Raw genomic sequence first — 285,172 nt, 5'->3', positions numbered from 1 at the left:
AGGGGTAAAATTTAGCAGTGTCTCTGGCCCTCTGATAGACACAGTTAATTGATGATTAAGCTCAGAATCAATGGGCTGTATTTTCAGTGATGGACATGGCTATCATACTGGGTTCTATTTCAAGAGTCTCTGCAATGATGAACCTGTTAGAAAGGCACAGAGCCAAAAATATTTTAAGTGTCTTGTTAGCACTGGCTAACAGAATGAATTATATACAGAATATATGAAATCATAACAACCTTTTAAAACAAAGGACTAAAACCTCAAAGAAGTAATTTACTAGCCACATAACATTTTGTAGAGATTACTTTTAAAAATGTAAGAGTTTTTATAGTGAGTTTATTTCTGTGTGGAAGAAAGGTTCCAGGAATGGGCAGCAAACTGATATATCTTTAAAATTCTATTCACCTCTTTGGCACAAGAGACATATAAGCATTCTCTAGGCAAATTCATGCATGCCTAAAAGTGGGAATATGTTCAAAGATGTGGAAAGTTACAGTATCATGCAGTGCATTCCTTAGATGATACATCAAATTTACCTATTGGTCTGACGAGCACACACGTTCTGAAACACAACACTTTTAATCAGGTAGCCTTATCACTCAACAAATAAATTATTTTGACCAAAAAGGCAAAATACCTATTGTTCTGATGAGCACACGCGTTCTGAAACAGAACACTTTTAATCAGGTAGCCTCATCACTCAACAAATACATTATTTTGACCAAAAAGTCCTGCTCCTTCTCAATCAATCAATCAATCAATCACATGTTTGCGTGTCCTGATAATACAATTCCAACTTTGCTTCATAGTCTTCCAGCCGGACACAAGGACTATTTAGACTTGATGTTTTTCATAAAAAATAGTAGCGGGAAAATGTCATGTTTGATTTCTTTGTCATTGAGAAAAATGATTTAAGGTCATAACACTTGCTATGTCTTTAGCAGGTTCATTTGTGTTTTCAGTTCAATTGAGTCTTACCTCTCTTTTCTACATAAGAAAGTCAGACGTGCCAGGACTGCAAGACCAACTATTCCAAATATACAGCCAAGAAGAATTACTTGTTTGATATCTGAAAAACAGAGACCAACCACAAGAAAACAGGAAGACATTGATACATTTCTTCATATCTGTGTGAATGTAGTCACGTGACAATTTTTAAAATTGTACATATAGTATTAATTTTAGTGTTCTTTGTATTTATGGAACAAACTGGTAAAGAGTAGCAACTCACATAATTCCTACACTTGACAGTTAGGGCAGGTGGCTGCAAAACCTGTTCTAACACAAAGGATGGCTAGTGGTTAATATGTAGTCAACATCATGCATGTACAATATTTATGTAGAACTGCCAATCCCAACAACTGACAATTTTTCAATCGTTTTTCCATATGGTTTGATTGCTTTAAAAATTGCCCCTATTTTGGCATTAAAATTTTGAAACTGCCTCTTCTGCTTAATGCGGTATGTAAGCAAGAACAAAAGTGATTGTTCTGATGTGGGTACGGTGAACTGCATCAGACAGTATGAGCACACTAAAAGTGTCAATTTAATTCTGCGACTGCATAATAAAGACACATGGAAGATAGAAAGCAACCAGATATGAAACAAATTTTGAATTACAAATCTCCTCTTGTTTGCTTATTCTACTGAAGAGTTGCAGGTTACCAGTTCTGTCACTTTCCTGCTCATGTAGGACAGTGCTAGCAGGATGCTGTATGGCTGTGGTGAGCAATGGAAGCTAAAGATATCATGCAGGTAGATTTTTCATGACACATAAGAGGATTGGTACAAGTTTAGGAGATGCAGCATCTGGAGTGAACTGTCTGGGAGAAACAATGCTTCCTGAATTTTGTACCCTTTAAGGAAAATACCTGCTGGAGTACCACCGCTGAAAAACGGCAAGTCCCAGTGTGAGCAATCTTTGTCCCAGGTTCAGTGTCAGAGAGTCAAAGAGAAGCGGAGTTCCTTGGCTCTGGGACACTGTGGTGTCCTAAGGTCAAAGTAAGATTCAGCGCTCTGCCCTGTTTCTGCACCTACTGATAGCACTACATGCATGTACCAGGGAGCACACAGCCTATTTAGAGACAGGTGAGTGGCGATGCATCTGAGCTTTAATGCATCTGGGCTGCATTTTTGCCAGCCCTTCCTTCCATCGCTTTGTCATGCCTGCAGGAAGAACTGCCCAAACTACAGCCTAGCACACAGTGATGGCAGAGCGATGTAACAGGCACTTCCGTGATCCTAGAATAGATAATTTGGTTTCTAATTGGTTTTAAGGAAAGAAGTGGGATACATAAACTGTTCCACAGGCACTGGTCCTTCATCCAGTAACTTCTGTACAAGGCTCAAAAACTTCTGTTTGGCTTACGCACACCTTACAGGTAGGTACCCTGTCTCTGCCAAGTGATGAGAACCCACCATTGGCCTCGGTAGTTTGGTCCAGTGGTGATTTGCCTATATTGTGAAATCTTTGTATCTAATTTATAATCTCAGGTTATATTTCTTGATTTTAATATGTTTTGCAGCCAGTCTCCTGGAAACGATAGACAGACAACAATTCCATAATAAGAAGTCCTAATGTTTTTTGGCATCTTCCTCTGAAAAAAAGTGCAGAAGACTAATGAGATTTCTGACAGCTTTCCAAAGAGAACTGTATTTACACAGAGCCCGAGCCTGGAAGATGAAACCTAAAAGTGAGAAGGGGGGGGGGGGGAAGAAAAAAACAAAAGACAGACAAAACGAGATTGCACTTAACAACACCAAATTATTGTCTGTCACAAACAGACCATATGTATATATATTGCTAAGATTTTATAATTTTTAGCTGCATTTTACTTCTGATTTTACTAGATTCTCCTTTTCGCTTTTGCTGGATGGTTTCTTTTTCTTCCTCTATGTGATATTCTGTGAAGGGAGGTTGCTGTGGTACTGGCAAGACTTGCAGTGGGATTGTAATTAGAAGCATAGCAAAATAATTATTAGCAGAGGATTTCCATGGAAACTTTAATTCAAGGAAGCAAAACTCAAAAGCAACAATATGCAGGCCCAACAGCATAATTTGCGTTTGAAATTTCAAATACAGAAATGGATTTTGCAAAATAAGTGGCGTTCAATTTTGTTGTTTCCGTCTCTCTTCCTATCCAGTTTTCATAGTCCTCATGCCTTTATTTTAATTGTTCTAGCTTTTGAAAAACAGAAGCACATAGCAACTAAAAAACCTTGGTGATTTGCCGTACAGAGCTTGAATTTGATGTACCACAAAACTGCAGCAAGTGTAATGGGCACAGCACTGTAAAGAAGTACCCCTGGAAGCTGAAAATAATAGAGGGCTGGGCCCTGTGTTCTTGACCGGCATGAAAGAAATAATTTGAAAAAGTGTGTTTTAATAGTTCATGCTGGAAGTAAAAATGTGACCACTAATCACAGTGGCTGGGTCAGTGGTCACCCATTCGGGCGCCCTGAAATTTGGAAGTGCTGTCCATTAATTTTGTCAGCATTTTCCTGGCATCAGGAAGGCCCTCAGTCACAGGGCTAGATAAAATCGATGTTGGTGAAACAGCAGCAGCTGTGTAAAGAGAAGACAGTGAAGAAAACTGATGTCAGTAACAACAGATTTTGACAACATGAAGACCTTTTCTGTACTTATGCTGAATTCAGAATCAACACAAGGAAAACTGGCACTGGATTTCAACTGTGTCTTAGACCGGAGGCGGAAAGCAAGTACTAGCTGTCCATGCCATAAAAATACTAGAGGTTTAGACATAAGTGAGAGGAACTTTGGACCATTTTGCCTATCTTCTCTGGAGAGACTTGGACTTGTCAATAAAATAACCTTCTCAGACAGAGACTGATGTCCAGCAGCATGTCTTATGATGCAAAAGGAGGAACAAGGCTAGATGTGAATGCCATTATTAGGGCAGAGCAGTAAAAAAAATGAATGAAGAACTGTGTATGCAATTTGTATTTTATATTGTCTCGATCAGTTGTCAGTATTGTCAGTATCCTGCTGCTATGGGCAGCATTGCCATACTCCAACTTCCTGAGGCTGATAAAAATAATCATTTTTGGCTCACATTACAAATGAACTACAACCCCAAATATCAAAGAGGTCTTTGTTACAATCAGATCAATAAAATTCTTTCACACCTTGCTGGTCTTTGTCATCTTTCAGGAAACCATGTGCTGGAAAACTTTGCGGTTTTTGTTTGCTTATCCATAAAGCTGCAGCACGTCTCCATCATTCTGAATGCAGTTAATCTCTGCGTATCTTCCAACTCCTTCCCTCTGATCCTTCAGGGCTGGCTTTTTGCCCCCCTTTCTCTAGTGTAAATGTCAGCATCCAGTTTGCTTATTGAGACTGACTGGCTCCTATCCAGTATGTATGCGGTTGATGGCAGCAATGGAAAAATGTTCTTAGCTTTCAGCTTGGCAAAATGTTTTGCCACTGACTTTTCAAGATCTGGCCTTACTTTGTAAAGATTTCATTCTTCTCAGACTTTTGACAGACGATCTATTATTACTGTGAACTATGAAGCATGCTAAATTATCTGCTAAACTTCTGAATATCTCATATTTTCAACAGTTAACTAAAGTACTCCATATGCTCTGGCCTATCATATTAAACAGAAATGTTTTGAAATACCTCTAGTTTCACTCTTTCCAAAATAACATCACTATTGAGATTGGCCCCTGTGAACACAATCAGTTGCATATTGATTATTAACAATGGCTGGTCCAAGAAAACATTCCATAAACGTTCACTCGTCTATTTAAAATTAAGCAACATGCCCTGTTTTGTATGTGCAAATGTTCAATAATTATTTTTTATGCTAAGGTCCACAGTCTGCTGCCCAAATTCACTGTGGTTCATCTCACAAATATCACTAAACGTGCAGAATTGCATTGGAAATGATCAAGCAATTGTTGCGGGCCTGCAGAGGCTGATGAAATGTGTCAGCTGGCCAAGAATGCATTGCTGATGTGTTGTGCAGTTTCCACATTTCTTTGGAAGGTGCTCAGAATGGAGAATCTGTTGATATTAATTATTTGATGAGTACTTTGGGGAACAATTAACTCGGCATTAAAAGTGCTTCAACATGCCATGTGGCCTTGCATCACCCTGGTGCTTTGAAACATTGCCATCTTGAGGACATTTGGAGTGTAAATGGCGTATGAATAAAACAAAGTTGAAGCTGTGAGAAAATACTGGGCACTTTCCTGTAAACTGTAGAGACAGCCTAAGTGCTACTAAATCCAATGATCCCAGGCTAATTGATAATCTAATAGTAGTGACACAAGAGGGGTAACAAATTTAAGTTCTTTATACTCAATACTATTACATCATTCACAATAATTTTACTGCTATAGAATAATACACTATGTTTTGAGATAACATAATCCTTTAGAACAAAAGAGTGGAAGCCTTCAACAAGCGTGGGCTGTGTCTGCTCTCGAATCACAGAATCGCAGAATGGTTGAGGTGGGAAGGGACCTCTGGAGGTCATCTTGTCCAACTCCTCTGTTCAAGCAGGGCCACCCAGAGTCAGTTGCCCAGGACCATGTCCGGACGGCTTTTGAATATCTCCAGGGAGGGAGATTCCACCACCTCCCTGGGCAAACTGTGCCAGTGCTCAATCACACTCACAGTAAAAAAGTGATTCCTGATGTTCAGAGGGAACCTCCTGTGTTTCAGTTTGCGCCCATTGCCTCTGGTCCTGTCCCTGGGCACCACTGAAAAGAGACTGGCTCTGTCTTCTTTGCACCTTCCCTTCAGGTATTTGTACACATTGATAAGATTCCACCCCCTGCCCAGCCTTCTCTTCTGCAGGCTGAACAGTTCCCAGCTCTCTCAGCCTTTCCTCATAGGAGAGATGTACCAGTCCCCTAATCATCTTCATGGCCCTTCGTTGGACTCTCTCCAGGATGTCCACGTCTCTCTTGTGCTGAAGAACGCAGCAATGGACACAGTACTGCAGGTGTGGCCTCACCAGTGCTGAGCAGAGGGGAAGGATCACCTCCCTTGACCTGCTGGCAATACTTTGCCTGAAGCAGCCTGGGACACCATGAACCTTCCTTGCCGCAAGGGCACACTGCTGGTTCATGTCCAATGTCATCTCAAGTAAGAGAAGCTGCTTTTGTCAAGGGCCGTCATTGTATACTGAGATTGCCTTGTTCATAATAATGATTTTTTAATGTCAATTTGTAACATTTAAAAGGAAACAGACCTGTTCTCAGGACGCAACTGGGTGTGTCTCCAGACCAGGTCCCTGTCGCTTGGCAAATTCTTTCCTTTGACCCAGTGAGTTCATAGCCCTGATTGCAGATGAAACTGATGGTTGAGCCCAGCAGGTAGTTAGTTCCATTCTTTCTTCCGTTGGTTGGATGATCCAGCCAGCCACAAGAGATCACTAGTAAAAGACACATATCTGGTTAAAGTATTTTGGATTTGGACTAGCAAATCTCCCATCACAATGATTCAAATGGCATTTTAGTGGCAACTCATGGAAAGACAAAGATTTTTAGGCTAACTGAAAGACAATACTTTCTAATTTTTTTTTTTTATTTTTTAGTTTTAAGTCTGAGGAGGACAGGGGAAGGCATAGAAAAGGAAGATATGGGTTCTACACAGTGGTGTAGTAGTGGAAGAAATGGAGAGAAATTTATTTTGTGTTTGTCTGAGTATCCTACCAGTGCAGAGTTTTCCTGGTACAAGGACAATTCCTCCTGATAAGAGTGTTTACAGGTGCGTGAACCTACAGTTGAGCAAAGCCTCCTCGAACAGTGTTAACTATTTAGCTGCCCTGCAGAAAGAGCTGTAGTGATAGATGCTTTGTGGAATGTTGTATCACCTGGCTCTAGATTTTCTACCAGCAGCTTGTGATTCTGATGAGATAGTCTTGTGGAATTTCCCACTTGAAGGCTTCTTGTTGTCAGGACATCAAATCTGCAGAATGGGTCAGAGTCACAGAGCAAGACCATCTCTTTCACCAGGGGATCAGCAGGGTCTTCATAAGGAAAGAACACGGGCAGAAAGGAAGCATTGTGCTTTTCCCCATAAAAGAAATTGTTCACTAAGAACTCTGTGTCATAAGTGAAGAGAGAAGTTCCATTTTCAACAGCCCCTTGGGAGACAGAGAAAGAAAGAGAGAGAGATTCATATGTAACTTTGCCTACAGACCTATACCACCCTCTGCTACTAATCCAAGTGCTTATTTACATACATGTAGCTAGAGCTGGAAGAGATCTACAAAGCCCTACAGCTTCCTTCCACTCAAGATTATTTTCCTTTTCATATGCAGCACCTTAACTTAGCACTAAAGTTAGTGTTTGGTTAACCTGGTGTTTGATCAATTACTTATAATTAGATCCAAATAATTGTATAGCTATGATTTTACATAAAGATGGTTTTAGATGCCTGCTGGCAAAATGGTGATAAAGAAGTACCTCAGTCAGAGCTAGCTAAACCAAACATTACAAGCAACACACATCCTGATCCTGTGTGTCCCTAAATTTATAATGTCTGCCATGGCCCTGCTTTTTGCTTTCACTCTGCTAAATCAGAAACTTCCTGCAGTAGGAGCAGTGAGACTTTTCAGTATGATCTGAATCCTGGAGTATGGCTACACTGTGCTTGATACAAAGATCAACTGGTAGCCAGAGGGTATTTTGCATCATGTTTCTGACCTATCTCCTAACCTGATGTCAGGAGGAATGCTGACCAGTCTAATGCTGCAGGCTAGATATAACAGTCTAATCACTTTCATTAAATGAAAGCAGCCGTTCTTTTACACACACATTCCCCCTCCCCCGCCTTTTTTAAAAGGACAATTATTAAATTGTGATTTAATAAATTATTTTTTAAATTGTTAGCATGGTACTTGATGGAAACATTGCTAATATTCTGGAAAAAGATAGCTGACCCTGGCTATTGCTATGCTTCTGTAACACTTTAGTCTGGTGATGCTGTGTTCAGACCATAGTAGATGGAATTCTGGAAGTGTAAGCTGTGAAATATAAGCTCTGACTCTTGACAGAAGAAAGTGCAGGACACTCCATCATGGTTCTGTCTTCAATCATTTGGCTAGGTACTTTAGCCACTTGGGTAGAGGAGGGCATACTTCTCTTACTCCCTTCTCTTTCCCCAGTATAGGTTGCTTAGCACAGACTTCATTTGCTAGTCTGTAAATCACAAGTTGTTTTGAATTTGTGAAGAAAATGTAATAATAGACCAGAGAAATGACTTACAGTTAGCTCCAAACTCAAACAACTGCTGGGGACTTGCATGAACTGACATGGTGGTTTTATTCTTGAAAGTATACTCATCCTCTGTATTGCCATTCATTACCCCAAAGAGACCCTGTGTGTGATTCATAAACTTCTCTGGGAGCAGAACTGTCAGGGTCAGAAATCCTCCGCTTCCCCTTATTTCCACTCCAGCCCCAGAAGAGAACATCAGTGTGATCTTCTGATCAGCTGTAGAGTGGAGAAAGAGGCCTATAACGAGAGGAGAGGACAAAACAGTTAATCATCCATAGTCAACAGATTGTTGTGTCATCAGTTTTAACCATTTTTTATAAAGCTTTTCCTCCCTTCCACTCTGGGCTACACTCTGAGAAGCATTTAAGGGGAGGCCACACCTTCATACCTACAAGTGCAGTAAGATGGCTAGTAGTAGCAAAAAAAGGCCCACAGTTGATATAAGCTGCACTGCCTTCTGCCCGTGTCCCAGAGCAGAAGCTTTTAGGTATGAGATGATTACATCAGAGAGTGGCTGTGAGCTGGAAGCGCTGCTCTCAGTGGTCACAGGTTTCCTCTGCTTCTTGATTGTCTTGTCAAGACCTCCCTAACATGGCTTCTTCTCCAAGCCCCATCACTGTCCTTTCTGGTTTTTTTTCCTTCCTGCATCTCTCTGCTTCTGTAGCTCGTCAATGTAGCCTTGCCTCTTCCTGGACACAGCATAGGAGCATCCAGCTACAGCTAGGCTAACTGCCAGTAATGCTGATGAGAAGCAGGAAGGTTGCAGGTTCTGATGTGCTCACCTGAACCATGACTCCCTGCTACACCTCTTCATGGGAACACAGATAGCCGCAGTGTGCTTCTCTGCAGCACGCTTGATCCATGGCTATTTGGAAGGAGATGTGTGTAGCTCATAATTCTGGTGGCTATATTCCTGCCCATATTGTAGCTGTCATCAGTCTCAAAGGCCAGAGGAATCCATGCACTGGGCTAGTACAAAGACAGGGCCAGGTAGGCAAATTGGATGGAAAGGGCATTCTCCCCTGTGGTCCCAATTTTATTTCTTTCACCAAGGCTCAGCCAACTGTGCACCACCACTGATTCCACCTCAATCTGGCAGCAACCGAACTGAACAAAGTCATGTGATAATAAAATAAATTCTAATGAGCTGGGACATTGCCTGTCCTTTGTTTCACTCCTTACATAATTTTTGGAGTGACCTGCAGCCTGTTTTGCAAAAGGACACTGAAAAGAGAGTTGAAACGCATGCATCTAGAGATATTTTTAACTATACATGGGCTCCATTGGAATACAATAGCTTACAAGGCTGATATTTGTAACTAACCTTTCAGGTCCATCCAACTTTGCTCAGAGAAGCTGACGACCTTTTGGTTCAACAGGACCTCCAGATTCAAACCCTGCGAGTAGCGTACTTCGATCACATCAGAGTTGTTCTCCTGCATGGCCACTGCAGACAAGCCTGTCACCTGAGCCCCAGTTCCTTCCAAATAAAAAAACAACCCCCCAAAATACCCAACATGATATAAAGTAAATATGGAAGGTTATAATGATACAGGCAAAAAAACCCCCCAGATATTTCCTAAAAATAAATAAATATGATTAGTTATATTTGAGGGAATTGCTAAGCATATGAGTCACAAAAAAACCCACAGTATAAGTCTCCTACCAGTATAGGATATTGAAAGCAGAATGTTTAATGCTAAAAAAGTCTGGAAATTCTAAATTCTTCATCTCAATGGCAGTGGCTGAGCTATGTAAAAAGACCAGTTGATCTCCTTCTTGCACATTCAATCCTGTGAGTAAGGCCTGGGAAAATCGAAGATAATTTCAGGAAGGACATGACAGAAAAAGGAAACAGAGTGAACAAAAATTTAAGAAGCTGATCTTCAGAATGAACAAAATATTTCCTTGATAATCTCCATCCTATCCAATGTGGTATTCAGTATAAGCATTCATGTGTATATGGATGCTGAAACACACAGGCAATTTTTAGTCCATCCTTATAGTTCTACCAGAAGGACCAAATCCTTGAAGTGCATCCCTGAGGCCAGCTGGAATATTCTTTCCTGAGGCAAGCCTGCTATTTTACACATGGTAAAATAGCACTAGATACAGGAAAAGCATAAACAAAAGTATCTGACATAAGGCTTTTCAGGTTGTCATGAGAAGCACAATCCCATTCTGCTGTTTCATACTCTATTTTTCCCTCATTTTAAAATGCAGGTATATGACAATCTCCTTCTTACAGGCTGGTTTGCAGTCTGCCCATTCAAATAATTAAGGCCTCAGGTACCTCCAGAAAGCTTCTTCTGCCCTAGGTTTTGTTTTACAAACAAGCCAAAAGACCAGGACAATCAGGCCCTTTGAATAAAAAAATGACCCACTTAACCAACTTCTCACCAGACATTCTGTACTCTTCTGCTAGCTTGAGATGCTCAGAAAGAATTTTTTCCCCATCCAAAGTATGTTTTCTCAGCTCCTTCTGGGACATTTTTGCTCTGTCAACACATGCATGCATATACACCTAACACAGAAAGAAAATAAAGCAGGGCATACACTTACCTGCTTTCTATTAATTTTCAGCTACAATACTATCAAAATGCATCCACTGGGAGCTACGGCTGTTGACCCATTCCTAGAACTGACCTTATGTTTCCTTATAGATGGGAAGGGGCATGGAGAGAAATGAGAATTGTTTTCTTGAGCTCTTAAACACAACAGAAAACCTTACACTTCCATTACTCATACCCAATAAAACTAGCAAATAATCTTTGATTAGGAAGTTATTTTTTTCCTGAACGTTTTGTCTGCCTTCTGATTAGCTTCAAAATGTTGAACTTTCACAAATGGCCAAAAAAGGAGAAGACTAGAGAAGATAGGAGGAATGCTGTAAAGTGCAAATCAAGCAACCTCAGAAGCTATTATTCATCATCACTGCTTCCTCTCTTACCAACTTACCATTGGGAAATTGTGCCTGCTGTGTCCTTCCTTGCACTCTTAGGGATGTCAGATCAGACTCTACCAGCGTGTATTCTCCTTGACCTTTGAAGGTGAAGTTCAGACCATCAAATGTGAGGAAGTGAGGATCCCCAAAAGCAGATGCTGTTTTTAAAAGCAAAAAGAGAAATAAGAACAAGCAAAAATCACAACCCATTACTCTTCTTCTTAGGTTCACAAGAAAAAAAATCTCATTGTGGTGATCCAAAGAATGGCATTTAAACAAAGGAAAAAATGCAAGGCTGATCCACGGTAAATGTGACATGAGGAAGAGTCATGACAACCTTGAACAGCACTGTGGGAACAGTGAGAAACGTCATTCCAGTTACTCTCATCTTCATCAGCCAACATTTAGGGCTGCACTTTAAAAGGCTGTTATGGGCAGCAATGCTTACCTGATAGACCCCCTACCAGAATCCTCGCTGTCAGGCTAGAAGCCTGATTCACATGCAATGTATGGGGAGATTTGGACATGAACACAGGGCTATTCCAGAAGCAGCTCACCAAGGAGCTTCCAAATGTAGCTGGAAGTGACAGCCAGAGAAATGGGATGGGGCTTTGAAGTCTCATCTGGCCTGAACAGAGAGAGATGGCAGTGATCCTCAGCCCCAAAGCCTCTCTGGAGTTCAGCAGATAACCTTGTTTTTGCCTTTTAGATCACTAAGAGGTCAGAAGGCCCCTCTTCCCTCCAGCAAAAAAAGTTGAAGTTGTGTCATCTTATCTGAGGTATGACTCTCACCGACTAAGGGCATCCATGTGACAGGTAGGTCCTTAACTGCTTGATTGTTAAGTATTTGGGATCATTGTCTCTCTCAATCTTTCCCTAGAGAAAGAGACTCCTCCATAAATCAGGTTCATTAGACCAAGAGAAAGAAGGCCATTTTTTTTTCTCCTCAGCAGTTAGTGCATTCACTTGGGATTTTCACACCAAAATGCACATAGCAAACAAACACTCACAACAGAAAATCACAGTAAAGAAGGCCTGTCCCTGCGTGATAGGTTCAAGTAATTTCTCCACATCGGGCAGATGAGGTGTTTAAGCCCCGCATCCCATTTTCCAGGAGAGTTCTGTAAGTACCAAGGTAGGTGACTTTTTTGGTTTGAGCTGATTTTGCACTGCATCCATCTTTGGCATGCTCTGAGAAGCTTTTAGCATTAAGATCTTTGCAGAGGGTTCTGTGGCGTTTGAGGGTTAGTTTTCTCAGATGCTTAGGATTGCACAAGGTTAATGAACACTCTCCTGGCTGTGCGGTAGCACAGGCGGTTTGGCATATACTTCCTAGGAGAAAGACAAGCATCTGCAGTGCTTAGTGAGAGCTGCACGATGGATTTTTGTCATGTTTGAGAAATTGATGTAATGCCATAAGTACGTTTGGGAATCTTTTTGCAGGACCACACACTTCACATCCCTCATCAACATGTCTTTTCTTAAGAGAGGCATGTTGCAGCCTTTCTTTCCCGTAGTGGAACTGTCAGGACCCTGAGCACACTCATAGGCCTTAACTGCACTGACCAGTCCCACTGGGCCCTCTACCTATACCCTCTGTCTATGGGCTCTACCTAAGCTCAGGCCTGGGCCTTCAGTCCCTGCCTGAGCTATGTCATAGGTGTACCTGTCTCCATCTCCCACACAGCCATGCCCACGCCTGGCCATGGGCCCTGCTGATGTGCACAGAGACCTGTGACTGACTTTCTGTCTTGTCCTTGGACATGCCTTGTCACTATGGACTTGCCCGACAATCGCTGGACTGTGTCTCACCCTGGTTACCATCACTGGACCACATCTTTGACCCTGTCTGGCAGACTGACTTCTCAGCTTTCATTCGGACCTGCCTTGTCACCACAAACTCATCTGGAGATCTGGACTCTCGGCTGACTGCTGCTGCCATCACAGTGTCCGCCCTGCTTGCCTCACTCAGAACTGGGCCATGGGCTGGCAACCCATGCCCTTCCAACCTTATTATCACACTTGGCTCCCAGCTCCCTATTCCTTTGTTGCTTACAGACAGGAAAATTTGATGTGGGAAATCAGGAAAGAATTTCACTCTCCGCTATTGCTAGTCCTGGGAGAGTCTCGTGTTGTGTCACATCATGTCCTAGCTACCGCCTTCAGTGCCCTCTGCAGTTTTCTTCTTTTTGCCTGAAGGAAACTACTGTCTCTTTGCACTTTCCTTCTTTACGGGAGGCCACAATCCTGCTAGACACCTCAGCACCCCAGCAGCACAGAAGAAGGCAAGACGTGGCAGCAATAGAGATATGGCAAGACTTGAGGACAACTTAAAAGCAAGGGGCAGGAACAGTAGACCCACTTGTAAATGGTAAAACTTCCATATTTGATATGAGTAGCATTTTTCAGCATGACAGCTTTTCTAGCTACTGCCAAGCTGTCATTAACCATCCCTAACCATCTTCTTTCTGAGAAAGTGCCCACTGATGATAGGAAGTCATGGACATGGACTACTAAACTTCAGCTATTTAGGTTCCAGGGGTTAATGAGATACTCAACAGCAGAAAATCTTGCAGGACAATTATAAACCACATACAGATTTTGCCACTGATAGATCAATAGAAACCTTCCATGGAAATTTTCCACGTGATATTGTACCCTCACCATTGTCAACTGACATACATATACCTATAGAAATATTCTAAAAGCCAACACTGTATCAAAAAGCTATACTCCATAATGGAATTCTGAAGCCCTTACCAGCTCGAGGCGGGCGATACATCCTGCAGTCGCTGGAGGGCCGCTTGTTCATATAGAGGTGACAGTTATTAGACCACAGGCAGCAGTAATAGAAGCTGATGACATCATAAAGCCAATGGGAAAAGCCAGGTATGCGGGGAGGCTTCAGGAAAGGTGGTGAACCCCAGTCATGGCCTCGATCAGGTGTGCTGCCTCCTGTGGAGTCATGCGTGAGGATTTGGGTCCCTGTGGAGTCATAGCAACACTGCTGCCCTGCCGCGTACTGGGGACTGGTTGAGAAAAGCAGTGAGAAGTAAGTCATCGTTCAGCTCGGTGAAGCCCATTCGTATTTAGAGGTTACCTATTGCCTTTTTCTAGATGTAGTGAAATGTTTTGGTTGCCAAGCTTTATATGATGTCCAGAGATGATACCTCCCAGTTAGACTTCCCCCCTGGCCCTGCTCTGTTCTTATAAATTAGACCAGATTAGGGATAGGGAGGGAGGGGTTTTTAACAAAGGCAGTAAGGAACTTCTGTAGACCTTACATGAACATAGCACTCTTTAAAATGGTTCTGATAGAAAGAGTGCAAAGAATAACTTGTTGAACTTAAGTAGACCAATACAGGAAAGGCTTAATTAGGCCTAATCAAATCTCTTTCAGACATTAGCGCTTGTTTAGGTATCCTAAGGTTTAGCACAGTGCAATTAATTGTTTATTAAATCTAAGGCCTTAACTTAATCTCAGCAATGAGGGCCAATACGTGAACAAGAGGGAAACAATGGTTGCTATGAACCTGAGAGCGGAGAACCCAGAGACCTTTGTGACTTCTGTGACACTGCTATCTCTGAGGTGGAACAAGTCCTAAAAAAAGTGCAGTTTTAAAAAATTTTCTTTACCTGGCTTGAATGGCTCTTACACAATGCACAGCGCCAGGGTGATAAGTACACACGCTCCCCTTTTCAATGTCACAGCCATAATCTGTCTGAAAAAGATCAATGCTCACACTTAATGGAGTTCTTTCCCCATTGTCCTTTCTATTTTTATGTCGTCTCCCCACCCTTTGTCTCTGACATATGAGCAAAGTCTAAATGAACTGGTTGTGGCTGTGTGTTGAGTAGCACGGAATGATAGGAAAAACAGTGAATTTAATATTGAAGTGACTGGAGCAACATGTTAGTCTAACCTGACCATTTTGCAGTCTATTGCAACAGACCTTGAAGAACAGATGCAGCTAGATGGGGAATTCAACTATAAGTGCATAACAAACACAGCTCACACCAGACTAAACTTAACTTTTGTCCTGTGTTCTTAGAGGCAGTGCAGTAAATCTGATGTTTTTTCTTCACGTGCTTTTAACTGTATCATTTAAAATACACATCATGTTTGGAGCTCCATAACCAGGAAAAGATAGTAACAAAACTACCTAACTTTTTTTTTAATATGCACCAACACACTGCCACCATTTGGTATCATAAATAGGAGGGAAAGTTGCCCTATCTGGTCCTCAGATCAGTGCTGTAAGTGAAAGCGTGGACTAAATGGCAATTGATTTCTTAGCTTTTGTCAGTTCCTTGTTAACAGTGAGGCTGAGAAGGAAGGAGGAAGGAAGCAGGAGACAGGAAATAATGGATTACAGCTGTGGACTTGAGCTCTGAAGTACAAGGTGGAAGGGTTTGCAGCAAATTATGATATACTAGGCAGAAACGTGGCCTGCTTCTTCCAGCATGGGATATTGCCTACAAACACAGACTGCCATCTTGTAGGATCTCAAAGAAGTCATCACTCTCCCAGCGCCACAGAGCTCACTGCCCTCCCTCAATGTTTTCTGTCTACCACTGGAACTACTGTCTTAATTCCCTGTTTGAAGGTGATTTCCATCTGCTGTCCTATAGGCACTTTTTTTATTCATACTACTTGCATAAGCTGTATCTGCCTCTGCCATTTGACATGCTACTTGTGCAAATTTAAATATAATTTCATTTCCTTGTAATGACTTTTAGAGGGGGAACAGGGTTGGGGGGCGGGGGGGTATGGCATTCCCTAAGCTTCTACTTGGAACCGTAAGAAGCCAGAGGGATAGATTAATAACTTACATGGAACCTGCCAGTGTCAGCTCTTGCCTGTGCCAAGGTGCAAGGGCAATCTATAATTTCTTCCATGAAGTTTGGAAGCTTCTCCTCCTTTCTGTCCCATTCTATGCATTTTGCAGTTGCCCATGCATTTGTATCATTTCTGAAGTCATTCCCAAGGTGCCAAGCCAACGCATGCTCTGAGCTCCAGACTGATGGAATGTTGCTGGAAAAAAAAAGAGCCAAAAAATAGATCTGATAGCTGAACAAGCACTGTTTTGACAGTAACACTGTGTCTTAATAGCTAACTATAATTACGAAGAATCTTTCAACTTGCGAGTTGTTATTTCATTACAAAGGCCACTGCTTTCTTTTTCCTGCAAAAAGTTACAGCAAATCAAAATTTTCCTAATTTAGAAGGTGACATGACAGCATGCAGCAAGTATGCAATAATCAGAATACATTTTAGCATTTGTGATTCTGGCTTACATGGATCTTTTTAGAGACAGGTTTTCTATTCGTGCCTTTTCACATTGTAGTTCCATTTAGGCCAGAATGAAGAACGTCTGGATTCTCAAACAAAACCTAACACTGTGCCCCAGTAGTATCAGGCCCGATGGCAATAGATGGGGAGAAACCATTCAGAATCCTTGAAGCGTTCCAAGACAACTCTGCTCTCCACCCATGAAAAAATATCATACGCGAAGTGCAATAAAAAAACCCTCTAGAAAGAGAAAAGGTTACCCTTCTGTGGGTAGCAACTCCCAAATGCTAAAAAAGGTTCTGATGTATTAGTAACATGTCCTAACACCGAAGAGGTGGCATTTATCTATTCACAGGGGCTACACCATCTACATCAAAAACTGCAGACATGTGGAAGAATTATGAAGGAACATCTATTCAAGCTCAGAATATGTATGGAGCACTTACAGAGGTAAATCACCAAAAATCATGGGGAAATACACAAAGAAATGAAAGAAAGCAGGCATAAAATTTGCAGGAATGCAAAGGCCTGCATACAAAATAGGAAAAATTTAAATGCAGAGGAAGGCCTGCGGCTGCAGTGACAAAAGTTCCACAATTAGGGCCTCCTCCACAGTTGTGACAAAAGAAATCAGCAGGTCCTAGTTTGCCGAGGGTACTGGGTTTGGCTGGGGTGGAGTAATTTTCTTCATAGCAGCCCGTATGGTGCTACGTTGTAGATTTGTGACCAAAACAGTGCTGATAACACCCCAGCGTTTTCGCTTATTGCCAAACAGTGCTTGCACAGTGTCAAGGCCTTCTCTGTTTCTCACGCTGGCCCCCAGGGAGGAGGTGAGGGGTTGGCAAGAGGCTAGGAGGCAACACAGGCATGACAGCAGACCCACATTGACCAAAGGTATATTCCATGCCATAGACCATCATGCTCAGCAATAAAATTGCGGGCGAGTTTTTCCAAAGCAGCCTATACTTGGTGACTGACTGGGCATCGGTCTGCTTGTGGGAGGTGGTGAATGATTGCTTTTGCATTACTTCCTCTGCGCCCATGCCCCCCTTTACTTAGTAAACTGTCTTTATCTTGACCTGTGAGTTTTTCTCACTTTTGCCCTTTCAATTCTCTCCCCATTTTTTCATGTGAAATGGAGCCTGAGTCCCAGTTTTAAACATCAAAGGAGACAGCAGCTTTAATGCAGGAAGCAATAATAAGGCACCTATGATAAATGAATGTTGTGATGTACTTGCCTCTGCCCGTCAGAATAGCTGCTGGGTGCAATTCTCAAAATTCCAAAGTCCCACGTACTGTAATTTCCTTTAGCAGGTACAGGAATAAAAGAAAATTTCCCAGTATTGGGGATTTCTCTTGCCAAAGTATAAAGATATTTCCATTCGGCCAACCAGTTTTCTGAGTAACTGTCACCTGTCACATAGAGGAAGAAAATCGTTTCAGATGCTGGAAAAGAACAGTTGCCACAAGACTGAAATTAGGTATCTCCACCCATATGTAAATGAAGAGGGAAAGCTGACATTATTGTCATGAGTTATTTGTACTTGCAGATCTCTTCTTCAGGCCTCAGTGAAAGTGATCACATGCTGTCCAAAGCTCTGCACATAAGTTACACGTGTGATGACTGCTTGTGCGCAGGTAGGAAAAGCGTCACTTTACCTGTTTCCTGGTATCCCCAGACTTCTATGTTGATGTGGGTTGCTGCAAGTGCCTGGTGTGTCCAGGTAAGAGTTAAGTTTCCATCAGTGTTGGGGGTGCCATAGTATTGCCATTTTGTCTCATTTACCAACGTGCATTTTTCTCCATCTGAAACTTTGCTATGATGTACTGCATTACAGAACAGAAGAAAAGGATTATGGCATTTCTGCTTTGCATAGCTCTGAAAAGGTGCACTAAATTATTTAAGATTTAGCAGTATTTCCCCTGTGTATGCTTTCTAACAGGACGCATGATATAAAAAGAGTAAGCTGAAGCTGAGAGAATGCAACCCTTACTAATGCCTGTAGTCCTTAGATTACAACACCATGATGCAGTTATTTTCTGACAAAGTAGCTACAAAAAGGGAACTGTTTTGGTCAACCTCATTTTTAAGCAGGACTTTTTACGAGTTAATGCTGCTGCTGCTGTATACCAGCAGAACTCAATTGCTGTGAAAGTTCATCTCTCAAAATATGAATTAACACAAGGGCAGCAAGAATGACTTTTCTGAGGTCAAACAGCCTGTTAAGGAAGAAGAAAAGTGATCAAAAGGGAAAGGCTTATATAATCTTGCAGCCATGGAGCAAGAATATAGAAAGAAGAGGGATACGTAGATTTAAGTAAGTAACCTGATAACCAAGTTCCAGAGTACGGAAACGTCATCCCATCATCTGTAGAAACTTCAAAAGGGATGAAACCAGTCTCATACAGCAATGGGGAGATGCAGTGGGCTTTTCCATCCTTAGCAACATAGCCACTGGTTTTGATTGTCTGCTTGAACCTGTTGATGTTGAAAACACTTTTCAGTGTCACCACTGAGAGAAGGAAAATTCTGAACGTCTCAGTTGTTTCATTAAGCAACGTTGTGTCATGTGTAGATCATTCCAAGTCCTGTGGCTGTTTTGCTTGTAGCAGTGAATATGAACTGGAAAAATTCGTGTGTACTTTGTGCTTATTACACCAGTGTGGATTCTGCTGTGCACTGCACAAATACACAGCAATCTGCAAGCCTTAGATTTACTATTTAATTACTGGGGGAGGGGAACATGATAAATTAGCAGCAAATAACAAACGGAGGGCAGGAAGACAAAGGTGATGTTGTAGGATTAATAGGATTACAGAGTGGCTAACATTGACCATGATATGCAGGCATTGCAAATTTCTGGTTTTGTGGGGTTTTTTTGCTAGTAAGTCCTGTGATTACAACAAAAGTAATTTCATGCTGTTCTAGAATTTCTGTTGCAAAGATTAACTCAGAATTCATCGTTCATTATTTAACCATCTGCTTCCAGTTAAGGCTCTTGCCCAGTGCGCTAAAGTATAATCCCACCCGTGACTCTTCAGGATTGATGTATAGTGACTACACAGCTACTCTAAGTACCGTAGGGAGTTGGGGCCTGCCAGGAAGTAGCAAGCAAGTACCTTTGCTTGTCTGCGCTGAAGTTTGTATTGGCTATGATAATGCAACTGTGCAGGTAATTCAAAGTACACAGTTGTGTTCTACAGAATGAATGCCTGAGCCAAAGGTTTTCCCGATGAAGAACTAAAAACATTTTCAGGTGCTGCTATCCAGATGGGAAGGACTCCAAAATCTCACTCAGAACCTTTTGTGGAAAGAATGTCAGGACATCAGGGTCAGTAAAATTCAGTGTACCATATGTATTGCATGTGTGACACACGTACCTAAGTGTGATACAGGCTGACACACTTAGGATCCACAGCTTTGTCTTACAGGAAAAAGATAAGGTGTCCTACCTGCATTTCTTTCTCGTTGCTTTCTCATTCAGATTAAGAAATGAATACTTCTTTTTCACAAAATGGAAATGCTAAAAAAATATTGACAACAAAGAGCTCTGAAAGAAAGCTCTTTTAGAAAAGTCACTGTTTTGATATGTTAAGGGAAGAACTAGCAGAGTAATGATTATATTGCACAATAACTCAACCTAAATGAAATGATCCTGTGTAGAAATACAGACAACATGTATCCTTGAGGGTGAGGGTTAGCAGAACCTTTGCATGTTTCAGGATTCTGACAACTTTACAAAGTAAGTTTTCACTCCTGTATAGACAAGTCTTGTTTTGTGGTAATTACCTATTGTTGGAAAGTGAGATTAGAAAGGTTCATCTCCCTTTGGCAGAGGAATATAAAATCATGGCCCACCTGCATGTTAGCACAGAAGAGGCATTAAGAGCTGTATTTTCAATCAAAAAGTCTTTGCCTCCCATCAGAGATCCTGAGTATGGAGAAATTTGAAGACAAAATTCTTTATAATCAGGACAGCAAATCCTCAAGGACTGGCACGTCACCTGGCAAGAACAGGTACCAAGCAGCTCCCCACATCGGTGTGCGCAGGAGTCTTGAGCTCCTTGTTAAAGGAAGAAAAAAACATAGTCAGGAATGTTACTGAACTCTTCTAGGAGTTCTCTGAAACAGAAGTACATCATCTAAAGGACTACCATAAATAAATGAAGTAGGCTGGTTATGTTAGTTTAGGAATGTATTCAGGTGAAGGCTGTGAACACCTGTGTATTAAGGTTGCTCCACTTGGATAGAAAAATACACTTATTTACCCCCCCAGGCAGTACATAAGTTCACCAACTCCATGGGTATTTTTACATCTTATACAAAGATAAATCTCCAGAGCAGCCCCTCGGTGAGTGTCACTAATTATATTTATTTCTGAGAGTAGGTCTTAAGCAAACCAGAATGGGGTCTCCTCACTGTCAACCCTACACAGGAATCAATGAGAAGAGAAGGCTGGTGCTGTTGGATGAATGGAAAGCTAACATTAGCGACAAGGTGTGCTCCAATATGAGATCATGAAAAGCTACTGAAATTTATTTCTTTTGTGCATTTTATATGAGTCTAACCTTAACAGGGTAGCTGTTAAGATGACTAGGTACACAGACAGATGACTAGGCCCTTGGCTTAGGTCTGGCTGAGGTCTGGCTGAACAGACCATGAGTAATTACTGGACATGACATGAAAAATTGCTCAACACAAAACAGTGAGAAGTTGACAGACGTTACAGTAATACTGTGAGGAACAGCTGGATTTCACAAACAGTTGTGAGTGTGAGATGGACAAGCTGCACAGACAACTGGGAGCACTGAGGACCTTTTGGGGAATGGAATCTTGCAAGGGCAACACTGCTTGGGTAACTGTATCAATAATACCATGCCATGCTGAGATGACCTAGGTAAGTATCAGAAATTCTAAATTTGGACATGGATGTAGCAAAATTGGGACCAATGATAAAAAAGTAATTAGGGGAGGGTTGCTTATTTGGGAGGACACAAGCAAAAAGAAAGGCAGAGGTCAAGGTGGATGGTGAAGAACAAGCATGGGAAAACGGAGAGAAGGGAACATAAAAGGAGCTAGTTGCACATAAACAAGCTGCTGGTCAGTATGTTTCTCTGAGCCCTGCACCTGATCACCATAGCCATTTTCTTAAATCCTGTTGCTATTTTCTGTATCACCTCACTCTGTTGTATGTGCGTGCGTGCACACATGTTGTAATCATAAGTGAACTTCAGGATGAACTAGCCAGCCTGCAGAAGGAGACCTGCATTTGGAAAGACCCAAGGTCTGAGCTGCTGACCATGTAAGGACCTGGGATCCGGGCTTAGCTAATAGGCAACTTTAAAGCCTATGCTAGCATGCAAGGTATCTGTGAAGGTGGTGGGTCTGGGAATTTGGAGAGAAAGGGTGTGTTTGTGTTTTTGCTAGTGACCTTCCATTGTGATCAGCTGGAGAGGAGGAACAGAACCGGATGGTTTATGAGAGTGCTGTCTGTGTTTATTTGGATGCCAGTAAAAGCACTGCTCCGTGTTAGCCTGTGTGGCTGGCTGTGTTAATGTGGTGGGTGTAGTATGTGTATCTGCCTCTTTGCAACAGAGGCTCAGCCTCTGCACTGGCTGGACCTACAAATGGGAACAGCAGTATCTACATCTGTGGGACTGAGACAGGAGGAATTTCCTGAATCTGAGAGTGCAGCAGATCTGACCCTACTGGATTGGGAAGGAGAAATCTACTGCGTCCCAAAAGCTGCTGGATTCACCTACTCCTCAAAGGTCGTTAACAAAGAAAGAATTTACGGTCATCCCTCATGGGGCTGAAGAGCAATTGCTTGCAGTTCCAGGTATGTCAGCTTCTGTTGAAACGAGGAGAAAATGTCGCTGAGTGTTGTTTTGTGTGTGTGGGGGGGGACAGAGAGGGCTGTTTGGTTTTTTTGGTAGGATGAGATCAAGAAAAGGAAAAGGTAGTAAAATCTCTCTGGTTTTCTCTCTCTGCTGGCCTTCCTCCTTTACCCTGGGATAATATGTGGGTGTGTGGCAGGAAAGAACAGGAACGGTAGCGAGTCAGAAATAAAAGTCAGCCTTCAATCTATACCAGAAAACCTGCCTGTGATGGAGGTAGAAATGCTTGTTCAATATAGGGAGCTAGAAAGTTGTTCTGTATCTTTAAAAATATTTACTGCATTGTCCAGATTATCTGTTTACTTACAGAAAAGATCCACTGTCCTACTGGAAATCACAGAGCAAGGGGTTGAAAATGACACCGTGCCAGTAAAAGCCAGCTTGTGTGCCTTTGCTTTAGCTTGTACAAATGGTATCAGTTTGACTTCTGAAGTTCAGAAGTAAAAAAAGTTTGTAGTTAAAAGCAGCAAAATTTTTGAAAGTCACTCACCTGCATTCCAAAGAGCAGCGAAGGTGAAGAGAATGAAGAAAGAAACATCTATGCCAACGAGTTTCATATTTTTTCCAGATGATTCAGGATGGCTGATTTGCAATAGCCTTTGTGCCTGTCCGGGAAAAGCCTTTTGTAGAAACACGTGTCCAGAAATAAACAAGATTCTCTCTGTTCAAAGGTTTGTTGTAAATTACTGAAGCAAAACAAATAGAAAGAGATGCTCCTTTTCAGAGGTCATCTCCGATTCAGGAAAAGATGGAGCGGGTGGGGGAGGTAGTCAGTGGAACACATTATTTTAATAGTTATGTTTTTCTGAAATGGAAAGAGAGGTGTGGGGTTTTTTACAAGCATTTCTGCTCCAAAGTTCAAGATCACAGGGTCATTGACACAAGGTATATGTTTTAATTTTATTGGAGGAACTAAAACCAGTTATCAGTAAGAAGAACAATAAAGAATAGATGCTGACAGTACAGTTTTGTTCAGGACATAATGAGACATTGAGAAAGCATGTTTACTGTACAGTATGTGCCGCCATGAGCGTTGTAAACGAGAGAGGTAAAAAGAGATTCTGAGGAAGGTATAACTGAAAACAGTGGCATGATGTGAGGGCAATGAAATGGACTACAGAAGCCTTCCAACAGAAGCACAAGGATATTCTGGCAAGGAAGCAGGGCAGAGCTGATGCGGTAGCAGCTACAGCGTAACTATCTGTTCCAATAGCAGAACGGGAACTTTATAATGGAGGGGTTTTAGGGGATACTGAAAGAATGTAAGGCACACTCCACTGACCTGGTATGTAAAATACCAGTGCATAAGATAAGAGCCTCCTTGCACTTGATTATAGCTGGGTAGAAGAATCAAGGACAGAGTACAGTCCGGAATAATGACGGGAGTTTTGGGAAGCAAGGCTATTCAGACCTAGATAGCCGTATCAGTAGTATCATCTAAGGCTGCAATTGCCTATAATTTTGGTATAGATGTGGTGAAACTGGGACCAGCGGTCAAAAAATAACTAGAGGCATATTGTCTATTTGAAAGGCATTCAGGTAAAGAAAAGGACGTGCAATGGCAGCAGCGGGCCCTACTTCAGAAAAAATGGAGTATAAGGTATAGGATCACAGGATAATTCAGGTCAGAAGGGACTTCAGGAGGTTGTTCTTCTCCAACCTCCTGCTCAAAGCAGGTGTAGCTATGAGGTCAGACCAGGTATCTCAGGGTTTTATCCAGTCTTGCCTTGAAAACCTCCAAGGATGAAGATGAAGACTGCACGACTTCTCTGGTTCCTCTGTTCCAACGCTCAGCTCTCCTTATCATGAAAAAAGTTTCTCCTTATATCAAATCTGAACCTCTCTTGTTCCACTTTACACCCATTGCTCCTTGTCCTCCCACTGTGCACCACTGTGCCTGATTCTGTCTTCTCAATAATCACCATGCAGCTACCGAAGGCTGCTATTATCTTCCTCCCCCCCATCCGCCACCTTTTCTCCAGGCTGGGAGGGCCCTGTTCCCCTTCTCTCAGCCTCTCCTCACACCGTGAATGTTCCAGCCCTCTCAGCATCTTGGTGGCTCTCTGTTGAACTCGCTGTAGTTGGTCAAGGTCTTGTATTTGCAGAGGCCCAGAACTGGACGTAGTAGTCTAGATGAGGCCTAATGAGTCCTGCGTAAAGATGATAATCACTTCCCTCAGCATCTGGCTGTGCTCCTCGTAATACAGCCGAGGATGCTGTTGGCCCTTTTTGCTGCCAGGGCACAGTGATGGCTCATGGTTGGCCTGCTGTCTGCCAGGACCTTCAGGTCCTTTTCCGCAGAGCCGCTCCCCAGTCAGTCAGTTCCCAGTCTATACGGTCATGAGGGTTTTTTCCTTCCTGGGCGCATTTGTCCGTGTCGACTTTCTTAAGGTTCCTGCTGGCCTATTCCTGCAGCCTGTCTAGCTCTAGTAAAAGAACAACAGAGAACACCTCTATGATGGTAGGACGGCAAGATGCCTACAGATGATAATAAAGCTGATTGGTGAATCCCAAGTCCACCTGGGACAACCCACAGGCAATATATATGATTTGTTAGATTTAAGGTCAATAACTAACCGCTTTATAGTTGCATGGAATAGTTTGCATAATCATATAATTATGAATTAATGTAAGTGTTATTTACCTAGCTAATTATTATTTTATTTTTTGCTTTCCCAAATTCCTCATAATGTGTTCAGTAATCCATAAATATCATAATCGGTTTATATCAGTTACTTCCTAAGTCTCCTATCTAAAAGTGTGAGCATCAAACCTCAGAAATAACAGCGCCCCGAGGCCCTTCTTTCGTTCCCTCTCTTTTCGTTCCTTTTTCCCCAAGGCGCGTAAATTGCTTTCTGGTGTCCCGAGCCCTCCATTTGCTCTCTGGTCCCCTCACGAGGACTCTCCTCCTTGGGCAGCCCACGCTCTCCAGTTAGCTTTCAGCAAGCTGCTCTCAAGGACGTGGGTGCACCCCTGCTGCCCCCGCAGGCCCCGGTTCCCTCTCGCCGTCTGACGGCCGTGCCCAGCCCGCCCCACTCCTGCCCGCAGGGGCTGCAGCTGTGGGTGAGGAGGCCGACGATGGCGGGCTGCAGCCGACAAGCGCAGCTGCTCCACGAGTACGAACGGCGCCTTTTGCCCTAAGGGGCCGCGGCTACAGGGCGTTACGCCCCTCCAGGGCTGGGTAACAGCCGTGCGTGGGGCACCGGGCCACCTGCAGCCACTGGGAGCTGAGGTCAGGCGGGGAGAACGGAGCTCCTGCCCAGCGCTCCCTCTCGGGGCTACGGGGTTGCGTGGAGGAGGGGGGCTGGAAGGGGAGGGGGTGGAGGAGTTTGGGGGCGGGTGGAGGAGCCGGGTCTGCGCTCGGAGCTGCGTGCCCCGCATGAGAGAAGGCTCTGTGTGCCCGGGACCGTCCTGGGCAACCTGAGAGAGACAGCGGGGCTGCCGGGGGCGGGCCATGGGAAAGGGAGCCGAGGGGGCAGCTGGGGCGGCTGCGGGTAGCAGCTGAATGGGGATCAGGTTACGGCTGTACTGGGGAGCCCCGCACAGCCGCAAGGATCCGGCACCTCCGCTCTGTGGCGGCGTACGAAGGGCCATAACCGCAAAATGCCTCCCTCTCCCGAGGCATGGAGGGAGCTGCGGGCTCCGGGCTGCTGGCCGGCCATGGCTGCGCGGCATGCCGGCAGCGGTAGTCTTCCGGCACCGGGCTTCCGGCCGCCATGTTGGCCTGCGGGGCACGATGGGCGTAGTAGTCTTTCGGCACTGGGTTAGGGTTAGCATTAGGTATGGGTTAGGGTTTAGGGGTATGAAACAGAGCCAGAGAAGGGGAGAAAAGCAGTGTAGAGACAGTCTTCGTTATAGAAAAAAATACCGTCTTTGAGCTAGGGGATAGTTCTGGAAGGGTTCAGTTGCCTGGCTGCTCGGTCACTGTTCCAGTCTTTTGCAGGTGCTGAGGTGTAGCCCGGCAGCTGAAGGAGCGTCACAGTTGGGAACTCTGCAGAGAGCTCAGGCCAGCCACAGAGAACGAGCTCTGACGTGCACCTTGGCCATAGCTAAGTCCTGGGGCTGCGTTGCGTGCCGGGGAGGCTGGGCGGGTGGAAGGTGGTTGTGCCTAAGCTGGGGATGGGGAAGGCTGTGTGGCACTCTGTGGCAGAGCTGGTTTGTTTCTGTGAGACCAAAGATGACTGTGGGCACTGGGCAGGACATGTGTTTGCTGGGCGGTGGGAAGTTGAGTGATGTGCCAAGTGGTTAAGTAGCTTGAGCTACAAATGTTATGTGAGTAACAGGCTAAAATAATGTCTGTCTTACATCACAAGAAACATTTCCCCAGCTGCAGTATTTTACCTCTGTTCTGTGAGGCATTTTCTGGTTAGTCTTCAGGGTGGGATTTACTGGCCAGAGGAAAAAGTTTTTGAGGCGCTGTTAGTGACTGCAGGAGGAATATTACTAGTTATCACAAATGCTTCTGTCTGTCTCAGGAGGTTCCGCCATCCCTAAGGAAAGGCTGGTTGGTGATAATAAGTGTCACTGGCTCAGGATGTTTGCTTGTAGAGCTGAGAAAACAAACAAAAAAAAGGTAATTGGCCCTGATGCAGATGAATTGGTGCTTATGGTGCTGAAGGTAGGTTCAGCGGAAGTGCATTCTGGTGTGTGTCTTCCTGTTCTGCTGCACTTCCAAATGAAGGGGCAACTTTTAAAGCTGTGGGCAAAAATTCTTCTGGTTCTTTACTGTTTTCCTGTTCATGTGTGCTTTGGTATTTCTTACTTAAAACTGAGGGTGCAGAGTCTTCCACTTATGATTTATTGTTGAGAATTTGTTGCTGATGGCTATAGTTTATTACTTTATTTTGTGGGGGTCATTATTTGTCAGGATTTAAAATGTAACATCATCCATAAACTTTAAATCCCCAACAACCATTTTGGTTCCAAGATTTCCAGTTTGTAACTTAGATTCAGGACTGACAACTTACAGAAATGGTAATGTCTAAAGCCTAAGATAATCAACTGTAAGTCCTGAACCCTAAATGCTAGGCTGTGAACCCTTTTGTGGGATATGTAACCTTCTCCTGTGCCAACTAGGGATCAGCTCTGTGCTCTGATCTAAGGTCTGGGTTTGATATGCTGCAGCTATCTCATATTACATCAGACTGCTATGGTGATGAGTCAGCTGAGAGCTGTGAAAACTGGGGGGGCTCTATTCCAGAGGTACGGCAAAAGTACAGACAGGTGACATCTGGGGTTTTTCTCTCAAATACCAGAGCTGAATCCTATCCCTGAAAGAAAAAGCAGGGGAGAAGCTGGCAGCTCCTTAAATTTCTTGCCATGTGAAGGGCAGAAGGTCACCCTTCCCTACTGCCCCGACAAATGGTGATCCAGTAATGGCCTCTCAGGTGTCACAGGAAGGGAGAGCATACTGGCACTGAACCATGTGATACACTCGCTTCCAGGTGTCATTTATGTGCATTAATTAATAAACAATTGCTTTATTCTTTCAACTCATGTTCATGTCCCTTTATGCTCAGTAAAAAGTGCCTCAACACAGTGCTCCAGGAGGGAGGAGGCTACATGTTTTATCTGAGGGGGTGGGGACCAGTCCCACGGGCTCTTGGACCCCTTTAAGATTCCTCAGTGTTCCAGGACAACCTCATTGCTGTTCACAGGGCTGCAGGGGATTGCTCTTGTAGTGCCATGGACATTTGGCCATTTGGAATGGTTTGCATTGTCCTGGGGCAGCCAGGGTCCCTCCAATGCTGTGCGAGGTCCCAAGGCTGCCCCTGGATTTACTGTCAGCACCCCGAGATGTTCCTGGTGTGTCTGGTGCCATGGGCTGGGGCATTTGCTGGCAAGGGTGGGAGACGGAGTTTCCATGATGACAGGTGACTTTCCATCAGCCACACTGAGCTCTGCTGTATGCATTAGGGGCCCTTTGTTGTGTATGAAGGCCCTCCATTTGTCACGCAATGTGGGACAAAGCTCCCTGTTTAGATTTCTCCTATCCCAGACTTTTCGAGGTGCTTTTTGGTGTGCTCCAGGGTCTTCCACTTTCCTTTTGGTGTGCCCCCAGGCCCTTCCTTTGCCTTTCTGTGCTCCTAGAGTCATCCATTTGCCCCAACACCCCATGGTGTCTTGCTCTTCCCCCTCCCCCCCCCCTTGTTGCACTGCAAGGCTCTCCGTTTGTTCTCGTCTCCTTAAGACTATTTCTCCTTCCTATTTGAACACACCAGGGTGTTCTCTCTAGCTTTCAGCAAGCTGTTCTCAAGAGCTGAGCCACACTTCCGCTACCCTGGCAAGCCCAGCTTCCCCTGATGGGGATGATATTGATGGCTCCTGTGTTCCCGATGGGCTGCAGCTGTGGGCTGTCAGGGAATTTTTATGGTACCCCTCGATGAGAATTAAACACACATTTGTGCTTAAATATAAAAGAAAAATTTAATGAACAATGCATTGGGCAGAGTCCTACTGCAATAAGTGGTTCATACATGGAGTCTGCAAAGATGCATCACAAGCAAATTCCTTGTATACACTTGCACCAACACCAGTCCTGACAGTGGTTGCATGGGACACCTCAGCCTGGCCTTGGGTCCATCCCCCAGCTCAGCTCTGCTGCCCAAAGGTGGCTCCTGAGTGCTCCCATTTCAGGACAGCCTACAAGACAATGCTGTTGCTGTTTCTTATCACCAAGGGAAACTTCACTCCCTTACATGGAGTCCTGCTGTCTGTAGCATCCCTGCTTCCAGCCAGTTTAACCTCTTCTGCAGTTGGACCTTCTTGCCCTCCATGCCAGATCATTCCTCAGTCACAAATTACCACTGCTGAGCAGTTACAATTAAAATTTTCCCTTCAGGGCCAAGGAGCTGTTGGGCCAGGCTGCAACTCAGGGCAGATGGGTGGGTGCTATGTTAATCCCTGGGGATGGCTGCACACCAGGGAGTCACTGAACGTCACCAGTTGGGAGCAGAACTGCAGCCGCAAAGGCCAAGTAGTTGAACGTGGACCGGGGTTTTGTGCTCCTGGGGCAGGCTGTGGGTCCCACCCATTCCAGGGGAGCAGACAGGAATATCTTGGGCAACATGAACAAAACCATGGGGCCATGGTATGAAGCTGCCAGAGCACTGGGACTGTGCCAGAGGGAGGTGGCAGGGGAAGCTTACTGAGGAGTCAGAGTAGTCACGGGTGAGTTATACATGGACCTGGACCAGGTTGGGGCCGTGTCAAAGCAGAGGGTCGCAGTCAGATGGGGAGGGATTGGGGCCGTTCTGGAAGCATGGCACAGTGTCAGAGAGCAGTGGGTATGTATGTGGCCACAGGGAGGCTCAGGCACTGCTGGAGCTGAACCACGGGCCAGTAACGGTGCTGCTGAGGAGCCCCAGGCTCATGTTGGGGATCACAGAGCAGCGCTCTGCGCTCCAAAGTGGCTCCCAGTCTGGGTGGCAGAAACGGCCTCTTCCTAGAGTTACACCTCACAAAGCAGTAGGCACTGCGTCATGACAGGAGATGAAGTCCTACGGCACTGGGATTTTGGGCAGCTGTGTTCATGCGCACAGCGTACTGGGAGATGTAGTCTTCCAGCACCAGGCTTCCAACCAGCCACTTTGTTCTGTGCAGCATGCTGGGAGATGCAATGTTCAGACACTGGGCTTCTGGTCTGCCATGTTCTTCTGTTCAGTATGCCAGGAGATGCAGTCTTCTGGAACAAGGATTCTGGCTGTTCACTTTGTTCTGCACTGGGCTTCCAGCTGGCTTGCTTTTTTTTTTTGCCCCTTTTTTTTTTTAAATCAGCACAGCATGCTGAGATATGTAGTTTTCTGGCACCAGGCTTGTGGTCAGCCATGTTGTTCTGCTCAGCATGCCAGTAGACATAGTCTTTCAACACTGGGCTTCTGATTGATTGGCTGTATTGTCCTACGCTGCAGGCTGGGAGATAGGACCTTCCAGCACAGGCCATCTGGTCAACCATTTTGTTATGCTCAGCATGTCAGGAGATGAAGTCTTCTGGCACTGAACTTGCAGACAGGCATTTTGTTCTTTGTGGCATGCTGAGAAATATAGTCTTCCATGACTGAGCTGCCAGTCTGCAATTTTGTTTTATGCAGCATGCCAGGAGATGTAGTTTTCAGTCACTGGGCTTCCAGGATGCCACAGAACATTGCACATCACGATGGGAGGTGTAGCCTTTGGCACAGCCCCCCCTGAACTCCTCTTATTCTTTGTTTCCCTCCCAAGGTGCTCACTTTTGCTCTGAGCCTTCTTTGGTGCCTCTGCCCCACTCAGGACCTCCCTACTCCCATCCTGGTGCCTGTTGAGGACTTTCTTGTGCCCCACAGCTGCCATAAAGGTGGCTTGAGTATAGCAGGAAAAATAAAGACAGAAGAAAACATTTGCTAAAATACTGACAGAAGATGCCTGCCAGCCTGGGAACTCGGCCTGTGAACCAGAAGCATTCTGGAGAAGTGCTGCTGGCATCCTTGAAGTGCAGCTGAGTTACCCGAGTTATCCCGAGATACCCTCGATAAGCACAAAACCAAGAAACTGTGACAACAAACTTATCTGGAAAAGTGAAAAATAGTCAAAAAAAGTGGAAAACATCCTGAGAAAGTAGGAATTGGCAACAGCTATTGGCTGTTCTATCTGGAAGAACAGAAAAAGAATCTGGGAAAGTAAAAATTGGTCTGAGAAAACAGAAAACCTCATCATCTATTGGCTGTTTTAGGTGAAAAACAGAAGTTAGCAACACCTATTGGCTGCTCCAGGTGGTGGTGCCCTATGCCCCCTTATATCTCTACAATACAAAAATGACTCACTTTCTACCCAAAATGGAGCTTCTCTCAGAGAACTCCCCCTCTGCGAACTTCTCTACGCGATTTCCTGAACAGACTGGACCCTCGTGGAGGAGGCCTGGCTGACTCAGCCTCCATTACGCAGATGATATTTGAAGCGAGACTTTGTCCATCGTAGATTGGCCGTGCTCCTGGGAACGGTTTGATGACCACTATACCTGTAACACTTTGAATAATATATATAGACACACATATAAGTAATTAATTGTAAGTATGCTTGCTGCTTTACTAGTGGTATTTTTGTAGTAACTTATATCCTTGCTTTAATAATTAGTAATAAAGGAATTTTAAGAAACAAAACCTCTGTGTCCTTGTGTATTATGGAATCCTATGAGCCCACCATAGTGATCCTTACTCAGCTGCAGGCCGGGTAACTTTTATATGTTGTGACATTGTTAGGAAAATCTCATTCCCTACCTATTGTATCAATTAGTCTTTACAGTATTAAATTGTATGAACTTTCTTAATAGTGTGAAATTGTATTAGCTTTTTAAAGAGACATATAGTTTACATTGTATACTGCACAGTCACAGTTAAGTCAGCATAACTAAAGGGCCCCGGCTCACTGCAAGGAGGAGAAGGACAGCCCCCACTTTGAAGATAGGGACCTTTGTTTCTCGGAATCTTAAAGCCATCCATGAAGAGTAAAGGATACCCCAGGACTACTGAGGCAACGCCAGCATCCTAGCCGCTCCGACACCTCTGTGAAACCCTTCCATTATCTGGCATCAGAGATAAGTAACTGTAGCAAGACTGACTTCCAGGGACATCTAGATCCAGAAAGCAGCAGATGGATGATGACACCATAGAATTACAATTGCTTTTCAAATTTTTTTAATTATTTCTTGTCTTTTCTTAGTGCTGTCACTTTTTAAACTTTCATTCTACTTCTCAGTTTTATTTTGCTGTCCCTATTTTTTAATTTTTCCCTTTATTTCCCTAATACCTATCGCTTTTTAAATGTTCTTCCTATGCTTACTTTTTTCCCTTTGTTGTCTTTTTTAATTACTTCTTGTCTTTCCTTAGTGCCATCACTTTTTAGATTTTCTATGTCTGCATTTTAGTTCTCTGTCACTGGTTTTTTTTTTCCCTCTCTTAATTGCTTGGCTTTTAAAATTTTCTAATTTTATCTCGTTTGCTGTAATTATTTCAATTTTTTTTCTTGTTTTTCCTTTGTGCCTTTTTTTTCCTAGGTATCCATTTTAGCTCACTGTCACTATTTTTTTTTTCCTGTATTTCCTTAATCCCCATTGTTTTAAAATTTTCTGTCTACTTTTATCCTATTTGCTGTTATTATTTTGCTGTATTTTCTTTTAATTATTTATTGTCTTTCGTTAGTGCCGTCTCTTTTTAAATTTTCTTTCTACATCAGTTTTAGTTCACTGTCCCTATTTTAATTTTTTTCCCTTTATTTCTTTAATTCCTGTCACTTTTAAAATCTTCCTTGTCTATCTTTATCCCATTTGCTGTTTTTTTTGTCTTTCCTTAGCGCCCTCACTTTTAAAATTTTTATTTTTTCTATGTCTCCATTTTAGTTTGCTGTTTCTATTTTGAAATTTTTTACCTTTATTTCCTTAATTCCTGTTGCTTTTTAAACCTTCTTTCTAACTTTATCTTGTTCACTGTCTTAATTTCTTAATTATTTCTTGTCTTTCCTCAGTGCCCTCGCTTTTTACATTTTCTTTCTATGTCTGCGTTTTCATTTGCTGTCAATATTGTTTAATTATTTCCTCTCTTAATCCCTTGCCTTTTAAAATGTTGTTTCTATGTCTACTTTTATCTAGTTTTAGATAGCTGTCCCTATCTTTAGTTCTTTCTTTTCTGCCCTGTACCTCATCGCATTTAAAATTTTCCTTCTATGCCCACTTTTGTCAAGCTCCCTATCCCTGTTTGTTAATTCCTTCCTGTCTGTCATGTACCTCATTGCTTTAAAAATTTACTTTCTATGTCTCCGTTTATTTTGTTCACTGTCCATATTTTTATTTTTTTTCTTTACTTCTCCTAGTCCTTGTTGCTTTTAAAATGTTCTATGTCTACTTTTATCCCATTCGCTGTCTTTAATTTCAAATTATTTCTTGTCCTTCCTTAGTGCTGCCTTTTTAAAAATTTTCTTTCTACATCTCTGTTCTAGTTCATTGTCCCTATTTTTTAATCTTTTAATCTCTTTATCCCTTGGCTTTTAAAATTTTGCTTCAATGTCTACTTTATCTACCCTGCTGTCCCGATTTTAATTTTTTTCCTGTCTGCCCTGTACCTCATTGCTTTTTAAATTTTCTTTCCATGGCTGCTTTTATCAACAGGCTCATCCTTATTTTTTAATTCTTTCCTGTCTGTTGTTTAACACATTGCTTTTAAATTTTCTTTCAGTGTCTGCTTTTATAGAGTTCATTGTCTTTATTTTTTATTATTTCTTGCATTTTCTTAGTGCCCTTGCTTTTTAAATTTTCTGTCTATGTCTTCATTTATTTAGTTCACTGTCCCTGTTTTTTAATTCTTTCCTCCCTTAATCCCTTGGATTTTCCAATTTTGTTTCTATGTCTGCTTTTATCAAGCTCCCTATCCCTATATGTTATTTCTTTCCTGTCTGTCATGTACTGTGTCACTTTTAAAATCTACTTGCTTTGTCTCTGTTTATTTAGCTTGCTGTCCCTATTTTTTAATTTTTTCCTCTCTTAATCCCTTGGCTTTTAAGTGGTTTTTTTTTTATGTCTACTTTAATTTAGTTTCCTGTCTCTATTTTTAATCTTTTCCTCTCTTAATCCCCATCATTTTTAAAATTTACTTTCCATGTTTCCATTTATTTAGTTGGCTGTCCTTATTTTTTTATTTTTCCTTTATTTCCCTAATTCTTGTCGCTTTTAATGTTTTCTATGTCTCCTTTTATCCAGTTCACTCTCTGTATTTTTTAATTTTTTCTTGTCTTTTACACCTTTGCTTTAAATTTTCTATGTCTGCGTTTTAGTTCAGTCGTTATTTTTCAATTTTTTTCCTTTATTTTCTTAATCTTTTTTAAAAATGCCCTATGTCTACTTTTATCCCATTCACTGTCTTTATTTTTTGTTTCTTGTCTTTCCTTAGTGCCGTTGCTTTTTAAATTTTCTTTCTATGTCTACTTTTATCAAGCTCCTATACCTATTTTTTGTCTGTCGTGTACCCTGTTCATTTTTAAATTTACTTTGTATGTCTCCATTTTAGTTTGCTGTCTCTATTTTTTAATTTTTCCTTTATTTCCTTAATCCTGTTGCTTTTAAAGTGTTCTATGTCTGTTTTTATCCAGTTCCTGTTTCTATTTCTTAAATTCTTTGCTGTCTGTCATGAACCGCATTGCTTTTTAAATGTTCTTTCTATGTCTACTTTTATCTAGTTAACTGTCCCTATTTTTCAATTTTTTACTCTCAGAATTCTTTTCATTTTGAAATTTTGTTTCTAGGTGTACTTTTATCTCATTTTCTGTCCCTATTTTTTAATTTTTTCCCGTTTCCTGTACCTTTTAAAATTTTTGTTCTATGTCTACTTTGATCAAGATGTTTCTCCCTGTTTTTTAATCGTTTCCTGTCTGTCCTGTACCCTATTGCTTTAAGATTTTCTTTCCTTGTTTATTTTTATCCAGTTTGCTGTCTCTATTTTTTAATTCATTCTAGTCTGTCCTGTACCCTGTCACTTTGAATATTTTCCATGCCTCCGACTATTTAGTTTTTTTGCTATTTTTAAATTTTTTCCTCTCTGAATGTCTTCAGTTTTCAATTTTTGTTTCTATGTTTACTTTTATGTATTTTTCTGTCCCTCTTATTTACTTTTTTCCTGTCTATCATCCTCTACATCGCCACTTCTAAAATTTTCTTTCTATGTCTACTTTTATCAAGCTGTCTAACCCTATTTTTTTATTATTTCCTGTCTGTCCTGTGTCACTGTCATGGATTTACGCATGCTGGCCACCATAACAGGGTTCAACCCTAGGATCCCGCTGAGAATGCAAAGTCTGAGTGAAGGTTTCCAATCAGTCTTGTATTAGTTCTCAGGTGACAGCTCGAGCTGGGTGCCTCCAGAGAGGGACCCCTACCCCAGTTCATGCCTCTCAATTATACCTGTACCGCCCATCACCTGATCCCTAGGTTCAATCACTTAATTCTGGTCAGTGGTCTCTTGATTTCTTATTGGTTTTCACTGTCTGGCCTTCATCTGAAGTTACTTAATTATCTTGGAATTGTCTCCTTGGTCCTTTTCTTCTTCATTCTGCTCGTATCTGCTGAATTCAGTGAGTTCTCTGTTAGCAGCATTAGTTTTAACAAAAAGTATATGCTTGCTCAGCTCTTGTGGCCTAAGGCTTATCATAGAATCATTACGGTTGGAAAAGACCTCTAGGAGCATCTAGTCCAACCGTCAACCCAACACCTCCATGCCTACTAAACCATGTCCTGAAGTGCCACATCTACACGTTTTTTGAACTCCTCCAGGGATGGTGACTCCACCACCTCTCTGGGCAGCCTGTTCCAACACTTGGCCACCCTTTCAATAAAGAAATTGTTCCTAATATCCAATCTAAACCTCGCCTGATGCAACTTGAGACCATTTCCTCTCATCCTATCGCTAGTTACTTGGGAGAAGAGACTGACACCCACCTTGCTACAGCCAGTTCAGGCAGTTGTAGAGAGCAAGAAGATCTCCCCTCAGCCTCCTTTTCTCCAGGCTGAACAACCCCAGGTCCCTCAGCCGCTCCCCATCAGACTTGTGCTCCAGACCCTTCACCAGCTCCGTTGCCCTTCTCTGGACTTCAAGTACTTTAGCTGCTAATGCTAAACCAGTAATGCTAAATGAGACTACTCAGAGAGAGGAATATAGTTAATTAAATTTCTTCTATAACAGTCACACTGCTTTTAAATTTTTTTCTATATCTACTTTTATCCAGTTCACTGTATTTTTTATTTCATTCTAGTCTCTGCTGTACCCTGTCACTTTTAAAATTTTGTTTCTATGTCTTTATTTAGTTTGCTGTTCCTGGTTTTTAATTTTTTTCCTTTATTTCCTTAATCTTACTGCTTTTTAATTTTTTTTCTACATCTGCTTTTATCTAGTTCCTGTCCCTATTCTTTAATTCTTTCTTGTCTGCTGGGTACTCTCTCAGCTTTAAAATTTTCTTTATGTCTCTGTTTATTTAATTTGTTGTCTCCCTATTTTTTAATTTTTTGCTCCTTTAATGCCTTCCTTTTAAAATTTTTTTCTATGTCTACTTTTATCTAGTTTTCTGTCCCTATTTTTTAATTTTTTCTCCACTGCCTTGTATCCTTTTGCTTTTTAAATTTTCTTTCTATGCCTACTTTTATCAAGCTATCTATCCCTATTTTTTAATTCTTTCTTGTTCATCATGTACCCTATTCCTTTTCAAATTTTCTTTGTATCTTCTTTTTTGTCCCCCCCTCTCAGTTCATCCAGAGGCTTTAGAGAGTCTCCTCAGCACACTTTTATCTCTGGAGTGTAATTTGTACCCCTCTCAGTTTGTCAGAACATCTCGGGTCATTCCTCTTCCTCAGAGCAGTCTTTTTGTCCTCTCCTCCATCTCGCTTGCCTCCAATGCGTCAGTGTCTCCCTCGTGACATCCGTACTCTGTTCAAATCCCCTCCCAAGCACCTTGTTGTGCCCTCGAGCCTTCTCTCTGGCCACCTCAGCACCCCTCTATTTCTGTCACAATGCTTCCTGTGAGCATGCTAGTGTTCCATGGCCATCCTTTAGCTCTGCAGCATGCTTTGTATCCTTCTTATTCAGAGACAGCCCTTCCTCAGGCTTTCATTTTGCCCCAGAGGACTCTTACCTTCCCCTCTGCCATGTTGGATGCCTCCATTTGGTCGCTGGTACCCTGAGGACATCGGTACTCTGTCCAGATCCTCGCTGTGTCAGCAATCGTTTGTTTGCCTCTATGTCCATATTACCTCCACCCTCCGGAGCCCTCTCGTTCCTGCCACGACACCTCCCCAGACTGTCCTCATGCCCCACGACACCCTTCGAGCTCTGCAGCCCTCTTTGTATCTCTCACTTTCAGACAGAACCCTTCCTCAGGCTTCCTCTGTGCCCCAGAGCTCTCTTATGTTATTCACTGCCATCTAGGATGTCTCCATTCAGTCGCTCATCCCCTGAGCACATCTGTGCATTGCTGGGACACCCTCTTGAGTTTTGCATTATGCCTTAGAGCCTTCTGTCTCTCCTTCACTCTCAGCATCCTTCTTCTGCCACTATCATGCCTCCTCCTGAGGCCATCCTCGTGCCCCACAGCCCTCTTTTTTTGGCTGTGTAGTGCACTTGGCACCCTTCTTGCTCCCCAAGAACCTTTCCTGATGCCATTTTTCATCTCCAGAACACTCAGGTTGTCCTCTATGCTAGCTAGGATACCGCTGTTCAGTCCCTGATGCCCTGAGGGCATCTGTAGTCTGTTCAAATCCCCTCTGGACTTCATCACGTCCTCGAGCCTTCTTTTGTCTGTCCCTCTCAGAACCCCTCTGCTACTGTCACGATGCCTCCTGAGCTCTTAGATATTCCCTTGTAGCACACTTGTAGCTCTGTAAGCCCCCTTTGGACTCGCACCTCTCCTAAGATCTCTGTTCCCAAAAAAGAGCATTCTTTTTCTTCTCTATGCCATCTGGGATGCCTCCTGAGACCTTCCTTGTGCTGCACAGCATTTTGGTAGCACTTTGCCTCCCTTTCAATCTCTCTTATCCCTCCGAGCCTTTCGTGACCCCTCTGCTCCCAGTCACCGTGCCTCCTCAGACCTCCTTTGTGTACCACAGCCCTGTTCTAGCTTTGTAGCAGACTTTGATCCTCTCTCATTGCCTCAGAAACCTGTCCTCGGGTTTGTGCCTCATGGCACTCTTATCGTCCTCTCTTCCATCTAGTGTGTCTCCATTTGGTCCCTGGCCTCCCGAGGACACCTGTACTCTGTTCAAGTCCCCTCCAGACTTCTCCCTTGTGTCCCTGAGCCTTCTTTGGTGTGTTTGACGCATTTCGGACCCCTTTAATGGTGTCACAATGCCTACTGATGCTTTCAAGGTTGCCCTTAGCACACTTTTAGCTTTGTAGCAGACCTCGCACCCCTCTCGTTCCCTCAGAAGATTTCCTGAGTCCATATCTGTGACCCAGCCCAGTCATCCTGTCCTCTCTTCCCTCTAGTCATGCCTCTGTTCCCTGGCCCTCTGATGACATGTTTACTCAGTTTAGATCCCCTCTGGATTTAATCATCGTGTCCCCGATCCTTTTTCTGTCTCTCTGGCTCCCTCAGGACATCTCTTCTCCCAGTCATGATACCTCCTGAGACCTTCCTTGTGCTCCACATCCATCTTGCAGCACTTTACTTGGGGCCATCTTTGAGCTGTAGAGCACTCATTTATTCCTCTACTAGGATTCCTGTGTTCAGTCCCCGGCCACCCAAGACCATCTGTATTTTGCTCAGATGATCACCTGAGTTCCTCCTTCTTGTCCCCAAGCCTTCTTTTGTCTGTCAGCCCCCCTCAACATCCCTCTCCTCACAGTTACAATGCCTCCTGAGACCTTCCTCAATCTCCACAGCACCCTGTAGCACTTTATCTCCCTTTCTCTCTCTCTTGTTCTGTCAGAGCCTCCCATCTTTGCCACGCAGCGCTCCTTTATCTTTCTTTCTGCCATCGAGGGTGTGTCTGTTCGATTCCTCTCTTACTTAGTCATCTGTAGTTTGCCTAGATGCCCTCCTGAGATTCCAAGGACCCCACTGTGTCTACAAGCCTTCTTTTCTTACCCTGCCCCCTCCTAATTCCTCTACTCTCTGTAACATTGTCTTCTGAGTCCTTTCTTGTACAGCACTCTTGTAGCACTTTAGCTCCCTTCTGATTTTATTTTTATGTGCTCTTCAAAGCATTCCTGTCTTACTCTTTGCTGTTTAGGATGCCTCCATTCAGCCCCTGGCCCCCTGATGACATCTGTACTTTGTTGAAATCCCCTTCAGAGTTCCTCATTGTTATCTCCGAGGCTTCTTTGGTCTCTCAGGCCCCCTCAGGATTCCTCGCTCCCTTTGCCAAGCTCTTGCGAGACATCCTCTATGCTTCCGAGCCCTGTTTTAGCTCAGGAAGGCACTTTGCACCCCTCTTTCCCCCTCAGAACCCTTCCTGAGTCCGTATCTGTTAACATGGTCAGTCTTTCTGTCCTCTCATCCATTTGGTGTGCCTCCATTCAGTCCCCAGCCCCCTGAGGACATCCGTACTTCCTTCAATTCCCTTTTGAGGTCATTGCATCCCCAAGGCTTCTAAGGTCTCTCTGGCCTCTTTAGGATCTCTCTGATCCCTGTGATGATGCCTCTTGTTCTCCCAGAACCTTTTCTGAACCCATTTTTGTGCTCCAGAGCAGTCTTTTTGTTTTCTGTCTCATAGTATGTTTCTATTTGGTATCTGGTACTCCAAAGATGTCTATTGTTGGCTCAGATCTCCTCTTGAGTTTTTCAGAGAAGGCAATAGCCTTCATCTGTTTTTGTCGACACATCTCCCGTGGTGTTTTCTGTTGTGTTTTGCAATTTATTTTTGTTCTAGCTACGTAGGCGTTAATTAGGCTGCTTCATTCATACAGTTTCTGATACATTTCTTGTATTTCCATGGTTTTTTGGTGTCTTCTGTCCTTTGGGACTCGTCTAGTTCTGTTAAGGGAGCCAGTCGGAGAGACCATCAGGATGACTCTGAATTGTCAGTGATTTACAGTAAATAATTTACTTTGCAGCCAGAGATATTTTTGAGAAGGGATTCTTACAGGATCTAATTCTGCTTTGTCATTCAGTCCTATCCAGAACATAGTTCTGGTAGATGTTAGGTAGTATCTGTGATCTTGCCAGAAATGAAGTGTAACCCCATAGCATTTTTGTTTTTTTGTAGGAAACTAAAGCAGATAATTTTTTATAATAATATTGTTATTGCATTTAATTAACTATTTTCCTACATAGTTTAGTATGACATCTATCTTTTTCTATCTATGCTCCAGAAAAATTAAGTTTTATTCCCTACCCGCTCACGCTGCTGATGCAATAGATGTAGCTGTAGTAAAAGAGCAGGAATCGTCATTTCCAGTAAGGGCTGCCTTCTCCGTTCAGGACTTCACATGCTGTAAACAGGGCAGACGATAACTCACCATTGCTCCTCTAGCCACCTTGACGCCTGCTGGTCATTTACCCCGCCCCTTTCCCAGGGGATTGTGGGAATGGTGGTGGGCGGGGCCAGGGGTGGTGGGCGGGGCCAGGGGTATATGAGCCACAGGCACTGAGGAGGGAGCTCGTTTTGCTCCTGGGCTTCCCTGGTGTCAGTGCTCTGCTGTTCCTTCCATCAGCTGCGGCCTTTGAGCTGGCTCGGCTGTTTGGGCAGATGTGTTTTGACATTTGGAGAAGGGAGGTGTCTGTCTGAGGTAGGAGCTTCAGGACCAGTCAAGGTTCAGCAGCATATATAGTAGAAAGTACACTTGTATACAGCTTTGCTTTTCTTTTGGTCAGTATTTTTTTCAGGTCAGTGTATTGAGTGTTCAGGGGTGGCAAGATGGTTTAATACTATGTGGGTTTTTTTATTCTAGGTGCATTGCATTTTCCTGGAATGTCTGACTTTATTGAAGATGGAACCTTGTTTTTATAATGAGTATTGCTGTATACTCTGGAAGTTGCTGATAGTCTCTCTTAATAGGACTGATGGTGAAATTATTTAGCAGGGGTTAGGGTGAGCATCTTGTATGCATTTGTATATGGAGTTTTAGTATTCTTCAAGAAGGTGTCCAGGACATAAGGCATAGTGTCTTTCAGGGGATGGGACAGCTCATTGCCTTCTCCAGTTGTCCACAGAGTACCATGTTGTCCCTAGAACCTTTGCATCTTGTGGCAGGCCCCTTGTAGAGTATAAGCATCAGGACCTCACTTATTTTGAGGGTCCATAGTAGAGCCCAGAGTCTGTGGGAAGACAGAAGATAGGAGGTGCCCACAGAATGCAGGGCACTGCTCAGAAGAGCAGCTCCCAAGGAGTGACTGATGCAGGGGAGTCAGGGGTGCAAATACAGGGCAGGAGCTGTCGGGAAGGAGTGAGGTTCCTTCCCTGACAGTTCAGGAGAAGAGAAGGGGTTTCTAAAGTTTTGGGACCAGGGGATGTTTGGGAAAGGGAAGAGGGTTCATCAGCCTTTCTCCAAGTGGTTTTGCAGTTAGATTTGGGTATTGATGAGGTACGTCCTGTTTTAGTCTCCCTGCAGCTGATGGGAGGTACAACAAAGTCATGAGAGATGATGTGTAAACCACCTGGCCCCCTGCATCACAACATGCAGGGCTGAATGTCAGACAGGTCTCATCTTGGAAAGCATTAGGTACGTTAAAATATACCCTCCAGAACTCTGAGGTCTCTGCTCCTCCGTGCCTTTTACTTACTTCATTCCCTGACTCGATTTTTGTATCCATCCCTTCACCGTCCATCTGGATGTCACAGCCATTGTTACTCAGAGGCGTTGACTAAGCACTTATTTCCAGCACAGGTCTGTGTCACTGTCTTCCCTGGAATTTCTTGGAGAAGAGGCTGTGTATTATTTGTGTTCCTAACAATCTCCAGCCAGGGGTCTTCCTTTTATCACAGTCCTGGGCATGCAAGCTTTTTCTGTTATTCCAGTTTTGCCTCTTTTCTTAAGTGTCCAATGAGGTTCTCTCTAGTATCAGTCATGGCAGCTATGTTCTCTTGTTCTTGTTTATCTATTGTGTTTTTAGCACTGGTTTCTGTAGTCGTAAGGTGTCTGTTTTAGATCTTTGAGTCACCATGTCACACCATTGTGGTTTTTGCATTGGCCCACTGCTGCTGTAATTCTCTAAGGGGCTTCATAGGTAAGTGGGCTTGAGAGTCTTGTGCCGCTTTTGTGGTGGACCTCTCATCCTCATGGTTTCATCTATCAGGCAGTCTTGGTTGCTGCATGGTATGGTGTCCTGTCTTTTTGAGCTTTATGGGTTTTTCATATTTTCTGGTTTTGGGTTAGAATTTTTTTGGCAGGGTTTCTTTTGTTTATTCAGGTCTTCTTTTGACATCCAGGTCCTCGTGGCTCTCTTTCCTCTTTTTTTTGCCAGATATTCTCACCAGCATTTTTGTGTGATAGGAGCAGAGCACTTGGAGTGCCAGGGCATCCAGGGAGGTAGTGTTGGGCTTCCTCTTGTCTTTGCAGGGCTGACCCTGAGGAAGTCGGTACATGGGTCGATTGTGTAAGTATATATTATGTGGGTGCACTAATCCCTTTCAGAGTGTCAGAGGGTAAGGTTTTTGTTCTGGTGTAATGTTGTTCTGTTTTGTGTATTTGTTGAAGATGTGAGTTTTGTGTGGGAGGAAGCCAGCTATCTGACTGTTTTTGGGATAAGGTGGGGTACACATGTTTTTAGGTCATATCTTATTTGCCAGATGTTCTGAACTAAGTGTACTTGATTTTCCTAGGGACTCATGAAGGGGTTTGGGGCACCCCAATGGTAGGTGCTGTTGCTGAAAGGCAAAGCAAGGTTATAGCAGAGTTATCCATTTATGGGGAGGGGTTCAGTCATCTCCTGCACAAACTTGTTCTGTTATGTAGCAATTGAGATGGTAGCTTTCTTTAGATTTCTTGAAGAACAAGAGGATGATGGAGCAGGTTATTGGAGCGTAATCATTTTCTCTTCCTTTGGCAGTACGGGCACCCAAGGGCCAGCCCACATCTAAGGAACGGCATGAGGATATCCATGTCAACCATCAGCAGAGGAAGGAAGCTTCTTTTGGAGGCCAAGGTGATGAAGCAGAGTCCTTGTTTGTTCAGTTTGATTTTCACCACGGGGGGGCCCAGTCAGGGCTGGAGGCGGGGGCTTGGACATGCAAAACATGGTCCCGGATGGGGGAGCTGTCTATTACATTCAAGGCTGTGAAGGATATCATGGACACCACTGCCAGGCATTAGAACCTGGTGCTTGGGTCAGACCAACCTGGCAGAACCATCCTGCCATCTGAAGTAATGCATACTTCTGTAGTGAGATTTTTAATAGCTCAGTCTGCATCACCTTTGGCTTTTCCTCCTTGAGCTAGTGTTTTGGCAAGAAGCTACTCTCATCAAGCATTTGGGTCTGAGTGGTCTCCATTAGATTTTAGGACCATCAGGCCATATTCAGCATCTATTTGCACTCGGGTCTCCTGTAACTACTATGTAGTTTTGGCTTAAGATGTAGTTTTAAGTTTGGCTTAAGATGTAGTTTTGGCTTAGCGTAGCATTAGGTAATAGTAGCATTCTGTACATGAGCGGCTTCCAGCAGCCCAGTCTCATGTCCCGTTTATGTCGGTGCTCTCATTTGAACATGCTGTCTACAGAGGGGTTCTCTGTGCTGCAGTTCATGGAGTCATTTAATAGTTATTTATCCATAAAGGGAGAGTCTCTTACACCAGCCGTGGTTGTTTGCTACCTGTACCTCTTCTGGCATTTGTGAGGCTGAGTGTTTGAGTTCTATCAGTCTCTACCTATATTTGAGTCATCTGGCAGTAACTGTAATTTTTGTGTCGGTGCGTGGTTTGACTTATTCTTGCAGTTCAAGTAATAGGTCTAGGCTAAGCAGGACAGTTGAGCAAGGCATAACAGCAAAGGTGAGCGGACAGTGGGGCAGGTGGTGACATGTGGTGAGGTCGATTGCTTGGGTTTTGTGCTTTTGGGGTCTCTGTTGCCTGAGTATGTAAGTCAGTCAAAAGGATTTGTTAGGATTTGTTAGGTTTTGCATGATGGGCTCTCTCTTTCAGAAAGCAGTATATAACATCTCTGTGCCTCTCTGCATTTTCCTGAGGCAGGCCCGGCATCAAAGGCTACAGTTCCCGAGACATTGGAGACCGACCGACCCAACCAGGCACCTGATGCAGCCACGGACCCCAGAGGTGCAGCACGGAAGGAGAGCAGAGCTATGTTAGCCTGCTGGGGGAAAGGGTGAGTTGGGGATGTGGCTATTGGGGTGGGGAAAAGAAGAGGGATGGGTGTATACTTCTTATGGGTATTACTGTTTTTCTTGTTCTTGAACTTGCTGATGTAACTGACTCAGCATGGCAGACTGGAGCGCAAAGCACAGATTGACAAGGTTAGTGGAGCAAAGAAGTCAGAATGGGGATGGTTTACTGTTGGTTAGGGTATTTGTCAGCATCTGGTTGCCTTTGTTTTTACTTTGCTGCAGATGCAAAGCAGGGAGCTGGACACCAAAGGGAGATGGCGAGCAGAGCACTGTAAGAAAGTCGGTTGGCACACACAATGGAGGGAACAGTTCCATTGTTGGCGCTTATATGACACGTTAACACTCTGTGTTTTAGAGGTGTAAAACAACTCACAAAATAATGTGCATAGCCAGGCGCCCATCCCCAAGCATGTTGGGCAAGGTGCGACACCAAACCATAGCAGCAGTTATTTTTGAGCTGTTGAGTTGTTTGCAAGTGGGTGACCACTTCCAGGCACAATGGTCACTTTGTCTCTTTGGTTTTCTAGGTGCCACGGGTGATGCTGGCCACAACATCCAGTGTTAGACTGAGAACAAGGGAGGGGAATGCCATGGCGCTTTCGAGGAAGCTGTCATTGCAGAAGAGGTCAGTGACTGGCATGAAGCTGACCAATGGTGCTCTGTTTGCAGATGATGAAAAGGAACTCGGTGATCACAGCAACACCCTAGTTAGCCTAGGCAAGGATAGATTCTGACCCCCAGCCCTCTGAAAGCTAAGGTGAGGGGACAATGCTATCTTTGCGTGGGTTGGCAGGGAGAGGGTTTAAATTCAGCATAGCAGAGAGGGCAGTTCAGGATAGAACATGTTTGGGCAGAGAGAGGGTCCAGGGTCCTTTATGCAAAATGCAAGTGTGTGCTGGCCAGGGAATCTAGATGGTATTCCTAAATGGAAACAAGACCTCTGGATTTGATAAGCTATTGCCCCACATCTGGGTGACTTGTTCAGAATTGCTTTTGCAGATGCAGAGGGACAAGCCGTGTGCCAAAAGGCAATGGAGCAGAGGTAAGTGGAGTGCTGTAAGAAGGTCGGTTGGTGCGTGGTGTCAGAGAGAAGATGTGACTGGTGGCTATGTGACTAACTTGTAGATTTTGGGGTTTTTTATTTTGAAGGTGCGAAGCAACAAGTGAAGCAGGATATCGGCATCAGAGGTGACTCGGGCAAGGTGAGCAATGACTAGTTGGCTGAAGTAGCAGTTATTTTTCAGGTGTTGTATTGTTGGTGAAGCTATAAGCATCCCTTGTTGTTTGTGTTTTACAGGTGATGCCCAAGTCTCAGTGTGGCAACTTGTACATGGCAGAGGCCAGATGGGCAAGTGGCCAAGGTAAAGGAGTGATGGGAGATGGCAATTGGTGCAGGAAGGCTGTGGTTTTGGGCAGTATCTCAGCATGTGTCTTTTGCTTTGGTTTTTGCAGGTGCTGCAAGCAGGCTCAGAGGGGCAAAGCCGCATGCCGATGGGCGGCCTGAGAAGGTGGGGCAGTTGTTGGCCAGGTCGGTGTCTAAGAGCAGAGAGTCATGTGGCAGCTCAGTTAAGTGTTCCTCTTTGGTTTTCCAGGCACCATGTGGGCCACCTTTGGAATTGGATGAGCACTTGAGGTAAGCCGCATAGTAGCGAGGAGGAGCATGGGGCCAGTGATTTCTTGCAAGCGCAATGATAGTTTTCTGTCTTTTGTTATCTTAAGTGCCACAAGCAATGATGGCCACAGTGTCTGACACTGGAATCGGTGCGGAGCAGGTGGGCGGAAGGCCATGTTGCTTTTGAGGAGCGGGGTGTTGTGGAAGAGGTCTGTAACCAGTGTGATGCTTACTGGCTGCTTATTGACCTTGGCTGCTGGCACTGCTTTTCTTGCAAATGATGAAGAGGAACCTGGCAACTGCAGAAATATCCTGGTTAGCTGATGTGGTTTCTGTTGAGAATGGTTCGGACCCTCAGCCCTCTGAAAACTAAGTTGAGGGACCAGGGACCACTGCCCTACAGTGTGTAACTCTTACTTCAGTTGGAATGAGACTTTCCAAAATGGAAGTCTTTCTCATTCAAAGAAGTTGCATTTTTATGAACTTCCCATCAGAGTGGATCTTCAGAGATTATGTATTTGGCAGTAGAAGTCATCAGCAACAAGACTTTTCACTCTCTTTAAAAAGAAAAAGAAAAACAGTCAATTTCCTTCCAAAGATCCAAGCCCAGCACACCTTCCAAAAGTTGATGGCATCACTGGTCTTTGGTTTTCAGTTGTAACAGCTGAGATCATAAAAAGGTGTTCCTCTGCATGCTTCAGTACAGCCCAAAGCATTAGCAAATCTGCTAGTCCTTTTTGGTAGCCTTATGTATTGCAGCACTGGGGATGTGATTTTTATTTTTTTTCCCCCAAAAGTAAAACCATATGGGGGATCTCTTGTCTCGCTGATTTTTTTCTACCATAAATGAAACTTTTAAAATTGTATAATTTACAAATTGACTTGCATTGTTTAAACTGTAACTGCCAAATGGCTGCAGCATACAATTTATTAGGTGTATTTAAGCAGTTAGGTATTTGTTCTTATATATGGTATATAATGGTATATAATGTTCTTATATAGGTATATAATGTTTAAAAAGAGAGGCAACTGGATGTTACAGGTTTTTTCCCTGATATTTTGATGGAGTGCTCTGAAGTACTTTATTTCTGTCTTGCTTTCAATGGTGCGTTTCTGTGGCACTTCAGTAGCATCTCTCTTGGGCAGTGCAGCTGGCCAGATGTCCCTCCTAGTTATGTGACACACAAAAACCCCCTAGTCAAACTGTAAATGTATGTTAGAGATAGATAATCTAATGGTATCAATTCACAGCTGTGCAAGTTACTGTAAAAGGAAAATCAAATACTTTTATAGTAGAAGTATTTTTATTGGATGTATGTAAACATACGTACACCTTTTTAGCATAAAGTGAATTACTGAGATTTAGTCTTTATTTTTTATTTTACTCTTCAAAGTTTTACACTTCACTTTCAGCTTTATTGACCGAGGAAAACAAGATGTGCAGCAGCAGTGCAAGGGCTGTAGCTGTTGTGGTGGATCTGTAAGCGTAGATGCTGATTATGGTACAACCTTGTCCTGCAGCCTCACAGGGTTATCTCCCTGCAGCAGTGCTGTAAGGAAGGGATGAGACGTCTTCCAACACCAGCAAGAGTGTTTACTTTTATGCTGAGAGTGTGTTCAAAATCATATCACTTAGTCTTAATACTGATTTTAAGTGTTCAAATCATTCTAGCTTTTAAAGGATGTGCTGTATTTCGAGCTGATCTGTTTATCTAGAATCCTCCTTTAGCTCAGCTGCTATCCTATCTCATATTTTGACTGAATTCCTCTACTATATTCTGTGCTGTTCTAATATGGTGAAATACAATTTGGGATTTTTGTTTTTGAGATGTCTTGTTGTAAGTGTCTGGTGATGTCTCCCTAGATGCCCCCCAGCCCAGGTTTCCCGTCTGGTCGTTAAGCATCCTGAGGGTAAGGGGCCAGCCCTGTGCCTGGAGGCTCCTGGCTCTGTCTCCAGTGGGTGCCCCGCAGGTGTGGCAGCGAGGGCTGTCTGGTGGGGAGAGCCCGGGGCCAACAGGGACTGGGGACGTTTGTTGCCCTGGGGAGCCCATCCCAGCACAGAATGGAGGGGGAACATGGTGGGGCAGAGCCTGAGCAAGAGACGTGCCACCATCCTCCAGCACACTCCCCTTCTGTGGGGCAGCCGCCAGCCTGCAGGACAGGGACTGGTGTTTGGGGGTCCACCCCCCTTTATTTTTCTAGCAGAGCTCCCCTTTTGGGGGGGGGGCATGTACATATTTAAATGGCATTATTAAAGTAACAAGCTGCTGGTGGGGGCCACTTCCCTTGCTTTGTGCCTTTTTTGGGTGTGAATAAAAAGTGGGGGGTCTGGGGGGGTGATGATGTCATTTGGGGCACCCCAGTGTCACTGGGGGGGTGATAATGGAGCAGGTGAGTGGGGGATGGGGGTAATAGGGGGGTTCTCCCCCAAAAAGGGGGGTCACAGCCCAAAAAGTCTGAAAATTTGGAGGGGTTAAAAAAATATTAAAAACTGTAAATATGGGTGTAAGGTGTTGAAGTAGAGAAAAATCTCTCAATTTTATATATATTGAAAAATAACATTCATTTATATATAAGGATTTCAAAATAAAAACCTCTACTATATTATATAAAGGATTTTAAAATATAAAAAAATTCTGAATAGATATATGGTTTTAAAATGCAAAAATAACTCAGGTATATATATAAATTTAAAAATAAAGGAGTTTAAAATGCAAAAAAAAAAGATATATGAAGGAATTTAAAGTAGAAAAAAGTCTGAATAGAGCTTTCCACACTTACTGTGTGTTACATAGTAAGTCCAAGTAGATATGTAATCTAAATAGAGATTATATATGTGTCAATAGATAACTAAGTAAATAGATATAATTGTAAGTATATATCTAAGTCTAAATAGAGAAGTCTAAAGATATTTAAAGTGTCAAAATACATAAGTCTAAACAGATAGCTAGTCTAAACAGATGTTTAAAATCTAAACAGATTTTAAAACTTGACACCTCCCCCCTCTAATCTCTATTGAAGATATAAAAGCACTTTAAAAGCTGCCCCTTCCCCCTTCTTCTTTTCCTCCTTTTCCATCCTGATTTGGGGCCAATTCCCCTGAACAGGGAATTTCCCCTGCGGGGGCTGCACATGCAGAGCAGAAGCTGTTTATCCAGAAACAAATTTTAACAAAACCCCTCATTCTGGGTCTGCAAAGGGGGGGGAGGAGGGAGAACACAAATTTTTTTGGGGAAAAAAACAATTTGGGGCTCTGGGGAAAGCCAAATCCACCTGGATTTGTGCAGCTGGAAAGCAAAAAAAGAAATCTATTTTTATGCACAAAAGTAAAAATCACACATTTTTATGTTGTGGAAAAGTGCTGAAAAAAAAAACAGAACTGAACACTTTGGAAAAGCAAAAAACCCCAATTTTTATATTATGGAAAAGAAAAAAAAAAAAAAACAAACCACCAAACACAAAAAACCAAACCCCAATTTGGGGAGAAATGCTGGCAGTTTGAGGGGCATCGTGGTGGGTTACCCTGGGTGGAGCCCCTGGTGTAGGTCATCCCCACACATGTCCCCCCATGCACCTTGTCCATACTCCATGTCTGTCCCCCCAGTTTGTGTCCATCTCCTTCCCCCTGTCCTTCTCTGTCAAATGCTGTCCACCAAAATGTCCCCCTGCGTGCGGTTTTCCCCCATGTGAGCTTTTTTCCCTGTGGCATGCCCCCTGCATCCCCTGCTCTCCTATCTCGTGCCCCTTCTCCCCCTCCAGCCCTGCTCCACCCCCCCATATTTGGCACTGCCCCCCCATAACCCCTCTGGTTCTGGACCCCCAGGGTGCTGCCTGCAACCTCCAGCTGCCCATTGCCCCCACCCAAACTCTGACACCCCCCTTCCCTGCACCCCACTCCCACCCCACTCTCCCTCCTCCTAGGTTTTGGATTTGTGCTGGAAACAGTGTTGGTAACACAGGGTGTGTTGGCTATTGCTGAGCAGTGCTTGCACACAGTCAAGGCCTTTTCTGCTCCTCACACCACCCCACCAGCGAGTGGGCTGGGGGGGACACAGCTGGGACAGCTGACCCCGACTGACCAAAGGGATATTCTGGAACTTATGATATCATGTTCAGTAATAAAAGTAGGGGGAGGTTGGCAGGGGGGCCACTGCTGGGGGACAGGCTGGGTATTGGTTGGTTGGTGGTGAACAACTGTTTTCATTTGTATCACTTGTCTTTCTTGGGTTTTATTTTTCTCTCTTTGTTTTTTTGTTTTCCTCTTTTCCTTACTGCTGATTGTGGTTGTTGAACTGTTTATCTCAACCCGTGAGTATTCTCACTTTTAGTCGTCCGATCTCTCCCCCATCCCACTGGGGGGGACGGGAGGCAGTGATTGAGCAGTTGTGTGGTGCTTAGTTGCCGGCTGGGGTTAAACCACAACACAAGGTTGGCTGCAAGCCCTGCCTGCCTAATGCTTTAGGCTCTCCATGTTACTCCTACTATCTTGATAGGCCATCCTTGTTCTTCACTGCTGCTTTGTAGTGCCTTTTGCTCTGTAAGCAGCGGTACTCATGCTGTGCAAACATACCTGTCTCCCAACCTCTGGGAAGTAACTCTGCCAAAAACAGAGCAAAACATCCACGGCACAATCAACAGCAATTCTGCCTCTCAAGGCACCCAGCAGGCCCCTTTCTCTTGCCTCTTACTCTGTCCAGCTAGGCTGGAAAGTACAGTTGTTGCAGAAACTGCTACACCCTGTGACTCCTCCTCAGGCTGTTAGCTTGGCCCTGTGTGTAGGCTACCAAGGTCATCAACTCTGCATGGGACACAGGCAGCCTGCAGAGCTTTACACCAAGACATTCCTTTCTCCTTTGGGCAGCAGCGGTTCTGCCGCTGCTACAGGCAGCCACTTTCTCAAGGGCAAGGAGCTGGGATGACAACAGGATGCTGCACGCTCCAGTCAGACTAAGATGCTGTTCCTGGGGTCCTGGTGCAGGGGCAGCTGAGGTACGTTCTGCACTGCCCGTGGCTCTTGACTAGGGAACTGTGCTCTGGTTTTAGCAGAAGAAGGTGTCAGTCCCAGGCAGCCATGTATCACTGTGCACAGCTATCTGGCAGGTGTCTGGCTTGTTCAAGTAGAGGCATATTTCTTGCCTTGCAGTCTTGATGCCAAAACTATTAGGGGTTCAAGTTACAAAAGCCTTTTAACATCAAAGCAAGATGACAGCTCGATTTCTACCAGCACTGTGTTTCAGCTGTGTTGCTAGCTGAAAATGGCTTGCAGGCTAGGAGCTATTTAGAGGGGTCTGAATTAAAGAAACTGAGTGTTGAAGTTATTGTTTTAAGGAGGCAAATGAGGCAGCCAAAGAAACTGAGCTGCTCACCTGACACGTGGGCAGAACAGCCCATCCAGCCTACCAAGTACTGGGTGTTGCAGGCAGCGAAGTGTGACTGCAACGCTTGCTGGCAGGAGCTATGCCGCTGTACAGAGCAAAGATGGAACCTCCAGGGCTCTGTGGTCATCTGCTGAGGACATCTAATATACCAACATGCCTCTTTGCTTTCCCTGCTTAATTACTTTGCACGCTGGAGCGCAGGGGGGTAAGTAACATTGTGCAGTGCCTCTTAGCTAAGTGACAAGCCCTGCACAGGAAGCCTTGTGTGCATGCAGGATTAGGAGAGCAGAACACTGATAGCACAGAGGTGAGGAAAGGTGCAACAACACAACAAAGCCCACAGATCACCAGCGTATCCCTCAGTTGCAGATCAGCCACTTGCATCTGGTCTACTCGGATGTGCTGTTTCCTGATAAACACAGCTGCCCCCTCCACAAAGCAGCTTTCAGTCTCTTCTCACCTGCCTTCACGATGCCATCTGTGTTGCCTTATTGTTTTGGGGTTTTTTTTAAACCTCTCTCCAGCAGATTTGTCAGTCCCAAATTGTCTGGCTGCTGTCAGTCCCACAACCCTGGTGCCACATGCAGACCGATGCAGCAATCCCTGGGGAAAAAAAAAAAAAACAACAAAACTGTTCCACAGGTTCCCTGTGCTTCTCCTCCCTAGGGAATGGGGTGAGAGGCACGGACAGAAATAGCCACTGGGCTTTTAAAGCAGTCAAACGCAAAGGACTGAACTGCTCGAGCCACTTGGGTGCTTTTTGGTAGAGAGGCGATGAATATCACTGCCAGGGCTGTGCGTGGGACCAGGGTGGAGAAATGCAGGCCCTGCACCACAGTAAGTAGGTACTGTCTTGGGATGGTATGAACTGGGCTGAGGTATCGGTCATTTCTCGGAAAATAATAATTAGGTGATGCTGCTGCCCGGCGACCAGAGGCCGGTACTGCAGCTCGGGAGCCGCGCATGCGCGGTGGCGTGCTTTGCCGCGCTCGCTGCTGCCGCCGCCCGGTGACCAAAAGCCGGTACTGCCGCTCGGGAGTCGCGCATGCGCGGTGGCACGCGTCATATCGCTCTCGCTGCTGCCGCCCGGCGACCAAAAGTCGGTAGTGCCGCTCAGGAGCCGCGCATGCGCGGTGCCGTCCTCCGGTACCAGCAATGCGGTACTGCGGTGCCCGCGGGGCGGTGCCGCCGTGCTCGTTGCTGCCTTCTGGTAAGGAAACGCCGCTGCCGCCGCACGTGCGCGCTGTCGTCGGGCGCTCGGCGCGCAAAGCGCCGTCCGCCCGCCAGGTGCTCGCTGCTGCTGCCGCTGCTGCCGCCTGGTGGCCGAAGCGCGGTACCGCAGGGCCGGCACCGCACAGGTGCGCAGCGGCGCTGCCGCCGCCTCCGTTGCTGCCGCGGTATGGCGGTGTGCCGGGCGCCGTTCCAGTTGTGCTGGGTGAGGGCTAGGACCACCGGTGAGGCGGGCGAGCCCCTTTGGCGGGTGCGGAGCTGGCCGCCCGGGGGTGGTGGGATGGGAAGCTTCAAACTGCCCGCTGCAACAGGCTCCTGGTCCGCTGGAGGCGAGCTGGGTCAGGGCAGCCCCAGGGAGTTACCCAAGAGCTGATAGAAGGGAAGAGGGGAAGAAGGAGGACACCCCCCAGGCGCAGACTCCAGGCGCCTCCCCAGCTTGCCAGAGCTCCCCCTGAGCCTCCCCCGGCCCCGCTCACCCCGTTCGGCTGCCCGTTCGGCTGCCCGCAGCTCCAGCACCTCCCCTGAAGCCTGTCCCGTAGCTGCCCCCAGGCTGCCCCCAAACCCTGTCGTGGAGGCCACAAACTGGCCTTCAAATGCGCTGGATTCTCCCTTAACGCAGGTGCCATTAGCAGTGTGGGGAAAGAGCAGCATCTCCAGAAGCCCGTACAGACGAGTGGCTTCAGCCAGGGGCGATCGATGGTAATAACGGTGGCTTCTTCTTCTTCTTCCCCTCTCCCAGAGGCCGCGCTGAGGACATGGTTGTCTGTTCCTCCCCTGGGGATGCCGTTGACTGCACCTGCCTCAGCTTGCATGAGTTGTCTCTGCCTGGCCTTGCTCTCCTTGCAGCGCGGGGGCAAAAAGGGATGGGTGGAGCACTTGCTGTGGGCAGAAGCTGCTGCGGCTGAAGCTGGAGAGACCAGAGAAAGGTAAAGAAGAAGAAATCGAAGGCCATCTGGCTGACAGCTGCCTCCTGCTGGAGGCAAGAGAGAGCCTGACTCTCTGGGTGAGGAAGGATCCCTTTTCATAGTCCACAGCAGGCCAGACCGCCAACATGCACCGCAGGGTCTGTATGTGTAACCCAAAGCATGGTATGGCTGCATAGTGCACGAGCAAGCGAGGCTATGTGTCTAGGAAGCCTCATCTCACAAGAGCTGTGAGACGCCCACGTATTCTTTTAGGTGGAGGACAAAGTGACTTGGATTGAAGTTTTCCACGTCAGCAGCCCTCCTTGGTTTGACTGAAATTTAATTTTTTGCTAAAAAAATCAGCCATTTGATTCTAAGCTCCAACTTGTTCATGATAAAGTATGGAGAAAAATTTCATATGCAGCTGTTCTCAAGGAACAGTGTCTTTCAGTGGCAATACAGCTAAAGGATGTTAAAGGAGAAGCCGCTGCCCAGCATTCACACACCATTCAGGGAATTGCACACACACCACCCGAGACTTTAACTGCTAGGACCAGAATCCCTTCACAGCAGGCAGCTCCACTGAGCTGATGGGTGCCCCTTTTCGACTCTTTGCTCACACACACACTCACTCTCGGGCGCTTCCTCTCCCCTCTGGCTCAACCTGAGGTTTCCCGCAGCAGAGCCTCCAATATGACGTATGCCAGATGAATTTATTGGTACAGCAGTGAAAACAGCTCGAGCTGGGTGCCTCCGGAGAGGGACCCAGAACAAATAAATCCCTGCTTAATTATACCCTTACAATCTAAATTCCCCTCCCCTCAGGAGACAGTTTGGACCAATAGTAGTATTTGGGTCTGGGGTCTTCCCATTCTTCATTGGGCTCTTTCCTTGTCTCTAGGTGGGCCAATTCTTCTCTTATCTCTAAGATTGCAGCTTCTGCTAAGGTTGAAACCTCCTTATCTTTCTGGTTTGCACCAGTTTCAGGGGCCTTCCTTCATGTAGCCAAGTAAAAGTTCAGTGCACGGTCAGTGGATCTAGGTGAAAGTTCTTGTGGCCTAAGACTTCAGCAAGCCTTGATACTAAAGCTAAACTGACTACTACAACAAGGACTCATGGGTGGAATCCAGTCACCATAAAATACAAGGACCTAGAGTACTTTTAGATAGTCTGTGCTATCTTGCCCATCACCGTCATCATCTCAAGTCTGTAGCTACTCTTCCAGGATCAGAGTTCCCTCAGACATCTCATGGGCTATGAATCCCATAGCAATTTAGCTGCTACTTTCCTTTGTGTGACTTTTGGCTACGTGGACCCAGTTTACCCCAGAAGAACCACCCCAGACTGGAACTCCTGGCTGTAACAGAATACCTGTTGCTTTACAGTTTTTCCTAAAAACATCTGTACAGTACCTTGCTGTATGCGGAGCATACTGTCAGCAAAAGCTCAGTCATGTCCTCCAGCTCTTGGATACGTGAAGAGCTCCTGCATAGAGTGTATTTCTCTATCATGACTAAGATGTGATCACATATCCTCATAGTTCAGGGATGTGCAATCAGTACAGACTCTTCAGTTACTGTTCACTGCAAGTGTAGATACTGATACTGATTCACAGCTGTAGAGATGACTGTAAATACTTTATGCCTTGAATATTTTGTCAGACTCATTTAGACTAAAAGTGGGAAATGTAATTCTAACGTAAGGAACTTCTAAGGCATTCATTTAAGCATTTCCAACAACAATTTATGGTTTAATTTACAGTCTGTCATAGGAGTTTTGCCAATTTTTACAAGCATGTACTGTGCACAAAGATAAGGAAACAAAGTGAGAGAATATGTTAAAACATATCATATGCAAGTTTTCTAACTTCCAGATTTAGTGTGATATACCATTCCCAATGATCTCTGTTGTAGGAATGGATGCAGTATAATTTTCTACACTGCTCTATAATCAACATCTGTGCTTGAGTTCACATACTGCAGGCTTTCAAACAATGATCTCCAAGGCAATCTGATATGGAGTTCCCAATTCTTCTTCCTGCTATACATAGTTAAAGGTAAAAAGAGTTTGTGAGCCTTATAGGATAGCGTGATCTTGGAAAGTACCACAGGGATTAATTTCACCAGAAACTTTTTTTGAAATATGCAAACTCATGGGACTTGACTTTTCTTTAGAAAGTGTCTAATTTTCTGCACATTTCCCTCTATTAATGAGAGGCTCACACAGTCCTAGTAGCAAAGCAATACTATTAACAAGAACATGAAAAAAGCTAAGGCTCGCAGTGGAGCACACTATACAAATTAAAATCTAAAGTCTAGACTTGCACAGTAAAATAAGTGGTTTTTATCTCTGATATTGCTTTGACTGGCACGTTTACTTCAACTCAAATAAGGCTATTCAAAATATGAATTCAATTGTTCATCTTAAGTGCTGCTTATTTTTATTTGGAAATGTGAAACATAATAAAAATGTCAGATTGCCTTGTAATAAAACTTCTGGCCTCCACAAATGTTTCTTTCCCAACATCAGGATCTTCCTTACAGACAGCTGACTAGAAAAAATGTTATCGGTGCGCATACCCTTCCATGACTAGCATTTTTCATTATTCCTGTCTTTAGCATTGAGGGACACTTAAGACTTCTCACTAAAAGGTAATCTATGAAACATGAAGTGTCCTTGAAGTCAGAAAAGCTCAATAATTTTGTAGTGTTCCATATATATATATAGCAATGTGATTTAAAACGACCAGTCATTTGGAGACAACTACCAATATAGAAAAGAAATCTCAACTTTTTGCAAAACAGAATTCTCTTTTCCTAACCAGTCATTCTGAGAACATTCTTCATTCCATTACAACAATACCCAAAGTCTTTGGAAACGTAAGCAGAGTGGCATCATGTAGCATTGCTGGAGTGACTCTCTAGTGAGCCACTTCTCTGATTTCAGTTATTCATTAGATGTTATTAGGAAAGCCTTTCCCATGAGATCCTCACCAGGAAGCGAGCGGATGCCCTATGGAACCTTAATGTGACAACGAAGCGGAACAGCTATTTGGAGCACAGGTCAACCTTCGCCTGTGCTCAGTGGAGCAAGAGCTGTATTCTGGTAACAGTCTGGTCAAGGGACAAAACAGCAAAAAGGTATGGTTCAAATACACATGGGAAGTGACAAAGAGGACAGTCATTCAGAAGTTTCAGGAACACTACATATACATTTTCTTCCAGAGACATGAGCTGATAGGTAAGATATGTCTCAAATACTGACTACAACTGAGGCAGAAACAAACACTTAAAAACTGGATCAGTGAACTGCTGTCAGCTATACACAAAAAACATAGATCTGGTCTAGTTGACCTGTATTAAGGAAGGCTTAGCACAGCTTGGCATATGTGTGTCACACGTGACTGTAAAATTGCAAGATAAATGACTAAATGACCTGATGCTGTGAGATTTACTGTCCTGATCACAATTATGACTAAAGGATATCTGTAAGATATCTGCTAACTAGTTGTTAGCATTAATTATGAAACTGCACATCTAATAAAGGGAGCTGCAGCACAGTGTAAGTAGTAAGAGCACAGAAGCAGTGCCGTAACTAATCAACATAAATGGAAAAGACATTATGCATTAAGGACATTAGAGGAGGAAGACTCTTAACCTACCAAAAGTAGGAATCCTAAATTGAGGTACAAGACCAAGGAGTAAAAGTTACAATATGTATAAAGTATACTAAGTAGAAGTGGGTGAAGCAGAACATGAGAAAACATGTGCAACAGGCTGCATTTGAGAAGGAATGCCCCACGCTGGTAGCTACATATTATTGCCTGCTTGTGTCTTCCCCCAATATCATCTAAGCAAGGCAAATACTAGCAGCTAGCATGGTATTTCTTTCCTTTGTCAGATGCATATTATGTTATTTCAACTTTGTACAACTTTACAGAAAAGGAAATTAATTCTTAGCATCAAAGGGACAGTCTCGCCTGTGCCCTAACAACAGCTTGTCTGCTGGAGAACCTAATCTGGAAAAAAAAACCATCATGAACTCTCAGCACACATGAACAACAAAGTACATTTCATCATGAGGACCACATAAGGATGGGAGAAATGGCCGGGTGGCGCCACATGCTACATTTCAGACATTAGCTAGAGATTCTGTGAATATTCTTTGCATGTGATATATTTTCTAGTAAATATGACTACTTGCATCCAATAAGCCCGTTATGATTTCTTCATCCTCACCTTCTTTAACTGAAGCATACATGGCAAATTTAAGCCATTTACCAACTTAATACATACAAAACCCTCTTAACTATGAAATAAATGAAGTTAAAGCCTGAGAATTTTCTGTCTGAAGGAAGAGACAGCACTCCAGCTATGGAGGTTACAGGACAGTTTCAAAGCAATCTTTTTTTCTCACAGACACAAAAATAAATATACTAACGGCAAATGCCAGACAAAACTGTGCATGACATTGAATCTTCCTCTCCCAGCAAAGGGAAACCAGCTACTATTAAATATTCAGCTGGTCAAATCTGGTGTGCCACTGCAGAATAGTTAAGTTTATACCCCATTCCAAAATTACGGAACATTTCAATTCCTTTAAGTAATGATTAAGTTACGATGTGCTCCAGTTGCCATCACATGAAGAGAGAATAGCTCTTTCCTATTATATGTCAAAGTCCTATAGTTCACTGTCCAAGCCCCATCTAAGATTCCCAGCAGATAACTTTGTCTTTATGTTTCTCAGCTTATACTGAAAACTAAGCGAGTTATGATTATTGGAATAATGTTTAAAATCGATGTCTCAGCTCCCTATCCCCCTAGCACAAGACAGAGTTAATGAAGTATACAGGTTCCCCGCAAGGGAGACCATCTTGTTTACTTGGGCTAGACACAACCATTAGTTGAAATATTTAATCCAACAATTCTAAACTTTGTACAACAGCTGAAATATGTGTAATTAACTCAAAAACCTTTGAAGTAAAATTTAACTTCAATAACATGGAACTAGTTCAGTGACACTGCTATTGCATAATGCGAGCATTTTGTTCTTTTGGCAGGTATTAGCCAGTAAGCAACAGGAACCGGCTCTTTGATAGGAGATGGCTACCTTCTTCTCTGACCTGGTGAGTACCTGGTCACTTTTTCTCAGGGCTCTGACTTATAAATGACAAAGCTAACATAATACTAAAGATCCAGAGTCCTTAAAGATTGTAAGCTCTTTTGGGACAGAGACCATCTTTCTCTTCTACATTTAAACGTCACCAAGGGCAATGGGGCTTGGGGCCATGAAAATCATGTTGCATAGTCTTTTCCATGCAATAAAATAAAATAAAATAAAATAAAAATAAAATAAAATAAAATCTAACAAAAGTCTTGGCAGTTCCACCACTGACAATGCTATTGTATTTTTGTCTTCTGAATTACTGAAAACAATACTAATTATTAAGCACTCTAATTACTTCCCAAAGTAATGAATCGATTAACTGTACTGCAAAAGGCTAAGAAATTCATGACATAAGCTTTAAAATAAATTACTTTCCTCATTTCATCCAAAGATAATTAGTATTATCCCTCAAGAGCTTCCATAGTCTTAAACAGGGAAGAAGTGATAAGTATTTCTTGCTCCATTTCTCAACTGCCAGCAAGAAGCTATTTTGCTTTCCTTTTTAAGTATTAAAATTGTTAATTTGTAAGTCTATTGCAAAAAAAAAGGAAGAGTGAGAAGGTGAGTTCTTAATTTGTTTGAATGCTTTTGCCAATTAGCAAATCCATTGAATTTGAGACAGGATTTTTAAGGAAATTTAGAGTCTTCTGGTCCACAGCTTCTTGGTTCTTGTCATGTGATAACTTAGGAAATCCAGCTGTGGACTAATTAAGTAACAAGCTCTTGAAGGATGGACCTAAGAACAATAAAAAAGAGTGTTCTAAGTATCTCCCAGTCCAGCATTATTCACACTTGCATTACTTTGTTCCTGCCTGATTGCATTTTCTACCAGCTTCTCTTCATCCAGGCACTGATCTCCAAAAAGCTGTGAGCTCATGAAGTTCATGTCTGACATGAAAAGAACACAGAGATGGTGTGTTCTTTTCACACACAGATGTGTCTGGCCTGGCCTGTGATGTACTGGATAAAAAGGGAGAAGCAGTTAAACCCCAAGGGACCCTGAACAGATCCTGATGGGGCTAAAATCACAATTATCCTAGGTTTGGTCTGCTAGGTACAGTCTAAGCTGTTTGAGGATAGCTCATCTAGCCTTGCAGGCACTTGGAAACAGTACGGGTGACCAGTGGTATCACATACCTCAAAAAGGTCTGAGTAGTTATATGTTCTGTTTTTCCTTATTTACAGTTAAAATTATTTCATTCATCAAAGCAGCCAGTGTATCTCAATCCCTAATCCTTGACCAAGGAAATTACAGACAGACAGTATCTCCCTAGCCTGGAAGATGCCAAGCCCTTCAATATGCAAGCACATACTTTCATGGTTAAATAAGTAGAAAAAATAAAATGTTGAGAATGGATAAATTATATCCCAAATCAAATTCAGGAAGATTTTTGTTTTAATGCAATTACAGTGGCTTTTCCAAATTATTATCTTCTCTTTGTAGTCCATGACTTTCTGAAAAAGTTGAATGTTAAAAGGATCTTTTCTTTATTATGCTTGAAGATACGACACAATCAGAATTGAAAGCAGAGAGTACAATAAAATGTTGTTGATTTTTAATGCTGTACTTTTGTGGCATAATTTTATGGTTTGATGTACATAGGCTACTGCAGATTGCAGACAAGGAAACTGCTTCCGTCTTCCCCACATCCAGGATTTGACACCTTTATCCAGCCAACCTGTCAGATATTGCAGGCATACAGTGAGAACTGTACTATCGGGAACATCTTTTAAAACTCCTCCTTCTCGCAAGCAAAAAGTAGTGGATTATCACACTTATACTAGCACTTAGTCTTGCTATGGCACTGTGGCTGATGATTGTACTTTGGCAGTAGGTTAGAGGGATTTTGGAAAAATGTTTAAATCCAAGAGGATTTGAAGTGGACAATGCAGGTTTCCATAGGGGAAGGACAAGTGTGGCTACAAAGGCTCTGGTCCTGCACAAAACTAGATTAATGAGAAGCTGATGGAGCATTTTATTTTTGCTTTACAGGTTCAGTTCCAGGGACTATTTCAAATGATCTTAGTGCTGGGAATTGGTGGTAGTTTCCCATATGGATTCCATATTTCTGTCATCAACTATCCTTCTGTGGTAAGTAGCCATCTCCCTGAGGTTGGAAACACAAAAAGTAGAGCCTGAGCTTGCCATTCCTGCATAGATTTCAAATATACTGAGCATTCAGCTGATACATCTATGCCTTTTCTTGGGCTAACAGTTACATCAGCTCTGTAGAGTACTTCTCCTTTAAAGAACAGGATGGTACTTTCTGTTTTAAATAAATTGTTACCACATAGTGTACAAGCCTCCAAAGGAAGGCAGAAAATGTGCTTCCAGCATGCTGCCTCAGGAGGCTTACCGACCAGTACAAACGTGAAGGTTTTGCAATGTGATCTCAGCTGACTTGTTTTACTAAGAAAGTTAGTCTCAAAAGAAGTCTAATATTAAAACCACAGGCTAGATCTGAAGTACAACAGCCAAATAATACGAAGGGATCTTATACCCATTGTCCAGTCAAATCTCATTTTATTTTTCAGCACATCAGGAAGTTTATTAATGAAACCTGGATAGAGCGACACGGCTCTCCCCTCCATCCTGAGACAATCATGCTGTTGTGGTCCTTCATTGTGTCTGTTTATGGGATAGGAGGATTCCTGGGGAGCCTCTGCTGTGGCTACCTGACTACAAAATACAGGAAGTAAGTGTTTCTTGTAACAGCTCAATAGTCAGAGAGTACAGGGAAATACCAAGGTGAATAAATAAACCTCTTCTTGGTTGAAGGGGTCTGATTGAAGACTAAACTGATTTGGTTTGCTAGCACATCCACCTCTTTCAAGTAGCAAACAGTCTTTTATCTTGTTTATCTGCTCTCCCCAGTGAACTGTATTTCTGTAAAGGATGCATTCATCATCACATCACTGGATCAATGCCTCTGGCAGTAGCAGGATAGTGTACCTGCCTCGTGTTCTCTTCAAGATCGCCTATGACTCTCATAAAGATCTCCCAAGCTCTACAACCTCAAAAAAGGAGCTGCGTGTCTTGTTGTAACACATTATATGCAGTTACCACCTGGAAGGCACTGTGTGGAAGATATCCTTAAGTGTCAAAGAAGAGCCAGATTTCCATTTAAATACACTCATTCTGGGGTGATGACGTTATATTAGATATTCAGATCTAATCTAATGAAAATGTGAACAGAATAGAAAAGAATAAATCACCTGTAACTATGCTGTAAAGATACAATCAGTGCCAAACAAATTATCCAAGAGACATCTCTGTTCTTAGCAATCCTTTTTACTGAAAGTCAGTTCCAAACTGTCTTTCCCACTGGATGGAGAAGGGATTCCTCACCCGTCTGGTCTGTTCTCAGTGCCTTGTGTGTAACACCACTAATTTCATTTGCAGAGAAATTGGCAAACATATCTACTTGGTGTGACGCACTTAAAGATCTGCTCCACAACCCACTGATCCAGAGGCCCCTCATATGGGTCTCAACAAACCATCTTAGCCTGCCTGCAATTGTGTTCTTTCCTATCAGGTAAGTGCCCCCAAGAAATTTCTTGTGGGACACTGCCTCATCCCACATTCAGAGGGTCTCCCAAGACTGGAAACAAGATCACACACTTCTCCCATGGGTTATTTAACACGTGATAACCTAGTTGCTGAATCACAGCCTTCTAAATAGAGGATCTCTGTTAATCCTTAATGTGTGCAAGAGGACTCTTGTCTAGCAAGCATCACAGCAAAACAACTGAGTGCAAAAGACTTTGATTTGAGCCTGAGACATCAGGGTTGTGAACATACCAGCCCACGATTCACACAGAGTGTCTTTGAAATACGCCTCTCAGAACTCTTTCTGCCATCTCAGATCATATCCATTTAGCCAAGAGTGTCTTAAATACGAGCCATTCTAGAGTGGGAGCCATGGACTCAGATTATTTCTGGGGAACAACCTGACATTTTATGAGGAGTTCTAGCCATTTAAAAATCTTGGTGACAACCTGGGCAAGTTCTTTGAGCTCTTTCCCCACTCGTACTGTGGAAATGCTGATGAAGTGTTCCAACTGTTTAAATTCTAAGCTAAGAAATATTAATGAATTCAAATCTAAAGGATCCTGAAATTTTAAAGAATCACTTTGACTATCCAAAGTCAAAATTATTTCAGCCATGCCTCAAAACAGCAGGAATTACTGTACCATGCTTCCTGTCACAGCAAGATTAGTCAAAAGAGTACAAGACATTCTAATTTCACACTAAATTCTCATGGGCTTTTTTTTTTCAGAAAAAAGTGCCAAATGGGCACCAACCTGATCATGCTGATAGCTGCACTTTTCATGGCCTTCAGTAAAACAGCCAAATCGTTCGAGATGATTCTGGTCGGACGCTTCCTCTATGGCATTGGTACAGGTATGTGCTCATGCCACTGTGGAGAGCAAGCATCCTTGCTGTCCCAGGATTGTCTCTACAGGTATTGCCATTCTTGAAGAATGATTTTTAAAGCATATATACCAGACACTTAATAAAAGTGAACGACATCACCCCTTTCGCCAGAAATTTTAATCCAAATCCCAGAGCGAATGGAAAGAATGTAAGAGAGGATGGAGTCAGAAAGTTAAGCTTTTCTCAGTATTTTAACAGTCATTTATCCTCTTCTATGTTAAAGGATTTTCTCTCAATATACATCCTCAGTATGTAGGAGAGATTTCACCCAAGAAGCTGCGTGGATTTACCAACTCCACAGTTTCTGTTTTTCTGACACTGGGAAAACTCACAGGACAAGTTATTGGACTACGGTAAATATTCCAATCTTTCTATCAGGTTACACTAAAAGTAGTAGAAATCTTTCTATAACCTTACCCTCTCACCTAGTCAGTGACTGAGAAACCCTTTCATCTTCCCCAAAACAGACCTTAGCCTATGCCAGAAGAAAAGTTTTTATCATTTTTGAGGCAAACATATAGTTTTAAATACAGGAGAAATCAAAATTAATTACTCATAATCTGATTTCTTCTTATTTCCACACCCTTTCTACCAGGCAACTTCCCCTTCAAAATTTACTACACTTACATGAACAGTCTTAGCAAGATGTTTTGGTCCTGTGGTCAAACAGTGGTCAAATCAGCCTCATCAGCTCTCTAAGACAGTATATTGGATCCTAATGATATTTAGAAAGTTTTTCAAAATGCCAAATAATTTCTTTAAAGTTGTCAGAAATGAAAATAGCCAAATTTGTGAAATTTGCTGAATTATCAATTCAAGTGTTTGCTCCACTGCATACTTGAATGGAATTTGAGCAATCCTCATCACTCAGAAAAACTTTCTGAACATTCATTCCATTATTTCAACATAATTTTGTTTCACATACACTTTCCAGGGAGATTTTAGGAAGCGAAGCTTTGTGGCCATGGTTGTTAGCATCTAGTGGACTTTCAGCATTGGTTCAACTGGTTACCCTCCCATTTTTCCCTGAATCACCATCCTACCTCCTGATACAGAAGGGTAATGAGGAAGCCTGCAGGAAAGGTAGAGTGCCTACTTTCCTCACATACTTCATTTGATATGTTAGAGTGACAGCCTTTGTAGGAGACAAGAAAGCAGGGCAGAGCTGTGCAGCACAGTGCAGTGCCACGGAGTAATAGCAGAGGCAGTTCTAAATAAAACAGTTGAGGTACCTACGGCAATACATCTGTAATAACCTGGGGCCTCACTCAGTCTCATTTAATCAGTTAAGACAAGAAAGATAGATATATATATTAGCATGTGTAACATTTCCCACTTTGTTGGGAACTACTTTATTTCTTTAAAGGAAATGGTTTAGGCAGTTCTTTTTTTATTAAATAAAATGTACTTAAATGTTTACTGTTTACAGTTAAGTCAACTCAACATTAGAAAGATATGCTATGCTGACAACCAGAGAAACAAAATTCTTCCATTTGCCTGCTGCCCCAGACCCAACCAGATGGCAGAAGCAGACAGCACCAACACTAACACCTATGCCAATGGACAGGCAGACTAAAGGGTTTAACGTAACCACTCATGATGGAGCTATACCGGTAGAATAATCCACTCCCCTCTTTCTCTCCAACAGCCATCAGGAAGCTCTGGGGGGAAGGAGACCATCAAGCAGAAATTGATGACATTATGAAGGAGAAGGTTGCAATGACAAGCACGAAAACCTTGCGTGTCCTCGAAGTAATAAAAGAGCGGTCTTTGCGCTGGCAACTTTACATCTTGATGACTGTCATGACCACCTTGCAGCTCTGTGGAATCAATGCAGTTGAGTGTTCTCTTTATCCCCAAAACAAGAGACAACTCTAGGCAGTGTTACAAACCCCTCTAAGTTACTGGCTGTTAAACCAGCTTAGAATTGCATCACAATTGCAACACTTTTTTCACAGGTGCATTTCCTCTCTGCATTTTTCAGATATACTTCTATTCTTTTGAAGTATTCCACACAGCCAGGTTTGAAGAATACCTTATCCCATACGTGTCCCTGGGAGTTGGGTTGTGTGAATGCTTATCCTCTATACTGTGTGTAAGTCTTTTCAGGCTTGAGTTTGAAGGAAAAATTTAATGTAGTCAACAATTGTACTTTTCCTTACTTGTAACCGGGCTCGGGGAAGATTTGCATAACCTAAGACACATCTTCCTGCTTCTGCAGAACCACGTGCAGGATAAAAGGCAGCTCTTTTCCCAAATTATTTGCACGACTGTATGCCTTTAGACTCATTTTTATTCTGTAAAATAATTTTCTGATATTCTGGATTAGATGTGTGTATGTATGTGTGCACAATTCGATATATACCAGCCAGCAAGAAAGGGAACTGTCTAACAACAGCCTAGGTTGACTAATAAACACAGTTTAATTAATAATGAATTAGCTTTGAAGAAGCTAATCAAATTCATTAGGAATTAAGAGACTCTCAAATGACATTGATTTCTGGCTATTATTTAGATAAGTCTTCTGTGAAGAACACACGGAGAGGGGAGGAATTATTTCATTTGAGAACTGGGATTTATGACCCATGTTTTTTGCTTTTCAGAGCACCCTTATAGACCGATTTGGGAGGAAGGTGCTGCTATGGGGAGGATACACGCTGATGTGTTCTGTGCTAGCGCTCCTTACCATGACCCTGTCACTGCAGGTAAAGAGGTGGCAGCCTTCTGGCTACTTACACAGCATCAGCCCACCTTTCCAGTCTTGCCTCACAGGATATGAACAAAAACTTGAGTCAGTGGCCAAAAATACAGAGCTCTGCTATTCTGTCATTTATCTAATGGTCTGATATCACTGGTTTCTCACTTTTAGCATCAGTTTTTCTGGATGCATTACTTCAGTGTTATCTTGATCTTCCTGTTCGTTATCTTCTATGGAATTGGACCATGTGAGTACATCAATGGCAATGTTGGGAGGAACTTTTGTATCATATTGGTTGGTGGCACAACTGGCAGAGGAAGAACAGACTAGTCCCATGGTAAAAAGTTCTGGAAATTAAAGAGGGAAGGGCAGATATGTACAAGTGGGAGACAGGAAAAGGATACAGACACCTTGAATTTTATTGCTGATGACAGGACCTAAATAATTTAAAATACAGTATCATCTTCTCCAGAGGGTTTGAGACAGAAATTTCAGAACCATTTTTAAAATACTCAGCTAAAACAGGATTCTGGGCATTGCCAGGTATATTATAGTAATCATCTTCATTAACTTAACAAGTTAAGCTTTATGTCTACCAACATGCTTCAGGTGGAACTGACCACAGGAACCAAAACAGGAGTTGGTTTTATAAATTACTGCGCTAACAATGGCTACCAGTGCAATACGGAACTGCATAGATCCACTGGCACCAGAAAAAGGATTCCAGTATGTACAAGAGAAACCTAAATTAACAGCTGAAGTCCTAATTTAACAGCTGGTAGTCCCTTTCTGGAATCAAGGTCTTTCACCTTCATAGCAGAGGCCACCTGCCAGCAGGCCACCTATTCAGCCTGTCTGCCATTTTCTACCACTGCCATTGTGAGGATCTTTGACAGGAGCAAGGAAACAAGTACACCTGGTTTGTGTTTTGCTTTTCTTTTTCAGCTGGAGCCACTATATCTATCATGGTTGAAATCTTCAGCCAGTCATTCAGACCATCAGCCTTTCTGATTGTTGGCTGCATCAACTGGATGGGACTGTTTGTACTTGGGATGATTTTTCCATTGATTGTTGTAAGTGACTCTAACTGGATGCCTCCCTCCAGGCTAATACACCTCTGAATGCTGACAGGGAGCAAAATAATAGCAATAAATTGCAATGACATGCAAAGCTTAGAGCTCTGTCTAAACACCGAACCTGCTCAGGAATCCCCCAGGCCTGTCAGAGGAGCAGCAATTGGACTCAGGTCAAATGTGGCCAGTGGAAACTCCTGGTTTGATACCCGTCCTGGTTTGTGTATAGAGCACACCTTTGCATTTTAATTACTAAGACACAGACTTGCACCCAAGGGTAGGGAAATAGAAATTAGATTCTCATTTTCCTTACAGTGTCTCCCATTTCTGCTTGCAGGATAACCTTGGACCCTTCTGCTTCCTTATCTTTTTGGGAATCCTTGCTTTATCAGCAATTTTCATCTACCTGTATCTCCCTGAGACCAAGGGAAAGTCAATCATGGAAATAAAAGCAGAGTTCAACAAGCTGAATTTTGGAAAAAAAGAAACCTCAGTCATTGAAAATAACCTTCCTAAGGAACAGTTGTTCTGCACCAAACTCTGAATGTTCAGAGGAGAAATTTGCATCTCTTAGAAAAGACAGGAAACAATGTTGCAATAGAACTAAACAGGAAACATTAAAAACAGACTGCAAGCTCTTCTGTGTCTTATTCCTTTTTTCTTTTTTGAATACAGATACAAAAGTCATTATGCTAGAGTTTTATTTCTTGCTGTTATCTAAATATTTTCACAGGAAATTTCATCACTTAGTTTTAAGATCTACTGGATATAACGAGATTTTTTCTAAAACAAAACCCCTTTTATGCTAGCCTACCTTATGAAGTTTTAAAACATTTCATTAACAGTTCATAGGGCCCAAATCCTGCCACAAGAACATACATACAGGCTCTGCTCACAGCCCTGGACCCACAACCCTGGGCCTCATTTGTTCTCTCTTGTTCCCAGGAGTCCTGTCCAATGCCAGAGATACCTGAACAGTTTGTTATTGAGCTTTCCTAAACAAGACCTCACTAGCTCTAAGCACCTCAGAATCAGGAAACTGCTGACAAATAGTTCGGAGAAGAGTATCAGAAATATGAAGGAACAAGTGAAATAATTTAAGAAGACAAACCAAGGAAGGAAGGATTAAGAAGGCTAAATGATCATCAGTCATGAGGCTGGGGAAACACAGAAGTCTAAAATATTTGCCTAGCAGGCTGATAGAGGAAAACCTAGATACGTGGTTTAGGGTGACCCAAGCAGATAGGGGTTCAAAACTTAGCACAGTAAATTAGGAAAAAAGGTTCCAGCCATGGTAACAGGAAAAAAATATTGAAAGTGAAATTGTACTGTACAACAATCCTTCTGGAGATGTAATGGAAATCTCAGCGGAGAACATCCTAGTAACTCTAGGCAGGGAGGACCTGCCAAACAGAGTTATTATTGTATGCAAAAGTAGTAAAATGGCTCCTATAAAAAAAAGCACACTCCCAAGAGCATCTGTGGTGTCTAAGGATCTGATTTCCAACCTGGTACATAAGCTTCTGGGAATTACATCAGATGTTTTCAGAGAAGAAAGAGTTTGTTTTGGAAATGTTTTTCTTGTTATGTAAGCAAGCTGCGAATAACTAGTGATTATTGTACCCAGCAGAAAAAATAGGTTGTGAAGTTCATTGGAAAATACAGTCTAAGTTTTTCCAAGTCACCACTAACAACTATAGTTTGATTTGTGACTAAATGCTTTGGATCATGCCACCTGCTTTCAACTAATCACTGAAGAAAAGATTCATCAATATTACAAACAGCAGTTCCTCTCCTTACGATGGAGCTGTCACTTGAGTTTGTTTTTAATGCTTTGACATAGGAAACACACCCTGAAAATTCTGTTTGTACAAACAGACTTTATTTCTGGATTTTTTCTCAGGATTTTCATTATTTTCAGAATGCTTTGGATACAGGAGACACAATCCACTAACAGGGGCTGTAGATGAAGACTGGCACATAGTAATTAATCTCCTGACTTTTTATTTGCTGGCTTTTTACAGCAAGGGTGCTACAGGGAAGGAACTGACTTAAAATCAACATATGCCACACAATCAACTTAAGCATGTTCATAGGGAGGTTAATTTCACCATTTAAAAGTATTTGTTTAAACTACACCATTGCGGTACAAGCATTTAGCGCAAGCTATAGAAAGCTCTCCCTCTTTTCCGCAAGCTGGGGAATGGAGTGGGTAGAAAAGTCCTTATCTCACAGAAACTACTGGGCATAAAGACACCCATCACCTTTAATACGGAGAGATTAACAAACCATTTATTTTATCCCCATCAGCATTTTCAACCTGCTTTCCCCACACACATCTCACTGTGAACAGCCCCTACCAAATGCCATGACCCCTCTAAATCACTCCTCTCATGTAAGGGTCTAGTAGGTAGCAAAGAGAACTGACCCCAGCTCTGCCACATACTCCACTCTGGATAAAACCCGCTCATTTTAGAAAGCCTGTGGATTTCCTGTCTGTCAGGAGATCCTGTTGACTGTTATGGAACTATTTGCACAACAAAGGAGAAAGTTGAAAACAAGCCTCCTCTGAGTATGTAGAATCCAGTTCTCATCACAGTGGAAAATCAAGACCCCGATTTTAAGGCATCTTTGTCATGACTTAGTTACAGTTCAGAGAAAGTCTCCACAACATGTGCTACTGGGTTTTTCTGTTATGGTCTATTCCACAGAAAGAGTTCCAGGCCTCACAATTGAGGCATCCATCTACTTTTTTAAACAATTATAAGACTTGCATAAAGAGGCACATTATAACTCTTCCACTTTCAAACAGTCTCTGAAACACTTGCTTTTTCACTGGTTTTCACAATCAGGCTGTATCCAAATATGAAGTGTCACTTTGGTTGCTTTGATTTCCAGAGTGCAAAAAGCCCGCTTTCCCTCCTAGGAAAGCTGTACATTGCATAGCAAAAGCTCTCTGCATTAGCAGCCTGCAGATGGCACATGCAGCCACATCTCTCCCAAGGCACTCCCACCCCTCCAGGTACACCTGAGGAAGGTATCACTGACTATTTAAAGGCTCCTGAGGTGCTTACTAGCACAGTGGGGTAAGCCATCTTGCAGGTAAGTTAGAAACAAAGCTGAATAAGGTGAGCTGAAAGAAAATCCTCTGACAATCCAAAGATGCCCAAGTTCATTGTTAACACAAATATAAGCAAGGATGAAGTTCCAGAGTCTTTCACAGGGGAGCTCACCCAGCAGTTATCAAAAGCAATAGGCAAACCAGCACAGGTAAGTCCAGATGCTCAAATGTTTATTTAGTCAGCTGTGCCTATGCAATGAGCTATTTCTCACTGATAGCCTCTATAAACTAATATATGTAATGATTCACCAGTATTTAGAGTCTTCTCTCTGGACAAATATCAGATATTTGTTTGCTGTAACTTAGCTCTGTTGAGGCCTTAAAACACTTAAAGTATTTAAACTAGTTTTGTATATGATGATATTCCATGTAGGTCTCTATGTAGGTGAAGACACTGGATGTGTGTGGGTATGTATATGCAGGTATCTCTGTGAATACCTCTCAATTTAGCTGACTGAAAGCAAGCCTCACCCTCTAACTTCCTTGCCGAGTCCCACTGAATATGTGTTTGTTATCTGCCACCAAATTGCCTGTAGCCTAGTGGTTACAGCTGAAGAAAAAAATAAGGTATTTGGCTTGCTCGGACATCTAGCAAAAATACCCATGTGACATCCTGCTACTTGTAGTCAAAACACCAGAGTAAAATCTGTCTGCTGCTTTCATTACCAAACTGCGGGATTTTTACCTGCCAAAACCCACAGCAATATGCTACTGAGGGGAAGTACTGAAATACTGTAATTAAGGGTCTTATAACGTCTTATAAGGCTTTTATTTTCTTTATCAATCCTGAAAGGTCACTAGTCATGGTATCAGTTGTTTACTGAAGACTGTTAATGAATCTGAAAAACAAAGTGAAAGCTCCTCTGTAGAGCTGTTAGCTTTATAACATTAGCTACTCCTCACTTGCTGCAGCAGCAGTAACTTAAGTGAATCAGCTATAGATCTTTAGCAGCTTGGTGAAATACCCTTTCTACATATTCACTAGCAAATGAGTGTTTTCAGAAAATGTTTCTTATTTTAATTTGGGAGTGATGCTTTGAAACCCTAGAAAGAATGAAGTTCTGGTGCCTACAGAAAGGATTGAGGGCTCCACAGCAAACCCTTCTCTGCCCACTGGGACGCCTGAAGTTCTTGAGCAGATCTGCTCCTCATGGTAACAAAGTGCTCTGAAATGGCAGTCACCCCAGACTGCTTAAGATGGCAACAGAGATCTCTGAACTCCTTTGCAATCATTTGGTAACTGCCACAGGTGGAGGTGTCCTGAGAAGGGAACAAGGGGGGAAAAATGGATGCAAAATTAAAAAGCAGGTGGGATAACTGAAAATATTAGAACAAACTTTGGAATGTCTTAAAAATGGTAAGAAGAAAATTGTGAGCAGCTGGCATGGTTTTGTCAAAATCAGGAACATTTTAAACAGTCCCACAGTAGTGTCTTAGTGCTCAGATCTAGTCAACACTTCCAGTAATGACTCAGTAGACTGAGATGTGCAGATGACAATAGCTTGTAAGCACAGGAGCCAGTAAGAATTCAAGAAGATAGTAAGAGATATCTCTTCAAGTCAAGAAGCTTTCTTTCAATAGCTGATTAGTAAGTCAAACTGCACAAAAGAGAAAGAAAAATTAATTAAAGAGGAAAGGATTTGGGGAGCTATTATGGGTTACAACATGAATAAGAGTTAAGACAATGATTGGGAGCAGGGGAATTTCACTTCTGTTGTGCACAGGATAGAAGTAAGCCTCAGCAGGACTACACCATCCAGTCTCAGGCCCTTTACTTTGAGAAAGAGGTAGGCAGATTAGAGATGCACCAAAGGGAAAACACCAAAGAAATAAGATAATGCGAAGATCAACAGACATTCTGGCTCTTCTAGGAGAGAAGGCTGAAGAGGGAGGCTGTCATGGAAGAGATGGGAACACTTTTTTTTTTTTAGTTTCCTCAGTGGCATAAGGCAGCAAGCAGCCAGCTTAATTTGCAGCAAAATTTCAGCTAGTCCTTAGAGGAAAATTATGAAAGTTTCTGTGACTTCCAGTCAGGTTCTGCACTGGACTTGTGCCATGGATCCCACCAGTGGTGGGATGGTTAATAGTACTGACATTTTGACCAATTAGACATTCTTAGTTCAGCACTGATAATTAGAATATTTGTATTTGTTGTTGTATGGCTGTAGACTTTAAAAGACAGTTGTATGGTCTCATCAAATTGACTTGATGTCCAGTTAAAAAGCCAATCGACCTGGAGAAGCCTGGTTCTACTGTGTCTCTTCCAGGCAGATTGTCTGATGTCTGATAAAGGGGCCCCTCTTTTTCTAGGGACAGTAATGGAGCTCTATGCAATCAACCAGTCTCATTAAACATGTAGGAAATCTATTTCTGCCAAATTTGACCAAAGTTGTTATCTTAAGGAATAGTCAGAAGTGTGTTTTAGGCTTGTATAAGCCTTGTCTTCACAGAAAGCAGGCTTAAATGTAAATAGGAGTAAGATTTTTTTTTTTCCCCAACACATGCAGTAATATAATGAAATTTTTATGTAAAACTGATGTGTTCTATCCTTCTCCAAAAAAACATTTTTTATCAGTCTAGCAAACAAATACTTGCTGTTGGGGGGGTGGGGGTGTCAGCTGGTGGTTCTTGCATAACAGCTCCTGAATATAAAGCTAGAGGCCAGGGCTGGGATGCAGCTGGAACAGGTTTGTGCAGCAGTGTGGAAGGGATATGTAATGGGACTTAGAAATATACAGGGAACAACAAAGAGATTTTTTTGAAGAGGACATCAAGATCTTCGTGACAAAGGAGGCAATAGGAAAGGGAAAGTCTCTTAGTTATAACACAGAAAAAAGGAAAGGATTAGGGTGGGCTGGAATGCAGAGCTTTCCTCTTGCAGGAAATGGTACCATTTGAAAAAAATACTCATTTTTAATTTTAATCAAATAGGGTCTTTTTTCTACTGGAAAAACTGTTTCAAACATTTTCAAACTGCTCTAAGAAGAAAATAATGCTGATTACCACTTCAGCTTCTTTTTTTTTTAATAATAATCTGCTTCCAGGGTAGATGTTAAAGGCATATATGTATCTACATTTGGCATAAAGTTGGGAGCACAGGGTGTCCAGCCAGGGGAGAACAGGGCCAAGCAAGCGGTCGGTACCTCAGCAGGATCTCCTTGGCTTATCCTGTACTGCTGTGGTCTGATGCACCTTGCACCCAAACAAGCTGAAAATGATGGCCAAGGCTAATTACTGACAACTCCTGGTACTCAGGCTAGCATGTTTTACCAGGACAGTTATTTGCTGCTGAGTTCCAATGAGGCGCTGCTAATAAACGTGGGTAAGAACAGAACAGAAGCCAGATGGATGCCAAAGGAACTGATCCCTGGATTCCCCCATGTGTGGATCTGACACTGTGCATTAGCAGCAGGGAAAATTGCAAGCTGGTCATTAATATTAACATAGATACTTTCTTCTATTTTTCCTGCTATCAAGAACAAAAGTAGGATTAGGCTGTATTTTGTTTAATAAGGGGGATGTTGATTTAGACCTCTGCTGTGTCAGTTCACATTTACCTCAGCAGGGAAGACTGCAGCAGGAGCCAGTGAGGTGCAAAATCTCTCTGGAACGTAGGGTGGCAGCAATGCAATTGCACACCCCTCACTCACACCCGGCCTTCCTGCACAGGCAGGGAGAGCCCGGTGGCTCAGAGGAGGTTCTGGAGGTATTGCAGGTCACTGAGCTCTTGGAGCACCTGAACTTTCTACCCAAAATTCAAAGTCGGTAAAGACAATACTGCAGGGTCCTCATTCCAACAGTGTACCTGGGCTGAGCATCCAGAACCCATCTTTCAGTAGGTAATTGGGCACACTGGGGTTGAAGGTTGCAAGACAACAGGCAGGGAAGGATCTTTGCCACAGGGTAAACAAAGAACAAGAGTGAAATTATTTGCATTTTAGTAAGTGGTGAAAAGCATCTCTGAGTGCCTGGGACTGCTGCTTTTTTCTTTTTTCTTTTTTTTTTTTTTAATTTTATGTGCTGCTAGTACCTTTAGTTAAGAATACAGCCATTCTGCAAGAGATGAAAGAGTTGTGATGGCAGTGCCTGTTCCCAAATGGTACACGGGAATTCCCAAATGGTATAGCATATTCCCAAATGGTATACCTTCTCATCTTTGGGACTTGCAGGAAAATATTTAGGATGTCTGGAAGTGCAAGGAAGTACATGCAGGAGAATTTCAAAAGCATAACTGATAGGCAGGCACCTATTTTCACTGTAGTTTAGGTACACAAATACCTTCCTGGATTTTCAAAACTTTTCCTAACATGGCAAAGGAAAATAATATTCCTTTCTTCTTCCAACAGTATCTAGCAATACAGATCTCTCCTGACCAGCTGATGTCCTTTGGTGGCTCCACAGACCCCTGTGCTATGTGCTTTCTCTACAGCATTGGCAAGATAGGGGAGCAGGAGAACAAGGTCTACTCCAAATTGCTTTGTGACCTGCTGAACAAACAGTTGAAAATACCATCTGACAGGTGAGCTCATACGGCAACTTGTCTGACATGACTTTCCACAGATTGTTAAAACTATTAATCCCAGACTTCTCCTTTGCTGTTCTTCTGTTAACATTCTGCTTGAAGAGGCTAAATGTCAAGTCGATAGAGCAACTCTCCAATTAAAAATAGGAAAGGAGCAATTGCATGTGCCGCAATGCCAATACCCAGAAGCTGTAAAATATCTCTTAGGTAAAATGATGGAGGCTCAGGTACTACATGTACCCACAGATCTCATATGTGCGAAAGCCCAGGTACAGACACAATAACCTGATATTATTAAATTGATAACTTGAGTAGCATGTACCAACGCTTCCCTACTGCCTGTGGGGTACAAGTGGAGGTCTATTACAAAAGCTTCCACTTACATAAAAGCATTTCCAGTCCTTTTCCTGAAGGTACACCAATCTGCTCCAGAAATGACTGTAAATAAAACACAGCGTCCTGAGGTCTCCTTAAAACAAGAAGTAGAAAAACACCAGGAACTTCAGAATGCAAGTAGACAAGGCATTAAAAGGGGGTGGGGGGTGGGTGGAATATGCAACACTCGAACATGGCTGCCAGAACTTGCAAAAGGAAATGTGTAACTTGCTGAGTGAGATGCAGTGCAGGCCTGAAGTGTAAAGCCCTGGGGGACAGTCTACAGCGTGGCCATGTGTGTCCTGCTGCAGGAACACCCTGGCCAGCCTGCAGCACTGTGCCCTCAGCAGCTAACAGTGTCTGTCTTCCCTTTCAGAATCTATGTCAGCTTCTTCAAGATCAGTGCTGGCAATGTAGGCTGGAACAACACTACCTTTGCTTGAGGTGGCCTCAGATGGCAACAGCTTATTCCTGAACCCTCACCATGGTTTTTGAACACTGCAGTTCTAGTCATGTTACCTGTATTTGGCACAAATGTAAAAGTCAGTGGTGCCTTAGTTGTTGCTACCCAGTGCTGTTTTAACATCCTGTCTGCTGCTGAATAAAAGTCAAAGTCCAGCAGGAGCCTTATGACTGTCTTGTTCTGGAAAGGCCTGTGGTTGAGATGGAAGGTGCTTTCTCAAAATATTCTTAACAGAAGCTTTTCTTTTTTTAAAACAGTTTAGTCTTTTGTGTGAAGATGAACACTCCATTTGGATATGCCTTTGCCCTGTTCATGCTCAACAGCCTGGCCAAATTTAAATAGAACTATCTTGACTTGATTTCAAAATACATTTAAGTCAATAGATGTGGCTATCAATGTGGCATATGGCCCTCCCTTCAAAAGGAGGAAAGACATGATTGCTTCTTATTTAAAAGGGAGGGACTGCAGACAAGGTCCTCCTTAGATCTTAGCACTACATGGACCTCTAGCTGCTTAGCAGAAAAACTTGTGCTGCAAGTCTCCCAGGGCTCAGGATAGGCAGAGGGAATAAGTGGAAAAACCCACTGTTCACTGTTCTGCCCTCCCCTTTTCATCCATTGAACAATTTGCAGTGACAGTGAAGATTAGAGCACAGCTCAAAATGAGGCAGAGGCACAGTGAGCCATTCCCAGAGGCTGAAATAATGAATTAATTCCAAAAGGAAGACTTCCATATAAGTGTTTATTATTCAAGCCCTGGGTCAAATAAGAGCATTTTGCTTCCAAAGTAAAATAGAAAGATTGAGTACAGATCTGTTTCCTGAATCTCTGAAATTAGGTGTAACTTTTTTCCTGGGAGAGCAAACCCATCTCACCCCTGTTCTGAGCTCTGTTGTGAACATCCCATTTTGTCCCTATCACAGCTGTGCTTTGCAGCCACAGTCTTTAAATACAAGCTTGTACCTCAACCTGCAAAAATGCTTTGTTGAGATAACACATGAAAGCTGCTTTGATGAATCAAAGCAGCACAGCCAATGAAGCAACATGCTACTTAGCATCTAAGTATAGTATATCTTAATAAATATTTTTTATGCCACTTAATGCCTTGCAGAGCTGCCCAAGGAAGGAAGACATGGCACGAGGTAGGTAGACTTTTGGCAGAATTGCTTGTGGAAAATGTCTATGAAGCCCCTAAACACAGCAGGACCTTCCATGGGGAGGCGGTTTCCTTCTCCAGAAATCAGTCTGCCTTCTTCATAGAGCCACCTGCTCCAAGAATGCTGCCTCTGCAGCCACAGCACCAGCATTCTCTGATGTTCTCCTGGCTCATCCTCCCTGGTCCAGTTGCTCTGTGCTCAGGTTTTGACTGTGATGCAGGTGGGTATGTACAACTGCACCTGTCAGCCCCGTGTATCTTCTGAAGCCTTTCTGTGCTAGATGCTTTTGGACTTACTCCCAGAGCATCCAAGCTCTGAAACGTGTGTTCCTAAGGTACCTCATGGCACAAGTACAATTAAGACCACCTCTACTTGCTAACAATCCTTATACTCTAATACAGAATGTAAAAGCTTTCTTTGCCTGTCTCTCTGGCACATCATTAGAACTCTCTTTGGTATATATTTCTGTAAAACATTTTACCTTGCAGTTTTTTGCCCTTAGACACATTTCTTCATTGTTCTTATTTTAATCACAAGCAATTGTGTTTTAAAACAGATGTTCTGCATCCAGAAAATGTATGAATGCATGAGTGTAGAGCAATCATGTGAGGGAGAGGTGCATACATACACACTGGTATTTGGTTAAGTTCTAAAAATGCATCTTTAGAAGCTATGAAAATGTACGCACTGCTTCTTTCTTAGTCAAGAGGGCAAAAGAGAATGAAATTGTGGATGTCTTCCCATTGTGTGGCAGCATGGCCAGGGTCTGTCACTTTGGGCCTGGCATGCCACAGAGCAAGCACACCGGTGCTGACATTGCTCTCAAGTTTTTCTCCCGGCACTGCCAGAATTCCCACCCTACCTCCATGCAACAACTCTAGGAGGCAGGAAGGTAGGAGGAATAAGTGGCATCATGCAATGGCAGGGAGCTGACGATATTAGTTCTTAATAGCACTGTTAATCACTAAAAAAATAAGTGCTCCTGTCCTGCCAGTTGTCAGCGTTACAGCCTGTGCCACTCCAAAGCGTTCCCATACAATACCGTCCCTTATTCTTCCTTCAGGGCTATGTGTATTCACATGTGTAACATGTATGTATGGTCAAGCTTTCTAGCAGCAGCAGTGCTGGGACTTTGTTAAAAAAGAACACGTGCTTGATTCCTGTGTGTAAAATGTCTGCGTGGAGAGGGCTCTGGGCCTGATTCTCTTTAGCCTTCCCATGAGTCATTTCAAGCAGCGCAGCAGCACAGCAGAGCTATGCTGCAGTCACGGCAGTGTAAGAGGCAGGGTGGGGAGACGCGGCCTCTGCAGCCTACGTGCATCACATCACACAGCCCAGCAGAAGGCTCATCTCTCAGGCCACCTCTCACCTCCGAATAGACACGCACCATTTCATTTCTAAGCAAAAAAAGATCACTTCTGCCTTTTTCCAGTAGAAAAATATGATGTGAAAATGAGGATGCTGAGGAGTAATAGATCACTTTCAATTTGACTGAAAAACATTAGAGAATAATTAACATGCCAGCAAGTCAGACGTTTCTGCATACATCATGTTAAAGCTATGCACACAGTTAAAACAAAAAAAGTACAAATGTGCCTTTATTTTGCAAAAGAAAAAAATCCCCTTCGGAGCCAGGGCTAGTATCCCTTTTTGCAACTGCCAAGCTAGGGCCTCTAGGCCTTTTTGGCCCTGATCCTGCAAAAGCTAGTGGGAGTGCTTACAGCCGTAGTACCACATGCGCTGATACCAGGTTATGTATGAACTGCCCAGCGCGGCAGGACTCGGTTCCAGGGAGGAGCCTACAACATACCCTCAAAAAATGCCCAATGGTAGTAACAAAGCAAACGAATAACGGCGGAAAGGGGGAGAGTTCTGGCCGACACGCTGCCGCGGGAGGGAAGCCGTTAGCCGCAGCAAGGGCAGCAGACTGGGAAGGCAGTCTCCCTCCTCCGCTCCTTCCCCCGCCCCGCCGGGCGCGGCCCCTTTAAGGCCGGCGCGGCCCCGCGCGTACTAAAAGCGCTGCCGCCGCCGCTTCGCTCCACTGTGCCGCCCCCGGTCCCGCCGCACCGCTCTGCTCTTGCTATCGGCCCCGCCGCCCCACGCCGCCGCCACCATGCCCATGTTCGCCATCCAGACCAACGTCTGCAAGGACGCCGTGCCCGACAGCCTGCTGGGCGACCTCACCCAGCAGCTGGCCAAGGCCACCGGCAAGCCCGCGCAGGTGAGGGCGGGCGGCGGGGCCGGTGCTGCCGGAGGCAGAGGGCTGCGGCCCGGCGGGAGCGGGGGCCGCCCCGGGATGGGGGCGGCGGGGCTGGGCCGGGAGCGGGGCGAGCACGTGCCCGGCGCTGAGGGGAGGCCCCGGCGGAGCGGCCGCGGGACTGCGCCCGCTCCCTTGCCCACCCGGGGCGGAGGGGCCGCGGCCGCAGAGGGGAGCGTCTGCGGACACAATGTGACTGCGGGCCTCTCTGCTCGGAGCCGCGGCGCGGCGGCAGGCCTGCCGCTGCCTCCGTCTGTGCTGCAGCTCCTCCGTAGGCCGTGCGGCTCCCAGAGGCCATCGGCCTGGCCGCCCGGAGCAGTAACCTGGCCTGCAGGAAACTGGGTGCTCAAGTAGCTGCAACGCCGGAGACTTGTCTGAGCTTGTGCGCGGGAGTGGGGATTTCAGCCGCGGAGCTGTGCCAGCGGCACGTTTCGGGGAAGGGGCTGGTATCCGCCAGGCCAGCGGGTCTCTGGCAAAGCAAAGGAACAGATCCTGAGCTGGGCTGCTCTCCGTTATCCCGGGATCGGATACAGCCCCTCTTGGGCCAGACCGCTGCAGCCTGAGAAGTCAAAGCCCGATAGGGCTGAATTGCAGACGGGTTCTTAGACAGGCCCGGTGGCTCAGTCAGTGATTTGAGGGTGTGAATTCTGGCACACAGTTTTAAGGCCTTTATCTCCAGCCCTGTGCTCTTTGCCCTGTGCAGCGGTGGTGCTGCGGCAGGCAGGAGTACCCGTCTCTCCTGTGGCTTTGCACAAACACAACCTTCGTTCCTAAAGCTGAGAGCCAGGCTGGGGGGATCCCCACAGCATGCACTGCCATGCCACCCATGTAGGCTGCAGTGCCTGAGCCTTGGAAGGGCGCAGAGGGGGCAGTACTGGTGAGCTGCCTGGGCCACAATACAGCACGCAACTGCGCTGTTTAAAGTTGGTACCTAAAGCAAGTTTGTACCAGGAGAGGGAAGGTGAGATATCCTGTGACTGGTTGTTCTCTTATCACAGTACATCGCTGTGCACATCATACCTGATCAGATGATGTCCTTCGGGGGCTCCACTGATCCCTGTGCGCTCTGCAGCCTTTACAGCATCGGCAAAATAGGAGGGCAGCAGAACAAGACTTACACCAAGCTCCTGTGTGATCTGATCTCTAAGCACTTGCACGTATCTGCAGACAGGTAAGGCTGGGACATGCTGTTACTAACCTCCTTTATCTGGCTCTCTGAAACTGTTTTGAAAAGTTAATTTAAAAATACAAAAAGCCAGGAATAAGTCCATGTATTTGAGAAAATACAGAGTGATCATTTGCAGCTTTTTCATGTCCAGTTAAGAGTTTGCCTACATCTTTCCCTTGAGAGTCCTCTGTTAAAAGGCTTCCTGTTCTCAGAGTAGGGAAAAATCTCAGAGGACTGACAAGTTGTGCAGTGTGTTTTTTGCCGCTGAGGTGTGATGTCCTCTGGTGATGGGAGGCTGAAAGCACAAGGGAGGAGCAGTAACAGGCTGGAGCTGACAGGCAAAGTAGAAACCAGCAGGCTGTGAACAGCTCCCGCGCAGGCTGCGGAGCCTTGTGAGAGTGTCTGCGTGCAGCAGTGAAGGACGGGAAGAACCTGCTGCCACCGACGTGCTGGGGTTGGAAGGGAGAAGTGCAGAGCTGGCCCTGAGGGCTTGCTTGGCATTTGTAAGGCTGCCTGTCCGTTTGACACGTGTGAAGGACTGCAGTGCTCGGAAACAAAAGGGTTTGATCTCCGGAAATTCTTGACAGGCTGCTAACCAAAAGCTGTCTGGTGTCTGGACAGTCCCTGACTAAAGTAGAGTTTGTATTTTAAAAAAACAAAAAAAAGTACAATTCCAGGGACTCTGAGGAATATTGACTGTTTAGAGGCTCTACCAGAAAAGTTAGCTAGATTTCAGTAAAAATAAAGCTTGAAATCTCTTCTGAGGAATGGGAAGCACTGTGCCCTGTCTTGTTATCCTGTCTCACTCATTATTTAGATAAATGAGTTAATAAGGTCATTGTTTGTGTCTTCCTGTGCCTCTTCTGCAGGGTGTACATCAACTACTTTGACATGAACGCTGCCAACGTGGGCTGGAATGGCTCCACCTTTGCGTAGAGCTCTCCCATCTGTCTGAAGAGCCTGCTCCTGGACCTACCTTCATCCTGCCCCTTAGCAGAGACCACTGCACAAATGGCGCTGTGTTGCATTTTGTGCACTCTCACAGATTGATGGCTCCCTGCTAGTGTGTTTAAATACTGCTGCTTCAACATTCCTCTTGTTTTCTCTGTGTAGAAAGCAAATAAAGATTTAGAAGTAAGCTGTCTGGTGTGGGCTTTGGCACGTTGGGGATGGAGTTGGGCAACTGGCAACATAGCTGTCTTACTCTGATTGCTAAAGCAAACAAAAGGCACACTTTGGGTTTGCTTCTATTTCTCAGACATGGTATTTCACAGTACAGTTAGCCTGAGTGGCAGCTGTCTGACAAGGCGATTTTTACCTTCCTGGGCTCCAGAGGCTGTAGGTGCCTTCAGGGCTTCTTGTTGCTCTGAGTTTGTGGTTGGTTTTTCTGTAGGTTTTTTTTTTTTTTTTTAGCTGTGTCCTCCATTGCCACAGGGGAAGCAGTCCTTGGGCCAGCCCTGTGCCTGCTGCTTCAGGCAGGCTTTCCTCTAACAAGGTGCCAGCTGTGTGGGGCCAAGCAAGCAAAGAAGGAATGCTTTTGCTCACTGAGTCGAAACACTGCTATCCACGTTGCTCGCACTGGCTCCCTTCAGGCAGGCAGGGGTTACCTTCAGTGCTGTGGGAGCTCTGGTAAGCCTCTGTACTGGCTGCTGGCCTGTCCCCGCAGCGATGCTGTGCTCTCCTGGGCCTCAGTGTCTCGGGGCCGGGCTCCCGCCATGCGGGGCTGGGGAGGGCCGCGACTGAGGTACTTTTCTCCCCTCAGCGTTTTCCCATCACCGCCTTCCCCCTCAGCCGCCCTTTCCGCCTCAGCTCTCCTCCCCCCCGGGCGCGCGCGGCGCCGCCCCTCCCCAGCCGGCAGGCGGCGCGCGCCCGCCCCCGCGCCTTCTGGAGCCTTCCGCCGCTGCCTCGCGCCACGCGGGCTCCGCTGACGTCATCTCCGTGCGCCCGGGCGGCGCGGCGCGGCCATGGCGCTCTTCTGCATCAACAGGTACCTTCTGCCCCAGGCGCTGCCCGGCCCTCCGCCTGGCCCTCAGCCCCGGCCCGGGCTGGCCGCGGGAGCTGGGTCCCGGCGTCCCCCCGCGGCAGGGGCTCGAGCGGAGGGTGTGTGGCCGGGCGCGCCTGGTGGGGGCGCGCGGCGTGTGCCTGAGGAGGTTTTGTCTGGGCCGTTTCAGGTACGGCGGGGAGGAGGAGCAGGAGCAGGAGGGGGCCGAGGCGGAGGAGCGGGCTCGGGTCCTGCTGGAGCGGCTGCGCCAGCAGGCGAAGGCCCGGCAGCTGAAGAAGCAGCAGGAGGCGCAGCCCGAGGGAGGGGAAGGCGAAGGCGAGCTGTCCGGAGGAGCCGGCCTAGGGGGCGCGGGGCTGAGCCCCGGGGGTGAGCCCGGGGAAGGGAAGAGGAAAAGGAAGGGGGAGAGTGAAGAGCAGTCCTGTGCGCAAAGGCAGAAGAAACTAAAGCAGAAACAGCCTCGCAGCTCTTCTGAAGAAAGGGCGGATACTGAGGAGGCAGCAGATGGCAGCACTCCATCGAAGAAGAAAGAAAATAGAAGAAAATCGAAAGTGCCTCAAGAGAGGACTGAAGCAGGTAACGATAAACTGGGGTCATTTTGGTCGACAGTTCTCAACAGAGAAGTAGACACACGTTGCCCTTTGAGTAACTTGCCGAATTTACCTGATGGTAAATTTTGTTTTCCTCTGCTACATGTGTTCCTAAGGTAATTCCTTTTTTAGGGGAAAGCCCCATATTGCAAACTTTGAGGGTCAGTTTAGCGGAAGGGAAGGAGGGAAACATGTCACCTCAGTCTTCAGTTGCTTCCATCCCAACGAAGGAATGTTTGGCTTTTTTACTTGGGTTTAGGAATAAAGAGGAGCTTGCAAGTTGTTGCTTAAGTCCTATGTTGTAAAATGTTCCCTACCTCCCTTTTCTGTAGCGCGTTCTGATCTGTAGCTTTGTATTCCTGTTACCCAAATTCCAGATTCTGAAGAAGACATCAAACAACAGGAAAACAGAAGCAACCTTAAAAATAAAAGGAAGAAGGGGGATGAGGAAACAGAGGGAGCTGAACCAAAGAAGAAAGATAATGGTGAAAGAGCTGAAAGAAATCAAAGCACAAAGGAGGAGCTGTCCTTAGCAGCCTCGGAGGAAGAGGCAAATCCTCCACCCTCAACTTTGGTGGTTCTTGGAGACTACGACAGAAAGCCAGTGCAGAAGGTAACTAGCTTGACTGAATTTTAATGATGGTCAGAAAGTAACAGGCATCCTTACCAGCTTATTTTATGTATGGCATCGCCTGTTTGGTGGCAGAAACGCTTTGTTATTCTCCTTTCCCTCACCTCAGGTTCAGCCCTTCTTACCACAGTGGCTTGCTCAACCCAAACTACTGCAAAAACGTATCAGAGATAATCTAGTTCCAATCACAGATGTCCCAGGAATTCATCCCCGGCTGTTGAAAAAGCTGCAAATGAATGGCATAGAGTCATTTTTTCCAGGTACCTTGATAGTGCTTTTGTGTCTTTCTGAATTGACTTAATGTAGTTCCTACAGTCTGTTGCTGTATATTTTATGTAGTCAGTGAAGTAAAATATAGAACAAAATCAAGCTTAATGCATCAAAGTGATCGTACCAGTTTTAACCCTTCACTTTCAAATCTTTATCTAAGCTGAGTAATTGAAATCTGTTATCTAGTCATAAATGCAGCTCCACAAAATATGGTGGCTTGAAGTAATAGCTCACAGCTGCCAAAAGAGGGAGGTCTTACTTGTGTGCTCCCATTTTCCCCCCTTATGCCAGGCTTATGCTTTAGTTCAATACCTTCCACGATCTCTGCTGCTGATCAGACCTCTCTGGGAACCTGTTCAACTCATTAAAGTACCAGAAAACTGTTGAAGCAAAAAAAGCTGTTGGTTTTCCATTATTTTACTGGTTTTGCAGATAAGTACAATAAATGCCAGCTCCTAAATCAGTAGAAAGGCCAGCTGAAAGCAGGGATAAGGAGAGGGAGAGAAGGGAAGAAGGTGGGATCTCTGACCTTCAGGCAATTACTTGGTCCAGCTGAGCCTGGAGGCTTAGACTGTATCAGAGACTCATCAAGGTTACGTTGGAAAGCCAGCATGTCTTCTCTTTTTAAGTATGCTGTTACATAATAAATCAAGTCCAGCTTATAGCACTTGGTAGTAGATAAATCAAGCAGTGTCATGCTCTGTCTGATGATGATGGCGTCCACTGAAGTCATATATCGTGTGCGTCACTGAGTATGGTCTTGTCATGGAGCTAGATCCCCTGGCTGCTAAACCTCGTATAAACTAAAGTTGGCCAGTTTGTCAGGGCTTGTCATGGGACAGGGAAAGGAGAGAGCTCGTGCATGACAGCCAAAGCTGTTTGTGCAGGACTCTTTGCTTCAGTCCTTGTGTACTCTCCTGCAGCGAACTTCAATGACTCCAAAGCCTGTAGGAGTTGTGCATTTTGCTCCTTGGCAGATAAGGCTGCGTTCCCATGCTGTATATTCTGTGTTTATATAAGCGTAGTTTGTACTTCAAAGAAAGGATGCTTACAGACAAATATTCATAGATTTTTAAATCTGCGCAGTGCCATCCTAACATGAGACCGAGAAGACAGCTATGAGTTGAAAACAATATTTAACACAGCAGCGTCCTAGCTGAGCACTAGAAATAGCTGAATTCTTGGAGAGGGAAATCTCTGTATTCAGTGCTAAGCTCCCATGAGTGAACAAGAACCAAGTAAGACCAGATAGTATCTCTGTTACCAGCTGGTTTTGATTTCTTCCTCTCTTGTGTCTATATCAACAACAGCACAGATGTGGAAACAGATTCATTGTATATAACCACTTTTCTGGATACACTAGTTTTAGTCCAGTTAACTCTGTAGTTAACGTTTGTTTCCATTTTTGTTCAGTTCAAGCAGAGGTGATTCCTGCTATTCTACAGAGTGCATCCAATGGGTATTTGATGGGGCAGGGAGGATACCGCCCCAAAGACATCTGCGTCTCAGCACCTACTGGCAGTGGTAAAACCCTGTCTTTTGTCATACCCATAGTACAGGTAAGTTTACCCCCAGTGAAATATCTGTAGGGAAAATGCTGGGGTTGCTTTTGTTCAAGTGAAACCTGAACTTAGAAGTAGGTCAAAAAGCCAAGGAATTTGTGGCTGCAAAGCAGCAGATTTTTAACTCGGAGCTGTCTCGGGGAGCTGTATGAGTCCCCTTCATCTCAGCATCCCACTCCTTTTCTTGGACAACAGGCACAGCATGAGGAGCTGGGAGGATGGAGGGGAGTAAAATGGAAACATAAAACTCCATGAGATGTGTCAAGCCCATCTCTTATCACTAGGTTAGATACAAGAACCCCCTTCTGTCCCCACTGCTTTCAGGGATTCATTTGGCCTTTGTTTTGGCAGGTTCTGCTAGATCGAGTAGTTTGCCAAGTACGAGCTCTGGTTGTTCTGCCCACCAAAGAACTGGCACAACAGGTATGTGGCTCTTCACCTTCTCTCTGAGCAGAACTGGGCCAGGGGGAAAGCTGGTGCAGTCAGTACTTTGCTTGGCTGTTCTGTGAAGCAGGTTGATGACCCTGTCAGTGAGTTTGATGTTGTTAGGTTAATGGAAAGTATAACTTTAAATTATTTCATTGTAGCTAACAAAGCCCATCTCTTTGCAGGTGAGTAAAGTGTTCAACATTTACACTGACGGGACAGGTCTGAAGGTCGTTTTGATTACTGGCCAGAAATCTTTTGCAAAGGAGCAGGAGATGCTTGTCCAGAAAAAGTAGGTTAAAAGGTCTCTTGATAAGGTTTATGGAGATTGTAAACTGTTTAATCTCAGAAAGCAGAGGTCAAAATATAGGCTATTGCATGACACCATTGTGCAGTAATGATTTTGGGTAGTGGGTTTATATGCTAGACACTCGTTGTTCTGTCTTTGTCAAAGTGCCTGCTGCTACCCCTTTTTTGTGATTGTTAATGTTTGGTAGATTTTGGGGGTTCTTCACCAGCTGAGTAGAATGCAAATGTTTACCTTATACCCACAGGTACAAATGATTGTTACAGGATTTTACTGCAACTAAGCTTTTTTTTAAGAGCAATTAAGAATTACTTTTTTTGTTTAAAATAAGGGTTTAGTGTCCAGTACTGCCTTTGCATGCTTTCCAAAGTAAAGTGCATATTTGAATTTTATTATTTCTCAGTTAAGTGAATAGTAGGAAAATCCTAAGCTCTGCTGACCAAGGATCTCTGTTACTTGCTTTATGGTGTAGGGAGAAACTTACTGATGGGCTGCTTGTTCTTTCAGAGTGACAGGCTACTGCAGCCTGGCTGATATTGTTGTGGCTACACCAGGGCGGCTCACAGATCACATTAGCCAGACCCCAGGGTTCAGCCTGATGCAGCTTCGCTTCCTGGTGAGTCAACTCCACAGGTCTCCCATGTTAGTGCAAGGTCCATTACAGCTGTAATTCCTGCTTTCTTCTTGCATGGTACATAGACACATCTCAGTTGGAACTGTTGTGTCGGCCTGGTCTACGCTCCAGATTGCTCAGGCAGCGGTCTCAAGATGAGATGTTTTATTCCAACTTATGATACCCGAGCCTCCACTCACTTCCCCTTCTCTCTTAGCCTCTTGCAGACACAAACTCAGAGTAAAGCCTTATCTGTCAAGGTCAGGATAAATTATCAGACTGTAGTAGCTTCCACCGTAGGGGAGTCTGTGCAGAGACAAAGTTGCAATATATTTAGGATATGGAGATTTTTATCTCTTATTTGGATACATGGATTTATGTGCAGATGAACATGTGTGTAGTTTGAATGTCAGGCTGGCTACCGAGTCACTGAAATAAAAGCAAAATTCAGTTTTGGGGTAGAAACTTCTGCCTTCATTTGATAATGTTAATATTACAAAAGGAAAATAAAAGCTGCCTAATGCTAGACAGTATTTAACAAGTAGTGTTTTTCATCATTGTGAATTCAGATTGTAGATGAAGCTGACCGTATGATTGATGACATGCACCAGAACTGTCTGAACCAAATTGTCAAAGCTGCATTCCAAGTAGAAAATGACTCTGGCTCCAACATGCTTTTTCAGAGAACCAAACCAGGGCCTATAACAGCAGCCAGGTAAGTTGCCAAATGCATTTATTTGAACCGGTAGCACGGACACCAGCACCTAGATGCTACTGCCCTGCTTCACAGTACTCCCTCACAGGCACTCCCAAAGCTTGCTTACTCTGAGAAATGTCTGCCAAAGTAAGGCAGCTGCTTTTTCAAAGCTTGAAAAAGCAGGCAGTGAACAGCTGATACTAGAGGATGTCTTTTAGACTGAAGCCTAAGTATTGTATTCTCCAAGCTTTCCTTCACTAGACTAAAGGAGAGTCAAAAGAATGCACAAATATTGCAAGTCTGTGATTCATTTGCACAGTAACTATAGTAACGCCCTCTGGCAAGCTGAGTAATGGATTTCAAGGAAGACTCTTGGAATTATCTACCTGCAGCTGCTGTTTTCATACAGCATGGTAGAGATGTGTCAGAAACTGAGATCAGCGACCAAGGAAGGAAGCAACTAGAATGAGGACACGGGTAACTAGGATGCAAGGATGTGTGCAGGGGTAATGGATGCGGGTTGTGCGGTTGGTTGAGAGTGCTGATCAGTGTCGTCCGTGAACTCCACCATAAAACAAGGATGGAAAAGAACCTACAGGAAGGGCCCAGAGCAGAAAAAGAGCATCAAAAAGAGTTAATTGCTTCCCTCATAACATCATCTGAAGCCACTTGTGGAGGAACTCCTTTGCCCCATCCTCAAAGCTCAGTTTCCATGTGCTATTTATTTCAGCTCCTGCTATCCTCAGATACCCTTACAGAAACTGCTGTTTTCAGCCACGCTGACCCAGGACCCAGAGAAACTGCAGCAGCTGGACTTATTTCAGCCTCGCCTCTTCACATCTGTCTATTCTGAGAAAAAAACACTCGGAGATGGAACAGAGACTGAACAAGAAACTAATAAGAAATACACACTCCCCGAGGGGCTATCGGTATGACATTGAATACGTTATACTTGAAGATTTGTGTAACTCTGGAGTATCTAGTTATGTTTTTACCCTGTAAACAAATATGTCTTCCCTATGATTCCTTGCATTACAGAGGTGCTGGGAGAAAGTGGCTTTGGGAGTATTTATGATCCAGAGAGCTCTACCTTTGTCCATTTGTTTTCTCATTACTTACTGTTCATTTGGTTAAGACTGGATTTATTTATTTTTTTAAATTAAACTCTCTTCATGCAGAATTAAGTTTACAAGCAATAGGGAGTGGAGATAAGTGGTAATACATTATTATTACTTTATATGTATAATATGCACTCCAAGGCATGCAGATGCAGGTCACCCTGTAGACAAGAAGGTGGTGCATGTTGTTACTTGCTGTGGAGAAGTGAGAACATTAGAACAACACAGGTCTCCAGTCTCCACCTTGTGTTGTATCCTCCCAGCCTGTGACTGTGACTTGTTCTAAAGGAAGCAGTGTTGTGGGGTCTGGTTTTGCTGCTATTAATCAGCTGCAAAACATCCAAGCCTATGTAGGTCAGGGACAGGTAGTGGGTTTCGGAGAAGATAGCCTTGGCAAGAAGTAATTTTTCTCTCTGAACTTCTTCCCTGTCGACTGCAGCAATGTTATGTGCCTTGTGACCTGAATTCCAAGCCTTTGCTCCTCTTGCATTTCATGCTGGCAATGAAATTTACCCGTGTGTTGTGCTTTACCAACTCCAGGGAAGCTTCTCACAGGTGAATATATTAATGAGATCACTATAGTAGGTATCTGTCAAGTAATGTTTGAGAGATGATGAAGTGACTGTTTCTATCCTGTTTACCCACAGATTGTTCCTGCTGGTTCAAGCCTTTGGTGGAGTCACTGTGGCTGAATTTTCTTCTCGGCTACCTCCAAATGAGAGACAGAGAACCATGAAAGAATTTGAACAGGGAAAAATACAACTGTGAGCATGTCAAATGAGTTTCCTGCATGTCTTCCAACATATGCTATTTCCAGTGTGAAAAGCTAGGTAGAATCAAGGACACAGTTAAATGGGATCCTCTGTAAAACAGCGTGCAGGAACCAACTTACAGAATGGGTGTGAGACCTGGGCTTGTGACTTTTGAATTGTTGCCCCTGCATGTAACTTGGCCTTGTTCTAACCTAGCTGTAATCTGAATTTCTGTGTGTTATTTCATAACAAGCAGTAAATGTAACTGCTTGTTCATATAGTTGCCCAAAACACATACAGTTCTGAAAATCTTAAGTTTATTGTCTGTGCTTGGGATCTGGCACTTTTTGGAAGAAAATGGATGTTGGTGCTAGAACTATATATAGTATTAGTGCTTCCTACCAAAGAAACCCCTGATCAGACTGGCATACAGACTTCTATCCATGTGTTTGATTTGCTTTGTGATTTTGGTAGCTATTGCATCTGTGGAATGTCTCTGAGAGGAAGGTAAATATTTATTTTCTGGATTTTCTTTTTACCCAAACCCTGTGTTTAAATTCATCCTTGACTACTGGAATTTTGCACCTCTCTGTCTGTGTTCAGTGCCTTTATGGAATCTTCAGATAGCTTATAGGTTTGTAAACTCCAATGTGGTGGGAGCCGTCTGGCTTAGTGTCACTTGCTTGGAGAACCTGGAAACACCCAGTAACTTTTCATGCACAGCAGTAGGTGACAAGCCTGTAGTGATATTTGGAGGTCCGCAGGCAACTAATAATGCCAGTGACAATATGGAGTGACTTACAATGCTGCTGTCGTGCTCAGAGGTCAGAGGCTGGCTGCCCGCTTTGAACGGAGATAAGCAAGAGTTGTGCTGTGTTCACTTGTGTTTCACTTGTGTGTGTAGTGCAAGAGATGTTACCTGAAAATGACTATATATACATTTAAAACCAGGTTAATCAGCACAGATGCCACTGCACGAGGGATTGACATTAAAGGAGTGAATTATGTAATAAACTATGATGCACCTCAGTTCATCAGGACATATATTCACCGGTAAGACAACCAGGAACAAAAGGAAGATGTTTGAGCTTGGTTTACTTTGAAATATTTAGCAAAGGTGACATGCACTTAAAAGGGTTTTTAGCTTTGGTTTTGTGTTTTTTACTTTAATGTGTAAATAGCTTTCTAATCAAAATTAAGCCCATAGCATCACCAGGGTAATGCAGTATTGAAACAGAGAACTAGCATCCTGTTATAGAAAATGTATTTTACAGGAGCTAGAAATACTGTCCTGGACAGCATCAAGTGTTGGGGTTATAGATGTTCAGAAAACTGCAGCAGCTCAGCAGCTGTGAACGAGCCCTGGAAACGTTCATCCTTAGTAACATGTGGCTAGTCCTGCTGTGCTAACCTCAAAAACAGTGGAATCAGACTTTCTTAAATGTGGAGAATTTCAGAATCAGACTTGTGGGGCTGATAATGGCAGTGACTATGTGGCTAAACTGACTTGACGCTACTTTTTCCGTTTTCAGAGTTGGAAGAACGGCTCGTGCAGGAAAAATGGGTGTCGCATTCAGCTTGGTCCTTAGAATTCAGGTATGTCGTTGGTGTGGAATTCATTTGATAAGGATGCATGCAGGGGCATAAGGAAGATAAGGTTCATACTACTTCCCACCTTTTCCAGTCAGCTGAGCTTTGTACTTGGAAACTTCAATTATTTCCTGACTAGGCAGCACATTCCAAAATGAACTCGTTTTCTAGCTGATAGGCAGTGGGGTGTCTCATTTCCTGTGTCTGTTTTGTTATGCAGGAACGTAGGTTTCTGCGGATGTTGAAGGATGCCGGCATCCAAGACATAAAGAAGCACCCGGTGAAGGGCAACTCATTAAAGCCATTGGTGCAGCAATATGAGGAAGCTCTGTGTAAGCTTGAGAAGACAGTCAAGGTAATTGAAACGGGGAAGAAAATAAAAAAATCAAACTACAACTTGCACAGTTTATTGCAACTCATGGCTAGCACAAGTATTAGTGTCCAGAATCCTTTCCTTTTACTGAGACATTTCCATTTCAGTGTGAAGACAGCATTTGTGGGTGCATCATTATGAAATACTCAGAAAGGGTGGGGAGGGGAGAAAGAGGTTTTCTGTTAAAAGAAAGGCAGCGTCCCTGGAGGTATTTAAAAGACATGTAGACATGGCGCTTAGGGACGTGGTTTAGTGGTGGATTTAGCAGTGTTAGGTTTACAGTTGGACTCGATCTTAAGGGTCTTTTCCAACCTAAATGAGTCTATGATTCTATTCTATGATTTGTGGTGTTTCCTTTACTGTTCTGCCTTTCTCTTTACCTTGAGCTGAGATTTTGGCAACTATGCGGAAGAAGGCAAACAAAATGCAGAGATTAAACCTTTTGTCATTACAGAGTTTTAAGACTGTGATTTACAGCTATGCTGACTAGAAGTTGGGTATTCCAAGGCAGGAAAGCATTTTCTGCAGGCCCTCCTTTATACACCAGTGGGAAGGTTGAGAGCTTTCAGACAAAAGCAGGGTAGCATTTAACTTGCCAGATGGGTAGACTGGGGATCCATAATGGACTTTGTGCTGTATGATTTGGGCAAGAGTTCTGCTCTCTAATGTGAGGACTCCTGATAAACATCTGTCATTGAAAAATGATGATTTTGAGTTGTAGACTAGGAACGTTTGAGAACTGGGGCAGAAAGGATTATTAAATTGTCCCATTGCTCCCTGAAGTCCTTTCTGTGTGACTCTGAGACAGCGGCATCTTCAGTCACCTTCTCAACTTTAATTTTGAACAGAACGAGCGAGCACAGAAACGAGCCTGAATGCGTGGAAGCTGAGAAGGTCATGTTTCATGGCACTGAAGCTGCTGAGCGGGATAGGTCATGGACTACTACCCAGCATGGTAACAGTGAGACATGGTCCCCGCATGAAGCTGAATGGTCGGCTCCTCAACCTTATCATATCCGAAGTCAGCTATTACAGGCCTCATTCCCCTTTCAAGGGCACTGTGAACAGAGCTCAGTTACTGGTTTAAAAAAATAAATTTGAAATACAGTTGTCTTGAAGAGGACTTTGCATCATACCCTCTGGTGTATGTAAAACTACCACCTGTGAACAGAAGAGCTATTACACACCTCGTGAGCGTGGGCCTGGTGGAACTGCTGGTCTCCAAAGGTGAGGGCTGTGCCCTTCTTGCCTCTGAACGGGGACAATTAATGGTTCTGTCTTATGGCACAAGGAGCTGTATCTGCAGATGTATAAACACCTATACAGTGCCTACAGCAGAAGCATGTTTGAAGAGCTGCTGAAGTGACAGCAACTTCTAAATAAATACTATATATATTTTTAAAACAGTGTCTAATAAAGGTTCCTGGGCACAGGCATGGAGATAGTGTTGAAGGGATTTTTCACTTCTGTAGCCTTGTGCCTTTCCTGTCATTTTCTTGCCTGTGTTGTTTCCTTCCAACATTCAGTACCAGTGGTTACAGCAGGTATTATTAACCATTAAGTTGGTGTTGATGCAGACTAAAACGTCTTATGTCTAATGTGAATACACTGGAGTCAGCTACTATCACTGCAAGCCATAAATCTGTATTTGACACATGCCACTGATATTTTTAGCTGCCCCTGGCAGAAGGTTTAGCTATGTTGCATGTAGCTGCAGCCTGAAACTACCTTCCAAGACCTTCAGCAGGAAACGCCCCAGCTCTGGGTTATTTTGTAAAACAAAATAAATTACACCAGCATTAGTAATACATTATTGGAGCAAAATGAAGGGCTTGGAGGGATGGGTGTCAGGAAGGGTGGCTGCATCTTGTAACGGTAGGAGCGATGTGGGCTTGTCTTAAAGCAGTGAAGTAGCGCGTGTCTTCCTGCTGTGTGACTACTTTCTCTCGGGCACTTTTTGCATAGCACGGGCGGCTGGGCTGGGGTCAGAGCAGCAGAAAGGAAAAGTCGTCTTATGCAAGAGCTGTGAGCTCCCATGAGCAAAGCAAGGATCCACTTCTTGTGCACCTACGTCCCATCAGCCTGACTTCGGGTTTCCCTATCATTAAGCATTAATTGCCCAAGTTCACATAGGAGGTGGCAGAGCCTGGTTGGAATTTTCCCTGAAAAGCGGCCATCGCCCGTGTCCTTGAAGCTACCGGGCGCAGCTCTGACCGCCCCTTGACTCCGGGGCCCGAGCAGCCCTGCTCTGAGCCACGGTGCCTCTCGGCTGAAGACCCGCAGCCGAGCCGGAGCCGAAGCCGCGACCGCGGAGGGTGGGAGCCCCGGGGGCCTCCGCGGGCGGGGCGGGGGCTCCGGCGGGAGTTGCTGCGCTCCGCCCCGCGGGAGGGCCCGGGGCTGCCCCGCCCCGCCGGGGAGCGCGGGGCTGTCGGGCCGGGCCGGGCCGGGCCGGGACGGGCGGCGGCAGCAGCAGCAGGATGGGGCTGGAGCTGTACCTGGACCTGCTCTCGCAGCCCTGCCGGGCGCTCTACATCTTCGCCCGGAGCAACAACATCCCCTTCGAGTTCAAGCACGTGGAGCTGATGAAGGGTGAGCGGGGCCGGGGGGTGGCAGGGGCTTGTGGCGGGGCTGGGGGGGCTCAGCCCCCCGCGGCGGCCCCCTGCCCCTGGCTCAGCAGCGCGCCCAGCTGCTCCCCCCGCTGCAGCGCGCAGCCCCGCCGGCGTCCCGGGCTCCCCTCGCCGCTCCCGGCACAGCCCCGCCGGTGCCCCGGGCTCCCCTCGCCGCTCCCGGCCCAACTGCCCGCTGCCAGCCCGCCCCCTCGCAGAGCCGCGCCGCGGGTGGGGCCGCCTTACTTAATCGTCGCCGTCAGTGCGAGGGTGGGGTGGCCCTGCAGCTGCAGAGGGATGTCAAGACGAAAACAGGACCTAATTTTCTAACGCAACCCTGATTTTTAAGTAGCGGTCTCGGTGCCTGCGCTCCTCTGCAACAAATACGACTCTGCGAAGGTGTGCGGTATCTTTTATATCGGCCCCACCCCAGCAGAAAATGGGTCTCTGAAAAAAGGAACGCTTTTCTGAGAAGAAACGCTCAGGATGTGCTAAGTGTGAGGCTATTCCTCATTTAGATGAGAAACAAAAAGCAGCAGAGATGGGACGTTCACATATGGGCGAGGACAGCTGAGGTATGCAGTTCTTGCTCTCTAGTTCAACTTCCTTAGAAAACTTTGCGCTCTGGTAAGCAGCAGCGGTTGCTGCAGAGCAGCTTTTCTCCTCTTAGCAGGGGTTAACGGCCCCTTGGGAAGGATCCTCACGCCCACAGCCCACTGATGTCCCCCCAGCTACAGGTAGGGCAGGACAGCCAGCCACCCCCTTGGGTGTTCCATTGGGTCAAGCTGTTTGTGGTCAAGCTATTTTGAGAGGGTTGAGGACAGGCTTGCAAAGACAGCGAAGGCAGTGGAGCGAGGCAGCGCAGCTGCCAGGGATCGGAACGCTGTGAAATGAAGAAGGGAAGGTGGTTTAGTTGTATTAAAACTGACTGATAATTGGTAGGAACCTGCCCAAGAGCTATCGTGTTTTCACCAAAGGATGCCCAAAGATCTGTATCTTCTTTCTTTGTAACTGAAGCTGGTAAAAGCTATCCTTCACCCTTTCCAGAGCTCTGCTGGATTTGAAATTAAGGTAATATATTGGGCATAAGAACGCCTCGGTAAGTAATGCTTAAAAACAATGAAGGATGAGAAGGCTCCTGGGGCTGAAATTGCTAAAGGAACAAAAGAGGCTCCAGCCTATGGCTTAAAGAAACCTCAGACTACTGAGGTTGTTGGTTTAAACCATGACTACAACCATGTTGTGGTTTAGTCTCTGGGTGTTCCCCTGCACACCTGAGCTGTGCATTGATTGTATCTTGCTGCGGCTGTCTTCCGACATGGCTTGGTAGGAAAAAAATTGTTGCTATGGTTTGTAGTTGGGGGCAAGCCCATCTAGTGTCCTTCCTCTTCTTTCCCAATAAATAAACTGTGGTGGTAAGACACTGGTGCAAAGGAGAGGAGGCTGGCAGGCAAGCAATGAGAGCATCAAGGAGAATGGAACGACTGAAATACAGGTATCAGGGAACTGAGAGGAAGGAAAGTGAATTAAATCACAGTTTCCCAGTGATCTGTGCCCCATGGCATCAGCGTTTGCTTTTGGTCCGTGGATTTAAGATGGGTGATTTGGCTTATGGGAATGCTAGAGGTGCGTCCCATTCCTGCAGAATGTGCTCACCTCCCACGCCGTGGGGAAGCGCTCCGGGTATCTGCAGCTGGGTTAGCTCAGCATCCAGCTGCTTGGCAGACAGGAATGGGCACACCGGCCCCTGAATGAGCACTCACTCGGGGATACGGTGCGGATGGCCTTGCTGCACTAGTACCCATCACTGCGTGGTATGTAAGGACCAGGTGAGGGAACACGTACTCGGATCTGAGCTGGCAGGTTAAACGTGCCTCCCCAGAAAAGCTCTTGGGCCCCCAATAGGGCAGGTCTCAAGGAAATGGGTAGAAAGAGTGAGAATGGACAGAAATCACACGACACTCCAGGGACACCTGAGGACCTGAAATCTGCACACCGCGTGTAGGAAATCCTGGTGTCTTTTTGAAGGAGGTAGGGGAGACGGGCTGTGAGCCAAGTGACAGGGGAATAGTCACAAATCAGTTTTGCCAAGTACTGGGAAAACTAAAACCATTTCCAGAGCATCTCCTCTGGCACAGAGATTCTCAGGTGACTCATATAGCAGGACATGGCACGGGGTTAGAGGTTAGAGAAGCTTGAATACAGAGGTACACGTGTATGAATGAAGCCAGGGGCTGGAAAAGGCTGGCATGAATGAGTCACATAAAACAAAGCTTTTGGGACTGGGTTCAAACGTAACGAAGCACACTGAGACCTCAGATGAACAAAGCACCTTTTCCTGTCAGGTTGCCTCTGCCCGCCTTTTGGGGTGGAGGGGCTAAACGATAGCTTAAAAGCAAACTGAAATCCCTATTTTCTCTGATAAAGGATATGCAAAACCCACAGAAAGAGCTGATTGATAATTTGTAACAAAGTACCGATGGCTTTATATGGAATCACAGAAATTTATTTTCATCTGAGGACTACAAAGAGAGTTGAATATAAATTACATTATCTTCCAGAAAAAAAAGTATCCCTTGCTTTCTCACTGTCCTTGTGGTTCATGTTTCCAATACCGAGATCACTTTCCTCCAAGGAGCTCGGTGTTCACTCTGGGTTTGTACAGGACAGGTACCTCCAGGCACAAACTTAAGAGCTGATAGAGCCCTGAGTTGACAAGCGCTGTTGGTATGAAAGGACTCTTAACCATTCTGACCTTGGTCGAGAGGTGGTTCTGGTATGCAGGCAATAAGCAAGTAAGCTGACATCATAGGCCAAACCCCGAATTCACCCTGAGGCACTTTTTGATTGCTTAATTGAACAAGACTGTATTTGCACAATCAAAACCAGGAACTTGAGGCCAGCTGGACCCTACAGGCTCCTCAGGTGTTTGCAGACAGGTCCTGAGCATCACTGCCAAGTAGAATTTCTCATTTCCCTCCTCAGGGCAGCACAGGACAGAGGAGTTCCGGAAGGTGAACATCCTGATGAAGGTTCCCACGCTAAGGGACGGTTCTTTCACCTTAGCAGAAAGGTGAGGCTCAAATAAGCTCAACCCCCTACTGCAGTATTGTTTATCCTAATGCTTGGATTCTGCCAGTGCACTGTTTGGTCTCTGCTGAGACTCCAGCCGAGGTATTTGTTCACCTCCTTCTTATCTGTTCCACTTGTACATAAAATAAACCCATGTTTCAAGAGAAGCTTTCTCATGTAAGCAACTCAAACAGCATTGATCATGGAAAAATCTGTGAGCTGCTGCTTGGAGCTAGCTTGCATGTAGGCCATGTTTCTAAGCCAAAATACTTGTCCGTGTGTCCTCCTGCTCCTCTTGCCTTCGGCTGGAGGCTGTAGGTCAATGTAGTAAATCTGACGCAAGGCACCCGCTGCTGGATGGCCAGGCAATACAAAGCTCTGATTTGGTATAAACTCATTCTGTGGCTCATATTTGCTCAAAAATGTTGATGGGGTAACTGTACCAGCAGGCCACATCTGTCTCGCTGGGCTGACGTACCAGATAATTGCAGCCGGTCAAGCCAGCGCAAACTCTCTCATGTGCTGTGCCTAGCTGGCAGCTGTGTGTCCTGCACTTCTGCCTGACTCAGATCAGGTTGGTGTTGCTGCTGGTCCAGCAGTGCAAAATTTGGGGGAAGAAAAAAGGATGAGGTGCTTTAATCTCAGATGATCAGCTCACCGGTCTGCCTTGCTCCCTGGGCAGCATTGCAATCCTCCTGTACCTGGCCCGGAAATTCAAGACTCCTGATCACTGGTACCCATCTGACCTGCAGAAGAGGGCCAGGGTTGATGAGTACCTGTCATGGCAGCACGTCAACATTCGTGGGAAGGGGAGCAAGCTGTTCTTAACTAAGGTAAGACCATTATATACCCAAAAACTAAGTGCTAAGAGCTGTGAGTGCAATGGCCCAGGAAGTACCCCTGTGTGCAGGGCCTTTCTAAGCAAATGCACAAGCCAGGTGACAGATAGGAACAAAACTAGATCTGGAATTGACTTGGCTGCTCAGCCGAGCTTAACTGAAGTGGCCTGAATACTTCATGCTGCAGCCACAGCTCTGTGCACGCACTGAGATCCAGAGCAAATTCGTCCTGGGTGAGCAGCGAACACCAGACGCAGCTCACTGCCTTCTGCCCAGCTTCATGGAAAAAACGAACCTCCCACTGGAAAATAAAATGCCGTTGCTTGCAGATGATGCAGCCTTCCCTTGAGAGGAGACTCTCGTGGTTGAAATTTCAGACTTTCTAGGGAGGAGACAAGGACAGGCAGGAATTGATGACTGACGTTAATGTTAATCTGCCAAAGGAGATTAGCAGTACCAGTTGTTCTCGTGCATGGCTGGTGAAGGATCCTTAGAAGGTGACAGTGGGAGGGTGTGGACTAAGTTTGGAGGGAAATATGTAAAAAGCAACTTGTTTCTTCTCCCTGCCAGGTGCTACTGCCTCTCCTTACAGGCCAGCCACTTCCTCCAGAGAAACTGGAAGGTGTTACTGAAGAGCTGAACGTTGTCCTGAAGCAGTTTGAGGAGAAGTTCTTGCAGGACAAACCCTTCATCGCAGGCAGTGAGATCTCCCTGGCAGACCTTGTAGCACTGGTGGAGCTCATGCAGGTGAGCATCAACCCCAGCGCTGTTGGATACGCGAGCTGGGTTGCGGGCAGGCCAGGCCAAGGTGTGGCCGCAGCACCACCACCTCTTTAATGGCAGATCTTTCTCCCTGCAGTTTACTCCTTAGTGGAGTTAAATCTTGTTCCTTTTTGACTTTGACCATAATTGAGTTTGCCAGGGAACACCTACTTTGAGACAGTTCTGCCTACAGAAGTATGGACAAAATTCTTCAGAAAAAAGATAAATTACAAAGTAGGCAGAGAAAGTACAGATATTTGGAAGATACGCGTCTGTGTGCGTGGAGCTGTGTTTTGCATTAGGCAGTTCTTGGGTGAGCCGTGGCAGTGCTCTTTCGCTGCACGTCCCAGGGGACAGCAGCTGCTGAGGATGACACCACTTGCTTCCTACTAGCTAAGAACCAGAGATGAACTCCACCTAATGTAACGACTGCCTGCTGCCTTGAGCCAAAAGCGCATCTGTGCTTCATTCTGGTCCCATCCCTGGTAAATGCATTGTTTGACTCACTCCCGGGTTCTCTTGCTCTCTCTCTGCAGCCTGTAGGTGCTGGCTACGACCTCTTTGAGGAGAGGCCAAAGTTAGCAGAGTGGCGCAGGCGGGTGGAAGAAGCGGTGGGGAAGCAGCTCTTCCAGGAAGCCCATGAAGGGATCTTGAACGCCAAGAACTTGACTGCTGATAAGATTGCACCCGAACTGCTGGAGCATTTAAAGCACCAGCTCCTAAAGCAGGCCAGCCAGAATTAGGGGGTGATACTCTAAGTAAAATGGATTATTTTGTGCAGGCTTTTTGTAGTATTTCAGCATTTCTTCTAAAAATGATACAGAAACACCATTCCACAAAATGCACTTCAATCACAGCCTTTCTGCAACTTAGAAGGGAAGAAAACTACATCTTAGACTGCAGTGAGCTGCTTTCCCCTCTTGTCCATTACAGGTATGTGAGCTGTAGCCCTATAGGCGTTTCTTTCTTGCTCCAACACCACTGGATCTGCTTGAGGACAGGCGATTCGGTCCATGTGGGAACTGGGGCCAGTCAGAACTGCCTTTTCCATCCCTGTTTTGAGTTTTCCAGGTCACAGCACCACAGAAGGGGCAAAGGTTTCCTGAGGGTATGGCAGAGCAGATCTGTCTGAAACGAGGAAAAATCATTGAAAATGGCTTTCACTTTGCAATACGCTCAGTTGGAAGATTTTTGCTGTTTAGTAAAGAGACAGGTCAGGACCCAGCCCTTGGTGGGGACCCTGCCAGGACTCTCGGAGCACCTGGCTGCTGGAGGCTGCTGCGTCACCTGTGGGAGCAAAGGGACACACTGCCTAGGAGCAGGGGGGCTGTGCAGGTACCCAAGCGAGGCCTCCAGCTTCTGGGAAGGATGGGGTTAGTCCTGTGAATAAAGATCCTCAACCATAGACTCACGCCATACTCTGCATAGCACAGCCTGCGCAGCTGAGAAAAGCTGCTTTTCTAGGTGAAGCTGCTGCCAACCACACGGTCTCCCTCTGCAAACCATATCGATGTTCTTGTCCTTTCCCCAGAATGGCTTTGTCAGCTCGATGGAAGACATTCAAGCCAGGCTCTCTCCACTGATGAGTGCTGCTGTGGCTGGGCCAGCATTGGTGGCAGAGAGCCGACCAGCCCCGGGGTGAGCGGAGCGCACAGTGTATGAGCTGAGTAATGCCTCCAGTACAGTTAATGTTCCACTACACTTCTGTCATGTCAGGTTCTCCAGTAAAGTTAATGGTTACACTTGCCACGTGTTGTAGCTCTGTTTGGATTTGTAAACAGGATTTGGAAGGAAGCAGCCACTGATTCATGCTCCACACCTGTGCAGCACCCTTCATAACCTCTCGCCTGTGTCCCTTTGTACCCCTCCTGCCTTCCTGTCCTCCTGTCCCTGTGACCTTCCATTTCCAGGTACGAGCCGTGAGGAGGGTTCCAGTTTGCAGAACTGTTTTTTCCTTCTTGTTAAGCTCTGGTTGTATCTGGAAGTCCGTTTGTCTCTGCTGGATGGTTACACCATCCACAGAGATGGCTGCACAGTACGCTGGGTGTGAGATGTCAGTCATCTTAATGCAAGTCAAGTTATTACAGTGCTCCGAAAAGGTGAAAGTAGCTGCTCAAACCAGTCTCACGCATCCTTTCAGCTGGACCTACTGGTTTTGGGGAATGAGCCAGCTGCCTCTTCTGTGTTTGTTTCCTGAGTAAACCTGCCCTTTAGTCCAAAAGGGCACCATGAACCACAGCTTGCAATGCACGTCCCTGTGGGCTGAGCTAAAGCAGCCAAGCAGGACGGTCCCTTTTACTTTCCGTTCTTCCAACCTGCAGGAAATCCTAAATGTCAGCGGTGAAAAAGTAAATTCTGGGAATTTTCTGGAAAAAACTCCTTCAGTTTCAGTGTTGACACAGGCAGGGATATTTGTCTTCTTACCTGATTTTTTTTTTTTTATTAGTAAGTTTGTTGAGGAGAGCCTATTGCACTCCAGCCAGCAAAGTCAGTGACAGCAGCTTTCTTCTTGCCCTGAGAGTGCTTGCACAGTTGGTGCCTGAGCAGCAACCCCGGTAGGCGCTGCACTGCTGCTCTGCTGTAGCAGCTTGCCTGCAGTGCTAAGCCTAAAGAAAATGGCCTGTTTACACTGTGCCGCCAACCACTTCCTTTCTTCTATAACCTGCAGCTTGCCACAGCCACCCTGGGCTTCTGCGCACCGCTGGAATAAAACAGGTCCTTCTTTGCTGCCTCACCGTAGCTGCCCAACCTCGCTGCACTCCCTCCTGTTGGCACTTTTGTACTTTGCCTAACTTCCAGATTCCTGACCTCCAACTTCTCCCCTTTTTGTAGAGAGCAAACCTCCTCCTACCAGCACAATAAATTCCTCACGCAGCTTCTGTTCAAGTAGCAGCAGAGCAGGGAAACCATCAAAACCAAAAGCCTAATCTATAGAGTGCTAATCTTGACAGACCTCAAACTGGGCTTGGTAGCAGAGCCCTCCTTGATACACATTTCCCTGCGGAATCTCAAGACTGCTGCTGTGTGTGCAAAACCATTGCATGAGCCAAAGCAAATAAAGTGTGTGTCTTTTTTTTTTTTTTTCCCCTTATTTATGATACTTGCAGCACAAGAGCTCTATGTAAGAGAGTCTTGAGACAATTTTCTGCTTGTTTGTATAAGGCAGAAGTTCCTTAAACATCAGCCATTGTGTGCTCTTGCAAGGACGGCTGCCTTCAAAAACAAGTTGGAACGATGTTCAGAGCTCGTTGTCTGGTGCTCCTCCGCTGCCAGTGTCACGGAGGATAAACACACAGATCGGCTACTGCCTCACCCCAGCACGGTTGTGGTGACAGGAGGAGATTTTAAATTGTTTTTCCCATAGTCTTCTCTGTCTGCTCTAAGCCCATCTGAACTGTAGGTTCACGGTCCCAATGAAGCTGTGTGTGCAGTGACCAGTGGCATTTTGGGCCCTTCTATGGATGCAGGACAAAGCACTTCCCCAGAGTAACCCCTTGGATGGCAATAGAGCTGTACAATAGATAAATCTGCCTTGCTGTTTTTTTCGCTCTTAATAGTGGAGATAACACATTTCGTCCTTGTACTTTGCCTTTTGCTGTCCCTCCACCTCCCCCATTTTGTTCATTTGTTTCATTTGATCTTGGCTGGTTCCAGCTCCTAGAGAGCCCCAGGAGCTGCCTGCCAAAACCCAACAGGTTGTGCAAGAGTTTTGCCTGCCTCAGTGCAAGGTCTGTTTGGTGTCCACTCCCCTTTCACCTGTATATGGAGAGGGGTTACACCTCCAGTGACAGTTTAATGTGCTGTTCTGGTTCAATTTCCTCAATTCTTGCCAGGGGCTATTTGGAAATAGGTGAGAGCCTGTGATTTCTAGAGTAGAATGAAGCTGGGATACACAAAATGTGAGGAATGTTTAAAAAACAGATACATGTCCTGAGACATTTTCTAAACAATTAAGAAATAAACTGCAAAACTTACTGCATTTTTTTTTTCTGTGTTCCTGTTTCCAAAAAGCTGATAGACAAAGTACAGGGAGGAAAAATGGCCTTTGAGGTGATGGAGCCAAATGAAAATGCTGTACTAGAAGCACTAGGCTAGAGCCAGGAATAATGCAATCAAATCACATATAACACAACCAGATAAAAATATCTCTTTGGTTGTGTGGGCTGTGCAGTGCAGTCGGCAAACTGAAGAAAAACTTAAGGAAGGAACATTCCAGGAGACACATGAAAAGATCTTTGAAGTCCAGGTAGGACTAATGGATCAATTGAACCATAAATGAAAGAGCAAAGCGAACCCACGCTGCTAATCTTGCTACCCACCACTGAAATCAATGAACTCTTCTCAGCGATATCTCAGAGTAGGGACATGCAACCATTTTGAAGCACAAGGACTTCTCGGACTATTACCTGTGCAGAGCCACATTCACGCTCCTTTTCCCCACTCCCTTAACATTTAAGATTTCTTTGCACTGAAGGAGTTTGACATGAGCTCAAGCACCTGCCACAATACTCCAAGAGCCTTCATCTCCAGCATGTTGGTGCTGCGTGCAGGTGCTCTAGAGGCTAAACTGTACTGCAGGGGAGCTGAAGTGTGTGCGTACACAGCCCCTCTCCCTATTCTAGGCAAGAAACTGAAAAATATCTTATCGTACAGTTTCTAAATCTGAACAGTGATTCTGCAAATAGGTCTGTGGTGCAGTGAATTCAGTACTTCAAGTTGAGATGCAGCTTTTCACCAGACTCTGGCAGACTGACCAGTCTAACAGCAATCCCCTTTCCTAAGTTCTCAGAGCAGAAGTCTTGACAAAGTGGTATAAAAGGAAGCACCCGAAAGTGTTCCCGTTGGTAATTTATCCAGTCAACGAGCTCCCAGCTCAGTATCCAAGCCTTCTCATCACCCTTTGTAATGATCCTTTACACAAGTAAAAGAGCAACTGATCTTCCAGTTCCCCCTCCCTGAGGTTCCTGTGGCTCTTTCCAAGGATTTGTGCGTGACGTACCAGCTCTCTGGCACAGCACTGATAAAAAGGTGTCAGCTGAGCTGAGGTGGGTTTGACTGGGGGTGACTTTGCTCTGAGTGGTTCAGCTGCTCTATCTTCCAGAGTCCCAGAAGTCCCTGTACTCAACCAGCATGTCACCGTCCCCAAATTACACAGCTGTGAAACACTGCAGGCTCTGTGCAAGGGCTGGAATGCGGTCTGAGCTTCTTTAGTTCTCCTCTGCTTGCATGGAAATCTGAAATGACAAATACCAGGGAGAGAGGAAAGCCACCTGATTGTGAGTATGCAGAGGTAATGCCCGCAGAGAAGTCCTCCGTGCTTTGCTGCCATTCAGGCGTCACCTCGCAGTGCTGGGCAGAGACTACCTGACCAAAGAATTATCTTCTGAACTGAAAACCACACTGAAATCTAGTGGTGCGAGATTAACGCCGGCTTAGAGATGTCGCGCAAGGGCTCCGTTTGCAGCGTGACACATCCCTGCAGGACCACGTTACAAAAACAAGCATTTACCTTGTGAGAGCCGTGGTGGGATGCTGCAGGTGAGAGCAGGCTCCCGAGCCCCTGCGGCATCAGCCAAGGCTGCAGAGGGGAACGACAGCTCCCGCTCCCTCAGTGCTTAGGTACCAACCTCTCTTTTGAGGCTGGTAATTTACCATTACTCGCAGTTTACCACTACCGGTATGTTACCTTCTTTTCCTGAAGCTGGCCTATAGGTACAGTGCCAGCCCTAGCGTGGCCAGGGCTGCCTAACCCTGTGGGACGGGGAACCCTGTCCCCTCCGGACTCCGGCCGTGCCTCGCTGCCCCCGCAGGGAAGGCTCTCCTGGGGTCCTCCGGCATTCTCCCGTCCTCGCCCCGCAGGAGACTTTTGCCCCGAGCCCCCCCAAGGCGCAGCCCCCGCTACCCCCACGGCCCCCGCCTGCCCCTCGCACCCGGGGAGGCCGGAGCCCCGCTCCGCGCCCCGCGCCCCCGCCGCAGCCCCCCCCTCCGCGCCGCCGCCCGCCGAGGGCGCGTCCCCCGCCCGGCGCAGCCCGGGGGAAGGCGCCGCCCGCCCGCGCACGGCTCGGCCCCCGCCTGCCCATGCGGGGCGGCTCCGGGCGGGCGGGCGGCGGCAGAGCCGCGGCAGCCTCCCCGCGAGCCGGGTCGGGTCGGGCCGAGCCGGGTCGGGTCGGGCCGGGCCGGGCCGGGCCGGGCGGCGGCAGCAGGATGGGGCTGGAGCTGTACCTGGACCTGCTCTCGCAGCCCTGCCGCTCCATCTACATCTTCGCCCGGAGCAACAACATCCCCTTCGAGTTCAAGCACGTGGAGCTCTTCAAAGGTGGGACGGGCACGGCCGCCCGCCCGCCCGCCGCCGCCGCCGAGCTGCCCCGGAGGCGGTGGCGGGCGGTGGGGCCGGGGCGGGCCGCAGCCCGCCGGGGGCCGCGGGCTCAGCGCCCCTCTCTTGGCTCTTGGCAGACTCGGTGCTGGGGAAGAAGCCGGCGGCGGGGAGCGGCGCGGAGCAGCCCCGCGCAGGTGAGGGGAGACGAGACGGGACGAGACGAGAGGAGACGCGGGTCCCCCCGCAGCGGGCACCGGCCCCCGCCGGGCGTCCGTCCTGTCAGGCCGGGCCCGTTCCCGGGCGGCGCTGGGTGCCTGGCGGCGGCCCCGCGGGCAGGGAGGGGACAGGCCGCGCTCCGGGGCGCTGGCAGCGCCCGGCGCTGTAAGGCGATCCGCGGGCGGGAGCTGCCGGGGCCGGGGCCGGGGCCGGGCTGAGCCCCCGGGCGCTGGCAGGGCCGAGCGCCGCGCTGGGCCCCGGCCGCGACCTTTGGGCGGCCGGGCCCATCGCTCCGGGCCCATCGCTCCGGGCCCGGGTCGCGCAGCCCGCGGGGGGGGTTTGCTCTCACGGCCCCAGAGGAGCCCCTTCGCCTCCCCGACAGAAGAGCAGGGGCGCGTCCTTCTGCCCGGCCATCGCCCCTCCAGCTGGGCTCTCTGAACAGCATCCCACCGCCCCCTTTCCCTCGCCTGTCCGGAGCTGCTGCTTCTCTGGGCATTGAGGAGCTATTGAGGCGGTTTGGAGTGTTCCCATAGGGAACTTCAGTTCGGTCCGTTCCAGATCAGTGGCGGTGTCAGATCGGTGGAGGGTCCCCTCCTGCTGAGGCAACATCAGCTCATGTCTGGGCAGGCTCAATCTCAGCCGAAGGAGGAAACGTTTGAACCCTGGAAGCTAGCAAAATGCTGGAGCTAGTGGAAGCGGGAGATCACCTATTTATGAGAGGGATGCAGAGCTCAGAGGAGGCTTACCTGTGTTCTCACCCTGGTGTCCTCTCAAGACAGGGTCCCGTCCTGCCTGGGGAGGGTGAAACAGGTCAAGCCTGCCCAGACTCGCACTCCAGAGCTGGATCTGGTCCCAGCCCCTGGAAGCTCTGCTTGGCCCATTGGGAGGGAAGGACTAGCTCCTCGGGTAACCTGAGCGACTTTATATACATGCTCTGCCGAGGGGCCTGAATACAATGGCTTGACCATGCAGCTCTTATTCCCAGAGCGGTCTCATAGCTGTGCTGCATCTATTTTTGTGGATCCCCAAGGAATGTTCCTCCAGCCATTTCTAGCAAATTAGTCACAGTGACAGCCGAGGAGTGCTCTGGGAACAGTGTACTTAGCAGAAACACTCAGCTGTTCAGACTTGTCCAGCTGTGTAAGAGGACTAGTGTCCATTTACATATTGCATTTTCCTAGTAAATTGTTACTTTTTTGCCTAAGGCAAAGCACAGTACTTAGAAATCCTTGGCTGAGGAGATGATTAGGCAGGGACGTGATTGGCAAATAGGCTGATTTTTTTTCCTTTCTACTTCTGTAAAATCTTGTCCACTGCTCTTCTTACCCACCAGTAAATCTCCTTCCCTGCATGAAGACTTATGCTTAAGAATTCCTTCTGTGTGCAGCCTGCCCTGCTTTTTGACAGTGTGTACTCTGCTTATTAGAGTTATTCCTCAAAGCCCAGCAATACACACAGTGTGTGTGTATATATCCTTGGGGAACATCAAGAACTAATTACACCAGATGCAACTGATGTTAAACAGCACCATAAGTCAACTCAACATCACAGGAATGATAAAGACGGGCCACCTCATACCACTAAACAAAAAGGCTAGCTCTGCTTGCTGGAAGAGAGGCACAAGCTTAAACTCTGCTAAATGGCAAATACAAATATTGGTCTCTATTTTAATACAATAAGCAGTCGGTCCTAATGAAGCAACCTGGAGTTAGTGTTCACACCAAGGCTTTTACTAGTTTGCAGCTCAGTGGCAGAGTCTCGGCACAGGTCTTTTATGTCTGTATGCAAAGACCCTGTACGAGCCAAAGCAAACAAGGTGCCATCTCTGGGCTGCGGTGCAGTCTGTGTAGTAGACACTGACCTACTGTCCAACCTGCTGTAGTGACATGGTAGTCCCATCAGGGGACTAATGTGTTCAGTATTCCTGCTAGGACTGCTACACGATGAAAGCAGGCTGAAATGGGATTCAGGCTGCTCTCACCCACTGCTTTTCATATCGTTCTTTCTCAGTTGCCCGCTACCTTGCGTAATAAAGATAGACAGCAGAACAACCAGACAGCTAGGTCTGAGAATTGACTGCTCATTAGTTGTAAGCATTATTGACTTACAACTTTCTGCTGCATTTTTCCAAAGACCACCTGAACTCTGCAGATCTCACCAGAGCTGGGCGTGTGATGACCACTGGCCTTTGGAGCCCTTCTAAAAGCACAGGACCAAGCACCTTTCCAGAGCAACTCCTTGCATGACAGTCAATTTACACAAATTTACCTCACTGTTTTTATGATATAAATCATGGGCATAAGGCACCTTGTCCTTGTACTTTGCCTGCTGGCTTGATTTTGGGGGATTTTTTTTTTTATATTCAAGTTTCTCAATTATTAGGCTTAACTTGTACTTTCTGTCTGGCTCTTATTCTTAAGAAGCCCTTTCTTCTGGTTCTGCTGTGCATGTAGAACCTCTTACCCAACTAAGCTGGAGGCCACCGTCACTGCAGGTAGCCAGAGACATTTCCCAGTGAGATGGGAGACGTGGGTTTGAATCCCCTCAGACAGCAGATGGATGTGAACCTTAGTCTCCCGTGAAGCTACTTATGCCAGAATTTAAAAAAGCACTTCTCAGAGAAGAAACAAGGTAGAGGCTAGTCAGCTAGAAAGGAGAACAGGGTGGTAATGTTTGCTCTGCTTGATTTGTCTCATTATGTGAAAGCAATATTGGAAAAGTAGTCTGTAATTTGCAAGACAGCAAACTTCCTTTCTCCTACCCCTTCCCAAAGCCAACTGCAAATAAACTCGATAGTCCAAAGGCTGGTTTTATTTCTTGGAGACTATTTCCTGCTGCACTTTTGTCCAGGAAAGCAGACACTGCCACTGCCTCCTGAATGGGGGCAAGTAGTTCTTGGGGATGTAGATCACTGTCTGTTAGTTAATGGGCTTTATTTTTTTTTAACAAAGGGATTTTTGTACAAGACCTCCTGCTGGTCATGCTGATTTGATCAGGATTTGCACCCTGGAATGCCATGTTTCCTTATAGAGAGCACTTAAAACAAGCAAAGCAAACAAACTCCTCACGCCTTTTCTTACATAGATGTTCCTGGACTTTTGTACAATTCCCTGGCATTTAACTGCTGACTGGCAAGTCCAGTGCCTGCAGTGGGAAACTGAAAACCTGATTAGATAGTCAGCTGTAAATGCCTCCAAACTCCAAGGGACTATGGAGTTTAAACTCTTTTATGGGACGGTGTCTTCCTCCTGCATTTTCCTGACAGAGGTAGGTTGACATGCAGAGCCAGGAGTAATGCAGGGTAGAGGTGTGTGAGCTTCCCTGCCCCTAGTGAATATCCACTGTGGCAGAATGAATTATTTCAGGCATCTACTGTTGTATTGCTGACATTCATGTTTTTCCCGTCCCAGCAAAAACTCTGGAAACATCCTCAGCTGCGTGTCTGCCGAGGGATCAGCTCTGTTGACAGCATTTGCTTTCTTTGTAAATGCTCAATTCCCTCTGCTCTTCAGAGACAAACAAACAGGAAAAAGATTTTGCTCCCTGTGTCTATAAGCCAGCCGGGTTCTCTTTGATTAATTAGGCACTGCAGTGATCTCTGTGGGCACAAGGCTTTTGAGTTGCTTTCCATCATGACTGCATCCTAGCTAGTCAGCCACATTTACAAACTGCAGGAAAATTACTTTGTTGTGGTGTTGCCTGTGGGAACAGGAGCAGGAGTAGCAACCATCTGCCCTCCTTAGGAAGCAGGGTCTTTTTTCCAGACCCTGCTTCCTTGGAAGATATTAAGTATTTTTTAGTTGCTCAGTTGTCTTCATCCTAACTTCTGTCTTTTTCTCCACTGTCTCTAAAGCCATAGGACAGACTGCTCTCAAGTCAGTTAGCTGTACCTTGTTACCTGCAATAGCGTTTTCAATACCAGCACCTTCAGCATGGTATCTAAATGCCTCCTATGAAGTGATTTTTGAGTAAGTTTTGCAAATGTTACTGGTACCAGAGCCAAGCAGTGGAGTTCCTGTATAGACATGTGAACTGCTCCCTGCCATGTGCCGAGCCTGAGCTGACTGTCCTCTGCAGATAGCTTTTACACTGCGTCTTCAATTTCATTACCTTTTAATTGTGAAATATGACCATCTAGGGAAAAGCTTACACAGTTCACTGATTGTCCAGTTGGCTACAGGTATTTCATTCATCATTCACTGGCAGATACACTTCTAACCTCTGACTTGTCTGTTCATGTTCTTAGGGCCATCAAATAGTGAAGGAGCTGGCAAAGTCAGCCTCTTGAAGAAAGTACCAGCACTAAAGGATGGAGACTTCACCCTAGCAGAATGGTAAGAACTCAGTCCTTAGACTTCCTTGGGTACCAGTAAACTGTGCAGCATTTAGGAGATGTCATTTCTGCTGAATGATTAAGGATCACAGAATTCATGAACATGTTGGCTATTTTTAATACTATAACCTCATTTGCTCTGTTTCCATTTTCTGTTTGAATTACCCTGCAGAATGTAAACAACTCAGCTGACTTAATTTCTTGATCTTACCCTGAATGCATTTACCTCAAAATGGGATTATAAACATTTCTGAGGAATGTTTAAAGCTTATAAAAATCCCTTTTACCCTAGGAAAAAAAATCCCTTTCACCCTAGGAAAAAATTCTGTTTATCTGAATTAGTCATAAAGGCCAAGTGAACATCTACAGAGACAAAATTTAGGTTTTACATTATAAGATTAATATGGAGACTGGTTAATGGTGTCATAATACTGAAATAATTGAACTATAGTAGTATCAGTGTCATAGGAGGGCCTGCATTTTCTTCTGTTTTGTCAGCACAGAATTTTCTGTGGCATCTCTTTTTGTAGTAACAGCCTACATATTGTTGCAGATGACTAAGATATTTTTCCATCTGACTTCTCCTGCCAATTAGTGAAAATATAAACATCGGGACAAACACTAAAAGATTCTGTAGGCTGTCTTTGCTGGGACTTCCACTGACTTCAGTGGAAGCTGCAGGCTAGAGACAGATCTGATGAAAAGGCAACATAACCCATTAGAGAGTTTCATTTAGTACACAAGCGCACAAACCTGCACAGGTGTCAGAGAGATGGGTCAGAACAGTCAAGGAACAAGTAGGATTAACATTGCTGATAGATGATTATGGAGGTTTATTGTTTGTTTACCCCAGTACTATCCAGCAGTACTCTGCACCATGTAACAGCACTGTGATTTTCTAGCAGGTTTCATGGGAACTCAGGTGATTCAGTGCCATCTCGGATGTCAACATGAATTAGATGCCTATATATGGTCCCTAGACCCCATCGGAAATCCGTATCTGAACGCTTTTTAGTGGAAGCAGCAAGTTCAGAAGGGGCAGGAGAGAGAGCTTAGGCGAAAGCATTCTGTATCATAACTCCCTGACCCCTTTCTTGTCTCTTGTTAATGTCTGAGCAGCACTGCCATTCTGCTGTATCTGAGTCGAAAGTACAACACTCCTGACCACTGGTACCCATCAGACATACAAAAACGGGCCCAGGTAGATGAATACCTCTCGTGGCATCATGCTAACATCCGGGCTAATGCTCCTAAGACCATGTGGATCAAGGTAAGGAGATTGAATATTAAAATGCGAGTAAAGTGATGTTTTCCTGGCAGAACGCTGAGCATTTGAACAGCCCCAATTCGGAGAGAGTTTGTCACACTGAAATAACAAACTTAGGCCATTCCTAGCTGAGAGGAGCTGTCAGAGAGGGAGCTGTTCCTAATTGCTCAACGTCAGGATCTGGCAAAAGCAGCTTTGGTCATTTTGTTTTTTTCCTTAAAGTAGGTCTGGTACAGAAGGTCTCAAAGCCCAACAGACTTCCATTGCCTGGATTTGTGAACGAATATATAACAGATTGGATATTGCCTCCAAGAGCCTCCCCCTCACTGCACAGCTGTGCAAAGTGTGCACACAGGCAGAAGTTTTGCTTCTTTGGCGAGCATGTGCTTTGTTGCTGGAAGCAGACAGGCTTGCATTCTTCATACAAGTCCCTGCAGCCCCATCAGGGTGGAAATCCAAAAGGAGCCTTCTGCTTCCAGCACACTTGGGTACTTCTCTGAAATGGGCTCAGGCATAGACAGGATAGAGACACAGAGAGAATGGCAGAATTTCTTTATTCGGTGTGGTCAGATCAATTTACATTTAGGCAAAATTAACAAAATCACCCTGAGGCAGAAAATCATTTAGTATCAGGAGATTCTGCTGGACGCCTATTCCCAGCCAACTACCAGATAGTTAATGCAACTGTCCTTAGAGAGGCCCAGGTACAAATACAGCCCTGCAAGTACAGCTGTGGTATGGAATTTCAGGTGAAATCAGGGTTGCCAGTAAACAGGTAAGAACTTCACTCTTCCTGTGTACAGTTTGCCCTTGTTTGTGCCTAACAAAATGTATCAGGACTCATTTAGCTTTTTGATTTATTGACATTTGATGTTTTGGCTAGAGAGCACAGAGAAGCAATTCAAATATGAGTCAGATTTGTACGAGAAGCAGTTTCTTCCAGTCTCTGCAGGCTGTTATTGCAGTGCTCCAAGGGAAAGAAATCCAACTAATTGCTGCTGATGATTAGATAACCCAGATACAGAAAAGTGCCTCAGAATAATTGAAAATAGGGAAACATATAGGGAAAGCCACCATGTAACAGAAGGCATATTAGCTAGACATGGGAGAAGATAGACTGCCCTGAGATATAGAAAAGGAAGAAGATGCTGTTTCGAGTGATTATACCCGGAGATCCCATCATGCATAATTAGAACCACTTAGGAAAAGAACTGGCCATGAATTTTCTGATGAAATAGATTCCACATGTATTTGGCAAAAATCCTGGCTTGGATTAAGCAATCCCAACTTGAATAGTTGAATATACTAGCAGTAAGTAGAAATTCAGTCCACTCCCACTGATGGAAATTTGTATCTTTAATTTTGCTTCTCTAAATAAACTGTATTTCTTTAGCTGTGGTAGGTGGAGGCAGCATAGTTGTGAAACACAGTGAGCTCCGATGCTGCGTACACCTCTGTGAATGGTGAAAAATCTCACAGAAAGCCAACTACCCCCTGTGCCAGCAAGTCGGTGGAGACAAGGACCGCACTTATATGATTGCTCTGGAAAAATTTCTAGTGGTTTAAAAAATTATGCTTGGGAGGCCACAGAAAGGCTGGTGTAAAAATGGTGCTTACCCACTCCCAGCCTCGCTTGCTGCTGTCATGCAGAAGAAGCCATTTCCCGCCTCTCCAGCCGGTGCTGATGCATTCCAGTCCCTCCTAGGCTCCCTGCCACAGCCACCACCATGCCCTCCTTTCCATCGCCCTGCAGGACAGACAGCTGCCTGCCTGTCTGCCTGCCTCCAGCACCCGCTTACACAACAGGGTGGATAGCAGGGGTGGCTGGTGGGCAGGCAGCCTGCTGACACGTCTTGGCAGGCTGTTGAAACAGAGGACACAGCAGGGGTGACTATGGCAGAGGTTTGTCTTCCCTGGAGCTGTTGCCTGTTTTTCTTTTGTAACCCACTAAGGTGGAGTGGGACGGCACAACTGCCAGGCACAAAACGAGCTGAATCCTTGGCTTCGTTCTGCACATTGCTGCCCATTAGCTGGAGGTTACTGTCACGGCAGATCAGCCGCTTAGGACTGCTTGTGTGCTCTCTGTCCATGAGCTGCTTGGAACTGCAGCAGTCCATGAAGCTCTAGCATCATCCCCTCCTGCAGTTTTGCTGCAGGATCACTGACGACTATGAGTAGCTCATAGGGTGTAACTTAAATGACTACCACCAGATCCATGAGAAGATGGCCGACTGTACTCTTAAGTCCCTTCTCTCCTCAGGTGCTGATTCCCCTCTTCACAGGGCAGCCACTGCCCTCCGAGAAGCTCCAGGAGGTTATGGAGGGGCTGTCCACTTCCCTGAAGCAATTTGAGGAGAGGTTTCTGCAGGACAAGGCTTTTATCATCGGGAGCGAGATCTCTCTGGCGGATCTTGTGGCCATTGTGGAGCTGATGCAAGTGAGTGCTGGAGTGTGGTAAGGAAGTCTCAGCACAAGGGAAAATAGATGCTGCTGGGCAGGGAGGGGTGCAGCATGTGGTAACACTTCACTAGAAAGAGAAGTGAGGGCATATCTCAACAGAACTGGCCTAAGACAATGAGGAGAATATGGGAGTGGGTTCAGAAAACCAGTTAAAAAAAAAAAAGCTGGCTGCAACAGATCTCTTTTGTTTCTTGTCTCTAACAATACTACTTCTTCTCCTTCATCCTTTATCATGACTTTATTTTTAACCTCCAGAGAAGGAGGTAATATATAAAAGTGAGAAGCAATAGCAGGCAGGTCCGATGAAATAATAAAATGATACAGGGATATTTTTATCCTACAAGAATATTCTTCTTCAGATGGTACTTGCCCATGCCATGTCTGGAAGTTGCAAGACTGAATCTCAGACAGAGGCAATCAAATTAAGTCTGTTACAAACTGGTTGTTCTCTGCCAGACCATCAGGGCCTGGATCCTGCAACCCAGAAGGGATTCTTTCTTCCAGTTCGGTATCCCAGAGACTGCAAATTAGCAGTTCTGCTTCTCTACAGCATTGTGTTCCAGAGAGTGGCACAGGCAGAAAGTAGAAGGGGCGTAGATAATGTCAACTAAGACATCAGTTCAATTAAAGACTTAGCATTTTGTGCTGTGGTTTTGCTATATAATATAGCACTCCATACTGCAGACTGTGCAGTTGTCCCTGGAGACGTCACCCAACCACATCTTCAATGCTGTAGCTGAAAATCACTCACAATAAGTGGTAGTCATCTCTGCTGCTCATAACAGCTGTTCTGGCACTCAGGAATTGACTTGTAAATGCCCTTTAAAATACAGGCTAGCTTCTCTTTCCCCCAGATAGATACACCTGACCAGAGGAGATTTCCTTCCATCCTAGTGCTCCTCTATGAGCTCTTCTTCATTTTTCTCCTCTACCTGTACCTGCAGGTACACTTTTGGTGCCTGTTGTCTTGGTGAAGAAGTGACTGCCCAATGCCTCACTGTCTCTCTCTCCCCCTTTCTGCAGCCTGTTGGAGTTGGTTGTGACATCTTTGAAGACAGACCAAGGCTGATGGAGTGGCGCAGGCGGGTGGAGGATGCTGTGGGGAAGGAGCTTTTCTTCCAAGCCCATGAGATGATCCTCAATATCAAAGAACTGAGCAACATTCAAATTGATCCACAGCTGAAAGAGCATCTGGCACCTATGTTGATGAAGATGTTGAAATGAATTAACCTATCTTACCATTTTTCCTGCCCTTTTTTTTTTAACTTCTTCTCTGACCTCCAGTTCTACATGTAACTGGAAAGAGCACTGTAATTCTAACACAGAAATTGCAGGGTGTTTCCTCCCCGCCAGGCTTTTCCTGTATCTTTGGGGGTGGAAGCTGGGGAAGGCTTAAGACCTGAAACATTAAATGTATACAAAAGGCTGAGGCCCTACAGGTCACTTAACATGTGCATCTGGGTTTTATTTCAGTGTCAGTCCTCTCAGAGATGGTAGAGACACAAACGGTATTTCCTGACAGAATTTGAACCAGCCTGCAAACTGGGAACGTTAGAGAACTGTATAGGATGAGCATTGTTTTCACATGTTTTTAACATTTGCAGCTCCTTCTCAAGTGGCAAGCAGTACAAAGTGTGCCTGATCCTCACCTTCCCAGCACGTGTCTGCACAGACAAGTACAGCACAAAACTACAGGCAGTCACAAAAGTGAAAAAAGACACTGAATTTTTTTTCGTTGTTTTAAAGTTTCTTATTGCTGAGGCATCTTGCTTGGCTGTCTGTGTACATTCCACACTTCTTCTATTTGCCTTTAGGTTCCTGTGAAAGGTTTCTTCGTATTCATCTACAACTGTGAATCTTTGTAATTCTCCAGTTTAATCACTGCTCTTCATTTCTGAAAGCCTGGGTTTCGTTGGTGCTCGGTCTGCCAGTACACATGTGGCAGGGGCTGTTCTTGGAGATTCGTGCAGTAAAGACCAAGCAACTTCAAAAAGCTGAGGGTGGCCACAGCCTTCGAATAACTGCCTACCTAAAGTACTCTGTTGATATTATATAGGGAATACACTGAAAGAATGCATTCACAGTGATTTCTTGAAATATGACAGCAATCAAATTGTTTTTTTTTCCTGCAGTAATACTGTAATATCAATCCACATTTCTCCTAGAAAATGCACAGGGGGAATAAATCTAGACGTGCTCTTCTGAGACTGTTTTGGATGGAAGTTCACCAAGTAAGTGACCCTGTGTAGCTGAAGTAATAAGAGAGATTTTGTGGCATTGAGCAACATATGCATCACAATAAAAGGGCAGAGAGTTGTTTTGGAGCTTTTGGGCTCTTTCTTGGCTGTGTTTATTTCTGGTTAGCTCTAGCTCAAATACAAAACCCTTTTGTACTGCAGCACAATTTATGAGGTAAAACTGAGAGAATCCAACCATTTCTAGTTTCTTCAGCTGAAAATAGCAAATTGTAAAGGATGCAGAAACTGGTGGAATATATATCTCTGCATATTTCCGTTCATAAGTAGTTGTTGCCCTTGTACCTTACCCTGAAATCCTTGCCCAAGAAGCCTTCCTGTAAGGAATAAGACAAAATGAGTAAATGATTCAGGAATCAGTAAATGTTCAGTAAATCATTCAGTAAATGATTCAGGCTTCTCTCGCTAACCAAACAGCTTCTTTTCTTTCCAGTACTACCATGTCTTGGCTAGTGACGTTTCTGCTGGTAAGTTCTATAAAACCTGATGTGTTCTGGTGATGTTTTTCACTAAGGTTTCAGTTCTAGATACTACTGATTTAGTCCAGAGCCTAGGGAGATCTTTAAATTCCTTGTCTGGAAAGAGATTTCCATTGTATACTTCAGCTTGCATTAGCAGGAAATGTTGTTTTGTGATTATGTTCTCTATAAAGACAAGAGACCTGACTGAAGGCCCTCTCTTTTCATGAACCAAAAATATTGGAAACAGGCACACGTTTATTCCCACCCTTCCTTTTCTTCCCAAACAGTAGCTGAATAATATGTTTTTATTGATGTTTTATTCACAGAATATTGGCTATAACTGAGTTAAATTTTTAATGGGAAGTGGTTGATTTTTTTTATAATTTTGAGAGTGGAATTGCTAAGTGGATGATGACACGTGCAAATGTCTGCAGGAGGGAAAAAAACTACCATGATTTTCCAAAGGCTGAGCATGTTTGAGAGTACTTGCTGCTGTGCTGTCCTCTCTTGGTTGTATGTTGATCCGCCTACAAGCATTTTAATTGCCTGCTCCAAGACCGAAACAATAAAACAAATGTCTTTAGTTTAAAAACTCTGGGAGGCCGTTAACAATCTGCCATTCACATGGTGAACCATCAAGAGTAAAGGACAATGCATATCATTAAAGATGTTTGTGACAGCCCCATGTCCTGTTGTAATTGCTGACATCTGATATTTGAATCTTCCCGTTTCCTTTTGGAGGCCTTTCTGATATGCTCGTTTCTTGTCTTGTGGGGTTTTTTGGCCTTGGAATTGGAAGAGATTGTTAGTATTTGAAGGAATGAGAGAGAAATAGAAAAATGGATCCTAAATGGCATCTTACCTGGAGGCAATGACTCCCAGGAATCAGGCAGTGGTGGCCTTGCACCCAGGGTTTGCAAGGTGGCTGAATACCCCCACTGCCTTTGTTTTGGTGACAAACTTGGGATAATCTCTTCTATTTACAAGATTATATCTTTCTGTAAATTTACCCTGGAATCTAGCATTTTTCCTGGGTTATTTCTTCTGCTGCTTTCCTGGATTTGAAGGGAGCATTTGTATTGCCACTTACCACTGCAAGCAGCCACCCCCTGCCAGCCTGCTGTGCCCCCTCCCTTCTCTGGTTGGGTCTCTCTCTTTACAATCTCTCTCCTAGAAATCTTTTTCCAGCCTTATTGCTTGCTGGTTTATACACACTGCTCCTCGTGCCAGTATTGTCTTCATTAGCAGCAGTGAAGGCCAAGCAATTCCCCCAGCAAAAAAATAAGCAACCATCATTTTTCATTAGGATTATCTAGAACTGTAGAAAACCAAAAAGTCACATTATACAGGGCCGATTTTCACAACAGTGCTCTGCCTTAAACAAGATGACCTTTTAATCTAGCTAGTTCATAACCTTTTGCTGTAAATGAGCACACGTAACCCTCACTGGACAGTAGCTCAGCTTCTGAGAAACCTCTGATCTGTAGGTTAGACACCTTTGATCTGTAGATTAGACTGTCCCTGTGAGCCAGCCTGCCGGGGTCACTTCTGTCAACTTTGGAGCTCAAAGTCCTGATTGCAGAAGCTAGTTTGGTAATTGTATATATTGGATTAAAAAAATAAACCTCTCTGCTTGCCTTTTAATTTCTTGCAGTGCTGGTTGTTCTGAGAAATCACTGCTCTTCCATTCTTAACCCTCCCTGCGCAGACAGGCGCAGAGGTGTCCGTTGCGCTGACCAGAAACGTCTTCCCACCGGCAGTAAGGACCATCACGAAACTCCTCTTACCCATCCGTCAGTGAGATGTGATTTTTTTGCTCTCACAGTCTCTAATAGATATCCCAGCAATGCACATCGTAAAAAGCAAAAGGCCTGAAAGCCACTTGATGCAGTTGTGGTAAAACAGAGAAAAGCCCCAGCCCTGCGTGGGGCCTGCACAGGGGGAGGGCAAGGTGCTCACCGTGTTCCTACGGGCACTCCCGGGAGCTGCGGGGGTGGTGCAAGACCCCAGCTGCGGGCTCCCCACCCCCCGCCCCCGCCGGGGCTGCGCTGCCCGGGCCGCTCGGGGGGCGGAGCGGGGGCCGGGCCGGGCCGGGCGGGCGGAGGCGGTGCGGAGCTGCGCTGCGCTGGGCCGCGGCGCCATGCCGTTCCTGGAGCTGGAGACCAGCCTGCCGGCCGGCCGGCTGCCGCCGGGGCTGGCCCAGGAGCTGTGCGCCGCCGCCGCCGCCATCCTGGGCAAGCCGGCGGAGGTGAGCGCGGGGCCGGGGCGGCGGGGCCGGGGGCGGCGGGGCCGGGGCGGCGGCGACTGACGGTGCCTGTGCCGGCAGCGGGTGAACGTGACGGTGCGGAGCGGGCTGCCCATGGTGCTGGCGGGCTCGGCCGAGCCCTGCGCCCAGCTGCTCGTCTCCTCCATCGGCGTGGTGGGCTCGGCGGAGCAGAACCAGCGGCACAGCGCCCGCTTCTTCGACTTCCTGACGGCGCAGCTGGGCCTCGGCCCCGAGCGGTGAGTGCGGCCCGGCCCGGCCCGCGGGCTCTGCCTCGGCGCCTCCTTCGCCCTGAGGGGCGAGGACGCCCTGCCTGCCCCGGGGGCAGGGAGAGGGAGAGCACCTCTTCTGCCAGGTCTAGGTGGTGTGTGAATACATGGCACGCAGCAAACAGAAGTACAGGAGGATGTTCAAAGTGATGATGGTGATGATGTAGGTTTCCAGGTCCTCCGTGAGATTAGGGTGTAATATCGATCCAAGACTAGATCGCAAACATTAAGTGCTCTTGGATGCTGAATCCCAGACACACGGTTTAGGTCCAGATAAAACCATGGACTGGTTTGCACTCATCCTGTTCTCTGAAGATGAGTAGTTCCAGCTGGTGTAATTGGTGCAAACCCCAGTGGGAATTGGTGGAGCTTCGCAGTGGGGTCGCCATGCCGAATGCCAGAACGAGGCTGTTCATCAAGCTAAGCCATGTCCCTCTCTGCCCCTCTTCCCTGTCTCCCCAAGGAGGGTAATAGCATTTCCCTGCCTCTTGGGTGCTGTCAGGGTAAATACTTGACAAGATTATGAGCTGCTTGGGTCATTCTGAAATGGCAAATATCTCATATAAACAGTGCTGAAATTCAGTCTGCTTTTCAGTTTGTGTGGCTGAAGTCTGGCACCTGTTAGTACCCTGCCCGTACACAGCTTATTTTTACTTCTGTTAAATTAACACCATGAGGTGTGAGCCAGCGAGAGCTTAGTGCAGATTTTCTACCTTGTTGCAAACTGGGCAGGGATAATACTTAATCGTAAAATAATGTTTCCTGTCCATTTAATTTTTGCTCTTATACCCAAAAAGGATTGTCATCCGCTTTTACCCACTGGAGCCCTGGCAGATCGGCAAGAACAGAACAGTCATGACGTTCCTGTGATCCCTTGAGCGGCCAGTTGGAACAAAGCAATGATGAAGACAACCCAGAGATGATCGGCTCCATCTATCTACTTGTTCCTTCTTATGATCAAATCTGTGTAGCTCTGCACCTTCACCTGTATGATTCACTTTTGTCTTTGCATCCCATGCACTCAAAGCTCAAGAGTGGGGCAATCAGCTGTACTGATTTTACTAAACTAGTTCAAGGTCTTTGTCTCAAGCCTGTCTCATAGTCCAAAGGCTCTCCCGGTGCCTCTGGCTAAGCCATTGCAGTCTGGTGATGCCATATGTGGGCCTAGAAAAAGCTCTCTTATAGCAGCAAAAAGTTTAGTTCCAGAACACATTTAGCTTTATTGAGGACCAGGGAGGTTCTTGGGTTCATCCAGATTTCCTCATACTTTGCAAGGCAGAGAGATCCTTCTTTCTGTTTCTCTGTGGCAGCAGAAGGGTCCCAGGCTGGCTAAGAAGACCTGGGAGTCAAATTCTTCTCTTTTCAGGCTCCCCAAAAGCCCTTTCTGGAAAGGTATGTGATTATTGGAAGGGAAGTTTATGCATTTGTATAATTGTTTATTTAAGGCTCATGTCAGATCTTGTGCTCTGTGCTCTACCATTGCCACCCCTGGTGGCTGCTCCTACAAAGTTTTATTTGTCCGCAAGATTTTCACGGCTGAATGTTTGTGTGCCGATGGCAGCGTGTAGAGGAGGGAGTTGCTTGTGAAGAATTGCACTGTCCCACAGGAAGATATTTTGAAGGTTCTGCTGCTGCTAGCTTTAATTCCTGTCATTCACCTAGTTGTTCAAAATACTTTTCCTCACCCAGCTGTTACAGGGAGTTTTGGGGTGATACGGCATCTTGCTGTGTTCTGTGGATGGTGTTTTCAGCTCACTGACCCTGTGGGGAAGTGTTTTGGTTTTTTAGGCCCCATATGCTCCCTCACTTTATAACTGGAATACACATGGCATTTTATTAAAACAGAAGCATGGTACTTTTTATGTATGATGTTATCGCTGCCTTCCGCTGATAATGTAAACATTTATCAGTTTCCCCTTTGTGATTTGGTCAGGTCCCACACAGAGCTCGGAGGATCTGCGAGCATGCCCTTGGGACATGGAGGTCCATGGGAACGCAAGGCTGAAGGGTGCTTCTGCACTCCTTTGTCATTCTGATTGGAGTTTTATTTGTTCATGACTTGAGGTCTCAAGATAGATAGTTGAAAATATTCCTTCTAATTACCATTTGAAGTTGGTTGTTCTCTATGCATAATAAACATCACTTATGTTTGCAAAATCTGTCAGGACTATAATACCAAACACAAATTTGTGTATCAGGCTAGGGGGGGCTGCACCTTATCTGGTTAATAAAATGTATCAAAGCTCCTTTTGATAAATGTCAGTTTATTGGCTTACAACGTCGGGGTTTTTAGCTCTCAGTGCTTGGAGACAGATATCATGGCTGCCCAGGTCTCTGCACTTTCTCAGGAGGTCTCTTCAACTGAAAGTTTTTGAAACTCAGGTAATGAACGGGTAGGTGAACCCAGTCTGAGACACAGCTGTAACTCAGGAATACTCTGTTGCAGGGAAGAGGGTGGACAGCCCTGGCTTTGCAAAAGGGCTTGGCCAACTTGAAGGTGAATACTCTGAAACGCAGAAAATAATGTTGCTTTAATTCTGATCTGCAGATGGCTCATCTCCTGGAGGTCCTTCTACATCGTGAAGGAACAAGCACAAACTCTTGCCAAAGCCTTTGTTTCCTTTAGAGAAACCCTGCTCTGCCCTGTGCCCCAGCTATCCTTTTTCGGGCCATGTTGGCCACTGCTGGGCACTGCCACAGGCTCTGTGCCTCCCTCTCGCCCTCGGCTTGCTCCCTGTGTGGGCTCTTGCTTGGGAGCAACCTTCCCAGCATTGCAGAGCTGAGCAGGAAGAGATAAGGAAGGAGAGCGAAACCTTTGAAAAGAGTATGCCATGCAAAGATGTCTGAATAAAATGGGTCCTCAGGGTGACTTTCCCGCCTGTTTCCATGTTGTGTCTGCATTCTGGGGTTATCTGACAAAACGTCCTAGAAGAATGCAAAATCACGGCAAAAGTGCTGGGTTAAGGACCATCTTGAGAATTTTATGGTTCATGGCCTTTGAGCTTTTTTTATAAGAGCAATTAAAATATTAATCAAAGGATCATTTGGTTATGAATTGTTTGTGCCTTGGTCTGAGCCAATTGATACTTTTTAGGTGCTGGGGTCTGTCAGCACAGAATGAGATTCTGAGAGTCCTGTGAGCTTGTGGCTGGCTGTTTTCCTTCGTAAACTGCTGGTGCTGAATATACTTTCTGTGTTCTTGTTGATCTGAAGAGATGGCCTATTTTTCCTCCACTGAGCTAATGTTAAGAGTAGGTTTGTGCAATATGCTAGGGCTCAAGAAGGATACCCTGCAAAGGGGTTATGCAGGCCCCTGAAACCCCCCAACAGCACACACACGGAAACCAACAGAAGCAGGAAACATTTTCTCACATCTCTGTTGCTTATGTTTCCTAGTTGGAGAAAATCAGATACACCACCCTTATCTATGGCTCAGCAATAATGTTATAAAATCACTTTCCCTTGAATGCCACATGCAGATTGTCCCTCTTCCATGGGATGGAGCCTGCCTGACATCTGGATTTAGTATCTCCCAGGTATGGTAGATCTTTTTACCACTGTACTGACCCTGTAACTTCCCAGGCTTAACCTCCTAAGGTTGACTAATGTTTCTGCTCAGCCTCCTAAGGTTGACTAATATTTCTGCTCCCAGAAATGGCCTCTGTTCGGTTGTTTGAGAACTCTGTGTAGGAGGCGTGTTTGCAAATTCAAAGGTAACCACCCGATTTTGAACACACTGTAACCATTTCCTAGCTTCAAACCTTTGAAGTGAGGATAATCTTTCTGTGTATTTACACAAGAGAGGACCAGTGAGGCCCCGAGCATGCTGAAGGACACTACTGACAGAAAAGTATTACAGAATCACGATAGCTTTCAAAGTTTTCTCCAGGCACAACAGTGTGACACTGCTGTTCACAACAACCCTGTTCTTAGTTTGTCATGACGGAAAGATGGGCATTATTTTCACCCACAAACAGGACCTCAGAGTTCATGCATTCGGGATGAAGAGGACTCTTCCTTATAGTGCTAAATGCTGACTTGGTGAAACACTTGAGCACAAGCTTAACTTCATCAGTGTGATGTGACCCCTTGTAACAAGAGGTGGCTTTAAACATGTGGTTATATCCCACAGATGGAGCAAGGCCCGCGCGTGCCTTTGTCGGTCTGTGTCTGCTCAGAGGCTGTCCTGACACGGCGCCTGCACCAGGAGGGCTTGCATAGGGCTGGAGATGGCACACCTTTTCTTTAAGACTCGCTGCAGTATGATCACCTTACATTTAAACAAAATTATTTCCACCAGGAGCTGTCGCAGTTACTGCCTGGCTTGGGTCGCTGCCTCACACCATCCTGGTCCCATGACACAGAAACACCTCCCCCACCTCCCAGGGGCATAAAAGCACGTTCCCGCCTCCAGCTAGCACCACGGCAAGTTTTAGGGAAAACTATGAACTCTGGGATGATTTCCAAACCCATTGGAAAGGGTATCCGGAATTTATTTAAGTTTTTGCCCACACACCCCACGCAAGGAGAAGCCTCGCTCCCTCTCAGGCCCAGCTCTAGCCGCCGCCCCGCCCCTCCCCGCCTCCCTGTTCCCAGCGTTCCGATTGGCTGTCCAAGGAACGGCTGCTCGGCCAATGAGCAACCTCGTTATTGGCGCGTGGGGCTCCGGGGGTTCGGAGGAGGTTGCCGTGGAGACCGCCGGTGAGGCCGCGTCTCCGGGGAGCCGCCGCTCGCCTGAGGGAGCCGCTCCGGGAGCCCCGCGGCGGCCGCGCCCCGCCGGCCGGGAGCAGCGCCGGCATCCCGGGGGCGGCCCTGCGAGGTGAGTGTCCCGTCCGCCCCAGCCCCGTGGAGGGGCCTGAGGGGCTGCCGGGGCTTTGGCCCTGCCCCTGCGCAGCCCGCTGGTGAGGGCTGCGAGAGCCCGGCCCGACGCGGCGGGGCCTTGCCGGCTCCCCTCCACGGAGCCACGGTCAGAGGCAAAAGTGGGCTCCCTCCCTCCCCCGCCTCCTCCCGGCCCTTTGTGCCACCCTCCGGGAAGCGGAGCCTGGCAAGCAGTGTGAGAGGCGTCCCCGCTCCTTTTTGAGGAAAGTTACCGTATTTCGGTAAAAACGGCTTTCCCTAAAATGTGCCGGAGGTGATCTTTGCAACGTTAAAAACAAAATCCCAAAACAAAAATCAAGTGTTTTTTTTAAACAAATGTGTATTTGCAGTGTATAGATCCCAAGTGTAGCAACAACAACAAAACCCAGGAAAGGCCAAGTCACTCCCTTTGTTTCTTATTTTGAAGTTGAGAATCACACAAGCTCTGGGAACGAGAGCTGACGTTTGAAATGTTTACTTAAGTTTTAAACTACTGAGGTAACAGGAGATAAGATTTTGAAGGCAAAAGGCTTTAAAGAGGTATTGTTGCCTTTTGAGGATGCGCTCACCTGTCATAGCCACAGATTTATAGCTGAGACACTCTTGTAACTGAAAAAATTAAAACCTGTTTGTATTACTTTATATTAAAGACTAATTCTGTTTTTCCTATCTAGTTGATGTAGCTATGTTCGTCTGAAAGTGCTTGTAGTGACATACTTAATTCCTAGATTTTATGATACTGTTGTAACTCAGTCCACAGTTAGGTTTGCAACCATGTACAGTGCCTGGTTTAAAAAAAAATGAAACAAATCCCCCACCTGCCTGACATACCAGTATAAAAGCTCTGCGGAGGCAATATCCTTGACCTGTTTTTTTCAAAAGCTTTACACTGATCTGTTCAGTTATGCTCTCTCAACTTGTGAACACCAGAGAGGAGAGGTGCTAAATATTTGTTACAAACTTTCTGTATAAATAAAAAGTAGAGTTAAAATTGTTTCCCCACCTTTTCTGTAGTTGTACTTTCACTGGCAGTCTAACCACGGAAGTAAACTCTTGACTGTAGTCTCCCTCCTGTTGACTTCCTCTGCTGCCTTGAGCAAGATTATGTGGATTCAGCAAAAGACTTGAGCATATTTCTGAACATAGGCATATTTGTAAGTGAACTTAAAAACACTCAAATATGTAACTGATTTGGGATCATACAGTCTTGTTTATTTAGATGTCATAAGCATCTGCACTTTCTGTCAAAACCTGGGGTGTTCAATATTTCTGAAAGAGATAACCATTAATCTCTGTGCATATATTTTCTCCGTATGCAGAGTAGACAAGGAATCCTTGAAAGAGATTTGAGGTTTTATTAATGTTTATTTAGTGACTTAAAGAGAAAAATGCTTTATTGCTGTGCAGTTGTCAGTCTGATTTAGCTGCAAGCGAGGAAAGTAAGCAGTGCATGGGCAAGCAAAATATCATTGCTGAATGAATGAAATTCCTGTCCAAGCATTATTTTCTCTACATGCAGAACTAATCATGATGATGTATGAGTTAATTCAGCTTATAGTTCAAAACTCCCACTGCTTCCTGCTGCGGTTAATTCTGGACTTACTCTTCTATTAATATGGTCTCTGATATTAAAGACTGTTTTTATCCTGTCTTGCATGTGTCATCTTTTTGTTTGAGTTGCTGGGAAGGTTTTATCACGTTGCAGTGAAGCTTTTCTAAAAAAGCTGCACAGAACTCTTTCATATTTTTTTGCCTTTGCTAACATAACATTTCAAGCAGTTAATAGAATATAAAGTATGGGTTTAGTTACGAGGAGAATGACTTACAGATTATAAATGTGTATTTTCCCCTTTAAACTTTTTATCAGTGCTGAAAAGACTGGAAGTATTAGTATCCTTCCTTCAGAATGAAGAAATACCAGTTAGTAAAAGTTCAGTTTCTTCTGTTTGCATAGATCTAATAGATCTAAGTGCATATGCAGTAGCTATAACTTGCTTTTGCATTAGAGGTGGTCTGTAGAAGTTGGGTCAACATACTCAGAAAAGACAACTGTGTTATAAACACTGGTTCTGTTCTAGCAGGGACAGCAGCAATTAAAACATTTTTAATCAGAGGAATTTCCAGGTGCAGACAGTATTTTGAGCAATGGGTTGAGTAGCCACTGTGGCCTGCTGCAAAGTCAATCTGACACAGATAACCTTCGTGGTTTTTTTTTTTTTTTCCTTTCCTGTTCTGTAAATATCCATAAGTGCTGTGGTTTCTAGACATGAGAGCGCACTCTGGTTTGTGCTATAGATAAAAGGTTCAGGAAAACTTCCATATTTTTTTTTTAAAGTAACTGAAGATAAACTCATAAGCTGTAATGATTCATGCTCATAAAATGTCAGAGTATTCAAGAAGCTTTTTTGTTTTTAGCTTTTGTCATTAAAGGTATTCATGTTGTAATGTTGTTCATGTAATGTATGTTCATTAAATATTATACAGTAACTGAATAACCTTATAGCTGTAATTACATTACCAATACTTCCACTCCTCCCTCACTACCAGGACTAGAGTCTTGAAAGCCATCCTGAAGTAATGAATATGCTTAACTTTGTATTTTATTCTCTGTCTCTAGTTAAAATTCACTTTGATGTTATTGTTCCTATGTGGTAGGGCAGTTTATCTCTTGGCATGGAGTGGTGGTGACATAGGACAGTTAATTGGTTATTGATTAAAGTATTCCCAGCCTGTCTTTTGCTTCTGAATGCTTTCTTTATGGACAGAATAAATATTCTAATACGGTTTGCTTTCCAGACCTGTTCGTGTTAGGCCCTTCCTCCTAATCCCGGAGAAAGACAGTGTGAATAGCTGTGAACATGGTAAGGGCTATTGAGATGGTTTTTGAGATGTTTTGGTAGAAATAAAATTAAAATTTTCTCTTTCCCTAGGACTAAGAATAAATTGTCATAATGAGGACATTGTTTTTGGAGTGATTGTAGTTCTTGGTAAATTTAAGAATTTGAAAAAATTCACTGTAATGCACATGTCTGTTCTAGGGAAGCTGTTGCTGGCAAGACACTTGAAATCTTGTTTTTTCAGCTGATTTCGGGGGGGAAATTGTTTTGATGTTTTATTATTTGCAATTAGCGGTGACTAAATTCATTACAGTTCTTGTAACTTTATGTAGAGACCTCTCAGTATTGTCCATTTACCAAGTAAAAAAAAAAAAAAGAGAAAAATCCAGTTTGCAAGGGAAACTGGGACCCATGTAGATGTAATGTTTCTTGTCGCGTCTCAACTGTCATTCTAGATTCGAATTGCAGCACTGAATGCGAGCTCCACAATTGAGGATGACTATGAAGGTACCTTCAAAAGTCATAAGACACAGACAAAGGAAGCTCAAGTAAGTAAACCCACAGTTTTCTCAATGAAGTTTTGTCTTGATGGGAGTTTTGTCCTCTCTTGTTGCAGGGATTGTTCAAACATAATTTTTTGTTTATAAGAAAGTTGTGTTACTATCTTATCTTTTGAACCGTCCTTTAGCAAGCTAAAACTTCACTCAGATGAGTTCTATTAGGTCAGTAAGGCTAATGTACTGCTATACAGTCTGGATGTGGACTGCTATATAGCAAAAAGCATTAAAAGTGAAACCACTGATATTCATAATAAATATAAGTATATTGTAATAAGTATATTTAATAAAGTTGCCGTACAAAATAGGTTCTAATTTTTTAAACCACAGGAAGCAGAAGCTTTTGCTTTGTACCACAAAGCTTTGGACCTTCAGAAACATGACCGATTTGAAGAGTCTGCTAAAGCTTATCATGAGCTGCTTGAGATTCGTCTTCTGCGAGAGGTCAGTGACCTTTAGAGAATGAAACTCTATAAACTATTGTTGTTATCTTTTGTATTACTTAATTTCTTATTGGCTAATTAGAAATGTCAGTGTTATCAATTGGCAAGTTGTTTGCTATTCTTTTTACTTGTCTAATTCCTAATGCCACATTGCATTTATTTTATCATTTCTAGGCAGTTCTTTCTGGTGATGAGAAAGAAGGGCTGAAACATCCAGGCTTGATGTTAAAATATTCCACCTATAAAAACCTAGCACAACTGGCAGCACAACGGGATGACTTAGAGACAGCCATGGAGTTTTATTTAGAGGTACAGTACAGCTGAAATAAAACACTGGAGCCTCAACATTTGTGAAAACTTGCCAAAATATGGACGTACACCTTTCAGGATACATCATTTGAATGTATGTCTGAATTCTGTGTACTTTCTTATGTTTTATGTGGTATAACTGGTCCACCATTCAGCCCCCAAATCAGTAGTGACCCTGCTGCAAACTAAAGCAGTGCCAATCCCTGTAGACAAGTGGATATACACATCTGAAATGTGAATAATGTTGTTTATTATGCTTTCTAGGCTGTAATGCTAGACTCTACTGATGTCAACCTATGGTATAAAATTGGTCGTGTGGCAATAAAACTAATCCGCCTACCTTTGGCTCGTCATGCTTTTGAAGAAGGTCTCAGGTGTAATCCTGATCACTGGCCTTGTTTAGATAACCTTATCACAATCTTGTACACACTCAGTGACTACACAAGTAAGTACACCAAAAAACCCCTCAAGATATGTGCAATTTTACATATCAATAAAAAATTGTAACGATGCAGTCATATAGGAGAAAGGGTGTGTCTTGTGTAAGCAGTACATTAGGGTACGATAGAGACTTTTACTTCATGATAGAGATTTTCTATTTCATGATAAAGTATGATGGTTTGTATCAATTCTGGTTACCCTAAAAATAAATGCCTGTGGTCTCTCAGATCACAGCCTCTGCAAGAAGGTTTCCTGTAGACTCTTCTCTTGCCTTTCAATATATGTTGATTTTTGTCTTTCTAGTCATTTCCAGCTACATAGTTCCAGGATTTGGGTACAAAACTACAGTCTAGTTCATAGTTTAGTATGATTAATTGTAGCTACAGCAGTGGATACAACTGACCCTAAAATTTTACATTGGAGTAATATCCAGTGGATTAACTGATTCAAAGGAAGTTTAGGATAGAAGTTGCAAGATGGCAGAAATGTAGAATCTGATCCTTTAGGTTTATCCTACCGGAATGGTCCTAATTCTCTTCACGTAATTGCCCATGCGAGCAAAAACCTGGTGGGATATGTTGCTTGTTACATTAATGGAATCTGCAGTTAAGACATTTGATGACATGAAAATGGTAAATGATTGTGATTCTGCTTTATGATTCTAATTTCTTTTGTGCAGGAATGGAGTCTTGAAAGTAAATAAAAGATGTACTGCAAAAATTGTTTAAACAAAAGTAATTATATTATTTTTCTGGATATAATACTTGGGAAGATATAATAGGTTATTTTAACTGTATGCATGTAATTATTTGACATGTTACAAAGCTATTGGTCTAATTTATGTAAATGTCATGTTTAGTTGGAATTCAGTGATGTATATGAAGGCCAGAAAGGGGAGCTTTTGAATGAACCAAAGCGGCTATTGACCATTCAATTTCTATTTCTCTGTCAGCATGTTTGTACTTTATCTGCAAAGCTCTGGAGAAAGACTGTCTATATAGCAAAGGATTGGTTCTGAAGGAGAAGATCTTTGAGGAGCAGCCTTGCCTCCGGAAAGATTCCTTAAGGATGTTCCTCAAATGGTGAATGTCATCTTATAGTATATACTGCATTTGGAGTGTAAATTTTGGGTTTGGGGTAGTTCAGAAAAGCTGGTGAGGTATAATGCTTTAAGCTATAACAATATCTTGCTGACCTGCCTTCTAAATAATAAATCAATGTCAAGTGTTGGTGCTGCTGACAGAATGTTCTTTAGTAATTACTTTTGGAGGGAGGTAGAAAGAGGCAAAAATCCATTTTCTGCTACTCACTTATTTTCATACCTAGATCTCTTGTAATCATCTTCTTTTGTTTTATTTTACTTATTTGCAGCTGATATCTGCAGCATTCATTTTAGTTTTCTTTTCCTAATTAAAACAAACAAACAAACAAAAAACCCCAAAAACCAAAACTCCCCCCACATTGCTGCTTTTCCAAGCAATTACAGATTTGAGACTTGATACAGTTTTGTCATACCAGTAGGTTTCAGGGAGTCTTACTGATTTTTACTGACAAATGAGTACAGTCAGAAGACTTCGTATGTTTCATAGTACCCGAGATGCAGAAATTCTTAGTTTACTAAGCTTTCAGACCACTGCAATTCTGAAAATATTTTGCAATATTATGTTTGAGATTTTAGTCCTTTATTATTACTTTTTTTATTGCAGTATGTGAAACTTTAGTAAAAGTTTGGAGTCATGTAGCTCTGCAAAGTAGACTGTCTCTTTCTGTGTGGATTTTATAGTATGAGTGGGTAGGAGGAAAGTGGGAAAAGAAAGTAGAGGCCTGTAAAATTTACAGGATCTAAGTTAACTGACCATTCAGCATCAGAGCTGCTTCTGATACTGTAATATGTTGCTGTGATGGCCAGCATAATTCAAGAAAGAAGTTAAGTTTTTAGTTTAGTTATAGTTCAGTCTCACTGAATATAGTAATTGCTGCATGTGCAGATAACATCAGTACCCTATATAAGTTGTATGTGGTAAATGGAATGTGCATCCTAGCATGCATCCTTAAGTTATGCAATAAATCAGTCAAAAATATGTTTAGCATTTTAGACTACTATACTTTAACATCTAAAATGTGAAAATACAGAGTATTTAGAAGATAAAGAAGAGAAAGGATAACTTAAATTTTAAGGCTCTAGTATTCTATGTATACCAGTAGACCTTTAACAGAAACTCCTGTTTAGTTATAGAAACCCTGATTTATTAAGCTGCCTTAGGTCTGACTCTTAAAATGAGTTATGTGATGAATTAAGCCAGGGCTTTTAGCCACTTGGTTTTTGTTTCTGGACTGTAATATCTTTGAAAAAGTAGATTATTTTTCACTTTCAAAAATTCATTCCTAGACTCAGACTATACAAGACAATCTTAAACTCCAAATTTTATTTGTGGTGACATGAATTCCTCAAAATAGCACTTTGGAATGAAAGGAATTTCTCAGCCATACAATTTTTTTCTGGACGAAAACCTTCTGTCTCAGAAACAAAACAAAACCTCCTGCTTTCATTTAATTTCTCAGTGTTTGGAAAACAGAATAGGACAATCTCCCTTTATCTTTTAATTTTTAAGGCAGAACAAGGATTTTGGATGGTGAACACTCCTATATGCATGCTATAAAGTTTGTAAAATAATGGTATTTGAATGCTTGTTTTAACACTGTTTATTTTTGTTACATTATAGGAAGATATCAAATGAATCTCCCCAGGCTTTTAAAAAAAAAAAAAAACAAAACCAACCAACAAAAAGCCAACCAACAAACAAAAACTTTAACTTGTCTTCATTTCTTATTATTTCTTAGTGACATGTCTATCCATAATGTAAATGTGAGTGCAGCTGAAACAGGAAGAATCATAGATGAAGCACTGGAGCTACGTAAGAAAAGACAAGCTTTGCTAGTGCGTGACAGAGAACCAGACCTCAGACTGGTCCAGCCAATTCCCTTTTTCACGTACGTCTTTATATTTTCGCTTTTTAAAAGGTTTATCTGAAGCTACTTATGCTGACAACTGTGGTGCACTTCCGATTTCTTCAGAACACTTTTCTGTCTTGTAAAAACAAACAAACCTCCCAGTGTTTTCATATTTTAGGAGTTTATAGGTTGGTTTGGTGTGCTTTAGCATAAACCCCATATCTATCAGTTTTCAACCTTTAAATTAAAACCAGTGATGTAAAAAAAATAAATCTTAGCTAGGAATGATTTGGCAGTCATTCCAACTGTATTGGATTTTTCATATCTGACTAGTTTGTATATGAACTTCAAAGTAAGTTTAGCTTTTTGAAAAATGTTTTTACTATTGAGATAATGGAAACTCGGAAACAAATTACAGTTCTTTATTTGCAGCCAGATATAAGGATACTAATAAGTTGTTATATACATCTTTATTAAGGCATAAAGGATTGGGTTTTGGTTTTTTTATTGCACGTATTTTTCTGGAATATTAATAGACTTTGCATGTAGGTCCTATTGCAGAGAAGTTCATTCTACTTGTGGATAAAGGTGAGATTTTTTTATTCTTGTTGATCGAATGCAGAACCTGAAAATGCTTCCTTTGACACTACTTTTTTAGGGTTCAGTATAGAGTAATTTCCTCAGCAACTACTGCGTAGACCTTTTTTTGTTAGAGACATTTTTGAAATTAGGCACATTATTGACTCCCATTTCCTTCCTACTGCAACCAACTCACCAGCTTCCTCTGATAACTTTTGCCTGCTGCCACATTTTGTTCTTGTTTCTTTAAGTGCTGTATTCTAGAAGGAAAGCTCCTAAGGACCTCTGTCTCAGACCTAACATTGTCAATGGTTCATATGACAGGAAATACAGAAAGATATTCTCCAGCTTTTCTAGTTGTGGGACAGATTTTGACACTCAAATATGTATTCCTCTCCCAGTGAAAAGCTGCTCTTGCTGCCTCTAAGCTATCGGAGAAAAACAATGTTTTTAATTTCTCAATGAATTTCATTTTCTCAATGAATGCTGTTAGGTTTGTAAATGTAATTTAGAAAACAATGTGACAAGAATTAATGAAGTTGTGATGCCATTGTGTTTCCAAATGCAGGTGGAAGTGTTTAGGAGAAGCTTTACTTGCCATGTATCACCACCTCACAACATGTGATCCTCCTCGACCCAGTCTGGGAAAGAGAATTGATCTCTCAGAATATCGAGACCCAGTTCAACATTTGATTCTTTCTCCTACCTCTACTCCTGTCAGTGTTATTCAGCCAACTCCTGTCAGCACTAATCCAGTGGTGACAATGCCAGATCCTGTATTACCTTATACTCCGACGACACCCAGCTTTCCAAGTCACAGTCAGAATTCATTGGAACCAGGAGCTACTGTAGGTGAGCAAGGTACTTCAGTCTAAGATTCAAGATATCTTTCCTACTTATCTGGATATTAAAAGCGCTACAGAATTCATTGGGAAATGCTGTCTTTAAACTGCATGTTGGTGGATCCAGAACCTTTTCAGCTTGCTTATAACATCTGGTAGAAAAAGTGAAGTTGAGCTCTATAAAATTAAGTTCTGTTAACCCTTCACATTAGAAAAGGAAGGCCACCTAAACTGCCTGAAAATCGTTGATTCCTGACTAAGGCATAGGACCAGTGTTCAGGACAGAGGACTTACTTTCCTATCTAATGGAATTGAGAGTCAGGTTGTTTTGTTTCTTAATTGTTACTCCAGTGCAGGAGTATCTAACCTCTTATGGTTTCGTGCTATTGACTCATACTTCAGTTTTTCAGTCTTTAAGATTAGAAGAATCATGACTCCGTTCCAGCAGTGATGCATATCAAGCTTTTAATGTTGTGAAGAGTCTTGAGCTCCTTAGAATGAATGAGCTGTTATAGAAAAAGATGAGTGGATTATTATTCTGCTCATGTGTAACTTTACAAACCTGAGAGAACCAAGCTGTTAGCTATATTTATTTGAAATTTGTAGCAAGAAGTTTGAATATTTTATACTGTAGCTGTATATGTATTTACATATCTAAAACCATCAAGGAGTTACCAGTATTTTGTTGATATTTGTGGGAATTTACAGGTGTTTCTGGAGTTAAAGGTAGACTCCTCTGATTCCCATTTCAGAAACTTTTTGAAGACTAAAACAATGAATTCTGATGAATAATGAAATGCAGAATTTTCAGTAAGTCTGCTTCTTGCCTCAGACCAGCATTTTTATGCAAAATGCCACAGCCAGTTTATATTAAAGTGATTTTTTAAAAATTATTTTTAAATTTTTGGCACTGTCTTCAGAAGGAAACCAATTAATCTCAAATGTTGCTGTAGAATAAAATAAAGTGTCAGCCACAAATAACTTTTTTTTTTTTAAATAAAAAAGATTATCCACTTTTTGGCAATTTAACTTGTCAGTTGTTTTTTTTTTTAAATTCTGTTTCTAGGTGACATATCTGCAGGTGATAAATCTAAGAAAGGTGTGAAGCGAAGGAGAATTACAGAAGATAGTGGTGAAACAGCAAAAAGAAGATCTGCTAGAGTCCGGAACACCAAGTGTAAAAAAGAGGAGAAGGTTGACTTTCAAGAGCTGTTGGTGAAATTCCTTCCTTCCAGGTACTGTACAGCAATAACTTTCATTATGAGGGTATCAAGAGATAAGTAGAGGAAGCTGTTTGGGGTTTCATTTGATTGATATGCTCCAACCTTAAAACCATTAGACCCATGTTATTTTTTGAAGCAGATGTGATGCATTGTCTTTTCATACATTTAATAAAACTGGTTTTAGTGAAAATTACTAAAAACTAATTGAAAAATAAGAAAGCTTTTATTAATATGAAACTGAATTAGAGGACAATGTAGATGTCAAAATGGATAAGGTAAACAAGGTAATCTTGGTTTGGACAACATTTGGGAACTGGATGTAAATCTCTGAATTTGCTTCAGTTAATGTGCTTTCACTGTTAAAATATCCACAACGTGCCATGTTTAGGTTTCACTTATTAGTGAAATAAAGAATGAGGATTTTGTTGATATTGTGGTTTTTGCCCCGCTTTCACACAGATTAAGGAAACTAGATCCAGAGGAGGAGGAGGATCCTTTCAATAACTATGAGGTGCAGTCAGAGATCAAAGAGGAGAATTTCCAGCATGTTGGACCACACAGAATGTCATTTGATTCTACAACATTTATGGAATCTGGTAACGATTTCATTATAACCCCCACTCTTTCTCTGTTGTTTCTTCCATATTGTATGCTTTATTTTCTGTATTTTCCTATCATATCTAGAAGATACTGAAGTTATTTTTAAAAGTATTTTAAAATTTGTTATTAAAAAGTATAATTTTATGGCATAGAAATCTCTCAGTTGGTAACAGGTGTGATTTTTTTAGGTCTTGGGGACTGCTTAATTACTGTGTGCAAGAGCTCTACTGTGTGGACTTTCCCATTTAAACAGATTGGAATACAGTAACTTAATTCTGCATGTGTGCAGCACAGGAGAACTGCTGGAAGATTAGTGCATAAAACACTATTGAAACTTACTTGTTTCAAGTTATGGTCTGCCTTGACCTTAAGCACCTATGGCTTTGTGTTTATCTGCTTTCTAGAAAAACAGGACGTTCATGAATTCCTGCTGGATAACCTGAACAATGGTGGGATCTTGGAGCTGATGATGAGATATCTAAAAGTCATCAGCCAAAAGTTCCTAGTGAAGTGGCCTCCTGGCTTGTGTGAGGTGGTCCTTAGTATCTATAATAGCTGGAGAAAGCATAGTAGCAGTCTTCCCAATCCGTTACTGAGGGACTCAAGTAATGAGCATATCAAGGTAATGAAACACTTTTTCTTATGCTTTTATTTGCTGCTGTGTTGCTCTGTGTCCCAAAAGTACCTAACTGAAATCCAGCAATTAGACGCAGGTTTTGCTTAGCTCTGTCTGGGGAGCTGCTTGTCCTAGCTGTCGCATCTTTCATAAACTGTGGTATACTGCAGCTCACGTAACTGTTTGTTCCTGAGCTCCTGAACATATCTGTGTGATGCTATATGCAAGTATACCCTATACATAATATGTTTATGTGTATATATACACACACATATGCATATAAACCTAATAGAAATACTATAGATGTAAATATATTTTACTCCTTTACTCTGTTGTTGCTCTTTCTTTTTCTTCCCTCCCTTTGCTTCTGTTATGACACAAAGTTTTGTTTTGTCATCAGGTGAGTAGAGAGGCTGCTCTGTTCACACTGGCTGATTGAGGGTCAGCATTTCTGCTCTAAATAGAGTAAATACAGTTTAGTTTTAAAAGAACCTGGAATTTACAGCAAAAAGGAAAAACAAACAACCCCCTCCCTGCCCCCCATCATCACCATTTTATTACCTTTATAAATCTGTAGATTTCACAAATGCAAATAGAAAAAATGGGAAGTTCATTAAATTAATGTTGAACTGGCTTAGTGACACAAGATGATACTTCTTGAATTATAAAACCAGTACTGATAATTCTTGTCCACTGAGCCTGCCTATGTTATCTTCTCAATGTTAGCAATGTGTATTCATTTGGAAAGTTATTTACCTTTGGTATGACTGCAGTTTAAAATATTTTTTTCGGATCAACAGTGTTTCTACTTTTTTGCAAATGAAAAATGAATTCTGAAAACTATGTTTCATTGACTTAGTTTGCAAAACAAACAAGTATCGCTGTTTAGCAGATGTTAAATTTTTTGTACATCCTGTGACTTTTATATTTCTGTATGTTTTTCATACATACATACCCTTTTTAAAACACACTTATAACTATATTTACATTTATTCCCTTGGTTCTCATTATGACTGCATAACTGCTTGCTTGTAGGTAAAATTTAAAAAGTCAAGACTTTGTAGCTATACTATGAAAAATCACTGTCCTCGTGCTTTTCTATTGTTTTTTATCCTTGAATTTATTTTGAACTTGATCTGCAAGCTATCCTGAGTGTAATAAATTCGGGTTTTTGAGATTGTAAAGGGCTATTCTGGTAACATATATGGACTTTTGAACCTTTTCACAAGCACCTGGTTTTTACAGCTGGACCTGTAGCCCTTATTCCTGTGAATTTAATCAGACAATAGTATATTATTCACTGCACAAAACTACCTGGCAGAGATCCATGGTGACAGGATTTTTAATATACTCTTGAACTTTATGCAGCAAGCATTAATAAGCTGTTAAGACTAGAGTACATACTCAGTCTCGTGGAGATAAATACTCAAAAAATTATAGGATATAGACCTATTATTTCTCAAATATCAGTACTTGTACTGTATTCTGGAAACATGCTTTTAGCATGATTTAGCAATTTAATATAGTTTTATTTCAGCCAGATACAAAAATAAAGATGTCACTTTTTTTCTAACATCGGGCAATGCTGTTCTGACTACCTTCTTTTCTGAGCTGAGATTTTTATTTTTTTTTAATGCTCCTTCTAAGTATTGTTTTGTTTTGTACCTGTTGATTTGTAAATGCTTTTATACACCTTTAGACAGAGGAAGAAGTAGCTATAGCTTCGGAATAGAAATCCCAAGAGGACAAGTTGAAGGTTTTCTTTGAAGTAAATTGCAAATTTAGTGGTTTATTTTTAATTCTTCTTTTAATGTATTTCTTCCTACATACTCCTTTTTGATATCTCCACACTTTTTCTGAAGGATATGATGTTGATGAGCCTTTCTTGCATGGAACTGCAATTAGATCAGTGGCTGCTGACAAAAGGGAAGAGCTCTACAGGTGAGAACTGGATGTTACTTTCTTCAGACGCTAAAAACACTCAAGGTATATGAAGAAATGTTTCCAGGAATTCATTGGATTTTGGACCTATGCTTTCTTAATGAATATCTTTCAGATCTGTATTTTATTGGTCTATCTATTGTTTGCCTTAAAGTAGATCAGTACTTTTGAAATACTAGTGTGTGGGACTCTTTTCATGGGATGCTAGTAACTTTATGATAAAATGTAATTAACTGTTTTGCAGTTTCTCCACGAAATTGCCCTGCTGCCTCTGTGAATGGGAAGTTTGGTCCTGACTTCCCAGGAACTCATTTCTTGGGAGACCTGTTGCAGCTGTCATTTGCATCCTCACAGCGAGATTTATTTGAGGAAGGCTGGATGGAGTTTGTCACTCGGGTGTATTGGCTGAAAGCTCGCTTTCTAGCACTGCAGGTTTGTTTTACAAATAAAACTTTTCCCAAATTAAAGTCAATGTTGTTCAGAGACGCTACAGCTGATTCAGAAATCTCAGCTCATTTAAGCATGCAGATAAAATCAGCTCAAAATGTAGGGATTTCATTTTACTTTTTAATATAATTAACTATCCCTAAGGGTAGAGGTGGAAATGAAGTAGGAGGTCTCGCATGCTAAGCTAATATTCAGATATGTTTAATATGTAAGTCTTTGTTTAAATTAGCTCATGTTCAGCTTAAAAAAATATATATTTGGACCAAAGTTATTTGGAGTAGTATTGTGTAGCGGCAGAACATGGATTTTTTGGGACCTGGACTAGTGGATACTATCAGAGTTCCAGACAGTCCAAAACGCAGCTTTCAGCTGAAGCAGACTGTGTGTTTACTTTCCCCTCTGCTCTTTCAAGGTGGCATGGTTCTTCTTTTGGAGACACTGAATTTAATATGCAGATTTTGAAGCAGAGGGTTTTAAACCTACGACTGAAGGGCATAATTTGAAAGAAATGTTATTTGATCCCAGACTTTTTTTTTCCCTCCAAGCGTTGCTTCCTCTGGACATCAAAGAGTTTGTTTATGCATCAATTATGTTTAAGTCAATTATCAACTAATAATGTGAGTCAGTTACATAAGTGTGAATTAACCAGTTCCTTCCATTTTTATTTTTTGCATCTAAGGATTCCTTTCTAATAAACTTACTTAAGGACAAATGAGAGTTTCTATACAGCTACTGCCAGTTTTTCTTTAGATATACAGAGTTATATTTTACCTGTGCAGCTTGCATTCTTCTCCTGACTGCTCAACTTCAGTATCTACTTCAGTTGGACAGAATGCATAGAACACATTCACTTTGCAGAATATAAGAATGTTTCTTGACTCAATGTTTTTATTTGCACAAATGGAAGAGTTATTTCTACTGTTTTACTCTTCCATGTTTTTAAAGGAAAGGGATTTTAGCAGTCCAAATTAATCTTTCAAATTTATGCAGGCTGAATTCTATTTCTCTGATTTGTTTTACCTGTTGTTAAAGTCACTGGTAAGATATACTGCCTTTTTTTTTTTTTTTTTTAATTTGAGATTGTCAATTGGATTTGTTTTTTATTTGGGAGGATGCGCAGTAATCACGCTGGCAGTGCCTGCATTGAATTTAAACATTTTCTACATGCTTTAGAAACCCTTGCTGCAGACAGAACTCTAGGGTTTTTTGTTTGTTTATTTTCCTCTGTACTGTTTCTGTAGGGAGACATGGAACAGGCACTTGAAAACTATGATATCTGCACTGAAATGCTACAAAGCTCCACTACAATGCAAGCTAAAGCTGGCAATGAATGCAGCATTGTAATACGGTTACCTAATCTACATGTTGATTCTGTTGTTTCTTTAGAAGAGGTAAGAATTAATTTGCAGGCGTATTTTCCCCACTCCATCCCTCCCAGTTTCAAAGGTCATCTATGAATTAGCTCTTTTGTGATGGAAGTTTACCATATCTGTCCTAGAATTTTTCAAAGAGTGAAAGGACAGGTTCATAGTTTAATGATGATGTCAAGGCCATCATCTCCTCTTCAAAAAGACACCTTTTGGATCTATTGGTCCTGTACAGCTTAAGATTGCTTTTATGCAAAATAAAAATATTAGAGCAGCTGCATGTAGAACAGTATATTATTAGACTAGTGTTTTATTTTCTGTTCTTAAACATAAATTTCACCTTTGCTTAAATGAGCTCTTTACTTCAGCAGTCTCTTTTCCACATAACAATTTGCATACACTTTTAAACAAAGGGATGTCCATCTTCTATTCTTTCTATTGCTGTTCTGGGGGAGGAACTCCAATACAGGAGATGCCATCTTCACTTTGAAGTCCATCTGATGGATGCATTCTTGCAGTGTAGAAATGTGTGATTTTGGGATTTAAGGCAAAAAGTTTAAAATCATTATAGCACTAAAGTCATATACTATATAATAATTAAAAATCTGTGGAATGGGTGAAGTGTTACACAATAGGTGTTTTCTTCCTGGTTTATATTCCTGGATGTAGCTGTAGAGTTCACATAGCTTTACAGCTAAACTGCTAGGAGAAATGTCAGTAGTCAAATGTATGTGAAGACAAAATGAAAGTTGGATTGTGCCATCTGTGATGTTTGCAGATTGAAAAGAACCTAAAATCTCTGGAGAGATGCCAGTCTTTGGAAGAGATCCAGCGACTGTATGAGGCAGGGGATTATAATGCAGTGGTGCATCTGCTTCGTCCAACATTATGCTTTAATAGTTATGGCAGAGCAAAACATCTGGAATTTGTAACATCCATACCCGAGAGACCAGCACAGCTGCTTCTCCTACAGGTTTGTTTTGTTTCTTAAAATAATCTTTTTTAGCAAGGGATTAAGACTTATTCCTGAAAACAGGATGAAAGGATTTCTAGAGTGGGTGCTAATGGTTAACAAGTCTTATCTACAAAGCAAAATGTGGAACCAAATCTATAAATGGTCTGAACAGCACAGCTTTATCGACATCATTAACAATATGCCAGCTTTTGCTAACTGAGAATGTGGCTGAAGATATAAGATGTCTGAGGCCTACATGAAACGGCCAGAAAAACTGTAAATTCAAATAAACTTGAATCATTTGCAGAGACATCTTAGGGACGGATTCATGTTATGTGCATCTGCTGTGAATACTTCCTGCTTTTGCTGATGTTGACTATATGGGGATTTACAACCATTCTGAAAGTTAAAAGTTGTCTAGCATATGAATGATTTTTATGATGTAGTGTATCTGTCCTGCATGAATGACAAACTGTTGATAGACACATCCAGTATAATTGCTATCGATTTAGTCCATTTGACACTATGAAAATAAGTGTACAAATGAGCTCAGCTATAGGAACAATTTGAGCCTGTCAGGTTCTCTGGGGGGAAGAAAAAAAGGTTGCAGAAAAAAAAAAACCCCGATGCACTTTTAACTGGACTGAACCAAATCCTACAGCCTCCATGCCATCTCATGACCCAAACTTGGCAGAGTAGAAAGAAGTGGGAGAATGTTGCCATAGTGCTAGCCTTATAGTTGCTATTTTGTTATTTATCAAGTAATAAAATGGTCGCACAAGATCATAAAGATGCAAACCCTGTTTCTCTAGGGCCTCTATTCAACTGCATATCATTAGAATTTTAGACCTACAGCCATCCCTTTCCTGAATATTTCTTTTTCTTGCATCTCTCATTAAAGCAGAAAGATTCAGTGATGATTTTTTTGAAATTTAGATCCTACTTATATATTTGTCATCCAGGGTCCATACACCTCTTATCGTCCTTTTTTAATGTCGTATTTAAAGGTGTTCTGTTATCATTTCATTAAACTAACCACATTAACTGTATATGGTATATTGCTTTGCCCAGCTGTGCATTCATGGTTTAAAATAAACCCTTCATCCTTATAATAGATTTTTTTCATATTTACATTCCCTAGGACTCCCTCCTCAAACTGAAAGATTACAAGCAATGCTTTGAACGCTCAGAAGTTGCCTTGAATGAAGCAATTCAGCAGATGATTAATATGACAGCAGCCTCTGCTAAAGAAGAGTGGGTTGCTACGGTAACACAACTGCTCAGAGGAATAGATACTTCATTATCATCAGTCAACACCATCCTGAAAGACTCTTCTATAACACCAAGCCTCATTCGATTAACAAACAACCTGATTCAGGTAACCTGTTCACTTGCAGTAGGAAAGAGGTATTGTGTGCTACAGACCTTCAGACATGATACAGCTGCTGTCTGAATTGCCACCCACTCGCAGTGACGTTTTGGGTTACATTTTTGTTGGGGGAAGGTCGGGGGAAGAGAAGGGTTACCTTCATAGTCTTTATTTCAGTGTGTTAGAGATGCACTGAGCACACCTGTGCTAGATTCAGTAACAGCAGGTACCTTCAAACACCAAGCTGCCTAAGATAATCAAAGAATGGTAGTAAGATAACCCAAGGAGCAACACTGTTTTCTTATGCTGTTTGAAATGGTGATAATGTGAAGACTAATTGAGCTGGTTGGGTGCAGTTTCTAAGTTATGGCACTGATCTTGGCTGTGTGTGCTTTGGGCTAGAAGACAAGATCCCCCGTAAGCCTTACAAACATGGTGGAGTTGCTTGCAAGTGCCGGCCAAGCTAAGGGTTTTTCCAGTAAAAACAGAGAGGGTGATGAGAAGCAGGGGGGGGGAAGTGATGTGTGGGCTGTTTCTAGCATTATGAATACAGCTAATTTTAGGCTTTTAAAGAAGGCACTTTCAAACCTTAAAAGTACTGAATGAATATTTTTCAGTCCAGGTAACAAATGACAGACTCTCAGTTCTGTTAAGAAGTTAGTCTAATTAATGTCAAAATTCAGTGTACTTGCAACTCTCAAATCTCCATTTACTTCAGTAAAAGCCAAGGACCTTCACTACGCACAAAATTGTACTCTCATTGTGTAAAGTTGTATGTGTCGCTATGTTATGGAACGTAATTTGTTTGCAAACGACACCAAGTTGTGCGGGAGTGTTGATCTGCTTGAGGGGAGGAAGGCTCTGCAGAGGGACCTGGACAGGCTGGATCGATGGGCTGAGGCCAACTGTATGAGGTTCAACAAGGCTCAGTGCTGGGTCCTGCACTTGGGCCACAACAACCCCATGCAATGCTACAGGCTTGGGGAAGAGTGGCTGGAAAGCTGCCCAGCAGAGAAGGACCTGGGGGTGTTGGTTGACAGCTGGCTGAACATGAGCCAGCAGTGTGCCCAGGTGGCCAAGAAAGCCAATGGCATCCCGGCTTGTATCAAAAATAGCGTGGCCAGCAGGACTAGGGAAGTGATCGTGCCCCTGTACTCAGCACTGGTGAGGCCACACGTCGAATACTGTGTTCAGTTTTGGGCTCCTCACTACAAGAGAGACATGGAGGTGCTGGAGTGTGTCCAGAGAAGGGCAACGAAGCTGGTGAAGGGTCTAGAGCAGAAGTCTGATGAGGAGCAGCTGAGGGACCTGGGGTTGTTTAGCCTGGCGAAAAGGAGGCTGAGGGGAGACCTTCTTGCTCTCTACAACTACCTGAAAGGAGGCTGTAGAGAGGTGGGGGTCGGTCTCTTCTCCCAGGTAACAAGGGATAGGACAAGAGGAAGTGGCCTCAAGTTGTGCCAGGGGAGGTTTAGACTGGATATTAGGAAATTTTACTTTACTGAAAAGGTTATCAAGCATTGGAACAGGCTGCCCAGGGAAGTGGTTGAGTCACCATCCCTGGAAGTATTTAAAAGACGTTTGGATGAGGTGCTTAGGGACATGGTATAGTGGTGGTCTTGGTAGGGCTAGGTTAATCACAGAATCGTATAGGTTGGAAAAGACCTTTAAGATCATCGAGTCCAACTGTAACCTAACAACCAATGTTAACGGTTGGACTCGATGATCTTAAAGGTCTTTTCCAACCTACACGATTCTGTGATTCTGTAATGGAATTCCGGAGAACAGAGTATTCATTGTAATATCCTAAATGGTTTCTGTAGTAATAATAAATATGATTCTTTATCTACATAAATACCAATAGAAAAACTGTTGTATGTGTGAAAGAATGTGAGAAAAGTGTAGGACTTCAGACATTTCTGGCACTGTGGCAATAAAATGGGCAGTTGTCTATGAGAAATGCTAGGATAACAGTTCCATGATACAGCATTTTGTTGCTCAGAATTTATTCAGTTACATAATTTATATAGCATCTGTTAATGGTTCTAGTTGGTCTTCAACAGTTTTTGTAAGACCTGGTCAAGAATGCAGGAATTCTTTTAACTAAGTTCCTCTTCCTTGCTGGGTTGTAGATAAATTTGGTTGTAGATAAATTTCTTGTACAGCAATGAGGCCTACTAACACTAAGAATTTATGCTGCGCATTTCCTTACTTTTGAATTGTTTGTATATGGTATTAACAGAGGAGTAACTAGCTGGAAAATGATGAGGCAAGAGGAATGTCAGGGTAGGGGAAATTATCTTCTACCCTTCCCTGTACCAGCTGATCTTATGTGTAGGACTTTTACTGCCACTCATTGTGAGAAGCTGAGACTCAACTTTAGACTATTTCCTTAGGATGAAATGCCTTGCCAACTTTGGGTTGTTTGAAAGGATTCACACCTGGCTGTTATTTCCTATCACATTGTCTGTATAATGTCTGTTTCTTTATTAGATCATAGACTGCAGCATGGCGGTGCAGGAAGAACCAAAAGAACCATACGTTTCCTCAGTGCTTCCATGGATTATCCTGCACAGGATCATCCAGCATGAGGAAGATGCTTTTCGATCCCTTTGCTGCCAGCAGCAGCAGAACCAAGGAGAAGAAGGTGAGTTAATTTTTCATTTTTACATATGGAGCTGAGCTCCTTACCATCTAGCTCTGGAATATAAATAAGAAAATACTTGTTTGTCGTCTTATCTTGCTGGCCAAAGGGAATAGAGGGGTATGCAAAATCACTTATCACTGAGGAAACTTCTTTTTGCCAGATGAAGCATTGGCTAGTTGGATTTAACTCAGTTCTGTGCTACTTAAATATTTACCACCTTTTTTCTTCCAGTGAGTCCTGATACCCCTATGTTGCCTTCTTCACTCATGCTGCTGAACACTGCTCATGAGTATTTGGGAAGAAGATCCTGGTGTTGCAATTCAGATGGCGCTCTTCTCAAGTTCTATGTAAGTGTTAGCATTGTAGAATAATTTAGGTTGGAAGGGACATCTGCAAGTCATCTGGCCAACCCTCATCTCAAAGAGGGAACAACTTCAAAGTTCTATTAGATTGCTTATTGCCTTGTCTTCATGTTAAAAATACGCTTTTAAATCCACTTTTCTTCTTCTCCCAGACAAACGCATGAACGTTTTAGTCAGCTTAATCTGAATAGCAAAGGCTTGTTATTCCAGACTCTTGTCCATTGGTATACTTTCTAAACAGGACTTTGTCAGACAAGAGATGCCTTTGGATAACCAGCTCTTAAATGGGAATTAGTAAATGATTTACTAAATTAGATGATTTACTAAATTTTGTAAAGATGATTACTAGATTGATTTACTAAATCTTTACTAGATTGTAAATCTTTACATCATTACTAGATGATTTACTAAATTAGTAAATGATTTTCTCTTCCCCTGAAAGAGAAAGCACTGGAGAAGTGTTAAGTGATTATTCTGAGTACTTAGGAGAAATGTGGGCCTGTATCAGTCACTGATCGTGATAAAACTTCAGTTGAATGACTTGAATTTTGTTGTGCTTAGCTTTGGAAGTTGCATCTTCTACTCTTTAAAAACAGACAGAGGTAATGTTTGAAGCTAATAAAAGTTTCTGGCGCTTATCAGCATTCATGCAGATGACTGGTAATATTGTAATTTTATAATTGTTGTATATTCTTTCCTGTGGTAAAGTCAGAGGTTGGGTTTTATTTTTGGTAATGAACGTATAAAACTGCTTGCAGCTTGTGACCTGTGGAAAGGGAATACCTGCATACTGAATGTATATCCAGTTTTATCTTTTCCTCCTGTGTCTGGTAGCTCAGCCACACTCCTGCCCTGCTTGTAGCAAAGTTTTACTCTGATTTAAATTCAAAATTTTATTTTAGATATTCAAATAACATTTTACTTGGTAATAACTCTTAGTTTTCAGCTGTCCTCTGAGAATTAAGAGTAACAATTCTAAATTCACAACTGTTGAAGGTGAACTGTCACCCCAAGACTACTAGCTAGAGAGAGAGAGAGGGAGCATGAGCAATGTCAGGAAAAACAACAGACAAAACAGAAAATCTCACTTTCCCTGCTTATCTCTCAAATGTCTTGCTGGGAGGTGAGCTGTCTGTGTGGGTGGAGCATGCTTCCTGCCTCAATATTCCAGCAGTGACCGTGGCTTTTGTCCCCCAACCAGGAAGTAAGTTAGGCAGGATAGAAATGGCAAACTTTGGGCAAGAGGTGTGTGCTATCTCAGCAGTGTGTTCTGGTGGGTGTGCACTTCAGTCTTTCAGACAGGAAAAAAGGCAAGTGGGCTTAGCAGAGTTAGCTGTAGGAGCAGATAGCCGTGGTTCCCCACAAGGAGTATCATGCCAGAAAGTAACCAAACCATAGCATGGAGAATGAGCAATTTACTTCCCCAGAAATGAATACCAAATATCTTGAGTGGAAAAATGCTGTTAAAGTCATGGCCAGTAATGTTGCATAGCTCTTCTTCCTGAGAGAGACCAGTTTTCTTGTATACCGTGCCTTTATTTCCTCAGAGTTCAAATACTTGATAAGGATTTTGCAGTTAAGTAGATTTAACACTCATAATTGATGGTATTAGAATTCTACTCAATTATGCATAGGTGAGACGGACGTGACATGACAATGCAAGCTTTTGTTTCCTCCCATGTGCTGTTAATCAGCCTCAGTTATATTCAGGTCTACTTTTCCTTTTTCTCCCAGTCCAGTAACACAAGGATAAGAGGGATTTAAAATAATGGACTGAAGGAGGAAAGGGAAAGTGAAATACTGTGCTCTAGGTAGCCACTTTAGATGTTTTCTGTTGAACAATGTTTAGTTCACGATGAATTTGTTATAAGGTATAGTACCTCTGAAGATATGCGAAATTTAGATACTGCTAAAGATAACCATCTTGTGCTTTGAAGGGTAATCTAATCATTTATATGAAGTAAAAATGCAGAAAATACTTTTTTCAAAGCTTTTGTAAAGCATTGCATAACTTATTTTGTTCATTGTGGGGTTTTTCCTAGGTTTTTATTTTTGTTATTCTCCAGAACACAAATGTTGCTAGTTCAGGATATAGAAGGAACTTGGGTGGAAGTCTTATTTGTGCTGAAAGGGGTGGAGCGATTATCCTTGACATACCTTATGTTGTCAAATATGTTAAATATAAAAATGGATGTAGCAGAGATGTGGATAGTTGGTAGTAGGGATGTGGATAGCTGGCAGCAAAGCTGAGCAAGTCAGTACATGGACTTTTTTTTAACCAAAAATACTGTAACTGTTGCTTTCAGATGAAGGTTGAAATGTTTTAAATTAGTATAAAGCAAAATTAAATTTTTAAGGACTGTTTTGTGTCATCACAGACTGTGAGACCGTGTTTCAAGTATTAGTGACCTTTAAGTGGAAGAATGTGGGTATAGTCATTGCTTCTAAAGATACATTGAAGGGTGATTTCTTCTCAGAAGGACAAGAAGTCAAGAATCATGCTCATTTAAGTTTAGTAATCAAAATGATATTCAAATGTCTTAATTGTGAGAACTCTTACATTAAAGAAAAGAAAAATTAAGAAGAGTAAATGTAAGAAGAATGACAGCATACCTAAGTATTAGAATAAAAAGTTATGTTCTCTGTTTGGAAGTCAGTTTTCTAAAATCTGGCAAGTAATAGAAATGAACTCTTGAGTGTTGATATAAAATTGAAAATAAACTTAAGAACAGTTTATTTCTTGCCATAATTCCCATTGTTCTGTGGACTGACCTCACTGAGAAGAAGAATTGTTTTCTTCTGATTTTTCCCCTGTTTTGCTTCTTGCACTAGTATTTTATTTTGTTCCTAAGATTTGAAAGAGGAGTAGGAATAGCAAGCAGTCCAATAGTGCTGTACATCATTCACAAGCTGAAAAAAATAGTAGTGTTACTTCTTTAAACTTGCTGCTAAAATAACCCATTGGGATTCCATATTCATCTTGTCTTGGTGATTCTAAATAAGTTGCTCACTTCACAGCACTGAATTTGTCAAGTGTTATGTAAAGTTTGCACACTTTCAATATAGGTAAATACTATTTAACATGTAAAAAAGACTATATTTAACTGTCAGCCAGGAAAATTAAGTTTTGAATTTTGCAGTTAAACTTGGTTATTTGTTTCTTCCAAATCACAAGAGTAAAGATTTTCAGGCTATTGTCTCTCCTCAGTTACGCATCTGGAATGCTATTGATCGCTCACAGACCACGAGTGTTACCTGGATTTGGTCCTGAAGCTGTGATGTATTTGTCTGTTCTGCTGTTGATGAATTTGACTCATTTGATTATACTGGCCTTGATTTTTATACTGCAGACTGAAAAAAAAGTAATTGTTTTCATGTTATTAACTATATATAACTTCAAATATACATACAGAGTTCATCCACTGAATAAAGATGATGAGAATGAAGAGTTACTTCAGTCCTTCCTTCCCCGTGTCTGAAGGCTGTTCTTTGCTCTGTTGTTCAGATGGGTGTGTTAGAAGATCTAATATGCTCCAGAAATGGGTGTCTGGGCAGTAATGCTGTAGCATTATTGGATGAAAGGAGTTACCCACTCATTGTTGACCTTTTTAAGATTATTCCTTGAGGTCTAGTTGTTACACCAGAAAAGAAATTTCCCATGGTTGAAGGAGAATATTTCTATGTGTATTGCTGTTTCCTCACTATCCTTAGCTTAGAAACTGAAGTGCAGTCAGCTTTTCACTGTACGGGCAGTCTGGGATAGCCTGGCTGTTGGCAAAACCCAGATAATATGGTACTGGGCATTCACTGGGCAGTGCTCTACAGGGATATTTCAGTGGCACTTTACAGATTCAGCTTGACTTCATTGAGGTTTATTACCTTCAGCCAAGAGAAAATCATTATTAGTTCTGCATAGAGCCACTCAGGAATCTCTTAATTTCTCTTCTCAGCACTCCCTGGAGCTTATTAGCCACAGCTCAGTGCCAGACCCCATCTGCCTCTGCATTTGAGCAGCAGTGTGTCCAGGACAGTAATTTAGACAGCTAGGAAGGGTGGCGCGGAGAGCCTGAGGGGTTCTGCAGGAGTCGGCTCACCCTGGTAGGGCTGGAGCTAATGAACAGTGTTTGAACTGAGGCTGATTCAGTGTAGGACTATTAGATTATCTCTGCATCCTACTCTCCTCAGTCTCCCTGGTATTAGGAGCATAATGCTGATACACCTGAGTTGCTTCTGCATGGATCTGCCTCGGGTCCAGAGGGCTTACTAGCTCAGGCACTGTGCTTCATGAAAATAGATAGCCTGTTTCCAGAGTCGAGCTTGCCCTCAGATGCAGTGCTCCTAAGTGATGAATCTAAATTGTGTCTGTATGGTGTGCCTGTATCCACAACCTGGGCAGTCTGATAGTATGCCTTGTGAACCTGGATAAACTAAAGATAATTGAGAGCTGTGAATGTATTTACGGGTAGATCTTTGCAAAAGTCATCAGATACTTTGAACAAAATCTTCAGCTTTCAGTCACAGAATTGCCCAATTCTTAAACTAAAATATAGTATGATATTATTCAGCACAAGTATTTAGTTTTCAGAGACAAGAGCCTGTTGGAAGGGTAAGGAAAGATGAAGATAAAATGCGATGAATTATTTGAAGAGAAAGGCAGCTTCAAGAACGTTAAACAAAAGTGTGCTTTATAGACTAGTATTAAATGATCACCTTCTGTAGGTGAACTGTCTGCTCAAGTACATTGTATTGCTTGTGGCTGAAGGTGGTGTGCAAGAGATGTTAATATGTAGTTAAGTCTTTTAGCAATAGTCAAAGTCTGAATTATTAAGAACAATTCTGGGTTACTGCTAAGAATTTAAAAGCTCAATAAGAACACAGGAGATTGTTTTGAACACTGTTCAAGTGAGAATTCTGTTACTGGTGTTAGATATGATTTTGTTTGCAGCAGTAGGAATATCATGCTTTTGTTACAGTATCCTGTGATGCTTACATCTTCCTTTCCACTTATTTATCTACACTTTTCATAAATTTCAAACGTTGTTCACAAATTCTTACAGGGAAGGTAGTAGAAATAAGGTGTCTGCTGTGACTCAAAGATGATTGCTGTGACTCAAAATTTCCTTGAAATGCCTTCTAAGAATTGTCTTTACTCTTTATTTTTCAGGGTTTTGGCTCTGCATAAATGGTACCTTGTTCTTAGCAGAGGTCTTTTAAGCAGGAGAGAATTAACATCTTATCGTTAATCCCGGCACTTACAGACAAGCTTCTTACATGTAGAATGACAGAATTTTGCCTTGTGATGTTGTGCAGTGTTTGTAGTGTCAGGAAAGCCAATCATGATGAGAAGCTTCTTGTAGCATGCATTGTATGCATAAATAATGGATTTTACAATCCTAGATGCTGAAAAATTATAAATGGTGATAAATGGGCAGCTGAAGTACTGTAAAAGTAATATGATGAGCTTTTATATGAATTGCAAATAGGTGAATGTTTTGCATTTTCAATTTATGACTGCAAAATTTCAGTTGAGGAAACTTCTAAGTTACTCAGTGTGTTGAGGAATGGGTGTGGCTGGTTTGGAGAAGTCAGATCTTACTAAAATGAATAAATGAAAGTTGATGCTTTCTATCAGAGGAAAAATGTTAAAGGAAATTACTTATCAGTTAATAGAACTGTCCTGGTAGTATCCAGCTTCCTAAAACTTGAGAGGCAAATGACAGTGGAGAACTTGGTATTTTTCTGTACCCTTCAGTCTCCCAAATGATGATTACAGTGGAAGCATTTCTCTTCTACCACCTCAAATGAGTTTTCTTTAGACAGGTGCGCTTTGATAATGGGGACACACACATGACATATTGCTGTTGGATGTGTAAGATATTATGAATGTAATTTCTACTTAAACGTTTCATAGTGGGACATGTTGGAATTGATTCTTAAACCTCCGTGATTAAGTGTCGGTTTTGTTTTATTTTTGAAATAAAGATCCAAAATCCGACTACACAGATTAGTCTTGGTGAACTTGTTTCTATTGACTTTTAAATATCTTCCTGGAATGTGTTCTTTTTTGGTTTGCTTTTTAAGGAAGCTTAGTGAAAATTTTCAAAGAATTACCTTTTGTCTTTTGGCATTCAGTTGCAGTTTTCTTTATTGAATGTTTTAGAGTAATAGCATCTTCCAAAATATGCTACTGATGGGTACTTTTTCTTGTAATGTTGAAGTTAGATAGTAACTTGCTAAAGCGTTTAGTCATTTGGATCAGTCCAGCCACTGTCCTTGGTGTATAGCCATCTGTATAATACTATTCATACTGTGCAATTCTATGTCCCTTTTAGCCAGATTTTCGTTAGCCGTCCCTACTTTTTCCCACAAAGTCCTCTTCATTCCCCTTTTTCCATGCAGAGGAAATTGATGTTTGTGTATTAGGGCAGAAATTCTTCTGTGCCTCTTCCTTATTCACAGGATTGACAAACTGTAGTGTTTATATTCATGGAAGCAACTTGGTGTGTAGTGGAAAACTCTGAATGATCTTGAGTCTGAAACATTAAGCTGATATCTAATCTCATTGATTAAAGACAAGAGTTCATTAATTTACACAGGAAAAAAAATAAAAGCACTTTATTGCAGTTACAGTGCCATTGAAATTACTTGTGTGAGACTAGTTTACAGAAATATCGGTAATAATTGGTTGTAATTGGCAAAAAATATGTGTAGTTTCTTAATGTCATTTTCATCATCTGCTTTCAGACAACTAGGTAACTTAATGCAATCTTCAGCTTGCAGATTACTTTTTCATTGATATTTGTGGTGTTGTAGGTTCAGGTACTACAAAAAGAACTTGCAGCATCCACTTCTGAAGATACTCATCCATACAAAGAAGAGCTGGAAACGGCCTTGGAACAGTGTTTTTATTGTTTATATGGTTTCCCTAGCAAAAAAAGCAAAGCAAGGTACCTAGAAGAACATTCAGTACAGCAGGTAAGATATGTGGTATTTAATGTCAGTGGAATATCCTGAAGTCATGAAAGATACACCCTTATTTGGTTTTAATGCACCTTACTATATTTTGGAGAAAGATTACTTTTATTTCCTTGTAAAATTTATGTATTTTACATATTGTAGAAAATAAACTAATTTAATAAAATATGGAAGCCTTTATGAATATAGAGGGTCAGATATTTGAAATGAAATGGTAGTATAGTCTTATTTACAGTCTGCCATTTTGAAAATATTGACAAATTGATTTTATTGAGCCATGACTTTCCTGTTTTCAACAGAGAAGAAGTTCGAGTTTGAGGAAAATTAGAGAGGAAAAAAGTCAGCTTGAGAGAAGAAAACTTTAGCAGCCAACCTTGCAGTTAATGAATGTGAAAAATGTCACTGTTAAAAATTATGCAAGTAAATTATAATATAGCTTATTTTGAAATCTATGATGGTAAATATCTGGTGTTTATGAGAAATGTGTGAAATTCTGTTGAGTTTGGGAGAACTACTACTACAGAGTGCCTTGGGAAGAGGGTTGTAGTATTAAGGAAGGGACAGAAAAAGCAAGTCAGCAATCCTCTGCCTTGAAACATCATTGTTTTTGTTCAAAAACCTCATATGATTTTTGCATTTACCAAATGCAAGTGATCACAGAATTATAAATGAAAAACAGTTTCATACAAGCAAAACAATTGTCTGGCTTCTTTGAACAGACCTTTTTAAATACACACGTACTGTTATGTTATTACTCATTGAATATTTGTGAATTGTCTCTTAAACGTGCCTGTTAGAAAATTAAGATAATGAGAATATGGGAATAACTAAGAAAAAGGGAGGTATAAGGAGATTACCCTCTGGCCTCCCCCCCCAAATAAATCTGTTACAGTTGGGCAATTCTGGATGAAAAAGTTATTACTGAAATAATTGACAAATGGATTTTTAGTAATGCGACTTCTGCGTGTTCAGTACAGAAGCAAAATTGACTGCGAGGAATAAGATGAACAATAAAAGGAGAAAAAGTTATTCTAGCAGAAGAGAACTGTAAAAAAAATATTTTTTTTTTTACTGTTTTCAAGAAAGAAAAGTGAAGGGAAAATGAGGAATAAATACTGAAAGTACCTTTCTATAGAGAGTTTGAAGATTTTTGAGTCTCAGAGTTTTGTCTGATTCTCATTTCATTTATTCTTCTTACTTGAGTTTGAAATGGAAGGGGTAGAGCTTTTCTCCTCCATATCTTACCCATGATCTCAGTGTCACTCAGGATGCTTGCAATTGATTCTCTCTTATAAACAACTTTTCTGAGCAACTCTTCTAAGCAAGTAGAATGACTTTATTTTTCAGTGACATACACAAAGTTACAACCCAATACCTTAGTCTTTTAAATCAGTGAGCAGTACGCTATATTTAATAATCAGTGAGCAGCATAAATTAACGGTGCTTTTAGATGTTCGGTTCTTGTGAGGTTTAATTTGTTTCCTGCTAGAGCAATATGTATATTCTTACAAACTAGAAAAGCCATAGAAACTCATTGTTAGTAGATTTTTGAATTTTGGAATTTGAGATAATTTTTTTCCGCTCTCATCTACCTCCCTCTTCAGGTTGATCTAACATGGGAAGATGCTTTGTTCATGTTTGAATATTTTAAACCTAAAACTCTTCCAGAATTTGATAGTTACAAAACCAGTACTGTGTCTGCCGATTTGGCCAACCTTTTGAAGAAGACTGCTACTATTGTTCCTCGAACAGACAAGCCTATGCTGAGCCTAGATACTGTATCTGCCTATATTGAAGGAACATGCAGCAAGGTATAATTAACTGCTTTAAAACAAAAATTGAAAGGAGTAAAAATTATTGTTGTTATTTTTGTGTTGCCTTTGAGATAGTTAGGGGAATGATTTATTCCATGGTGTTGGATTTCCTCAGGTAATTGCATTTAAATGAAATAAGAATGACACCATCAAAGCTTTTAGTCTTGGAATGGCAAGATGTAATATTGATTAATATGGAGTCAGTATGAGATGTTCATTAGTGTTTGTAAATGCTCTGTGTATCTGTGGAATGCTTTCACTGTCTTCATATTCAATACCTTCTCATATTCTGTGATGAAGAGGCTACAAGGAAGAAGCAAGTGTGCAGCTCACTTAATATGAACATTTTATTTAATATGAACCTTTACTTTTTTTTTTATTTTCAGGCACCATCTCTCCCGGATGGTGCAGACTATTCTCCACCAGTGGTGACTGAGTTGTACTATCTTCTGGCAGACTATCATTTCAAGAATAAAGAACAGTCTAAGGCCATTAAATTTTACATGCACGACATTTGTATTTGTCCAAACAGGTCAGTATTATTGAATCCTGCTGCACATCATTCATTCTTCTCAATTCTTTCAGTACTGAAAAGCAGACAACAAAAGATACTTATTTTGGTTTCAGGAATTAAAAAAAAAAACAAAACACCAAACTAAAAAACCCACCTGCAATCCATTATCATAAGTTGATTGTATAATTAAGGGCATCTCTAAAACAACCCAACAAACAAAACAAAACCCAAAACCTAGTGTTAAATATTTGATTGTTTTGAAATTAAAACAAAAAAATGAAAGGGGGGGGCTAAATTAAAATCAAGAATAACTGGGAAGGGCAAGGACCGAATCAATATCTCCCTCTTTTGCACCTTTTGTTCTTTGTTTTGGCATGTTCATACATGACAAGGAATGAAAACTGTCACTGTTCAATAGCATAGCTATAGCACAAATAGCATTCCTTAGTGGATTAAGTGTTTAGGCTGACCTCTTTCTGAAAGTATTGATCTTGCTGCTAGAGAACTACTCAGAGAATACAAGCTCAAGTAAAGTATTTAAGTGATATTTGAATTAAAACACCTTGTTTCTTCATAATTTACAACTTACTGAAATACCACCAAGATTAAGCTCTCTCATCTTAAAAATAAAGCATGTTTTGAATAACAGTCTGTCTTCTAAAATGAAATTAAATAATCTTTAAATTTACTGATTAAATACAGGGTTTGCATCTTAGACGTTAGCTATCATTTTAATTCTCCTTGAAGTTGATAGATCAGGGCCAGTGACAAAAACCCTAGTTTGATGGATTTGAGACAAGAAAACTAGTTCTAAATCCAGTCACATAACAGAGACAAAAGGGAACGTGAAGGCACAGAGCAATTTTACATGTGAAATCTACAGAGGAAATAGCTGTAGTTTAATGTTATTGAATCTTCTAGTCTGGGAACTGTGATTAGCAGATTGCTAAAACTTTTGTTTGAAGCCTGATAAAGAAATTATCAAACACACACCCACACCCATTTTTCTGTAGTTTTGATACTTTAAAACCTAAATTCATAAATAAATGAGTGGAATGCATTTTTACTTTAATGTGTGACATTTTGTTGGTGAGAAGATGCGCTATGTGGTAGCATAGTATTTTTACCCTGGTCATATGAGATGTTACTTCTTCATATGTCTGTATTACAGTTCCCCTTTCATTCCCCTCAGGAATCTGACTATTGAGGTCACTTGACCCAGAAATGGGGTTTCATTTGAAATCAGCAAGAAATTACAAGCAAAAATGTGACAACATTATGATTATTCCTTTGGTGTTAGAATCATGGTAAAATTGAAAAATTTTGACCCCAGATGTTAATGTTGACCCCAGATGTTAATGTTGACCCCAGATGTTAATGTGAGATTACGGAATACGGAAACTACTGTTCAGACTGTATTGTCAGTGATCTAATAAACACAGGACTAGATCCTGAATAGTCCCCTCAGTAAGCAATCTATTGTTCATCAGAATTTTCCTACATTAATGCATTTGTTTTTTGTGATTTTTATGTCGGAAGATGATGATGATGATAAAGACCATTCACAGTTCAGTCCAACAATACAAAATGTCATAATGGCTGTCTGCTGGCCTGCAGAAATAAAGGGTGACAATGTTTGGACAGGACAGCATGGTTACTGAGAAAAGAAATCAATGGGGATGCTGCCACCAGAAGCATAGATATGCCATTTTTGCATGGCAAATAAACCTTGTTGTGTCATCTGTTTTTCATGTGTGACAATTATTGGGGACGGTGCTTTGTTAGAAAAGCATTTTTAATAAAATCAGTATGATTTCGGTTATACAGCCTCTGTTCCGCTATGAGGGGAGGAGGAGTTGCAGAAATCTGTTTTCAGAGAGCATATGATGAAAGGATCAGAAAGTTGCGGATATAACAAAATGAATCTTGTCTATGCCGTTAAGTGTAATGTTTAGGGGGAAATTGTTCATCTGTTATGTCCTTGCTTGCATAGGTTTGATTCATGGGCTGGCATGGCTCTAGCTCGAGCAAGTCGTATTCAGGACAAGTTGAACTCTAATGAATTGAAAAGTGATGGCCCAATCTGGAAGCACTCTACTCCTGTCTTGAATTGCTTCAAGCGAGCCCTAGAGATTGACAGCTCTAATCTCTCCTTGTGGATAGAATATGGCACCATTTCCTATGCCCTACATTCTTTTGCATCCCGACAACTTAAGCAGTGGAAATCAGAACTCCCCCCTGAAGTTGTGCAGCAGGTGGGATCTCAGTGAGAGCAGTATGAAATTTTAAATATTTTAAATTATCTTTTCTAACGTAATAACTTTATAAATTAAATATTTATATGCTGTATGCCACATATTAGGCTGTATAGTTACTTAGTAATATTGGAAATTCTAATATTCATTCATATAAGCTGCTGGTGTCAAGCAGTATTTAAAGGTTGTTTTCTTTCTTTTTCCTGTGTAAAATTAGTTTGAGCCTGATCTTTGAATTATCTTTCAAAGGTGACACAAAATTATTGTAACCTTCTGGAAAGGGGAATTATATTTACCTTACCTTTCTGTAAATGTCATACAATGTTTCCAGGAAAAGGTGAAATGTATACATTATTTAAATAGTGAAAAGATCAGGAATTGCTCTGATATCTGTGTCCATATGTCATCTCTTGTATCTAAAGACATCCTCCCTCTTTTCTATGTTTTTGGGCTATTTACTTAAACAAAAGATCAAATGAGGAGATTAATAGAATTTTTATAGATAAAGTTGTTATAAATTCACTAGCTCTTTATGCATGACGATGATGAAAAAGTTAGAGTTACTGTGAAGTTTATTGCTAAACCAAAATGAGCAATTCTAAATACTCTCTGACAGTGGTAAGAGTTGCTAGGGGAAATGGTTTGTCTGTGTTTTTGGACCAGTAAACTCTATTTCTGATTTAACTATTCTGACTTACAAATATTATGTAGTCCACAACTGGAAGCAGAATGAAAAAAAGAAGTGCTGCTCCTGAGCGTCTGCTGTAACTTGGAAAAACTTTTAGTGTTTGTACTATAGAGAATGGTATTGGGAACATCCTTTGTTTCCAGGAGAATGTAATTACAGCAAGGTGATGGGTCTTGCATCTGAGCTGCCTATATAACTGTATTAACATTGCATTTGACACCCCAAGAAGAAAGATGATGTAAGTACGCATATTAGAGGAGAACAAATGGTTTATTAAATAGTATGTTTGAAGTGACAGCTAACAATAGAGTTTCCTTTCTGAGGGTTATTACGTCCAAGAGCTCCAAAACTAACTACTCAGAAAATGAAGTTATTACATTTTAAGCCTTTGATCTATCAAAAGTTTGATCTTCTGTCTTGTGGCCCCTTGGCTATGAGGGACTTGCTGAAGAATTCCAGGGATAATGCTGGAGTTACTTCGTATTATCAGATAAAAGGCACAATACAGAACAGCCATCTTAAGTTGTGGATTAAATCAGAATGTTTATTTAGGACTACTTGAATCTTACTTTTTTCAAGTGAATATATTAAAATGGCATAATTTACTAAGAAAAGCTCTATTATAATAGAAGATAAATTGGAACAATAAAATCTCCCTTCCAGGGATATATCTCTTCAGGAATATGTTTCTCATACATAAAAACCTTATTACTCTCTTCTCCTTACAAAATATTTAGGAAAGGAAGGGCTATGTTATAGTTCTTGAAGGTGCAGCAAGTGCTTAGGACACTGTTACAGCCCAACAATTTACATTTATAAACTTCTTTTTCAAAGAGACAAAATTACATTAATGCATCTTTTGACCTAGTCTTTTATGTGACTTTATTGGCAGCTAACCTTAATTTATGCTGCTGTTTTTAATTTCTTGGGGGAGGAGGGGGAGGGCAAAGTATTCTTGCCATATTCAGCTCAAAATTAGATGCATTGTAAGCAAGATAAAATATGTTTCTTCACAAATGATAGTGGTCCATAGTGGCTCTAGCAGACTTTAGTTGCTGAACAAAACAATTTTTTTTTCTTTGAAAAGTTAAGATAATTACAGCTCTGAAAAAGTGGTAAAATTACTTCTTGTAGACATGTATATTGGTTTGTTATTTTTCAGATTTATATTTATATGCGTATTCTTACACTTTGGTCTTACTGTTTTGTTCTGGTTATTTGTGTCAGCAGTTACTGGAATGAACAAAAACCGATCCATAAACACATTTTGTGGGCCGTCAAGATGTATTTGATCACTTGGATATGTTCTGTGTCTTTTAGGTTGAAAATGTTTTAAATGATGTACCTTGTTTATGCACTTTTATATGCAGGAGTGTATTTTTAGAATTTTTCATCCCAGCCACAGTGAATTCATGTATTCTCAACACTTCATTCGATCACAGATGGAAGAGCGTCGAGACAGTATGTTGGAGACAGCCAAATTGTGTTTTACGTCAGCATCTCGCTGTGAGGGAGATGGTGATGAAGAGGAGTGGCTTATTCACTACATGCTGGGAAAGATTGCAGAGAAGCAGAAACAGCCTCCTGTTGTCTATCTGCTTCATTACAAACAGGCAGGTCATTACTTGCATGAGGAGGCTGCCCGATATCCAAAGAAGATTCACTACCATAATCCACCAGAACTTGCCATGGAAGCATTGGAGGTAAAAGAAAGTTAAATATGTAGGCTTGAAAACCTTGTTCTCTGCAGGTAATGGAACACCAGTTATTATTAGTTCATATTATTAGGCCTATGTACATGGTGCTCTGCATCTGGGAACATTTACAAGACTACCTTGGAGAATAAAATGGAGCCTGTTACTCAGGCTGGTTTTGTTTTAAAGGCAGTTTAGGTATACAGTCTCAGTATTGGACAGACAGGCAGAAATTCCACTTCTGGATTTTGCTGCACACAGTTCATTAGTCAGTTTTTATCAAAATCAAACATGGATAGGTTTCACAAGCATCTCAGACGTATGAAAGCGTAAGTTCATGCGTGAGTTGGAACAGTGGTCATAACACCTTTGCTTTCACTGTGTTGTCTGGTAAAAATAGTGGATCTAGAACATACCCAGTGGTGACTTGCTTCTAAGGAGACCAGGTCTGCTTTCATTGTTGTATTCCATAGGTTGCAGTTATAAAATTTTTACAGTGTTCAGATCTTGTAATTTACAAGCAACTTTCAAAGGCAGGAACAGTCCTATTCAGGTAAGTTTAGGTAACAGATGATGACTGTCTTTACTAAATCCTGCAGTTTCTACAGAGAAGAGACTATTTGTAATAGGTTGCAGAGCTATGAATTCTCTACTGACCAAATGGACTTCGGTGTTTTCTAGGTGTACTTTCGACTTCATGCTTCTATTTTAAAACTTGTGGGGAAACCAGACTCTGGAGTAGATGCAGAGATACTAGTTAGTTTCATGAAAGAAGCTTCTGAGGGACCGTTTGCCAGGGGTGAGGAGAAGAACACCCCAAAAGTTGCAGAAAAGTGAGTGCTAATTTCCAGGAGTATCCTCTGAAAGCATACTTATAAACTACTGTATAATGAAGCTGAATGAAATATAAACAAAACAAAGTGATTAGAATTAATTCTAATGTTTGCAGTTTTCAGGTATGATGAGCAGTAAGATTATATGCTAGTCTCAGATCTTCTCAATAATTGGCACAGCGTAGATGGGAAGGGAACAAAATAGAATAATTTTGGTTTTGTGATCCATTTTGAAACCACTGTTTTTATTAATAAAATTAATTTTTTTTCATCAACTGTTAACAAATGCAAAAGCAAATGGCCTTTATTTTAAAGGATAAGAGACTTTAGTCCTCATAATTTGTCTCATTAACAACTACAAAATAAAGAATGTTTTACTTTTGACCAGTGACAAAGGAGGAATATAACCTGTACTAAAAACCCATGATTTAGAATTTGTTAGTAAGATTTGATTACTGTATTGGAAATGTCGTAAGAACATGTTCTTTGTATATGTCCCTAGTATGTTAACACTTTTTTTTTCCTTGCCCCTCCCAGGGAAAAAACTTGCATGATTGATGAAGACTCTCACTCTTCAGCTGGAACAGTGCCGGGCCCTGGGACTTCCCTCCCCTCATCCTCTGGTCCAGGTCTGACATCCCCACCTTACACAGCCACTCCAGTTGACCACGATTACGTCAAATGTAAAAAACCCCGTCAGCAGGCAACGCCGGACGGTACAGTCCCTGTTCTCAATACTGGCAGCACAGGGAGGTGCTCTAATCATGGGGGGTTTGACCAGGAATGATCAAACTGCTCATTTCAAGGAGGGTGATGGGTCTGTGGTAACACGGGCAATATTGAAGCTCATTACCTTTATGAATCCAGTGCTTTAAATAGAATCAATGTACAGTCAGAGCTTTAAATACAAAATTCAAAGTTGTCACCTGCCACCATTGGCACCTGTCACTTAGTCAAAACGGGAATGTTGATAGGACGAGTATGTAGCTGACTGAATTTTCAGTTATTTTCTTCTTTTATTTTATTTTTTTTTTCTCCAGAGCTAAATGTCTGTCTGAGCTTATTGGGAAAGATGTGGGTCCAGTCTTTAGAAGACTGGACACTGTTTCAGTGCCTGTGTGAAATGACCAGGTGAAAATTTGAGCTGTGGCTCAAACAAGACAAATTGTTAAAAAGGCAAAACAAAACAGTATTATCCTTTTTTGAAGGAGGCAGGTGGCAACTATTTTGAATATATTGTGTATCAGCACGAAGTGATTTGCATGACAGTCCAGTAGTCTTCATCTTTTAATTTTTCTTTATCATTTACAATGACTGGTTAGCAGCTCGTCTGTGTAGAATATAAAGTGATATAATAAATAATTGGCTTATAAATGCAGAAGGTAGGGCGGGATCGCAGTGTTATTGAAGATTTTGCAATATACATATATAGTAGAAATTAAGTTACTATTTAAGTAACCTGACATTATTATTTGGCTAGGAATTTTATTCTGATTCCACTCTTCTGGCCATTTGTTTATCCATCTGGATCTCTGAGTGTCAGCACTCAAGGAGGAGTAAAATACCTGTAATGGATAGCTTAGCGTTGGTAGAGTGTGGCAGGCCCCACAGAAATGCTCTGCTTGATACGATTTTATTTCTGGAGGGTGGGCTGCTTCCTATTGTCATTTTCTGAAGCACAATAATTTGTAAATAACTTTGTTGACACAAATGTTCATATGCCTGGAAACTCTGCAAGGTGAATTTATTCCTTTTCCCCAACAAATAATTCTTGGTGAAACTGACAGAAGATCCTTCATCTCTTTCACTAAATTGAACAGAGAAATGTTTATTTTATCCATTTCAGTAAGGAGTAATTCATTGGACTGTTTTGATATCGTATGTAGTGTGTTAGTGTGAATGGGTTATATAGTGATCAGGCTCTTATATTAGCCTTTTGATGTCTTTTGACACAGCAAACACAGAAGGGAGCAAATATTTAAATACTTCCTAAATAACATTCCCTGTGAGAAGCAGTTCTGCCTAAGACTACATCTGCTTAGGTCCTGAAGACTGTTGAAATGTTCCCAGGAGATACATAAGTTAGATAAATATTCCAGTATGTGTCATTAGTACATTCACTCAAAGTAAGATATTATGGACTGTGGAATGCTAATTGCCTGATGGGAGCAAAGTTGGCTGCTTAGCAAAGCCTGAAGGTGCAAGCTAAGGAATGTCTACCTCTGCCAGGGCTGAAGTAGCAGTTCTTGGGTCTCCTAGCTTAGCCTAGCTAGGACTAAGCTTTGCTGCTGTCAAAGCAATTCAAAACATCAGCCACTGAAAGAAGTGGAGTTAGGGTGATCTTTAGGAAGGCTATGTGTAACCATCACAAGCAGAATTGCGAAGTACTGCATCTTTCATAATGTTTTGTAAATTGCTGGCACAACTAAACTCTGGATACAGCATACTGAAGAGCCTCAGGAAACTGAATTATTTGCCTTGGGGCTGTTACAGATGGAAGGAGAGCTAACAGGCTGAGCAATGCTCAGAAGTCTTCCACTTTTATATTATTACATATACTGTGCTCCTCTGTGTGCATTTGCATTTTACTTGTATTAAAATATATACTTTTGAAGTAAAATGCTCTTGACATCTTACACGTAATCACATCACTGAAGAAAACTGGTGCCTACATTTCCATTGTACCGTTCCTAAAAATAGCAAGAAAATATCCATCATTTGACTACTCTTTAGATTATTTTTTTTACCATTCTGACAGCAAACAAAACTGTCTATATTGCTGTTCACAGAACGAATAATTTGGCCTAAATTCAGCCTAGATATTTATTCTTTCTGAGGCGTGACAGTACTCTTACTCTTACTCTTACTTTTGTATTGATATTGTTGATCATATATGACATAAACAAAAGAAGAGCATTATAGAGAGTCTTACCTACAAAGTTCTCTTCATATGTTACCACAAGCAAACATGCTAATTGGGATCCCTGTCATTGCTGACCTGTGAGACCTCTTTTGACCATTTTTGGGTGCTATGCTTCAAGAAAACATGACCTGTGAGGAAAAAGAGAAGGAATTGGCATGGTTTGTCTAGGGATGAGAAGACTAGGGGGGGGAGGCATGACAGCGGTGTAACCTAAATAGTATTGAAAGCTGTACAAAGAGTTAGAGGCAAAAAACCAGGGTTTCCATGTCCAAGGGAGACAGAACAGAAGGTATTAGAGTTAAACTGCATTTTCAATCTGGACATTAGCAAATAGTGTTAGAGTAGTATTAGGAAATACTATTTAGCAAAAAAAAAAAAAGTTAAACACTATAGTATATTCCTGGGGATAGTATAACACTGCAACACTTCAGCATTGGAAGTCTTTAAAAAGTGGCGATACAGCCATCTGCCAGGAATGATGGAGAGGTAATTTATCCTGATAAAGGAATAGACTAGATGAACTCTTGCGGTTCCTTCTGAGCCCTATTTTTTCTATTAAGTTCATGTTTTTTGTGGGGTTTTTGGTTTGTTTCTTTTTTTCTTAACAAGATAATGAACAATGTGCCTTCTCGCGCAGCAAATTATCTCATTATGTGCAGGAGAGAATTACTGTACAGACAGGCGTCTTTTCTTGAAAATATTTGGACTCTGATCTTCAAGCATTCATCTGTAGATAGGTACAGTTGTGAGGGCAGACTTATTTCAGATAAATTATGTTTAAATGTGTCATTATAGTTCTGTAGCTCTCCAGCACGTTTTGCTGGTGGAAAAAGAAGACCAGGATATGCAGAAATCACTGTTAAAGTTGAGAGCACTGAAAAGCTTTATACCCAGTGAATGCTGGTGAGAACTAGTTTAAGTCATATATTTAATGGAAATGGGAGAAAGGAACCAGTAAATACAGCTTGTAAAGGAACTAAACTTATTTTTCCTTGTGGCAGCTGCTAGCATGTATCTCCTTCAAGGAGACAGAAGTATTGCTGAGTGGCAGCTGTTATTTGCTGGCTGACTAGCTGCTGTCATGTGTGTAAAATAAGCAGCTTCCTTTCTCTTTTCTTGTCCTTCCATTCAGCAACATCTTTTCCTTCCTTCTGTTAATCCTGTCTTTCCTGTCATCACCCCTGCCTGTTGCTGTTTTATAGCCCTCCAAAATGAAAACTTGCATTTGATCATAGAAGTCTGAGGTTGAAACTCTTTTTATTCTCCAAGAGCAAAGTAGGAAACAAGAAAAAACAGGAACTCAGCAGGGACCAAGACAATCATTACCTGGGTTGTCATCGTATTTACACAGCTAAATGGCTGGCGTTCTATACCAAAACAGACCTGCTTGTTGTCCTCCTTTATACAGGCTGGATGTATGTAGTTGTTAAAGAGCAATTGCAGTACAGACTTCAAGCAGTTTAAATTTACCTAAATTTTGTGCTAAGCATTAAAGTTAGTTCAGAAAGCAGTAAAAGTATTAAAATTTAAAAAAAAAAATCTGAATGAGAAATCTGTTTCCCAAAAAGTGGACTGGGAGGTTGTTGTGAGGTCTTTTTTGCTGTAATATGCCTTTGTTGTGTCGATATTCAATTCCCTATTATTGTGGTGGTATGCAGATGATGTATTCAGTATCCATTGCTGTTGCAGTGTTAAAATGTCTTATTGTTTAAGTCTTCATCCATGTCATGTAGTATGTTGTGTGTAGTTAGACGTAATCGTCCTTTTTTTGTGTTTGTCTTTGCCTAATTGCTTTTGCAACCAATATTGCCCGTGCTGCCTCTAACCTTTATACAAATCTCTGTTCCCCAGGCATTCTCTTCCTGCTTTTACCTGTCACGGCTTGCTTTTAATAATTGGCAAAACCTGCATGATAAACTCACTGGGAAAGGCTACTTGCTTCATGCTGTGGGAGAAGTCTCACTTCATAGTTTGTTGGTCTGTAATTCTGCAAATGTTATGAAGATGCACAGTTTTTTGTAAACGGGGGTTCTCAACATCCTGATGAGACAAAGGTGATCTCTGAGAAACTTTTTGCACCAGGTTGTCACTCATGCCAAACTAAATAAGCTTCTAAGATGGAGTGGATATTTCTGTGCATAAAAAGAACGTCCTTATTGCATTTTGGAACATTAAAATCCTACCCTTCAAAATTCTCTCTCTCCAGCAGTTTAAAATGACATCTTTTGGTCTGCAGTACGTATCCTTTTCTGGCACATGGTACTTGATGTTCATGGAGACCACATACTGGACTACATGAATAATGAATCATGTCCAGTTTATTGCAGTATGCTTCATTTCTACCTTTCCCCAGTTTAACCTCTCTGATCAGGAGAGGTATCACACTGACATTTAGTGTGAGATTATGTAAAAAGGATTTGACTAAATAAATGGAACATTGATGAGATACTCTGTTGCTCGGCACTTGAAGACAGAAGAACAGCAACAGAGGACTGCAGGTTACCGAAACACATTCAGTGTTCAGGGCAGCCATACAAAACATAGACTCTCATCTTCGACTCATGTTATAAGAGAACTCCCTTTAAACATTCAGAGGACTTGCTGTCCTCAAGAAATTAATCTGCTCCCATGCAAATCTCTGCAATTCTTTTGTTTTTAATAATGTGCAAGTGCCTTTTGATACAGAGCTGAATGTTGTCTTCCGTTATGGGTGGAATCTGTTTTAGGAATGAGAATTGTGTGATACATCACGTTTCTGACTACAGACCAATAAAGAAAAATGCTCATACATACAAGTAAAGAGAAGAGGGGAGATACGGTGCCAAGCAGGCAGGACAAAGAGAGAGTCTGTACATCCACAGCCTGTGAACAACCCACCTTTATTGCATGAGACAAGATATTTTTTTTTAATAATATATAGTTATTCATAAGCTCTGAACTGTACAGCAGGATTTTTCTTTACTGTAAATTGAGTTAGTGTATGTATATAGCTCTTTAGAAAAGCTTTCTGTGCCACTTGTTTCTGATTTTTGACTTGTAGCTGATTGTTTATCACATTTCAGATACCTTCTTGTAATAACTGGGCATACATTTTCCTTTGGATATTTAAGACAGAAAAAGATATTATTCAGAAAAAGTGAGTTATACCTTGTTGGCTCTCTGAGCCTGTTACCTGCCCCTGCATGCAGGTGTTTCAGAGGTCTTCTCCCTCCTCCTTTTAATTTCCAAAAAGTTTAAAAGGATGGAGGGCAGACAACACAATTACTGAGCTGCATAGTAATTAATTGGGAAAGGCAGAATACCTCATTCATATTGGCACCGTGAAGCTCCCCTGAGAATAAATTATGTAAGCTTGTATTATGAGAGATGTTGCCTGGTCAGCATACTTAGCAGTTAGAGCTCTGTCATTAGGATTATATGTCTGCTAGTTCAGGTCACTTACACTTTAACACATCACTGTCTCTTCTCTTCCCTCCTTCAGCCCTGTGAGTGGACACAGTTTAGGTAACATGGCTTACGGCGTATGCCCCACAGTGCTTATGGTGCATATGGGAGAATGCTGGCACAGGGTGATGGCTAGTGAAGTACTGAGCCTTTTTATCCTGTTGCGTTTTTAAATTAAATACGCATTTAGATTCCCCAAAGTGTAACACAACTTTACTGTTAATTGGTAGGCATGCAGGTGTTGTGCCTGAATGCTAATGGAGCAAAGTGACAAAGGCTTTTTCTGGTATGGAAGAATAGCCTGGAATAGGGAAGCATGGAAGTCAACCCAGTAAACCTATTTCATTCAGGATAGGATTAATCTTAAAATGCATAGAATTAAGTCAAATAGACTACAGATATTTTTCTAGTATCTGAGACAGATGTGTTTCAGTAATGATAGTTACTTAGTTATCCAAGTGACTGGCAGGATCTCACTGTCATACAATAAAGCTCTTGGCAGTGCAGATGAACATGCAAGTTCTTTTTTTCTAATGACATCTTTCCAATAATAATTAATATTTTTTTTACTGATGTCTTGGAAAGTTAACAAGATTCTTCCTTTTGACATTTTCACATGTTCTGTCCAGAGCTGCTTTTTTTCACCTGTTGATGGAGTAGGTGATACAGTCTGACATGGAAATCACTGAAATATCACAAGTTGAATACATTATGAGGAATGAGTTTAAAAAAATATATAATTTTTATCTCAAGTGCCATTTCCTTAATCTCTAGAAATAAACATGAAATACTTTAACTTCATATCAAATAGAGATTTCCGTTTGTCAGGTTGTTTGAAATCTTCCTAAAACTTAAGAGTGGTGCAACAAAGTAATGAAACAAAATATAATAATATCAAAGAGAGAATCTGGTATCAGGACATATTTTTAATAGGAATCTTGTTACAGTTGTTTTTGCACAATTTAGCAGACTTTCTTCCCTCCCTTCCCTTCCCTTTAGTAGACTTCATTTCCTCTACAGATAATAATTTTGGGACATTAATACCCAGTTGTATTTTTATCTTAGCTTTTGAAATAATAGGAAACTTTACAGGAAGGGACCTCAAAAGAGTATTTAGTCCTTGATTTATCATTTGCTTATAACTGAGGGATCACTTCAGCTTTTTGGAAAAGCTTGCCTTATTGCTATTGCCAGATGGCGGACTAAGAAAATACCTTAGGTAAACAAAATATTTAACCCAGTAATTTTTTAACTCTTAAATTACACTGAGTTGCATTAAATTGTCTTTAATTATAGCAGAAATTACTTAAAAGAACTGACATTCTCCTTGGATTTGCATCTTTCAAAAGGACAGTTATCAATAGCAGTCAGGAATTAAGAATTAATTCTCGTGTCTCACAGACTGCAGTGGTCTTTGGCATGTAGGTTGAGTAACACTAATGACTGTCTCAACTACAGTCAACTCTCATCAGATGAAGGAAAAGCTTTATAACACAATGAATATAAAAATATATGCTGTGTATGTCTCGTATATGTATGAGATATTTGTGAGTTATGCTAGAAAAGCATAGTACTTTCATGTATGAAAAATATGTAGATTTTTTTTAAAAAGCAGAGTTAGGATGTGACTTGGTGCAATTGTCATGAGTTCTGCATTACATAGTGCAGCATTTAGGTATTGACAGAGGTTTTTTTTAATTATATTAAGGTACATCTTGGATACCCTAACAAATGATAGCTATTTGTCTACCTGTCCGTGAAAACCTCCAGCAATGCCATAGGTTCTCTTAACTGTATGTAACAGTTAAGCTAGAGATCAGGGGGGAGAAAAAAAAGGCAATTTTCTTGCTGCAATTAAAACCTATTGCCTCTTGCTCTGCACTTAGTGAATATGAAGAGCAATTACTGTATTTTTATTTTGGTTAATTATATGTATTTGGAAATTCTCCCTCATCTTTTTGAAGATAAATAAGTCCAATTCTCCCAATGTTTTTCTTATATGCCATCTCATTAATGTCTCATCTTTTTTTCTCCTCTCCTCTGAATTCATTCTAGTTATTCAGTGTATTTTTTAAAATGCAGGTCCCAAATACAGACACCATAATTAAGCTTAATTTTCATTAGTGCTCAGTAGAACAGGAAGACTCTTAAGTATTTTTTTTTGTGAAGTTACTGATTACACATTCAAATGTGATAGTTGGCTGAATTGCTTTTACAATAGCATGATATTTTGGCCATTTCTGGTTTGAGAATCACTAATTCTTTAGAGGCACACGTGAATATATGTGCTGGGATACACACACACATTTTCTACTGCTGATCTTGTTATCTTCTAGGTGCTCATAGAGAGATTTATTTATTTAGGCTCAAATAATTCTGTGGAAAATGAAGGCCAGCTGGCTAATAGCTTTGACCTTTTATCCTTTGTAAAGATAGGTACTACACTTTGTTTTCCATTCCCTGGAACTTTACCCATCCTCTGTGACTTCTGAGTAATTAATACTAATAACTGGTGGCTGCTGCTAATTTCTGAATTACTCCAGTGTTTTTCATCAGGCCCACTTAGTTTGAAAGCATCTACTGCATTCAAGAAGTACCTAAAATAATAGGAAGTTGTCTCAATAGTAGTCTTCCTCTGTTTTTCAGTGATTAAGGAGCCCAGTGTTAATATCATTAAGATTATTTTTTTTATATAGTTAATGTATTGAAAGAAAAGGAGAATGAACGTACATACCTAGACCTACACTCATTTTAGTAGAAATTTCAAGTCAAAATAGCTAGCTAATTGTAAGGACGTATTTACATTTGTTCCCCATAAGGAAAAGCTTCCCTGTCATGCATACATTTGAAATATAACATGCTAAATCATTGTCTGTCTCTGCATGCTGAGAAGTTAGTGCAGTTTCCTAGTGATCTGGTATCACTCTCGCATATTGGTCTAGCAGTTCTTGATTTACATTCTAATGCTTCATCTGTCATAACCCACACATCAGAACTGACCTCCAGGCTTATGGCAACATTTGGAAATTTGTGATTTTTTTTGTTTGTTTTTTTTTGTTCCCTAGATGAGTAGTTCAGCCTCTTTGCCACAGATGCAGAAACTTCCTTTTAAAAAAAAAAAAAGCAAGGGAGCTACTGTAAATGTTTTTCCTGATGCCAACTGGGAGTTCAATAGTATTCATTTGTACCATAGAAGGTTATTAAAGCTTTATAAATGAGTCATTTAAAGCTTGACTGACCTCTTTTCAGAATCCTTCTCTTCCCATTCTTTATAATTATATTCTTTCTGTATAAAACTTGTCGTCATTAACCAACTATATAACTTCCAATTAGGAAGCAAATACTGTTCCCCCATTCTTTTTTCAAGATACAGTTTTATTAAGATCTGTTCACTGAAAGGGAAGCTTTTCTTTGTGTGGTAGTGAAAAGCCTACAGAGTGCATCAAATTTGGTTTAAATTTGTTGGAATCCTAATAAGCAGAACCTGATCTGTAAGCTGAAGGTCTGCAGAGGGATTTATCTTGATAAAATAAATTCATAGGAGGCCCTCAGCTCTCTCCTGAACAAGTGCAATTTGGATGGAACAGAAGAATTTTAATTAAATTATCAGCTCATCTCAAAGCAAGGACTTTTGCTTTTTTAATTTTCTTGATCTTATCAAGAAAATTAATGAACAAGAATGCAGTGGAACTACCTAGACAATGGATGTAACATGCCTCTTGGTTAAGCTATTCCCGTATCTTAAGCAGAAACTGGAAATTAATCTTTTGGGCTACAGATTTAGAGAGAATTGCCTGTATTGGAATTTTGTGTTGGACACTGAATTATGTTGGCAGAATATTACAGAAAAATGCCAATTTCCCATCTCAGTGGGAATATGCATGCATCTTTCTGTTGGAGATACTAGGCTGTGTTTTTCAGTCATGCAGGGTTGCCTCTGATAACCCTTGATGTAGAAGAACTTGGGTTATATCAGGCAGATTTCAGACACGGGTGGAAGGTTTTCACTTGCCTGTTTGTTCTGAGGTGTGAATTTTATCCCCCATGATAAAGTCACGATCCCATACAACTTTTCCTGTGCTGTAGCAGCTATCAGCAAATTAACAACTTAGTTGTGACTGTAACATAGTCAGCACCCAATGTACACTACGCCACTCTGTCAAGGCAAAGTCACTTCTTCTATTTTTCTGTCTACTGCCTTGAAGTCCAAGAGTTCTCCTGTCTATCTTAGACCTAGTTCTTTAATGGATTGTTTATTTGCTATATCAAATCACCTTTCAGAACATTTGGTGAACAGCATCTAACACCTGCAGGATAGATGGCATCAGTGGTCACTCCTGTAAGTCTTTGCCCTCTAATGGTACTGATTTTTCTGTATGTCATGAGTAAATTTTTACCAGAATTGTTGTTCACGGTTTTCTCTTGTCAATTGAGCTTTGCTTGTGTCAGACTCAAAATTATACTGGGTGCTTTTCAAGGTAAATGGCACAGTAAACCTGGGAAATTATGTAGGACCATACTAGCTGAAATATTGCATCCTCAGCCTAACTGCTTTTCAGAGTTGCGCATCATTGCTTTTGAATCAAATTCCAGGATTATATTCTAGGAAAAAATGTGGTGGGGCAGGGAGCTTTCTATTATATTAGTGTTAAATAATACCTAGTGAAAGAGGACTGGGGTTTTAATTTCTTAGCACGACGAGGTGAGATGAAAATGATAAGTTGAAGTAGACAAATTAAAAGAAAATAAATACCTTTTAGACAACAGAATTGGTGGTTGTTAAGGATCCTGTATTGCACTTGTAAGAGGTTTGCAGAGTGGCTGCAGTTTTATGTTGCTGTTAGCAAGATGCAAGTAACAGCTTGACGAGTATGAAACGGTGCATTCCTTCTTTATCTCTTTTGCAGAGAGGAGTCAGGATAGCACTGCAGCAGTGCTGTCTGACTCCAGTTCCACACAGGATATGTTTAATGAGCCTGCTAGTTCTCAAGACAGCCTGAGGAAGACTTACACAGAGAAGAGGATTTCTACTACCTGTGCCGATACACTGATGCCCAGCAAAGAGACCCTGGGATCTACAGAGGAAAAGAGTATGTCCAATTTAATAGATAATGTCAGCTGGTATATTCTCATTAAAATGTTTCTTCTGGCATGCAGAAGCACTGAAATATGCTGCACTGTGACTGAGAATTTTAACTAGGTGTTATTGCTGCATGTATGTGTGTAGCTTAAAATTGGAACTGTGCTTTGCTTATGTGGCCATCATCCCAATTTGTACTACCTGTTAAGCCTTACAAAGAAAAGAATAATGATAAACTGCTGTCTGTGGTGGCCCTTTGACTGGCTTGCCTTCTTTTAGGTTATTATTTACTCTTTCTTCAATGTTTCAAATCTCTAAATATCTTAAAATAACTAATCCTTAAATTAATCTCAAACAAAACATTTTTTCTTTTCCCCAGGTATAGATGCCCTTTTTGTTCTGCCCCAGTAGCAGCTTGATATTACGTACATAGAATAGCGCAAGTAATGGAATTAGATGTTTTATTCCATTGGATACTTTATTCAGTGGAGAAGTGGAATTGCTCTCTACCAAACTTTTCCGTATATGATAGTACTAAGTGTTCCGTGTTCCACTGGAAAAATTGTTTCAAAATCTATTAACTGGAATTTCCCTGTGTCTGATGTTTGTACAGTTGCATGTGGCAGTAGATAGAGAGGCTGGACTGCAGTAGGGAAAGATAAACAAGACCAATGTACAAATTTTGCCCACCTTTCCAGGTTGTGGAACCGGAGTGTTGTACATTACTAACATTTATTAGTACAAATGTTGTATTTTTCCATAAAGCTATCTGTAGAGTAAAATTATAATGGATACATAGATTGTCCAAGCAAACTTTTAAAAATTTCTGTTCTGGAAAACATGCTTGACTCAAAGTTCAGCCTTATCAGAGAAAAAGTTAAGGAGCAGCTTCATACTTGAGGATGAAGTATACCTTTGTATATCTGTAGCCTGCTAGGAGATAAAATCTAATATAAGAGGCTTTTTATCCTACCAAAGACACAGTAAACTTCCATGACTAAAAATCAAAGTTAAAAAAATTAATCTGCGTGTAGCATGCATGTTTTCAGCAATAATGACTACCTAACAGGAAATCTGGAAGCTCCCACTGTTACAGATGTTTGCTGAAATAAGATTTGGTATCCTTCAAGAAAAGATGGGTCAATTGAACTATGAGTTACCAAGTTAATTGCAAAAATATTTGGTTGGAACTGTAGGTCCTATGTTATCCAAAAGGCCAGGTCAGCTGCTGCTAATCATTCTGTCCAAGCCTAAATTGTATTCTGGAATCATGTTCTTCTAGGTAGATTGTTAAGAATAATGCATTTCACTAGGCAGGATGGCTTTAATTTTCTGTTCCTTCTTCCTTTCTTTGCAATAGAATTTTACTGAATTTACACTTTTATTTTGTCATGTCCCTCTTTCCCCCCATCTTCCAACAGTACATAAAATCCTGCATTGTGTAAAGTGTGCTGAATTCTTACTATTGCCCAGGGAAAAACCCAAATGGAGAGATCTGTGTGTGGCTCTGTTTGTTAATGAGCTGAAGATTACTTATTCATTAAACATCAGGAACAGTCATAATTTTTTCAGGAACCACTCAATAATTCTGTCTGTGCTTTAATGAAGAAAAGGATTACCATTTGTTGTATTTAATTGTTGTTGTTTTGTATATTTCATTTGCCATTTTGTAATTTTCATTATCACTTTTGTCTTCTCTTAAAGTTCCAGTTGCAGGAAAATCAGAAGAGCTGCTGGAGAGCTCAGAATCTTACCATCCTGCTGAGCCTACTGGCCAAAAGACTGTAGTGGATCCTCTGTCTGCTTCTGGCAATCCCATTAAAGCTGCAATCCCCCCACCCTCACAGTGGGACTGCAAAAAGAAAGCTGAACCTTGTGGAGATGCATCTGAATTTCCTCATGGTCTTCCAGCAGACCTTGAGGAACAGCGGAAGTTCCTGACAGAGCAGTGTATTGCCTCCTTCTGTTTGTGTCTCAGCCGCTTTCCCCAGCACTACAAGAGCCTCTACAGATTGGCATATCTGTACACATACAGCAAAACACACAAGGTGAGCAGGCCACTGATACAATAGCTGACTAGCTGTGTTTATTGCCCGAGTAAAGAAACTGTATTGTCATTTGTACAAATTCAGAAGTCTCAGTGTTAAAATACAGCAAAGTTTGTGTAATGCAGTTTGGATTGGAACTATGCTTTGGGAAGTCTTCATCTCCTAGATTGTTTGATTCATGTGTGTGAGGCCAGTTGAGCTGAAAATGTCTTTTTTTATTACTGAACTAAGTAATTTTTTGTCATTCAGCAGAGAATTATCTTTTAGATATGTCACATAAATTAAGATGTTCTCGTAAAAATTACAGCAATTATTTATCTTACTGAATAAGTGATCTGAAAAGTGACTTGGAAGCAGAAATTCATCAGTATTGGTGTAAACACGTTATGTGAAACAAATACTTTCTGGGTATCTTGGGTCTTTGTAGAATGAAAGTTTTCCTGCTGTCAGAGCATAGAGGTCATCGTGAGTAAGACAAAATTATTAGCTGTTGAGAAATCACTGAGGGAAAGTCAGTCAGAGATCCTATGGCTCACGAGCTGGTGATTTTGGATTAAACAGGAATAACCATGTCTGGGTGACTGTAATAGTATCAGTTCCTGTTTGAGGTGAGGGCAAGATAACTTGCTTCGTCCAGCATGACCCTTGCACGTTCTTCATAAAATTAATTCCAAAAGCCTTCTGCTATGAATTATCATTGTTTTGGTTTTAAAATTATGTCATTCTTTATTTTACTTCTGCATCCTTCTGTTATTATAATCCTTTGTCTTTCTGAAGTATCAGTTAGTAAAATGTGTATGAATAGTAGGTTGAAATTATCAGAGTTATTTCACTAATTGTTATGATTAAGGTTTGAGCTAACAGATTTTGTATTTGGAAGTCTTGTGTTATGTCATATGCTGCACTGCATGGCTTCCTGAATTCTCTTCCCCACCAGTACTGAAGCTTGTGTGAATAATAGGGAAGGGAAAGTAATGGAAACAAATCATACCCCTTGCCTCATAGTAGAAAACATATTAACAGTACTGCTGCGAATTGAACAGTAGCATGTCTTAGCAATCTACTGAAAGATGACAAATATTCCATTTGGCTGTACAGTGATTATCCAGAAAAATATTACCATTTTTTTAAAGATAGCTTGTTTTGAAAACATTCCTATGCTGTTTGTATGTGACAGTTGTTAATTTTTCCATGGAGCTAATAATTAATAGGAGCCATAGATTCCTGCAATCTGTCATTACTGTTGCTGACAAATGATTTTGTATCAACATTCAACAAAAAAGGCTGCCTGTTTTCAGTTTATTGGTTCAAATAGCGTGTCCTTGCCTGAGGAACTACTTGCAAAATATTTTCTTTTATTTTTTTTTCCTCATGAAGCTTTCTCTTTTGCTTTTTTATCTCTCTCCCTATATAAATATCAAGTTAGTGATTTGTAATGTTTTTCTGTATCAAATACACACTGTTGTCTAAATCTTGGAACTCGGAAAAATTGAATCCTGCCTGTTTGAGCCAGTAGTTACCAGGTTGGCTTCAACTAGCATTGTTGGGTTTTACTGTCCTTTTTTATTACTTCTCTGCATAACAAACAACTACTCAACACTGCAAAAAAAAAAAAATCTTCCTACTGATATATGTATACTACATACTTTCATGAGGTTGTAATTTTCTTTCTTTGACCCATTCAGGCTCTTTTGTAGAGCGATGTCAAATGTCTGTGTTTTAATGGTACACTAGTATGTCATTAGTGGGAGTTACACTCCTGAACAAACTTAAAACACAACATGCATCTACGCATTTTCAGCAATAACTGGAGTAAGAAGTATGCTTAGACATACTGATGACAAGCCTGATTCAAAAAATGAGATAAACTACATCAGGTTGAGTTGCTGTGGGGGCAGAGTGGATTACTGGTAAATTTTAGAAAGCTGAAATTAATTTTTAAATGCATATAACCATCTTGGAAAATTCATCATTTATGTACCAGTGCCAGGAATTTGTATGAAGAATTTAGACTGATGGCCAAAATTCATGGTTGGCTGGGAAAGGAGGGGATTGGCAGGTCTCCATAGTGCATAGAAAAACAAGTTTTCCATATGCAATCTGTTTTCTCCCATTTTACAGTATTACTGGTTTTGCTGTTGCAAGATTAGTAAAAATAGTTGTTGAGTGCTTTTTTTTAACATCCTTTTCAAAATCTTTCAACATTTTGCTTGGCTATGTGTTCTGGGTTTTGGTTTTGTTGGTTTTTTTTCCCCCCCTGCAAAATCCTGCTTACTATTTGGAGGCTATTTCTCTTTGTTTTATTCTGTTATTAGAGCAAATCTGTACATAGCTGTGTTTTGTTGGAATAAACATGCAGGAAAGTAAGGATAAATTTTCAGAAGTTACTTCATTGCCAGTTTGGGCAGTATTTTTAGTCTCCCATTCACCTTGTTTCTGTATTGAAGTAAAGTCTTCATCCTTTGTGATTTTTACCTCCAAAATGAGTGTTGGCACAGTTTGGAAGGAGAAGATAGGACTTGGCAAGATGCTGTTCGTCAGCATAGCTAAAAAGTTTCATGAAAAGTCTTTTCCTTATGGTCCTTATGGATCAGTAGGTAGAACTGGTCTGATACTCTGCAACCAGCAGATTGTCAGGAAATAAGCACATTTACTTATGTGCTATTTTGTCTCAAAATAAAAAATACTCTGTAAATCCTGGAAGATTTTGCTCACAGATGTTGTTTGTGTGACTTACTTAGGTTTTTTTAAGTTTATATCTTTTATTATGTCCATTATTAACAGAGCCCTTAATGGGGAAATTAATATCAGGTATAACATAATGTCAGTAGCATGGCAATTTAGTCAAACTAGGCATAATCCATGCATGTAAAAATTACAAGATTATATATATGTAGGTTTAATATACACTTAAGAGACAGGCATAATCTGTAAGCATAATAAATGTAAGCATTTCAAGTAGCAACAGTTTGGTAATAACAGTTTATTCAAAAGGCTACCCTTCAAGGTCAGTAGTCTTTTTATTTTGCTTTTATTTGATGCAGTAGCACTAGGGTGTTTTTGAGATAAAGCTTTCTAACAGACTGTAAAAGAAAATAGAGGGAAGGATTAAGGTGTCGTGGGATGTTTTGTACACCTCTCAGCAACACTTCATGGAGCTTCCAAGTTACGTAAAGGTGGCTTCTGACACCATTGAATTAAGGGGTATCCATCTCAGGTGACTCAGATTTCCACTTGGTTGACCATCAGAGATTTTCCTTTTCCACTTTAACAATGCTGGTAAACTTTTTTGCAAGTTATTGTACCCTGTCAGTCATCTTGTCTTCGAATCTTGGGGTGATGAAGATGTGGGAGGCAACAGCTGAACTGGAAAGAGTACTTCATAATTGCCCTGAGTCAGACAGCTAAATCCAGCATTTCAGACTGGCAAGCAGTGTGCCAAGAAGAATAAATCCTTTTTGCTATGTCCTGGATCCCTTCACCCACTCCTAATAACTTCATCAGCTAAAAACTAAGCAGAGCAGACTGTGAAATCTAATGAGTTGAGACCTGCTCAGGCGTATTTACTGGGAGTAACTGATCATGCTGATTTAAGGAGAAGGGTGGTGGAAAATCTGTAACTACATCTTTTATTCCTATTAGTTTTGATTGTGTGAAGTTACCGTGTAATTGCCCCATTTGTCTCAATGATCTTTTTTCCTCCTAGGTAGGTTACTGTCATCATCTTCTTCAATAAAAGCCTATGAATTATATGTACCAAATACATACCTATGGATGGTCAGTATAATGTGCACAGCAGATCACCAGAGCATGACGCTACACTTAATGCTTCTTAACATTTTCAGCGTAAAACTTAGATTCAGGAATACATCCATAGCTAAAAGTTGTTTAGGCTGAGATTTTATATTTAAGCTTTGTGGTTGGTAGCTTTCTAAGGGTTTTGTTTTCCTTTAATTTTTACATGAGAGTTTTAACTGTGAGATTCAGATTGCCACACATTAGGCAATTTTTTCTTCGTTTTCACACTTAGAATTTACTTGTGTTTCTGATGACTATGATTGGCATAAAATAAAGCATTTATGTGCCTGGATCTTGGACGTTATGATAAGCTTATTTTTTTTCTGGATTCTGATTTTATTCAAAACAGGATGACTTTCATGGAAGACCAGATTTTTGTAGGTTCTTTTCTGTGTTGTATTTTCTTCTCTATGTATTTCAAAGTATTTTGCAGGCTTAGGTTAATAGGATTACAGAAATACATATTACAAAAGAAGTACTGTAGCAAAAAGTTAGTATACAGTAAGTTTACATACTTTGCTTTTTTCAATCTTAATTAAATTTGACACTTAGTGGTAATAATTAAATTTACCGGTTCTCCTGACTAGGCAGAAAGTCAGGGGAACTTGTGAGTGAACTTGTATTTGTTCCATACCAAAGGAAAGCTATCCAAATCCCCTCGACTGTCGTACACTATAATCATGAAGGTCCTGTATAAGTACCTGTATCAGCTCTCTGAATGAAGGATTTTTGACATCTGTAAATATCTGGTTAGTATTTCCAGTGTTCAGCTCTCTTGCACATGAATCTGTAATCAGCATTTTGCTAGAGGGGATGCTCCAGTTCTGGTAAGACATTGGAGATTTCTGCATGATTACCGTCATTAGGATAGAAGCACTTATGATTGAGCAGGGCTTTTACTGTTTCACCAGAGTCTTGTAAAGAAAATAATCTGGAATACAGGATAAGAACTTTGCTAATACCGTGTTTCCCCCCCACCCCCCAAAAAAAAATTACAACTGGAATATACTTCTTGGATGGACATGATTTAATCAAATTTATGATTCACAGAAGCATATTTCCAGCCCACAGAATACAAATCAGAATTCAACATTTTCATTTGTCTCTCTGAACCAAACATCTTCCTCTATTACCTGCTCTGTACTAAAAAAGCCAGTCTAATGAGACTCGAATGCTACTTCCTAATACTGAAATAAAAAATGAAGTAAAGCAAAACTTCCATCAGTGAAACCTTACAATTAATAATTGTCCCATCTGTTAGTAATGTTTTGCCTGGAGCCAACAGCTGTCCCTGGTTCTCAACTACACAAGAGATGTTCATGCATTGAACTCTTGGAGGGGTAGTGCTCTTATGAACATTGTCTATCATTTAGTCTCCTACCGATACTTTGTTGTTAACTCACTGAGTGCTATTAACCAAATCTGATGACAGGCATGGAATTTTCCAGAAAGGCTAAGTGAAATTACATGGAGGGCAATGGCTGGGTAGACGTAAAAGGCCTGAATTCAACACCTCACTAAAAGAAGGCTGCAGTTTAAGCCTAAAGGTTGCCTCTCCTGTTAGGCCTGGGCGCAGGCAGGTATGCCTCGCGGGTAGCTGGCCTTAGGGAAGAGCTGAGGGGCGGCTTCCAGAGCGTGTGTGTGGGAAAACTGGAGGGACTGAGGGACAGGGAGGGCCTGGTGTGTGGAGGAAGGCTGCGGGATACCCAGGACAGTGAGTTCCACTGTTTGCTGAGAAACTTTATCTTTTTATGTGTAAATTGTTTTATATCGAGCATTAAAATTCAGCTTTTAACAAGAAGTTAAGGTGTTTTTAAATATACCTATAGTTCAGGTTTCTGTAGGTGACAGGAGATGGAAGGTGGATCTCAATTAAATTGTTTGGTTTTTAAACAATAATTTTTTAAAAAGGCAAGAAAGCAAAACTTGATGATATGAAGCTGGATTCAGCAGCTGTAGGGGAGTGACTAACCCCTCTGCTGGGGCTGATCAGTCTGGACGCTTGCTCTGAGAGGCAAGCTGGCTTCTCTCTCCTGAGGGATGTCTTCTCCAAATCACATGCCTCTACAAATACTGTCGGAACAGCAGCTACCTGGAAAATGAGAAATAACAATACAGGTTAATAAATAAAAGCAAGTGAGTGCTTTGTACGTCTACCTGTGGTGGCATTTCCGTCCCCTGCCTGCAACTCACCTGCCCCGTTTTGTCCACAGAACCTGCAGTGGGCCCGTGACGTGCTGCTGGGCAGCGGGGTCCCTTGGCAGCAGCTGAAGCACATGCCTGCACAGGGCCTCTTCTGCGAGAGGAACAAGACAAATTTCTTCAACGTAAGTTTATACAGCTGATAAACACACCCGTACTTTCTCAGCCATCATTTTAACACCTGTTTCTCATTTGAAAGGTTTGCGAAGGGGCGGTAATGTGAAATTCAGCAAAGGAGTATTAAACAAGCCATGAGCGGCTAAAGGAAAGGCAGAATTGTATTATAGAGATATTTACTGGGATTTTCCTTTCTTGAAGGGAACCACCTTAGAAGGATTATTTCTGATGAGCTTGAAAACATGGGGACAGAAGCATGAACATTTCTCAGTTATGCATCATTTACCATATACTTGATGGTTGAGCCGTCTATAAAAATTCTGATTCTGTTCATCTTAATTATCCTCTTGTTTACTGTTTCTCAACTAGACTTGCATGTCTCATGACAAAAAAATAATGCTAGTCGCTCTAAGAAATCTCCAGAGTTGGAAGGACCTTTCTTGTATTCAGCTTTTGTAGCGTGGCTCAGCAGAGAGTATTTCCAAGTCTCACAGTGTAGTAGCAGCACTGTTGTTATAGACTGTCCCTGTGGCTGTGATATCTTCTAGTCCACAGGGGTGTCTGTGCCTCTCAGTGACATGGGACACAGAATACTTGTCGGACTTAACATGAGCTTTTATCTATCAAATTCCCTGCTGTGATTGCGACTTAACACATTGCTGTTGTCTTCAGTATATCTGGCTTTTCTGTGGTATGTTCTAGGTTTTTGTGCCTTCTGCTCTTTTGTGATAGGATTCTGTAGCTTTCTGTGGCTCGCAATGTGTGGCAAGAACCTGGAGACATTCTGTTTGTCTTTTTGGACTATGTATCTGTTACATAGTTGCCTGTGATTGCAGTCACAGAATTTTATGTCTCTTTCCCATCCAGTGCTTCTGTTTTAATATTTTAATTGTGAAATTTATTTCCATTTTATATCTGTTAACATCTGTCTTCATTTTTGCTGTATGTTGTGTTAAAGCATAGCACCTCTGTGCAAACCTCTGTTAAATATAAGGTAAGTGCTCTTCTCTGATTATAATCCCTGAGGTGGGTTGAACAACTAGGGAAGTGGTTCAAAATTGTATCATGGATCAGTGTGCAAAAAGAGCTTCTATGTCATTTCATCTTTCTGGATAGAAGTTTTGATTAACAAATACTGTCAGCCTGATAGGGTATAGACCAAACAGTTGTGACCTGAGCGATGACTACATGGCCTTGTTCTGGTTATTTCCCTGCAATATCTGCCTGCTTTCCCTACAAGAATCCTGCGTTGTGATTAACTCTTTGAGCTGGTGAATACTTTGGCTCAGATCCAGATAATGCAAGTATTCTGGTAGAAGTTAATGAAATTACTCAACATGCTTCAAGTCAAGCGTGAACTTTGCATGATCAAGGCTGACTTGTTCATCATTGCAGGGTGTCAAGAGTATCCTATATTTTCATGTATGAGGAAGAAGAGCAGTAGGGAACTGAGCAGTGTGTATAAGGGTGTGTTTCTACTTGAAAATGTGAATTACCGCATTAAGAGAGATCAGTGGTTGACCTAAATCATGCCTAGTTTTTGAATGCTAATGCTAGACAATTTAATTTAAAGATAGATTCCATTGTATCTCTAGGTGGATGTTTCCAGCATTATTTTAAAACGCAATCATTCCTTATTCCGCATATTGATCTTTCTATACTCTGAAGGACGAAAAGTGCTAGTATAGATAGTAGACAGCTGTATAATAATTCTATTTTGTAAATCAACAAAAACTTAATTCCCATAATATTATTAATTTTCTTTAATAAGAAATTAAATACACTTTGAAATAAAAGATAACCTTCAACAAAAGGTATATCTTAGCCCAGTGCAATATATCGGCAATACTGTTAGAAAAGAGTAGATGTGTGAAAATGGTGTTCTCAGCTTAAACTTGGGTCTGCCCACAGACAAAGACAATGTTAGTCTGGAGTCCTCCATGTAGACCACTGCCTCCAGGCTTGAGAAATTTCAGTTTGGGGACTCAACTCTAGCGTGTCTCAGCTATGGTGACAGTATAACTAGCACATGGAGTGCCTCAGACAGCAAAACAACTTGAGGCCTTTGTGAATTAGCGCTAACATCTTGACTTAATCCTGTATGCATGTAGGTTAGTATTCCTGTTAACAGGTACAGTGTACATTATGAGTTTAGCATGACAAAATATTTTGGTGGTCTCATTTTCTACTCAGCTATATTTTCAAAATCCTCTTCAAGTAACACTGTGTGGAACATGTGGCAGCAATCCAGTACAGATGACACAGACATAGCACAGTGAGAAAATCCAGATCCGAGAGAGAAAGGGCTACAAGTGCCCGTGAAAAAAAGCTGTTAGTGTCATCTGACATTCCAGAATTGGACAAACCTAAATCTGTGAACAACTTGGAAAAAAAATCTCTCAACATTGCGTTGACCTTGTCGGGATTAAACCTCAACTAGTTTGTTCTCATGCACAGCTCCTAGCCAGGCAGTGGGTAAGCAAATGTACTGCACCATCTGGGTCGGTGCTCAGAATACAGACTTGTGTGTCATCCATTGCATACAGATGGTGTTACAGCCCACTGTCCCAGCTAGTGTCTTCACATACAGAGTCAGGTGATAAAACAGAAATTATAGAGCTCTACAAAAGTAAGGAGTTGCATCTAATCTTAGAAATGAAGAAATAAGATTTCTAAGCTTATTAATGTCCTCCAGGGTTGTTTTCAACAGAAACACTTTGCCTAAAGTGTTTATTTGCTTCCATGAAATGCATTTAGTTTTATTTTTGAGAACTCTTTGGTCTTCATGATGCAAAAGAGTTAAATGAATGTATAAGTGGCTTTCTGTAGATAGTTTACTGTTGAAATACCTTTTTCTTCTGGAGCAAGTAGCACTAGTGTTTTTAATCTCTTGTACAGAAGATTCAGAGTTGTTGAAATTATAGCTGACTCAATTTTACAAGTACAAACAACAATGTGCAAGAGAGAAAGCTAGCAGCTCAAAGACAAGTGGGGACTGTGCCAGCCTGCTCCTCCCAGACATTTTATAAATCATGCATACTCCTAGTAGAATTATTTATTAAATGTTTATGACACCACTGTATGAAAAGAAATAAACCTGGGTAAAGCTGTCTCCTGTTAAATTTTACTACAGAACTGCTGGTCTGAATCTGTGTGTCACGGTCTGTTGTCTCATTTGTTGGCTGTCACTCAGCTGCGACTGAAATCTCTTTGAATTCATTTTTTACTGTCTTCAGAATGAGAAAAAAAGGCATGTTCACTTAGCCCTGATTTCTTCTTATTTGACATATTAGAATAATGTCAGGATGCACAGAACTTGCCTTTTTCAGTTTTAAGAAAAAAAATGCTTACTGCATTACTTTACCTATTTGTTTCCCAAACAGAAAAGAATGGTCCTGATTTTCTAGGACCAGAGGTTTTTGCACGTTCACGGCCCTGCTAGTGATGGCAATCATTATATGAATTATTGCAGTTAGACTTACAGAAGTTTTAGCTGTGTTTCTATAAATGAATACCATGTCTTTTTTGTTTGGCCAGTTACACATTTCTCTATAACCTGCACATACAGGTACACTCTAGCTTTTCTCCTCTTCATCATCTGTGCGCGTGTGTGTGTGTGTAAATATACAGAGAGACTTTTTTTTTAAGAGGGCTCCAGGATGGTTTCTATAGTAACTAAATTAGAAATTAATTCACCATGAGAAAAAAAAAAAATCCTAAAACATTGCTTTATATAGTAGGGCACTTTTTAATATATTCAGATTTCATGCCGCTATTAATAAAATAAAGTTAAACTTTGTGCACTGATGATGGGTATTCATCAGTCTGTGGGTGGGTGATGATTGTGGAAGAAGCATTTTGATGGTTGAGTTCAGTGTACCAGTAACTTCTCCATATGGTTTAATATACAGTATTTGTATTTCCCTGGCACATCTTCTGTGGTAATAATAATCTGTTATAATAAAGATCTTGATGTCCATCTTTGGTAACTGTTCCCCACATATGAAAGCTGTGCATGCACACAACATACTATAATGCAGACATTCATGTGCATGAAGTCTTGCTGGAAACTGTTAAGGATAATTGTTCTATTTTTAATTCCAAAAGAAACGCAGTAGTTTATTCTCTGTTGTATCTCTGAAGCTCTTCATTCTGTGGTCTGAGTAAGCAGGGTCAAATTAAGGTAGCAGCATCCACTGGGAACCAGAAGCTGAGAGATAGCAGTGATTTCACTTTAATTTGCCATTGTTCATACCAGGTGTGACTGGGCACCTTATTATAGGTGCCCTATTATATCCCTTATAATAGGACAGTTCTTATTATAACATGGTGATAACCAGTGGGTGCTTTCTCTGTTACTCTCCCTGTGTAGCAGGTTCTTTCTCTAGTTGTGTTTCAGGTTCAGAGTTACATCTCTCTGTTTTACCAGAGGAAAGTTGATTCTGAAAAGGAGAGCAAGGTGCAAGGGCTGACTCTATTTTGGGATTCTGCACAACCAGAGCCATACAGGTGAATTTGAGGTGTAGAAAAGAAGGCTGTTATGAAGTCCCTAATACAGAGGACTATCGAGGGGGGGAAAAAAGGCAATATGCCTCAGCTTTCCTAGAAGCTGGGCAGTTATATCAAGGAAGTTTCATTATATGCCTCAAATGTTTTTATACCTTCCCTTAGACATACATTACTGGTCACTGTCGGAAACATGGCCCTGAGTGAGTACGTGTGATTTTCTTTTGATCTGATACAGCTGCCTTTTGTTTCTCTCCCAGCTCCTGAAGTGTAACCTCAGCATTAATGATTCCCATGACTTGAATTAAAATGAAACATTCATTACAGAATTTAATGTCTCTGTTAGAGATAACTTGCTATATATCATCTAAGGGAAGAGGGAAATCCATTAGGGTGGTCTGAACCTATTCTAGACGTTTGTTCTGCCCCGTCTGAGGTTGCTACTAATGTTTACCTGAAGAACCCCCAAAGACCACGCAGGGCCAAGGGCAGTTCTCCAAGGCTGATTATGGCAACTTGACTGAAGCCTCAGGTTCACTGTTTCCTACCATGTACTGGAAAAGCCTGAAACTGGAGGCAACAGCAGACTAAAATCACTTTCCTAGAACTTCTACTGCTCTGCTTTCCTTCCTGTCCTTGGCTGGTGATAGATCTGGATTACTCTCCTCCTGCTCGTAGTTGGTGTGTCTTTTCAGTTGGCAAGTGTGGTTCCAGCTCATAGATGTCTGCTACGTGGAACATGAGTCTTCTGAGAAAAATAGTGCTATTCGAATCAGATTGGGGGAAAAGGGAAAGAACTTGAAGAAAGTTACTGTGCATCCATGTGAGCTGAGATTGTGTCTCAGCGTGGTGAGAGTTTGAGTTTAATTGTGTATGGGGGCTCTAAGAGAATTAATGGCTATGTTTTAGCTTGATCGTGATGGGTTGCAACTCTTTGAAAAAACGTTGGTCTTTTTAGTGCTTCTAACACTTTATGTGAAAATGAGTATGAGAGGATGCCAACTCAAGATTTAAAAAAAAATCACAAGTGACATCCCAGAAATCTCAAGGGTTTAGTTCTTCAATTTTGCCCTTCTTGCTTCTGAGTGTTTTGGATGCCATTTTTATGCAACCACAAGGGAACAGAAACCATAAAGGAATAACTTAAAAAACCCACCTTTTTGATTCCAGTAGCTAGATAACACTTGAAACAACTTATTAGACTTAGTACCATTTAATAGGTGGTATACAAAAAAAGTGTCTAGAAAAGGTGACCTCTGCCATTAACACTGACCTTCTGTGTAGTTGCATAAAACAAAATAATAATGATACCATAATGACAACACATGTTAATAGTCTAATATTTTTATGCTGCTTTTTTTCTTTTTTATGCTTATGGTAGGCAGATAAGGGCATCTAGTTAGAAGATGGTTAAATCCCTACCTACTTTAAAAGACAGAATTGTCTTTAATCTTTTCAGGACGCGGCCGTACTGTAGCCATAAAATATCTGTGTTTTCACTGTGCAGGAAATAGGCCCTGAAAGAGCGAGCTTTCTGCTTTGTGAAAGTGCCGTTCAGTAAATGCAGATTCTTACTGCCAGCTTTCTACTGACTATGAAGTTTTCAGATGTTAAGTGAAAGACATTTCCCTGCTACATATATTCTTCATGTACCAGGAAAAGCAAGCTACTTTATGAAATGGTTTGACAATTTAGAAACTAGGACTGTCAGCAGTGCGGTGGTGTGCTGTTAGGAGGCACTATGCTACAGGGAATCTTTGCTGCAGAGGCACTTGTGTGAGCCAAGGCTGTACGGGTCATCCAGTACTTCTCCTTAAGAAGAGATAACAGAGACCTTGCTGTTCTGAATTGGGGATAAGTTTGAGCTAACATGCTGCCTGCCTGGCTTGCTTCCTCGGTAATTTTAACAAGTATTTCACCGCTTTTCCTACGTTCCTGAATAATGTCATTGTAAAGCTATTGTTCTTCAGAAATGGTTTCCTCACAGAGATGGTGTGGTGAAGAGATACTTGTGTGGAAAGCTGCTGAGGAATAAATAAAAAACCCTCCAGGAGTCCTTTCTGAGCCAAATGATTGTATAATCCTATGCCTTAATTTGTAAATACAGTCAGCTGTATAAATGGCAGTTATTTTATGGTTACGGTGTAAGCTAAAGTTTGGAAGATTGAAGAGTGAAACCAAATCAGTGTCTTCCCATCCTCTGCTCCTTGTTTTTCTTCCTTTTTGGTCTTTGTTAATTTTCTTAGTTTCCCTTCACTATGTCTTCTGTGGAGCAACACCATGCCACAGGTGCGGCGCTCCCAGCACCCATCATTGAATGTCCATTGAGCCACAGGATAGAGGAACTCGTACTGAAAAAATCATTGTCACACCTGCCTGCAGATTCAGGAAGGCATATTTGCATTGATTAAATATAATTCATATATACAAGGTTATTTTTGCATCAAGTCTAGAAACTTTTTTTTAATGAATGCTTAAATTTTGCATAAGTAGGTTCATTAAAATGCATAATGAGGTGATAGCCTGGCCCGTCTCAAACCATGACTGAAAGTCAGTTTTATAAAAGTGAATGTATGGAAGAGAATTACTGTTTTCTCTGACTCCATTAAATTTACTGATATTAATGTCTATGTTTGAAACAGGCAGACATCTTCTATGTGAAAAAAGGTAGCTTTTCGAGAACCTGCATATTTTAGTCAAATAATCATATTAATTTCCATTGTTTTTATTATCTAGCATGGCAAATGACTTCCACTGGGGAAAGGGGAAGCATGAAATTGTGATACTAGTTGCCCATAGAATAAGAGTTAAAATTTCTTGATGTCTCTTCTGACTTTACAACAACTTTTTGATAGGTATTCCTTTGCCAGCAGCAAGCTGTTTTCCTTCTTTGCCCCCCTTTTTTTCACTTGTAAAGGTAGTATAATTCTACTCCTACATCTCCTGCCCAGATTTTCTAACGTTTTAATTGGAAGAATGCTTTTAGTAGGTACAAAGGCGTTTGTTCTCTCATTCTCTCTTGCTTGCTCTCTTGTGTGCTCACTCTCTCGTGCAGTCTTCATACCAACTCTGAAAACAAAGGTAAGCAAGGAGTTAACTGTGCAAGTGAAACTTTCCTAGTGATTGGATTAAGACCAGAAACCCAGTAAGCAATGAAGTCTTAAAGTTGCCTATAAAAAGCTAGATAACTTTTTCAACCTCTGCCCAACATGTTATTTACAGTTCTTCACTCCATCCTCTTGGAAAAACAGAACTCATCAGTGAAAAATGTCCGTCGTTCACAGAGTTTTCTGTCTCAATATATACACGCTGTTCTTTCTGGCTAACTTTGCAGGCTTCCAAGACCCAGCTAGTAAAGATGCCAATAAATCTAAATCCCTGGAGATACAAGCATGGGGTTTTAAACTGTCGTTTATGCCAGTGGATATTAAACAGCTATTTTTTTCCATTCTGTTTCCCTAGGAAAAGTTTCTTCTTTTGTTGAGTAGATGAATTTCTAGACAAAGGTAAGCTAAGGAAAAAATAACCCTGAAATAAATTCAGATACAGCTTTGTAGAAGAGAGACTGTCACGGAGGTTGCAGTGTGTTACAGGACCTAAAGCAGTTAGTTTTAAAGCTGGATCTTAAAAGTTTAACAGCAACCATTTCACCCACTCTAAACAGTATTCAAAAGGTGCAGGCTTGCTGGACTACTGTGTGATGAGTGTCCTTTTACAAATGTGTAATGAATAAATCCATAATTTGATTTTTCCATGTGCCAGCTGTGTGTCAGATATGGATGGGAAAGCTACCTTTAAACACTTAATGGGGTTAGTTTTAAACTTAGGTTAGGTTCTTTTCCTTTTAAAAAAAATCTAAATAGGATTTTTTTAAAACTAAATAGATTTTTAAATACAGTAGGAGAGCAGAGTTTTAAAGGTGATGATCCATGAAAGGTCTTTAAAACATATGTTTTTATATTATATGTCTGCTATCCGGTTATCAGACTAGTTTTTGCAGCTTCTTACTATGAGTTATTTATCCTAGTTTTATCATAGAAATAAATGGCAAGAATGGTTACGTCAGTGTAGACTGCTGCATAAACAAAATAAAGCAAACAAAACCAGAAAAGAGTAAATTTGGAATCTTAGAAGAAAATCTAAGACATAAAATTGAATCTTTTTAGTTAGCTGGCATTAGCATTTTCCTTTCCCCTACAAATTCCTATAGCCTCTGACTGAAAGCTTTGAGATAACTCTTTTTAGTATCAATGTGTAGAGTTCACACAAGAGCGTTGAACAGACGAGTAGCGTGTATGTGTCTGAAGTCATACCTCATTGTCTTTAAATACCCTCTCCTTTTGTTCTAAAACTGATAACATTACTCTGAGAAACATAAATTTAATGGATGTATAGCCAGAATCAAGACATAGTCAGAGCAATTTTCTTCAACGCTGCTTTTTTAGGTGAAACTATGTGTGATATAACCAAGATGAAGTATGTTTTCTCTTGATGACCTGTTTCTACCAGTTGTATGTTAAGCGGATTGTGACATTAATCAAGGCAGTTTCCTCTTCTATATATGTAATTTTGTAGATATTTCCAGGGCTGCTTTTGAGGTAGATATATCTGATCTTGCTCAGTACAGCACTTGTCTGTTCTATATTCCAGGTATGACAGAGTTTTTTCATTCCTGTATCTTGTCTGTATAAAAATACCAATCTCACTCTGAAGGTTAAAGGAGCCAAATGGCAGTAAGTGAATACAAAACCAGCTACCATCAGACAAACAGCTCCTACTGCCTTTCAGAAACCCTGTGACAGTTTCATTCTGCACCTTGGATGGTTTTAATTTACCTGGCATTATGGTGATTTATTATAACTTTCATCCTTATAGAAAGAAGAAAATTAAGAGTAAAATTAACTTTATTTTATTAAAGCAGCGTATTTCATGAGAAATATTCCTGGAATTACAGTTCTCAGCAGAAGGATCTAAGTATTTTTCATGGATATACATTGCCTTAGTGTAAAAATGAAAACAGAAGAATGTGGGATGAGAGCAGCATGGTACAAGTCTGTGTGTACATCTGTGCAAGTGGATAGTATTTATAGATAAATATTTTAAATTTAATGGCTACAGCAGGATATAATAGGCCAAATTAAAAAGGTTACGATGGAGAAGATAAGATGGCAGATGATGATAGATAAGAACATACTTCGTTCTTATCTGTCTTTGTTATGCAGTAGCTAGTGTATGATGAACGGTTTGCTAGCTGACTGGCAGTATCACTGTGCAGAGCTTAGATGAAGATATTGAAGCAGGAGTTCTCTGAGTAATAGTACTCCATCTTTGGCAAAATTCCTAAAGTTAGAGGAGTAAAAATGTTGAATATTGTATAGTGTATTATTGTTCCAGACTGTTTGGCTCCTGTGGAGGAGGTAGGATTTCCTGGCATAATATGAACACTTTGGGAGTTTGCGTGATAGCTACTACGTGAAACAGCAAGGGTTGACCACTTAAACAAGGTGACTTTCTCAGTCTTCTGAAAGGAATTAAAACAAAATATGATTGAGTGGGTGAGCGAAAGTAATGAAGTCCATAGTGGTCAGTATTTTAGCTTGCTTCTCTGCATGCTCAAATGTATTGCTGTGATCCAACAAGGGAAGTTCCTATAAGAGCTTGAGTGAAAGATGGCTTATTTCCAAGAGCTTTGTGACCTTTATTCATTTCAGTTGCCTACACTTCATCTCCACCAGTTTGCTTACTTACCTCCTGTCAATAAACAGTTTCACAAATTTGGCTTTTATGAAGCTGTTTAATTTTTCTATAGGTTAGAGGAAGCAACATCAGAAAAAACACAGACCTTTCACTTGAAGCACTTCCTAACAGTTACTCAGAATGAATTATGAATTTTGCTGGCTATTTGGTTTGCTGACACAGAATAAAAATCAGAATTGAAAACTCCTACCAGGTCATTTTCTATTTAAATCTTTATCTCTTCAGAGCTGCTCTCTGTGTGTATATTCAAAGTGTATCAGCACTTAAACTATGATCTCCTGCTTAGTAGACTGGAACTAGTGTGAGTCATTAATATAATGGCATTTTCTTAAGTGTTCAGATGTTTGAGATAATTTAATGAGCTTGATGGAACAGCTAAAATTATTTCTGTTTACACATACCTAGTTTGTTCCTCCTGACAGACTGCGCTAAGGGTGTAAGAGTATGTGTTGGGGTTTGTTGCTTGTTTTTTCTTAATTAATGGTATAACTATCAATTACAGTATTTCAGAGTCACTGAGCTCCACTTATTCCAGTGATACTGACTCTGAAGTGACTAAAGTATTTCCAGTGGGAAAAATTTGGACAAACCTGAAGATAGGCCAGGCTTTTATGTCTGTGTAGCTCATCCATGGAGAAGCGTGTAGCCATCCCAAACTACTTTAACACTGTCTTCTATCATGACTGATCTGCTTAATATAGAGTACATGTTTTATGTTTATAATCCATGTGTGTGTCACAGCTAGTGGCAGATTCTGTGTTAAAAAACTTTAATACGATCATAAATGAGATTTTAAAAAGAAGTAGGGATTACAGGCCAGTATAGTTGTATAATTAAGGTAGGACTTCTGATGTGAATGCAGTACAATGATTTCAAAAGCATTTTCTTTGTAGCGTGAGAGAAAATACTCATAATAGGAATGTAAGTGTTGAAATAAAATGCACATTCCAATTACTTTGTAAGTTGAAATACTGACAATGGGATAAATTTAATCTTTAAAAATTATATTTGGTGACACGTAAGGGTGATGTTTTCATGCCTGTAATGAAGTAGTTTCCAGCAGGCTCAAAAGAAGAACATCTGGCTTTGTTTGTTTGCCCTTAGTCTGACAGCTCTGTAGTAAAGGTCTTACTGAAAATTACTTTCCAACAGGTTTTAGGTCAGGATATTTTAATTATAATTTTATTTCCAATAAACAAGAAAGTAAAAGTATTTTTCTGAATTAATTATACTAAAGTGAATGTTGCTTTTGGGACCAAAAAAAAAAAGACTTTACATTTTTTAGCACTTCAAATAAAATGTGAGACTACGTATACAGACTAATTTTTTTGAAAGTTGAGCTAATTCAAAACCAAGACTGAGATTTTGGAAACTTAAGCTTTTACCAATTGTTTTTTAAAAAAATTTTTTTTTTTTTAAATTTAAATTGCAACAGCAAATAAGCAATATTCCATATAGTTTGTAAATAAGGTATAAAATGGATCCATATATGTATCCATTCAGTATCCACATATGTATCCACATTAATGTATCCATTAAGTATCCATTATGTATCCACATATGTATCCATATATGTATCCATTAAATAAGGTATACAATGGATCCATATATGTATCCCAGAAAGGAAATACAGTTTTCTCCATTGGAGGGGAAACACATAGGAAAATGCATCCTGAATGCATTGTCATCAGTAAAATGGGTCCTGCAGGCAGTGAATTCTTGCCTTGCAGGGATTAAACAGGAGCAACAATGAAAGGACTTTTGAGTTTTACTCTGTGTGCGTGCATGTGTGTGTGTTTTTATGTGTATTTTAGGAGAAAGAACAGTTACAAAGTTGAAGAACAAAGACTTTTTAAGGCAGGGGGGAAAATAAAAAGTATTATTTTAAAATATATTAGGCAATAAAACTAATCTTAATAGGACAGAAATGTTATCTTTAACAGTAGCTAACTGGCTAGAGGACTTAGTCCCACTCCTGCGACTGACTGAATTCCAAAACTCAGATTTTGGTGAGAAGATAGTAGCACAATGAGATACTAATGCACTTTCTTCAAGTGTATTGTTAGTTTATTCAAGTGTCTTGTAGAAGTACAAAAGCTAAAAAGAATGAAATAATACTTCTGAGTCCAGTTGCAGCTACTTCCAGTCACAAAGAAAAGAGTGGAAATAGCTTCAAAATGCATTCGCTGTACTTCACTGATGAGGGACTGTGCAGTGAGTGTGTTCAAACTGGGGGAAGTCTAATGGCTTTTGATCAGGAAACGTGCTTGGATTCGCAGCATTGCTTGGTTGCGTTACAGAATTTCAAGTGATGAAATTTCCAGAAAAACAGTCTCAACTGCTTTGGATATCGTCAGTATGTGGATGAGAAATTTTGGAAAGTCAGTTCCCGTGCTGAAGTTCAGAAATATCAACTACCATGTCATAAAAGTTGTGATTTCAGCTTGTGCTACCTGGCACCCAGGCACTTAGGAAGCAAAAAGATTTGAATTAGGGAAGAAAGGAGGAGAGAGTCAGACAGACAGGATTTAACTGTCTTACACATTTCATGCCCAGAGAGTTCTCAGCCTCGGATTTAGACAATCAGTTGATGTGACCCTGCTGTCAAAATGTGGGAGAGAAGGGGAGAATAATTTTAAGCAGAAGGGTGGGTTTCTTCTTTGTAAATTAGTAATTAGTGAGTATTGCTCTCTCTCTGAAATCGTTTGCTAGAAATCATAGACAGTGTATTCTGGGCACAGCATTATGGTGACAATGTAGGCAGGTAAACCGTTCACGTGTAGGCCTATTTTCTGGGTTATTTTGTCATTGTCTTTTCAATATGTCACTTTTCTCCCTTCAAAATCTGACAAGTCTCTGCTTGCTTTTTGTGAATAATTGAGCCAGAATAAAACTTCCTGCCTCTGTATGTTCTCAAATCGATAAGGTAAAGCAAAGCAAAGTGTCTTTCTTCCTGAAAACTTTGTCTGAGAGCTGTCTCCAGCAGCAGACTGAAGCTGACAAAATGAAAGGCCCACCAGGAGATGAGTCTGAAGCTCAAGTCTTTTAAGTATGTGGGCAGCAAGGTGAAGACAGCAAGATGATATACCACAGATTTCTGTTCCAAATCTCCTTTCAGTTTCTCTTATTCCTGTTGCTACCTTTTGACATAATTCCTCTCCTCTTTTTCCATTTGCATTCTTTCTTCTTCCATTTGCCCTTTTAAGAACAGCAGTTTAAATGTAGTGTGTGGACAAACTATTAGGTATTATTTTACATTTGTTTGTCTTTAGACAAAGACAGCATATGGTCCATATGAAATTCCCAAAATAATAGCTTTATCCATAGAAATTCCTGGTTTTGAGGAGTAAGTTTGTCAGGTATAAAATGATATTGAATTGGTTAAAATATTCTTTTACAACCAGAGTTGTGGTTTTGAAGCAGAATAGTAATTGTCAGAAAGGACTGAGTTACCCTTACTCGTTGAATATTGAAGAGACAGGTTTTGAAAAGATGTAAGTCCTCTGAAGGTCCAGATTTGACACTTGCTAGTTTATGTTTCTCTTTGAAATTCAAAGGGAATAAAATAAAATAAACAAGAAATATAAACCTGTATGTAAACAGGATATCATCTTTGGATAACAAAACTGGTGAATATATGAAATGTGAAATACATTTTTCTCTCCTCCCTCCTCTTTATTCTCCTTAACTTCTATCTTTCTGTTACCTACTGACCACTCTGTGGGTTTAACTTTAGTGCAGGTATGTTGTTGGGTTTGGTGATAGCAGCCAATTCTGCTGCTCAGCATTAGTGGTCTCCTTACAGTAGTTCCAGCATTGATGGAAAAGAGAAATTTGCCTTGGAAATACTTATATAAGACTACAAAATTTGCTACTCTAGATTAGACTGGGTTTTTTAGGCAAATATTCCTATCTGGTAGCTATTGTTATCTGACTGTTTGCAAGAAGATTAAAAATATCTGAGTTAAAGGAAGCAAATACTGCTGCTGAAGGAAGAATACTCTCTTGTTCCTGTAGGACTTCCATTGCACTGGAAAATTGAGATTACTTTTATCTCTAAAAGAAAAACAATGCCATCTATAAGTGAAAACAATATCCTACTTCCTTAAAAACAGAAGATGAAATCTACTCTTCCTAAGTGGAAATAGAGTTCATGCTAGGATTTACAATGCATATCCTCTGAACTGAAGAAAATTATTTGAAAGTGGAACAGAATTTCAAATATATTGACCTTAAATTCATACGCTGTGTTTGCAAGGAAAGCTAGCACCCTTATCTCAACAGTGCAGAGAGGTCTGGAATCTTTCTGAACATTCGTTATTCACCCCAGAACATTTCATCAAGAAATCCCAGTGTGCAAAAGTTAAAAATGCTTAAAAGTGTAAAATCACTTCCATCTGGCTCCTAGTATTGCGGCACTGGAGAGCATGTGCTAGGGCTCACATCCCGTAGGTGATTCTGGGTGAGGCGTTCCTCAGACTTTCTTTGGTTGTTATTGATTTAAAGATACAGAAGATTTAAGAAAAAACAAAAAAACAACCAAACAACAGAAAAAAAAAACCCAAAAAACCAAAGCACTCATCAAAATGAGACTCTTAAAGAAGGAAACACGGAGTGAAATATAAACTTGCCATGCCACTTTTTAATAGTCTGTAATAGTGCTTTGCCCTCTTCCTTTCCAATCATAAATAACTAAAAGACAAGTATAGGACATGGTCTTTGAGAATTAACAGTTGCACCTAGGATAATTGTTCTTCTTTCTCAGAGATGATTTGCTGAACTGAAAGTATTCATTATGAGTATTTATTTTTAAAAGGACAAATGTTAGGTTATCTTGTTGACTCTGGGCATGTTTCAAGTTCCCTGTAATTGCTCTGTCAGTCTTTTTCCCATCCATCTTTCTTTGCCAAAATGCATGAAGTTACATTGTTTTGTCCCTGTATCACCCAAATTAAGCTTAAAAAGCAGTGGATGTTAGCTGTTTCTACAGCCCTCGTTTGCCCAGTGACTCCAAGTAATTAAACAATTAAGAAAATACTGTATCATCTTTTACCCCTGATCAGCCAGAAGACTGGAATAGAGAGTCCAAAATACTGCACTGTGTAAAAATGATTAATGACAAGGCCTTTGATAATACATAGTGTTACGTCTGAACCAAGAATCCAGGCATAATGGTGTCAGCCGCCTTCTGCAGCATCCATTTCGCCAGTGAGCCTGGAGTGCAGGCAGCAACGGGAGTAGGACTACCTAAGCCAGAGATGTGGCTTAGAGGTGTGCTTATGGGTGCATGTGAATAACTCGAGGTTATTTCTGACATGAGTGCTAAATGTTTACTCCCTTTTTGTGAACACCAACTAAATAGTTTTATCCACTTTTTGTCACAACAGTACTGGATTTAGGGCGTCTCTGTAACCTATCTCCTGTATCCAGAATGTGGAAGTCCTGTGCTAAGTTGCTAGTTCCTGCGGGTACAGGGGATGCCACTTACACTTCACTGAGCCTCTGTATTTGTTACCTTAGGTAGCTAAATTGGAATTTTCTTGCCCAGTGGCACCATAAGTTATGAACACCTACATATGCAAGTAGTGTAAAATTCATCCTGCTTGTGATGGTTCAGACAACTGAATAATGTGTGGGGTAGAAGTCTGCAATGTAAACCTGGGAAATTCGATGGTCATTAATAAATTGCTGATTGAGAGAGAACATAAGAATATGTTGGAATTGGACAGAATTTAAGATAATCTGTGGTGAAAACCATATCCTTTTAAACTGTAAAGAGACAAATTTGTTTCCTTAATTTAAGTTGGTAATGGACCTTTACCAAATAATGTTTCTATACTAAAGCAATAATGAATCAGATGTGTAGTAAATATTCCAATTAGTGATATTTTTAAAATTTGCTTGTTTGTAAAGCAGTTTGAAATCTAGTAACTATTATTATTATAATTCTTGTTTACCTTTTATTATCATGTAAAGATGTCTGTGTTCTTGTTGCTTTTTATGGTACCATGACTGTTCATTGTAACAGCTAAGAGGTATTAATTAGAAAACAAAATCCTTACATTGCTGTGCTTATGGCTTAAAGATATTTAGTTGTGCAGAACTTGTATATGACTTAATTTCCAATCTAGTGAATGTCCAGTCTTTGGGCTATTAACTTTAAACATTTTACGATGTATTTAATTCCAGGTACAACAACTATTTAATTTGCATAAATAAATAACAATACATAGAAAAAAAACCCTCCAGTGCAATAGAGGAGATAAAAGCTCTGCTGTTAACAGTGACTAAATGAGCAGATGAAAAAGGGCAGGTCAAAAAGAAGCCTATTTGCATGAATACATAGAAAGTAAGTATTCATTTCAGTTCTATATTTAAAACATAAATCCATGTTATGCAGTCGAAAGATTAAAGGTTAATGGATATTTGAAGTGGTAGTGCTAAAACTGCATTGTTAATAAGTATAGAATGGGTTATTGCCTTTGGCAGCAAAACGTAAGGGGCGATGAAGACACCGGTTATTTTAAAGAGTGGTAATGCCCATAGTGAAATCTTAGCTTTAAAAGAAAAAAGCTGACTCTTACAGTTTAAGTAGAGAGGTAGACACAGGGTATTGTTGATTAATGTAATTTTATAAAAGATAAATAGGATAGCTAAATTATTATTTTGCGTTTTTTAAAAAGATGCTGTTAAGCATAAATGTACATATACATAAAGTATGCAAATAAGGAGGAAAGGGCAAGGTATATGGGGCTTTCAGTGGCAGAAGCCTAAAGTTGATGTGGTAGGAAAAGAGGAACATGAAGAAATTAAAAGAAGGGTAAAAAGTGGCTAAAATGATAGGAAAGAAAGATAACGTTAGCAACTGACTTCTGCATAGCATGTGGGGACTATCCCAGTTGTGGAGCAGGCTATTAAACCTGAGGTGTTAGTAAACAGGATAGATTTTGAGCACTTCAGAATAATGCTAGAATCAGGAGGGAAGAATCCAAACGAAACCCCTGCAGTGCTTAGGAAGACAAGGAGGAAGTCAAAGCAATTGCCCCGCTTGCAGAAGTCGGAGAAGGAACAAGTAAAGATAAAATGTTGAAACTTTTGTGATGAAGGTAATCAGGAGCAGAGCCTGGATGAGTGGCTGGGAAGAGAAGTAAGTTTAGCTGTGCTAAGCTCAGATTGAGAAAAGCATATCAGACAGTTTGTGAGGCAGGATTATATGGACCGAGGTTGGCAATGGACTGGCACACGTTTTGGGTCTCTTAATATGGGATTGACTGAAATCATCAAAAGTATGGGGAGGGACAAGGGTAGACCTTTGTTTCCCCCTTGAAATAGTTTGAGAAAGGGAGAAGGATGTAATGAAAGAGGTGGCAAAGGACTGGTGAAAGAAATGTGCCAGCAGCACCCCCTGGTATTGCAGGAGCTGGAGATCAGTTAAAAAACCCTAGGGCTGGGGGAGGGGACGAGAGGACGGTGTAACTACAAGGAAGTGGTGTAAGAGGATTGTCCTGCCGTTTGGTGAAAGGTGTTTCAGTGGCATGAAGAGGAGCTGTGGTGTAGCACGTTGCGGGGGCGAGTACACGCCTGTACTTGCGGCGTGTGTCGGTGGCCCCGCAGGCACCGAGCAGCCATGGCTGCAGCTGCTGGCGGGGAAGCTGCCTGCCAGGGGGAGGCGGCCGGTGGCAGGAGGCCGCTGCCTCTCTGCTCCGCTCGGAGCATCCAGGCGGGCTCCGCCGGCTCAGCGCTGCGGGGAGAGGAGGGAACCGGCCACGCTTGAGAAAAATAGGTCACGAATGGGCTTTCGGTGAGGGCGAGGTGAAGGGCGGTGAAGCGGCACTAGCGGGGTTAAAGTGGGTCAGGGAATATTTTGGGAAGCTTTGGCGGACAGGTGGGAGCAGATAACTGTTTTTTATTAATGCTTGCAAGCCGACAGGAGCAGCTGTTTACTCACTTGCCCTAAGCGGGATGGCTCCGAGCCAGGCTCGGCAATAATTGGGGCCAACATCCTATGTCAAACAAGACCGTCCTCCGGCAGGAGAGCGAGCAAACAGCTCCAGCCCTGCACGCCGCCCCCCGCCCCCAGTTGCAAAGAGAGAGGGAAAAAAATTGAAATAAATAAATAGCCGCGGCGGCAGGAAATCTAAGGTATGCGGTTTCCAGAGGTCGGGCGAACTCCGGTGCGAGAGGAAGTGTGAGCCGAGCCGGGGCGGGGGCGCAGCCGGCGGCGCGGCGGGGCTCGGCCCGCGCGGTCAGGTGGGGGCGCGGGGGCGGCGCGGAGCGGGGCGGCGCGGGGGCCGGGGCGGGCGCGCTCCGGCTCCGCGGGCCGCCGGGGAACTCCGGCGGAGCGAGCCCGCCGCCTCGGTAATGGTGAGTGCGGGGGGCGGCCCCGCGGCCGTGGGAAGCGGCCGCCCCGCGCGGGGCGGGCGGGGGAGGCTCGAGGGAAACTTCCCCTCCCCCCCCCCCTTCGCCCTGCGGGGAGGCCGGGGCCGGCGGGCGGGCGGGAGGGAAACGCGCCTCTTGCTCGGGGGAGAAAACGTGCCGGTGCTGCTGGCTGCAGCCAGGGCGCTGGGCTGCGGGGTGATGCCCCGGGGGAAGGCAGGGGGGAGCCGGGCGCTTGCGGGGGGGCGGCGCGGGGCCCTCCCTGGCGCTCCGGCGGGGACAGATGCGGTGTTGTAGTAAGTTTGCTTTCTCTCTGCCACCGCAAGCACCAATAGCTGCCGGCTTCCCTACATCGTAGGGCGTTTCTCGGTGTGGTGTGCCTTTGCCCCTTCCCGTTCGGCTTGCCCGCGGGTGTTAAAACCCTTCCCCGAGCGGCTGGTCGTTCCCCGCGGCCGCCGCGGGGAATCCCTTCCCCGGGGCTGGGCTGGGCTGCCTGGGGGCTGGGCGGGCTCCGGGCGCCCGCAGGGTTCACCCACAGCGCCGAGCGGGCAGCCGGCAGCGCAGGCAGGCAGGGGATGTGCTCTGATGACATTTGCCGTCGTGCTTGGGAAATACCTATTTCATTAGTTCGGTTCGCCTTCGGTTAGAGGCTGTAACAGACCTGCTTTGCTGCACAGAGGAAAATCTTGAGAGCAATGGGAAACGGAGGAGTCGAGAGAAGTTTGGAAGGGGGGACGAAAGGGTGAGGGATTTTTGTTTTCTTCTGTCTGCATTGTTTGGGATTTCTCGGTCTCCTTCCTCCACCCCCTTAGTGGGATGAATTATTTAGCACCCTCGTTTTCAATTCAGCCCTGAAGCTTGCAAGGGGTGGCTTTCATGTCTAGAAGAAAAAAGAGACGGTAGGTCTGTAAAAATCATGTCTGGCACAGAGCAACCCAGCTGTGATCTCTGGTGTGCACTCTGCTGTTCTGCCTACGACAGCCAGGCTCACACTGGAGATTCCCCTTCTTAACGGTGACCTAACAGAAAAGCCTGTTGTTCAGTATTTATTTTGCATGAGCTACTATGCTGTAGCAGTCGCTGCTTCATTCAGCTAAAGAGAGAGAGAGAGGATAAGAGGATTCCAATTTAATTAGCAGTTTGTTAAAACCAGTCAGCTTTGTCTGGTCACATGCTTATAATTTTAGAACGTATGTCTTAATTGCAGTAAATTCTGGTGGTGTGCATAAAGCAAGTGGCACATGCTGTTTGCGGCATTGGCTGTGGCAGCTTCATGTTTCTATTTTTTTAATGTACTGCAGCATGTGTTTATTTGTGCAACGGCAGATTTTTGTGTGTGCTGTGGGTATTTTGCATGAAGCAGACCTAGGAGATCTAGGAATTAAAGCATATGCTGTGGAGGTTTTTATTACCCAGGAAGCTGCAGGATGTGTCTTTTTTTATTGGAGCATATTCAGGTTGACATCTTGAATACCCAGATATTGTTCTGGTTGTTTTCAATAACAGGACTTTTGCGTGTTTTTAGCATCTTTATCGGAGTCTGAAATACTCTAAATGTTGAGGCCTTCCTCACTCCTCCTCCCCCTCAATAATTACTCTGGTTGTTCTCAAACAAATAATTCCTATCTCGCAATATCCCCTGAAATCAAACACCAGCAGACTGTACCCTGTCTTCTGCCTAGCTAACTGAGTCACTGCCATGCCTTGTGCTAGATTAAGCTGTTGTAGTATTGTTGCTGGTTGAATATTGAAGATCCCCTGTGTATACTGTGATTTACGTTACTCTAAATAGGGTAATTGAATTATAGCTTCTCTGCAATGTCTTGTTCCTCTGGTGTTATCAAAGATCACTGAACTTCAGTTGGGGTGCTAGGCAGGCTGCTGCCTAAATGTTTACTTGAATTAGACATTTCCACTAACTCTTATCATCGGATAAAGTGCTATGTTTGTTTGTTTGTTTGTTTTTAAACCCTGTATTGCTGAGGAAGCCCTGGGAGTCTCTGAAAGTGAGACAGCATTAGGTGTTAACACACATCCCCTCCCACCCCCCCAAAAAGAAAAAGGTAAAATACTTGAAATAACAGAGTTAATGAAATTCTTTTTTGTTGCATGAGTTCCTGTATCAGAGGAGAAAAGATATTCTGAGGTTAGCTATGGAGTGTATAATAGTAAGAGATTTTTTTGCCTTTTATAGCAGTCAGGACTTGTTCAGGGCCTCCACTTGCTGGACAGAGAAGGGAAGTGTTCTATGGACGCTCTTGTAGTGGGCGGAGAAGAGGTAATGAAATGAGTTATCTGTCAGCTCCTAATAACTTAATTTGAAGTTCTTAATTGGTGAGGATGAAATGTGCAAACTCACGTAGAGCTTTAGTTGTTTGAGAGGAGTATGTCTTCTCCAAGGTTTGACTCCTTCTTACTACTGCATATGTCTCTTCCTGGTTCATAACCGCTAATATGGGATATTTGTTTCTTATTACCTATTTTAAATAAGCTGCTTCCTGCCCTCAACTTCAGCTGACAAACAGTTTGAAATCCAGGATGTGTACTTCTGTCATTCCTAAGCCAGTATGAAACCTCAGACAGAACTGTGACCTTCAAATACGAACTAAGTCATGTATTTGCAAACACATACCTTTATAAAACTGGCATTAAAAAAAAAGCACAGGGAACCCTAGTCAGATCTTACAGGATTCTGATTTGAGATTAAAACGCTGTCATTTTACCTCTGTCAGAACACTAGAGGAGTTTAAATTTTTGTTCAGTTCAGCTCTCCATTGCTTTTGTTCTTCTCAATGTTGATGAAAGATGCAAGTATTTTTCTGTGCTTACAGATTGTGTACACATACCGAAATACCAGCCGTTGATGGAACATGCCATTCTTGTAGTTTTCCAAAAGGCTTTTAAAATTTGATGGCTAATAGTGAACAGTTGAGTATAATTTTTTAGTACCATTCCTGGTATGTATGGCATTTTATATTTTCTCCTGGTTGGTAGTACTTGTTTATATTCATGCTATTAAAAATATTGACAGTTCTTCATTATGTTCCCATATGCAGCTCTCTTAATTTTTGTAAATAACTTCAGAGCCTATTCAGTTAAATTTATTAGCTTTTTCCATAATCTTGATTTGTTCCTAAATAAGCTGCAAAACCTCTACCTATGTGTATTTTGAAGGCTGTGGCTTGTAAGCTACTAAACATGAGTCTGAGGTGATAACAACTCTAATGAAAATTTGATGAAACATTGTCAGTACCCAACCAGAGGTAGTCATTGCAACTACATATTGATATGTCACCTCATAGTGACGACATGGCTCTTTCCTGACCAAGCTGCAGTACGTACATTACACAGATCTGTTTGGTTTTGCGTTGCATCACCTCAAACCTACTTACTTTTTCATACTTACCAGGTCAATCAAGAGAAGGTATGCCCAACAGGTCGCTGAGGAAAAATGTACTCTTTTGAGCAGTCCTTATGTGGTCCCCCAAAGTTAGATGATGTGGCTGCATGATCACTCATAATGCTCTGAGATAAGAGAAACTGATGTGTCTGAAGGATGCATCTCAGCCAAAAGATTTTGTAAGGAGAACGTTTCTAGGTAACTTTACATGAAGATGAAACTTTGTATCAAGATTAAATTAAGCTGAAGGCTCTTCGCCAGTAGTTTTAAAGATTATCACTTGATTGTATTTTATTAACTGCCATGTGATGTTGCTTTAGAGGGTTTTCTCTTTTCCAAAAGTGTGATGGAAACTAGTAGCGAGTGTTCTCTGGACCTTTTGATTTATGTTCCTTCAGGCTCAAAGATCTCTTTCAGCAGGGTCTCCTAATGCCATATATTCTAGTGATTTGGTGCTGACAAGAAAGAACAGCAAGTGCTTGATCAGTGTTGTTTTCGGAAATGATAGTGTTTTCCTCCGCACTGGTGATCTAACCTGAGACCCTCTAGCTTTTGGTATTTTCTGAGATTTTGAGTCTAACTTGGTGATATATTTGTAAAACATACAGGTGGATGATGTTACTTTTTCTAAGCATTGTATGAATATGTTGAAATATTTTGCACTGGGATTTTATAGTTTCTCATTTTGATATTTTAAGTGTGTGTGTCATTATGCAGAAGAGAGTCTAAAAGCTGAAAGACACTCCATGCTGTCAGTGCAGGGATGCCGGATGTCAGCTGTGGGGCAGGAGTGAGCAGTTAAGCATTTTGTTTGCTTAAAAGTAGGGATGTAGGATTGAAGAGCAGGTTTTGTTGGCATAAAAATTTGAATATTTTGGTAAAAGAACTTTTTAGCACTTTCATAGCCTAGTTTAAAGTACTCAAATCGGTTGTCTTGTAAGTGAATACTGTCTTGCTGTTAAAAGGATAATCACATTTTACGTATTGGGTGATCAGTAAGTTACATGTAGAACTTGGATATTTAAGTATGTGAAAATGTGTTTCTTCAAATCCTGTGAAATCCTTCACACCAAAACTAGGAGGAGACCATTACTGCAGTGTTTCAGCATGAAGAATCTCCACACAACTCGTAATTCTACATTAACAATGTGCCAAATCTCGATTAGCATACCTCTTAATGTTACGAAGTTCTTGTCCTCCTTTTCTTTCTAGTATCATGTGGAGGTGAATCGGTGTAAGCTGTTTGGAGATAGACAGCTTTAGGTACCTGTAAGGCAGGTAGGTAAGATTTAGCATTTTTCCTTTGCTGCACTCATCCAATCAACTTGAAAATTAGCTGATGTTCTTGTGAAAAATCTGTTGTCTTTTGCTTGTAGCAGCTGCCTTGCCCTTGGCCCATTTGGACATTCCACAGATTGTATCATTCTGCACATCCTTTTGAACATCTGTCTTATGTTTAACTTACTTATCCATTTAAGCACCGCCCTGTTGTTATTCCCAGAGGAGTGGAAAGGCTACCTTTTGGAGAGTGAGACATTTGCGACTTATCTCCGGACTTTAACTCTTCTGTCCCTACGTTAGATTGCTAGGTATTTCTAATCTCTCTTCTCCATACCTAGGCTTTGTTACGCTGTACTACTCTTGTATTCATTTAAGGCGGGAGTGTTGTCAGAATAACATTAGTAATACACTGTGCCAGGTTCGCTATTTTTGGGTATTACCAGATGTAGGCAAATGAATGAATAAATGAATCCCACATGTTGTCAAAAAAGGAGAGTTTGCTAATGTCTGCAGGGGACTAATGCAGGAGCCTGCTCGCTTTCAGGCAGATGGATGGACTGTACCAAGCTTGTTTCATTAGCTTTGAGTACCATTTGCATCTGATGCCAGGCAGCCTGGTTGTAGCAGATACACAGAAAAGATCTAAGCAGAAAAATCCTCTTAAAACAACAAAAGGTTGTCTGTTAGGCAAAACCAGAACCCCTATCACTCTCTAGATGTGCCTGCTAATTTATTTTGGTGGTAAAGAAATCTTCCTTCATCTGGCCCCTGAGAATGCCTAAAGAAATGCAGAATCCTGGTAAAGAGTTTTCCTGTTGAGGGTTTCATACTCTTTCATTAGGTTTCTGCATCAAGTTATTGGCTTATTAGAAGATGTAGAAGCATCTGTATTCTTTGGATTTCTGTGCTTTATATCCTCCCAAAGAAAGAATTCCAGGCTCTTTCAGGCAGAGACAGAACATAAACCAAAAGGTACCCCCAAAAAAGATATCAAAATAACAAAGGCATAATCAGAAATGCCAACGTGGGTGAGCAGACACCTTTCTCGGTGTTTTCTTTGGAGTAGGTAGAAGTGCCTGACTAAATCTCTGGATGACTTCTTTTCTGCATCCCTTTGGCAAACCTCTTTCTCTCCTTTTTAAATCCTGGATTGGCTGCAAGACACAGTACTGCTGATAATTTAATTCCTTTCCTAACCAATCCCTTTTTCTCTCTTTCCTAAAATACAGCTGGTAAAAGGAAGCAACTTCTGGAGGAAAGACAGTAAATGTACTTAAGTAATTTGTCCAAAAGTCTTTTTATCAATGACTGACCTTCCAGCTTGAGGAGTTGTCCAGCTGTCCAAAAAGGAAACCTTTTTTCATGTTGGCAACGTGGGGGGGGGGGGCGGGCGGGCAGAAATCAGTGTTCCACAGTTATATCTTCAAATCCACATTTGCTTTAGCACCCCAGATTTTCAGAGCAGAGAAATGAGGGGCTAGACAAGAGAGAATCTGAGGATTGTTTCGTAGAGTACTCTGGGGAAGGATACTCCACTGGCGCCGTTGGTGTTAACCAGGAAAAGTAGTGCGGGGAGCAGTCTTCTTCATCCAGGGGATGATGCGTTACGCACACACCTCCTGTGTTTCCTGGATTTTCAAGAGGGTAATGTCTGCCTGAGGCACACTGTTGCAGAGCTCCGGAGGGGATGCAGCTGTGTCGTTGCTTGAACAGGATCGCACCTTCAAAACAGGTTTTAAGAGGACAGCCTGTCGCTTCTCACTTTCTTCTTTTTCTTTCCTTTGTAGCTGTGGAATAGAATGGATTCTTTATTTCTTTTTTTTTATAGTCGTTAGCCATTTCCCTTTAAAAAGAGACGATGTGACTTTCTGTTGACATCGTTGTGAAATCACATGGTACATGGGAACCATCTGAGTAAAATGTCTTCAAGCCGCCTGACCGAGTGAAGAAAACTCTCTAGATTCTGCCTGGCAAATGGCCAAACCCAGTGTTTTGCAAAGGCTATCTGTAGACCTCGGTTTCTGTTTCACTAATTCCACCTGAACTTCTAACTCATCTTCTTAACAAGGCATTTCTGGTTTTATATAATTGCTTATGCAGCAAGGAAATGACTCCCTTTTCCTGCCCTGTGTGTGTATGTCCCTGACATGCTCACACATAATAGACGCTCCAAGTGGGTATGGCTTGGGTGTTCTTTTCATAGGGTTAAAACCAATTTAATGTCACGTCAGCTGTGAAATGATTGTTCTAGAAATTGAAATATCTTAAATTTAAGAGTCTGAAAATACGTTGTATTTTGAAGAGAGAAATAAGAGGTGAAAATTGTCGGTTACGTTTCTTTATCAGCATATGGTAATTGGCGCACATGTCGAACATTTTCATTTGTCAATATCTTTTGTGCTGCTCTCCTGCTAAAATAATGGTGTGGAATTCCACAGTTCTTCCAGAAAGCATATATGCTGTTCATTCACTTCCAAGTGTGTGTGTATTTAAAAAAAGAAAAAAACCAAATAGACAATATTCACCTTGTGGACCAGGAATTGTAATCCTGCTTGGTTCTGACTTATTAAAAGGAAGTTGCTTCAGTTTTGCCTTATTTCTGTTTCCTTTTCCAGGCTGATAAAATGTAATTTATTTAGTATCATAAGTATCATAGTATATTATGTATATCATATTATCATAATATACATATATATTATGTATATCATATCATATTAGTATCATATCATACTAATTTATTTAGTATCAGTTTTTTATATTCTGCTACTGTGCAATGTGAACAAGACTAACAGCAGACAAGACGAGTGCTGCTTAAATACTCTGAAAAAGTTGGTAAGATTTTTCTGAAGTAGGATAAGTTACTCACAGAAAGCAGGGGCTGCTTTTTTTTTCCTTGATGACATAAGTCCCTGCAGCTAATAACTTTAATAGCTCTGTATATAGTTGCTTTAATTTCTTAATACTTTTGTACCCACTCGCATTCCTGTTCACAGAGGTGGAATTGTTCCACTACATACTGAATAGCAGCGTGGATGAAATGAAGAGTTGGGGAAGAAAAATAATAGAATTATCTGTAGAAAAGAAGAAAAGCCAAAATCAGGTGACAGAATAAAATAATAAGAGATATGGGAGCATGTTAAGATGGGATGAGAAAAGGTGGTTTAGTAATTTGCTATGTGGGGGAGGGGGCAGCAGTTTTAATGGTTACACGCAGAACTAGCAGGAAGTCGTGAGTCAAGCAAACACACGCTTACCGAGTTGAACACCAAACAGAGTGATGCTTTCAGAAAAGAATAGGGATATTCCAGGGTCTGTGCTGTACTTTCTAAGCTGAAAAGAGTGAGGTTTCAAATCCTGTGTGTTGAAACCATTCAGCTTGAACCATATTCCTTTCCTTTTCAGGCCCCCAGTGCAAGATCTTATGTTGACCTAGATAACTACGAAGAGAGGACATGAGTAAAGCTAGTAGTACTTCAGTATGTTGTGCTTAACCCTATATTAAAACATAAGCTTAAAAAGAAAATTATTAGGAAAATGTGAGCTTTTCAGGGATTATGCAATTGTGCTTAGTTCGACTTCTGATTTTAAAATATTGTGTAGGTTCTTGCATTATTAATTGGTGGCTTCCCTGCGCCACTTTATTAGTTGGTTTGTTAGTTTTGTCGTATAACAATCTTTAAATAATATTTAAATTAGATTTGCTTTTAGTAAAGGCTCTTCTTAATAGGCCATTACTGAGATTGACAAATATTGGTTGAAGAAGTGTTTGGTTTTGCTTTGGTCCCTTGAAGGCAGCAGTGGAATTGAGTTTGTTGTATGTGGTGCAACTTGTACTTCTGGGACCCTTGGGGAAAAAAAGAAAAGGAAAAAAAAGAGGGAATTGAGTCGTAAGTAATTGGAGGTCTTTATTTGCAGCAGAAGTTGTTTTCTGTATTTGCTTGTTATATGTGAATTGGATCATCTGAAGTCTGACTAGCGTTTCTCCATTTCGTTAAGAGGAGAAATCATGGAGCATTGAGAGAGTAAAGTTTGAGCTCTGCTTAGAAAATGGCTTACTCTGAAGCTCTGCAGTGTCAGCCGCAGCCATCCCCAGAGAAGTTTGGGTTTTGTTGAGAACTGTCAGCCTTTCCTCCTCGGAGAGGCATTCCTAAACCCCAGGGAATCCCCTCCCGTAAAGTTCTGGAGTAAGCAGCACGGAGGAATAATAAGCACTTCCTTCCTTTCTATTTTCAGTGACTGAACTAGAAAGTAACCACTATTGCTGTAGCTTGTGCTCACAAAACCCTGTGCAGCGAGTCCTCTTCTCCTCACCCTCCTCCCCAAGTCTTCAACTCTTCTGCAAGGGGAGATTGTGCAGCAAGTTTCAAGCTGAAAAAAAATTAAAAAGTGTCACCAGGAATATGGTATACTGACTTCATTATTCAGTTTCATATTTATGTAAAATTCAGTATTAAGTTATCCACAGAATTTTCTTGTACTCCCAGATTTATTTTTTTCTAGGAGCACATATCAGGCTTGATTCCCCCGCCCCCAGATCTCACAAAGTGTTTGTTTAGCCAGGAAGGCATGGAGAGCAGCTTGATGTTTTGGATCTTGAGAGGCATTTTGGAGTTGTTGGAAGCGTCTGACTCCTTCCTCTGGTTTCATGTAAACAGCTTTGCTGGCTGTTGCAGAAGGGAGGAGAACCTTTCAGCTGTGGGAATGGTGGCCAGCAAACAGGAGCGGTGTGTTGGATGTAAAATCCTTTTGGTGGCCAGAGCTGGAGACATTTTGTCAAGTGGTCTGAGTAGTGGTGATCAGTAACAAAACCTTTCAAAGAACCGCAAATGTTTGTCACAAGGATCTGCACTCCTCTATGTGTGTACTTTCAAGGGGGGTACTTTGCTAACAAGTCTGAATTTTCAAATGATGATATGAAAACTTTAATTTCAGTCAAACTGAATAACGTTTTCCAGTCTCCTCCCCAGCTATTTAATTACAAGCTTTGCATTTGTATCTTTCTTAAATTTCGTTTAGAAAGCTGAATGCTAGGCTATTTTTTAAAAAAAGTTGCAATAAATGATCTGAATTCAGAAATATTCTTCCTGAAGGTTATTGATACTTAGGAAGGAAAAATTCATGCCTGATGGGCTTAGTTAAACTTCTCTTTGGGAGAGATTTGAATGAGGCTGTTCTGTTTCTTTAGTCTCTGACTCAAATTGCAATCTTAATAAGAATTCAACATCACTCATGAAATACATTATGATAAACTCACTTTAACATCAATGTTTTTCATATTGCTTAATAAAATCACAGTGGGTGGAATGAAGATTGTTCTGACTCCTCATGGCAGGTTTCTTTCTGCTTTTGGCTTGAGGCTGCATGTGAAACAGGCAGGTATGTAACATAGGACAGTAATCTTATTTATTACTGTTTTGCATTTGTAAAACTGCAAGTCAACACATGAAAAGTTAGTGACTTTCCTTTTAAAATCAGACATTCTTTTGTAATTGCAATGATAAAGTAAACTTAAACACCTCTGATGTGAGTTTTAATTTAAGCTCTTCCAATGTGCCCTGTTGTAGAAAGACAGAAGAGCAGCATTCCCCAAAATACTCAACTTTGTTTCTATCAGATGGACTTGGTCACTTTCACGGCTTTCTAGCTGCAATTAGCATATTCTGTCATTGCAAATGGTTTTACTGCATTATCGTAATTTCTGGGGTAGCATTAAAATGTATACACGGGACATGTGAGGAGGAGCTGCAGAATTATTTTCAACTGATTTCAGATACGGTATCCAAAAGCTCCCTCCAAGTTATCTGCCTAATTCAAATGAAGGATGAGATAATGCTGAAAAAGACCAGGAACCTACACATTGGCTGTCTTCCATTCCTACAGTATGCATCTGAGTTGACCATAAATTGTTTTGTATAGTTAAATTAGCTAAGTAGGTTGTTGCAATGTGGTGCCATTATGAGGCATTCAGTTGTTTTAGGATTTGGCAGAAACCCAGTGTACATAAATGCAGAGAAGCAAAAAATACCAGCTCCAGAATGTGTGTGTTTCATCTGTAGCCTGAAGGGAAAGTCATTGTATAGTTTGGGGGAAGAAAAAGCTTCTCTATTTAAATAAAGTATGTGCTGTTTTATGGAACTGTTACCTATAAGATCTGTATGTGCTTGAGAGCTACTGAGCTGCATGAGCAGATAAGATCTTTGCCACCAAGTTGCAGAAGGTACTTGGGGTTGGTAGTTGGGGATAGGAGGAAGCGACGGTTGTGCTTCGGGGGTCAGTCATGGTACGGTTTTAGGTACTTTCTGGAACAGGGAAGCTACAAAAAGAAGTTTGAAAGAAAGCTTCAGGGAGCAAAGATGAAAAGTGGCTTTCTCTGTGATCACTAGGGAGTAAGAGTAGAGAGCATGAGGAAAAGCAAGAGTAAGAAAATTTGGCAGAACAGTCTGTGCATTATATCTAGTTGAAGTCATTGTTTCCTATTTAAAAACATTGATATTTGTGTGTTGTTTTTTCCCAAGTTCCTATACATCCTATGGAGTAGAACTGCAAATTCTCTGAAGACATGCAGGGGGAGGGTCTGTTGTAGACGGGCTGGTTATGTATCTGCTTGTTTTGTGGTCAGATGTCGTTTATGATTGCAGTAATCATTTTTTTTGCTTCCGCCTTGCATTAAGTTCTGAAGAACTTTGATCACACTGAAAGTAAAGCTAAAAATATCAAAGCAAGACCTTTAAACAAGGATAAAAGAGTAAATATTTGTATGTCCTGCTCTGCTGAACAGGTTTGGAAAGCAAAATTCATTTTCAGTCAGGTACTCCTATCAATGAGACTATTCTTACTTGCATTGTCACAAAGTGGTATACGTGACCAGAGGATTTTCATCTTAAAGAGCTGCTGCAGGAAAAGTTTCAGAACTGAATAAAGCGCAAGGGAAGGGTTTGCACTGATGTAACAGCAGTTTTTGTGAATGGTTGTAATGTAAGTTACATACTAACATGCAAGCGTAGTAGTATTTGCATTGCATTTTTTTCAAATATGGTTGACTAGTGTGTTGACACCATCCACGTTAAAGACCTGAAAAAAAATCTCCTTAGACTTATTGGACATTACAAAATCTGAGATGACTAACCATAATTAAATTATATGTTCTATCAGTCTCCAGCCTTGCTCCTCAAAGATTCCCTTGTCCCAGAAATTTAATTAGAAGTCTCAGGATGTATGCCCAAGTATTTGAATCTGCCACTGGAAAATGGATACTGCTGAGGAATCCGATTCTTCCTATTGGACTGTTTGGTGCCATGGTGAACACTGATGATATCAAGGCAGTAACCAAGTTCCTAAGACATTTAGTAACAGATTATTTGAAGATAGAAACTTGCTGTGGCTGCACAAGAGTAGCAGCTTTCAGGCCAAGAAAACTTATTTTAAGTTACTCCTTGTTTTTTTATGGTAGTTGAGCTTTGGCTTAGGAAGGCGGGTTCACAGACATTTAAGAAAAATGCACAATATAATTTAGGCTTTGCTTGCTTTTTTCTGGGAGTAGTTCAGAAGCATATTTAGAAGGTGTGCTGTGGCTTCTGCAAGCCTCCCTCTTTTGCTACTGGCAGGAATCAGTTGACTTTAAATCCAGATCTCCCTGTCTGAAGGACCGTAGCATTTGTGTGTCCATTATCCCTGTGACCCAGAGTGAAATTCAGTATGCTGCCGAATCCAACCCATATTTTAAGATTTCTGTCCTTTTCAGTTGGATCGCTCTTTAGAGGTTTCCTCTTTTCCTTTCTCTGCAGGGAATCTGGCGCATCCCCGTGGATGAGATCGACCGCCCGGGCAGTTTTGCATCTCATATGAACCGCTCTATTGTCTTACTGCTGAATGTGCTGTCACAACTAAAGGATTACAACACCTTGCTGAAAGTCTCATCTATGCTACAGAGGACCCCTGATCAGGGAAAGTATGATATATTTATTTTAATCCATAACTTTGTAAAGCTTTGAATATATTTTTTTTACTGTGTAACTATTCTAAGACATTCTTAGTTTAGGAAAAAAGTCTTAAGACAGATTTCCTTGGAAATATAGTGGAATGATGGTTAATTTTTCTCAGGATTACGATTCCATAATAGAGTCTAGGATTTCTCTGCAGTTCTGTTGAAACTCAGGGCAGCCACACAGCTGCCTTAACAGACGTGCAGAGGTTTTCTGTCATGTGGAGAGATTCACTGGTGGAACAGAGCATCGTGACTTCTGCACCCCTCTGCTGGCCTCTTGCATAAGAGCTATGTCCAGTGAGGGAGGTCACAGCCCAGGCATCCTGCCTTCCTGTAATCCTTGACTGAACAATGGTTATGTGCCTATTGGCAGCTGATGCTATTTAAAAAGCTTATCCTATTCAGGGGAGATCTAATTTTAATTGCATTAACCTTATTTAAGAAAAAAGAAGCCATTTAACATGAGCTATATACAGATTCATATCAATGGGAAGACCAAAATAAATATCTATGGAAAACATTGAAGCAATTGAGGTAAAATTCTAGTAGATTGCCGAGTAGGAAATGTTGAAATTAGTGTCTGGCAAATGCGTGAGAAATTGAACTGATGATTGATGGCAGTAAGTTGGAGGCACTGAAGGTTTCTTCATGTGTTTTTGAGTGTGAGTGCATGTGAATTTGCATAGATTGTAGTATGTCTGGGAATATGTCACCACATGTTCAGCAAACTTGAAGCCAAAAATACTTTGACTTTTAGCATATCAGAAGTACTGGACCATAGAAGGTTTAAATTCTGTCCTAAGCAAGCCCACAGTCATACTAAAAATATTATGTTATTTATAAGTCTAGACTGAATTTAACAAACAAGTAATTTGACATGTTGGATCAGCCAGTGCCAGCCATGGTGAACTGCAGTCGTTACAGGAACTTATAAATGCAGATATTCTGAGTGTGTCTGGTATATGCCTATAACAACCCTATTTTTAAAAATAGGGGGGGGCTTTAGCTGAACTTTAGTTATTACTGAACTAATGAGGAGTCAGGTATTTGTATCTTCTATCTGAAAAGCAAACCATAAAATTACCAATTTAATGTAATACTGTAGAGAGAAAATACGTTTATTAAAAATGTTGGCTTTTTGGCTGAAATAGTACGCTTCAAAATTATTTAATTGATTTTTTTAGCCCTCTTATTAAAACCAGCCAATTCTGAAATAGAAATTCAGTTTTCTGTTAAACTCAGTTAGGTGGGTTTGATGGCTGGAAATGTTTTCCTTGGAAGTGGACTAAAGCATTGTGTCAGAATACACTGAAGTTACAGTGCTCTAGTAAATTAAATGAAGCTATAGGGTAAATAAGTTTTACACATACAATATTTTTTTTTTTTAATAATAATAAATAGGAAAAAAGGTATTAGCACACCAGTGTTTTAGCTCTAAAAAAGCTAGATTCAAAGGCAACTGATATGACCAACGAGAAAGGATTTGCTGATGTCCTTAATCTCACATGCTCGGTTTATCCAGAACATGAAAATCAGCTGACAGTTCAAGATAGCTTTGTGTGACTAATACTCTCTTTCAAGAAAAGGTTTGAATAAAATGCTGGTGTTTGAGGGGCACAGAAGGCTTGATATAAGAAAACTGTAATTCTGGTTGTCTGTTTTGCTCTGGGTTTGGTTTGGTGGTTTTTTTTGGTGTTGGGTTGTTTTTTTTCTTTTCTCCCCTTCCCTCTGTTTGTAGATAGCGCTGTCATTTGCTTCACGCATGTCATCTTTGATGATTGTGGGGAGGGGAAAGGTGGAGGGAAACATAGCTAGAGTGTTACATTTCAATATGCAACTGTATATGTTTTGTTTGCTTTCTTCTAACTTGTTTTAAAATTGTTGTGTTGGGGTTTTTTTGTTGGTTGGTTTCTTTTTTTTTTTTTTCCTTTTCTTTTTAATGTCCTGGTTCTTGCTTTTAAAGTCCTGTAAGCTTTTGGCAGTTAGCTTAATTTCTGTTATCTTACTGTGGCACAGGAAGTACTTGCGTGATGCAGATCGCCAAGTTCTGGCCCAGCAAGCCTTTGTGCTTACAGTGAAAGTGTTGGAGGACACTCTCAACGATCTGACACAGGTAAGGCAGCAGTGTGTTTAATGGTCATTGATTTAGTAATTAGATTTTTCTAGGTTCAGTTTACTCATTCCTTAGATCTCCTGAGGCTGAAGGGCTACATTATTATCACTTACTTCTACTATCTTTTGTTTATATGCAACTACCCAGAAAACTTTATTCCAGCATTGTTGTTTTTCGCTTTTGAAATCCAGTAACAAATACAGTTCTTGAGAATGGATTGCAGTATATTTGGTTTGACTGTCCCTTAAATTTCAAATGATGGTAGTTACATGGAGTATAAGAACAGCTACATTTTCAGGTGGGGTCTATTGGAGATTTCCTTTTAAAATGAACTCAGATTCCTCTTGCAAAACAAAACCAGACAACTAGATACTACATGCCTAGCCATTTTTAACTGCTAGTCCTTGACAGCACCACAGCTGTTATTACGTTTAATTGTAATTTAATTTTAAAAAGTCGTATAGAGACTAATCAGTTTCCAGGTTAAGATAACTGGAAATTGGAAGTTTATTTGGTAAACACATTCAAGGAAGAACTTCTTCCTAAGGGTTTTCCAAGTTGACAGAGTATAGGTTTAAGAAATTAAATGAAAACTTCCTTAAGAACACTGGAACTCTGTGTATGAAATAGTTTTTTCATAAATCTGAATGGAAGAATTGTATCATTAGCAATTTTTGAAAGAAGAGATGATGTACTGGGGTTTTCTACCTTTGGACCATCACCAAAGTAAAGGTACAAAAATGAAAAAACTATAGCAGAGTTTAGCATACTTCTTGATCTGCTAACAAGAAGAGAGTTATGTAAGAGCAACGAGAAGGAAAATTCTTGAATTTGAGGTTGATCTGCAGCTGCCAAAATAAATGGGTTCAGTTTTGATTTTAATACATTAGAAGAAAATTTTGTGCTATTAAAACCTTGGATTTCATTTAGTTGGATCCCATAGTATAGACTGAAGTAGTGGGGGGAAAAAAACCATTGCAGCTTTGGTTCAACCTGTGCTGTTGATTTCTCTGTGGTGTTTTCACTGATTAAAATACTTGTAATTGTAAGACTTGTGGCTTGGATTAATTAATATGCAGGAACAAACAAGAGTGAACATAGAATAAATGCATTTTCTCCAGCAGAGGCAGTAATGCAAAGGTACTCATTGTCAATATTCATGGTAGTCATAGCTGTGCACAAATGCTTTCTGATTTCAATAACAACAGAGAAGAATGAATTATTTTATTAAGGTTTCAGAAGATCAGAGTTCCAAGTCTTCTAACCTTCCTTCAGGAAGGATGACAACAGACGTCTCTAATAAAACCAGTGCTGAAGAGGGGAAAGATGTCCTTCCCAAAAAGCCAGTTTTATCGGATGGAGTAGTACACAGCACTGAAAACGGAGTAAAGGAAGCGACCCAGGGACAAATTCCCAATGCTATGGACATATTGGAACAAGAGGACAAGAATGACAAGGAAATTAAAGAGCTCTCTGGGCCTGGTTCAGTTGAACCTATGGATCTTGATGGATATTCCAATGACCCTGAAAAAATTGATTCTTCATGTAAACGCAGTGAGCCAGACCGTCTTCAGTCTGGCAGGAACTCAAAGGAGAGAGCTCCAGAGAGCCGGACTCCAGAACTTTCTTTGGAAGAGCTAAGTATCAGCTCAAAACATCAGCAGCAGGCAGCTAAAGGAATAGTTCAAGCAGTACCTACAGAAGAACCTGTCCAGAGATCAAGCAGGAAGAGGAAATTACTTGAGGATGTGGAGTCTGGGAAAACACTTCTGCTCGATGCTTACAGAGTATGGCAGCAAGGTCAGAAAGTTATGGCCTATGACCTGGGTAAAATTGAGAAGATCATGTCTGAAACGTACATGTTGATTAAACAGGTAAAGTATTTTTTCATTAATTGTAATTTCTCTATGTGACCTCGGATATGATTGTAGAATAACAATAATTGCCAAACCAAGCAGTATAAAATTGGCCTTATATCTGCTCAAAAGTTGGGGAGATTAATATCTCCCATAGAACCACTCTCTTGACAAGACCACTCCTGGGGCGGGGGGGGGGAAGTAGGATCCTCCGTGTTTTGGAGCTACATTTCTGAAATCAGTTAAGAGCTATAATACCAATTTTGTGGGGTTTGTTCATGCTAAATGTTAGTTTGAATTAAGAGAGCGTTGTGTATCTTTGAATATATACTCCTGAATAACTTAATATCACTGTTCTGCCATAGAAGTGCTGCTTCTCTCCCTTACTCCCATGCTCTACGTCCCCATTTCATCTGAATTTAATTAGATTTATAGATGAGCTAAGTAATTATGGCTTCATTAGTTGTGATTCTGTGTTCAGGTGGATGAAGAAGCAGCACTCGAACAGGCAGTCAAGTTTTGCCAGGTGCATATGGGAGCATCAGCACAGAAACAGGTAAGCTCTGTGAAGTCCCTGGCTGCTTGTAACAAGCTTTTATTACTTAGTCTGTACAATCAAGTCTGTCGCTGAGTGTTGGCAGCAATTAGAAATATCTACTTTCCTTGTATTGTTGTCATCTAAGATAAGTTGGGCCACATTACTGTAGGGAGCTCATCCTTTTTGTTAGGGTCATTGTTACTGTTTATGTCAGAGTTGAAGGACGGTTTCCATGCTGAAAAGCTTTTGGGGAAACCCCAAACAATCTTCAAATTGAAATATTTATGGCACACTACAATTTTCTTAATGTCCACATCATTCCTCAGCATTTCATGGATGGTAATTACTTCTCTCTGATCCCTAAGGGCTAACAATGTCATCAGCTCCTCCCTTGCTAACATTGCACTCTGCTCCAGAAATACCAAATATCTTTTCTCTCAACTTGCATGGTTGAGAATCTGATTTTAATTCTCTTATATTACTCAGTTTGTTTTTAGTTCATAGTTTCTGGATTTATCCAGCAAACAATTATAGAGCTTTAAAGGGATGGTTATTTATCAGTCCTTAATGTGAAATGAAAGCCAAGAAGAAAACTGGATGAATGACATGTTTAGTGGTCACCCATTTTGCCAGCAAACCATCAGTTGAAAGCCCCAGAATATTTTCTAGTTTTGTACTTTCTGTAATTTTTGCCACCAGCACACAGTGAAGCAGTTACTCAGCAGATTTTGACTGGAAGATAAAATACATTTTGAAGAAAAAGCTATGTTCCTAGTTAATAGTCTATGTTTTAATGCTGCTCGGGGCTTTGTGCGTGTTTTATTCTATGAAAACATAGTCTGTGTTATTGATTGCTAGCTCTCAAAAAAATAATTAAAATAGTATTTGTCTAAAAATATTTGAAAAAAATCTGTTGGCATGCAACTTAAACCTTCTGTTGTCTTTGAGTGTTTCACAAGTGGTGGTCTGTATCATGCTTAAGTGTGTAAAACAGGAAGCATCTCTAAGTTTTTCTGCACAAGAAAGGCAGATAACTACATGAATATGTTGAATCATGTTCAGTACTGATTTAAAGTAGAGTTCTTTCAGAAATGTCTTGAACAAACTTGTTTTATGAGTGGCAGAAATTTATTCTGGTTTTCTGCAGTTTGTCTCTTCTGTCCCTCAAGTATCTCTTCTCCTGTTATTTCATCTTCCCATCATCTCCTGTAACTTCATCTTCCTGTCCTGTGTCTTACCCAGTAGAAGTGTACAAGGAGAAGTACATGTTATGACTAGTCTAGAGATATCCACACACTGCATTCCAACTTGCCAGTTAACAGAAAAAAAGTACTATGATTGCAGGGAGGGGGAGAATTGCCTGCTTCTCCGTCACTTGATTCTTTCCCTTGGCCTAGGCGCTAATTTTCATAAAAATGGAAGGACAGTAAAAGTCTTTCAGAATTTCTCTTCATCCTCCAAATTTGGATGAGGCTTTTCTTCTGTAAAATATATCCATCTCTGCTTTGCAAAAACATAAGCTTTTGAGGAGGTACATCTCTGACGTTAGCAAGTTGTGAAATGGATTTGAATACTTCTCACCTGTTTTTCAAAAGAAATACATTGCTTAAACCTTCAGATAACTCTTCTAGTTTCTGAAGCAAATTCAGTATCTATCACCAGAACACTGTCTCTGTTCTTCAGATCTTTTCAACCTAACCTCAAATAATGCACGTTGCCTGGTCCTCCCTTCAGTGCCTTAACGTACATGACAAATGCTTTTCAGAACTAACGCGCAACTGTGTTAGAGATGCTGTTAATAGGTAGAACTTACGAGGTGAACCTTCTGTATTATATACAGTTAAGAGGTCTTCCTTTTAGGTTTATTTGCCTAGTGGAGCTGAAGAAAATTGAGGCTGTAGGTCAACTCCTGTAACAAGGTTTATTGCTGTCTACTCTGCAACTTCAGGAAAAGCAGATATTTCTGTGTCTTTTGTGAAAGGTTCCAGATATTTTTTGTTTCCATTTCAGATACGTGCCTTCCAATGGAGCTTGAACCTTGTCTTTTCATGCACTATTCTCTTTAATCTATGGGTACTTGTTCTCCTCATCTCATTTTTATGAATATTGTTTTATTGGTGATTATTGCCTTGTCCAGGAGGGTAGAGGAGGTTCAAACCCTCAGGGCAGACTCTGTTATACTGCATTTGTTCTAGACAAGATTACCTTCACGCTAAATTTCTTCCTGGAATGGTGTTAGTTTTAGTTGTCAGGAGGTATGCCAACCTGTGTTTTTCCATGTGCTGTGTAGAAAGTCTGGGTCTTGAGTATCCATAAAGGTTTCCAGTTGTTAATACTGAGATAAAAATTATCTAACAGTGCATCTACTTAAAAAGTGCATTTGTACAGTGTATCTCCTAGCAGAGTAACAGGAGAAGATGTAAGAGTAAAGGGAGTTTTTCTTTGTTAGATTTTCATGGAAGTATCTTTCTCCAATTTGTGCCCCTCAGGAAGTCAGTAACATTTTTCCCTTGAACTATAGAAATGAACAGAAATGTCAAGAGGGGTATTCTAGTAGAAGTGTTTCTTTGCTCATAGTCTGGTATTTAACAGATTTTTATTTTTTTAATAAAGAAATCTTGGCTCAGAATGTTAATACTTTTTTAGTTTATCTTGGGGGGAAAAATAAAGAGTCATCACACTGTGATTTATGACTTCAAAATAAAAAGAATTTGCTAATAAGCTTCTCCAAAAGGTAATGTTACTGTTTGCTTTTTGGATATATTCACCTTTTCAAAAACTACTCAAAAAAATCGTGTGTATCGGCCAAGTTCCTTGCTGGGCTTTCTTGAAGATTCTGGGTATGCAATTGCTATGCCAGCTCTTCCAGCCAAGTCAACAGTTACTTAGGCATGTGGCAAAACATTGGAATGATGAAAACCCTGCACACAAACTAATCTTGAAAGTAGATACAATAGGTGAGCTAGTATGTAACTGCACTGGAAGTGATGAGATTTCCTGTTAAATCACTTGAAATAAAACATACCTCTTAATGTGATGCACTTTGAAGCTTGTAACATTCCCTTTTAGGAAGTGGTCCTAGCTAATGAGATTATCACATACTGCAGTCTCATTTTCGTCTGTTTCTAGCAGGATCTTGTAAACCGTGTGAAGCTGTCCTACTGCTTGTATAACACTATGAATTAGTGTGGAGACACAGGAATAGCCACTCTTGTAGACATCTGTCTGTTTTCAACAGACTGAATCCTGTTTTATTTAAAATTGGCAAGTATTTGCCTTCTGTAAACAAATGATGTCATGTATAGAGCTGCCGCAGCCCAGAGAAGTGCTTTGTTATTGGATATTTTGAGTAGGTTTATAGGGCCTGTGGTTCTTCAGTCACTTATCCCAAGAAATTGACAGTCAAAAGGTGAACACAAAACCCACCTTGACATATATATCTTTCTCTGCTGGTTGTTGTATTTTACAGTTCCAGTCAGTATATGGTTTCTTTATGGAAGTTTTCACTTGCTACTAAAATTAGGACTTATTTGAATTATGGCTTTTCAGCTTTCTTCCAGACCAGTCAAAATTTTTAACCTAAATATTTAACAACTCCGTTGAAATCTTTTTATATGCCTCTTCAGGCGTAAGCAGGAAACAATACAGCAATCAGTAAATGGAATTTGACAAAGTAGGCTATTATACTTTTGTGATGAGATCTAATCTTTTTAATAGCTTGGCAATACTGTGACCTTTTCACTTGATTTCAGAAATCCTCTGTAGTCCTGATGACTGATGCAATGTTAACATGTATTGAGCCAGTGAGACTCTAGCATCATCTTCTACAAAGTCAGCTAAATACATGGGGAAGTGGCTTAGGTAAGCTTGGCTCCCAGCTTTGAAGAAGGCAGAAAAAGATGGTGGTACAAAACCTTGCCACGATAAGTTCCTGTGCTCCTGGAGGACGGTTGAAATTGAAGTATTCTCTATTGAAATATGATACATCAATGAAGAAATTAAAGTAGATCTTCTGTCATGAAATCTTGCATGAGGGTGGCTACGTACCCTACTTGTGCCAGGGACAGAAGATTTTGTTTCAGAAAGGGGTCCTTTACACATGTGGCTGCAGTTCATAGTTCAGCTGTTGCTTAATGTCTTTACAGGATGCTTAAAAATATGCTGTGCTTAGACTGTAATACCTTTAACAGAAAGGTGTACCTATGTGTAGTCAGTCCAGACTTGGATAAAATGCTATAGTGTTAGAGCTATAGTGTGGTGAGGAACCTTACCAGTTAAACAAAACCAGTTGAGCATCATCTTATCAATTAAACATCTTCTCAAACTTAATTGGTTCCAACTCTTACTTTCAGGAGTAATTGATGTTTTCCCATAGCAAACACAATTCTGCTTTACCAAATCCTACTAATGGGGACTTTGAGTTTTTAATGTCTAATGCAGAAGCAACTGAAGACCTGAAACAGTCATTTGAAGAGGCTACCAAAGAGCAACTTGTGAGTTTGAAAAAGCTGCTAGTAAATAACATCTAAATTAATCCATGTATATTACCATATTTGGGGGGGAGGGGATTTTAACTTAATAAGTAATTTGTGCTGTGCTTGTATTAGGCTAGGTTCAGTGTTACTGTAACAAGTTTTTACTGTTAAACCGTAATGGTGAAGTAAAATCTGAGCTTATAACACTATCTAATGTGAAAGTGAAATGGGGCAGCAGGGAGGAGACTAAAATGTGCACAGTTTTTTTGTTTTTAATAAAAAAGAAAATCCTTTATGGGGTGTGGGAACAGAGTAGCATAAACAGAAAAGATTCCAGTAATTGATATAAAAATGTATTCAATGTAAGTTGCTGGGAGATTTCTTTCAGTATTCCAAAATAATAATTCAAAAAAGTGATGTATTCATCAATTTCAGCACACTTTGGTTCAAAATCTAAAGAGTGGTGATGCAGTATTCTTAAACACTGATATTAATGCTGCTGTTTTTCTTTCTTACTGTATCCTCAGAGTTAAGAGGACAAGAGCAATATTGTCTGATCAGTTTTCAGTGTTACAGAACATTGCCCAGCAAAGACTTTGAAAATAAATACCATTTTATCTGTTACAACAGTATAATCATCAGCCCTTCAGAAAATTTAGTTTTGCTGCTTGTTCCATATTTCACTGCTCTTGATGAAGTTGATGAATTGATCATATGACTAACCTAATGTATGCTGAGGATTTAACAAAATATCTTCTCAAATATTCACATTTTCTAGTATTGTCTATTGACCCTTTAGCCTATTGCACTGTTTTTTAAAAATAAGAGACTAAAGTTCCAGAGACTACTTAAATTTAGTTCACATTATGGCACCTTCCAAAGAAGGGTGTCATGACCACCAGTAATGACCCATCAGGAGTGGGGTTGTGACTCCAAAGACATTTAATTATTTATGCTAGTATTTAAAGTTATGAAGTGAGTAATCCTGCAACTGGAAAGGGTAGGAAAGCAGTAGTCCATCTTGTCTGATGGGCTTTTTGTAAATGAGGGAAGAAAGTAAGTAGTTCTGATTGAACTTATGAGTTGTGATGGTGTTGGAGTTTTCTGAATTTTTGTGTTGTTGTTTAAAGTAACACCCTCTAGAAGACATGATAGTGAGTCATAGCATAAGAACATAGCATAGATAAATCAGCACTTTAAAGTGAGAACTGCTGATAGAAGAAGTAAGCCTGCTTCCTTGGTGGCTGCTCCTTCCTGTGCCATGGTATATGTTCGTCTGTGCTGGCACAGGCATTTGTATGGCTGTGCAGCACGCCAGACTGGAGAACAGGTGTGGCTGAAAGTCATTCCTCTTTTTGTCCTTTGTGCTGGTTTTGGCTGGGGCAGAGTTAACTTTCTTCACAGTAGCTGCTATGGGTCTATGTTTTGGATTTGTGCTGGAAACAGTGTGGATAACACAGGGATGTTTTAGTTACTTCTGAGCAGTGCTTACACAGCGTCAAGGCCTCTTCTGCTCGTCACCCCACCCCACCAGTAAGTAGGCTGGGGGGGGCACAAGGAGTTGGGAGGGGACACAGCTGGGACAGCTGACCCCAGCTGACCAAAGGGATATCCCATACCGCAGGACGTCATGCTCAGCGTATAAAGCTGGGGAAGAAGAAGGGAGGGGAGGATGTTTGGAGTGATGGCATTTGTCTTCCCAAGTAACCGTTAGGCATGATGGAACCCTGCTTTCCTGGAGATGGCTGAACACCTGCCTGCTGATGGGAAGGAGTGAATGAATTCCTTGTTTTGCTTTGCTTGCATGCACAGCTTTTGCTTTCCCTGTTAAGCTGTCTTTATCTCAACCCATGAGTTTTCTCCCTTTTACTCTTTCGATTCTCTCCCCCATCCCTCTCCCCCATCCCATCGGACGGCAGTGAGCAAGTGGCTGTGTGGGGCTTGGTTGCTGGCTGGGGTTAAACCACAACATCCTTTTCCATTTAAGTTCTTAAGTGTGAGCAAGATTTTTGATATACACATATCAAATGGCTGAAATTGCTATCCCGTAGTGGTCACTGTGTCATTAATAGTTAAGTTACTAAAGTTACTCTAGAGATTAATTCACTTTGTGGTAAAGCAGCATTGTGAAGGATGCTTGTTCTTTTTTATTTTCTCCGTCTGCAAATGTTACCAAAAAGATTTGTAGAGATCCTGAAAGCAGTCAGCTATTGCTCTGAGTTATAAGATATATTTTTAGTCTTGCCAACTGTGATTTTGATATGAAATTAATGGTCCCTGGAAATGGAATATCAAGGAGGCCTTGTTGAGGGAGAATGAAAGATTAAGAGGCAGACTAGTTCGACCTTGACATAGCATTATGCTTAAATGTGTGGTCCTAAGGACCAAGGAGGGGATGTGCTGGCAGAAAGTAGTTGTGAGGCTTCTAGATAATTAGAGAATTTCTAATAAGCCTTTCCACTGACTGCCTAAAATTGGTCATATTAAATTCTTCATTTTATAGATAATGATGATATCTGTGATACTGTTAAGGACGTGTCGGCATGGGGAAGTTACTGCAGCACAAGCTAGGACAAAGCTTTGTAGTGCACAGAATATTCTATTAATGCATGTGGAGATACTTCAGTCTAAGAACACATCTGTCTTCTTTGTTTCTTGATTTGCAATTTGAAAAGGTATTTTTATTACTGTGGACTTAATATTGAATGCCTTAATACTAAAATTACAACTGTCACCAGTGTTGCAACTGTCATGACAGGTAGTCTAAAGAGCACAGGTAAAACTTAGTGGTTGTGTCTTAGGGTATACTGTGTATCACCAATCCTGAGAACTGAATTTATATAAAACAAATAGCTTAAAACATTGCAGACATCAGCATTGCACACAGGGCTGGATTTAACATCTCTAAAAATACAAGCGTGTTCAAAGGCAAAGTTCCAAAATGCCACTAAGTTTCTAGTCCTGTGTTGTGACCTTATGGGACTGTATGTAGAAAGTCCTAGTAATGGGTAGTGTTGTAGCAGCTGAAATTTCTATTTGCTCCTCACAGTATAGTATATCATCTAAATGTCATGAGAAGGGACTATTTCAACATTGCTGGGTTATTTAAGACTCACTGCTGCCTTAGCCAAAAAATCCTTGCTCTGGGACCAACTCCATCCCTGAAGAGTGAGGGAGAGAAAAGAAATTTTCAACCACCCTTTCCTGCTCCAGCTGCCAAACCTCGAGCTCTCCCTGTGCTGTTCTGACTGATCAAATCCTCCCTTTCACCCTTGGCTTCACTCGCCTCTTCCAAAGTAACACATTCGTGACCACCTTCTCCCACTGACTGGTGCCAAACTCTGAGTGCTCTCCTTGTTTCCATTTCTAAACCTGCAGTCAAAACTCTTCAGCAGCTTTCAGTGTTGGATCTAATTAAACATGATGCTTCATGAAGAAGCTGCCACTAGAATCAAAACAAGTAAATTTTATTATAAACACAAAGGCACAATCAGGTTATGCAAATCAGCTGTGCCTTTCAGCTCCTGGCGGGCTGCCAGCATGATCCCTGGTTTTATAAAAGTTTTGCTGCTTCTATAAAAACAGTATTTGTTGAGGAACGGCACTGTTTTAGTGCCGCTGTTACTGCCCTACTCTAGTTCCAAAACAGATAACTGGGGTCTTGGTGTCTTCTTTAACCAGTGTTTAAATCTTCCTAATGCTGGTGATGGATAATTAAAGCCTTGTACTGAAGAATTTTAGGGGATCATAGGTGACAGGCTTGCTGTATGGGGTCTGCAGCTGGAACCGCACACAACCTCAAAAGCAAAGTGCTCAGATTGACTCTGGAGCATCAATCTAGTGATGTTACAATCTCTGTGTTGGACCTTACAGTGATTGTGACATTTTATTTGGAACAGAAAAAATGGTCTTCCGTGAGTGAAGCTAGAGGGCACTTCAGTGGATTTTTCCTCTTCTGCTGAGGAATGCAGTCAGCACTGCAGTGACACGGTCTTTTAGGCTTTTTTATTCAAGGAGCAAACTTGAGAGTGACTTGTTTGAACTGCCTTGAATGTCTAGAGCATTTTCTTCTCGAATTCTCACTTCAGAAAAAAAAAACAAAACACAAAACAACAAACCACCAAGCTGTTCTCTTCAAGAAACAGCTAAAAGCCTTCTGTAAAGGCACTTTGCTGGGGATGGGAGGAGGTAAGTAAAATATTAAATAATTAGAAAATAATAATCTCTAGTTCTACCTCATGTGTTTTCCCCCCCTTTTTGTTCCACCCACATGCTGCTAATTTTCATCTTTTCTTCCTGCACATCAAGACGTCAGAGACTGCTTACAGAAAAAGTTGTTTTTCCTGAGTTGTCTGTATGCTTTATTAATGCAGCAAAGATGACAAGAAAGGAGAGGGAAAGAGGAGGGTGGGGATAGGGGGGACAAAAGGATGAGCTCTTTCATGGTCTCACTCCTACCAAAGGGTGACCATTTTGTTCACTGTTGCATTTGCCAGTTGCCATGGCATCCCCCTCTCACTCTATCCTGGAGGTGTACTCTTGATATAATTAACAGCTCTCCTCCTTCTGTCTCCTGCAGAAAGCAATCATTAAGTGAACATGAAGGAAAGAAAAGTCACTTTTTATCTTTTACTTTGTCTATCAATGTTTTTCATCCTACTACCTTGTCTCTCTTGGTCCAATAATGATGTTTTTGTGTATGGAAGCATTGCTGGAATATGGCTGCTTCTGTAGAGCAGGTCATTAAGCCCCTGCATGCATTTGTGTAAATGGAGGATTTTGTTAGGCTAGGGTGCAGTTCAATCATAGGTATATAAACCTTCATTATTTTCTGTATGTAAAACTGTAATCTTAGGAAATAAAACTGTAATTGTAGGAAATGCAAGGTTCTTCAGAATCTGGATCATGGATATTGCTGCTAGTTCTAATGTACCTTAAAGAAAACTTCCAAATGAGATTTTTCAAATATTGCTGCAGAGAGATTGAGAAAAAAATATGAATAGGCATAGTTTAATTAAAACACAATATTGAACAGAAGTTGGAATAGTAATATTGTGGAATGTGGCTGGCATATTGTTCAGCCAGTTTGTGTGACAGCTTCCAGGCTTTGTGGTGATGCACTGGTATTCTTTTAAAAAGACGCACCTCTTTTTGTAGGTGGATTCAGAGCACTAGGGTGCTAAACTCAAACATGGGAATAATTTAAAAAATCAACAAGAAAATGTTATGTAACAGTTGCAGTGCCAGCATCTTTCATTAGGAAACTTCTGTTGGGAAGACTGTCACTTTCCCTTTCTATGGAACATTTGATCATTACTTTTTCCCACAGCCCCAGAGCAGTGAACATTCCAGAAGTAGTGTCAGTAAGGTTCCTGTAGGATTTCTGTGTTTTTCAAAATGTGTTTTGAAAACAACAATAAATAAGGTTAAAATAAACCCTTGGTCAGGTTGTCTGGCTTATGACTTTGCAGATATAGTCTATGAAGTAAAATTTTCTCATATTTCATCTTAATGCTTAATTTCTTTTTGCTGCTGCTCTTGTCTCATTATTGAAGTGCCTCACCGGGAAACTATAGGGAGCTATTTTTTCCACTAACATCTGTGAAAAACAGTTTTGCCGCTACTTTTCTTGGTGGAAGGCTGTCCCAGTGCTGGCTTTCCTGCATTTTCTTTACTTTTTTTTTTTTTTTTAACATCAGCTTTCAACATGGGAGGGGTTTGTCCATAGCCTCCGTGAAGCTGAATGATCTCTTTGAGGAGTATGCTGAAATAGTCAAGGTTATAGCAGATAAGGAGACTGATTTGGACCCCTGTATAAGTCAGAAATAGTCACAGTTCACGCAAATATGTGTGCTAATTATTCGTTTAAATTTTGGCTTTATACAGACTTCATAACAACATTTTTAATAAGTATTTTAAAGAAGAGCGAATAAGATAGCAGATATTTATGGAAGTAATGGACTATTTTTCTCACTGTCTGTGACATGTCGTTTGGATATTAATAAGCCTTAAATGTTTCTTCCATCCACTTTGATAGGATAGTAGTCAAGACAAAAGTAGTACTGCACATTCTTTTCTTCAATGCCTCATTTAGTTTTAAAAAGTCCAGGAGGAAGTCTGATCTTGACTAGATGAACCTGCAATTACAAGGAAAGATATGAAGACAGTAGATAAACGAGTTTGCATCTTATTTCAGTTATATGCACTTGTTCGATGAGTAGCATCGTCATCAATGTAAGAAAAGATTAATTTCCTCTTGGTGACTAAAGCCACTTTGTAATAAAGCTACTGTATTTCAAATGCAGTGGTGGTAATGGAAGCACTCAGCATGGTGAGGTGGATTGGAGGGGGGGAAGGAGAATTTCTGTAGTTTTGACTTTGTGCCGCAACAAAGTAAAAACTAAAAAAAATCTCCTAATGAAAAACCACATAAAACACTGATAAAGGACTGTCTTCACTGCTTCTCAGTTTCTTACTATGTGTTTGTGGAAAATAATCTTTATTGTGCCTTACTGCTGGTATAGCAGTAGAAATAGATGAACATAAAGTGCTTCTGGCAAATCCAGGACTTCCTGTAATGAGTTTTTTCTGGGTTTATTTCTCAAATGCAGTGTTACAAAGTAGTGATTTCCTGGAGGCAGTCACCTGCAGGATGATGAAATATGGCCCCATAAGTCTTCAGCAGTATAGTTAGTGACATTGCTCTGACCTGGGTTTTGTGAATAGCATCACTTACTGATCAGAGGTGCTGCAATTCTTGCCCTTACACTCAAAACTAAGTATTTTAGAGAAGAGAACGGTGTGCTCCTCTTAGCTTTCTGCTTACAGCTTTTGGGTTTTCTTCAGTTTCTGGGTCCAGTAAAACATATGAAGCAGATTTTAATCCCTTTTTTTAGGGCCCTGTGAGTGGCAGAATACACAGTAGCCAACGGTGGGGGTTTTTTAATGCTTTGACTCTTTTCTCCTCCTTTTTCTTCTACCCTCACCCCCTCTTTTGAGAAAAGAAAGTCATTGAGAGGTTTTTTTCTCCTTTTAAGGTCTCTCTGTTTCATTGGGCTGAAAAGAACCTGTCTATTTGTAGAAGCCTTAGACAACTCTTCATCAGGTCATATCTGGAAGGTTCCCTTTAAAGCCATAAATATGGAAATCTTATTTGGTTGCCATTCTTTGATGTAAGGATGCACTTCTTGACTACACATTAGAATTTTTAGTCATAGTTTTACTGAGACAGATCATGTTAGTTTCAGCTTTATTCTTTTGCTCAAATAAAATGTTAGTGTCTATGAGGCAGGTTGATTCTCTGCCAAAAAAAAAAGAAAAATCGTGCTCAAACCACAACCTCACCTGGAGGAACCGATTCAAAATAAAAACTAATTTGTTTTTCTTGTCCCTGGTACAGCATCTTCATTTTGAGAGAAATTAAATTTGAATTTGGTTCCATCTATGTGTACCAGTAAGGATCATTTCACTCTCAACCTTTTCTCCCTGTGTGCTGGATCATCTACAACTTATAAGAAGGCCGCCTTCTTTTCCATGTTTGTCACTGCCTCCATTGCGTAGTTAAATGTATTGTGGCCAATCACTGGGATTCTACCTGGCAGCCTGTTCCCAGTGGCATTCCTCAGAGACTTAAACCAGGGCATCATCCTCTCTGCTGCCTTGGATGGTGGAATGGAGTGAACCCTTAGTGAGTTTGAGTGACACCACCAACTTGGAGGGCATGGTCAGTATGCTAGAAAGCAGGGCTAGTGTTCAGAGGAACTTCAGTAGGCTGGAGGATTGCATTGGCAGGAACTACCTGAGGGTTTAGCAAAGAGAAATTCAAAGTCCTGCAGCTGGAGCAGAATGACTCCTGTGCAACATAACTGGCTGGGGAACAGCTCTTCCAAAAAAGGTTTGGAGCCCTGGACAAGTGGTTGAACACAGGTCAATGGTGTACGCTTATGGCAATGAAGTCATAGAGAGCTGGGTTGCTTCATCCGGGAGAGGAGAAGACTAATGGAGAGTGGGGGTATGGAATTGCTATCTTCAGCAGAGAGGAAGGAACCAGATGAGAGGCACCATTTAAAGTTGCAGCAAGAGAAATTTGGATGAAGTGACAGGAAAAAAATGTTCACTGTGAAGGTGGTAAAACACTAGAACAGGGGCCCAGAGAGGTTGTGGAATCTCCATCCTTGGCGATATTTGGGACTGGGCTGGGACACAGGCCCTCAGTAAGCTGATCTAACCTTGAAGTCAGCTCTGCTTTGAGCAGAAAGTTGGACTAGAGACCTCCAGAGGTCCCTTCCAGCAGGAATTACTCCATGATGATGTGCTCCTTCTCTTCACTAATCATTTTTCTTCTGAGTACCATCCAAATATTGCTGAGTTGCTTTCCAAATGTCCTCTTTCTGTCTATGGAAATAGCTGTGCATTGTTATAGAAATACAATGTGAGGTGCAGATATATTTTTAACAAATATGTACCTAACTAGTAGTACCTTCATGTATTTCTGCTGAAAAAATTTTGGATACAATACAAGCACAGAAATTTCAGGTTCTACATAATGTATTATGTAAGTTCATGAAGTGCATGGGTGTGAAGGGTTTTCCCTCTAAATCACAGCTGAAAACATTTCCTCTGGTGATCTCACTTCTGACTTAAGGCTTTTTTCTGCAGTTTAATTTCCTTCAGGTTTGTGTGATCCCATTTGTGCATCTTGAGACCTTTAGTTTTGGAACCGATGCTTTAAACATCAGAAATTTGCTGCTTTCAGAAGCAGAATAGACTTTTTTGATACAATGTGGTAATTGTTGTGAATATAGCTGCTATATATTTTGTGCGTGTGCATATAGAATCTGGCAGGTTTTAATTGTATGCTTTTTAGAGATTGATTAATCAAGTTCAGGAACTTTAAAAATACATTCCACCAATTATTTAAAAAAAAGATACTTGTGTGGTTTCCACCTTTGAATTTTAAACATGTAATTTCTCCAGCTGAAACTTACTCTGTTCTCTGAGTGATATTCTGCTGACTTTTCTGGCATTGTAATAAATCTTTGGTTATCTAGGACATTAGGGCCCAATTTGATTTTACATTTGACAGCAGAACTCTTTTTATTTCTATTTCAAACACTCATACTCTGTCACCATGGTTAAAATGAGTTTTTCTTCATGGTAGAGGTATGAGAGGTAGAGGTATGAGACAGACAATTAAACAGTTGAGGATTCCATTCAACCATATCTCTTACGGTCCAATAAGCCTCCATTCAATAAAGACTCTAAAGAGCATGAAATAAATGCATTCTGTGCCCTCACAGTCAAGAATACTTTATGTGATTGCTGATAAAAATTATAGAGAAGATGCTCATTTTATGGGTACTTTTGTCCCCTTCTTTGGTGAATTTATGTCACCCTTCTACCTTCTGTCTATATAAGTAACGACACTGCGTTAAATTCTTAGCTCTGGCTTTGGAGAAAAGCATCGCTCTTAGTGCCACCGTTACTCCTGCAAAGGCAATAGATCTTCCAGAGCATTGTTTCAAGTTGGACACTGTTACTCAGTTCTGCAGTTATTGGAAATTTATGAATTGGGGTTAGGCTGATCACTTCTTTTGCAAGCAAACACATTTTTCTGCTTTCTCCATTTCTTCTTCACTAAGAATAATTATAATTCAATTGTTCTTCACTAAGAATAATTTATTTTAATAATTTGCAAATTCTCTTAAAGCGCTGCAGATCTGTTTGTTCAGGTCAAGGGTTTGTCAACATATTTTTAAATGAAAGAAATGCATCTGTTCACAAGAGTTTGTAATTCATGCTTAATAATGGAGTTCAGGAAAGTATGTTATGTTGTGAGGGATTTGTTAAATAAAGCATTGTAAATGTGAATGCGAATAAATGTTCAAGTGCTAGTTTGATAGATAGACCGTAAAGAACAGAAAAACAATCTGTAAAGGAGCAAGATTTCTTTATAATAGTGACTGATTTTTATATTTGCTTCAGAGAGAGTTTGTTGTCTACAGAAAGTTGTACTGCCTGCAGTTGTCACTGAAGCAGGTAGCATATGCAGAATTACTGGCACATATTTTCTCACTGTCTCACTGCCTGCCCTTTTTTGTCTTATGTAGACCACAGGAGAAACCCCCACAACCCCAAAGCATACAAAGGACAACAGAGAGAGCTTCTTCCCAGTAACGCCAGCCACACTGCATCCTAACCCAGTGAATCCAGACACGGTGACTCCTGAAAATCTCCTGAGACTGAATGATCTGCATTCCAAATCCAAACCAGCCTCTTCCTCTTCATCCTCCTCCTCCTCAGCATCTTCAGTACCTCCAACCCAGGAGTCACACAGGGACGCTGAACATCTCCGGAGTCAAAATGCAGAGACTGCTCCCAGCATGAGTGATCTTGCACGTGGTAAGTCTCAGGGAGACAGAATGTTTTGGCCCTCTTTAATTGGTTTGCCAAGGACACGTAGTGAGTCAGTGCCTGAGTTCTGATTCTGGCCCATTTGCTGATCACTAGACAACGTTCAAAAGGCTACACAAACAGAGATTTTGTCTTGGTCCTGAATTGGGCATATCAACATAATTAATACATATTTTAATTACTAGGATAGATTGAAAGAGTGACCACTGTCTATGTAACTTGCATGTGAAATCATGGAATAGCAGCCTAAAAATAGTCATGTGTTTTAAATAGAGAATTTAAGTCTCTAGTAGCATAAAAACATTTGTTTTATTTTTTTCCAAGGAGGTAAGGATCTAGTTCTTTAAAATACCTTAAATCTTTAAAAAAGTTAGAAGTGATTGCAATTGAAATAAACTGGTGGACAGCCTACATCTGACTTACAAGTGCCTGATTAGCATAATTAGATGCATAGCTATCACTGCCCTGTATATGTGTGTGGAGACACATAATACTGTGAAAATTCTAAGCTTCTACATGGTTCATAAAGTTAGTGTATCATCACTATTACTTTTCACATTTGAGAAAAGAAGCATCTGGCAGGACTGGAATGTTGGGAATATGTTATTTATAGCCCTAGTATGGTTATGTGCAAGGTTAGACTACAGAAAAGGATTGAAGAAACAGAACAAATGTTATTTATTCTATGGCCCACTCATATGATTTGTTTAGAACTGTGTTATGTACCTGGTTGTATACAGTTTGTCTAGATGAGGAAACAATTAAATGAGACTGCTGTCTTTTTCTTTACTGCTGTCATGGCAGGCTGGCTTGTTAGCAGTAGTCAAAATCATGGTGCAAGGCAGTACTGATCCACTTTGGGGAATGAAGTAAAATTAGACCCAATTTCAGACTTGTCTTGGGTGCCCAGAAGAGGTGGTTGTGCTTCTTTGTGGGACGCTGCGCGTGTTAAGGTGGCAGAGCACCTGCCATAGCCTGTACTTTCTTGCAACCTTAGCAGGAACACTGTCTGAAAAAGCATCTGCTGCTGCTTTTGCTCACTCCATCTGTTCACAAGCTTGGGCCCTAACACTACTCACAAAATGCCATAGACAAATTCATAGGAGCCCAGATAAAGTTATGAATGAACTATATACGTACAGGTATTGTGAAAAGTGACAGATGAGGATACAGTGGAAATAGTGCCCAGATTTGCGAGGCTTAATGGTGCATAATAGTAATTAATAATGAATGGACTCTGATCTAGTCTGGATGTTTTGCTAATCCGGTATTGTGACTTTCTGAAATTTTGATCTGTATACTTCCGGTATTTCATTTTTTTCCATATGTAATCAGCCTTGGCATCTGAATGCACATAATCTTCTGAATTCGTCAGCAATGAAGAGCAAATTAGGGAGAAATCAGTTTTCCCAATTTGCTAATCTCTGAGTACAGGACAAAATTGAAATTTAACATCCAATATTAGCAGTTGCATTATAATAATCTAATTTTCCTTTTTCACAAATCCAGGGAGAGATTGTCTTGGGAGGGGAAGAAAGGAAGGGGGAATGATAAGGAAGGAATGGCTTAGTCAATGTGTAAACCACATTTGTTATTGCCCTTGTGAAGCTAAAGAATGGAGTTGGATGGTGTCATAAGATGTCTTGGCAGGCTTGTTCAACAGGGAGTAATTCAGGTTTGTGCCTAGACAACAGGGGAGAAAAAAAATTAATCCTCTGTGAAGTTGCTGTACACTTAATAAGGAGACTGGTAGGAATGACAATGCAGATAAGAACTCACGCATTCTTTTGGTTTTCAAACGAAACTCACAAGCATTTCTGACGTGCTTTCCTCTGCAATTTCCCAGGCCACATTGCAGTGATTGGAACGTTTATTTTAATCTTTTGACTTCCTAGGCTTTGTTAGGGTTGTAAAGTTACATATTGTTTTCTTCTTTCATGCTTTCTATATATCGTCTTGGTTGAGAAAGATGGAAGGGCTGCCAAAATTATACCCCTGAAACTGTGTCTGAAGATCAAGAGGCGCTCTCTGCAAAGCGCTCATTCCAGTGCTGAATGCATGCGTTGTATCTGGCTTTCTGGCTCTCAGACCTACTTGACAGGTCATTTCTCTAGCTGAGAGAGACACCAATTACTGCTGTGTCCTCTCTTTCTTTTCTTCTTAATTCTCCTATCTCTGCATCCACCTCCTCTAAAAAGAATAATTTATAATTCTGTTATAACCCTTTCTCATCTGCCTTTCATTAGCTCTTTCTGTAAAAACTCCTCCCATTTTTAGAGTAATGTTTTCATCTTTTTTATCTCGTCACCTCCTCCTGTATCTATTTGTTCATGTGAAAGTATTCCACATCAGAGAGTATTAGCTGCTATCATTTTCTGTGACTTCACTCAGAAAAAGGAGTGGCTTTCCAAGCAATGTTGATGCTATGCCACTCATTTCTTATGTAAATATTTTAGTGAGATTTAGTCTAGTACGTGACTAACTGGTACAGAATACAGCATGATGAAGTCCAGCAGCAAAGTAGTGACAGTGGTAGTTTCAGCACAAGAGCTTCCTACGTTTAGGCATAAATGTACATGGGACTATTAGCCTCTGTGGCTCAGCCTAAAATTTTCTCTGGGGAAACTAAAATAGGACAATTAAGCTAAACCCTCTTCAGCCTGTCACACTGTTCCAGTATTACACTGTTCTAAATTGCTGAAAAATCTTGACATTTTCTTCTTCTTTGCTGTCCTTATTCTAATGATTCTTATAAGGAATGAACAGGAAAACATTCACATCTGAATTTTGATACCAAGGGAAGGTTTTTATACTTGGAATTTTTTAAAGTAATGTGTTTTGCTTAAAGCCAGCTATTTACCAAATTGGAATATAAAATCAGAGTAGAAGAGTAATACTCTCCCCCACCTTGAATTCATGTCCCTTTAAGGCCTAAGCATTTCAATATAAAAACAAGAAGCTCATGATATAGCTGTCTAAACTTAGAAATTCAGAGCTAAGGAAGACAATTTTTTCTGTAGTGTGCAAGGAAGCTGCACTCCATGAGCTATGTGAATATCCTGCTATAATTCCAGATGTTTGTTATCTAGGCACAACAGGGCAAGTAGAAGTGTAAATGTATTTCGGCCTGTAGAACTTTTAGGCTTTCAGAAGCACAAGAAATAAATGCAGGTGAGGACAGTTGCATGGAGAGGTAAGTAGCACTATTGTAATAGTGCTCAATGAAGTTAAATTGTTTAAGTGTGTGTAGGCAGCAGCAGGCTCCCTAAAAGACAGATGTTCAAAATAAAGAGGGTTTTGAAGGGATAAGTCCTAAGAATTCAGTAATGATATTGTAATATGGCAGTTCATCCTGCAGGCTTTTAACTGGGCATCAGAGTCATAAGAGTTCTTTTAGGTGTAAAGAGCATCTTTTCCCAGAAGTCTGCAGCTTCATTTATTTTAACAACTGATACATGACCTTAGGTTGATAGTGAGTTCTCAGAAGACTGAGGCAATGTACACATGGGAGAGGGAAATACTGCAAAGAATTTGTCAACTCTATAGTTTTGCACTGACAGCATCTGTCTCTATATTAAAACCGTATATGGCACAAGGGTTCATCTTGATTCCTCACAGTTTCTAGATATACAAATGTCAGTGGACATCCACAATCCCTGTTTCTATCTGAGTGAAATAACGGAGATTGTAGGTTGTCATCTTTCATTGAGTTTAGCCACATACTGATCTCAGTGTGTTCTGAGTTTGTTTGTCATAAATTTCTAAAGACAAAACACAGATTTTAAGAGCCTGTAATTCAGTGTACTGAAAACTTTCTGCTTACACAAAATGCCCAAAGTATTTGGCCCTGTTGGACATGCCTTATTTTAATTACGGATTTCAGTACAAACTTTCAGGTACTCTTTAAATGACTGGAAGGTGTAACATTCAACCCTCTTAATTGCGATCGGTGTCTTAGCTTGTTTTTTCTGATTAATTTCTGCTGAACACAGAGTTGTTCTCAACAGATGGCTCAAAAAAAGCTGAAACACAGAAGAGATTTGACTGGCCAAGGACCTGTGGCCTCCTGTGAGCCCTCTTCATGTTGCAGTTACCTGGCATGAGGGTTCTCTCTTAAATGCCCGTGTTCTTCTACTCTGTTTTCTTGTGTCGCTTGTATGCAACTTACTTTCATTACTTTGTCCTTCATTTCCCATGTTGACTTATCTGGGTTTTCAGCAGCTGTCTCCCTCAGTTCCCAAGGCTGAATTCTTCCAAGGCTTTAAAAACTCCTCTTTAAATACTTGTACCCCCACGCCTTTTGTACCATCCTAGGGTAGAAGCTCCTATCCACCTGTTAGTGACTGCAAAGTCACTAAGAGAAATCAACCAGGCTGCCTTCGGCTAGCTCTGCATTTGCTCTCTCTGATCTCTTGCTGCTTCAGCCTCCTTGGCATTGGTATTCTCACTTCCTCTTGTCTGATCCTTGCTTTTCATGAAGCTTTTTATTTTTCACAATGGGTGCACTCTGAAAACAACTTCACTGGTGAGTGTCAGCAGGGGGGTTCCTGTTTGTGAATGACTTCTTAATTCCCTTTTTCCTAGCGTTCAGACAGTGCCAGTCAGACGTGTCTTTTCCTTTTCCCTTTGGAAGTACGCTGATTTGCTTTTCTATCGCAACAAATTCATTCCAGAAGAGTTTTTCAGTACACTTAATGTCTATTTCTGATCTTTACCCTTCAAATTTCTTAAGTTTTATTTATTCAATCCAGTGCTGTGCAGAAAATCCTTTTAAATTAAAACTGTCATGGTTTTTATGTACCCATGTTAGATCAATAAGAAAAATAGGACAGGAACAGCAGCTTCCCACCTGAAGCTTGTGAAGTTTGTAACCAGGGGTTTAGCGCAGGCTGGGCAGGTTTGTGGTCCAAGAGGCTCTCTAGCCCCATGCACCCTTAGATCTCCCTGAAAATCCCAGGGAGTCACTGGCCTATGGATATCTTACACTAATGGAACATATCTTCTGAAGACCTTTTGTAAAAAGATTTGTAAAAGAGTATGGTAATGATGCTATAATGTTACAGTATGTTTCAGTTTCACTAGTTTTAGATTACTGCCAGCAGCATAAAATTTACATACATTCCTGCACAATTGAAGACTGAAGAGAGATCTAGTTGTAAGCCTGCTGCACAGGTGTTACGTTACTTACAAAGTTCTTAGAAAAACCTCTTAAAACAATATGATACCCCACAGTTTTCTAACAGCTGCTTTTGCTGATTTGCATTGTGCTTAGCTGGCTGTCAGGCCAAAGAAGGATGAAATACTGACAGAAGGAAAGGTCTAATGGCTTTCATTAGATAACTAGTACATAAAATTCAGAAGCAGTAGACTGCAAATGAGTGACTGTTACTATCCACAGGTGCTACTATGTGATGTTCTCCAAATGATGTGCACTTGCTGAGACAGATATTAAAACACAAATACCGATTAGCTGTATTTTTATAATGCCATTTGAAAGTTCATGTGGTTTAATATCAAACTGTGGTCTTTTTGATCTAGGCCCATACTTTTTTTTTTTAATTGAAGTTTTGTTTTGTTTTAAAAAGAGAGAGAGAGAAAGTTAGTATTGAACTTCAGGGCTTTTCTTTACCAACATGCATAATGGCTTTCTGCAGCTCTAGGAAACTTGGTAGTGGCAGGAAATGTTTTTGGACATGGGAACTCCACTATCTCTGCTGTTAGACTGGCCCCAGGGTGGTTGTTAACAGGGACCTGGTAGCTTGGGAATTAGAATGGGCCAGGGACTATTTCCAGGAAGCCCTTTCAGAGCAGGCACCTGTTGTAAGTTTTACTCACATTAATGTTGTTCTGTGACAGCTGACCTCGGCATTAGGAAGCAGTTTGGGGTATGTCTCATATAATTGTACAGTAGACTCTCTGTTCAGGACCCTAGCGATAAATATAGCAGTATGCCATGTTATTACAGTGCGAACTTCTGTTCACCAGACTGCTTGAATTTCTTTCATTTCAGGGGGCAATAGAACTTGTGTTCTGCAGCTTTTTGCCTCCAAAATTACTCTGATGCTTAATTTTTAACACATGGCTTTGTGTGTCAGCTTTGAATGTAATTTCCTGAATTTGGCATTTCAAGTCAAATACTTATTTCTACAGCTATGACTTTGGTAGTGGTTTTTTAGAAATAAATTTCATGGCAGGATATTTGGAATTAATTCAGAGAGAGAAAATGTGTAAGGAAAGGGTACCGAGTACACCTACCGCATCCCATGATGAACTGAATAGTCTCACTGCCTGCTGTGGTGTAGTACCTCATGGCAGATACAATTTGAGGGCTAATGTCCCCATTATTTCTGTAGGTCAGGATCCTTATCGAGCTGTGTTCAGCTGAACCAACGCATGTTCCAGTGCAGTCTTTCTGTTGACTTAGTAGCGTAGTGCATGAGGAAACTCTGAGCTCCTTCAAATTCAAGCTTTCCATGGCCTTTGCAACTGCTGTATGGGGAAAAAAGCTGTATTAATTCCCAGCACTCTGGAGGGCGAGGCAGATGGAATACAGAACATTAATTGTTTTTACATTAGCACTCTTCTTTGGAAATGTGGTAAGATATTTACTCCACTGTGTCAGGGAGCAAAGGATCAGACCCATTTCCATCACCATGAAAAAAAAAAAGGAATAATATCTACCTTGTACGGTAAATAAGTAACAGTTCTGTGAACAATTGCATGTGCTGTGAGTGGCCATTAAAATACAAAGTAAATCAGTTGTTACTGGGACTAGTAAAATAAGAATTTCGTAGTGTCTGAAGACACACAGAATTAAATCCTTACTCTTTTGAAGTGGTTGGAAGGCAAGGTAGTACAGATGTGCTAAATCATAGTAATATATTTTCAGGTTTTTTGTATTGACACACAGAACTGCTGGGGAAGGTGTTCTGCAGAGGGATGAAGGCAAGTGGTGCAAGTGCTTTATTTAAGCACTTGAAGCTGTTGTCTGTTCATTTCTCCAAGCATTCGCTTTTGAAATCATGTTAGTATTCTGTCCTGGAGTTCAAAGCTTAGCTCCTTCCTTTTTCCTATAATGAAATGATGTTTTGTGCATGCAATGTAAGTTGCTCGTATCCTTTAACGTATTTGTGCTATAATACTTCAAACTGCTTCTATCAGAAACTGGAAAACATTTTTTCCAGGTCCTAGTCATATTTTCTGGGCTTGTCTTTCAGTTGTCATTTAATAGGTTTAGTGCATGACTAAAGGATTTTCTGAAATTCCACATAAAATGTTTTATAACACTGTATTGTTAATGTCTCTTATACCTGACAGCATGACAAAGCCAAATGATTAAGTGTGCAGTGCACTGCAGAGAGACCAGAGCAGCTGTTTACTGGTTACAGTACTACTGCTTTTAAACTTTCTCCACATCTGCAAATGGCCAAGTGAATATTTTTGACGGTGTTATTTTTCATTTTATACACAACAGAATAGCAAAGTAAATTGTCTCAGTATAAAAACGGTTGCAGGAGTTGTATAATCTACATGTTTAAGGTGTGTGGATATATGTATATAGTGTATTCTCTGTATAAAGAGAGACCGAGAGAGAGAATATTAACTGTGATGAAGTCATGAACCCAGGCGCCCGCTATAGGCATCTGCAAACACTGGTTACCCTGGCAACAAGTGGAAAGAGGTTGGAGAGGAAAGCTGGAGTAGGTTGTTGCATTGAATTGTTTTCAGCTTGTTTCTTCCTCACTAAAGCAGGGAGATGTTGAAAGGTATGATGTCCCTCTTTCTATGTGTATACTATTTTATATGTATTTAGACAGTTGTTGGGAAAGGGAAGGCTAAAAAAAAAATACTTGTAATTCAGCTCGATTGGACACGAACTTTTCAATATAAATAATAATATGCATTGCAAATCTGTGGGGTTTTTATGTGCTTAATTTTTGTGTATTATGTTGTCAGGTGAGAGTGCTAAATAGATCTCCAGAGTACGGTACCTGTCCCATCTTCAGCCTGGAGACAAGTGACTGTTGCATATTATGTCTTCAGAAACTGATTTTATTTTAAACTGGGTTTGTAGAGCTAATGTTTGAAAACCTGCCAGGACAGTACAAGTACTGGGTATTACCAAAAGATTTGTTAACTGATAATAAATCTGAGCTTCTGAACACCTTCAGAATGTGCTGTACTTACATTCTTGTGCTCTTGCACTTGTGCAGAATATTGTGTCTCATGAGTTAGTGGAGTCTTTACCTCCCTGGGGAAAGTTTTTATTAGAAAAACTAGGACATTATGTTCAGGGCTATAACAGCATCTGCCACAAGACAAATATCAAGATATTCTCTTCAGAAATCTGTTTTAGACAAATAATAGGAGATCCGACTGTGTGTTTCTTCTTGATTATCCTTCTCTCTTTTGCCCTTTTTGTCTGTAATGAAAAAAGATATAATAAATATCTGTGTACTATATTAAAGTATAAATAGTATAAATTATGATATATACACCTGAAACAACCAATTCTTGTCATTTTCAAGAATTTAAAAAAATATTTTGTTCATTAACTTTATTTTTAACTTGGAAATAATGCCACTCAAGTGACTATTACAAAAAAAAAAAAAAAAAAAGAAGAAAATTAAAAATTGCACAGTCCTAAAAAAATAAAGTGTATGACCCAGTCAGGGGATAGAATTCAGTCACTGTGTATTTAACACCTCTGACAGCAAGGGATTGATTAACAGACAGTGGTTCTTGATTTCTCATGTACTGAAAGATGCAGCCTAATAGAATATTAACAAGTGTTGTTTCCAGAAGTGCAGTGATAGAAATAATATGCTTAGTGTGCCAGACTCCTGCCCTTTCATTTCCATTCACTTCTACATGAAAAAGGGCTGACACATAATTTTATTAAAAATGAATCTAATTTTACTACACTATAAAACTGGATCTTCAAAACTAACAAAACCAAATATGATACGGAAGGTGGAAATGCTTAGGAGTATGCTGATTGCTCATAAAAGACCATAGGCTGATATCAGTCTTGTAGCATCTTCCTAGAAATAGGCTGCTCAAAAGAGCTTTTGTCAGTGGGGCATAATTTAGTTAAAATAAAGCACAGCAAATCAGCTTAAGCAATGATATATCTTATAATTAAACAGATTATAATCAGCATAAGAGGTAGAGTTTTGTCATTAAACAATAATGCAAGTCAGAGCTCTTATTCTGAATGGTGAACTAATAAGCCTCTAATGTAATTTAGCAGTTGTGTACATACAAAACTATTCTCAGTTAGCAGTATAGTTGAGGCCGTAGGATTTGCAGTTTATTTGTATATAGTATTGTATATGCTAAATTAATTACTCATTTTGTATTCATGGTTAATAAGTGGATAAGAAAGATTCTGTTAGTACTTACCCTAGATACTTAAGACTGTGAGTTTGGAGTCTTGGAGTAAGTTAAAAAGGAGTTGACTTCTTAGCTGTCTTGTAGGATAATCTTCTGAAATCATCATTTTCATCTTGCTTTTCTTCAAATATTGACGTAATGTTCCTTTCTATCTTTTGATCAAGTGTCTTGTAGCCATTTCAGTGTAGGAGTCTTCTGGGTTTAGACTACAGCTTATCGTCAGACGCTAGCAGTGTAATGGGATATGTGTGTATTGGCTTCAGGCCACGTTAGGGCTGATCCTTGTTCGTACAGTCTCTTGTACTTTGTCAGCATGTGGTTAAATCATACGTGTATCTGGTATAAAGGGCAGGCAAATACACAAAATGATCCTTCAGCTATCCTCTGCTTCTTAAACAGGGAAACAATGAATTGTGATTTTCGTAGTCAAGATTCCTGTAGTTAAGTACTTCCTTCTGTGTTGTTTTTAAGCTGATTTGGTCTATTAATACAATATATGTATAGATGAAACTATTATTTTCCTGCTTCCAATGCTGTATTTTGAAGTATCCATAGAGAAATGTGCAAGAGAGTGCTGAGAATGAGAACTACATTCTTCTGCATTAGACCTTTCCATTTTATGCTTGATAGTGAGTGGAACATCACAGAACAGAAGCTGCCTCTGATTTGTGCTGTAGTGTGTGACCTTTCCTTTTTGGGAACTATTGGAGAATTCTCTACAAGCAAACTAATTTATCCTAAGGCTTACATTGGCTATCAGCTACAAGTTTAGATGATGGGTTCTTTCCTTTACCAATGAAAATTAGTGGATGAAAGAACTTAACGGCCTGCTTTGGTAAGCCTTTTTTTGTACAAATTATTCAAGGACCCTAGAAAATCTAATTCATTAAAAAAGTTGCATCTTTCTAACTGCATTGATCTGCCTTTTACCACGCTGTTAGGCTGTAATGTTGTCTTAGGCATTTTCTGCAAGGGAAACTCTCATACAGGAGAATATTACCATGGTAAATTCCAAGTTCTTATCTACATTGATGAAGATGGATAAGTGTTTTCAACACTTGAGGGGGTGGGAGTATTTTTCCAATGAGGAAAGGTTGAAATATATATTCCTTTTTAAGACATCATACTGTCAAAATCCTAAATTAATTTAGAGCATGGACATATCAAGAATTTTAGAGCAAGTTAGACTGTGAATATTGCATCTGCTGCTCTGTGATAGATGTCTGTGCACACCTTAGCCTGTGTAAATATAAGGTGATTCAAATTAGACTAGACAGCCCTTTGTTTTTGAAGGATATCTTCATTTTTATCAGAGAATAAGAGCTTGTTTGTGTGTCCGTAGCCTTGAAAGGCTAGCTGCTGTTTCAGTCTGCCCTTCCCAGAAAGGGCATCAGTAGCTCTCAGTAGTTCAGTGAAAATTGCTCTTGTTATGTACAATATGCAGCTCAGTGTATAAGAAAACTGGTTTAACACTGCATTAATTTAAAAGCAGATAGAGCTGGTATGTAATAAAGAGACTGTACACAGATATACACGGATGCTGAGTTATAAACATCCCAAGTTCTGGAATAGCAGAAGGTGGGAATTTTAGACTAACGTATTTACAGTGGACATATCAGTGAAAAGTGGGCATTTAGTATAACTTGATATTGGTTTCATAAAAAACAGATTTGTCCCTGTTACTGGATGTTTACAGTAATTAATATTACTTACCAGTAAGCTGCACTTCAGTGTAGCATGTACCTGTGGTTGCAGACCAGAGAGGGGACCCATCAGTCACAGCTGGCTCATCATTAAGGGCAATGGATTTTGCTCTGCATGCATGGCAGGTGTTTCAACCCTCACATCTCCAAAGGAGAATGGTCAGTTGCATGTGTTTTTCTTGCAGCTGTGCAGAGATAACAAAATGTCATACACAATAATTTTTTCTTTCACTTTTAAAATGACATTTACTTTCTTTTTTTAAGAGATTGAATTGATGGCATCAAGTATGAAAAAGTTGGTATTGCCATCTTAGCTTGCCAATATTTAATTTCACTCATGTTACGGTTTAGAAATAGAGCCAGGGTTAAAAAAAATTTCTACCAGTTGGTTAGACAGCAAAAGGATCAAGGCTTAGGAGAGAGATCAGGATGTCTCCTAATCTGTGAATTATATTTCATTAATAAAGAGGAAGAAGAGCTTGAAGTGCCTTTGGAGGGGCTTGGATTTCAGCAACAGGAGTCACGGCTTTGTCAGCAGATGAAAATGGCTACTGTTGCACCATCACCAGAGCCTGTTTGCTGGCAAGTGGAATCGGTGACCAGCACAAATTTGGGACATGTTTGTACCCAAGGTAGGAGCTTTCTGTGCTTCAGAGAATTCTGGAAATGGGTGGTTAGCTGTGGATCAGTCTGTAGGGATTGATCGATGGATAGTTGTGATGCATATTCCTCAGTTTCTCTGCCTGCCTTCCAGTCAAGTATTCCAGAGTTTAGAGGCATTCCTGGCAATGTCCCAGCTTCCTGGGAAAGTGTCTTGTCGTCCCTTAATGGTTATTCTTTTTGGTGCATGACTCACATGCTAAATACCACGGCAGCAAAGCCAAATAAAAAACTACCCAGTACCAGGCTATCACGCTATATAGTTTGTGCATCCTTTAAAGTAGAATTTTTCTTAATTGAAATCTTACATGGGGCAATATGACAACGCTTTGGATTACACTATTGGAATATTTAGCAGAAGGAAATGATTTTTCACAAAACCTGACTCAGTCTGAGTAAACATAAAAACCAGCATTATAGCAGTTAACGCTTTCTATCCCTCCTCTTCCCCCTTCCCAAGAGAAGTAGGAGTTGGTGTTTTAATTGAAAAAATGTAAAACTTGATATTTCAGGCAGGCATAATCTAGATATTCATGTTTGGGTTATCTTGTATTTCCTTATTTGTGAGAGGCAGATTATCCTGTGTCTGATTACTGCAACATTTCTGGTACTCTACTCTGAAATGATTGGCTGCCCATGGAGACGGGTCACTGACCTTGATGGAAAGCCATGCCTCATCTGTTGTGGCAGTTCTTACATTCTTGTGTACAGTTGAGTACATACAATTCAATTTTACATCCCTTAGTAGCTAGTTCTACTGCTGGTTGTTTTTCAGGATAGCATCAGGAAGCTGGCATTTTATTTTGCTGTGTTTAAGTGGCCATGTCAGTTCCAGAAATCTGCAAGAGATGGATTTGACAAGACTGAATCTGTAAAAATGTATATGAACACCTGCCATTATTATCAGTCTGAGATAGACTCTGGTGTTTGCATTCATATAACTTTAAAAAAAAAATAGTTTTGACTCCATATGAAGCAGCATTATTAGTAAGAAATCAAGAAATCTCTTTTAACAAATTCTCCGTTTTTAATGTGAGAGCACTGTCTTCTACTGGTTATTGTTGCATATATATAATTTTGTAACGTGATAGTGCCCAAGGAAGGGCCAGATCGCTCTTTACTTCCTGAGATGAGCCCTGTCTGAGCAAGTCTGCATTGTAAAGACCACAAGCTGAGACACTTGGGAAGTATGTGGAAACTAGTGTGGCAGACAGTGGCATGAGCACACCAAGGAGGTTTTTATGGCAGGATTTGAAAAGAGTAATGAGGAAATTTTGACAGGCGTTACCATACATTTTTCTTAAATTGTTGAGGAGTTGCTGTCTCAGTAATTAAAGAGGTAATGCTATGGGGGAGGAAATTAAGACTCATAAGTAAAGCTAAGTAGTTTTATTTGTTGCATTACAGAATGGAGAGGCAGTTAGAGATTGCAAAGATAAGATGATTGCATCTGAAACAACAAGTGGGAAAATGGTGTTTGTAGTAGCCTTCTAACTAGATGTAGATGGGTCAGTGCTACACTGCCACTTGTCATGCTTGGTCAGACTGAGTTTCTGCTGTCTGGTAAGATTTTTTTTTTAAAATTATTTCTGGATTCCAGTTGTCATTATAGAATCTTGAGGCACTTTCTTCTTCTGTTTCTAAGCCTTAATTAAAAGCAAGGCTTGAAGAAAGGCCTTTTGAGTCAGCCATATGTCTAACAATGAACCGTTCCCTCTTCTTTGACATCTGAAATCCTAGATAGCTTCCTAACATGTTTTTTCTTATTATTTTCTGTTTAGCCTCCAGTTCCAAGCCTGAACTCAGCTCCAGTTCACAGACTTTGGGAAGTCAGCAGAACAAGACAGATGGCACCCGAGTAAAAACTCGCATTCTGCCCAACATGCCAAAGCTTTTCATACCTTCATCTGTCACCAAATTTCCACCTGAGATCACTGTCACTCCACCCACTCCCACCCTCCTTTCTCCAAAGGGCAGCATTTCAGAAGAGACCAAGCAAAAATTAAAGGTAATAAAAGGGAAACAGTAATTTTTTTAGATTATTGTTTTTATCTTAATTCTCCCCTCAGTAAAATACTTGTATGAAAGGAGCAACAGTTCCTGTCCCCAGTTCGTAACCGGAGATAGAATAAGTAGTAGAAGAAGATGCTAGCTGTTATCAACAGGAACCAGTTTTAAAGGACTGGTGAAATATTGGCCATGGGTGAAATCATAGCTCTTCTAGTCCTTACCGCTTTTCTGAGAGAATTAGGAAGAATTACAGAAATGGGTGAGGGAGCTAGTGCAGCCATTGCAATTCTTAGGTTAGTGGAAGCTAGCAGAATATTAAGTGTGGGGAAGCCTACTGGTAAATGTTATGTTGTTTCACATTAGGATGCCATATCTTTTATAGAAGTAAGAGAGCTATTGAATGTGAAGGAATAGCAACCAGTTGGCTTTTATCCCTGTGATTATGGGTTTATCCTGACTATTTAGCAATATATTCTTTCTCTCTCTTTTTGGGATCAGTCTGCTATTTTGTCTGCTCAGTCTGCAGCGAATGTAAAGAAGGAGAGCCTTTGTCAGCCAGCTTTGGAAATCTTAGAGACCTCAAGCCAGGAGTCCTCACTGGAAAGTGATACTGATGAAGATGATGACTACATGGACATATGAATGAATTCTGGCCATCATCAACACCAACCATATAACCATTCTTCTTGTTGCCAGCATCTCTGGCAGTCGAAACATCTTCGTTGGCATTACTCTCCATTTAATCCACATCATTGCGTTCTTCACTTTCATTACCTTTGTTATCACCACTACCACTTGTATTGCCTTCAAAATCTTCGCCATTCTCCCCATCATGGTGCTTGATGGAAAGAATGATTGTTTACCAGGGAGTTAATTAATTTGGACCACGCTGTCACCTTTAACTTCAGTAAATGCAAGGATGTTTTGAGCTGCAACTCACATCTCTCTACTGTTCCTGCTTCTTCAAACCAGAGCCTTGGGAGTCACTCCAATAGCTCTTTTCTATAGCATTTTCTTCCTTTTAGTCGACTTTTTGCATTTTCCCCACTAGTTAAGTTTTTCCCCCAATAATTCAACAACCTAATGTCTGTCTAGCCATGCCAGGATTAGTCCAACAGCTCCTTTTAAGGTGAATGGAGTAGGAAAAATTTGCTGAGCTGGTAGAGGTTTTAATTGCATCAAGGAAGTTTATGGCTTTGTTGCGGGGCAAGAAGGGTGAGCTGAGAGTCTGTCAGCTCCTTGGCACTGCTGGGTGCTTTGTTGGAATTTGACTCGGTGACAATAGGCAAAGAACCAGCTTTTCCAGGCAGAGAGGTTGGCCTCCCATTTGTGCTCATTTCACACCAATGTATGAGGTCCAGCAAAAATGATCTACCTGAATGTTGGCTTACAGAACTGATCTTTCCAGAATTGTCTTACAGTCCCTTCTCTTCTAATGCCTTGGACAAGCATTTTGAATTGGGGGCTAGATGATATTTTTATGGTGGTATTGAAAAAACTTGAAAGATTTCAATACCATTTCAGTAATGTCTGTTTTTTACAGAATGACACGAAAAGGTGTTTTTTATCTATCTGCAGAGGGACTGCTCACAGTTATTTATATGGGAAAATAATGGTAACAAAGATCCTTTTTTTTTTTCTACTAAATGTTAACTTGGTAAAATAATGAATGCAAACCATGCAAAAAAAAATACATGTCACACACTATATATACACACGTGTACACCCACACACATATATATATGTGTATGTACATATATATATGTATGTATATGAAAAAAGAAAATGCATACAGCTTGCAATGTCAGATTTCTTTGTGTTTGGGGGAGGTGGTTTTCTGTAAAATGCAGAGCTTTGTATAAACTTTTGTTTTTTTCTAATAAAGTTGAAATCTACTGTTGTCTCTGTCTGAGAGGGCAAGGTGCCATGGTTCTGGAAAAAGTACTACTCCTCCCTTCCTTTTATTTCTTGGATAAGAAGGTAGTGAAGGAAGGGGGTGGGGGGAAGCCTCTTCCTTTTCTGAAGACTGCCAGAGCTCTTCGGATGGGTTTGGTCTTGTGTGACCCAGAACCTGGGTCAGCCAGTGTTGCCAAGATTGCCTGCAAACGAGTTCACTTCCCCATTGAGACATGATCTGAATTCTTTTTCAACTGTCTGAGTAACTTTGAATGCTGATGAACAACATAAGGGGGAAGACAACACATGGTGAACAGGATCACACAGAATATTTGGCTGTACAAATTAGCATTTAATCCACTATTACAGTGATCGCTCTCATTCACCCTAAGAATGGTGAATGGACCCTGGATAAAAAGAAGCAGCATCAAACTTTGTATTGCAAGTTTATTCCCATATTCTGGGTTATTTGTTTTGAAGAAAATGTAATTTGTAAGCAAGTGACCATGTACATTTTGGGCACATTAGCAACTGTTCGTGTAACTTGTTCACTTACTACAAGTGATAGGTAAGCTGGATGCAACCGATGTGGAAAAGATTAGGTAACTGAATGGTAAAAGCAAATGGCTATTTTCAATAGTAATATGTTTTCAGTGTTTGCTCTTTAATTTGGTGTAAGTTATAAATACAGTGTATAGCATACTGGATAGCCATTGACTGGTAATAGGCTATGGTAGCTTTAGATTATCAGGCATAATCTTTATTTTTTTATAAGATAGCACAGGAAAAAGTAAATCAGCTTCTTATGAGAAATGGAACGCAACTCAGAGGATGTAATTCTAAATAGGGCTCTTTCACCCAAAGAGAGTAGACTACATAGGCTTTTTGGCTAATGTATATTCTTAAATGTATGGCTAACTTTAAGATCACATTTAAATTCTTAGGTCTGTGCTTCTGGCATGGGATTGATATATGAAGACAGAGCATTTTATTTTCTTAATTCAATTTGGTCAATGAAAATGGTTGTTTTCCTTTATTATTCTTCAGGATTTCTTGGCATTAGGCATTTTGCCTTTTTTTTTTTTTTCCCCCTTTCTCCAGAGCTTGCTGAAATGTCTGATCTTGAGCTTTCTTTTGACTTCTAGTCCTGCTTTTTGAGAAGGATTTAATTTTTTGCTGGTTAAGGAAAGGTAGAACAATAAGTGAAACTGTTCCTATCAGCAAAGAGAGCTGGACTTTGCTGATCTGTTCTAAACTCATTTTAATCTTCAAACTACACAACTGTGCAACTTGTTTTATCCTGTATTCAAAACTCTCACCTGTTTTTCCTTTTTTTTTTTTAATCTGTGATCTTTTATTCACATTGTGCTCTTGGGTAGCTCAAGGACTTTTTCTCAAGCTCAAGAAGTTACTGAGGCTGAACTACACAGGCCACCTCCTTCAAATGCTTCCCTTCTGCTCATGACTAAATTGTGTGTTGCTCAGCTGTGGGCCATCTTCCACAATGGGTATTACTGCTGATGTATGCTAGAGGAGCCGTTCTTCTTCTATACGTGTGAAATCATCTCTCTGTAAGTACAGTTTATGTAGTTCTTCAGTTCAAGGAGCCATATTCTGAAGTGAAGATCACTGGATGCATTTACATACAATGTTTGTCTGAAGCACCATCCCTGAAGGTACTTGGAGCAAGAACTGCAAATCCTTACAAAGAGAAGTATTCACTTTATATGGCATCTTATGAAGCCTGGCAATATAATTTTGTGGAATTTTCAAGGAAAAAAAGCATTATGGTAAAACTGCAGTTAGCTATGAGTTTACTTGAAGTAATTTATTTTATTTCAGTCTAATCCTAGTTGTAATAGTTTCAAATCCAAGTATAGGCAAGGTCCAACTTACCAAGTAGCATATCAAACGTAAACACAACATCTGTCTTCAGGATTTACTGGGTAATCGTTGCTTCTGGAATCTCAGCGTTCCCAGGTGTCTTTCTAATGTGCCAGACAAATAAATGGCAGCTACTGAAGTATATTACTTTTGTATTTTTTTGGTTTGGTTTTTCTCTGTGAAGCTATAGGGACAGGAATGTCTGGTGCCTAAAGTAAACTTAAAGGTAGGGTCTGTGACCAAGTGGGGTGAGGGGGAGGTCACCCCCCCCACACCCCGCCAGAAAAGCCAAACTTAAGATTTCCAGGCAAATAGCTAAAACATCTTTGTTCCAAAGCAAACAGAAAAATAAATTATTTTGAATCAGATGTTGAGAGTAATTTGTGGATAGTTGATATACTTCAGTGCTGTTACTGGGCATTGTTTTTACACATGGTAAGATACCTTTCACTGATCATTGTTAAGGTATATAGTACTGGGATTTGGCTGTGTTTAATGCAATTTCATTTCCGGGCACAAGGATTATATAATCTATGTATAGTTAAGACCATTGAGACTTTATCTCTCTGAGGCAAGGATTAGTGTTTTACTAATAATTAATTTTGTTGGGCACAGCTGTCATTAGTGGCTTCTGCCCACTGTCTCAGAAATGGTGTTCTTCAAAGGCTAATAATGTTTCATTCCACAACCAAAATATCTAATCAAGGAAGATACCGAGTATCTTCCTTAATTTTATCATGTACTAGGGTTTGTCAGTTGTTGTCTCTTGTTTTGTTTTTTTTTAATTAGAATGAGATTTCCTCATGAATAATGAAATTAATGTCTTTTGCAGCCAAAATAAACACCATATGGTCAGGGAGAAAGGGACCAGGAAAAGTTGAGGAAGGCATGGCAGCCGAAGCTGATTAGGAGACAAAATGGACTGAATGGAAACAGAGGGGCCAGGTGAGAGTAGACTAAGTCTTACCATCCAGGGTGGGATCACACCATCATTAAATTCAACATTCTGGTTTTGGCAGTGGTGTTGATATTTCAATGAAGCTGAAGAATCCGACATGTACGTAGCTTGTGTGTACAGTGTTACACACTGTGCGAAGCTCATTTCTGTTCCTGCAGGTGCTTGTCATATTCTTTAAGGAAAAAAAGTGGCAGGGTAGATGAATTGGGATGCTCAGAAGAAAAAGCAGCAGGCATAAATCTTACGATCTCTTAGTCATGTAAAGCTGGGATGAAGAAGCTTTGTTCTTGCAGTTGAAGATGGTGGTAAGAACTTCAGTGTAGGTGCTGAATGGTCATGGCCATCTTTCCGTTTCTTCTAGCCAATGACTAGGAATCCACTAGTGCTAAGCTTTGAAGCATGTGTCAGGATTTTGGGAGTAACCTTGGGGTGCTGTACCACCGCCTGTGCGAGCCCAAGTTATGCCTTTGTGAGAACTTCCCTGTGGAGGACTCAGCTGCTGTTGTTGCAGGGCACAGTGCAACAGGTAGCATTGTGAAGGGTAACAGACCAGCATCTGAGGTTTGCTGGCTTCTGGAGGACGACTTATCTTCATTTGAACGGCTCTTTCGCATTAATACTTAGAGACTCCAGGCAAATCTCATCAGAGGTTTAAAGACACATCTCTCCTTGTTCCTACTGCTGTTTATCTAATGCCTGTATGAGGATGACACCCCATCAGCAAGCAGTTGTTAGCCAAATCCAGATCCCCTGTTCCAGTCTTCAAAGCTGTCTTAGAGCTCACTGACCTCTGTGCAGCTTTGTTTACGTAATGTGGGTATCTTGCTGCCTGTGGATTTCTTCTGGCCACAGCTGTCCCTTAAAGTATTGGGGCCATAGAGACTATATATGCAACATGCACATTTGTTTGATCACACACACACACACACAAGCCATCTCTAACAAGCACACGAGCTGTTTGCCATGTCTTTAGGAATTCGATGTTTGCAGAGGCTCCCATGCTGGCTCAAGTTGCAACCTTGCAATGCTCAGATGCAACAGCACAGTAGCTATGGATGTCGAGGGGCTTTTCTGTATATTATCTCAGAAATATTTTCTATCCTATGGATTGATTTATTCCTAATAACATGTCATGTATGAATAAGAAGAAGGCATGTGGCAGGTCTGGCTGGAGTGCAGTCTCAAGGCTGTGAGTGCATCTCTGTATAGGCCTGTGCCCAAAGTTCATCCCGTGTCACTGTCCGCTCTGGGAGCGCTAGAGGGGGCCCTAGGACAGACAAGAAAAAGAGGGGGAAAAAAAGAAAGGGAAAGGGGAAAAAAAAAAGGGAAAGGAAAAAAAAAAAAGGAAGGGAAAAAACCAACCCCCACCCCACACCAAAACCTAAAATGGATGACCAGAATCTATCTTTAAACTTCTGAAAGACTAAATTACATTGCTGGTTTTGACCTCACTTCTATCGGCTTTCTGCTACTGTACCATACGTTCTTTTCATAATATATAGTCTGATTCAAAGCAGAGGGAATGAGAATCCTCATAGTCTGTTTACAGGATTCTGTCCCATGTTCCTGGCCATAGCAAAAACCAACCAAACAAAAAGACCCCGCTCGCTTTGTTGCCATTAATACTGCAACTTAGCAGGAAAACAGGTCCGCTATAGACTTGCTTTTCACACGAAATCTGTTTGCCCCATAACTCTGTTTTTCCTTTTTTCTCCCTTTTTTTTTTTAATTCCCCTATAAAAAGCCTACTGGGTGTTTTCCATTCTCTTAATGTGCAGCATATTATAATGGGGGAGAGAAAGAGTATCTTTTAGCAGTTAATCTTGTGTAAAAGGACTCAAATAATGCTTTCAGCTTTGTCAGTGTAAATCCTGATTAATTCAATCCTAGTTCATTGCAGTGGCATGGGGTTTGTACCATTGTAACTGCGCCCAAGAGTAGGTGATAAACATGCAACTCATGGATCTGTAAAGTGTTTTGAGATAGTTTTGTTAAAGTAAAATTCTAATTATGGACAAAAATGTGTATGAAAATGATGGAAGAAATATGTAGCTTTCAAGCTTGGAAAAAATCTTGTGTAACAGTCTGTTATCTAAAGTAGTCAGGAGCTAAGATCGAGTACTGTAGTCATCTTGCAGAAATGCACGTGAAACAGGATAGTGAGGTGGAGCTGAGGCCACGAACTGACTGCAGAATCAGAAAAACAAAGTCACTTCTACCAAGGGGAAAAGTAAAATCTGTAAAGTAAAAAAAGTAAATACACTTCTGCCTGTATTTAAGATTTATCTGCGCAATTAAATGGTTGTGTATATAGCTTGGTACAAAAGCATTCAATTATATAATCCCAGTGGGAGGAACACTTCGCAATGTCTCTCTAAGTACATTGTCTTATTGAAGGAAACTGCCTGTCTAAAACCAAGTCAACATATGTGGTAAAAAGTAGCTTTTGCTCTCAGATGAGACACTGATATCCCCGTCTCAATTTTTATTTCTCAGCCTATCTTTTTCTCTTCCTTCTCTTTCAGAGACCCTGCAAACAACACTGAATTCCAGTATAAATGGAATATAAACAAAGTTCATATATGGTATAAGCATATGAGAACCACATTGGAATGGTATTCATTTAATTTTAGTTAGAGTAATGTTATTCTAACTACAAGTGAAAGGCCATGTAGCAGGCCAAAGGCATTTTAGACCTAGTGCTTCCTGTGTGAATGATTAATTGTTATGTATAACTACAGTTGGATCAAGAACCTGTCTACATATTCACATTCTTTTCTTTTTACTTCTCTGAGGTTTTTGACAGGTATGGAGGGCTGTTCACAAGAAATAATATGCAACTGAGTTTTATTTGCAAATATACATAGCATGAACTATTATCTAATATAGCACTGAACACATACTGTTCAGTAATAATTAGTAAAGGATGTTGTATGAGCAGAAAAGCTTTGTACTTTAGAAGCGTTCTTTGATTCCTTGTAATGTAAGTCACAGCAGAGATTTAATTTCCTGAAGTTACACACTAAAATGTATGAAGAGTCACATTTTCTCTTCTAAATGTGTGACTGTATATAAAATGTAACTCCTTCAATAAGATTGCAATGATCATTTTCTTTTCCTCTTAAGAGATGGCACTAGATGTATTCTCAAAGAATAGATTAACTTGTTAATTGAGCCGACATATAAAACCACCATGTTATATGAATGTCAGAAAGCAGTAGTTTGAATATGGAAATTTGTCACTTAGGAATGTCTAGACTGTATATTAGATTTCCATTAAGTTAGATTGGGTTAGAAAAAAAAATTAAGGTTTAGAAATTTATAGTGGAAGTTACTGAGCTTACAATATCAATTTGCAACGCTATGCACTCAAGTAATCAATGCAAGTTCAAACAAATAACAGTGCTGCTATGACTTTCCCAATAGACGGCACTGCTGGAAATGCTTCCTATACTTAATAAGTAAATGGGCTTTCCTGGGAGCAAAACAAAGTGTCTGACGTGTTGTCTCACAGCAAGTAGCAGTGGTACAAGATGATTTTTCAGTTTGGCTTTCTTGAACATAATAACAGCTCAGGATTGCACATCGTAAAGTATTGCTGCAAAAAGTAGTGCAGGAGTTTCCTGTTGATAACCTGGGTCTGTTGATCCCCTTGCTTTGCTAGCATAAAGAAGCCTTAAATTCTGCCCGTGCAGTTAGAACTAGCCATTGGCAGTGCTGTCAGACTGTGCACATTTCAACAGTGAGAAGACAGAGACATGGGTCTTTCTGTAGAAGCCAAACGAGCCGAGTGCATTTACTGGTACACTCTTGGATGCACTGTGATGCTTTTCATTGTCTCAAAATCACTCTTCCAATGAACTGAGCAAAGATTCTCCTACACTGGCAAGGTTTTCCAGGCCTGTACTTTTCTTTGGAAGTTGTTAAGAAAGCGGATTTTCTCAATGTAAGAAAAAAATGAGAAAGCAGTGCAGGATTGCTAGAAAGCCTACAGCCTCAGAGTCATTTTAATCCCTCGAGGTCTTCCACCGCCTCCCCCTCGGCCACAAATACATCCCTGTTCAGCTGGGATGACAGGTGCTGAGCCTGGCCTGAGCACCGCAACCCTCGCTCTGGAGGAGCAGAACAACTCCCCAGGCTGAGCTCCTCGGACATGTGTATTGGCAGCTGGTAAGAGGCAGACACAAGGTCCTTTAACAACTGCACATAATTCAGATGACTGCTCTGGAGATGTTACCGTCTAAATTAATGAGTTCACTTTTAGACAATTGACAATTGAATTAAAATGTAAGAGAGAGTCAATAGTATGTGCTTACATGCACTCCTCCTGCATTTGCTTTTTTAATAAGATTAACTTCTTGCAATTTCAGTGAAACTCAGAAATATTTATGTTACCATTATAATGCCCAGTTTGTATGGTCACATTTCAGTAATGACAACTCGGATACAAAGACAGCACAGTGCAGCAACTGACGCATTATCTAGTACTATGAAGACAAACGGAAAAGTAGCTGTAAAGAATATGAAAATATGGAAATGTTATTTCCAAGTGTAGAGAGTCTGCTGGCAAAGAGGGAGAGAGGAGGAGGACAAGATTTCTTCTAAAATATGTGCCTGATTCAACAAGGTACCTAAATATAAATGACCACTGTTGATTTCAATGAAAGTAGCAAAGGGCATCATCAGCTTATATTTCACCATAGGCTTACATTGTATACAATTTCTTTAATGACCTGAAGTATTTCTACAACTAAAATTTTGATTGAAAATAGGTGCTTTAAAATAAATAGGCTTAACTTCCTCAGTACTTGCAAACTCAAGAGTTCACAGTTAACCACTGAAAAATGCAAAAGGCCAAAGAAAGGTGGAAGTATCTCTGCTGGTAAAAATCTCAGCCCAAATGAAATTTGTGGGAGACTGAGTGACTATGAAGAATAGGCTTGGGTATGGTAGGGTGTGCAAATAAAATGACAATGTAACGTGAGGTTTAGATAACAAATCAATAGGAGTAAACAGGAACAAACTATAGTTTTAAAATTTTGCTACATTAATTTGAGAGCAGTACTAAGGAAGTCAAAATTCCCCAATTAATTCTCCCTGAAATTATGATGGCTATGGCATATAGATGAGCTTTGGAGAGCAACTGGCATTATCTACACAAGTTCCAGGAAGGGAGATCACAAAATGAAGTTAGTGATACCTGTCTTTATGTGATCCCTGGGACAGGGTGTTTATTAGGAATATCACTTTCTTTAAGAGCTTTTCTCCCCCATCCTCACTAGTTGATATTGTTCCAGCAAGGAAATCCTGGTGGCTTTCAGAACAGCAGCAGCAGAGGTGGTGATATTTACTGAATATTTACTGAGGAGAAGCTGGCTCGTTCTTGGTGTGTTCTCTCTCTGGGCTTTGTCAGTATTCACTTTCTGCACCTATTTCATAATAACACCATTGATTTATTGGCTAAATCATAAGAGTCAAAATAACTGAATTGTGCATCCAAGCTTTCCCACTAGATGGTGAGTTTTTCAATTAACCATTTATCTTCCATTTTCTATGTCCATAAAATGGAAACTATTTGTCCAAGAAAAAAAAAGAAACCACCACCCCAAATGGCCACTGAATTTGAAGCTAAGACATTTTTATATATCTTAAATTGTTTATAATTTTATCTTCAAACCAATTTTAGTTAAAACTATGGCTTTTTTCATTTTGAGTGAATTAATATTAATATCCACTAGGAACCCCTCCCATAGTTGAGTTAAAAAAGAGCAATACAGAAAGTCACCTGAATTTTTGTCATGGTGAATAACACATAGCTTCCCATGAGCAGAATTCTGGAGAAGACTAACAAGTGTCTGCTTATATAAGTGTAGAACACGTTCAGTTTTTTTGAGAGTCCTTAGCTCTGATTGCTGAGAAATTGGGATAATTCAGTGCAGCAAAAACAAGTCTTTTTTTCTAATCAACACTTACTTGGATTTTTCAGTTTTTCCCATTCCCCAGTTGAAATTTCCTGTGTCTTGTAACCATTTAACAATATGTTACTAACCATCCATTATGTCCTGCCTTATTCTCTTTTAGATGAAAGAGCCATGTAAAAAAAGAAATCGCCAACACCTGTGACTGAATTTGAGCGATAATGTCAATGGAATTAACACATTGCCATTGTTGAATGGTCTCCTGTGGTTGTATAAACATCAAGGTAACACATTTCCAAAGCAGAAGACGTTACTGCTGCGATACTGTTGTTTTGAGAATATTTCCTTACTGCCAAAATACTGATGTAGATTTAGTATTTTGCCTGGTAGAGGATGATGGTTAAAAAAAAAAGGGGGGGGTGGGTGTTGATTTTGCTGCTTTTATTTTTGCTGAATTCTGGTTTATTTGCTGAAGAAAACCTATTACATTGTTTGGCTAAACATGGAATGAGAGTGCAAGTATGTTGAGGTTTATTTAAGATGACCTCTCATTGGCAAATACATTTAAATGACAGCTCTCTTATGGGCCTAATTCCATTTCTGAAGAAGATATTCTGGAAAAGCTGGGGCAGAACTGCCTTCAGGAAACCCAGGATTCTTTAGCCTGGGGAGAGTTTGCTCGAGAATAATTGTCTCCCGCACTAGCTTCAGGCATTAGCATAACTTTCATCTCTGTGAACAGAAATAGGCTCAGGCTTAAATACGTTTGGTATGTTGCTGAGTAAAATGTTGGTAAGGTGCAAGGTTCGGTTTTAACTTAGAGGACGGCAAACAAATCGTGCGGCCAGGCTAGTCAGGTAACTTTTTAACGGTGATAATCCTACTGTAGGCTCATTGTCAGTGTCTCACCTAATGCAAGAGAGAAGTAACTAATGTGGATGCTGCACAGAAACTGTTTTTAATTCCTTGTGGCATAAAACCATTGACAATGGCTGCAACTACAGAAGCCAGAGCTGGTCAGTTAGGATATGCAGGTAACAGTAATGATTTCCTTTATTGTGAGCTTCCTGATCCCGGTTGCAAATGGAAAAAGAACCTGTATTTCTGCAAGTATATTTTCATTTGTCTTCAGGCAAGAAAACAGGTAGTAAGTGCTAAACCAGAACCTTTTATCTGACAAGTTCCCTTCCTAAATACCCCTTGTTATGTGAGTTTTACTTCTCTACAGTCACCTTTAAACAATGAGTCAATGGATTTGTTGCATTTCTACTAGTCGGAGACCATAACCCAGTATTGAAAGGTGGGAAGTCAATCTCAAGGCTGACCTCACTTACCAGGCAAAGACATACATATCCCTCTCCAGCATCAATGTGACACTGCCGCTGCCTCTACCAGAGCTAAATCTGTTCTGGAAAAAAGGACTTCAGTTTGCAAAGCTGAATCTGGCACTTTCATGAACATTAGGGCTGAAACAGAAGAGAGGGAGGTATTGTCCATCCTGGTTGTTTGTTGCGAGAACAGCCCTGGGTTGGATTGTTCAAAGGAGAAGACTTTTTGGCACAGAGTATGTTCTGTTTCTGGACTATCTTGGGAAACGGGGTAGAAAAGAAAGTTGTGATGGGAGGAGCTACCCATGGCAGGAGTTTGTCAGGACATGGAAAATGACTTGGTGAATTATGAACACTGTGCATGAGTTAAATATACTAAGTGGACATGGTTTGTGTAAACTGAAGTTCCTTTTTCTCCCTTGAGGGCTGTTTGAAGCTCTCTGAAAGCAGAGAGGAGAACAGCTAGTAAACTTTGTGCTTCAGAATTGCAGAGAAATTGCTTCTTTCATCCATGGATCAATCTTTTGTCAGCCCTAACACACTGGCTGATGGCTTTAGTGTATCTCCACTGTCACCCAAAGGCACTTCTTGGAAATGAAACCCAGTGGCTCAATAACTTGTCACCTTTCCCATCACTCTGGCCTAGGCCTAGGAGTGGGGAAGAGGAGTGCTCTACGAGGCTCAGCAACATTTAGATTGCAGTCACACCTCCCTTGGGAGTCAGTAGCTGGTCTTTTGTGAATTATGATGTGTGGAAATACGGGATTTTATTTTTGTAAATCCTCAGCTGGGTACAAAAGCTGATGGCAGGACCCCTGAGCCCAGCAAGAGGATACCAATGACAGAAGCATGCACAGCCTGTTACACTTCTTTTTTTCTTCACTGTGTCTTACCTTTCATTTTTTTCCTTTCTTTCCTTCTACCCTTACTTTTCCATACATTTTTCCCCCACCTACTCACTTTTTTTTGGCAAGTACACAGGATCTCCTGAATGAGTAAGGGACAGTTCTTCTGAAGAACAGGAGTTACGGAGCCCTGCTGCACTTCTTCTCTAGCGTTCTTCAGGAAACCTGTCTGCAGATGGCTCACAGCACCAGTGCCAAAACAGGCACCAGCCTTGCAACAGCTGCAGCTTTGGCCAACGGCAAATAACACCAGTGACAATGCCAGGTAGGAGAAAGTGGTCCGTCGTCTGAGTCATCTAATATGCTTGTGATTTTATCACCTCAGACTGTAGTAAAGTAGTTGCATATATACTGTGAGACCTAAACATTTAGCAGAAAACCCTGTGGGGAAAATTCAGCATGATTGCCATAGTTTATTTCCTGTTAATTGACACCAGGGCTCCATTGTGAAGATTCTGAACAAAAGTTTGAGGTTCAAACTTGAGCATGAAAGAGTCTTCCATTTTGAAATTCACTTGATTTGCACTCTGACTTCCTTCTGGATGATTAGTGTTTCAGATTTGGAGCCCTCTTAAAAAACTTGGGCATCTTTGAAATGTATCAGTGTACGGCGTGAGGAAATTATCTCAGAGGAGAGGCAGAGCTACTGTCCCAAGAGACAAATGAGGATGAAGGGAGTGGGTAAAGAGGAAGGCTTTGTGTGTTGTGTTAGCTGTCTGGCATGTTCTGTTGGTAGTTGCACTTCTTTGCTTCTAGTGGAGCACTAGGTAAGTTCTAGTATCAACCCTGAAGTGACAACACTCAGTTCTACTTTCTCCCGCTGTGCAGACACATGTTCCCTCCTTGCAACTACTAGCTTCAGGCCTGGACCCTCACTCTGTCTCCCTGGTGCTGATGAACATCATACCTTTGGACAATGCCCACTAGAAGTGAGAAGCTGTTGAGAAGGCTGATCCCTCTTTCCTCAGACACTCTGTCCAGATTCTCCAGCTCTTAGGAGTCACTGGAAGAAAGAACCAGTCTCCTTCCAGAGAACTAAGATCACCAGTAAAGCTCTGAAGCAGTGTGATCATGTAAGAGAAGCCTGGACATTTCCCTCTGCTTGAATCTGTGTCAAATGTGTAGTGCTGTAATCCACAGTCCATAAGTAACCCCTGGTTACTTTGCACCAGGAAGCAGTCTGTTCATCTGCCAATAGAACACACATTCTTCTTCATGGTCCCAGAATTAATTTAGTATTCATTCAAAGAATCATAGGAATAAGAGATGAGCAGATATCTCAGAGCCTTCTTTGCTGGTCGTCTGAAGGCAGGATTGTTCTCTGCAATACTACTGGTTTGTGCAAAAATCATTTAGAAGTCTAATACCATAAGAGCTTTGCCTATTATTCTGTGAACAGGCTGCCCTTGCACAGCTGGTATGTTTTTTCCTGGATACTCAAATTGCTTCTCTCTCATTTTCGTCCCTACTAGTGAAGATAATTATAACCCTTTGTAGCATATTAATTCCCCTGTCATCTGTACGTTTACACCCTGCAGACATGTTCATTTCCTCCTTGTGCACAGAACCATCAGTCAGTCAATGAAGCTTTACTTACCAAGTCTTCTAATCTTTTCTGATGTTCAGTTCATCCAGTCTCCCTCCAGTTCCCCAGTAGCTTTGATAATGAGGTGATACAAATTACATGCAGTTTTACCAGTTCGTTTTACAGCAGGCTAACAGAAAGAAGCCCTGCCACTTCCCTGCTCAACTATATGCTATTTTCACATATGCATCCTGTGGTTATATTTGGCTGCTTTTGTTGGAAACAAAAGCATCACACTTACTGCAGAAAACCATATGAACTATCTCTATATTGTAGCCTCCTTAATATTACCATATTTTTAATAGGTGGATATGGCTGAACAGCACTGTGTTCAAAAGAAAAATTTAAGTGATACTAAGCAACTCTTAGGGGAAAATCTGGAGGGGGGGTGAGGAACTGCAGAAGTCAGCAATTCCTCCCTTGAACAACTCCTTGACAATATGATGTGATGGGAAGAGAAGGAGTAGTTTCATCCTGGAGAGGAAATACAAGACAAAGAGAAAGACATAATGGGGGACCACGAATGGGCTTCGATTTAAAATTTTTGCCTCAGGTTTCTGATAATCTAAACCAGTCCTCCCAAACTGTTGTCATAACTTCTCCACTCTGTCCTGCAGAGCACAAGTGCTCTTTAAATCTGGTAGGCTCCCTCTGGTCTGTGAGCAGTTATTTAAAAATGAAGTAGAATACTAGCAACTTCTCCAAAACCACAGCTGACTGAAGGGATGCAATCAGGTTTGATGCCATTGTCCAGTCCTCCTGATTGCTTATGTTGTCTTTGGCTCCAGATCATTTTGCACTTGGTGCACAAATACCAGCCCAGGTTCCGTGTGGTGCTGACCAGCATGGATGCCTGCACCTTACCCTGGGACATGATAGCTGCCTTTACATTCCTAGAAATTATTTTTATGGCTGTGACAGCCTATCACAATTCCAAGGTGACCTTTTTAATGTCCTTTTTTTCGCTCCATCTTTGACTTCACATGCAACAAAGGAACATCTCTCAATGCCAAGTGTGCATAAGCATGGAGAGAGGCATGGGCAGAAGTTTGGACTCTAATGTCGTTAAGTTAGAGTATATATACAGTTAGTATAATTGATCATTTTTCCTACTTTAGACATAATAAAACCCCCTAGAATCCAGCAGTGGAGTTTTGCCACAGCTTTGTCCAGTAGAAGCCTTTGAAACCTCAGATGGTTGCAGTGGGATATCCCCCAGAGTGCAGGAGTATTCTCAACATTTCTTCTTCTAAGATTGCTTCAGGTTAGCTCTTGATCACCCAGAATTCATGTAGCAGGAACATTGTGGAGGGGCAGGAAAATTAAACATTGAATTGTCCTGTCATAACCAGTCCTTAACAAGTATATGTGAAACGTATCTAAAGACTTGCTTGATCTTGCTGCCTGTTTTTCCCTCCTAGTAATTTTTTAACCCAGTCTTCTGGTTTCAGCCCAACTTGGCAGCAGTGTAGAAGTCACACAGGTGAGTTAGGCCCTATGGGTTTCTTGAAAATGCTCTGTCTGAGGGAATGACTGCAATGTGAGTTAACATAATAGTAGACAACAGAGAATCCAAACAGGAAAGCTCCTTTTTAAATGCCTCAGTCATGAGAAAAGCATCAGTCAAAGCTCAGGATGGGCCACAAGGTGCACGTTGTAGTAAATGCACAAGTGTGAGCATTCCTTGCGCCCTGTGATATTCTGGCTGGTTTGGGTTTTTACTTTGTAATAAGAGGAAGAAACTGAGCAGCACCAAGCAAGCTAACAGCAAGGAGGAGGAGTGCTATGAGCTCCTTGATGGTGAGTCCAAACCTGCGTTGCAGGCGGACTTAACTCTCACCGAACCTGACCTCAGCAGTAGCTCTCTGCAGAAGCTTAAACCAGTAACTGCAGTATTAGGGGGTGGCAAAACCAGTGACCTCATTATTGATAACCATCTGATCTGTGCTCACAAGGAATGCTTGCTCTCAAATATGACTTTGATTTCCTTCTGCACACTCCCCAGCACTATTCTTAGCAGAATTTAAATATTTCTGTTGAATTTACATTATATTGTTGTTTGTATCTACATTTGGTTGGCAGGCATAAATTAGGTTGTAAAGTGCCAGTCACTTAAAAACAGTTTTGCCATCACAAAAGCAAAGATTGTGTTTTTAAGAATGGTACCTGTTACGTGTGTTAGTGATCGCTACATTAGAGAGGAGAAGAAATCTAAGTAATTTATGCCTAAGTAGATGAAATCCAGTATTTTCAGTATAATGCAGTCATTGCAGACCTCTGTTGTCCTCAGTCCAAGTGGAACTTGTCTGCATAACTCTTCAGATAGCTCGAAGCCATGCATTGTCTCTTGGTGTCTCAAGGTATCGCAACCAATGTATTTAAATCATTCGAGTGCCTGATATTCTTAACAACTTAGAAGTATTTGTCCACTATAGTAGGGCTAATTTTTAATTTATTTTTCTAAACACATCTATCCAAAATGATGCTAGGCTTTTATATTCACAGCAGGGAGCATTGTGAGGTTTAAATATCCCTTTAATCACTAAGGATGTAATAAAAACAAGAAGAGTTCTTTGAGCTGCAGAGTGTTACCCAGGGAAAAATCTGCTCTGGAGCTTACAAATGTGAGCTGAAGAGACAAACTGGGCAATAAAATCCACAACTACGGACCAAACCGGCTAAAAGTTGGTCTGTAGCTGCCCATCAGGAGCTGAGACTTGGAGGGGGGGAAAAGGCCATTCAGCACCTCTAGAGCCATAAGAGCCAGGTCATAAACATTTCACAATCTGCTGGGTAGGGGGAGGGAGCTGTGGGTCTGTGATCCTGCCTGGAGTTTGTACCCTGGCCCATGACTGCAACAAAGAATGAGTATGAGGAATTTGCCAATATGAGAAGAAAGGAGGAAAAAATCTAGACAAATTAGGGATTGCAGGAAAAAGTGGTAGCTGTGATTGATTATGTCAATTCATGTATGTTTATGACAGCCTCAGCCCAATGCTGATTTGAGGAATCTGTGAAATGACAGGTGCTTTTTTCTATTATTAGTGATGTTGAAGGATTCCTACCTGAATATTGTTACTGTGGACACGAGTATCATTTTGCTACCAGGTGATGAACAAGCTGGGTGAGAAAAAGTACAGCTTGGAGTTTACCCAAGGACTTTCTGCTTAAAATTAATACATATTTCCAGCTCTTTGTTACCGACTTCAAACTTTCCTACAGATTATGTGTGTCCCATCATAATGCTCTATATCAGCTTTCAAAAACGGTCTTGCGGGATGTACTGTGTGAATCTGTCTCGGCATTCATCTCTTTTAATGGGAGACCCTATAAATAGCTCAGGTCAGACTCTACAGGTTAGCTAGACATCCTGTGGGTTTGGTTCCCTTCTTCCTGTGAGATGTATGTGCAGTTCTATGTATCCTATGGCTATATAATTTTTTTATAGTTCTTTTTAAAAGAAATGATAAATAATACTGTAAAAGGAAAAAAAGGCAGTAATAAAATCTTAGTAAAATGAAACATGATTTATTGTAAAATGCTCTGAATCAAAATCTACTGCATATGGTTTAATTGTTCTCTTCTCTCATGCTTTCTGGTAATGTTAATGATCTTCCTCAAAAAGTTCTTTAGAGTCAATAGTGCTGTTAGAGGAGCTGAGCTCTACTCAGCTCTGTAGAGCTCACACCGGTTTCTATTTTAAAATTCCAGAACCTTTAAATCTTAACAATTTTCATTTGCTCTTTGAAGATAGTTCCTTTGATAGGGAATTATACTGTTTATTGATTTCCTGTTTTGCTTAGAACCTTACTGTGATGAACATATGTGGAAACTTCCTTATGAATCTGATAGAATAAATCTGTGTTGGCAAAACAAAGTAACTTGCAAACTGACTTGCATGATTGAAGTCTGGCTTTTTATCTGTTGGTTTCGTGCCTTTACAAATGCTTGCGCACAAACAAAAATAATCTGTTGCAGAAACCAAAGTAGCATGACAGTGTACCTGCAATCTCTAAAGTCCAAGACGTTTAGATACAAACTTCTGGGCTTGGGCTCCTGCTTTTTCCTGAAAAGATCAGCTTTTTAACTGAGATTGCTGAAGCACTTGTCAGCTGGGCTTCCGTTCAGCAAAATCCATTCTGCTTAGGATTTTTTTCTGGTCTCAATTCATGGTTAGGTAAACTGCCAGCAATTTTTAAGCTCTGCATAACGCTTCTCTTTGCATATGAGTGTGTGCGCATGTGTATAAATATAAAGGTATTTATGTATGGATGTTAAGCCAGAGCTGTTTGCTGCCTATTTTCTAAGGCTGATCCTTTATGGCTCCTGATGGAGACCAGCAGGTTCTGGCAGGGCTGCTGTGTCCCCAGGTGCGGGGAGGAAGAGAGCCGTCCCCAGTGCAGGAGAGGAAAGGTAGCACTTGCCGGCTGGTGCTTGGTGGCCCTTTCCTGTCCTGTGTTGCAAAGCTGTTCTTGCTGCTGTAAAGTCCTTTCAGTATGTGCTTTTTGTGGATTTGAGTGGGACAGAGTGCTGAGCTGTGTCTGGGAAACACAATGGGTCGACAGGAAAACAGTGCACCTAACATCAGGAGTCTGTGAAAACTTGAAAGAGCTCTAGACAGAAATATTTTGCATTTGACTCTGGACTGTAGCCTTTGAGGCCAAACTCAGACTTCAGTGTTAAGTGGCTGCTAAGTATTTCCCTTCTTGTCTCAATGCTAACTAACTGCTGGGAGAAGCGGGTGCATATTCCAGGAGGGCTGGGGAGGGCGGATATGATAAAGAGGAGACAGAAGAGCATCCTCTTTGCTTTAGTTCAGGAGCACAGCTTTGTGGCCAGATACCTCAATCCACACACCTGCAAGAGGAAGAGCCTTGTGTTAAACTTATAATGTACAACTTTTCATTTACATGAGCCACTTTCACATGTTCCCTTCCAAAACAGATCCCGTCACTGCTGAAATACAGCCTCCTTCAGGGTGGGCACAGGCATGTGGCCAGTCCCCACAGCACACTGTGTCTCGGTCCAGAGAGCCTGTTGTGAATTAGTGTTGAGCTGTTATCAACAGGCCCTCTCCAACCGCTTTGTTTTGCCAAATGTGATTTTTGCTTTCTGAGAGCACAGGGAAAATTTGGGGGTGATACAATTTGGGGCTCAGCATGGGGTTTTCAGCCCTACAGAGGTCTGCCTTCTGTGGGGCCCCTTGCCACAGGTCCCAGGGTAGGAACATCTGCATGGCAATGTACATGTAACATGCCTGAAGACACCAGGCAACTTTTCCCAGGAAAAAGCAATCAAACCCACCTGTAAAAAGGGGGGAAAAAATGTGCCATGTCCCACCATCAGAAGAAAATGCTGTGTTAAGTGAGCTGCCATAAGGAACCAGGTAGGAACTGTTCCTTATGCTACCACATGATAGGAAATGATACATACTACTTCTTCAGAGGATCTCAAAACGCTTTGCAAGCTTTTACCATTCCTGTAGCTGCCCACAGAAACTTGCTCACAAAGCTGCCCAAATTCAGACTGTGCCCATGCCGTCAGAGCTCAGCCGCTCTGTCCTGACTGACCCTGCTCCGTTCACTTGGTCCACTCAGTGCTGTCTGAGGAGTTGCACTTGTATTTCCTTTTTTTTCTGTATGAGATGTTGGTCACTGACAAGGAGTCACATGCTTCGAGGCTGGCACAGCTGTAGGAGCAATAGTTTCATCAGGCTTTTTCTCTGCAAAAACATTGCTTTTCCCCGTGGCCCTGTGTGCATAATCAGGCCCTGTTTGCTCTGCAGTGAGCTGAGCCTGTATTTAAGGGGCAGGTTTGTGGATTCTGAAGCCATCTGGAGAGTCTTAGACCACTTCACGTTTTTAATTAAGTATGAAAATAAGTAGCTATCAGTGTAGGGCTATGTATTTATTTTATTTTGGGTCCTGTTAATGACACACTGTCTTTCCACATTTTCAGTATTCATCCCGTGCGGATGGCAGAGTATCCTTCATAAAGAGTTGCCAAGACGCTCTGGGACTGTGGCCTACGTGTGCAAGGTGGGAATCTGCTAAGTCACATTTAAATGGCAGTAAGGCTGTCTTCATGTTTCAGAGGAGAGTATCTCTTAAATGCAGTTTACACTTCTCCATGTTATTTTTTCTCACTTGCGCAAACTCAGGCAGACAACACTGCTTCTCTTAAGCCCAGTTTTGTTAAAGCTGATTTGATAATGCTTTCTCACAACCGTGTGCACAGAGGGAAGCCTGCAGCAGTTGGATTACTGGCTACTGCATGGGAGTGCTGATACACATGAGCAATAATCCAAGACTGGTTCTTTCAAAAGATTATTCTGTTGCATTTCAGCAGTCTCCCAGGCAGTAACTTTATGCCTGGCACTTGAGCTTGCTCTTGGGGCAGAATGCTGTCCTGGAAGTTCTGCCTAGACAGAGGTGGTGGTGCATCCTGCGCAGGCACTTGCAGACTCAGATCCTGCTAGCCGAAGCCTCCTGCTAGCCGAAGCCTCCTGCTAGCTGACACACATTATCTGTTCTCCCGCAGTCTGAGAGCCCCAGACACCAGCCAGAGATGGCAAGATGATCACCCCATGTCAAAGAGCTCCCAGTTGAGAGGGAGGTAGGAATGGGGGGAGGGTATGTGTACAGAGCAGTTCCCTACAGGGTCCTGTTGAGTGTTAAGGGTTAAAGCTTCACTTAAGGCGGGAGAAGTGCCAGAAAACATTTGCCTTACTACAAAACCCAGAGGGGAATGTTTCTTTCTAATCACCTTCTCAAAGAGATGCAAAGCAAAAGCTCTTGGCCTCTGCTTTTGTCATCACACATCCCCTCCCTTCTGTGCTGCCCTACCTAGTCCCCTTCAGCATAGCAGGAGAGCCTACTGTTAGAGCTAGGCACAGCAGGATTTTTACCTGCTGCTGTAAATGAGCTTGGAGCAGAGCTGTGTATGTCACTGACTTACACATGTCAGATCCACTATCTCTCCCATCCCTTTCCACCCCCCCAGCCTCCAATTTGCCAGTGAATTGTTAGACACCAGCACATTCACCTCTGGCTTTCCAGCAAACTGCCTGAGGGCACTCCATGGACAGACAGACAAGAGAGTAATGTGTTAAATTCCCCCTTTGCTAGTGATGAATTTCACGGGGATTGCTCCTGTTAGCCACGCTTTCCAGCAATAGTAGCAAATTCACTTTTTTTTTTTCACTTTTAAAACCTTTCCAGTGCAACTAGAACGGCTGGGAGAAAGCTAGTTGTTAACTAGTCATGAGTAATTAATGACTCCACCTTCCCCATCAATCAGCTGGGAAAAGCCAAAAGGATTTGAGTACTTGTAGCAAATGTGTGTTCTCTAGACATGCTGATACGCAGTGTGCAAATGAAGTGGCAGCAGGAGACCATCTCATACCCTTTTGTGGAAGAAGCAGTAAGTCATGATACACATCCCACGTTCTTGTCAGGTGAAGAGTCTGAAATTCCCCGTGCTGCTGCTGCTGTTGTGCAGTTTCTGACTGTGTGGGATGTTGATCCATCTTGCTGCTAGCTTGAATCTGACCCAATTTTTGTTCTATTTTTCCTTTTCAGATTCTGATTATGGTTGTCTTTTCCTCTTTCTACAATTAAAATACTAGCATTAGAAAAGTGGGACATGGGGGGCGGGGAGGCAGATTTGACCTTCATACCATTTTCAGCTGATCTTTTCCCCTCTGATTTATTTTTCCACATATGTAATAAATAATCTCCAGTTGAACGACAAGCTGATGTTGCTCAACCACATGATAGTCTCCTCCTCAAGTGGTACTGAGACTCCCCAGTTCCGGATGTCCCCCAGTTAGCTGAAGGAGAAGAGGCTGTGGTCTTCTGTCCTATCCAGTAGTTTTAAAGGGATGTCAGGAAGGCTGGATGCGGTCCTTCAAAGGTGCCAGGAGCCAATGGACCATCTCCTGCTATAAAATCCTCCTCAGGACTTCTCGAACTCTCCAACCCCTTTCTTTTAAATGTTCTTCTTTGCCACAGTACACATTGGCCTTTCTCTCCTGCCTAGTACTGGGATGCCTAAAATACAATATACTGTTGAAAAAGAGCCTGTCCCTCCTCTGGTTAAACTCCTCTGTCCTCTTTGCATGTCCTTGCATTGCCTGCTCCAAAAGGCAGTAAAAGCAGAACTAAAGGGATGTTGTTCGGTTATAGAAACTGACTGAATAAGTTCAGAATATGTTTTGCATGTCAGACTAAAAATCAGATGTCCCAATAACATCACTGACAAAATAAAAACAATGTTTAATTTATTGGGAGCAAAACTAGACTATGAATCAGCTCCAGCCTTATAGCAATGCTCTTTGAAATGAACAGAGCTCCTAAATTTGCTGTGCAGGATCCAAGACTGGCCCATTGAGACTGATACCCTGCTTTTGACCTCCTCTTTTTGAACATCTTTGACCTGTAAATGTTAGTATAGCCATTTCTGTACATGAATGCATAGAACTCCCTTCTTCACCGAGGTGTAGTGGCTGGTTTGTGCCCTGAAGCATGAGACTTGATTGCCGACTCTTAGCACTTGTAAGCACTTGTAAGTACAAAAGCTAATGGTCACACTTGCAGAATAAACTAATTAAGGGAAAATGCTCAAGTCCTTCAGTTTCTGCTCAGCCTTCTGTTTAGTAAGAGCAGTGCCTTGAACAAGGCCTAAAACCAGTGCCTGATCCACCATGAGACTCTTGGATCACTTGCACTAGCCCTGGAAGGTGCCAGCCGAAGGAGTTTGGTGCCAGGAAAATGATACGGTAGCATGGCTGTGTCATTAAACAATTGCAATTTTCACTCATGAAGCTCAGCTGAAAAGATACTGCATGTAAAGCAGCCTCAGTCCTGAGCTTCAGAACAGATACGGTGCAGCAGTGAGGACCCTGCTGTAGAAAAACAGTGCAGTAGGAAAATGAACTGCGCAGTTAAAGGGTGTGAATGCAGAGACTGGGCAGGAAAGTAATATCATCAAATATGTTTCTGTTAGTTGAGAAGTCATCTGTTGGTGAATGAATGTGTTGCTGCAGCATCCCAATTGTGAGAGCAAACTTTACCACAGACTGTTAATCACCCACTTGGGAAGGAACAAGCTCAATACAGTCCTGATTCTGATACCAGAAATCAAGAGTAAAATGATTCTGTGCTCTGGAGATGAAAATTATATCAAATCCTTGGAATAGCCAGAAGGAAATTTATTCTGCTTGCTGTTTAAGGGATTTTTTTATTTTGTAGGTAAGTCTTCAACTGATGTTTTTGGTCTTGTCTCTATTTGTTTAAAAGTGCGTTAGCAGTAAATCAAGGTGCATTTCCCCTGTAGGGTTTCCTGTATGTCAAAGCCATGTTAATTCTCTTTGATTTTCTTCCCTTAGCCCCAGCCATTGCTGCAGATCCTTCCTCTCTTTGTCCCTTTGGACATCAAAGGATTGCCAGGGGACAGCCCTGGCGAGAAGCTCCTCCCTGCTCATTAGCCTCCATAAAACAGGAACTCACCTTGGCTAGCTGCGCTTGGAGTCCCATCCTCATCCCGGTCACTCTTGACACTGGATCTCAGAAGGAAGGGCTTTTGCTTGCTTCAGGAAATCAGACCTGCTTTTGAACTGGACTATTTTGGCTCCCCCCGTAAGAACTCTGGTGGCTCTCTCGGCTGTGCAACCTCCTAGACTCCACAGTACATGGAAAAATGCAAGCTTTACCAGGTAGGTAAAGGACTCCCTCCTTTTCCTTATTGCGCGGAAAGATACTAGACTTATGCCAAGAGCGTACAGTCATTTTAGAAAGAGAACAAGTGCTCCTGAAGGGTTACCAGCATTTATTGTAGTGTGCGTGTGTGGCTGGAGAGGATTTCTAAAATGGGCTTTTTTTTGTAGGAATAGTTGAGAAATGGTGGTTTTGAATGTTCTTTGTGAGCCTTGGAAGATCTTTTGTAAGGTAGCAAAGGTTTACTCACAGTTGTGCCCAAAACTCCCTTATCCGCATCACCTTGTGCGATGTGATTGTTCACTGAAGGCTAGAGGTGTTATTTGTATCTTGTCTGCAAAGTACCCTGAGTTCCTTCAGGTTGAAGGCCACAGAAGGTTTGGAAATATTTGTTATATTGCTAATAATAGTTCTGATACAAACTATCTGTTTTTTCTTTTGTTTTTTTTTCTCTGCCCTTTGAAAGTTTAAACCCCAAGCAGGCATACACCACCTCTACCAGGTTCAACCCAAACACAGGGTTTTTGTGATTTCCTTAGGGGTTTATTTATGTTTTTCTTCATCAGTCTCATAGCATGTTGTTAACCTCTTCTGTGTGGGGCATGATCACATTGGGCCCAATGACAGATGTGCATTGGGAAACTAAGGGCCAGTGCAGAGGTACTGCATTTGTCAGTAACTGAAACTCAAATTTAGTCTTGGGTTTTACTCTGCATTGGAAGGAAACAACTGTTTACCTAGTTCAGGTATGCAGTTCACGTACGTGTTAGAGGTGGCTGGGTATTCTCAGCTTCCTTTCTCTCCGTCTGCATTGTGTTGTTTCATTCATAAGCAAAATACATGTGCAATGACTCAGATAATTTCCACCTTCACTGTTGTTTTGGGTTTTTATAAAGCAGTCCATACTGTGTTGATCTGATTCATACTGATTTCTGCCACTTCAAAAGAATTTTGACTTGAAAAGCAAAAGAGCAACAACTAAAAAATCACAGACTGTATTACAGTATTTTATCATATTAAAGATTCCAACTATTGCAGAAGCCACCTCATTTTCTTATTGAGTTGCTTCTGGTGTATGACCCCACACAGCAGAAATATTCCAGGTGATGACTGGGTGCATTTGAGAGGTGAACCCATTGCATTTGTAGAAACACCATACTTTAGTTATTGCCAAAAAGCTTTCTGGTTCTGAGAAACAAGATTCCCTCCAGAGGGTCAGGGTGTTTCTACTGACATTTATAAGATCAGAGGACATGGGGGTGTTTTTGGTCGTTGGCAAGATTAATTTATCAGATAGCTTTATAAATTGATGTGCATTTCTTCCCTGTGGAAACTGGATAGCTGTTAGTGTTGGACTTCTTCATCGAGAAGTTAACAGCAATAAACGTATAATAACTGATTATAGTGAAGGTAAGAACCATACCTTTTACCTTGAAGTTTTCCCAGTATTGCAAACCCTATCCCATACTTTGTGGAAAGTCTGCAACTGATTTTTGACATTGTAACATTGTCTCAGTAATTGACAATTAATTGAGGGACTGCTTTAGGTGAGTGGATTATACTTTAGCATCTTCTATCCAAAGATCTTACCCCCCCCCCCAAGCATTACTGAATTGACTCTCATTTCTCTTTCTCTCCTTTCCATCTCCAAGATAGGAAAAGGATATGTACAGCCTATTATAGATACAGAAACTGAAGGACAAACTGCTCTTATTTGTATAAGGACCTTAAAATCAAGCATGAAATAGATTGAAGATCTCTTAATTCTCAGTGCCTATAATCATAGCAGCTATCTTCCTTTTCAACTTAATCTTGGCATAAAGAATATGTTTTAAAATGTGCCACATGCGCTGTTACCACCATAATGATAATAATAATGAATACTTTTAAAATAGCTTACAACTACAATTCTTGGCAAGTGTTTAAATCTCTTTCAAATAATACTTTAAAATAAGTTTATATAAGAAGAAAATAAGAAGTACAGATCTAACATGTTCAGTTCAGTGCTTGGACATCCTGCTACAAACCTCTTCGTGCTGTAGTTTCAACATGCAGGCATCTTTGTGGGAGGGATGTGTGCGTGAGTCCTGGCATTAGTTACATAGACACAAACTAGGAGTGAATTTGAAGTGCCTTGCAAGCCAGCCTTTGGCTCTGCAAAGAAAATCCAAAGTGGATCCTACAAATGGATCCACCCCTGCAGAATCCCGCTGAAGCCAATTGCACATGGCTGTGTAGTCAGCTGTGTGGATACATTAGCAAGCTCACACCATTGCTGGGGTCCAGATCCCAATGCAAACTGTTAATGTCCTGTTTTTCAGCCTCAGACTGTGCACACAAAACCTGCAGCATGAAAGATGTTAACTACATTTTAGAATCTCTGCAGCAATGTTTATTGTATGTGCTGCTCTTTTTTGCTGTCTCCTGTAGGATCTTGCTCATACAGGTGCATTGTGGACTCTTTTTGATGAAAAACAGGTTATAACATTTGCCTTTGATTTTTAATTCAGTATTGAAGTCCTTTCACTTAAATTCCTCTTGATTTCATTGGAAGTCTCTCCTCAGCAAGGACTCCCGAGATCTGCCTTGTTGTAGTCTCATTTAACAGCATTGGAATTTGCTTACAAAAATGTTAATTGTAAAATTCATTTGGGGAAGGAGTGAGCATCTGTCTAGCTAATCAAAATCTGTTTGCATGTATTTGTGACTGGATGACTCCTGTGGGAAATCAGCCCAATTTTATTGTAACTCCTTTTGATACATGTGCTGCACTGAGCTACTGAATGCATCATCTCATGGCAGCTTTCATGTCTTTGCAAGAGGATATGGGGGAAGCTTTAGTAAGAAGATGTTAACAGGCTAATCTTAGTGAGCAAACTAGGTGTCACTTCTTAGCCAGTTCATTAATGTTGGATCAAAGCAGAAAAAAGGGTAGAGGATATTTTTTTAAAATGCCTGAAGACCTTTACAGACTGACAAAATTATGTTTAAATGTTTTTTACTTCCTAATACTGTGGGAAGAACCCCTTAGACTTGCATTGAGTTGTTTTTGTGGAAAGATGTTGCTTTCTGAAAAAAGCTGATCTCCCTGCAAACAGTTGTCTACTTTTCATGCCTATTCTTTTGAAGACATTATTCAGGAAAGCTGTAACAACGTGAAAATTCCCCTATTTCTGATATGCTCTGAATAAGATCTGGTGCAGGCTAAGAGGCAGAAAAATCTCCCTTTTAAACAAATAGCCGTGCACGGCTGATAATGCATCACCCAGCAGAAGTGGCCTGCCGGCACTAGACCGAGGACAGTGCTGCTGCTGTGAGTGCCCCCGAGTCGAGCACACTTATCAATACCTTGTTCAGACCGCAGGGCAGTGTTAATAAAGCCTTACTGGGTATGAAATCAGTCCACCAAGTAGCTATATCAGGTCACATTTTTGACTTAAAACGGAACTGGTTTTTTGCCTGGGCTTTTCAGTATGGCAGCAGCAATCTTTTGCGTGTTACGATATAGTTAAGAGCTCCTATAGAAGGTTTTTAATCCAAACAGCTTTACAGAGGAGGTGGGTACCATCAACACCAAAGGCAGTTTCTCCAGAATAGTTCCCCTTTCCTCTTCCACAGGACCATAGTTAGTCCTCTGCCTGTAATAGAAAGTGCAGGCATATTGCAGGCAGCTCCTCTGATGTGCCGTGCTGTGTTACTGAAGAGGCACCTTCCACCACCATCACAGGCTCCTCAGTGGTCTCCATCTCCAAGTCCAGTTCAGACCAGCAATCCTCTTTTCAGAATATTCCATGGTCTGGCTCTGTCACCTCCCTTTCTTGCCTTCACTTACATTTGGGTCTCCTGTCTGTCCCTTTTTTGTCCTCTGGAGAGATTTTTCACCTCTGCTACCACCTATCTGTCATTTTCTCCCATTACCCACTGGTACACTTAAAATCTTTCCAATCATTTCAGCTTTCATGTTATTCTCTTGATAAAGTGTTTTGTGTAACCGTAATCATACCAGAACAGGAATAAAAGTGGATTGTGGCTATCTGCCAGTCTTGTTTTTGTAATAAAGGACATCGGGTTGAGTTTTTACAACACACAAATCTTTACAAAAGAACTTATCAACTAAAAACAAACCTGTTGGAAAAGAATTTATGCCTTCTGAGCCTACTAAGTAACAAAAAGCCTTTGAAAAAAATAATGGATTTTCTTTAAGAGGTTTATTGTGGCACAGGCTCCCTAGTTCTCGGCAGCACCTGGGACCTTCATGGGTGAAGCCACGGCATTCAGCTCCCTGAGCTGAACCAGTACCGTGCACCGCGCGGTGGTTTGGGGCTGAGAGGTACCGTGGCCAGACGGGAGAGTGAACGGCCAGGTGTACGGACCGCGTGTGTTACAACAGCACGTGAAATTCGGTAGCTCCCTGTACTGGAGGGAGCTGGCACTGGAGGGTACTAGGAGAGCCAACGTGGATGCTGCATCTGAGGGCACTGTCTCTGAGCAGGAGAGGCTGCTTCACACCGGCTCCCCTCCTGCCTTGCCTGTCTGAAGTTACCATTTTGTGTCTCTCCCGGTAGACGTGAAAACGCCGTGTGAGGCACTTCCTTCCCCCAGCCTGGAGCCCTACCCGCAGAGCTCCATTGTGGTCACCCTCGAGGACATGGGTCTCTGGATGAAGTTTCATCAGATCGGAACTGAGATGATCATCACCAAATCTGGCAGGTGAGGGGAGCAGGACAGCTGCCCACACCACACCCCTCCAAGCTGTTAACAAAATCTCCGAGTGCTTATTTTTTAAATGGTGGCCCTTAAACTAGTTTTTTAGCCAATTATGCACATCTCCCTGCCGCTGGCAGAAGAATTGCACTTTCAGGATGTCGTAGAAGTCCAAACTGTGAAGTGCAAAAGGTCACTGTGGTGCTGATGTGCTGACAAAACTTCTGTACTCTTATCTCAGCACTTAACACTGATGTTCTTCCTGTCGCTGCGTGGTTGCTCTGGGAAGTGCTCTGGGCTTCCTTTGCCTCGGTCACAGGCAGCAGCACTTGAGCAGTAAATACCTAGTTTTGAGTCTGCATTTGCAGACAAGAACATGGCGTAGAATAGTAACGATCTGTGCATGCAGACTACTCTAAAGTTTAAATGAGCCATGCATTGTGGAGCTTGCAGTGAAAGAACATGAAATTGTGAAATTGTAATGTATTATGTCAAAGCTGCTGTGAGCTGAAATAATCCCTTTGGGTAGGGAGGTAGGTGTCAAAGCTTTTTTGCAGAGTCAGAAGATTAAAGTGGTGGCAGGGAGTGCTGGAATGGAAAGCTAGATGTGCTCTTAGACGAGTGCACATTTTCTACCCACGCTAGAAAATGCTCTAATCTATCCTCCAGGTCTGTGATAGCTGCAGAAGGCTAGGAACTATGTGCAATTTCCAAATATTTTATTTTAAGTTTCCCACTGTTGTGTTACAGGAATCAGAAGAACAAAAGCAGTAACAATGTCAGGCCATCAGTGACTGCTGCCCTGTTAGTGCCTATTCCACCTAAGCCCATAGGATTAGACAATACATCAGTAAAATGGTAAAAAAGTTCAATAGCTGGCCTGTAGAAATACTGCTACCAGAACCTTGCACAATAGTGAGTAAACATAACCTGCTGCTTGATCTTTGTAGAGAAATCCTTATACAGCATATTTCATTTCTCCTCAGACGAATGTTTCCACAATGCAAAATCAAAGTCTCTGGCTTAATCCCATATGCCAAGTACCTCATGCTGGTAGATTTTGTGCCAATGGACAACTTCAGGTACAAGGTAAGTACTTTAAATAATAGAAGTTATGCTGTCCTTCCATCTTCATTTGAAATAGATTAATCTCTATGCTTCACTGGCCAGGCTGATAAATAAATTGTCTTTGGACAAAGTTCAGAAGTGATTGGTGGATTTTATGCCTCTCTGGAATTTTTGTCAGTTTTGCTTGGGGAGCAGCTGGAAAGGTAACTAATTTTCATTGTAAGCGGTACAGTTTTAATCATGATTAATGTCAGGCTTCTCTGACAGCCATTGGGAGAAAGAGGAAAAATGAGGCCTAATCTTGGAGCTGTTTTAGTAACATGATCATGGCTTATAAGAGAAAATCTGCTTCTTGTCAGGTCTGTGCTTCAGAGGAGTCCACTGAATCAACAATGAAGCAAAGTTGCTGGGGTTTTCCTATAATGAAAGTAATTTTTTTTAAGCTCTAGATTTCCGTCTTTCCCTTCACAGTGGAATAAAGATCAGTGGGAAGTTGCTGGAAAAGCAGAGCCCCAGCTCCCTTGTCGCACCTACGTCCACCCAGATTCCCCAGCTCCTGGCAGCCACTGGATGAAAGAACCCGTCTCCTTCCAAAAACTGAAGCTCACGAACAACACTCTGGATCAACACGGGCATGTAGGTTGTAGTTGGTCTTTGTGCTGTGCTCTCTTGGAATTCATTGCAGATGGATGTTAAGGGAAATAAGTGAGGTTTGTGAGAAATGAGATCGTGGCAATTAAAACATATCCAAGTGCCCTCTCTTCCTTCCTCAGCCCAGCCCTTGTACTCTCTGAACTACCTGCAAGGGAAGGCTTTAGTCTGTACCGTCACTATCGAGGCATGGTGAAGACACCAGTCCCAGGCAGGCATCCCTGGTTTGCAATGGATGTCCTGGGAGTCTCCACAGGAGACTTTGCACAGTGTGTTGGCAGTGGTTGCACATAGAAACTTTCTCCTTTGTCTGTCTCTGTGCCAGATCATCCTCCACTCCATGCACCGTTACAAGCCTCGCTTCCACATTGTGCAGGCAGATGACCTCTTCAGCGTCCGCTGGAGCATCTTCCAAGTCTTCAGCTTCCCTGAGACTGTCTTCACTTCTGTAACTGCCTACCAGAATGAGCAGGTACAGTGTGCAAGTATTGCCCTTGGACACATTGCTAAATACTCTGTCTTTAGAAAAGTTGTAGAGGAAGGTGTCTCCTTCCAGGCTAGTCACCCTGGGCGCCTGTGATGGACAGTGGAAAGAAATAGGCATATTATGGTTCCTGTGGAAAACATCTACTCTGGGATGAGATGAATCATGCACCTTAATTGTGTTGAGTGTGCTGTCAGTGATTAACAGAACCCTAAATGCAGTAAAAAGTATGGGCAAAAGTCCAGATACAGATACTGACCCTGTCTATTTCTCTAGTCAGATGAATCCCACCCAAATTCCTGCTGACCTTGGCAAAGTCACTTTTCTCTGTATCAGTTCCTAATCAATAATGGGAGCTGCTAGGAGAGCTCAGATACTGTGGCAAGGGCATGCCCAAAACCCTCAGTGATAAATACTGAGGTGAAGGTCTTGAAACAGTAAAGAACCCAACCACTCACCATGATACTGAATCTTGTTCCTTTTATTTTAAGATTACAAAGCTCAAGATCGACAACAATCCATTTGCTAAAGGTTTCCGTGAGCATGGGAAGAACACTCGAAGGTGAACTGTTTTTTCATCTTAATTTATTTATAACTGGAGTTCACTTGTGAATTTTACCCAAGGCCATTGAGCAAAACTCTACCAGCTAGCTCTGCAGAGCCTGCTGCATTGTGTACACTGCATTTGCTTGTATCTGGGAATGATGTCCCATTGTGCAGCCTCCTCCCAAGAGACTTGGGGGGCGGGAGGAGATACAGGATTTCCTACAGAAATGTGGGAGGTGTGACAAATTTGAGACCTCCATTCCCTTGCAAGTTGGAGCTAGACTGGAGTCTGACATGTGAACAACAGTGATAATAGGAGTCCACAGTAGATCATTGTGTCTCTTTGAGATCAGCTTGATTCTGGCATTTGGAGGGTCCCTCATCTCCTTTCCCTGTGTGTGGAAAAGTATCTCTTCCAACAGGAGATTTTGTCTGAAAGAGGGAAGATGGATACCAGTACCAGTGAGATCTTCTGTCTGGTCTGAGGGCAGCCAGTGGATGAGATGAATAAAAAAAAGCTTAAATGCGACCACAGATTGGCAATAGAGAAGGAAAAAATGTTTTTTTCCAAGCAGAAAATGTTATGAAAATATCTGAGATTTTGTTTTGTGTTATTTTATGCCTGAAAAAAATCTCATTTCCTGATGAAAAAGGCCAAAACTCACTCTTTTTTACTTAAACTTTGAAAATGTCATGGATTTTCATTCTCCTCCTAATAAGATCATTTCTGACTAAGCTTAGACTCATTTTCCATTTAGGAAGAAAGCTGCTTTCAAGCAAAAGATCCACTCTACTATACACGTACCTGCCTGTATAACATGTATATCCAACATCGGACTACACTTACAAACTCAGTGCCAAAACCTCCGGTGCTGAGTTTCCATGTTGATTGTGCCTTTTGTACAAACGTGAAGTGGGCAACCCCTTTACCGATTTATCCCCAGTATCCTGCAGGGCGAGGGCTCTCGCTGGAAATGTGCACTGGTGGCAGGCGGCATGGCTAACCCTATAATTCAACTATGGCAAGAGTATTCCCCGAGGGCCAATCAGGGTGCTTTGCTAGGAGAGGTGTAAGTCACAAAATGTCAGAGGTTCATCCCATCTTTTTGTCTTCCAGGGCTTGTCCAGCATCCCTTGCATATTTACCTGGGGAAAAAGCTTACATACAAGCTACCCCCATGTCTTGTTTCTTTCTCAGGGAAGGACGAGCCAAATGCCAGAAGCCTAGTCCAGCCAAGGGCCAGAAGAGGAAGCTGCCGGAGGAAAAGGAGTCCGGTGCTGAGGAACGTGGTAATATTGATCACAACAAACCCAGAGAATGATTTCCAAACAGTGCCTGGGCCGTAGGAAGGAAAAAGAAACAGCAACATAGCTCTGCTGTGTCTCGTGGCCTGGGTGGAATCCCTAAAGGGTGCTGTCTCTCTGATGGCTTTGAGTCTCTGACTTTTTCTGGCAATAATCCACAGGAGCCTGCGCGCAAGTCGCTTGTCATTACTGACTACTCATCAGCTCTCTCACCAGCCTCCCAGCCTAGCTACGCTTTGTGATCGTAGGCTGTGCTTTCATGTTTTCTCTTCAGTAGTGATACGAGCTTGCAGTATCACCCATTGCTTTCTTCTTGGTTCTCATCAGTGCAGTTGTGCCGGTAATGCTGTTTGTGCAGCTGGGTTGTGGTGCAGATGGGGGAACTGATACCATTTAAAAAAAAAAAAAAATCTTTACTCTTTCTGTTAGGTTGTTTTTAAGCTTGATCATTCCTTGCTCCCATTCATGGTGCTGCTTGCAGTAGCTAAGGAGAGAGGACAGGGCAGGACCGAACACCACAGTGTAAGGGCAGAAAAATGCTTCAAAGGGCTAGTCCCTTAAGGCAGTATGACTGCAGAAGAGGTATTAGTGTGTTTCCTTCCACCATCCTGCGATTAATCCAGCTGCCAATAGACCATTGTGAGCTCTGGCTCTCTATTCCCCCTTCTCATTTTTTTCCATTCTTTCTTTTTCCCGCTATGAGTCAGATTTTGAGAAAGATGAGAATGCAGATGTGAAGGAAGAGAGTAACCCCATCGTGGTCAGCAGTGGATACCCCTTCTGGGTCTCGGAGCAGAATGGCAGCCATGCCTTTCCTGCAGCATCGCCGGTGCCAGCTGACCAGAGGGAGGGTCTGGCCAGAGAGCAGCAAGTGCCTACGCCGTCCTACCAGACATATCGGTGAGTCCCACCTCCCAGTGCTCATGTCCAAAGCCACCCTTTAACTGATGGGATTCCTCCTCTTCTACTGGGTATTTCCTAACAAAAACAGCCAGTGGGAGTGAGGAAGGATGCCTTTCTGTCGAACAGCATACCTGGGTGATAGGTGCTAGATTAGCATAGAGATATCTCCACAACAAGGCCTTTCTGTGTTACTTCAAACGCACCGATTCTGGGCATACTCATGTCTTAGTAGTGCTGTTTATTTCCTTGTCCTGAAATGCTCTCCCAGACAGCTCTGTGTACCTCAGAACTTGCCTGTCCTTTGAAGGAAGCGCATTGGAGGAGTGGCAGAACTCCAGTGATTTTTTTTTTTTTTCCCCCCCTTCTTCTTATCATTGCAGATTCAGGCATGAGTTATAGTGAGCCCACACTAGAACTGAGCCAGAACTAGAGTAGTCTGGGCTTACCTTCTCTGGCATTTAGTTTTTCTGTGTGAGTGACAGCGAAGCTTGGACTAAAATCCACACTAACAGTAAGAAGAAGCAGTAGGCAAGGGGAAGAGGGCATGCTAAGAGCTTGCCCTGCCTTTCCCCAGGGGATCTGTGTGGGTTTGCAGTGGTTTTCCGCTGCGGTAGGTTTGACTCACTCTTCTCTGCCCTCGTGGCTCAGGTTCCACGAAGCCGGGGACAGCCAGCAGCTTCCCACCCGCGATGCTGCAACCTTGAATGATTTCCGGGCAAGGTGCCACCCCTTGGATCTCGCCACGGTACCTGAGCACGACTCCAAACAGCTCCCAGAGGGCTTCGCCAACCTGCCTCCGCTCCCCCCGCCTCTGCCTCCTCCCCAGGACTACACAGGAGTAGTGAACATGGCTCTAGACTCTGTCGGGAAACCCGGGGCCCGAGCACCCATGTACAGTCCCTATGGCACCGAGCAAGGCCTCGGCCAGTGGATGGTGCCTTCCCACAGCCAGTACAGGGCAATGAGCTACTCGGCCTTCTCCACAGAGTACAATACACAGGGGGCTCCAGGACATGCCCACGGGACCATGGCAGAGTGGAGCCAGTACCCTCTGTTCCCATATGCCTGCTGGTGAACGGGGAACACCTTTCCCAATGAAAAGACTGAAAGACAATTGTAAATGAGATAATATTTGCTCTGGAGTGTTGATCTTGAAGCCTTGTCTACACTAGGCAAAGAGGCATCGCTGCAAGCAGTAACATGGGACAGCTTTACTTCCTTGTCTCCTTGCACAACAATCCTCACTGTATTTCACAAGCAATGGCTAAACTGGTGTCTGTCCCAGCCATGTCAGTGTGAGTTGGACTGAATCAATGTGTTCTGCAGTGGTTTTTTTTCCCAGCAGGAGTAGGAAACCACAGGAGCTGCAAGAGCAGTATTTAAAGAGCTGCCGAACTCTCAGTCACGGGCTGTTTGCGTCTTGCGTTTGGCAGTTTCCAAAATCCTTTCCTCCTAGGACTTGCGTGCAAGGAGATAGGGGCTGAGGAGCTTTAGTAAGCCGTCCAGGTGGCCAAGAACCTGTAGAGAATTCTTGCAAAGATGAGCAAAACAAGCAATTGTGGTGCCCCCTTGAGCAGTTTCCTCACTTAGTATAGTCAAACTAAAGCTAGAGTCTTGCCTTTCTTCCAGCAGCATATGAGAGTAAAATATGCAGCAACGCCTGTGTGTCTGGAGCGCTGTCCCCCGTGCCCATCCCTCTTCTGTCACCCCTAGATTCAAGGTTAGTGAAACACACTCTTCTTTCTGTCAGTGGTGGAGGGAGGTTGTGCACGGAACGTGGGGGGCTGCTCTGGAGGTTTCCAAAGGCCCGTGGTTGTCAGAAACAGGGCCACGAACAGCAGTGCTGGCTGCGTCACTCCGGCCTCTTCCTTTCAATGGAAAGGAAATCTTTCACGGTGAACTTCTTCCTTCTTCCACCGCCTGCCACCCCTGGAGAATATAATTTGTAGTTGTGGTTACCGTGCTACACTCTGAGCAAGCTTTGTCAATAGGCAGTTCTCACCAGCCTGGCATTGCTCATCAGGCATATACTTTAATTAATACCCTGTAGGTCCTGAGCTGTGTGCTGCATTGCTGGTGAGCTCAGCACCTCCCAGGCTGGTGGGCGAAGTCATCTTGCCACTGTTTGGGAGTCTGTAGGGATCTGCTTCCATGTTTAGTTACCAGAGCAGTTTCACCTCCGTTACCTCTGCGGTCCCATCATGGGGAGGAGCTGTTCTGCCAGTGAGCAGCCTGCGCACTGCCTTGCAAAGAGGATTTCTTTTTATCTTCATGTTAGAAGGGGGAAGCATCCCTGTTTGCCTAAGTGGCAGAATGGCCCTGGCAATGCGGCCTCGTTTGAGATAAGCTCTTTGCTTCTCAGGGAGGATAGACCTGTTCCTAGGTGTTATTTAGGGAATGTTTTCTTGTAACACTTTAAATAAGCTGCTGTGTGGCCTGTAGCCATCAGTAGGCAGTGCCTGTAGCCATCAGTAGGCAGTGAGGTGTGTCGTTTAGCCTGCATGCCAGATGGTTTTCTCCGTGTGTGCGCGCGCGCGTGTGTGTAGCAAGATGTTGTCTGTGAGCAGACCTAGGCGGATTTGTGACCACTGGTGCATCAGGACCGGTGTGCAGGTACACCGGGAAAGGCTGTGTGCTGGTCTGTTCGGGTACCAGGTCAGCACTGTGCGTGTGCCTAGCGTAGAGCTGTGGAGCCGTCTTTATTGTTGTTCAAATGACTTTGAAAAGTAGCCCTACAAATTTGTGAAACTCAACTACAATGACTACTTCCTTATTTAAATAGTAGACTTCTAACTGCTTTTGTTCCACAATTATGATGTGTACAGAGCAGCCAAGTACTTCCCCTTGGCTTCACAGGATGGGTGTGAGATGTGCAGCATTTAAATAAAGGTCAGACTCCACCACAGTATATGTACATAATACCCTATTAGCCTCTCCTCTGATAGCACCCTGGCCAGTAGCGATTTATACCTGCTGTGCATGACACGCATGTGGATGTGAGTGACTCACTAAAAATAAATCTGGTTGGGGAGAAAAATGTGGAGGAGATTGTTTTTAACCCCAGAATATTGTCATTTCCTGCTGTCCAAATGCCAGCTGCATGAAGGCAGGTCAGCTGTAAAAGACTGTCCTCTGTGGATGTGGAAAATACTCTGTCTCTGATCATTAGTAGTTGATTTTGCCACCACTGTTTTCCACATCTTGGAAATCAGATGAGAAGGCTGGCTAGGGAGTTCGGTGCCTTGAGCCCTGTGTGCAGGGACCCGGAGGGCGGTACTTTCTGCAAGGTCTCTGCAGTGGAGGCAGTCCTTCTCGTACCCCGCCGTGATCGCTGCCAGGGCCATGCTAACAAGAAAAGAGAAAGTAATGCACCCCCTCACAGGCTACTTGGGTAGATCTGTTTCTTTATCTTTGAAGTTGGGTTGTATTTCCCTCTGTCACAGGGTGCTAATGAGGATGAAAACCATGCTGTGGTGAGTATGAGGAACTGAGGAGAACTGGGCAGCACAGGGAAGCAAACCCCTGTGCAAATATGGGTGTAATGTTCTTTCCAAACCTTCAGAATAGCTTTGCAAGTGCTGCTGCCCCATGGACCTGTCAGTAGAGCTGGTTTGGCAGGCAGCTCTGCACCAGGCTAAAAGACTCAGCCTTGTGCCTAGGACGAGCCATTAATTACTCATCAGCCTTCTGTTGCAACAGGACTCCTTGCCCTTCTTCAGTGAATCATCTGGCTTATTAGAAAAATACCTTTACTTTCCTCACTCGCCTGTCTCTGGTTAGGGACTGCGGCTTGGCTGGTTTGTGAAGTCTTTGGAAATTTCGCCCGTAGGTGTGTGCTCTGGACTCTGCTGCCGCCTCCTCCCTTTGCAGTTCCCACTGTCTTGTTTTCTTCAGCTGTGGCATATAAAAGTCTGTATGAGCTCGACTGAAACGCTGTTTTTGCACGCATGTGAGATAATGTAATGCCTCTCTGACAGCTTCAATAAAAGGAAATGAGACGTGTGGAAGGCAGGCCATTAAGAGCAATAAAATGAACTCTAAAGCATGGTTTTTGTGCATCTCTTTCAAGCACACCAGTGGCTCCACTTTAGTCATGTTACCTGGGGCCAGTTTGTACATGCATGACATACGCTGTTGATCTAGGCATTCATTGTTCTGCGCAGCGTATTCAGTGAGCCCCGGGTTATCTGCTTGCATCGCTAGATGTGACTCAGTCTCTTGCACTAATTCTTTGCAGCAAATTGTTTATTTTCTCTGCGTTTTCTGCTCCTCTCCTGCAGAGGAGTTACATAAGGATGAGGGCAAATGGACTATAAATGGGATCTAGGTAAATTTCCTATGGGAAATAAAGATCCTGGTTTATTTTGGTTTCTCCTACTGGTTTTTGCAGCCTTAAGCCTTGTCTGACACTGCTTCAGTGCAGACGGGAATAGCAGAAAAATGCTTTCTTGCCAACGCTGCAGTTCTTCCACAGACAGCTGCATCTCGGTAAGCAGCCGCAGGCTCGGGAGAGTGCCCACCTCTCCCCACGCCTCGCAAAAGATACATGGAGTCCTCCTAGGGGTGCAGGGTCCCCTCTCGCCTGGCCCAGGATGTGGCGTCTGCACTTGAACCCACCTGGTCACCCTCTGGCTCTGCAGAAGACGCTACCAGCTGGTTTCAGTAAGAGCTTATCTGATTTCCAGGAGCTGGAGGGAGAGAGATTTGCTCAGCTGGTGAAAACCAAACTTGCCGTCTGGTGCCATCAGATCAGCCTCCTTGGCCCAGCCGAGCCCGGAGGGAGCGCTGCTCACCGGCACCTTCTGCGGTGCATGGCGTCGGCAGTGAGTCCTCATTGCATGGTGTGGGGCAGGGTCTGCCTGTCACCACAGGGGCTCGGTGGGGCCCAGAGAGGCTCCTTGCCTTGCAGAGAGGCGTGGGGACATCCTGGGGAGCAGTGTTTCCGTGCCCAGGTGGGCTGGGGCACTTGAATTGCCTTGTAGCTGGACAGCCAGGCTGAGCTGGACTCGTTGCTTCCTCCTGGATTGACCTGACTGCCCAGCGTGAGGGTGTCTGTCGTTTGGTCTTTGGTGAGCCTCCCAGGAGACTCCTACAGTGCATTTCCTTGGTCAGCATATGTACTGTGTCACCTTAAGCAAATCCAAGCAAGCAGTGCAAACCCCCTTCCAGGAATAATAACATTCTTCAAGTCAAATGGTTTTTTATTGCAGAGTTAAAAGCCACTTAATTTGCGAGCCCCAGGTTGGGATCCCATACGGAGCCTCTTAGCAGGGGGGACGCAGCATTTGGCTGACAACAACAAACAGCAGCCGTCACCCGCCGCGCAGGGCTGGACCGGCACAAAGCCAAATACCTCCTGCCCGGGAGCTGCAGGCAGCTGCCAGGCCCCCTCTCCCTGCTCAGCAGCAGCCAAATGTGCGGGGTGCAGGTGTCTTCCCTTACCTGCTTCCCCGCCCTCAGCCCGAGTTAACTTTGTAAATGGCCAAGAGCAAAGAGCAAGGGGGTAAAACTCCAGGGCCAGCTGAGAAGGGAGGACAAAGGGTTTTCCCCGGAGCCTGGGGACGGGGTGGTCTGTCTGCCCTGAGGGGGTCTTTCCCCCTCTGCCCTGAGTGATGCCTGCCCCAAAGCCCACCCAGAGGCTGGCTGGGCTCCTGCGGCGCTTGGAGGCACAACTTTGCTGCTGTTCTTTTGTGGCTGTATGGGGTGCCTGTTTCTACCTTTTTCTCTAGGGCTCAACCGTCAGTTGCCCTGGCTGCAAGAAGCAGGCATGCTCCTGACCTGGCTCCTGGCAACTCCAGGTAAGCTGGTTTCACTGTCGTGCTTTGCAGAGATGTAGTAAAGTTTAAATGTGGCTTCTGGACATTACAGCAAATCTGAGCGGGAGAAACCCGGGGAGAGGTAACGCAGCTGCTTGCAGGCTCATGGGACAAAGTGAAGCAAGTCGGGAAAGCGTTTCTTCTCCACATCCTGTGCTCCCCGCAGCACGCAGTGTGCGCTGCCCAGAACAAATGCTGAAGTGTTCTTGAGACCTTGGCCTGAGCAGCAGCATCAGACAAAGTTGTAACTAAGGGTGAAGCAATCCTTCAACGCAGGAGTGAGGAGATGCGCTGCAGCCGTGATGAACAGTGTTGCTGCTCAGCTTGATTTAGTGTTGTTCCTTTTTTGTTTTTCCAAGTCACGTGAGTTTGGTTTATGGCATGAAGTACTTTGCTGTAGGGTGCTGGATTGCCTCTGACACTTCTGCAATACTCCGTTTTTTTCTTTTGAATGTGCAGGTGTACGACTACAGTGTTCCTGCCCAGACAGCGCCCTGCTTGGTGAGTGTAATGGATGGATTTAATTTCCATCTCTTACAGTTCTTTGGGGACATGCTGAGGTTTTTATTTCTTCCTCTCCTATTTTTACTGAAGAGGGAAAATTTTGTGTCTCCATAAAGGAGAGTGGGAGTGGGTAGCTAGCGATACAGGACAGGCACATCATCAGTCACGCAGCCAGGCATAAAACATTGCTCAGTTTTGGTATCTCTGCCTCTCATTGAAAAATAAGACTGTACATGTAAAACACAGCGGCTATTTACGGGAGAGACCTCCTGCGTGCTGGCACCGTCGCTCCTCCAGCTCCCATCTGTGGGGTTGCAAAGCACCGGCACCTGGGAGGCAGTGGGTTAAGGGTAGATCTGCATGGAAAGGCTGGTGCAGAGTAGAAGGGGATGAGTCAGTCCTGATTTCTGTTGCACCGCGGGGTCCGTCCCCATGCTGGCTCTGTTCATGCTGAGCAGCCAGCCCTCTGCTCGCCCACAATCTGGTTTTGGCTCTGTTTTACCATCTAGAAGGGGCTCTGTGGAGACAAGAGCTGTCCAGAGCAGCTCAGGCACCACCCAGCAGCATTCAGGTGAGGGGGAAATGAGAATTGCTGCAGATCCAGTAAGTGTAAGTCAGCACTCCTGCATCCTTTGGGGCATCCCTGGTCATCATTCTCCAGGGATAAAAGCAGTGAACAATTGAGCAGTGGAAGAGAGAGGATCAAAACCTCCCTGATCACCAAAGGGATATGCTGAGCATTGCACTGACATAGGCTAAATGATGATAATGAGCTCCCTCTAGAGCCCCTGGGGACACGAGGGCATTTTGAAAATCGTGGATGGAGAACGCTAGGCCAGGACAGCAAGGTTTCCAACTCATCAGGCTGGGCTGGCAGTCTCGCGTGGAACCGTGCCGCATGTTTCTCATCCCTCGCTTCATCCTGCCCGTATGTCTGTTAATGGCCCTGTCCTGCCTCCATCCTCAGGGACTAATTGCCTCACACTTGAGCAAATGTGCTTGGTGTTTAAAAGGAGTCTATCGATTTGTGCGTATTCCTGAAAGCCTCACAGGGCCCTGTTTCCTTTGAAGTGTAAAAGCATCTGTCTATCTCTGCTTCTCCAGCAGTCTCCTGCTCTATTTGCATTTCCTCTCCAGCTCACAGGGGCAGCCTGGGAAATCTACCCCTGGCCCCATGCAGCGCTCCTGTTTTGGGCTGCTGAGAGGGCTCCCTGCCACGGGAAGATGGGGCTTGAAGACAGAGGTGCAAGGCGGGGGGGTTGAGCTCAGCTTGCAGATCGGGGTGCTCACGATGGAGCTATTTCTGAGGGCCAGTTTCCAGTACTCCAGACTTTGGGAATGCTCTCACTGTGCATTTATCTGCGGCGGGTGTGTTGGTGAGGAAGGAGAGGAAATAGTCCCTGGCTTCTTCCCACCGTGGTATTCAGCTTCTCATGCCAGACAGCACTGGTCAGTAAGGAAGTGAGGTCAGACCTGGGCTGCTGTGGGTAATCCACCATCCAGGAGCTGAACTGCACAGGGGTGACCAGAACCTGTGATGGTTCTCTGACCTGCACTTGAACAAATGCTGTTGAAATGCAACCAAGTCCCTGCTCTGTGTGTGGACAATTTGGCCTGTGATTCTCCCCATCCCACCTTCCCTGGACAGTGGGACTGGCCCTGGACAGGCTGCTTGTCCCTACTGGAGCATTTTCGTGTAGGCACAACCTTACAGGAGTGACTGTACTTCTGGAGCTAGGACTAAAAGCTCTGTCACTCCTTGGTTATCCCTGGGGTGCTGGTGAGAGGACAGTACAGATAAATCCAGGCCTGAATTGCAGGGGCTGCGTGTAGCTGCTGCCGTCCAGCACCTCCCAGATGGTGCGACGGGTTTCCTATTTCAATGGGGCCTCAGCGGAGCAGCAGTGGCACCTCGCTGTTGGAGGCAGTAAATGGGCTCCCATCTGGTTTTAATGATCAGTAGCACTTCGGTGCTTGTTTATTCCCATGTTTTGTGCTTCAGCAATAAAATACTGCTTCAGTTTGTTCAATCCATCCTGGTGCTGGATGGAGATGAGTTCACAGCCTCTGACAAAGAGGTCCCAGCGGTACGCAGGGTGTTGATATTTTTGTTTTTAGACAGCTGGGCGGGATCAGATGATGTAGTGGCAATTAGTTTGAAATAGAAACGTCAGTGGATGGTATAGAAGGTAGGGAAGGCAGCTCATCGTGTGCCTAGCAAAGAAATCTTGTCCTTGGATTAAAGGAGCAGACTTCTAGTTATGGAGCTGAAGCTGTGCTCCCTTCTATCCCCACGGGGCAGCACGGAGTTCTGATGTGGACTCCAAATGAAGTTAGTCCCAACTTTAAAACCAGGTACTCGAGGAAATTTTAGTCCCACAGTGCTGCCCATGGCAGTCACTCAGCTGCAGAGTTGTGTTTTAATCCTCCCATCCTGTTACAACACTAAAACGGTGGTGGGGATAGCAGAGGTGCTGGCAGTGCCACGTCTCGCCGCGGGCATAGACCAGCTCTGCTGCAGGTGACCAGTGCTGCAGTGCTCGGGGCAGCTCTGGCAGGACTGGGAGCTGTTTTGCAGAATTATCTGGGGTGGATACAATCTAACATTAAATTAACGTAAGGAAGAAACTGTTCATAAGGGGCTGTGGGGATTTCTGATGTTGCTCCCTCTGCCTAGCACCCTCCTGTTACGTGCCCAGCACGTCTGGGAGCAGAGAGCCTGTCCGCTGGCAGCTCCGGTGCTGAGGAGCAGATTGTCCTCCGAAGGGACGAGCAGTAACACTTCGCATGTCTCTGGCAGTCGGTATCTGGGGATCTTGAATCATTTTTGCAAATGCTAGTTAAGCGTTTCGGCACGTCTAAACGCAACTCTGTCCTGCGGGGTAGGTGGGGACACTAAAGCAAAGAGAGATTAAAGGCAGTAAACCACAGAGGGGAGAAATGGGCTCTTTGTCTCCCTTCTGACTTTTATGGAGACCTGGAAACCTTTTGCTTTCCCATCTCCCATTTGTCTTCTACCCTAAT

At 41.9% G+C, this 285,172-nt stretch overlaps 10 protein-coding genes and 1 long non-coding RNA gene across 22 annotated transcripts in view; 9 read left to right on the top strand and 2 right to left on the bottom strand.

Moving 5' to 3' along the window:
* Positions 1–22,951, bottom strand: part of SUSD2 (sushi domain containing 2) — a 24,684-nt gene extending 1,733 nt beyond the window's left edge. The window contains exons 1-14 of the mRNA XM_072880283.1: positions 22,885–22,951; positions 20,356–20,560; positions 18,824–18,975; positions 18,156–18,323; positions 17,735–17,909; positions 16,037–16,238; positions 14,840–14,925; positions 13,964–14,232; positions 11,218–11,361; positions 9,584–9,739; positions 8,248–8,496; positions 6,852–7,124; positions 6,228–6,410; positions 982–1,072 (exon numbers count right to left, since the gene is read on the bottom strand). Of these exons, the coding sequence (XP_072736384.1) occupies positions 982–1,072; positions 6,228–6,410; positions 6,852–7,124; positions 8,248–8,496; positions 9,584–9,739; positions 11,218–11,361; positions 13,964–14,232; positions 14,840–14,925; positions 16,037–16,238; positions 17,735–17,909; positions 18,156–18,323; positions 18,824–18,975; positions 20,356–20,560; positions 22,885–22,951 (2,420 nt within the window). The remainder of the gene's footprint in view (positions 1–981; positions 1,073–6,227; positions 6,411–6,851; positions 7,125–8,247; positions 8,497–9,583; positions 9,740–11,217; positions 11,362–13,963; positions 14,233–14,839; positions 14,926–16,036; positions 16,239–17,734; positions 17,910–18,155; positions 18,324–18,823; positions 18,976–20,355; positions 20,561–22,884) is intronic.
* Positions 22,952–58,400: 35,449 nt separating this feature from the next.
* Positions 58,401–67,218, top strand: LOC140659928 (solute carrier family 2, facilitated glucose transporter member 11-like). The gene is made up of 12 exons (XM_072880216.1): positions 58,401–58,424; positions 60,459–60,557; positions 61,001–61,161; positions 62,746–62,870; positions 63,127–63,256; positions 63,838–63,986; positions 64,552–64,739; positions 64,888–64,998; positions 65,507–65,608; positions 65,773–65,848; positions 66,547–66,674; positions 67,012–67,218. Exons 1-12 carry the CDS (start codon positions 58,401–58,403, stop codon positions 67,216–67,218), a joined length of 1,500 nt encoding a protein of 499 aa, XP_072736317.1.
* Positions 67,219–69,836: 2,618 nt separating this feature from the next.
* Positions 69,837–75,135, top strand: LOC140659954 (macrophage migration inhibitory factor-like). Its single transcript, XM_072880271.1, has 3 exons — positions 69,837–69,944; positions 74,142–74,314; positions 75,069–75,135. The coding sequence occupies exons 1-3, from the start codon at positions 69,837–69,839 to the stop codon at positions 75,133–75,135; spliced, it is 348 nt and encodes a 115-aa protein (XP_072736372.1).
* Positions 75,136–78,218: 3,083 nt separating this feature from the next.
* Positions 78,219–80,874, top strand: LOC140660047 (macrophage migration inhibitory factor). The gene is made up of 3 exons (XM_072880429.1): positions 78,219–78,532; positions 79,567–79,739; positions 80,606–80,874. The coding sequence occupies exons 1-3, from the start codon at positions 78,425–78,427 to the stop codon at positions 80,670–80,672; spliced, it is 348 nt and encodes a 115-aa protein (XP_072736530.1). The 5' UTR covers positions 78,219–78,424; the 3' UTR covers positions 80,673–80,874.
* Positions 80,875–81,639: 765 nt separating this feature from the next.
* Positions 81,640–92,137, top strand: DDX51 (DEAD-box helicase 51). The gene is made up of 16 exons (XM_072880335.1): positions 81,640–81,727; positions 81,912–82,311; positions 82,703–82,938; positions 83,066–83,216; positions 84,640–84,785; positions 85,140–85,211; positions 85,400–85,506; positions 86,029–86,137; positions 86,704–86,849; positions 87,562–87,760; positions 88,389–88,504; positions 88,597–88,713; positions 89,653–89,754; positions 90,234–90,297; positions 90,512–90,646; positions 91,513–92,137. Exons 1-16 carry the CDS (start codon positions 81,701–81,703, stop codon positions 91,537–91,539), a joined length of 2,154 nt encoding a protein of 717 aa, XP_072736436.1. The 5' UTR covers positions 81,640–81,700; the 3' UTR covers positions 91,540–92,137.
* Positions 92,138–93,070: 933 nt separating this feature from the next.
* GSTT2B (glutathione S-transferase theta 2B) lies at positions 93,071–100,593 on the top strand. Of its 3 annotated transcripts, XR_012045302.1 has the most exons (6): positions 93,071–93,253; positions 96,256–96,343; positions 97,025–97,175; positions 97,752–97,928; positions 98,480–98,876; positions 99,475–100,591. XR_012045302.1 is itself a non-coding variant. In XM_072880352.1 (5 exons), exons 1-5 carry the CDS (start codon positions 93,142–93,144, stop codon positions 99,583–99,585), a joined length of 639 nt encoding a protein of 212 aa, XP_072736453.1. In that variant the 5' UTR covers positions 93,071–93,141; the 3' UTR covers positions 99,586–100,593. The 3 variants fall into 3 exon arrangements, 2 of the variants coding, with proteins under 2 accessions (XP_072736453.1, XP_072736452.1); XM_072880352.1 differs by lacking the exon at positions 98,480–98,876 and having other exon boundaries at positions 99,475–100,593; XM_072880351.1 differs by having other exon boundaries at positions 98,480–100,588.
* Positions 100,594–103,989: 3,396 nt separating this feature from the next.
* LOC140659904 (glutathione S-transferase theta-1) lies at positions 103,990–114,857 on the top strand. The gene is made up of 6 exons (XM_072880150.1): positions 103,990–104,259; positions 104,397–104,453; positions 108,722–108,809; positions 109,928–110,078; positions 112,336–112,512; positions 113,559–114,857. The coding sequence occupies exons 1-6, from the start codon at positions 104,022–104,024 to the stop codon at positions 113,757–113,759; spliced, it is 912 nt and encodes a 303-aa protein (XP_072736251.1). The 5' UTR covers positions 103,990–104,021; the 3' UTR covers positions 113,760–114,857.
* A 2,471-nt stretch (positions 114,858–117,328) lies between these two features.
* Positions 117,329–120,793, top strand: LOC140659905 (D-dopachrome decarboxylase). Of its 2 annotated transcripts, XR_012045271.1 has the most exons (4): positions 117,329–117,499; positions 117,578–117,753; positions 118,581–119,175; positions 120,332–120,793. XR_012045271.1 is itself a non-coding variant. In XM_072880151.1 (3 exons), the coding sequence occupies exons 1-3, from the start codon at positions 117,392–117,394 to the stop codon at positions 118,651–118,653; spliced, it is 357 nt and encodes a 118-aa protein (XP_072736252.1). In that variant the 5' UTR covers positions 117,329–117,391; the 3' UTR covers positions 118,654–120,029. The 2 variants fall into 2 exon arrangements, 1 of the variants encoding a protein (XP_072736252.1); XM_072880151.1 differs by lacking the exon at positions 120,332–120,793 and having other exon boundaries at positions 118,581–120,029.
* A 1,642-nt stretch (positions 120,794–122,435) lies between these two features.
* On the top strand, positions 122,436–243,872 carry CABIN1 (calcineurin binding protein 1). Of its 9 annotated transcripts, XM_072879974.1 has the most exons (38): positions 122,436–122,602; positions 123,655–123,794; positions 125,437–125,501; positions 125,933–126,025; positions 126,365–126,478; positions 126,652–126,786; positions 127,051–127,231; positions 128,180–128,309; positions 130,069–130,218; positions 131,327–131,619; positions 132,667–132,835; positions 133,283–133,419; positions 133,828–134,045; positions 135,902–135,980; positions 136,225–136,412; positions 137,669–137,818; positions 138,573–138,767; positions 139,891–140,127; positions 142,609–142,762; positions 142,994–143,109; positions 149,938–150,099; positions 151,704–151,910; positions 152,300–152,445; positions 154,421–154,682; positions 156,741–157,073; positions 157,746–157,897; positions 158,435–158,613; positions 169,172–169,354; positions 171,049–171,392; positions 177,404–177,517; positions 208,614–208,777; positions 210,830–210,926; positions 212,159–212,800; positions 213,264–213,338; positions 227,905–228,196; positions 239,775–239,939; positions 241,749–241,975; positions 242,476–243,872. In XM_072879974.1, the coding sequence occupies exons 3-38, from the start codon at positions 125,499–125,501 to the stop codon at positions 242,617–242,619; spliced, it is 6,630 nt and encodes a 2,209-aa protein (XP_072736075.1). In that variant the 5' UTR covers positions 122,436–122,602; positions 123,655–123,794; positions 125,437–125,498; the 3' UTR covers positions 242,620–243,872. The 9 variants fall into 9 exon arrangements, with proteins under 9 accessions (XP_072736075.1, XP_072736082.1, XP_072736081.1 ...); XM_072879981.1 differs by lacking the exon at positions 123,655–123,794 and having other exon boundaries at positions 131,327–131,610; positions 156,813–157,073; positions 158,435–158,526; XM_072879980.1 differs by lacking the exon at positions 123,655–123,794 and having other exon boundaries at positions 131,327–131,610; positions 156,813–157,073.
* On the bottom strand, positions 229,720–236,448 carry LOC140659842 (uncharacterized). The gene is made up of 3 exons (XR_012045241.1): positions 236,396–236,448; positions 234,464–234,697; positions 229,720–229,891 (listed from the first exon to the last, which is right to left on the bottom strand). It is a non-coding gene; the product is annotated as an uncharacterized lncRNA (long non-coding RNA).
* Positions 243,873–255,027: 11,155 nt separating the features above from the next.
* On the top strand, positions 255,028–279,835 carry LOC140659834 (T-box-containing protein TBX6L). The gene is made up of 11 exons (XM_072879961.1): positions 255,028–255,131; positions 262,410–262,489; positions 265,840–266,166; positions 270,733–270,877; positions 271,858–271,960; positions 272,411–272,575; positions 272,916–273,062; positions 273,566–273,636; positions 274,819–274,910; positions 275,633–275,825; positions 276,477–279,835. Exons 3-11 carry the CDS (start codon positions 266,151–266,153, stop codon positions 276,901–276,903), a joined length of 1,359 nt encoding a protein of 452 aa, XP_072736062.1. The 5' UTR covers positions 255,028–255,131; positions 262,410–262,489; positions 265,840–266,150; the 3' UTR covers positions 276,904–279,835.
* Positions 279,836–285,172: the final 5,337 nt, after the last annotated feature.

The sequence above is a fragment of the Ciconia boyciana genome, chromosome 15 (assembly GCF_034638445.1).
Source record: "Ciconia boyciana chromosome 15, ASM3463844v1, whole genome shotgun sequence".
NCBI classification, from domain to species: Eukaryota; Metazoa; Chordata; class Aves; order Ciconiiformes; family Ciconiidae; genus Ciconia; species Ciconia boyciana.
The sequence above is the reverse complement of the archived record's forward strand: the minus strand, read 5'-3'. Positions and strand labels throughout refer to the sequence as shown.

Coding starts and splice junctions, on each gene's coding strand:
- LOC140659928 (XM_072880216.1), top strand. CDS start 58,401: ATGGCTACCTTCTTCTCTGACCTG. Junction 58,425..60,458: donor CTACCTTCTTCTCTGACCTG/GTGAGTACCTGG, acceptor TTTGCTTTACAG/GTTCAGTTCCAGGGACTATT. Junction 66,675..67,011: donor TGATTTTTCCATTGATTGTT/GTAAGTGACTCT, acceptor TTCTGCTTGCAG/GATAACCTTGGACCCTTCTG.
- LOC140659954 (XM_072880271.1), top strand. CDS start 69,837: ATGCCCAAGTTCATTGTTAACACAAATATAAGCAAGGATGAAGTTCCA. Junction 69,945..74,141: donor CAATAGGCAAACCAGCACAG/GTAAGTCCAGAT, acceptor TTCTTCCAACAG/TATCTAGCAATACAGATCTC. Junction 74,315..75,068: donor TTGAAAATACCATCTGACAG/GTGAGCTCATAC, acceptor CTTCCCTTTCAG/AATCTATGTCAGCTTCTTCA.
- LOC140660047 (XM_072880429.1), top strand. CDS start 78,425: ATGCCCATGTTCGCCATCCAGACCAACGTCTGCAAGGACGCCGTGCCC. Junction 78,533..79,566: donor CCACCGGCAAGCCCGCGCAG/GTGAGGGCGGGC, acceptor CTCTTATCACAG/TACATCGCTGTGCACATCAT. Junction 79,740..80,605: donor TTGCACGTATCTGCAGACAG/GTAAGGCTGGGA, acceptor CCTCTTCTGCAG/GGTGTACATCAACTACTTTG.
- DDX51 (XM_072880335.1), top strand. CDS start 81,701: ATGGCGCTCTTCTGCATCAACAGGTAC. Junction 81,728..81,911: donor TCTTCTGCATCAACAGGTAC/CTTCTGCCCCAG, acceptor CGTTTCAGGTAC/GGCGGGGAGGAGGAGCAGGA. Junction 82,939..83,065: donor ACAGAAAGCCAGTGCAGAAG/GTAACTAGCTTG, acceptor CCCTCACCTCAG/GTTCAGCCCTTCTTACCACA.
- GSTT2B (XM_072880351.1), top strand. CDS start 93,142: ATGGGGCTGGAGCTGTACCTGGACCTGCTCTCGCAGCCCTGCCGGGCG. Junction 97,176..97,751: donor GCAAGCTGTTCTTAACTAAG/GTAAGACCATTA, acceptor TCTCCCTGCCAG/GTGCTACTGCCTCTCCTTAC. Junction 97,929..98,479: donor CACTGGTGGAGCTCATGCAG/GTGAGCATCAAC, acceptor CTCTCTCTGCAG/CCTGTAGGTGCTGGCTACGA.
- LOC140659904 (XM_072880150.1), top strand. CDS start 104,022: ATGCGGGGCGGCTCCGGGCGGGCGGGCGGCGGCAGAGCCGCGGCAGCC. Junction 104,260..104,396: donor GCACGTGGAGCTCTTCAAAG/GTGGGACGGGCA, acceptor GGCTCTTGGCAG/ACTCGGTGCTGGGGAAGAAG. Junction 110,079..112,335: donor CTAAGACCATGTGGATCAAG/GTAAGGAGATTG, acceptor TTCTCTCCTCAG/GTGCTGATTCCCCTCTTCAC.
- LOC140659905 (XM_072880151.1), top strand. CDS start 117,392: ATGCCGTTCCTGGAGCTGGAGACCAGCCTGCCGGCCGGCCGGCTGCCG. Junction 117,500..117,577: donor TCCTGGGCAAGCCGGCGGAG/GTGAGCGCGGGG, acceptor CTGTGCCGGCAG/CGGGTGAACGTGACGGTGCG. Junction 117,754..118,580: donor CTGGGCCTCGGCCCCGAGCG/GTGAGTGCGGCC, acceptor ATACCCAAAAAG/GATTGTCATCCGCTTTTACC.
- CABIN1 (XM_072879973.1), top strand. Junction 128,310..130,068: donor TTAAGGATGTTCCTCAAATG/GTGAATGTCATC, acceptor ATTATTTCTTAG/TGACATGTCTATCCATAATG. Junction 177,518..208,613: donor ACAAGACAAATTTCTTCAAC/GTAAGTTTATAC, acceptor CTTTCTCTGCAG/GGAATCTGGCGCATCCCCGT.
- LOC140659834 (XM_072879961.1), top strand. Junction 270,878..271,857: donor ATCATCACCAAATCTGGCAG/GTGAGGGGAGCA, acceptor ATTTCTCCTCAG/ACGAATGTTTCCACAATGCA. Junction 273,637..274,818: donor CATGGGAAGAACACTCGAAG/GTGAACTGTTTT, acceptor TTTCTTTCTCAG/GGAAGGACGAGCCAAATGCC.